This window comes from Pristiophorus japonicus, chromosome 2 (assembly GCF_044704955.1).
Source record: "Pristiophorus japonicus isolate sPriJap1 chromosome 2, sPriJap1.hap1, whole genome shotgun sequence".
Taxonomy (NCBI): domain Eukaryota; kingdom Metazoa; phylum Chordata; class Chondrichthyes; family Pristiophoridae; genus Pristiophorus; species Pristiophorus japonicus.
Genome location: NC_091978.1, coordinates 360,490,335 through 360,778,692, shown reverse-complemented (window position 1 = coordinate 360,778,692; position 288,358 = coordinate 360,490,335). Strand labels below are relative to the sequence as shown.

At 48.3% G+C, this 288,358-nt stretch overlaps 1 protein-coding gene across 1 annotated transcript; it reads left to right on the top strand.

Annotated features, from left to right (window-relative positions):
* The first annotated feature begins 99,658 nt into the window (after positions 1 to 99,658).
* LOC139231823 (protein FAM13A-like) lies at positions 99,659 to 243,488 on the top strand. Its single transcript, XM_070862535.1, has 7 exons — positions 99,659 to 99,932; positions 130,105 to 130,314; positions 156,220 to 156,391; positions 172,648 to 172,795; positions 200,493 to 200,591; positions 241,111 to 241,286; positions 243,326 to 243,488. Exons 1-7 carry the CDS (start codon positions 99,659 to 99,661, stop codon positions 243,486 to 243,488), a joined length of 1,242 nt encoding a protein of 413 aa, XP_070718636.1.
* The last annotated feature ends 44,870 nt before the right edge of the window (positions 243,489 to 288,358 follow it).

Sequence of the window (288,358 nt, the reverse complement as noted above, 5' to 3'; positions counted from 1 at the left end):
AAGATTCGGAGAACAGGTTGCCACTCTGGATTGTCCCAGGGGACGGTCCCGCACTACTGGGGAGGAGTTGGCTTGCTGGAACTGGAAATGGGGCGATGTCAATGCAATTTCCTCTGTGGAGCGAGTATCATGCTCACAGGTCCTGGACAAATTTGACTCATTATTTCAACCCGGCATTGGCACTTTCATGGGGGCCAAGGTAGTGATTCACATAAACCCAGACGCCAGACCAGTACACCACAAGGCCAGAGCGGTGCCGTACGTGATGCGGGAAAAGATAGAAGGCGAATTGGACCGCCTGTTGAGGGAAGGCATCATCTCGCCAGTCGAATTCAGTGACTGGGCGAGCCCGATTGTGCCGGTGCTCAAGGCAGATGGGTTGGTCAGGATATGTGGCGATTACAAGGCCACCATCAATCGGGTGTCACTCCAAGACCAGTACCCGCTACCGAGAGCGGAGGACCTCTTTGCGACGCTATCCGGTGACAAACTTTTTTCAAAATTGGACCTGACCTCAGCTTACATGACCCAGGAGCTGGCGAGTGAGTCGAAGAAGCTGACTACAATCACGACACACAAGGGGTTGTTTGAGTATAACAGATGTCCGTTCGGGATTTGTTCAGCCGCCGCGATCTTCCAACGAAATATGGAAAGCCTCCTCAAGTCGATTCCAGGGACGGTGGTTTTTCAGGACGACATCCTCATTACGGGTTACAATACTGAAGAACACCTCCACAACCTGGAGGAGGTGCTACGCAGACTGGACCGGGTAGGTCTGCGACTGAAAAAGGCGAAGTGCGTCTTCCTAGCTCCAGAGGTAGAATTCCTGGGGATGAGGGTAGCAGCAGACGGGATCAGCCCTACTGCATCCAAGACGGAAGCGATCCAGAGAGCACCCAGACCCCGTAACACGACGGAGCTGCATTCGTTCCTGGGGCTCCTGAACTATTTTGGTAACTTTCTTCCCAAATTGAGCACGCTGCTAGAGCCGCTATACGTGCTCCTACGCAAAGGTCGCGAATGGGTCTGGGGGGACAGCCAGGAAAGGGCTTTTAATAGAGCACGCAATTTGTTATGTTCCAACAATCTGTTAACGCTATATGACCCATGTAAGAAACTTGTGTTAACGTGCGATGCGTCGTCCTATGGTGTCAATGCCAAGGGTCAGTTACAGCCGGTAGCTTATGCCTCCAGGAGTCTGTCCCAGGCAGAAAAGGGCTACGGGATGGTAGAAAAGGAGGTGCTCGCATGTGTATATGTGGTAAAGAAAATGCATCAGTACCTGTTTGGCAGGAAATTTGAGCTGGAGACAGATCACAAACCCCTAACATCCCTTTTGGCCGACAACAAGGCCATAAATGCAAATGCATCGGCCCACATACAGAGGTGGGCACTCATGTTAGCTGCCTATGACTGCACAATTCGGCACAGACCAGGCACCGAAAACTGCGCCGATGCACTCAGCAGGCTCCCACTAGCCACCACTGAGGGGGCTACCGAGCATGGTGCTGAGATGGTCATGGCTGTTGAAGCTTTCGGAAGCGAAGGCTCACCCGTGACAGCCCGTCAGATTAAAGTCTGGACAAATAGAGACCCGCTATTGTCTCTAGTCAAGAAATGTGTCCTGAATGGGGACTGGGCAGCCACATACAGGGCATGCCCTGAGAAATTTAAACCATTTCACAGGCGCAAGGATGAACTCTCGATTCAGGCCGATTGCCTACTGTGGGGAAACCGCGTAGTCATGCCCCAGATGGGCAGACAGATGTTCATCAGAGAACTCCACAATGGGCACCCGGGCATTGTCACGATGAAGGCAATTGCCAGGTCACACGTTTGGTGGCCAGGGATAACGCAGATCTGGAACTTTGTTCGCAGGTGCAACACGTGTGCCCAGCTGGGCCATGCGTCCAGGGAAGCCCCCACTTAGCCCCTGGCCATGGCCCGCCAAGCCTTGGTCACGCATCCATGTGGACTACGCAGGTCCTTTCATGGGGAAAATGTTTTTGGTTGTAGTCGGCGCCTGCTCCAAATGGATCGAGTGTGACATTTTAAATTCAAGCACATCCTCTGCCACGGTAGAAAGTCTACCGGCAATGTTCGCCGCCCACGGTCAACCGGACATCTTGGTCAGCGACAATGGCCCGTGCTTCACAAGCACTGAATTCCAGGACTTCATGGCAGGCAATGGAATTAACCATGTTTGAACGGCACCGTTCAAGCCGGCCTCAAACGGCCAGGCAGAACGAGCAGTGCAGATAATCAAACAGGGGATGCTCAGATTCCAAGGGGATTCCCTACAAACCCGCTTATCACGCCTCCTGTTAGCCTATAGATCCCGACCACACTCGCTCACAGGGGTTCCACCCGCAGAGCTACTAATGAAAAGGACGCTCAAAACCCGATTATCCCTTATACACCCCACCATAAAAGAAATTGTCGAGAGCAGGCGCCAGTCACAATATCACTACCATGACAGGAATGCGAGGGCGCGATGTATTGACGTAAATGATCCTGTTTTTGTCCTCAACTACGCTGCAGGGCCCAAATGGCTCACAGGCACTGTGGTTGCCAAAGAGGGAAATAGGATTCTGGTAGTTAAACTTACCAATGGACAAATCTGCCGCAAACATGTGGATCAAACAAAAAGGAGGTTCAGCAACCCCAAAGAAGAAGCAGAGGAAGAACACGATATCGAGTTCACTCCACAACAGGTGACCGAACACCGGAACCAAAGGGAGGAGAGCCCAGTCACTGTGGGCAGTCCGGACAGGCCTGAGGCACTGCAAACAGCAGACACTCAGGCCAGCGCCCAACAACCGGAGCCCCAACTCAGGCGCTCTACAAGGGAGCGTAAACCACCAGAGAGACTCAATCTGTGATCCCAATAACCCATGTATAAACTGACCTAAGTTGTACACCGTGAGAACACTGACCACTAGGTGGGCGACACTCCTAACCTGGGCCTTCAGGTATAAAAGGGGAAGCTCCACCCACCTTCATCACTTGAGTGCTAAGGAATAAAGGACAGGTCACAGACTGACCTTCTCTCAAGCATGGGCCTTGTGTGCATTTATACTGTGTAGTAAGGATGTATCAATCCCTTTCTCCCTTTTTAAACAAAGATACAACATTAGCAGTCCTCCAGTCCTCTGGCACCACACCTGTAGCCAGAGAAGATTGGAAAATAAGGGTCATAGCCTCTGCTATTTCCTCTTTTGCTTCTCTTAACAGCCTGGGATACATTTCATCTGGGCCTGGGGATTTATCCACTTTCAAAGCTGCTAAGCCCCTTAATACTTCCTCTCTCACTATATTTATCTCGTCAAATATTTCACACTCCTCCTCCCTCATTGCAAGGTCTGCATCACCTCTCTCTTTTGTGAAAACGGATGCAAAGTATTCATTAAGAATCCTATCCATGTTTTCTGCCTCAGCACACAGATTTCCTTTATGGACTCTAATAGGCCCTACTCGTTCTCTAGTTATCCTCTTGCTCTTAATGTATTTACAAAACATCTTTGGGTTTTCCCTGATTTTACTTCACAACATTTTTTCATGCTCTCTCTTTGCTTTCCTGATATCTTTTTTAATTGCACCCCTGCACTTCTTATACGCCTCTTGAGTTTCTGCAGTGTTGAGTTCCCGGTATCTGTCATAAGCTTCCCCTTTTTTCTTTATCTTACCCTGTATGTCCCTTGACATCCAGGGGGCTCTAGATTTGTTAGCTCCACCCTTTTTTTTAATGGAACATACTTGCTCTGTGCCCTCAGGATCTCCTCCTTGAAGGCCTCCCACTGCTCTGACACTGATTTACCTTCAAGTAGCCATTTCCAGTCCACTTTAGCCAAATTCCATCTCAGCTCAGCAAAATTGGCTTTACTCCAATGCACAACTTTTATTCTTGGTCTCCCTTTGTCCTTTTCCATAACTACCCTAAATCTTACTGAATTATGATCACTAGCACCAACATGCTCTCCCACTGGTACTCCTTCCACCTGCCCCTCTTCATTCCCCCAAACCAAGTCCAGAACAGCCCCCTCCCTTGTTGGGCTTGTTACATACTGTCTAAAGAAGTTCCCCTGAATGCAATTTAGGAATTCCACACCCTCTGTACCATTCACACTACATTTTTTCCAGTTAATATTAGGGTAGTTGAAATCCTCCACTATTACAGCTCTATCGTTTTTGCACTTTACAGCAATTTGCCCACATATTTGTTCTTCTATCTCCCTCTGGCTACTTTTATGAAAGACATTTGATGTGCATTTGAATGAATCAATACTAACTGCTTTCAACATAAGAACATAGGAAATAGGAGCAGGAGTAGGCCATTTGGCCCCTCGAGCCTGCTCCGCCATTCAATAAAATTATGGCTGATCTGATCCTGGCCTCAACTCCACTTCCCTGCCCGCTCCCCATAACACTTGACTTCCTTATCGTTCAAAGTCTGTCTGTCTCCACCTTAAATATATTGAATGACCCAGCTTCCACAGCTCTCTGGGGCAGAGAATTCCAAAGATTCATGACCCTCTAAGAGAAGAAATTCCTCTTCATTTCTGTTTTAAATGGGCAACCCCTTATTCTGAAACTATGTTCCCTAGTTTCCCCCATGAGGGGAAACATCCTCTCAGCATCTACCCTGTCAAACCCCCTCAGAGCGTTATATATTTCAATAAGATCACCTCTCAGTTTTCTAAACTCCAATGTGTATAGACCTAATCTGCTCAACCTTTCTTCATGACCCATTTATCCCGACTCTCTGTTTTCTGTTAGTTAATATATTACACCCAACCCCATCTCAGGAATCAACCTCGTGAACCTTTTCTGAACCGCCTCAAATGCAAGTATATCGTTCCTTAATAAAGGAGACCATAACTGTACGCAGTACTCCAGGTGTGGTCTTACCAAAGCCCTGTACAATTGTAGCAGAACTTCCCTACTTTTATACTTTAATCCCTTTGCAATAAAGGCCAACATTCCATTTGCCTTCCAAAATACTTGCTGTACCTGCAGGCTAACTTTTTGTTTTTCATGTACATGGACCCCCAGATCCCTCTGTACCGCAGCATTTTGTAATATTTTCCCATTTAATAATTTGTTTTTTTATTTTTCCTACCAAAATGGATAGCTTCACATTTTACCACATTATATTACATCTTCCAAGTTTTTGCCCATTTACTTAGCCTGTCTATATCCCGTTATAGATTCTTTGCCTCCTCCTCACAACTTGCTTTCCCACCTATCTTTGTATCATCAGCAAATTTGGCTACATTACATTCGGTCCATTCATCCAAGTCATTAATATAAATTGTTAATAGTTGAGGCTCCAGCACTGATCCTTGTGGCACCCCACTAGTTACAGTTTGCCAACCAGAAAATTACCCGTTTAACCTGACTCTCTGTTTTCTGTTAGTTAGCCAATCCTCTATCCACGCTAATATATTACACCCAACCATATCTTCCAAGGGTGCCTGTTCCATGCAGTAATCGCTCGCTCACTGAAATATTGTTGCGGCAGATTGGTTTTGAATTTACCCCCCCTTCCAGCGCAGGCCGTGTCCTCTGGTTCGACTGTTCCGGACAAAGTGAAATAGCTTTTCATGGTCGACATTACCTAGTCCCTAGTACCCTGCAGGTACAGCAAGTAATCAGGAAGGCAAATGGAATGTTGACCTTTTTGCAAGGCGGATAGAGTATAAAAGCAGAGAAGTCCTGCTACAACCGTACAGGGTATTGGTGAGGCCACACCGAGAGTACTGCATACAGTTTTGGTCTTTGTATTTAAGGAAGGATACACTTGCATTAGAGGTTGTTCAGAGAAGGTTCGCCAGGTTGATTCTGGAGATGAGGGGGTTGACTTATGAGGATAGGTTGAATAGTTTGGGCCTATACACATTGGAGTTCAGAAGAATGAGCGGTGATCTTATTGAAACTTATAAGATAATGGGGGGACTCGACAAGGTGGATGCAGAGAGGATATTTCCATTTAGAGGAAACTAAAACTAAGGGACATAGTCTTAGAATAAGGAGCTGCCCATTTAAAACTGAGATGAGGGGGAATTTCTTCTCTGAGAGGGTTGTAAATCTATGGAATTCTCTGCCTTAGAGAGCTATGGAGACTGGGTCATTGAATAAATTTAAGGTGGAGATCGACAGATTTTTGAGCAATAAGGGAGTCAAGGGTTATGGGAAGTGGGCAGGGAAGTGGAGCTGAGTCCATGATCAGATCAGCCATGATCTTATTGCCTACTGCTGCTCATATTTATTAATCCTAAAAACGGCGATCACATCACCTCACACCCTTCTCTTTTCCAGTGAGAACATGCCCTGTTTACATAATCGCTCCTCATAACCCAGTCCTTTCAACCCCTCAATCAAATTAGTGAAAGCAGAATGAAACAACGGCATACATCTTAGTGGTAACATCCAATTCATTGTCCCACCAGTCCCCTTCCCAAGTGTAATCTCTTTGTAATCGTGATTGTGTTAAGTGTTTTTGATGTCACTTTGTGTCAGTCTGGGTTGGGATAAGCTGGAACACATGATTGGTTCCGCCAGTCACTGTTTAATTGAGCCGCATGGATCAAGATCACTTCTCTTTTCGTTTGCTCTGAATAAATTGCAGTGACGGCTCTTTGAAAGATGACGGAGGGGAACAGAACAATACGCTAGAAAATGACCAATGGCTCGCCACTTCGGGTTCTGATGTGCACCAGGCTCTTAATGAACATCATGTTCCTAATGCCTCAAAGTAATTCCCTTATAATATGTGCTGATCGTATTATTTCCTCATTAACTCTCGATCGACTTGCAGTCATAACATTTCATTGGCAGCCCTCCAGGATTTGCCCTAGAGTCTCCAGGAATTAAAGATTAATCTCCAGGAGACTGCTGCAAGCAACACCCAGGGAAAAATCAGAGAGGCATTCGAAAATAATTACATTTTCTTTGAACATTTTCTTTACTGGTTATAACAAAAAATATTGGAGATGGGGCTAAAAGGCTGTCTGACCAGCCGGGGCGATTGGAAGCAGATCATTCTACCCTACGTAAACTTTAGGTCATCCAAACCTTGGCAGCCCGTGTCCTAACTTGCACCAAGTCCCGCTCACCCATCACCCCCTGTGCTCATTGACCTACAGTGGCTTCCGGTTAAGCAACGCCTCGATTTCAAAATTCTCATCCTTGTTTACAAATCGCTCCATGGCCTCGCCCCCTCCCTATCTCTGTAATCTCTTCCAGCCCCACAACCTCCCGAGATGTCTGCGCTCCTCTAATTCTGCCCTGTTGAGCATCCCTGATTATAATCGCTCAAGAGTTGGGGGCCATGTCTTCTGTCTTCTGTTGTCTAGGCCCTAAGCTCTGGAACTCCCTCCATTAGTCCCTCTGGAACACCCTCTCTGCCTCTCTTTCTTCCTTTAAGATGCTCCTTAAAACCTACTTCTTTGACCAAGCTTTTGGTCATCTGCGCTCATTTCTGCTTATGTGGCTCGGTGTCAAATTTTCTTTTTTCATCTTGTAACACTCCTGTGAAGCTCCTTGAGACGGTAAAGACGCTATATAAAGACAAGTTGTTGTTGTCGTGTGATGAAACCTCCAGGAATACGTCAAGGGTTACCAACCCTACGTTCCAAACATTCATCTGTTGGAGTGGATGTCATGATTTATGAATCATAGGGAGGCCCTGCATTGACATGTGCCCACACACAAAAACTCAGAGGCGAATGAACCCATCCGCTAACTCCAGTCGGGAGGCCGGCTTGGAAAAGAGACCGTGGACCCAGATCTGCCAGGTCCTGATCTGTCTCAGTTGGGAAACCCTGCTCATTGGGGACAGAGCCTCCAACCCGCATTGTAGAGTGAGGGCCGGGAGTCTCGGCGCTCAAAGCTCCTGCTTCCCCTCCCCATATGCAACCCGTCGTGACACTGGAGCCAGTACGCTGACTCAGATGAGGCACACCAGCCTCTAGTCCTCACTGTGGGGAGTCCAAGCCAGGAAAGGGGTCTGGATCCCAAAGTCCATATGGTTCTTTGAATTTTATTTTTAAGCATTAGTCCCTGTAATGTGTTTGTTTCATGGGTTCTTTGCTTATGAATTCATAGCGACACATTGCTATTAAGAACTAGTTGGTTTATTAGCAAAGGTTTAATAATCACACTACACATTCCCAGTTCATCCACCAGGTTCACAACCACCTGTCTCATTGTGGATCCCCCGAACCCAACTGGCCAGGGTTTTATTGAGTTTTGTCATCATCATCATCATCATCATCATCATCATCATCATAGGCAGTCTCTTGGAATCGAGGAAGACTTGCTTCCACTTTTAGCATAAGTACTTAGGTGGCTGAACAGTCCAATTCGAGAACCATAGTCTCTGTCACAGGTGGGACAGATGGTCGTTGGGGGAAGGGAGGGTGGGACTGGTTTGCCGCACGCTCTTTCCGCTGCCTGTGCTTGATTTCTGCATGCTCTCGGCGACGAGACTCGAGGTGCTCAGCGCCCTCCCGGATGTACTTCCTCCACTTTGGGCGGTCTTTGGCCAGGGACTCCCAGGTGTCGGTGGGGATTTTGCACTTTATCAGGGAGGCTTTGAGCGTAGGGAACCGCGGCAGCCAATTTGCACGCAGCAAGCTCTCACAGACAGCAATGTGGCACGGACCTAGTGTGCACACAATCGCAGTGTGGGCTGGCCCGTGCTGCCCCTGGGCCCATGCCGCTTCCGGCCCTGAACTCACGCCTGTCCTGGGCCCCGATTGGGTCACTCCTGCTGTACCTGCCCATGCTCCAATCACCGACCTGGACCTTGATGACGTCCAACTCAGTCGCCCTCTTTGCTGCTGTCACTCTCCTGCACCAGCTTGCATGCCACCTTACAGTGGCATGCTCCTTTTATAGCCCTGACCTGCTGCTGGTGGTCTCTCGCAGGTCGGGGCTGCAACGCTGAAGCAAATACATTACAATGGGCAGCAGAGTTTTGGATGAGCTGAAGTTTATGGAGGGTGGAGGATGGGAGGCTGTAGGTGTCAGGAGAACATTGGTGTTACACGTTAAAAAAATGGATAGGCAAGAGATTCACACAGAGAGACAGAATATATCATTGCTTATTTCTAAACCCTAGCAGGTAAACTAGTGTGATGCAGGGGCCTTACCAAAGTATTTCGAGGGGAAAAAAGTCTGACCTCACCATATGACTTGACAAGCATATCCATAGCGCACAATCGGCCATTTTGGGTGAAAGGTCGGGCATACTCAGTGAAGTCCAAGGAGCACTGAACACACATTGCTGGTCAGGTAGCTCTCCATCCCCGAATTGAGAAGCACTCAATAAAAACTGCATTCTTCTTCTTCAATTCCTGCTAGAGCCAAATCTGGGCTTCATTAAATGTAACGTTAGAGTTGATTCATTTTATTTTTTTTCCATCAAACAGCAGGAAGATCACTGTTACTACTGGTGCACAAAGTATGCAACGGTATTCTTTGAGTTAAAATTTTCAGCAATCGAGCAACATTTTGCCCAGCGAATATCCATCAAACTCTTACGCCTGGTGAAAGCAGGCGTATAGCCTACTTTTACCAGCGTAAGAGATTTAAAACATGTAAAAATAAAATTTTATTACACATTTTTACAGTAAAAACCCTGTCCACTAAGGTAAGTTTATTTTAACCCTATTAAAACACATTTAAAAAAAGCTCTAAAATATATGAAGGGGAAGTCATGTTTGACAAATTTGCTGGAATTCTTTGAGGATGTAACGAACAGGGTGGATAAAGGGGAACCAGTGGATGTGGTGTATTTTGACTTCCAGAAGGCATTTGAAAAGGTGCCACATAAAAGGTTACTGCACAAGATAAAAGTTCACAGGGTTGGGGGTAATATATTAGCATGGATAGAGGATTGGCTAACGAAGAGAAAACAGAAAGTCGGGATAAATGGTTCATTCTCGGGTTGGCAATCAGTAACCAGTGGGGTGCCGCAGGGATCAGTGCTGGGACCCCAACTATTTACAATCTATATTAACGACTTGCAAGAAGGGACCAAGTGTAATGTCGCCAAGTTTGCTGATGATACAACGATGGGAGGAAAGGTAATGTGTGAGGAGGACATAAAGAGGCTGCAGGAGGACATAGACAGGCTAAGTGAGTGGGCAAAAACTCGACAGATGGACTATAATGTTGGAAAGTGTGAGGTCATACACTTTGGTGGAAAAAAATCAAAGAGCAAGTTATCATTTAAATGGAGAAAGATTGCAAAGTACTGCATTACAGCGAAACCTGGGGGTACTTGTGCATGAAACACAAAAGTATAGTATGCAGGTACAGCAAGTGATCAGGAAGGCCAATGGAATCTTGGCCTTTATTGCAAAGGGGATGGAGTATAAAAGCAGGGAAGTCTTGTTACAGCTGTACAGGGTATTGGTGAGACCACACCTGGAATACTGCGTGCAGTTTTGGTTTCCATATTTACGAAAGGAGATACTTGCTGCGGAGGAAGTTTAGAGAAGGTTCACTAGGTTGATCCCGGGGATGGGGGGGTTGACTTATGAGGAAAGCTTGAGTAGGTTGGGCCTCTACTCATTGGAATTCAGAAGTTTGAGAGGTGATCTTAGCGAAACGTATAAGATTATGAGGAGGCTTGACATATAAGATTATGAGAAGGCTTGACATATAAGATTATGAGGAGGCTTGAGGAGCGCGAGAAAGGAAGGCCTCCAACCGGAATCCAAGGTGTCTCCGGGACCACCAGGTTCTTTCGTAGAGAAATTTCAGGTCGGAGGCGTTTGTCCGAAGGAAGCCTCCGACGGGAATTTCAGGGACAATATCTCCTTATATGGCTCACTGTCAAATTTTGTTTGATTACACCCCTGTGAACACAATGTCAGGTTCCACATGTACGCTGATGACACCCAGCTCTACCTCACCACCATGTCTCTCCATCCCTCCACGATCTCTAAATTGCCAGGATGCTTGTCCGACATCCAGTATTGGAAAAGCAGAAATTTCCTCGGGCTAAATGGCACGAAGGTCGAAGGCATTGTTTTCGGTCCCCGCCACAAACTCCTTTCCGTAGCCACCAACTCAATCCCGCTACCTGGCAACTGTCTGTGGCTGAACCACACTGGTCACAACCTTGGTGTATTTGACCCCGCGATGACCTTCCAGCCACATATATCCGCTCCATCACTTAGACCGCCTACTTTCACCTCCGTAACACCGGCAACTCCACCCCTGCCTCAGCTCCTGCTGTTGTAACCCTCACCCATGCCTTTGTCACCTTTGTCACCTTTACTAATCTAACGCACTCCTGGCTGACTTCCCATCTTCCACCCTCCATAAACTTGAGCTCATCCAAAATTCTGCTGGCCACATCGTAACTCGCACCAAGTCCCATTCACCCATCACCACCTGTGCACACTGACCTACATTGGCTCCCGGTTGAGCAATACCTCTATTTTAAAATTCTCATTCTTATTTTAAAATCCCTGCATGGTCTTGCGCCTCCCTATCTCTGTAATCACCTCCAGCCCCACAAGCCCCCCGAGATGTCTGCGCTCCTCCAATTCTGGCCTCTTGCGCATCCCTGATTTTAATTGCTCCACCATTGGTGGCCGTGACTTCAGCTGCATGGGTCCTAAGCTATGGAACTCCCTCCTTAAACCTCTCTGTCACTCTCTTTCCTCCTTTAAGATGCTCCTTAAAACCTACCTCTTTGACCAAGCTTTTGGCCATTTGCCCTGATATCACTTTATGTGACTCAGTGTCAGACTTTGTTTGATAACCTTCTTGTGCTCAAGTCTCTGTGATGTGACTTGGGACATTTTGCTATGTTTAAGACACCATATAGAAACATAGAAACATAGAAATTAGGTGCAGGAGCAGGCCATTCGGCCCTTTGAGCCTGCACCACCATTCAATATGATCGTGGCTGATCATGCAACTTCAGTACCCCATTCCTGCTTTCTCTCCATTGATCCCTTTAGCTGTAAAGGCCATATCCAACTCCCTTTTGAATATATCTAATGAACTGGCCTCAACAACTTTCTGTGGTAGAGAATTCCACAGGTTCACAACTCTCTGAGTGAAGAAGTTTCTCCTCATCTCGGTCCTAAATGGCTTACCCCTTATCCTTAGACTGTGAACTCTGGTTCTGGACTTCCCCAACATCGGGAACATTCTTCCTATATAAATACAAGTTGTTGTCGTTATTAAAAGATCAACGGCTTTCAACAACAATTTATGTTTGCCACCATACAACAGTGTACATCAAGAGGTTTTCATAGTCTAAATGTTAACGTGATCCTGCAAATCCCCTGGGAGGACAGGCGCACCAACATCAGTGTCCTCAACCAGGCCAACATCGCCAGTATTGAAGCACTGACCACACTCGATCAGCTTCGCTGGACAGGTCACATAGTTCCCATGCCAGATACGAGAGTCCCAAAGCAAATGCTTTATGCGGAGCTCCATCATTGTAAACGAGCCAAAGGAGGACACCGGAAACATAAGGACACCCTCAAAGCCTCCCTGGTAAAGTGCGACATCACCACTGACACCTGGAAGTCCCTGGCCGAAGACCGCCCGAAGTGGAGAGAGTGTATCCGGGAGGGCGTTGAGCTCTTCGAGTCTCAACGCAAAGAGCGTGAAGAGGCCAAGCGCAGGCAGCGAAAGGAGCGCGCGGCAAACCAGCCCCACCCACCCCTTCCCTCTACGAATGTCTGTCCCACCTGTGACAGGGTCTGTGGCTCTCGTATCGGACTGTTCAGCCATCAAAGAACTCACTTTGGGAGTGGAAGCAAGTCCTCCTCGATTCCGAGGGACTGCCTATGATGATGATGACCTGGCAGCTGACCTTGAATATTTTTAAGTGTCCAAATCCATTAATTTTATGCGCATCTCTGAATCTTGGCCAATTATCCACATGAAAATATGAATTGATGTAGGTTGGGATATGCAGATCCGGCAGTCATGAAATATGTTGAGTAGCAAATATCTAGTTAGTTTTACATTTACATTATCTGCATGTGGATCAACCGTGTGTGTAAAGTGTGCGAACTGTTCTGACCAAAAAAGTTAACTCACCAGCTGGACAAGCCGGTGAATGGGAAAAACAACAATATTCGACAACAACACCTATTTGCCTTTTTATGGCACCATTAACACAGTACAACATCCCAAGGCATTTTGCAGGAGAGTTGCCAAATAGAATTTGACACCGAGCCATATAAGGAGATATCTCAGAGGCTTGTAGATCTGGAGGAGGTTAGAGATAATGAGGGTTGAGGCACTCTAGCCTCAGTCAGAAGGTTGTGGGATCAAATCCCATTCCAGAGACTTGAGCACAAAAATCTAGGCTAACACTTCAGTGCACTATTGATGGAGCACTGTACTGTCAGAGGTGCCATCTTTTGGATGAGACGTTAAGCCAAGGTCTTTTCTGCCCTCTCAGTTGGACATAAAAGATCCCATGGCACTCTTTCGAAGAGGAGCATTGGAATTTTTCCCATTAATATCCTAACCTACATCAATTCATATTCTCATGTGTCCTGGCCAATATTTATCTCTCAACCAGCATCACTAAAACAGATAATCTGATCATTATTGTAATGTATGCACCTGGTGAGTATGCTCACAGGATTGTAGAACTGCTGCATTGTGAGTGGCTTAGCCAGTCACGTGATGTTCACAAGACTCAATAAAACCCCAGTCATTTGGGTCTAGGTCATCCACGATGAGGCATGCAGTTGTGAGCCTTGTGGATGAGCTGGTAATGTGTGGTTTGATTGTTAAACCTTTGTTAATAAACCAACTAGTTCTTAATAGCAATGTATTGCTATGAATTATTAAGCAAGAACCCATGAAGCAAATCCATCACAATTATCCCATTGCTGTTTGTGGGAGCTTGCTGTGTGCAAATTGGCTGCCACATTTCCTACATTTCAACAGTGACTACACTTCGAAGTACTCCATTCACTGTGAAAGAGCTTTGTGGGTGTCCTTAAGTCGTGAAAAGTGCTCTCTAAATGCTAGTTCTTTCTTTTCTCTTTGCCTGAACACCCTGGGAATGAAAAGAAATGGAAGGGACACTTTAAGCGGGTTCTTCGGCAGCTAAGGAACTGCTCGGGGAGTTTGAGCTCGGGTCTGTAATTGGGAGCTGAGAGTGACAGCAGCTATAAATGTTGAAGCAGCTGTGCCAATGAATTACATTTGGATTTGAGGTTTGTTTAGTCTGTTGTCCATGCTCCAATCTGCTGTTGAGATCTGAACTTACAGGGGAGTGAGGAGCAAGTCTCCACCTGATGGCACCTGCCATGATCACACTAATGTGTTTAGACTGCCCGTTGACAACCTGATCTGGGTAGTGATGAGATCCTATACGGCTCACATGAAAATATCTGACTCAGTTGAGATAGACACAGAGCTGTAAAGTGGTGAAAAGCACCATCATGTTAAAGCTTCTGACACCTAGCACTGCACAGATACATTTAATAACACACAAATTATTTATTTTTTGACAACCTCAGCTCCATGTTTATTTGAATGCTCTCCCCTCCTATCTGAGCCTCATTATTTCACTGTTTGCTCGTTGTGAATGAATCGCTGTGATAACATTCCCTGTCACGTTGCCGATAAGAAGACAGGGACGTTCGGCAGTGGGAAGAAGTTAAATGATGTCTTACAGCTCAGCCCAATGATCTCAACCGCATTTCAGGCTGGTCTGTTTGTATTTTTCCCAGCTCAATGAGCACAGGGCCATGTCGAGGAATTTTTCAACATGCTCACTGTTAGGGTAGAAACCTTTAATGTTCAACATGATTCCATATGGCACAGTGCGTCATGTCACTGATATGATTGCTGAGTGATTATGCTGCATTTATTAGAATGCAGGAACAGGAGTAGACCATTCAGCCCCTCGAGCCTCTTCCCCTAGTCAATTAGATCACGGCTGGTCTGTTCCTCAACTCCATTTTCCCTGCCTCTGTTCCATATCCCTTGAGACCCCTGCCTAACAAAAATCCATCTGTCTCAATCTTGAAAGCACCAATTGACCCAGCATCAACAGCATTTTGGGGGAAAGTGTCATGTATTCAACTGTCATTGTAATCCATGTATAAACTGACCTCAGTTGTACACCATGAGAACACTGACCACTAGGTGATGAACTTGTGGGAGACACTCCTAACCTGGACTTTCAGGTATAAAAGGGGAAGCTCCACCCATCTTCTCCACTTCAGTACTGGCAAATAAAGGTTACAGGTCACAGAGTGACCTTCTCTCAAGTATGGGCCTCATGTGCATTTATCCTGCATAGTAAGGATACATAATTGGTGACGAGAAACTGGGATTTAAACCACGCGAGCATGGCCACTAGCAGCACAGATGAGAGGTACTGTGTTGGTGATGATTGGGACGATTTTATTGAGAGAATACAGCAAAGTTTTGTCACTAAGGAATGGTTGGGACAGGATTCGGCCAACAAACGCAGGGCTCATCTCCTGACGGTTTGTGGATCCAGGACGTCCTCCCTGATGAAGGACCTTCTAGCGCCAGAGAAACCGGCGGACAAGACTTTTGAAGAGCTCAGTAAGTTGATCGGGGAACACTTTAAAGCAGCGAGCAGCATGCACATGGCGAGACACCGATTTTACATGCACCGGCGGCGAGAGGGGCAAAGCGTTCCAGACTTCGTGGCAGACCTCCGGCGACTGGCGAGCCTATGTAAGTTCCCAGATGCATGCAGAGCGGAGATGCTGCGAGACTTTTTTATTGAGGGCATCGGGCATGCTGGGGTTTTCAGGAAACTGATTGAGACCAAAGACTTGACCCTGGAAAAGGCGGCTTTGATGGCCTAGAAATTTATCTCAGGGGAGGAAGAGACCAGAATGATGTTTGACAAAAATCTTGGCTTAAATGCAGCAAATGGACAGGGAAAGCACATAGCTCTCCAGGCAGACAGGGGCAATCGGACATGCCCGAGCATGTAGTCGAACCCAAAGGGGGAATTCGACAGAGACAATGGCTAGCTGAACGGCGATTCATGCCATCACAAGGGACAATGCGGCCAGTAATGGGGCCATCAGCACCTGTCAATGGTGCGTTTAAGGACAGTTACAGAGACAGTCAGAGACGATCGACTGGTAATGGACCTTTTGTTTCCAACAAAGGCTCATGTTGGAGTTGTGGAGGCAAACACAAAGCCAGAGCTTGCACGTATCAGCAGTATACCTGCAGAAATTGCAATGCCAGCGGTCACTTGGCAGGAAGCCTGCAGCCAGGTTGATGTACGAGAAGGACGGGGATGATGTAAGCCCTACAAGGCCAAATGGACACTGGGGGAAATCACTGGAAGCTGAAGTTCAGTGAGTTCATGTGGAGCACATATACAGTTCATACACCAGGACGCCACCGATAATGATGAAAGTGCTCCTCAATGGCATCCCAGTATCAATGGAGCTAAACATGGGGGCCAGCAAGTCCCTAATGAGTATCAAACAGTTCGACAAGTTGTGGGCGTCCAAGGCCAGGAGGCCAAAATTATTGCCGTTTGGCGCACAGCTACGGACATATACAAAGGAGATCATTCTGGTGCTAGGCAGCGCCACGGTAGTCGTGACCCACAAAGATTCGGAGAACGGGTTGCCACTCTGGATTGTCCCGGGGGATGGTCCTGCACTGCTGGGGAGGAGTTGGCTTGCTATCATGAACTGGAAATGAGGCGATGTCAATGCAATTTCTTCTGTGGAGCGAATATCATGCTCACAGGTCCTGGACAAATTTGACTCACTATTTCAACCTGGCATTGGCACTTTCATGGGGACCAAGGTAGTCATTCACATAAACCCAGACGCCAGGCCAGTACACCACAAGGCCAGAGCGGTGTCATACGTGATGCGGGAAAAGATAGAAGGCGAATTGGACCGCTTACTGAGGGAAGGCATCATCTCGCCATTCGAATTCAGTGACTGGATGAGCCCGATCGTGCCGGTGCTCAAGGCGGATGGGTCGGTCAGGATATGTGGTGATTACAAGGCCACCATCAGTCGGGTGTCGCTCCAAGACCAGTACCCGTTACCGAGATCGGAGGACCTCTTTACGACGCTATCTGGTGGCAAACTTTTTTCAAAATTGGACCTGACTTCAGCTTACATGACCCAGGAGCTGGCGAGTGAGTCAAAGAAGCTGACCACCATCACGACACACAAGGGGTTGTTTGAGTACAACATGTGTCCATTCGGGATTCGCTCGGCCGCCGCGATCTTTCAACGAAACGTGGAAAGTCTCCTCAAGTCGATTCCAAGAATGGTGGTTTTTCAAGACGACATCCTCATCACGGGTTGCGATACTGAAGAACACCTCCACAACCTGGAGGAGGTGCTACACAGACTGGACCAGGTAGGGCTGCGACTGAAAAAGGCGAAGTGCGTCTTTCTAGATCCAGAGGTAGAATTCCTGGGGATAAGGGTAGCAGCAGATGGGATCAGACCTACTGCGTCCAAAACGGAAGCGATCCAGAGAGCACCCAGACTCCATAACATGACGGAGTTGCGTTCGTTCCTGGGGCTCCTGAACTATTTTGGTAACTTTCTTCCCAAATTGAGCATGCTGTTAGAGCCGCTACACATGCTCCTATGCAAAGGTCGCAAATGGGTTTGGGAGGACAGCCAGGAAAGGGCTTTTGATAGAGCACGCAATTTGTTATGCTCCAACAATCTGTTGATGCTATATGACCCATGTAAGAAACTTGTTTTAACGTGTGATGCGTCGGCCTATGGGGTTGGGTGTGTGTTGCAGCATGTTAATGCCAATGGTCAGTTACAGCCGGTAGCTTATGCCTCCAGAAGTCTGTCCCAGGCAGAAAGAGGCTACAGGATGGTAGAAAAGGAAGCGCTTGCGTGTGTATATGCAGTAAAAAAAAATGCACCAGTACCTGTTTGGCAGGAAATTTGAGCTGGAGACAGATCACAAACCCCTAAAGTCCCTTTTGGCCGACAACAAGGCCATAAATGCAAATGCGTCGGCCCGCATACAGAGGTAGGCACTCACGTTAGACGCCTATGATTATACAATGCGGCACAGACTGGGCACTGAAAACTGCGCCGATGCGCTCAGCAGGCTCCCACTAGCCATCACCGAGGGGGCAATCGAGCATTCTGCTGAGATGGTCATGGCTGTTGAAGCTTTTGAAAGCGAAGGCTCACCCGTGACAGCCCGTCAGATCAAAGTCTGGACAAATAGAGACCCGCTACGGTCTTTAGTCAAGAAATGTGTCCTGAATGGGGACTGGGCAGCCACATACGGGGCATGCCCTGAGGAATTTCATAGGCGCAAGGATGAACTCTCGATTCAGGCCAGTTGCCGACTGTGGGGAAACCAAGTAGTCATGCCCCAGATGGGCAGAGAGGCATTCATCAGAGAACTCCACAATGAGCACCTGGGCATTGTCATGATGAAGGCAATTGCCAGGTCACACGTTTGGTGGCCAGGAACTTTGAGTTCACAGGTGCAACACGTGTGCCCAGCTGGGCACCCCCTTAGCCCCTGGTCCTGGCCCGCCAAGCCATGGTCACGCATCCATGTTGACTACGCAGGTCCTTTCATGGGAAAAATGTTTTTGGTTGTCGTAGACGCCTACTCCAAATGGATCGAGTGTGACATTCTCAATTCAAGCACATCCTCTGCCACGGCAGAAAGTCTACGACAATGTTCGCCGCCCATGGTCTACAGGACGTCTTGGTCAGCGACAATGGCCCGTGCTTTACAAGCATTGAATTCCAGGACATCATGGCAGGAAATGGTCTCAACTATGTCAGAACGGCACTGTTCAAGCCGGCCTCAAGCGGCCAGGCGGAACGAGCAGTACAGATAATTAAACAGGGGTTGCTCAGAATCCAAGGGGGTTCCCTACAAAGCCGCTTATAACACCTCCTGTTGGCCTATAGATCCCGACCACACTCGCTCACAGGGGTTCCACCCGCAGAGCTGCTAATGAAAAGGATGCTCAAAACCAGGTTATCCCTTATACACCCCACCATGAAAGAAATTGTTGAGAGCAGGCGCTGGTCACAATGTGATTGCCATGACGGGAATGCGAGGGCGTGATGTATTGATGTCAATGACCGTGTCTTTGTCCTCAACTATGCTGCAGGGCCCAAATGGCTCACAGGCAATGTGATTGCCAAAGAGGGGAATAGGATTCTGGTAGTTAAACTTACCAATGGACAAATCTGCCGCAAATACGTGGTCAAACTAAAAGGAGGTTCAGCAACCCCATAGAAGAAGCAGAGGAAGAACACAATGTAGAGTTCACTCCACCACAGGTGACCAAACACCGGAACCAAGTGGAGGCGAGCCCAGTCAATGTGGGCAGTCCAGACAGGCCTGAGGCACCGCAACAGCAGACACTCAGGCCAGCGCCCCAACTCAGGCGCTCTACAAGGGAGCGTAAACCACCAGAGAGACTTAACCTGTGATTCCAATAAGACTTTGGGGGGGAGGTGATGTCATATATTCAATTGTCATTGTAATCCATGTATAAACTGACCTAAGTTGTACACCGTGAGAACACTGACCACTAGGTGGTGAACTTGTGGGAGACACTCCTAATGTGGACTTTCACGTATAAAAGGGGAAACTCCACCCATCTTCTCCACTTCAGTGCTGGCAAATAAAGGTTACTGGTCACAGAGTGACCTTCTCTCAAGTATGGGCCTCGTGTGCATTTGTACTGTATAGTAAGGACACGTCAGAAAGAATTCCTGATTTCCACTAGCCTTTGTGTGGAAAGTGATTCCTGATTTCACAGGAACGTAGGAACAGGAGGTCATTTAGCCCCTCGAGTTTGTTCCGCCATTCAATGAGATCATGGCTGATCTGCACCTAACTCCATATACCCGCCTTTGGCCCATATCCCTTAGGCTCCTTTGGTTAACAAAAAGCTATCAATCACCGATTTCAAATTAACAATTGATCTGGCCTCAATTGCCATTTGAGGAAGAGAGTTCCAAACTTCTACCACTCTTTGTATGTAGAAGTGTTTCCCAATTTCACTCTTGAAAGGTCGGGCTCTAATTTTTAGACTATGCTTCCCAGTCCAAGACTCCCCCACCACCAGAAATAGTTTCTCTCTATCTACCCTATCTGAGGGTGGATTCACTCTGGAGCATCCACGATGCTGAGAATGACGTGAGTATCACGTGTAGCGAGTTGGTCTTACCGCAGGTGAAGGGTCCACAGCCAGATAGGGAATGGAAGACCAGCAGGAAGAACAGTGCAAGGAAGGTAGTGCAGGGGTCCCCTGTGGTCATCCCTCTGCAAAACAGATACACTGCTTTGAGTACTGTTGAGGGGGATGACTCATCAGGGGAGGGCAGCAGCAGCCAAGTTCATGGCACCGTGGTTGGTTCTGTTGAACAGGAGGGGAGGAAAAAGAGTGGGAGAGCGATAGTGATAGGGGATTCAATTGTAAGGGGAATAGGTAGGCGTTTCTGCGGCCGCAACCAGGATGGTATGTTGCCTCCCTGGTGCAAGGGTCAAGGATGTCTCTGAGCGGGTGCAGGACATTCTAAAAAAGGAGGGAGAACAACCAGTTGTCGTGGTGCACATTGGTACCAACGACATAGGTAAAAAAAGGGATGAGGTCCTACGAAACAAATTTAAGGAGCTAGGAACTAAATTAAAAAGTAGGACCTCAAAAGTAGTAATCTCAGGATTGCTACCAGTACCACGTGCTAGTCAGAGTAGGAATCACAGGATAGCGCAGATGAATACATGGCTTGAGCAGTGGTGCAGCAGGGAGGGATTCAAATTCCTGGGGCATTGGAACCGGTTCTGGGGGAGGTGGGACCAGTACAAAGTGGACGGTCTGCACCTGGGCAGGACCGGAACCAATGTCCTAGGGGGAGTGTTTGCTAGTGCTGTTGGGGAGGAGTTAAACTAATATGGCAGGGGGATGGGAATCAATGCAGGGAGACAGAGGGAATAAAAAGGAGACAAAAGCAAAAGACAGAAAGGAGATGAGGAAAAGTGGAGGGCAGAGAAACCCAAGACAAAAAACAAAAAGGGCCACTGTACAGCAAAATTCTAAAAGGAAAAAGGGTGTTAAAAAAACAAGCCTGAAGGCTTTGTGTCTTAATGCAAGGAGTATCCGTAATAAGGTGGATGAATTAACTGTGCAAATAGATGTTAACAAATATGATGTGATTGGGATTACGGAGATGTGGCTCCAGGATGATCAGAGCTGGGAACTCAACATCCAGGGGTGTTCAACATTCAGGAAGAATAGAATAAAAGGAAAAGGAGGTGGGGTAGCATTGCTGGTTAAAGAAGAGATTAATGCAATAGTTAGAATGGACATTAGCTTGGATGATGTGGAATCTGTATGGGTAGAACTGCTGAACACCAAAGGGCAAAAAACGTTAGTGGGAGTTGTGTACAGACCTCCAAACAGTAGTAGTAATGTTGGGGAGGGCATCAAACAGGAAATTAGGGATGCATGCAATAAGGGTGCAGCAGTTATAATGGGTGACTTTAATATGCACATAGATTGGGCGAACCAAACTGGGAGCAATACGGTGGAGGAGGATTTCCTGGAGTGCATAAGGGATGGTTTTCTAGACCAATATGTCAAGGAACCAACTAGAGGGGAGGCCATCTTAGACTGGGTGTTGTGTAATGAGAGAGGATTAATTAGCAATACCGTTATGCGAGGCCCCTTGGGGAAGAGTGACCATAATATGGTGGAATTCTGCATTAGGATGGAGAATGAAACAATTAATTCAGAGACCATGGTCTAGAACTTAAAGAAGGGTAACTTTGAAGGTATGAGGCGTGAATTAGCTAGGATTGATTGGCGAATGATACTTAAGGGTTGACTGTGGCTGGGCAATGGCAGACATTTAGAGACCGCATGGATGAACTACAACAATTGTACATTCCTGTCTGTCGTAAAAATAAAAAAGGGAAGGTGGATCAACCGTGGCTATCAAGGGAAATCAGGGATAGTATTAAAGCCAAGGAAGTGGCATACAAATTGGCCAGAAATAGCAGTGAACCCGGAGACTGGGAGAAATTTAGAACTCAGCAGAGGAGGACAAAGGGTTTGATTAGGGCAGGAAAAATGGAGTACGAGAAGAAGCTTGCAGGGAACATTAAGACGGATTGCAAAAGTTTCTATAGATATGTAAAGAGAAAAAGGTTAGTAAAGACAAACGTAGGTCCCCTGCAGTCAGAATCAGGAGAAGTCATAACGGGGAACAAAGAAATGGCGGACCAATTGAACAAGTACTTTGGTTCGGTATTCACTAAGGAGGACACTAACAACCTTCCGGATATAAGAGGGGTCAGAGGGTCTAGTAAGAAGGAGGAACTGAGGGAAATCCTTATTAGTCGGGAAATTGTGATGGGGAAATTAATGCGATTGAAGGCCGATAAATCCCCAGGGCCTGATGGACTGCATCCCAGAGTACTTAAGGAGGTGGCCTTGGAAATAGCGGATGCATTGACAGTCATTTTCCAACATTCCATTGACTCTGGATCAGTTCCTATCGAGTGGAGGGTAGCCAATGTAACCCCACTTTTTAAAAAAGGAGGGAGAGAGAAAACAGGGAATTATAGACCGGTAAGCCTGACATCGGTAGTGGGTAAGATGATGGAATCAATTATTAAGAATGTCATAGCAGCACATTTGGAAAGAGGTGACATGAAAGGTCCAAGTCAACATGGATTTGTGAAAGGGAAATCATGCTTGACAAATGAGGATGTTTCCAGTAGAGTGGACAAGGGAGAACCAGTTGATGTGGTATATTTGGACTTTCAGAAGGCTTTCGACAAGGTCCCACACAAAAGATTAATGTGCAAAGTTAAAGCACATGGGATTGGGGGTAGTGTGCTGACATGGATTGAGAACTGGTTGTCAGACAGGAAGCAAAGAGTAGGAGTAAATGGGTACTTTTCAGAATGGCAGGCAGTGACTAGTGGGGTATCGCAAGGTTCTGTGCTGGGGCCCCAGCTGTTTACACTGTACATTAATGATTTAGACGAGGGGATTAAATGTAGTATCTCCAAATTTGCGGATGACACTAAGTTAGGTGGCAGTGTGAGCTGCGAGGAGGATGCTATGAGGCTGCAGAGCGACTTGGATAGGTTAGGTGAGTGGGCAAATGCATGGCAGATGAAGTATAATGTGGATAAATGTGAGGTTATCCACTTTAGTGGTAAAAACAGAGAGACAGACTATTATCTGAATGGTGACAGATTAGGAAAAGGGGAGGTGCAACGAGACCTGGGTGTCATGGTACATCAGTCATTGAAGTTTGGCATGCAGGTACAGCAGGTGGTTAAGAAAGCAAATGGCATGTTGGCCTTCATAGCGAGGGGATTTGAGAACAGGGGCAGGGAGGTGTTGCTACAGTTGTACAGGGCATTGGTGAGGCCACACCTGGAGTATTGTGTACAGTTTTGGTCTCCTAACCTGAGGAAGGAGATTCTTGCTATTGAGGGAGTGCAGCGAAGGTTCACCAGACTGATTCCCGGGATGGCGGGACTGACCTATCAAGAAAGACTGGATCAACTGGGCTTGTATTCACTGGAGTTCAGAAGAATGAGAGGGGACCTCATAGAAACATTTAAAATTCTGAGGGTTTGGACAGGTTAGATGCAGGAAGAATGTTCCCAATGTTGGGGAAGTCCAGAACCAGAGGTCACAGTCTAAGGATAAGGGGTAAGCCATTTAGGACCGAGATGAGGAGGAACTTCTTCACCCAGAGAGTGGTGAACCTGTGGAATTCTCTCCCACAGAAAGTTGTTGAGATCAATTCACTAAATATATTCAAAAAGGAGTTAGATGTAGTCCTTACTACTAAGGGGATCAAGGGGTATGGTGAGAAAGCAGGAATGGGGTACTGAAGTTGCATGTTCAGCCATGAACTCATTGAATGGCGGTGCAGGCTAGAAGGGCCGAATGGCCTACTCCTGCACCTATTTTCTATGTTTCTATGTTTTCTATGTTTCTATCTGTTCTCCTTAATAACCTGAAAACTTTGATCAGATCACCCCTTAGACTTCTAAATTCCAGGGAATACAATCCTAATTTCTGTAATCTTTCCTCATAACTTCACCCTTGAAGTCCAGGTATCATTCTGGTAAAGCTACGCTGCAGAATTCTTCCTAAGGTGTGGCACCCAGAACTGCTAGGTGTGCTCTAACCAGGGTTTTGTATAGCTGCAGCATAACTTCTCTATCCTTGTTTCCCTGCTGAGTGGCCCACCAGAGGAAATCATTTTTCTGTATCTAGCTATCTAGCCATCCCACTAATATTACATCAAAATGGTACTCTCCTGTTGTCACACTTGTCCATCACATTTAGAAGATTGAGAGGTGATCTCATTGAAACATACAAGATTCTGAAGGGGATTGACAGGGTAGATGCTGAGAGGTTGTTTCCCCTGGTTGGAGTGTCTAGAACTAGGGGGCACAGTCTCAGGAAAAGGGGTCGGCCATTTAAGACAGAGATGAAGATGGATTTCTTCACACAGAGAGTTGTCAATCTTTAGAATTCTCTGCCCCAGAGGGCTGTGGATGCTGAGTCTCTGAATATATTCAAGGCTGAGATAGATAGATTTTTGGAGTCTTGGGGAATCAATGGATATGGGAATCACGTGGGAAAGTGGAGTTGAGGTCGATGATCAGTCATGATCTTAATGAATGACAGAGCAGGCTCGAGGGGTCATTTGGCCGACTCCAGCTCCTATGTTCTTACAATATGCAGAAATCTGCATAACACTTGCACCTGATTGGCTCAAGTGTTGTGTCGTTGAGTCAGAGACAAATCACAATTGAATAGGTCGGCATTAAATTAACTGAACATGAGGAAGATAAATAACAAATCTTCTAATCAAACTGACTAAGGGTCTTCGCCTTCCCGGGCTGCAGCTAAGGATCCCTTTCAATACTGTTATATCCTAGGGGGAGTGTTTGCTAGTGCTGTTGGGGAGGAGTTAAACTAATATGGCAGGGGGATGGGAACCTATGCAGGGAGGCAGAGGGAAATAAAAAGGAGTCAGAAGCAAAATATAGAAAGGAGAATAGTAAAAGTGGAGGGCAGAGAAACCCAAGGCAAAAAACAAAAAGGGCCACATTACAGCAAAATTCTAAAGGGGCAAAGTGTATTAAAAAAACAAGCCTGAAGGCTCTGTGCCTCAATGCGAGGAGTATTCGGAATAAGGTGGATGAATTAACTGCGCAGACAGCAGTTAACGGATATGATGTGATTGGCATCACGGAGACATGGCTCCAGGGGGACCAAGGCTGGGAACTCAACATCCAAGGGTATTCAACATTTAGGAAGGATAGACAGAAAGGAAAAGGAGGCGGGGTGGCGTTGCAATTTAAAGATGAAATCAATGCAATTGTAAGGAAGGACATTAGCCTGGATGATGTGGAATCGGTATGGGTGGAGCTGCGGAATTCCAAAGGGCAGAAAACGCTAGTGGGTGTTGTGTATAGACCACCAAATAGCAGTAGTGAGGTTGGGAAAAGCATCAAACAAGAAATAAGGGATGTGTGCAATAAAGGTACAGTAGTAATCACGGGCGACTTTAATCTACACATTGATTGGGCGAACCTAACTGGTAGCAATGCAGTGGAGGAGGATTTCCTGGAGTGTATTAGGGATGGTTTTCCAGACCAATGTGTCGAGGAACCAACCAGGGAGCTGGCCATCCTAGACTGGGTGATGTGTAATGAGAAGGGACTAATTAGCAATCTTGTTGTGCGAGGCCCCTTGGGGAAAAGTGACCATAATATGATAGAATTCATTATTAAGATGGAGAGTGACAAAGTTAATTCGGAAACTAGGGTCCTGAATGTAAGGAAAGGTAACTTCGATGGTATGAGGCATGAATTGGCTAGAATAGACTGGCAAACGATAATAAAATGGTTGACGGTGGATAAGCAATGGCAACCATTTAAAGATCACATGGATGAACTTCAGCAAATGTACATCCCTGTCCGGAGTAAAAATAAAACTGGGAAGGTGGCTCAACCATGGCTAGCAAAGGAAATTAAGGATAGTGTTAAAGCCAAGGAAGAGGCATATAAATTGGCTAGAAAAAGCAACAAACCTGAGGACTGGGAGAAATTTAGAATTCAACAGAGGAGGGCTAAGGGTTTAATTAAGAGGGGGAAAATAGAGTACGAGAGGAAGCTTGCAGGGAATATAAAAACTGACTGCAAAAGCTTCTATAAATATGTGAAGAGAAAAAGATTAGTAAAGACAAACGTAGGTCCCTTGCAGTCGGATTCAGGTGAAATTATAATGGGGAACAAAGAAATGGCAGACCAATTGAACCAATACTTCGGTTCTGTCTTCACGAAGGAAGATACAAATAACCTTCCGAAGGTTCTAGGGGACAGTGGGTCTAGTGAGAAGGAGGAACTGAAGGATATCCTTATTAGGCGGGAAATTGTGTTCGGGAAATTGATGGGATTGAAGGCCGATAAATCCCCGGGGCCTCATAGTCTGCATCCCAGAGTGCTCAAGGAAGTGGCCCTAGAAATAGTGGATGCATTGCTGATCATTTTCCAACAGTCTATCGACTCTGGATCAGTTCCCATGGACTGGAGGGTAGCTAATGTAACACCACTTTTTAAAAAAGGAGGGAGAGAGAAAACGGGTAATTATAGACTGGTTAGCTTGACATCAGTAGTGGGGAAAATGTTGGAATCGATCATGAAGGACGAAATCGCAGCGCATTTGGAAAGCGGAAACAGGATCGGATCAAGTCAGCATGGATTTACGAAAGGGAAATCATGCTTGCCGAATCTTCTGGAATTTTTTGAGGATGTAACTAGCAGAGTGGACAAGGGAGAACCAGTGGATGTGGTGTATTTGGACTTTCAGAAGGCTTTTGACAAGGTCCCGCACAAGGGATTGTTGTGCAAACTCAAAGCACATGGTATTGGGGATAATATACTGACGTGGATAGGGAACTGGTTGGCAGACAGGAAGCAGAGAGTCCCGATAAACGGGTGCTTTTCAGAATGGCAGGCAGTGACTAGTGGAGTGCCGCAGGGCTCAGTGCTGGGACCCCAGCTCTTTACAATATACATTAACGATTTGGATGAAGGAATAGAGTGTAATATCTCCAAGTTTGCAGAAGACACTAAACTGGGTGATGGAGTGAGTTGTGAGGAGGACGCTAAGAGGCTGCAGGGTGACTTGGACAGATTAGGTGAGTGGGCAAATGCATGGCAGATGCAGAATAATGTGGATAAATGTGAGGTTATCCATTTTGGGGGCAAAAACACGAAGGCAGAATATTATCTGAATGGTGACAGACTAGGAAAAGGGGAGGTGCAACGAGACCTGGGTGTCATGGTTCATCAGTCACCGAAAGTTGGCATGCAGGTACAGCAGGCGGTAAAGAAGGCAAATGGTATGTTGGCCTTTATAGCTAGGGGATTTGAATATAGAAGCAGGGAGGTCTTACTGCAGTTGTACAGGGCCTTAGTGAGGCCTCACCTGGAATATTGTGTTCAGTTTTGGTCTCCTAGTCTGAGGAAGGACATTCTTGCTATTGAGGGAGTGCAGCGAAGGTTCACCAGACTGATTCCAGGGATGGCTGGGCTGTCATATGAGGAGAGACTGAATCAACTGGGCCTTTATTCACTGGAGTTTAGAAGGATGAGAGGGGATCTCATAGAAACCTATAAGATTCTGACGGGACGGGACAGGTTACATGCGGGAAGAATGTTCTCGATGTTGGGGAAGTCCAGAACCAGAGGATATAGTCTTAGGATAAGGGGTAGATCATTTAGGACTGAGATGAGGAGAAACTTCTTCACTCAGAGAGTTGTTAACCTGTGGAATTCCCTGCCACAGAGAGTTGTTGATGCCAGTTCACTGGATATATTCAAGAGGAAGTTAGATATGGCCCTTACGGTTAAGGGGATCAAGGGGTATGGAGAGAAAGCAGGAAAGGGGTACTGAAGGAATGATCAGCCATGATCTTATTGAATGGCGGTGCAGGCTCGAAGGGCCGAATGGCCTACTCCTGCACCTATTTTTCTATGTTTCTATGTTCTAAAAGTGACATTGCGGGTCCTGAGTACATCAGTTGACCCTCTAACTTGCTTCAAGTCCTGCTTACCCATCATCCCTGTGCTCGCTGACCGACATTGGCTCCCAGTTAAGCAATGCCTCAATTTCAAAATTATCATCTTTGTTTACAAATCACTCCATGGCCTCGCCCCTCCCTAATCTGTAATCTCTCTGTAATCTGTTCCAGCCCCACAAACCGCACCCCCCCCCACCCCCTGCCCCTGAGATGTCTACGCTCCTCTAATTCTGCCCTCTTGAGCATCCCTGATTATAGTCCCTCAATCATCGGTGGCCGTGCCTTCTGTTGCCTAGGCCCCAAGCTCTGGAACTCCCTGCCTAAACTTCTCCGCCTCTCTACCTCTCTTTCCTCCTTCAAGACGCTAATTAGAACCTACCTCTTTGACCAAGCGGTCACTTGCGTTAATTTCTTCTTCTGTGGCTTGGTGTCAAATTTTTATCTCATAATACGCCTGTGAAGCGCCTTGGGACGTTTCACTACGTTAAAGGCACTATATAAATGCAAGTTGTTGTTGTTGTTGTTGTTCACATATGTGTGAGGTCCCCACCTATTCCTAGCAGGATCACTAACCGTATGAATCGAGGTCCGCCCGAAAATCAGAATGAGCAGTGGTAAAGAATGAACTTGCGTCTTTCACAACCACAGGACGGCTCAAAGCGCTTTACAGCCTTGGAAGTACTTTTGGAGTGTAGTCACTGTTGTAATGTGGAAAAACGGCAGCCAATTTGTGCACAGCAAGCTCCCACAAACAGCAATGTGATTATGACCAGATAATCTGTTTTAGTGATGTTGGATATATATTGGCCAGTAGATCTCCGTGGCAATTCTTCTAAAGAGTGCCATGGGATCTTTAACTTTACGCCATTAACTGGAGTACCGGAATCTAAAGAAACTGCAGTGTAGCTGTGGAATCGTAGCTATGGGACAAGACAGAAGAAGTATATATTCGTGCAGTGAGCAGCTGTAAAAACATTAATTATTTTAGTTGTGTTTTGGTTTCAGTGCTTTGAAAAAATGTATAATACGTTAATTTTATGCCTGAGAGAGCAGACGGAGCCTCGATTTAATGTCTCATCAGAAAGATGGCACCTCCGAGAGTGCGGCGCTCCCTCAGCACTGCACTGGAGGGTCAGCCTAGATTTTTGTGCTCAAGTCTTTGGAGTGGGACAACCTTCTGACTCAGAGGCACATCTGAGACCTAAGCAAGTCAGCCCACCAACTGCATCATTTTCAGGCACAAACAGGGTGGCAGGAAGATGGAAATTAGCACTCCTGAGTCAGCTAGCCACAGAGAGTAATCCATGCCCTGAGAGACAGAGACAGTCAGGAAGACACGAACATAGCAATAGTGCCAAATGCGCTTTATGAGCTGACTACAGACCAGCAACCAGGCTGACAATCTGAGAAACTGCTGTTGGGGGTGCCCCTAATATTTGGAAACAGGATGGTCATTCCCCTGCCCCCCCCCCCCCCACCCCAATGCTGGCAGACCCCTTTGCTTCAAGATCCCTGGAGTATCTGGTACCCTCAAATCCTGGGACCTCCACATTGTTGCTGGACCCCAAGTTCCCAGACCAAACAACAGGTACTCCCTCCTAATGATCGGGGACCTCCTTCATGAGTGCTTATGGACCACTTGGTACTGAAGTCAGCTTGCAGCTGGTCAAGCAGTTTCCAAGTGTTCATTCTCTGGCACAACGTTAAGGTTATAGATTTGGTAAGTTGCTGGTAAGAGAAACATATATACAAGTAGAACCTCCCTTATCCGGAACCCTCGGGGCCTGGCCTGTTCTGGGATAAGGGATGTTTCCGGACGAGGGGTGGTCATGTTTAATTGGGAGGGACAGGTACTGAGCAAGGGGATATCAGGGCTGGCTGGCTTGGGGCTAGGAGTGCAGCAGAGAGATTGTGGACGGGTGGCGGTGGGGGGGCACCGGGGGGGAGGGTGGCGGTGGATCGCGGGGTCAGGCCAGCGATTGCAGGAGTCGGCAGAGAAGAAGGACTTCAATTTGTTCATGTCGGAGTTCTGCGCATGCGCCACCAAGTGGCTGGGAATGGTTCTGGACGAGGGGAGTTCTGGATAAGGGAGTTCTGGATAAGGGTGGTGCAATCTGCAGTAAGTGTTACTCTAAGTAACATGTCCTTTACTGTCAGGTGGGTTGAGAGAGGCAAGAAGAAGAAGAACATATGTTTATATAGTGCCCTTAACATAGAAAAACGTCCCCTTGGCAGAAGTGCAATCGCACGCAACACCAGGGCCATGAATTCCTGTGGGGATAGTTTCCGATCTCCTGGCGTAAAACTAGTGGAGATTGGTGTAATCCCCAGGACAACCGACTAGGTGGCCATTGTTAGTCATTAGCTGGATTCTGCCAGCCGCCTGTTGATGAAACCTCCCATGGAATTTGCAAACTGCTGATTAAAATTCAAGTTGCATGGCCGAAACAGTTGAGTCTTTTTCCACACAGCGATTGTCGAAGATATTTTGTGTTGGGAGGCGGTGACCCTCGTGAGGCAGGACCTTCTGTCCCGCCCCGCGACCTAAATTGGGGTCACCGCCTCTGAGAGGAAATGGAGCGCAATGTCACACGCTTCACTCCCTCTCGGGACGGGATTGGGGGCGCTAGGCGGACACGTTTTGGAGCGCTCCCCGCGGAGCGCTGACGCGTTTCAAGGCCCCCTCCCCTTCCGTTAGGCCTTTTGATGGGCATCCATTCGGCCGCCGGGGATGCAAGGTGCCATGGCCGCAGCCCGGCTCCCAAAACGGAGTGCCGTGGCAGCACCACCGCGGAGCGGACCCCGCAAAATCAGCGGGCAACGGCCTGACCGGCAAGTGGGATAAAAAAAAAAATGGCGGCGCGCGACGCAACGCACCTCCCCTTTGGCTTTCGCCCCCACGAGCGGATTGCGGCCCGACTCACGACCTGACTTCGCCCGCGGCAGCCTCGCGGGACGCTGCCCAATTTCCGCAGCGGGAACGGTAACGGGTCACGGTGGGGCGAAAAAGGGGTCGCTGCACATGGCGATGCCCGACATCACCGGAAGCACAGCAGCCCGGGGCGCTATCAGCGGGAGCGCGGCGTATTGCATTTGCGCCTTTGCTTCCGTGGGAGTCGGTAGCATCCCTCCCACCCCTCCCCCACCCCTGCAGGCGCAAACACTTTCGTGCCCAGGAGATGCAACAGGCTAATTTCCTTGACTTTAGTGTTTGAGGTTAGCCACGCAGCGAGCTCTTACCTCCCGACGGCCTTGAAAATATCTTCGCTCGTGCAGATATCTCGGTAAGTTACTGATAGTGAACCCAGAGTAACGAACAGAAAACCTTTCTGTCAATGGTGTAGGCTCCCGGATTATTCCCATGCCTTCATTGGACCTCTCTTGTATATTCGAAGAGTGATAGAGCATCAACTCAGCCCTTGTCTGAGACTTTAACGATCAGGTGAAGTGATTGAACAAAAGATGAACAAATATTTTACAGGAGTGTAATACGTAAATATATTTATAATAGAGATTACACTAATCTAATCCTCAAACATAAAGCAATTTAATGGTCGTAATCTTAATACCAAGCTGCTGTTTTTCGTTAACGCTTGTATACCCAGTGGGGTGGAAATTCTGTCTGTCGCTGCCTCTGTTCGCTCCCCGGTGGGACGGTAATAGCGGCGGAAAGAATTTCCAGGGTGGCAGCCAGCTTCCTGCGCCCCGACGGGACATTCGGTGCCGGTATCGATGGGATTTAAAGACCTGGGAGTCCCTGGCCCAAGACCGCCCTCAGTGGAGGAAGTGCATCCAGGAAGGCGCTGAGCACCTCGAGTCTCATCGCCGAGAGCGTGCAGAAATCAAGCGCAGGCAGCGGAAGGAGCGTGCGGCAAACCAGTCCCACCCACCCCTTCCCTCAACGGCTGTCTGTCCCACCTGCGACAGAGACTGTGACTCTCGTATTCGACTGTTCAGCCACCAAAGAACTCACTTCAGGAGTGGAAGCAAGTCTTCCTCGATTCCGAGGGACTGCCTATGATGATGATAATGATGATGATGATCGGGCACGGAGCAATACCGCCCGGGAGAGCCGAGCCGGTGTGTAACGCTCCCCGGTTGCGCCACCGGCTCGAAATTTATTTTCTGGGGGACCCATAGCACCTCATAGCAGGCCCTAGTGGGACGGCCTGGGACTGCGGGCGGTCTGAGCTGTGCAGGGACGTGTACCGGCAGTGAGCCAGAGTATGTCTACCTGAGGTAAGTATGATTTGTTTTTACTTCTTTTAATTTTGCGATTTTTGTTTACGTAGCATCAGTAAGGTATCTAGAATGTTATTGGTGTTTTTTTCTGCCGATTTCCTTTTTCCCAGGGAAGCCTTTCTTAGGCCGCTCCAAGACTGGCTCTTTAGCTTAGGATTTTCAGTTGCTCAGCCGACATAGCGCTGTAAGACAGGCGCTGAACGCCTCCCTTCGCGCTCTGCTCCACACTCAGGGCCCAGCTGGTGAATTTTGCAGCCGCAGACGCAAACCATTTCATGGCGCTAAATTTACCGCCCCGTCGCCATTAGTGCCCTAATTAGCCCCTAACCGAATTTCCACCCCACAGTATTCTTTACTTTTTGCAGCCCGACTAACTTTGAGAGTTAATTGGCTTAACCTATCCCTCTGAGGATTCCAACCGACTTGACTCAGACTGTTTAGCTGCTTTAGTTCATTAAACCTCCCACAAAACAGTTTCTGGAGATCCCAGGATTTGAATAACAGTGAACCACATTCAGAAGTTACTGTCAGTCGTACGCAATAACTGAGCAAATCATGCAGTATGGGCTGGAAATTCTTTTCGGCCTGTTTTTGAGCCTAAAATGGGCGCCCCCACACCCAACCGGGAGACCTGAGGCTGACCCGAAAATCAGCTTCGGGCCTCGTTAACAATATTTGGGAAGAGCTGCTGACGCCTTTTGTCAGCAGTGGGAAAGGCAACGGCCCTTGGGAGTACTGTGGAGCCAGGAGTGACTCGGCTGCATCCTCGCCCTTGAAAACCCGAGCAGATCAGGCCTGATGTTGGACAGCTCGATTTCACTGAGGATTCCTAAAACGGGCGTTAAGCCCCTCATTCCTTCAGGGCCTCGGCGCAGCCTTCGGCCGCTTGAGGAAAAGAGTGTTCGAAGATCAGGCCCACAAATCTAGCACCAAGCTTATGGTCTACAGGGCTGCAGTGATACCCGCCCTCCTGTATGGCTCAGAGACGTGGACCATGTACAGCAGACACCTCAAATCGCTGGAGAAATACCACCAACGATGTCTCCGCAAGAGCCTGCAAATCCCCTGGGAGGACAGGTGCACCAACGTTAGTGTCCTCGATCAGGCCAGCATCGAAGCATTGACCACACTTGACCAGCTCCATTGGGCGGGCCACATTGTTCGCATGCCCGACACAAGAATCCCAAAGCAAGCGCTCTACTCGGAACTCCTACATGGCAAGCTAGCCCCAGGTGGGCAGAGGAAACGTTTCAAGGACACCCTAAAAGCCTCCTTGATAAAGAGCAACATCCCCACTGACGCCTGGGAGTCCCTGGCCAAAGACCACCCTAAGTGGAGGAAGAGCATCCGGGAGAGCGCTGAGCACCTCGAGTCTCGTCGCCGAGAGCATGCAGAAATCAAGCGCAAGCAGCAGAAGGAGCGTGCGGCAAACCAGACTCCCCACCCACTCTTTCCCTCAACCACTGTCTGTCCCACCTGTGACTGAGACTGTAATTCCTGTATTGGACTGTTCAGCCACCTGAGAACTCACTTTTAGAGTGGAAGCAAGTCTTCCTTGATTTCGAGGGACTGCCTATGATGATGAGAATATGGAAAGGACCCAACGCCTGTTTTGGGCGATCGTCACGTAGGAATCGTTTGGGAGACATCGGGCTCGCATTGCCCACGATTGTTTTAGCTACCTTTAAACAAAGACAAAGGATGCAGAAATCGGACATCGTTGTGTCTCAAGACGATTTTATAGCAACTCGCGGACAAATTCAATTTGCATGCCAACACATCCATCAAGTGTCATCCACAATTGCATGTGGGTTCATGCCTGGTCACTCAATTCTTGCTTCTGAAATCAGCTGAGTTGTCCTAGCAAGGCCTTGAACAGAGATGAGGATGAGAGGGAAAATTCAAGGAAGCTCTCGCATGCCGTCTGGTGGTCACTTACAGAATAGCATAGACAAAGGCTTGGGAACATGTCACTTTGCCTCAGTGGTATGGTGTGAAATACTTCAATCCACAAAATCCAAAATATCAGCCAAAAGAAAGGGAAAGTAGAACAAAGTGTCTGTAATATGTCGGCTTCTAGTTGTTTTATTTTAGTGGCAATTGTTTATGCTGCATTTTTGCACATTGTCCATGTAAGTTGTACAGTCAATATTGGCAGTAATTTTCACTTGAATGGTAAAAGAAAGGCTTGCATTTATATAGCACCTTTCACGAACACCGGATGGCTCAAAGCACTTTACAGCCAATGAAGCACTTTTTTGGAGTGTAGTCACTGTTGTAATGTTGGAAACGCAGGAGCCAATTTGCGCACAGCAAGCTCCCACAAAAACAATGTGATAATGACCAGATAATCTGTTTTTAGTGATGTTGATTGAGGGAGAAATATTGGCTACAACCCTTGAGATAACTCCCCTGCTTTTCTTCCAAATAGCACCATGGGATCTTTTACGTCCACCCAAGAGAGCAAACGGGGCCTCGGTTTAACGTCTCATCTGAAAGACGGCACCTCCGGCAGTGCAACGCTCCCTCACTGGAGTGTTGGCCTCGATTCTTGTGCTCAAGTCTCTGGAGTGGGACTTGAATTCTCAACCTTCTGACCCAGAGGCGAGGGTGCTGCCCACTGAGCCACGGCTGACACTTACAGCAGGAGAGTGGATTGCGTGTCTGTTGCGGAACCCGCCCAATTTTCAACTCCATCGATGTGGGCGGGATGAAAATCAGGCGGGTTCTATGATGGGCGGACAATCCGCTAACCCAGTTCACCACCCAAGCAGTGCGGGTGAAAATCACCCTCATTGTCTCGACATAGGCCGGTCCTGTGGGGTGGGGTGGAGCGATGGGGCGCTGTTGGCGGGGGGGATATAATTTTTCAACTTCACCCCTTGGGACGTAAGCTGACCCCCTTGACTAACAAAAGTTTATAGCTCTCGGTCCTGAGGATTTCAATTGACCCAGCACCCACAGCCCTCTGGGGAAGAGAATTCCAGGTATTACGAATGGGCCGAGGCCTATGGCAGGCGAGCGAGTTTCTCCGCCAGGTTAGTGCCCAGGTGTCGGTGTTGAAAATTACCCCCATTCCAAACTCCAGTGCTCAAACATTCCTCGGGTTTGCGTGCGACTTGCGCCGACTTGACCATGGATTTCCCGCTACATGGAAAGATTGGAAATTCGGTCATCTAGCGCCGCAGTTAGCGGCCCGGAGGGGGCGTTAAAGCGGGTGTAATATCTTAGCAAGCGGGTGCGCAGTTTGCAGTTCGCAGCGCCCCGCCGGAAAATTCAGTTGAGGGCTAACTGGGGCGCAACTCGCTGGCGCCTGACTGCTGACTTTCAGTCCGATCCTGACGTCAGTCACGACTGCACCAGAGTGCCGCTCGCTAAATTCGGCCCGGCCGCCTCATTTAGCGCCCGCCACTAACCACGCCTGAAAAAACAGTCGGAGGTCACAGTCAGTGCAATGTTTGCACACAGCACGGCGCATGAGCCTCCCGAGTTTGCAACAGCAGACAGACATAACATGCAGCTTGAAAACAAGTGAATTTGAAAACTTTAATGGGTGCATTACTAGCCCGACAGCAGGATTCCAAATCGGACTGCGGAGCGTTTGCAAAGGATGCCAGAATTTAACGTGAGGATTTTTGCTATTGCCCCCTCCAGGTCAGGTCTGTAATGGTTGATTTAGTGCCCCTGACAGCTCTTGGTTTGACTCAAACCAAATTTATCGGCAGGTGGCGTAAACTTTTTCAAGGCGCTATGCTTACCGCTCCGCCTGGATTAATGCCGCAGAATGGGCACTAATGAATAGCCACCCCTTTCATTTTTGACCGGCATGAGGTGGTGCGGGGCAGGGGCATGGGGAGGAGCCCGGTAGCAAGCAGGATATTCTGGATGTCCGAGTTTCCCAGCACGCAGTGGAGGTTTGACTCTACAGCGTGTGTCTGTCGTCGCAGACACGGTTCCTGCCTGGAAGACTGATCGTCAGACGGGGAACGCTGGAGGAGAGGCTGCAGGACCAGGGAGGTCCGAATCCCAACCCTGGGATGGGGGGGTGGTCCCTGTTGGGAGGGGTGGTGCATCCAGAACCGGGGAGGGTCCCTCCCTAGTGGGAGTGGGTTCTGATGCTGGGGGAGCTTGAGGGGCCAGGTTAGATCCGAGGCTTCCAGCTTCATTAACATATTTAAAATACCAACCCGCCTTCTGGGTCAAGTTGGCTGCCCGCTCAATTATCCAACCTGACTAAAAGCCACATTTAACCCCTCTGCCCCCGCACCCAACCCCACTGGCACCCCATGTTAAAGTTCCATCAATGTTACCTTCCATAGGCCTCCTTAGTCCATTTTGTGTAGGGCACCATGTGGTCGACAATGTCACGAAGTTTGATGTACAGATGAATGACTTGTGTTGATCTGTCATGCCGTGCACTAATCCCTGCGGTATGAAAGGTTACCACAAACCCCAGCATGCCGTAATCTGCAAACCTCTTCCTTATGTTTAAGTCTGATTCTTGACAACTGTTTTTTTCACCAGCCTACTCTGTCCCATATAACCACGCTCCGCTCTCTAAAGAACTGGATTTAATTGCAGTGAAATCAAGGATTTAATTAATTTAACCGTGAAAACAATGTTTAATTTCTGAACACGATTAGATATTTGTGGGTTTAGAAAAGTTTACTGACAGTCCCCAGTCCACACACACACACACACACACTTGCACATGTACACACACCCCTCACACACACGCACACGCACTCTCAGACACACACGCACTCTCACACATGCACTCTCACACACACACGCACTCTCACACACACACGCACTCTCACACATGCACTCTCACACACACACACGCACTCTCACACATGCACTCTCACACACACACGCACTCACACACACACGCTGTCATGTATCTTGCATGGCTACTGTTGGTACTATCACAAGGTGTGCCACCAGAGGGCACAGCAGTGGGAGACTTGTAGGTTACCTGTACAGGTGTGCCTGTCCTAGTATAAAAGGCAGGTCACCAGGTGTGATCCTCACTCTGGAGTTAACAAATAAAGGACTAAGGTCACTACAGTCGAAGTACAACACTTTGTCTCGTGGAGTCATTATTAGAGCATCCAAGGATATAACAATTGGCGACGAGATTACGGACTGGCACGTGAAAATGGCTACCCTTGGTACGTTGCAGCAGTTCGCCGATGGTGATGATTGGGATGCCTTTGTGGAGAGGCTCGATCATTTCTTCACAGCAAACGACCTGGCAGGAGATGACCCGGCAACACTGGCTGATAAGCGCCGAGCTACCCTGCTAACCAGTTGTGGGCCCACCATCTATGGCCTCATCAGGGACTTGCTGGCACCAGTGAAGACAACAACCAAGACGTACGAAGAGCTCGTAACCCTGATCCATGAGCAACTCAAGCCCAAAGAGAGCATCCTCATAGCCAGACACCGGTTTTACACCCACCTACGGCCCGAAGGCCAGGATATCGCGAAATACGCTGCAGACCGCAGGAGGCTGGCGGCACCATGTGATTCCGGCGACCACCTCACCGAAGCGCTGCGGGACATTTTTGTCATCGGAATCGGCCACGAGGGCCTTCTTCATAAGCTGCTGTCAGCGGATACCACAGTCACTCTGCAGAAGGCCATCTCTGTGAGCCAGGCATTCATGACCTCGACCTGCGGCTCTAGGCAGATGACTCACCCTCAGGACTCAAACCCGGCAAGCACTGTGCACAGAGTGGCGCCTTTTAGAGGCTGGACTGTAGAACGCGAACCCTCTCGGGGAAGAGAGAACAGGCCCCCAAGTCCCTGAACTCAGAGTCCGCCAAGGGGGGCTAATTGAGTAGCTCCATGCTGGCGTTGTTTAGGGAATCACAGGGCTCACCAGTGCCGCTTTAAAGACTATGTATGCAAAGGCTGCAGCACAAAGGGCCACCTTCAGCGAATGTGTAAGAGAAATATGACTCACTGTGTCGATGAAGAGTCTGCAGATGGCCATGAATCCAGCGCGGATTATGAATCGATAGTCAGGCAGGCAGCCCAGCCCCACGATGAGATATACAGCTTGTTTACCCGCACCACCGAGTGTTCCCCGTTGAGGATGGAAATCTCGATAGATGGCATTCCAGTCTTCATAGAAGTGGATACGGGGGCGAGCCAGTCAGTAATGAATCAAGAAACCTTTGAGAGGCTGTGGGACAATCAAGCTGAACGACCCAAGTTGGTCCCGGTTCAGGCAAAGCTGCGCACCTACACCGATGAACTTATCCCAGTCGTTGTTAGTGCGAATGTAAAGTTGCTTCATGATAGCGCGGTGCACAGGTTACCTCTGTGGATTGTTGCAGGTGATGGACCAACACTGCTCGGCAGAAGGTGGATGGAGAAGATCCAGTGGAAGTGGGAAGACTTCACCCCTCCAGCGATTGACGTCCCCCGCATTCGGAGGCACAGCAAGCCCTCACTTGAGGGTGGACCCGGCAGCAGAGAGCAGACCAGCACAACACCTGATGCACAGACCGCTCAGCACGACTGCGTGGAGATGATCCAGCTGAGACGACCTGAACGCACTTTCCAGGCTCCAGTGGCAGGACTCCGGAGGAAGAAAATCGGATCCAAAGGTGACTTCTCAGCTTCGGTGGCAGAACCCGGGGAGAAGAGGATCACAGTAGTCGACATCGTGGATGGAGGAAAGATGGCACCTAAACCACGAGCTGAGGCGCTGAAGAAAAAGATGGCAGCGGCCAGACCACGAGGTGCAGCGCTGATGGAGCAACACGTGGCACCAAACGGAGAAGAGGATTGGGGTAAAGATAGCAAGGCTCTCTTAAAGGAGGCCTGCAACCCACTACAATTAAAGGGACAGTTCCACACACTCAAGCAATGTAATAGCAACTGCAAGTTAGAGATAAAATGTGTAACTGACGATCAGAGTTGTATACCTGCAATAAGCAAGGAAAAGTTGTGCGATCATGTAAAATGTGTAATTGATGATCAGAATTGTGTACATGTAACCAGCGAGGAAAAGTCGCGCGATCACGATCAGAGCCACAGAGTATCCACAACAAGTAATGAAAAGTTGTGCGATGTAGGATTTCAACCACACGCAACCAATGCAGCGGGCAGACACCCATCGGGAGCACACAGGTCCAGCGAGCTACCCAGTGCTGTGGCCTGCGTCCCTGGGACCAGAGTTATGCACCATGGAGTGTGGCCACAAGCAGCCAACACGCACACGAGCGGCAGAGCAAGTGATCTCAGGAGGGCAACGGCACCGGTATCGATACCCACCTCTCAGGCACCCGATGGCACCAACCGCCACGAGCCTGAAAGAGCAAACTGTGCTAAGGCGCGGTCCCCAGACTCCATCGCCACCAAGGCCACACCCAGAAACGAAGGGTCACCCACTACAGTCCTCCCAAAGGGGATCGGGACTAGCCAGGATCCCAAACCAAACGACGCCCAGGTTAGCGAGTCAGCAGCTCCCTGCGCACTGCTAGACGACAGCTACTCAGGGAGCAGCAGCGACCCAGGGCGCAAAGAAAGGACAGGGAGGTCACGGGCATCTGTGAACCTGCCCGACACTAGGAACCACGGCAACAGACCCAAGAGCAGGCAACTCGAGCTAACTGGGTTCCCACTGTCAGCACTGGGCACCACGCCGCCACCAGACTGCAGAGACACCACCCAGCAGCTCTGGAAGCCGCATGTCCTTAGGCACCGGTCACCGCATTGATAATGTATCTCACCAGTCTAATGTACTTGTCTCACAACGGATCCACAAATGTAATGCAAACTTGTATATGAATGCAATGAGCCTCCGGCATAATCTATATGTGTGTGTGTGTATGGAGGGGGGGGGTGGGGGGGAGGGGGAGAATGGAGTGGTCAGGGAGACACACAAACAGCAACCACCAGCACTCTACTGCACCAACCACTCACTCTAAATTGAAACGGCCTGCCAAGGGTCAACCAGATCGAGCCCAGGTAGAGCTAAGCCCAGAGCACAGTCAATGCCGAGGCAATTTGCACTAAAGGCTCAGGGGGGAGTGATGTCATGTATCCTACATGGCTACTGTTGGTACTATCACAAGGTGTGCCACCAGAGGGCACAGCAGTGGGAGGCTTGTAGGTTACCTGTACAGGTGTGTCTGGCCTGGTATAAAAGGCAGGCCACCAGGTGTGATCCTCACTCTGGAGTTAACAAGTAACAGACTAAGGTCACTACAGTTCAAGCACAACACATTGCCTCGTGGAGTCATTATTAGACCATCCAAGGACATACCACACGGACTCTCACACACACACGCACTCTCACACACACGCACTCACACACACTCACAAATCCACACACACGCAGGCACACACACACGTGCGCACACACTCACACGCATCATCATAGGCAGTCCCTCGAAACGAGAATGACTTGCTTCCACGCCAAAAAGGGATGAGTTTATAGGTGTTTCAATGAAGAACCTAATATTCCAGGTCCCGAACTACATGCTGAAGGGTGGAAGATGTCTGTGCGTTGATTTTTTTAACATGTGGTGGCCGTTGCACACCAGCCACCATACGGGCTTGACAGAGCTAGGTCTTGGTCCAGTGGCAAGGATTTCCCAAGGAGACCAGCTCGGCTGCATGGACCTAGTGTGCACACATATCGCAGTGTGGGCTGGGCCCGTGCTGGCCTGAGTCCTCGCCTCTCCTGGGCCCCGAACTCACGCCTCTCCTGGGCCCAGATCACGTCGCTCCATGATCACATGCCACTCCTGCGCACCTACATGCCGCTCCTGCTGTACCTGCCCACGCCCCAATCACCGACATGGACCTTGATGACGTCCAATCCAGTGGCCCCTTCGCAGCCATCGCCCTCCCACACCAGCTCGCGCTATACCTTGAAGTGGTGTGCTCCATGCTGCTCCAGGCCGCCACTCGCCGCTCCCTTTATGGCCCCGACACACATACACATACACATGCACACACCCTTACACGCACGTACACACATGCACTCTCACACACACTCACAAATCCACACCCTCTCACACACACACACACACATGCACATTTACCACCCACTCTCAATAACTAGCAAATGGGCAATATATGCGACTCTGCCAGCATTGCCTACATTCTGAGGGCAGATTTTTGAAACGTAGAATTTTCCGGTAACGCCATGATAAGAAGAGCTGATGCTGACTCAGTGGTACAAGTAATGGATAATATCCTTGCCTGGAATACTGAGTCTTCAAGTCCGGGTTCTGCATCAAGACAGATCCCTTCGCCTCAGTGAGTCTGGTCAGTTTGCGGCTCTAGGTTAAGCGGAGTACAGCGAAAGGCGTCCCAGCACAATGAGGGTGAATAGCAACACTATGTCAAGGCGGTTCTGTGCCAAAGTGCACGGTGATTTCACAATCTGGTGAAGTGTATCTTTCCTCTGCTTCTCGTCACACGGTGAGTTCATCGTCACAACCATCGTGCTGGGAAAGGTGCTGAGCGGGTCCAGATGGTTCTCCACCAGGAGCGTGGGCAAACTCTGCTGACAAATCAACTTGGAAGATGCTCACACACTTTCTGGCTGATAGAGGCCAAGAAATAGGCCACCAGTTCATTCGCACAGCCAAGGAATAAAGGAGGAAGCCCTAGAGAGCATGCAAATGAATTTACATCATCCAGCATCTCCCGCCCTCCCTCTTCTTGGATTTCATCGCTAGTAGAATCATTGGCCCCGCACAGGTTTATATAACCCAGGAGAGTGTGTGTGTGTGTGTCTTTGCACTTGTGTGTGTATGTGCACATGTGTGCATGTGTGTGTGTTATGTGTGCATGTGCATATGTGCACATGTATGTGTTATGCATACATGTGCACGTGTATGTGTGCACATGTGTGTTATGTGTGAATGAGCGCCCGTATGTCTGCATGTGCGCATGTGTGTGTGTGTATGTACGTGTGTGGGGGGGAGGGGTGGGGGAAGGGGGTGAACAGCATTGAACAAGCAATAATTTGGAGAAAAAGGAGGAGAAATAGTCTGTTAATAATGAAATCTGTTCTACCAAGGCACAGAAGACCTGGCAGAGAGGATAATGAAATCACTGGGCTGAAAATCAGGCAGGTTCCGAACAAGCTGACAAGCCGCTCTGTCAGCTCACTGCCCAGGCAGTGACGTTAGTAATTGCCCCTGAGGTGGCAGTAGTCTGATGGTTTTTCATTTCAAAAGCCAACAGCTAGCTGCAAAAGACAAAACCTCCCCTTCGGCCAAAGCTGGGAAATTGTCCTTAGCCTAGTTCTTTAACTGATATTTGTATTTATGCAAATCATGAGAGCGGGTGCATTTACATAGTGCCTTATCATGTCCCAAAACACTTTGTCACCAATTTCTGAATTGAAGTTACAAACATCTCAACCAATCTGCACACAGCAAGGTTCCACCAACAGCGAGCAAGTTGAAGACGTCGTTTGAGGGAGCACTGTTTGGCGTGAAAACCATATGCCCTTTTTCAATTAGCAGCACAAGAACATCTTTTTCACAGCCACCAGAACAGGCTGAAAGACGGCTCCTCCCTCCATACTGCACCTAAATGATAGACCGGACTGTGAGCTTAAATCCTGGCGTGGTGATTGGACTCACAACCTTATAATTCAGAGGGGAGAGGGATACCAACCAAGCCAAACCGACACTCAAACCAACAAATGCTTCAGTTAATTATTGAGCTTCAGAAAGGCGCTGTGGCAGTGTAATAGGGAGAGGATAATGGATGGTGAAAGGTGTAATATCGATTTTTGTAGCATGCAATGGAATATATCAGCCTGACCCATATATATCAGAATGAGATCATAGAACGGTTACAGAAGGAGGCCAGTCGACCCCGTCGAGCCCGTGCCGGCTCTCTGCAAGAGCACTTCAGCTAGTCCCACTCCCCCCGCCTGTTCCACGTAGCCCTGCAATGTTTATATCCTTCAGGTACTTATCTAACTCCCTTTTGAAAGCCACGATTGAATCTGCCTCCACCACCCTCTCAGGCAGTGTATTCCAGGTCCTAACCACTCGCTGCGTAAAGAAGTTTTTCCTCACAGCGTCTTTGGTTCTTCTGCCATTGGTATTTCTTATAAAAATCAATATTGCAGTTGTGACTTTCTATTGTTCTAGTTATAGCTTCGATTACTCTGAGAAAAAGATGATTCGGGGTTTGTGATTGTTTTCCCGCGGGGCTGTAATTTGATAATCTGGGGCTACTTTAGGATCAATCACTTTTTTATCCTGTTTATATGCAGGTAATCGCTTTTCTCAAAATAAATTGAGATATAAATTCTCGCATTTATATAGCACCTTTCACAACATCCCAAAGCCCTTTACAGCCAACAAAGTACAACTTAAAGTGCAGTCATTGTTGTGTTGATGGAAACACAACAGCCAGTAAGCTCCCACAAACAGCAATGAGATATCTGCTCCAGTGGTGTTGTTTCAGGGATAAATGTTGTTTCAGGATACCAGGGGAGAATTCCCCTGCTCTTCCTTGAAATAGTGCCAAGGGACCTTTTATATCCATCTGAGAGAGTAGTTTAACATCTCATCAACAGAACAGAACTCCCTCAGTACTGCACTGGGAGTGTGAGCTGAGAAATTTGTACTTTAGACTCTGGAGTGGGACTTGAACCCACAACCTTCTGACTCAGAGACAAGAGTGCTACCCACTGAGCCACTAGCTGACACCATCAATGTTCTGGGGTTCTCCACAATCTGTCCTGTGCAAGGTATTTCTGTCAAGGATGGTGAGTATGTCGCAGTGATTCTGGTGGAAATGGTTAAATTATTTGTAAGAATTCACCATTGACATCAAGGCCGGTGACCCCTTCAGTTGACCTTAACAGACATATCACCGCAAGCAATATTTCCCTCCTATTGAAATATATTTCACATTGATACATTTTTCAACCTTCAATGAGAATTAATCAGTGAGGCTCAGTTGAAAGCTCTCACTCCTGAGTCAAAAGGTTGTGGGATATAGCCCCACTCCAGAGACTTGAGCACTTAGTCTTGTGCCAGCTGTAGCTCAGTGGGTAGCACCCTTGCCTCTGAGTCAGAAAGTTGTGGGTTTAAGTCCCGCTTCAGGAACTTGAGCACAAAAATCTAGGCTGACACTCCAGTGCAGTGCTGAGGGAGTGCTGTAATTGGAAATGACAAGTTTTGGATGAGACATTAAACCGAGGTGCTGTCTGCTCTCTCAGGTGGATATAAAAGATCCCACGGCACTATTTTGAAAAAGAGCAGGGGAGTTATCCCCTGTGTCTTGACCAATATTTATCCCTCAATTAACATCACATCTGGTCATTATCACATTGCTGTTTGTGGGAGCTTGCTGTGCACAAATTGGCTGCCGTGTTTCCCACATTACAACAGTGACGACACTCCAAATGTACTTCATTGGCTGTAAAGCGCTTTGAGACGTCCGGTTGTCTTGGAAGGCGCTATATAAATTCAAATCTTTCTTTCTTTAGGCCGACACTTCAGTGTAATAGTGAGGGAGGGTGGCATTGTCAGAGGAGCTGACATCTTCCAGCCTATTCTGATGGATGTAAAAGATGTTCTTGTGGTACTATTTGTAGTTCTCAATCCTGCAAAAACAAATTAGCTAGTCATTGAACCCATTTGTTGTTTTTGGGACCTTACTGTGCACAAACTGGCTGCTACATTTAGAAATAATTTGGTGTTTAGTGATTGCAGTTTAGAAATAATTTGTTGCGAACTGCAGCTTTTGTGACCGGGTTTTCTCATCTAGCTATTTTAATCTCATTTAAAATTGCATCGAGCATATGTCTGTCACATTGTATCTTTCAAAGATGTCACACCTGAAAATGTCACACATCAGAGCAGCACAGCATGGTAGGGAAGAGTTAGTGATTGGTTGATATGAGCACTTCACTACTAAAGCACCAATCAAATAACCGTCTGACTAAATGTGCACCAATCAGAAGCTGTTCCCTTCAGTCAATAAGTGATAATGAGGAACAGCAGCAGAAAACAGAGCAATACCATCGCTCGTTTCTAAAGTGACCAACCCCTTGCTATAAATATCAACCAATGACAAAGTATGTTACTCTCATGCACCATTTTCCCTTCAAAGGATTGCTTCAATGACATTGTCCTTTTAATGATGCCATCTAAGATGGTAACATAGAAACATAGAAGATAGGTGCAGGAGTAGGCCATTCGGCCCTTTGAGTCTGCACCACCATTCAATATGATCATGGCTGATCATGCAACTTCAGTACCCCATTCCTGCTTTCTCACCATACCCCTTGATCCCTCTAGCAGTAAGGGCCACATCTAACTCTCTTTTGAATATATCTAATGAACTGGCCTCAACAACTTTCTGTGAGAGAATTCCACAGGTTCAGAATTCTCACAATAAGGCATATATCAGGTTACAGAAAGAAAGACTTCCATTTATATAGCGCCTTTCACGACCACCGGATGTGTCAAAGCGCTTTACAGCCAATGAAGTACTTTTGGAGTGTAGTCACTGTTGTAATGTGGGAAATGCAGCAGCCAATTTGCGCACAGCAAGCTCCCACAAACGGCAATGTGATAATGACCAGTTAATCAGTTTTTTGTTAGGTTGATTAGGGGATAAATATTGGCCAGAACACCGGGTATAACTCTCCTGCTCTTCTTCGCAATAGTGCCATGGGATCTTTTACGTCCACCTGCGAGAGAAGACGGGGCCTCAGTTTAACGTCTCATCTGAAAGACAGCATCTCTGCCAGTGCAGCGTTCCTTCAGCACTGCACTGGAATGTCAGCCTAGATTTTATGTGCTCAAGTCCCTGGAGTGAGACTTGACTGAGCTGACACTTCCAGTCACTGCAACTGTTACCAGAGGACTTGCCGTAGCTCCAGGGGAACATCTGTACAAGCCACCAATAGCAGAACTGCCTTGCCGGCAGGAACGGGCCCGACTGAGGGTTCAGCCCTCTGAAAAGGCCTAGCAAGCCACTCAGTTGTACCAAACTGCTCACAAACTGCTGCGGTTCGAGAAGGCGGCTAACCACCACCTTCCCAAGGACAATTAGGGATGGTCAATAAATGCTGGCCTTGCCAACGACGCCCACATCCCAGGAACGAATAAATAAAAAAACGCTTTACTGCCAATGATGTACTTCTTGCAGTGCAGTCACTGTTGTAATGTAGGAAACGCGGCAGCCAATTTGCGCACAGCAAGCTCCCACAAACAGCAATGTGATAATGACCAGATAATCTGTTTTTAGTGATGTTGATTGAGGGATAAATATTGGCCAAGACACCGGAGATAACTCCCCTGCTCTTCTTTGAAATAGTGCCACGGGATCTTTTACATCCACCTGAGAGAGCAGATGGGGCCTCAGTTTAACGTATCATCGAAAAGACAGCACCTCTGACAGTGCAGCTCTCCCTCAGCACTGCACTGGGAGGGTCAGCCTAGATTTTTGTGCTCCACTTGAACTCACAACCTTCTGTCTCGGAGGCGAGAGTGCTATGATAATAAACACACTGTAACTTCAGGAAAGAAAGAACTTGCATTTATAGATTCATCACGTCTTTCACATCCTCAGGATGTTCCAAAGTGCTTTACAAGCATTAATTACTTTTGAAGTGTAGCCAAAAACACAACACTCTTCCTCAAGTCATGTGGTTGAAATGATGAATGTTTTTGTATGGTTAGCTAGCAAGCAGAAATGAGTCCCAGTGTCGAAAATAAATGGATTTTCACAGGTTCATTAAGCAATTTATACTATAATCCTTGAAGAGCAATGTGGCACCATTTTTAGTTCAGTTACTTGTATTAAAGAACACACGTCTCCGTCCTATCTCCTGTCCTTAACTGCAGCTTCCATATTTCCATTAACAGGAGCGACAGAGTGACAGAAAAATGATTTGTTGGCCTTTATTACAAGAGACTTTGAGAATAAGAGTAAAGGGGGTAGAACTTGCCCTCTGCCCGAAACAGGGCACTCCCACCATGTTTTGGTGGTTTTTACCGCAGCTACGGTTCAGGTTGCCTTTTGAGCGACGTTCGACCCTTTGGGTTTTTTTCGTTCCGATCCGGAACTCGATCATAATGGGGGCAGTGACTACGCGAGAGGGGCGGATATGCAGCGGTGACAGCAACTGAGGGGCGGAAGTTGGGGGCGGAGTGGAGTGACCGACGTGATGACCGATTTGCGAGAGGGATGGATTCATTGCGAGAGGGAGGTCCTGCTGCAACTATATAGGGTATTGGTAAGGGCGCACCTGGAGTACTGCGTGCAGTTTTGGTCATCTTACTTAAGGAAGGATATACTGGCTTTGGAGGGGGTACAGAGACGATTCACTAGGCTGATTCCAGAGATGAGGGGGTTACCTTATGATGATAGATTGAGTAGACTGGGTCCTTACTCGTTGGAGTTCAGAAGGATGAGGTTTGGCAGATGGAATACAATGTCGGAAAGTGTGAGGTCATCCACCTTGGAGAAAAAAACAGTAAAAGGGAATATTATTTGAATGGGGAGAAATTACAACATGCTGCGGTGCAGAGGGACCTGGGGGTCCTTGTGCATGAAACTCTTTTCCCAAAAAGTTAGTTTGCAGGTGCAGCAGGTAATCAGGAAGGCGAATGGAATGTTGGCCTTCATTGCGAGAGGGACGGAGTACAAAAGCAGGGAGGTCCTGCTGCAACTGTACAGGGTATTGGTGAGGCCGCACCTGGAGTACTGCGTGCAGTTTTGGTCACCTTACTTAAGGAAGGATACACTAGCTTTGGAGAGGATACAGAGACGATTCACTAGGCTGATTCCGGAGATGAGGGGGTTACCTTATGATGATAGATTGAGTAGACTGGGTCTTTACTCGTTGGAGTTCAGAAGGATGAGGGGTGATCTTATTGAAACATTTAAAATAATGAAAGGGATAGACAAGATAGAGGCGGAGAGGTTGTTTCCACTGGTCGGGGAGACTAGAACTAGGGGGCACAGCTTCAAAATACGGAGGAGCCAATTTAAAACCGAGTTGAGAAGGAATTTCTTCTCCCAGAGGGTTGTGAATCTGTGGAATTCTCTGCCCAAGGAAGCAGTTGAGGCTGGCTCATTGAATGTATTCAAGTCACAGATAGATAGATTTTTAACCAATAAGGGAATTAAGGGTTATGGGGAGCGGGCGGGTAAGTGGAGCTGAGTCCACGGCCAGATCAGCCATGATCTTATTGAATGGCGGAGCAGGCTCAAGGGGCTAGATGGCCTACTCCTGTTCCTAATTCTTATGTTCTTATGTTCTTATGACATCATCACATCGCCGCGTCACCACGGCTCTCATCCCTAACTTAAAGGGGAGAGCCTCCGCGATTAGAAAACTTGGGCACACTGGGCCACCAGGGAGAATTTCGGCCGGGCCCCCAACAGGCGGCCCGGCCGAACCCGGGGGCACATTTGTCGGCCGACATGGCAGTCGGCCTGACAAACAAAAAGATGGCGGCCGCGGCAGTGCGCCCTCCCCTTTAAGGGGAAGGTACACCGCCGCTGTAGAAGGCCACAGCTTCACTGGGCCACCGGGAAAAAACAGGTTTTGGCACCGCCAGGCAGGCCAATGTTTTTCCTTGGGGAATGTCGCCCCTGGGGGGGTTAGATCGGCAGTGCGCACGGTGATGACGCACTCACCATGGATCGGCAGCAACGGAACGGTAACAGGGATCGGGGCACCGACAGGAAAACTCGGGAAGGCAATTGGGCTATCAGTGGTCCTTCCACCAAAAGTCGGCGGCCACTCCACTCCGCAGCGTGGCCGCTAATATGCGGTGGTAACAGGCCTTCAGGAGAGAGGCAACTTCGGCTCCAAGGTGCCACGGTGGCACTTATATAGGGCCCTGGTGAGTCCACACCTGGAGTACTGTGCACAGTTTTGGTCTCCTTACCTGAGGAAGGATATACTTGCCATAGAGAGAGTGCAACGAAGGTTCACCAGACTGATTCCTGGGATGGGGGGATTGTCGTATGAGGAGAGATTGAGTAAACTAAGCCTATATTCTCTAGAGTTTAGAAGAATGAAAGGTGATCTCATTGAAACATACAAGATTCTTACAGGGCTTGACAGGGTAGATGCAGGGAGGATGTTTCCCCTGGCTGGGGAGTCCAGAACCAGGGGCCACAGTTTCAGAATAAGGGGTCAACCATTTAGGACCAAGATGAGGAGAAATTCAGAAAATCCGGAATGAAAAGGAGGTAGGGTAGCTCTATTGATAAAGGATGGAATCACTGCAATAGTGGGAGGCGATATTGGTGCAAATGATCAGGATGTTGAAACAGTTTGGGTGGAGATAAGGAATAATAGAGGGAAAAAGTCACTGGTGGGTGTAATCTATAGGCCCCCTAATAGTAGCAACTCTGTTGGTCAGAGCATAAACCAGAAAATAGTGGGGGCTTGTAAAAAGGGAACAGTAATAATCATGGGCAATTTTTAACCTCCATATTGATTGGACAAATGGATAGCCTTGAGTAAGAGTTCATAGAGTGCGTAAGGGACGGGTTCCTGGAGCAGTATGTAATGGAACCAACCAGGGGGCAGGCTATCTTAGATCTGGTCCTGTGTAATGAGACAGGATTAATAAACAATCTCCTAGTAAAGGATCCTCTTGGAATGAGCGATCATAGCATGATTGAATTTCAAATTCAGATGGAGGGTGAGAAAGTTGGATCTCTAACTAGCGTACTAAGCTTAAATAAAGGAGACTATGAAGGTATGAGGGCAGAGTTGGCTAAAGTGGACTGGGAAAATAGATTAAAGTGTAGGACGGTTGATGAACAGTGGTGCACATTTAAGGAGATATTTCACAACTCTCAAGACAAATATATTCCAATGAGGAGGAAAGGGCATAAGAGAAAAGAAAGCCATCTGTGGCTAACTAAAGAAATAAAGGACGGTATCCGATTAAAAACAAGGGCATAAAAAGTGGCCAAAGCTATTGGGAGGGCAGAAGATTGGGAAGCATTTAAAAGCGAACAAAGAATGACTAAAAAAATGATTAAGAAAGGGAAGATAGACGATGAAAGTAAACTAGCATGAAATATAAAAACAGATAGCAAGAGTTTCTATAGGTATATAAAAAGGAAAAGAGTGGCTAGAGTAAATGTTGGTCCCTTAGAGGACAAGACCGGGGAATTAGTAATAGGGAACATGGAGATGGCAGAAACTCTAAACAAATATTTTGTATCAGTCTTTGCGGTAGAAGACACGAATAATATTCCAACAGTGGATAGTCAAGGGGCTATGGGGGGAGGAATTTAACACAATCACAATCACTAAGGAGGTGGTATGCAGTAAGATAATGTGACTAACGGCAGATAAATCCCCTGGACCTGATGGCTTGCATCCTAGGGTCTTAAGAGAAGTAGCGGCAGGGATTGTGGATGCATTGGTTGTAATTTACCAAAATTCCCTGGATTCTGGGGAGGTCCCAGCAGATTGGAAAACTGAAAATGCAACGCTCCTATTTAAAAAAGGAGGCAGACAAAAAGCAGGAAACTATAGACCAGTTAGCCTAACATCTGTGGTTGGGAAATGTTGCAGTCCATTATTAAAGAAGCAGTAGCAGGACATTTGGAAAAACAAAATTCGGTCAGGCAGAGTCAGCATGGATTTATGAAGGGGAAGTCATGTTTGACAAATTTGCTAGAATTCTTTGAGGATGTAATGAACAGGTTGGATAAAGGGAAACCAGTGGATGTGGTGTATTTGGACTTCAAGAAGGCATTTGACACAGTGCCGCATAAAAAGTTACTGCACAAGATAAAAGTTCATGGGGTTGGGGGTAATATATTAGCATGGATAGAGGATTGACTAACGAAGAGAAAATAGAGAATCGGGATAAATGGTTCATTCTCGGGTTGGCAATCAGTAACCAGTGGACTGCCGCAGGGATCAGTGCTGGGACCCCAACTATTTATAATCTATATTAACGACTTGGAGGAAGGGACTGAGTATAACATAGCCAAGTTTGCTGATGATACAAAGATGGGAGGAAAAGCAATATGTGAGGGGGACACAAAAAATCTGCAAAAGGGTATAGACAGGCTAAGTGAGTAGGCAAAAATTTGGCAGATGGAGTATAATGTTGGAAAGTGTGAGGTCATGCACTTTGGCAGAAAAAAATCAAAGAGCAAGTTATTATTTAAATGGAGAAAGATTGCAAAGTGCTGCAGTACAACAGGACCTGGGGGTACTTGTGCATGAAACACAAAAGGATAGTATGCAGGTACAGCAAGTGATCAGGAAGGCCAATGGTATCTTGGCCTTTATTGCGAAGGGGGATGGAGTATAAAAGCAGGGAAGGCTTGCTCCAGTTGTACCGGGTATTGGTGAGGCCACACTTGGAATACTGCGTGCAGTTTTGGTTTCCATATTTACGAAAGGATATACTTGCTTTGGAGGCAGTTCAGAGAAGGTTCACAAGGTTGATTCCGGAGATGAGGGGGTTGACTTATGAGGGAAGGTTGAGTAGGTTGGGCCTCTACTCATTGGAATTCAGAAGAATGAGATGTGATCTTATCGAAACGTATAAGATTATGAGGGGGCTTGACAAGGTGGATGCAGAGAGGATGTTTCCACTGATGGGGGAGACTAGAACTAGAGGGCATGATCTTAGAATTAGGGGCCGCCCATTTAAAACTGAGATGAGGAGAAATTTCTTCTCTCAGAGGGTTGTAGATCTGTGGAATTCGCTGCCTCAGAGAGCTGTGGAAGCTGTGTCATTGAATATATTTAAGACAGAAATAGACAGTTTCTTAAACGATAAGGGAATAAGGGGTTATGGAGAGCGGGCAGGGAATTGGACCTGAATCCATGATCGGATCAGCCATGATCGTAGAAAATGGCGGAGCAGGCTCGAGGGGCCGTATGTTCTTTTGTTCTTAAATTTCTTCGCACAGGGTGGTGAATCTTTGGAATTCTCTACCCCAGAGGGTTGTGGAGGCTCAGTCTTTGAGCATATTCAAGACAGACATCGATAGATTTTTGGATATTAAGAGAATCAAGGGATATGGGGATAATGCAGGAAAGTGGAGTTGAGATAGGAGATCAGCCATGATCTTATTGAATGGTGAAGCAGACTCAAGGGGCCAAATAGCCTGCACCTGCTCCTATTTTGAGGGACTGCCTATGATGATGATGATGATTTCTTATGTTCTTCTGTTCTTATTGAAGGTGTTAGTGTAGCATTTAGTCTTAGGCGGTCCCTCGTGTCGAGGAACCAATCTCGAGTCACCACCTCCCTAAACCCCGACCTGCGAGGAAACGCCAGCCCAAGTTGGGGATTTGGAGGAGGAGCATGGCACTGCAAGGTGCAGCACGAGCTGTCCCAGGAGGGCGACTGATCTGAGGTGGGTGACTGGATTGACACTTTCAAAATCCAGGTCACCGATTAAAGCGTGGGCAGGGCCACCGGTGGGGCCCAGGTACGGCAGAGGAGCGGTGAGAGATCGGGGCCCAGGAGTGTCGTGGTCTGGTCCCATAAGGGATGAGGGCCCAGGGGCAGCCCACACTGCAATCTATGGACAGTCGGAGTCTGTGTGCACACTAGGTCTGTGCAACAGAGCTTGTTGTCCAGTCGTCTTGGTTAACCCTTGCCACTGGACCAAGACCTTGCTCTGTCAAGCCTGTGTGGCGGCTGGTGTGCAACGGTCACCTCACATTAAAAGAATTCACGCACAGGCATCTTCCACCCTTCAACATGTAGTTTTGGACCTGGAATCCTGTCCCTCATTCAAACACCTGTGAACTCATCCTTTTTGGTGTGGATCAGATGTGGTTCAGTGGGCAGCACTCTCGCCTCTGATTCAGAAGGCATAAGTCCCACTCCAAAGACTTCAGGAAATAATCCAGGCAGGAAATACTGGAAATCGACAAGCAGGTGCATCGGTAGCTGACGAGGTTTCAGGCAGAGACCATTCGACTGAAGAATGGTCTTTGGTAGGACTGCTGGCCACTCGTATTTTTATTTGGTCACAGGTGGGAGAACTGCACTGTTGGAGGTGCTGTTGACATGTTAAACCGAGGCCCCCTCTGACCTCTCAGGCGGGTGTAATAGATCCGAAAGCACTGTTTGAGCAAAAGCAGGTTACGTGTCCAGGCCAACATTTACCCAACGACCAGCATCAGAAACAGATGAGCTGGTCATTTATTTTGTTGCTGTTTGTGGGAGCTTGCTGTGCGCATTGGGATGTCCTGGGTCATGAAAGGCGCTATATGAGTGCAAGTTCTTTCGCTTAATGTTACTGTTTGTGACAATAATGTCTGACAAGAATTATTTCTGGACCCCACATAAACGGAACATTAATGCTCTAAATTCCCCATTCAAATGTTTGGACAAAGTAAACAAATGGATATATTACTCCTAGAAATGCAACCTTTTTGGTCCTTTTTACCCATTCTCCCCACACCACGCACCACCTTCATTGTAAAACAAGCCGACAGGAACTAATAGCATTCCTGCCCGTGAGTCAGAGGTTTTAACTGCCGGGCCTTATTTGAAGGTCACCGGTCATCTACATGTCTGCATTTTAGTTGAAAACGCTGTGTGCACAATCCAGGTAAGTGGACTTCACATGCGCCCGTTTACTTAACCAGCATCCAGCGCCATTCAGGAACCCAGGAAGTAAAGCACTCACAACCTTTGACCTCTGGAAATAAAAATGGGGAGAGATGTAAAGTGGGCTGCCAATTCGCTGTCGCCCACTTTACACTGTCTCACAAAGTTAAAAATACCCCCATTGTGTGGGAGATTTTACACTGAACACTTTTCCTAATTATGATTCTGCGGGCGTTCCAGAACGATTTGGATTCCACCAAACGCCTACCAGGCAGTTTAAAAAAAACTCTTTCAACTTAGCTCCCTGTTATATATGTGGACTTGTATTTACTCTGTACAGCCACCAGAGGGCTCATTCCCCAGAGTCCCAAGGGATCCCATAATCCCTTGGGAGCACAGGTATTTAAGAAGGCTTCACAGGTTGGAGAGGCACTCTGGAGACCTGCAATAAAAGACTAAGGTCACACTTTACTTTGAGCTCACAGTGTTCAGTTTGACTCTTTCTACAACTGGCGACGAGATACAGATAGCGAACCCAAAGATGCAGAAAACAGTGGGCATCCTGGAGACACTTTTGGAGGGAGATTATTAGGAAACTTTTGTGGAGCGACTTGATCAATACTTCGTGGCCAACGAGCTAGATGGGGAAGAGAGCGCTGCCAAACGAAGGGCGATCCTCTTCACCGTCTGTGGGGCACCAACGTATGGTCTCATGAAGAATCTGCTCACTCCAGCGAAACCCACGGAGAAAGCATACAACGATTTGTGCACACTGGTCCGAGAGCATTTGAACTCGAAGGAAAGCGTTCTGATGGCGAGGTACCAGTTCTACACCTACAAAAGATCTGAAGGCCAGGAAGTGGCGAGTTATGTCACCGAGCTAAGACGCCTTGCAGGACATTGCAAATTTGAAGGACATTTGGAGCACATGCTCAGAGACTTTTTCGTACTTGGCATTGGCCACAAAACCATACTTTGCAAACTTTTGACTGTAAAGACCCCAACCTTAAGTAAGGCCATAGCGATAGCCCAGGCGTTCATAGCCACCAGTGACAATACGAAGCAAATCTCTCAGCAGACAAGTGCTGCTACAAGTACTGTGAACAAAGTGATGTTGTTTTCAAATCGTAATGTACAAGGCAGGTCACACATACCTGCAGCTGCATGTCCGCAGATGTCTCAGAGTCTACCATCAAGGGTGATGAATGCAAGGCCATTAACACCTTGTTGGCGCTGCAGGGGTGATCATCGTTTCCATTCATGCCGATTCAAAGGATACGTTTGCAAGGACTGTGGAACAATGGGACACAGCGAGCTGCTAAGCCTGTTAAACCTACAAACCACCATGTTGCAGAGGAGGATCATGACAAAACAGAGTCTCAGATAGAGGAGGCAGAGGTACATGGGGTACACACATTCACCATGAATTGTTCCCCGATAATGCTAAATGTTGAACAAAATGGACTCCCGGTGTCAATGGAGCTGGACACGGGCGCAAGCCAGTCCATCATGGGCAAAAAGACTTTCGAAAGGTTGTCGTACAACAAGGCCTCAAGGCCAGTCTTAACTCCAATTCACACGAAACTAAGAACTTACACAAAATAACTGATTCCTGTAATCGGCAGTGCTACCGTAAAGGTCTCCTACGTTGGAGCGGTGCACAAGCTACCACTCTGGGTGCTACCGGGCGATGGTCCCACGCTGCTCGGCAGGAGCTGGCTGGGAAAGTAACGCTGGAACTGGGACAACATCCGAGTGCTATCGCCCGCTGAAGACACTTCGTGTGCCCAGGTCTTAAACAAATTTCCTTCGCTGTTCGAACCAGGCATCGGGAAATTCCAAGGAACAAAAGTTCAGATCCGGGGGCGCGACTCATCCATCACAAAGCGAGAGCAGTACCGTACATGATGAGAGAAAGGGTAGAGATTGAGCTAGACCAGCTATAAAGAGAGGGCATCATCTCATCGATCGAGTTCAATGAGTGGGCCAGTCCTATTGTTCCATTCCTCAAGGGAGACGGCACCGTCAGAATCAGGCCCACTGATTACAAAGTAACTATCAATCGTTTCTCCCTGCAGGACCAATACCCACTACCAAAGGCCGATGACCTCTTTGGAATGCTGGCAGGAGGAAAGACGTTCACGAAGTTGGATCTGACTTCAGCCTACATGATGCAGGAACTGGAGGAATCATCGAAGGCCCTCACCTGCATCAACACGCAGAAAGGTCTTTTTCTTTATAACAGATGCCCGTTTGGAATCCGATCAGCGGCGGCGATATTCCAGAGAAACATGGAAAGTTCACTGAAGTCGGAACCGCACACCGTGGTCTTCCATGATGACATCTTGGTCACAGGTCGGAACACAGTCGAGCACCTGCAGAACTTAGAGGAGGTTCTTAGTCGACTCAACCGCGTGGGGCTCAGGTTAAAACACTCGAAGTGCATTTTCCTGGCGCCTGAAGTGGAGTTCCTGGGAAGGAGGATTACGGCGGACGGCATCAGGCCCACCGATTCGAAGACGGAGTCAATCGAGAACGCACCGAGGCCACAGAACGTGACAGAACTGCGGTCGTTTCTGGGACTCTTGAACTACTTTGGTAACTTCTTACCGGGTCTCAGCACACTGTTAGAACCACTGCATGTCTTACTACGAAAAGGGGGTGAATGGGTTTGGGGCAAAAGCCAAGAAAATGCCTTTGTAAAAGCGATAAAATTGTTATGCTCAAACAAATTGCTTGTGTTGTATGATCCATGTAACCGTTTGGTACGAGCATGTGATGCATCGTCATATGGCGTCGGGTGTGTATTGCAACAAGCTAATGATTTCGGGAAACTGCAACCGGTTGCTTATGCATCCAGGAGTCTGTATAAGGCTGAGAGAGCCTACAGCATGATTGAAAAAGAAGCGTTAGCGTGTGTTTATGGGGTAAAGAAAATGCATCAATACCTGTTTGCGCTAAAATTCAAATTGGAAACTGACCATAAGCCACTTATATCCCTGTTTTCCGAGAGTAAAGGGATAAATACCAACGCATCGGCCCGCATCCAGAAATGGGCGCTCACGTTGTCCGCATACAACTACGCCATCCGCCACAGGCCAGGCACAGAAAACTGCGCGATGCTCTCAGTAGGCTGCCATTGCCCACCACGGGGGTGAAAATGGCGCAGCCCGCAGATCTAGCCATGGTTATGGAAGCATTTGAGAGTGAACAATCACCCGTCACTGCCTGGCAGATCAAAACCTGGACAAGCCAGTACCCCTTTTTATCTCTAGTCAAAAGCTGTGTGCTTCACGGGAGCTGGTGTCCAGTGTCCCAATGGAAATTCAGGAAGAGATAAAGCCGTTCCAGTGACACAAAGATGAAATGTCTATACAGGCAGACTGCCTTCTGTGGGGCAATCGAGTAGTGGTCCCCAAGAAGGGCAGAGACACCTTCATCAATGATCTCCACAGTACCCACCCAGGCATCATAATGATGAAAGCGATAGCCAGATCCCACGTGTGGTGGCCTGGTATCGATGCAGACTTAGAATCCTGCATTCACAGATGTAATACATGCTTGCAGTTAAGCAATGTACCCAGGGAGGTGCCGCTAAGTTTATGGTCTTGGCCCTCCAAACCGTGGTCTAGGGTACACGTTGACTATGCAGGCCCGTTCTTGGGTAAAATATTCCTTGTGGTTGTACTCCAAGAGGATTGAATGTGAGATAATGTCGGCTAGCACATCCGCTGCCATTATTGAAAGCCTGCGGGCTATGTTTGCCATTCATGGCTTACCCAATGTCCTGGTGAGCGACAACGGGCCATGTTTTACCAGTGCTGAGATCAAAGAATTCATGACCCGTAATGGGATCAAACATGTCACATCTGCCCCTTTTAAACCAGCGTCTAATGGTCAGGCAGAGAGAGAGCAGTGCAAACCATCAAGCAAGGCTTGAAGAGGGTAACTGAAGGCTCACTGCAGACTCGCCTAGTCCTGCTTAGCTACCGCACGAGACCCCTCTCACTCACTGGGATCCCACCTGCTGAACTGCTCATGAAAAGAGCACTTAAGACAAGGCTCTCGTTAGTTCACCCTGATCTACATAAACAGAGAACAGGTGACTTTTCAACAAAGTGCATACCATGATAGCGCAAATGCGTCACGCGAGATTGAAGTTAATGATCCTGTATTTGTATTAAATTATGGACATGGACCAAATCAAACTCAGATTCATGGACTATCCTGAGCAACCCACCTTAGACCCTACCTTTTTTGATCCCCCAACACACACACCAGTGGCAACCGACACCACGGTTGACCATGAAGCAGAACCCATCATCCACAGCAGCCCAGCAGGGCCCAACACACCAGGCAGCCCAGCGAGGGCCCAACAAATGATTCAACAATACCAGCTTTCACACCGAGACGATCAACCAGGGCAAGAAGGGCCCCAGATCGACTCACATTGTAAATAGTTACACTATTGACTTTCGAGGGGAATGTTGTTATATATGTGGACTTGTATTTACTCTGTACAGCCACCAGAGGGCTCATCCCCTGGAGTCCCAGGAGATCCCATAATCCCTTGGGAGCACAGGTATTTAAGAAGGCTTCACAGGTTGGTGAGGCACTCTGGAGACCTGCAATAAAGACTACGGTCACACTTTGCTTTGAACTCACAGTGTTCAGTCTGACTCTTTCTCCATACACTGCACTCCCCATCCACCATCTTATATATTCACTCCCTCCACCGCTGGCGCACCATGGGTGCAGTGTCTACCATCTACACGATGTAGCAACTCACCAAGGCTTCTTCGACATCACCTCCCCGACCCGCGACCTTCACCACCTAGAAGGACAGGGGCAGCAGGTGCATGGGAACACCATCACCTCCACGTTCCCCTCCAAGTTACACACCATCCTGACTTGGAAATATATCGCCGTTCCTTCATCGTCGCTGGGTCAAAATCCTGGAACTCCCTCTCTAACAGCACTGTGGGAGCACCTTCACCACACGGACTGCAGCGGTTCAAGAAGGCGGTTCACCACCACCTTCTCGAGGGCAATTAGGGACGGGCAATAAATGTTGGCCTTGCCAGCGACGCCCACATTTTAAGAACAAATTTACAAAAATGAATGGCCAGTATCTCAGCCGAAGACCCTTCTTCAGTCGAATGGTCTCGGCCTGCAACCTTTTCAGCTGCCAATGGACCTGCTTGTTTATTTCCAGCATTTTCATAGAATCATACAAACTTACAGCACAGAAGGAGGCCATTCGGCCCATCGTGTCCGTGCCGCGTCTGTTTGTATTTCAGATTTTCAGCAATTGCAGGGTTTGTTTTTCCTTCTATCTTTTCATTGCGCAACTCTTCCTTCAGATCTGCCCTCACTCTGTCGTGTTGCTTTACCCTTTTTCTCGTGTGACAACCCTTCACAAAGCAAAGGAACACCAGACTGCTATACTAACAGAACCTGATCTGCAGCAATATAGAGAATGTCACGGTATACTTTAACACCCTGAGAGAAATGAGCCACACTGTTAACCCTTACCCTGCTGAACTCGCAAAATTATTGCTTCCCATTTCCACTCCTTATTTCTCGGTGTATGGAGTGGACAGTAAAATACACAGTGACTCATGGTGTGTCTCGGTATGTCAAAGTCCTATCTCTGCCCCGAACACAGCCCTGCGCAAAAGCAAAATGCTGCGGATGCTGGAAATCTGAAATAAATACAGAAAATGCTGGAAATACTCAGCGGGTCAGGCAGCACCTGTGGAGAGAGAAACAGAGTTAACGTTTCAGGTCGATGAACCTTCGTCAGAATTGGAAAAAGTTAAAGTGCCAGTTGTAGCTCAACAGGGCCAGCTGTTGCTCAGTGGGCAGCACTCTCGCCCCCGAGTCAGAAGGTTGTGGGTTCAGGTCCCACTCAAGGGACATGAGCACCAAAAAATCGACCTGACACTCCAGTGCAGTGCTGAGGGAGTGCTGCACTGGGCTGTCTTTCGGATGAGATGTTAAACCGAGGCCCCGTCTGCTCTCTCAGGTGGATGTAAAAGATCCCATAGCACTATTTCGAAGAAGAGCAGGAGAGTTATCCCCGGTGTCCTGGGGCCAATATTTATCCCTCAATCAACATAACAAAAACAGATTATCTGGTCATTATCACATTGCTGTGCACAAATTGGCTGCTGCGTTTCCCACATTACAACAGTGACTACACTCCAAAAGTACTTCATTGGCTGTAAAGTGCTTTGAGACGCCCGGTGGCCGTGGAAGGTGCTATATAAACCCCAAGTTTTTCTTTATTTAACAGATTTTAAGCAAGTGCAGGTGCAGGGAAAGGACGGGTTGCGGGGAGGAAAAATAATTGAGAAGGTCTGTGGAAAGCAAGAGAGATTAAATAAGAAAAGGCTTGATAGTACAAAGCAAAAGGAGATGGTAATGGAACCAATAAAGAAACAAAAGATAAGCATAGAAGAGGTGAAAATGGGAATGAAAGATTCAAGAGAAAGCTGCCATTTCTGGGGAGAGCCGATTAAGTTAATTAAATAAATTTAGAATTGAAAAAAAATGCTCGAGTCAGTGATCATGAAACTACTGGATTGTCATTTAAAATAAAACAGATAATGCCCTTTAGGGATTGAAATCAGCCATCTTGATCTGGCCTACATGTGACTCCAGACCCACAACAATGTGGTTGACTCGTAACTTCCCCTCTGAAATGGGAGCAAGGACTGCAGCGGTTCAAGAAGGCGGCTCACCACCACCTTCTCAAGGGCAATTAGGGATGGGCAATAAATGCCGGCCTTGCCAGCGACGCCCACATCCTGTGAATGAATAAAAAAAATACTATCACCTGAAAACAGGGATCTTCCCAGCAGGAGAAAATCTGATAAATATAATGATATTCTAATGATTTATTATTTTTACAAAGTAACACTTGAGTGAAAGCAGGTCTGATTCACGGGGCATGGCCATTATCCATTTCACAGCCCACAGACCACTCAGCAACAATCAGCCTTCCAATAACACGGATGGATTAAGGTTAAACTGTGTACCATCAGTGATTTGCCAATCTGTTGGACTGTCAAAATGAAGTATGCACCAGACAGACAACCCCTGAAACTTTTTTATTATGTTTTCTAAGCTGAAACATTTACAGGGGCTCAGGTCTGCTTTGTTCTTCTCTGTTCTTCTCCCCTGTTAACGTGGTTTGATTTTCCGTTTGCTTTAAGTGTCTTTTCACAGTGCACATAGTCGCCTTTTGCCGTTCCCCTTCCGTATTGTCTGTTTTGTATTTGTAGGAAAAGAAAGACTTGCATTTATATAGTCCCTTTCACAAACCCAGGATGTCCCAAAGTGCTTTACAACCAATGAAGTGCAGTCACTGTTGTAATGCAGGAAATGCCTAATTGCACACGGCAAGATCCCACAAACAGCAATGTGCTGATGACCCAATAAACTGTTTTTGTTATGTTGATTGAGGGATATTGGCCAGAATACTGGGGATAACTAATCCTGCTCTTCTTCGAAATAGTGCCATGGGATCTTTTACGCTCATCTGAGAGAGCAGATGGGGCCATAGTTTGACATCTCATCTGAAAGACGGCACCTCCAACAGTGCAGTGCACCCTCAGCACTGGGAGTGTCAGCTTAGATTTTTGTGCTCAAGTTCCTGGAGTGGGACGTGAACCCACAACTTTCTGGCTCAGAAGCGAGGGTGCTACCCACTGAGCCACAGCTGACACGGTGCCCAGGCCCATTGGATCCCTTATATATTTCTAGAAACTTAATTTTCAATCTTTTTTTTAAATGTGATAAAAAAGCGACACTTCAGTTTATGCTCCTAAGATCAGAATAAGCTAGCCAGCGATAAGAGCTCTTTTGTCTGTGCAGCGACTTGTCGCCTGTCAACTGCACCTGGCATTGAGCTCAGTGACAAAACATAGCACAAAAATATAATAATATGCAAATATAATGCCAAAACAGCTCTTCTCCCTCACCAGCTAATTCTCGGTCTAAACTCCAATGTCTCATTTTTCTCAATCAACAATAACAACAACAACTTGTATTTATATCGCGCTTTTAACTTAGTATAACGTCCAAAGGCGCTTCACAGGAGTGTTCATAGAATCATAGAATCGTAGAAATTTACAGCACGGAAGAAGGCTATTTGGCCCATCGTGTCCACGCCGGCCGACAAAGAGCCATCCAGCCTAATCCCACTTTCCAGTTCTTGGTCCGTAGCCCTGTAGGTTACGGCATTTCAAGTGCACATCCAAGTACTTTGTAAATGTGGTGAGAGTTTCTGCCTCTACCACCCTTTCAGGCAGTGAGTTCCAGACCCCCACCACCCTCTAGTGAAGAAATCCTCTCCAAACCTCCTACCAATTATCAATGCCCCCTGGTTGTTGACCTGTCTGCTAAGGGATAACAGGTCCTTCCTGTCCACTCTATCTGGGCCCCACATAATTTTATACACCTCAATAAGTTCTCCCCTCAGCCTCCTCTGTTCCAAACAAAACAAACCCAGCCTATCCAATCTTTGCTCCCGGCTAATATTCTCCAGGCCAAGCAACATCATAAGACAAGACAAAAAATACAAATTTGACACTGAGCCACAGAAGGAGAAATTAGGGCAGATGACCAAAAGCTTGGTCAAAGAGGTAGGTTTCAAAGAGTGAGTTAAAAGAAGAAAAAGAGGTAGAGAGTTTTAGGCAAGGAGTTCCAGAGCTTGGGGCCTTGGCAACAGAAGGCACGGCCACTAATGGTGGAGCAATTAAAATCAGGGAGGCTCAAGAGGGCAGAATTAGAGGAGCGCAGACATCTCGGGGGGGGGTTGTGGGGCTGGAAGAGATTACAGAGATTGGGAGGGGCGAGGCCATGGAGGGATTTGAAAACAAACAATGAGAATTTTAAAATCGAGGCACTGCCAGACTAGGAGCCAATGTAGGTCAGCGAGCACAGGGGTGATGGGTGAGCGGGACTTGGTGCGAGTTAGGACACGGGCAGCCGAGTTTTGGATGACCTCAAGTTTATGTGGGGTAGAACGTGAGAGACCAGCCAGGAGTATGTTGGAATATTCGAGTCTAGAGGTAACAAAGACACGGATCACATTAAAAAAAGTTTGAAAAATAAGTTTATCAAAAGCAATGAGGGGGTTCGAGTGGCGTTGAGCACGTGTCTTTGCACTGGGCGGAGTATTATTTTGTGTCTACATTGGCTCCCGGTTAAGCAACGCCTCGATTTCAAAATTCTCATCCTTGTTTATAAATCCCTCCATGGCCTCGCCCCTCCCTATCTCTGTAATCTCCTCTAGCCCCAAAACCCAAAAGATATCTGCGCTCCTCAAATTCTGCCCTCCTGAGCATCCCTGATTATAATCGCTCAACCATCAGTGGCCGTGCCTTCAGCTGCCTGGGCCCCAAGCTCTGGAATTTCCTCCCAAAACCTCTCCGCCTCTCTTTCCTCCTTTAAGACGCTCCTTAAAATCTACCTCTTTGACCAAGCTTTTGGTCATCTGCTGTAATTTCTTCTTCTATGGCTCGGTGTTGTAAAGTCCTGTCCCCTCAGTCCAGATTCACACGAGGCATGTAGTGAAGTCAAGGTCACTCTGGACCTGCACCTTTATTTCACAGCTCTGGAATGCTGCACTTGCCTGAGACCTGTCCTTATATACCTGTCTCTTGCAAGTGCACCCCTGGTGGTAAGGTATGCTGGTGGTTACATGTCATATCTTATTACAGTCATGTATAGCATGTTAGGATACAGTTATATATAATAATGTAAGATACATGACATCACCCTCCCCCAAGGTCTTACTGTCTTTATAGGATCAATCTCTCAGGTGGTCTACGCTCTCGCGTGGAGCGTCTGAGTTGTGGTTCAGTTGTTTGCCTTGGTGTCTGTTTTTCTTTGGGTGTGGTTGCTGGTATCCCGCCTGGGCTGTCTGTTTCGATTGGTGTGATTGTTGTTGACTCGCCTGGGCTGTCTGTTGCGATTGCCCTTTCCTCAGGTTCTTCCCTCTGTCTGTCCACCAGGTGTGGTGCGAGTTCCACATTGTAGTCTGCCTCTGGTTCCGCAGTGTTGTTGGTAAATCTGCTTTTGACTTGGTCTACATGCCTCCGGCAGTTTTTGCCATTGTCCATTTGTACTACCAGTAGCCTGTTTCCTTCTTTGCCCATTACTGTCCCTGCAATCCATTTGGGACCCCTGCCATAGTTTAGTACAAACACTTTGTCCCCTATCTCATTCCATCTCCCCTTCGAATTTCTGTCATAGTACTCAGTCAGCTTACGACGCTTTGCCTCAACGATTTTGTGCATGTCTGGGAGGATTAATGAGAGCCTTGTTTTTAAAATCCTTTTCATCAACAGTTGCGCGGGGGGGATCCCAGTCAATGAGTGCGGACAAGATGTGTATGCCAGCAGCAGTCGCGACAGGCAGCGTGAAACCTTGGATTTTAAGCATGCCTTGTTTAATGATTTGCACTGCTGTCTCTGCCTGGCCGTTGGAGGCCAGCTTGAACGGTGCTGTCTTGACGTGATTTATGCCATGGTCAATTATAAAATCTTGGAATCCTACGCTGGTGAAGCACGGATTATTGTCACTGACCAATATGTCAGGGATTCCGTGCGTTGCAAACATGGTTGCGAGGCTCTCCACAGTGGTGAAGATTGTGCTCAAGTTTAAAATGGTGCATTCAATCCACTTTGAAAATGCATCTACAACTAGGAGGAACATTTTGCCCATGAATGGGCCTGCATAGTCTACGTGTACCCGTGACCACGGTTTGGGAGGCCAGGGCCAGGGGCTCAGTGGAGCCTCCCTGGCGGCATTGCTGAGTTGGGCACAAATGGTGCACCTTCGGACGCAGAGCTCCAAGTCCGCGTCAATACCAGGCCACCAGACGTGGGATCTGGCTATGGCCTTCATGAGAACGATCCCTGGGTGCTCGCGGTGGAGCTCCCGGACAAATGCCTCTCTGCCTCGCAGAGGCATGACTACTCGGCTGCCCCACATCAGGCAGTCTGCTTGTAGTGATAACTCATGCATGCGCCTGTGAAAGGGTTTTAATTCCTCGGGGCAGGCATCGCGAGCCTCTGCCCAGTCACTGGTTATGACACATCTTTTTACTAAGGATAATGTGGGGTCGCTGGCCGTCCAGGCACTGATTTGGCGAGTCGTCATGGGCGAACCTGTGGACTCAAAGGCATTGATTGCCATGACTATCTCACAGTCCTGTTCGTCAGACCCTTCCGTGGTCGCCAGGGATAGCCTGCTGAGCGCGTCGGCACAGTTGTCTGTGCCTGGTCTGTGCCTTATGATATAGTCGTAGGACGCCAGCATGAGTGCCCACCATTGAATTCGCGCCGAGGCGTTGGCGTTTATTGCCTTGCTTTCGGATAGGAGGGATGTGAGGAGCTTGTGGTCAGTTTCTAATGTGAACTTGGCCCCGAAAAGGTACTGGTGCATTTTTTGACACCATACACGCACGCAAGCGCCTCCTTCTCTACCATTCCGTACCCACGCTTCGCCCGCGAAAGTGACCTGGAGGCATAAGCTATGGGTTGTAATTTGCCCGCACTAATGACATGTTGCAAAATGCACCCGACCCCATACGCTGACGCATCGCATGTGAGAACTAGCTTTTTACCTGGATCAAAGAAAGTCAAAACACTGTTGGAACACAGAAGGTTGCGTGCCTTATTGAAGGCGCGTTCCTGGGCGTCCCCCCAAAACTAATCGCACCCCTTTCTGAGTAGCACGTGGAGAGGCTCCAGCAACGTGCTTAAGTTCTGCATAAAGTTCCCAAAATAATTGAGTAGCCCGAGAAAGGCGCGCAGTTCTGAGACATTCCGGGGCCTGGGTGCCAGGCGAATTGTTTCTGTTTTGGACTCTGTTGGGCGGATTCCATCAGCGGCAATCCTTCTGCCCAAAAATTCAACATCGGGTGCGAGAAACAGGCACTTGGATTTCTTGACTCGTAGGCCTACCCGATCCAACCGCTTTAGTACTTCCTCCAAATTACGGAGATGGGAGTCGGTATCCCTGCCCGTGATAAGTATGTCGTCTTGAAATACAACCGTCCCGGGATGGACTTGAGCAGACTCTCCATGTTGCGCTGGAATATGCCGAATGGGCATCGATTGTACATGAAAAGGCCTCGATGTGTGTTGATGGTGGTGAGTAGCTTGGATTCCTCGGTCAATTCTTGCGTCATATATGCAGATGTGAGGTCTAATTTTGAGAAAAGTTTACCTCCAGCCAATGTGGCAAATAAGTCCTCCGCTCTGGGCAGCGGGTACTGGTCCTGTAGGGAGACTCTGTTTATGGTAGATTTGTAGTCCCCACAGATTCGTACGGATCCATCAGGCTTCATGACTGAGACGTTGGGACTTGCCCAGTCGCTAAATTCCACAGGTGATATAATGCCTTCCCGCAGAAGCCTGTCTAGTTCGTGTTCAATCTTTTCCCTCATCACATAGGGTATAGCTCTGGCCTTGTGATGGACCAGTCTAGCATCCTGTGTGATGTCGATTTTGATTTTGGCCCCTTTGAAAGTGCCCACACCTGGCTGAAAGAGATGTTCAAATTGCTTTATAACTGTTGAGCAGGAGGTCCGTTCCTCTAATGACATGGCATGGACATCATCCCATTTCCAGTTTAGTTTTGCCAGCCAGCTTCTCCCCAGCAGTGCTGGGGGGTCTCTGGGGACAATCCACAGGGGAAGTCGGTTCACTGTCCCTTTGTGTGTGACAGAGAGCATGGCGCTGCCGAGGACTGGTACGATTTCTTTGGTATAGGTCCTTAGTTTGGTGTCGACCCTTGTGAGTTTTGGTCTGTCTCTTTTATGCGGCCACAGTTGTTCAAATTGTTGAGCGCACATGAGAGATTGACTCGCTCCCGTATCCAGCTCCATGTTGACAGATATCCCGTTGAGTAGGACCCTCATCATTATAGGAGGCATCCTGTTGCAGGAGCAGCGGCCATTGATCGTGTTGACCCACTGTACATCGGTGTCCCAGGTACTGTCCCCACCACCTTCTGGTCCGCTTTCCGACCCATCCGATTCGTATACCAGCCGAGCTGCCGTTTTTTTGCACATGCGGGCCAAATGTCCTGTATATTCACAGTTCCTGCAAACAGCCTGCTGAAATCGACATCCCCTTGACGAGTGCCCACCCCCACACCTCCAGCACAGACCGGTTCCATTGTTCAAAGTGTTCCCAAAGAATGAGCTGCGTCTGGCAGATCTCTCTTGAGCTTCTCTCAGTTTATAGTTGATTGCTCGCAGTGTGGGTCGATGAGGTGTGAACGGCTATTCCTGTGGCCCTTGATGGCTTCTGGCGCCACTGCCTGCTGTCGAGAGCCTGTTCTCCCGGTTTTGTCTGTGTGTGGGGGTAGCAGCTTGTTTAGTGCTGTGAACTTCTTGTTCCGATATTTCGTTAGTTGTCGTACCTGCATTGTAAATCAATCTCGTTTCTTCTTCCTCGACCAAGAATGTCTGTGCAACCAGTGCTGCTGCCTCTAAGGTCAGGTTCTTGGTCTCGATGAGCTTTCGGAATATGCCTGCGTGGCCTATTCCTTCAATGAAAAAGTCTCTCAGCATTTCTCTCCTCAGTTCATCGGAGAACTCACATAAACTAGCCAACCTCCGAAATTCCGCCACGAAGTCGGGTATGCTCTGGCCCACACAGCGTCTGTAGTTGTAGAACCTGTGTCTGGCCATGTGTAGGCTGCTCGCTGGCTTCAGGTGGTCTCTTACCACTGTGCTCAATTCTTCAAACGACTTGCTTGCTGGTTTCTCGGGTGCCAGTAGATCCTTCATTAAAGTGTATGTTTTCGAGCCACAGCTGGTCAAGAGATGGGCTCTTCTCTTGTCTGCCTTATCGTCGCCTAACCAGTCTTTGGTTACAAAGCTTTGCTCCAGCCTTTCTATAAAGTCCTCCCAATTGTCTCCCGCATTGTACTTTTCATCTGATCCGTTGTTCGCCATTCTGTGGATTCTGGAACCGGAACTGCAAACCGCAACAATGGCCAGAAATGGAACGCTGATACAATTCTAGAATACAAGGTAATCATTTCCCTCCCCAAACCAGCGAGAGCATGTCTGCCAAACAGATGTTCCTCCATCCTGAAGTTCGTGCCTATCTGTAACCCAGGGATGCATCTTTCTCTCTCCATTTTTTTTTTGCACTATTATTATCTTGGTGAACCAATGAAAATATCAGCATTTTATTATAAATTGCACAGTTTTACGTCCAATAATATTGAAGTGGGACTAATTGGGCACCTGCACAGGCTGAGCCGAGTGGCCTCCTATGTTGTATGGATAACGCATTAGGAAATTTTGCTTCGGCATAGTGCTTATTGTCTGCAAGAACCCTAACTTCCTGTTGACACGCTTTGGTGTCAACTTCTTCCAACCCACCAACATAAGAAATAGGAGCAGGAGTCGGTCATCTGGCCCCTCGAGCCTGCTCCGCCTTTCAATAAGATCTTGGCTGATCTGATTCTGGCCTCAACTCCACTTTCCTGCCCTCTGCTCATAACCCTTGGCTCCCTTATCGCTCAAAAATCTGTCTGTGAATATACTGCCTTGAATATACTCAACGACCCAGCCTCCCACAGCTCTCTGGGGTACAGAATTCCAGAGATTCACAGCCCTCTGAGAGAAGAAATTTCTCCTCATTTCCATTTTAAATGGGCGACCCCTTATTCTGAAACTATGCCCCCTAGTTCTAGATTCCCCCACGAGGGGAAACATCCTCTCTGCATCTACCCTGTCAAGCCCCCTCAAAATCTTATACGTTTCAATAAGATCACCTCTCATTCTTCTAAACTCCAATGAGTACAGGCCCAACCAGCTCAACCTGCCTTCATAAGACAACCCCTTCAGCTCAGGAATCAACCTCGTAAAGTCTTGGCTGATCTGCGCTCTGCAGTGAGTATTAACGAGACAGTCCGCAGAGCAGGAAATGCCAACTTAGGCACAGCGCCTTGATTATGGTTTCAGAGCTCAGGATAAGTGCTGGTCGGGTTTGACCTGAACTCCAGCCTGTCTTGAAAGTACTACACAGTGAATGCTTATCAGTTGAGCCAACAGTATGCTTGGAAGTACAAGAGGCTACTGATACTGAAATGGAACTGGAAAGTTGGCTGTGTTCCACCTTGGACATGCCTGATCTTGTGTAACTCCAACATTAAACAAGGTTGTGCCCCATTAGTTGTTGGATTGAGTCCAGTGAACCAACAGTGTAACCTGTATAAGAGCTGTTACTTTTTGATACGTTTTGTACAGCACTAGCTGGGTTGCAAAGACAGAGCTTTCATTTTCTGTCTAATAAGGAACACTTCTGTATTATATTTTCCTTTCTTTTACCTTAAATAGATAGCCTTGTATCATGTCATGGCTCAGTGGGTAGCACGTTCGTCTCTGAGTCAGAAGGTTGAGGGTTCAAGTCCCACTCAAGAGACTTGTGCACAAAAATCTAGTCTGACACAACCGTGCACTGCTGAGGGAGTGCTGCACTGCCGGAGGTGCCGTAACTTGGATGAGATGTTAAACCGAGGCCCTGTCTTCCCTCTCATGTGGATGTAAAACATCCCACGCCACTATTGGAAGAAGAGCGAAAGAGTTGTCCTGGCCAATATTAATCCCACAGTCTAAGGATAAGGGGTAAGCCATTTAGGACCGAGATGAGGAGAAACTTCTTCACCCAGAGAGTGGTGAACCTGTGGAATTCTCTACCACAGAAAGTTGTTGAGGCCAATTCACTAAATATATTCAAAAGGGAGTTCGATGAAGTCCTTACTACTCGGGGGATCAAGGGGTATGGCGAGAAAGCAGGAAGGGGGTACTGAAGTTTCATGTTCAGCCATGAACTCATTGAATGGCGGTGCAGGCTAGAAGGGCTGAATGGCCTGCTCCTGCACCTATTTTCTATGTTTCTATGTAACCAACACCTAACACAGATGATCTGGTTATTTATGTTATTGCTGTTTGTGGGAGCTTGCTGTGCACAAATTGGCTGCCACGTTTCCTACATTACAACACTTCAAAAGTATTTCATTGGCTGTGCAGCGCTTTGGGATGTCCTAAGATTGTGAAAGGCGCTATATAAATGAATGTCTTTCTTTTCAGATCACTCCCTGTGTGTTTTTTGGGAGTGTCTTCATTGGCTTTACTTTTGTAGTAAATGTTTAGTAATGCACTTGGGATAACATCAGAAAACCCTGCCTGTTAATTATTTTTATGCTGTTGGAATTATTCCACAGCCCCCATTGGGTCTCTCTCTTCGGTCCTCACTAAGCGAGAGAGTGTCATTGTACTAGATGTCATCGTGGAGCAGACGGAGGATGGTGACAAACTTTTGGGGGCAGCCGAAATGGAGGAGGACGCTCCATAGTCCCTCGCGGTTGACAGTGTCAAAGGCCTTTTTGAGGTCAAAGAAGGCCATGTACAAGGGTTGGTGCTGTTCCCTGCACTTCTCCTGTAGTTGTCGCACGGTGAAGATCATGTCCGTTGTACCCCGTAGTGGATGAACCCCGCATTACGACCCTGGAACGAGCTCTTCAGCCACAGGAAGACGGCGGTTGAGGAGGATTCTTGTGATGATTTTTCCAGTGGCCGACAGCAGGGAGATTCCTCTGTAGTTGCCGCAGTCGGACTTGTCCCCTTTTTTAAAGATGGTCACGATTAAGGCATCTCCGAGATTTCCCGGCATGCTCTCCTCCCTCCAGATTTTGTCATCAAAATCCATGGATTGGCCTTGGACAACGTGGACCATTTCCCATACCTCGGGAGCCTACTATCAGCAAGGGCAGACATCGACAACGAGATCCAACACCGCCTCCAGTGCGCCAGTGCAGCCTTCGGTCGTGTGAGGAAGAGAGTGTTCGAAGACCAGGACTTCAAATCTGGCACCAAGCTTATGGTCGACAGGGCTGTAGTGATACCCGCCCTCCTATATGGCTCAGAGACGTGGACCATTGACAGTAGACACCTCAAATCGCTGGAGAAATACCACCAACACTGCCTCCGCAAGATCCTGCAAATTCATTGGGAGGATAGACACACTAACGTCAGTGTTCTCGATCAGGCCAACATCCCCAGCATCGAAGCACTGACCACACTCGACTAGCTCTGTTGGATGGGCCACATTGTCCGCATGCCCGACACAAGACTCCCAAAGTAAGCGCTCTACTCGGAACTCCTACACGGCAGACGAGCCCCAGGTGGGCAGAGGAAACATTTCAAGGACACCCTCAAAGCTTCCTTGATAAAGTGCAACATTCCCACCGATACCTGGGAATCCCTGGCCAAAGACCGCCCTAAGTGGAGGAAGAGCATCCGGGAGGGCGCTGAGCACCTCGAGTCTCGTCGCCGAGAGCATGCAGAAATCAAGCGCAGGCAGCAGAAGGAGCGTGCGGCAAACCAGACTCCCCACCCACCCTTTCCTTCAACCACTGTCTGTCCCACCTGCGACAGAGACTGTATTTCCTGTATTGGACTGTTCAGTCACCTGAGAACTCCCTTTTAGAGTGGAAGCAAGTCTTCCTCAATTTCGAGAGACTGCCTATGATGATGATGATGACAACGAGCTACACAAGGAGATATTAGGGCAGGAAAGAGATAGGTTTAAAGGAGCATCTTAAAGGAGGAAAGGGAATTCTAGAACTTGGGTCTTGTCAGCTGAAGGCGCGGTCGCCAATAGTGGGGCGATTAAAATAAGGGATGCTCAAGAGGCCAGAATTGGAGGAGCACATGTCTCGGTGGGCACTCGGGGCTGGAGGACCATCGACTGGAATTCTTCCTGGTCGGTTCAGCTCGGAGCCATGGCTAGCTTATTGCGTTATCTGCGGCTTGTCACATAAATGCTGGCCAGGATCAAACTCACCAGATGTTTTTGAAAAGTGAGCCGCTTGCCTTTGTCTCGATGACCTATTTCAGATTATAGCCAAATTAGCATCCTCATGTCAAACGGCTGCCGTGTTGAAATGAGCCAACAGCATTGAAATTCCTGCAAGTCACTGTGTGGGGACCTGCTGTACAGGAGCACTGATGCACGTCTTGTGAGATCTTATCTACGAGGCTGATCTGTTTTCAACTATTGAAACTGAGGATGCCTCTTTAAATAGCCATTATATATGATTTAATGGGGGGTTATTCAAGGTGACCAGTGATACAAGGGTTTTTTAACAAGTTTTTAACAAGGGTCGTTCCAAACAAGGATAGTAGTTGATGAGATTGTACTTAGTTTTTCTAAAGAATCAGTTTGTTTTCCCTCTCCTCCTTTTAAGACCCTCCTTATAGCTTTACATAGGATTACATAGTATATACGGCACAGAAACAGGCCATTTGGCCCAACCAGTCCATGCTGGCGTTTATGCTCCACTCGAGCCTCCTCATATCCTTCCTCATCTAACTCCATCAGCATAACCCTCTATTCCCTTCTCCCTCAAATGCTTATCTAACTTCCCCTTACATGCACCATGGGCAGCACGGGCCAGCCCACACTGCGATATATGTGCGCACTAAGTCTGTGCAGCAGTGTGTTTTAACTAGAATTAGTGCATGTGGCTAAAGTCATATCACTTCACTTTGGCTAGTCAGCGATTTGTATTAGACGATGATTCAACTAAATCCAGCAAGGGTTCTTCCACTCTCTGCCCCTGTGTCTGCCCTTTGCTGTATGACAAGAGTTTGTAGGAAAATTTCAGTGTGTGCCCCCCGCCCCCGCTCTCCTTAGCCAGCTGGGTCTCAGTGGGTAGCACCCTCACCTCTGAGTCAGAGGGTTGTGGGTTCAAGTCCCACTCCAGTGAACCTCAGCACATAAATCTAGGCTAACACTACAATGCTGCACTGTTGAAGGTGTTGTCTTTAGGATGAGATGTTTAACCTTCTGCCCCCTCTGGTTGATGTAAAAGATCCCATGGCACTATTTTGAAGAAGAGCAGGGGAGTTATCCCTGGTGTACTGGCCAATATTAATCTCTCAATCAACATCACAGAAACAGATTATCTGGTCATTATCACATTGCTGTTTGTGGGAGCTTGCGGTGTGCAAATTGGCTGCTGAGTTTCCCAAATTACAACAGTGACTACACTCCAAAAGTACTTCATTGGCTTTGAAATGCCTGGTGGTCGTGAAAGGTGCTATATAAATGCAAGTCTTTCTTTCTTTCTCTGACCTTCTGTCTCCAGACCATTGGTCCATCCTCATGATGCACGGTCAACCCGTGACCAATCGGAAAGTGAGCAGTCTCTTCGTTACCCAATTGGATGATTCTTAATCGCCAGTTAGACCGCCATTATTCTCATCTAGTTTTAGATCTAGTGAATAAAAAGCGTTCAATGAAAACGTTTTTAAAAACACACACTTTGATTTTTCTCCCAGGTTGCTTACCGGAGATTGGTGTACCATTCCTGGAGACACCCGGGAAATCCTGGAGGGTTGGCATGGCAACACTCCTGTGAACATGTTCCCCACTACCTTTTCGTCGCTGCCCTGTATTATGTCTGTCATCACCATCATAGGCAGTCCCTCGGAATTGAGGAAGACTTGCTTCCACTCCTGAAGTGAGTTCTTAGGTGGCTGAACAGTCCAATGCAAGACTCTGTCACAGGTGGGACAGACAGTGGTTGAGGGAAAGGGTGGGTGGGACTGGTTTGCCGCACGCTCTTTCCGCTGTCTGCGCTTGATTTCTGCATGCTCTCCGCGTTGAGACTCGAGGTGCTCAGCGCCCTCCCGGATGCACTTCCTCCACTTAGGGCAGTCTTGGGCCAGGGACTCCCAGGTGTCAGTGGGGATGTTGCACTTTATCAGGGAGGCTTTGAGGGTGTCCTTGTAGCATTTCCGCTGCCCACCTTTGGCTCGTTTGCTCCGAGTTGAGCACTTGCTTTGGGAGTCTCGTGTATGCCATGTGGACTATGTGACCTGCCCAGCGGAGCTGATTGAGTGTGGTCAGTGCTTCAATTCTGGGGATGTTAGCCTGAGTGAGGACGCTGATGTTGGTGCGCCTGTCCTCCCAGGGAATTTGTAGGATCTTGCGGAGACATCGTTGGTGATATTTCTCCAGCAACTTGAGATGTCTACTGTACATGGTCCATGTCTCTGAGCCATACAGGAGGGCGGGTATTACTATGGCCCTGTGGACCATGAGCTTGGTGGCAGTTTTGAGGGCCTCGTCTTCAAACACTCTTTTGCTCAGGTGGCCGAAGGCTGCACTGGCGCACTGGAGGCGGTGTTGGATCTCGTCGTCGATGTCTGCTCTTGTTGATAAGAGGCTCCCGAGATATGGGAAGTGGTCCACGGTGTCCAGGGCCATGCAATGGATCTTGATGACTGGGGGGCAGTGCTGTGCGGTGAGGACAGGCTGGTGGAGGACCTTTGTCTTACGGATGTTTAGCGTAAGTCCCAGGCTTTTGTACGCCTCAGTAAATACGTCGACTATGCCCTGGAGTGCAGCCTCCGTATGTGCGCAGACGCGGGTGTCGTCCGCGTGCTGTAGCTCGACGACAGAGGTTGGGGTGGTCTTGGATCTGGCCTGGAGACAGCGAAGGTTGAACAAGTCCCCACTAAACTGGTTCTGTAGTTTAGTTCCACTCCAGCGGGGAGCTTGTTGACTGTGAGGTGGAGCATGGCGGCGAGAAAGGTTGAGAAGAGGGTTGGGACGATGACACAGCCCTGTTTGACCCCGGTCCGGACGTGGATTGGGTCTGTGATGGATCCGTTAGTAAAGGACACAGCCTGCATGTCGTCGTGGAGCAGGCGGAGGATGGTGACAAACTTTTGGGCACATCCGAAACGGAGGAGGACGCTCCATAGACCCTCGCAGTTGACAGTGTCAAAGGCCTTTGTAAGGTCGAAGAAGGCCATGTATAAGGGCTGCCGCTGTTCCTTACATTTTTCCTGTAGCTGTCGCGCTGCAAAAATCATGTTCGTTGTGCCCCAGTGGGGACGAAATCCGCACTGTGACTCCGGGAGGAGCTCCTCGGCCATGTGGAGAAGACGGTTGAGGAGGACTCTAGCGACGACTTTCCCAGTGGCTGATAGCAGGGAGATTCCTCTGTAGTTGCCGCAGTCGGACTTGTCCCCTTTTTTAAAGATGGTCACGATTACTGCATCCCTGAGATCTCCCGGCATGCTCTCCTCCCTCCAGATGAGAGAGATGAGGTCGTGTATTCTGTGTATGTCTGTAATGTACCTATGAATGACTCCGCGAGGCAATGTGTTGTACTCAAACTGTAGTGACCTTGATCCTTTATTCCAAACTCCAGAGTGAGGCACAAGCATGGTGGCTCCCCATTTATACTGGGCCCTGCCACCAGGGCAGGAAACCCCAGTCTCCACCAGTTGCACCCTCTAGTGGTGCCAGCATGCATATACACAGTATAAACCTTATTGACAGTACATCAGGTAAACAAGTCTCCATCTTATGCAACCATACAGTGACTACACAGAGAGTATATCTATAGTCTGCATACATAACACCCTGAGCTTGTAGAATTGTTGTTACTTGAATATACTTTGAAAAGGAAAACAATTGCAGGGCTAAGGGGAGAGTGGAACTAAATAGAGAGCTTTTTTAAAGAGCCAGCACAGGCACGATGGGCTGAAAGGCCTCCTTCTGTGCTGTATGATTCTATGATTCTTTGATTCTAATTCTGTAGGCCCTGGTCTCCAGACTCTGCCGGTTGCTAGGGTTACAAACAGACTTCGCTACACCACTGCCCGAGCACAGCAGTCAACCTTACATCTGTTGCTGCAGAGATACCCGGAACTATTTGGTAATCGCCACTGGAACTAGCTGTGGTGTCTGGAATGACACGCTAATATTGGTGGCACCCTGGTGATGAATCTGCTGGACCTGTACCCCAGGGTGAGAGGGCAGCTTCTTAACGTCCGGAGAGACTTGGGTGTAGCAGCTATAAAACCGTCATCCGGCTTTGTGGGTGGGTGTTCTGCGTGGAGGTATCCTCGGCATTAATCCACAGGAGAGATCCTGTCGTGTTGCTTTGTTGTTTCGATCAGGGGGTGGTGGGGGAGACAGACAAGTGGTGTAAATGGAGTGATACTCTCAAATCTGTTGGAACTGTTTCGAAACTATGTTGTGGAATATTTGGCAGCTGCAGGAGATATTTTCTGTGTACCTGTACAGCGCTTAAACAAAGCAGGAAGCAAGTGTGTTTGTATTTTGATTTTTTTTTAAACTTGGTTGATATTTTTTTAGATATTGGCCCTGAATTCGGGGGTTGGCGGCGTAGCTAAGGTGTACGCCGTCGACATCCGAGCGGAATCCGCACTTGTCTCGTGCAGACGCTCCACACCCACACCCCCCACCTCCCCGCCTTCTCCTTCGAAAAGTTGCTTTCAGATGCTGCAGAGTTGCACGCAGCATAGTGGCCCACGGATTTCAGAGACGCACCATTGTTGTGCGTGTGCGAACCCGGGATCACATCGGGTGGTGTACGTTTCACGATCCGACTCATAGCCCAGCAGGAAACAGAGGAGACTGCTAAAGCAGGATTGTAAATATATGTCAGTAAGAAAGCAAGAAAGACTTGCATTTATATAGCGCCTTTCACAACCACCGGAACATCTCAAAGTGCTTTACAGCCAATGAAGTACTTTTTGGGAGTGTAGTCACTGTTGGAATGTAGGGAAACGCGGCAGCTAATTAGCGCACAAGCAAGCTCCCACAAACAGCAATGTGATAATGACCAGAGAATCTGTTTTTTTGTTATGTTGATTGAGGGATAAATATTGGCCAGGACACCGGGGATAACTTGTTCGGAATAGTGCCATGGGATCTTTTACATCCACCTGAGAGAGCAGACGGGGTCTCCGTTTATCGTTTCATCCGAAAGAATTAGCCAATCAGGAAACAGAGGAGATTGTGAAAACAGGATTGTAAATATACATCAATAGAAGACTGGCTTAACCTTACAATCTACATAGCGTTTAAAAGGCACTCTTAATTGGAAATGTTGGCTGAAGGGATTTAAAAAGGTAGTTTCATATATTTTAGATATGCCAGGTAATAATTTGATCAAACACCTTTCATAACTGCATTTGTCAGATGTCCAGTTCTTACCTACTCAGTGTTAGATTACGTGCTCCACGATTTCAATTGTGCCCATAAAGTAGCAAACCCCAGTACAAAATGTTTCGATACATCAGTAAGTTTTTTTTTCAGCGCAATATGTCGAGAAATAATCAGCAGACAATAACTTTGCCCTTAAACCAATATATTCAATCTATTGTTGGTGTTTACTGTGCTTAAGTTCTGGGTTCAAAAACTCCCGTCGGGAACGGTTTCCCATTTGCCACCCGGACCTAAAACTGGTGTGGTGGACCATCTGGTGTAAACTGCCCGATTTTCATCTCCATCCGATCGCAAGTGATATCCCCCACCAACTACAAATTTCAACCCTTGTTACTGGTAACTGTGGCTCAGTGGGCAGCACACTTGCCTCTGAGCCAGGAAGTTGTGGGTTCAAGTTCCACTCCGGGGACTTGAGCACCTAAATCTTGGCTGGCGCTCCCAATGCAGTGCTACACTGTTGGAGGTGTTGTTTTTCAGATGAGATGTTAAACCAACCTCTCAGGTGAATGTGAAAGATTCCACGACACTATTTCAAAGAAGAGCAGGGGAGTTCGCCCCGGTATCCTGGCCAATATTTGTCGCTCAATCAACGCAACAAAAAAACCCAGATTATCTGGTCATCATCATATTGCTGTTTGTGGGAGCTTGCTGTGCGCAAGTTGGCTGTTGCGTTTCCCACATTGCAACAGTGACTACACTCCAAAAGTACTTTATTGGCTGTAAACCGCTTTGAGATATCATCATACACGGTCCCTCGAACGAGGATGACTTGCTTCCACGAGAGTTCACAGATGTTTCAATGAAGGACCCGATGTTCCAGTCCTGAACTCCAGTTGAGGGGTTGAAAGATGCCTGTGCATGGATTTTTTTTAACCGTTGCACATCAGCCACCACACAGGCTTGACAGAGCTAAGCCTTCGACCAGTGGCAAGGATTAACCAGGACGACAGGAGACCTGCTCTGCTGCACGGACCTAGTGTGCACACATATCGCACAGTGTGGGCTGGCCCGTGCTGCCCCTGGGCCCTCGCCTCTTCTGGGCCCCGTACCCTCATTTGCCGCACCTCCGCCATGATGTTCCAGGGTCCGGCGCTCCAACTCTATTTATAGCCCCGACCTGCTTTTCTTTTTCAAAAATATACTTTATTCATATAAAATTTTCATAATACATTGGAAAATAGTTCAGTAGATTGTGGTTAGCAATTCCATACAATTCGTTTGGATGCGGACAGCAGTTCCATACAATGTATTAGCGTGCATTTCATGTCAAGGTACAATCCGTAAATCACGTGACATGTACTACTGTGCAAATAAGGGTATTACATGGAGCAGATAAGAACAGGTTTACATTACATTCCAGGATACATTTCAATACCGATCACAAATCACGTTTCATGTCGCACTATGTAGATGTAAGCAGTACACGGAACGGATGACAATACATTTACGTTTCTTTACAAGTTTTCTCACACAGGTCGGGGCGACCAACACGGTGGCTCTGAAAGGTGCTAGATAAATGCAAGTCTTTCTTTTTAACCTTCGCTTGAGGGATTTCTACAAGAAAGCGATCTGAACAAAACATTTGTGTGGTTTTAGTTTCATGTGGAGCCACCTTTGACCTTTGCTGTTAGGTCCCACAAAACATATTTTTTGTGACAAAAGAGCACTTGTAAAATCCTGGAAAGTAAAGCCCATAAGAATATTATTTTGCATAATTTCCACTGGCCGTCGACTGGATTCTTCTCCCTGGTTTCCCCAACTTCCCAGTGTCACAGCGATCCCTTTAGAACTATTTCTGGAGCTGCGGTTACAAGCTGGAGAGCTCCAAGATGCTAATCGCTGCCAACATCCATATTTTGCTGCAGGCTGCAGGTGGCACAATATGTGGTTGGACGCACAAAAACAGCTTTGTGTCTGGCTAATAAATCTTTCGTCAGAAAATGCTGGAAACGCTCCAGGAGACAGCTGGCAAGGAACACAGTATTCTCGTCCTCCCTCCCCTTGCGCTGCGCAGCAGGCTCCTGTGCCTGTTTGCACCAGACTTTAAAAAAATATATTATTATTTCAGCGTAATGAATGCGCAGTTAGCTGGGCAATTAGCCCGATTTATCGCCTTGATTTGAACAGGGCAGTGAAACAGGCTACGAAGCTGATGCATTGTCCGAACTTGACAGATCGCAAGTTTTTGGAATTAACGCAGGCCGAAATCCCGAACCGATGAGTAATTTCAAAGACTTGCATTTATATAGCGCCTTTCACGACCACCGGACGTCTCAAAGCGCTTTACAGCCAATGAAGTACTTTTGGAATGCAGTCACTGTTGTAATGTGGGAAACGTGGACGCCATTTTTGCACACAGCAAGCTCCTACAAACAGCAACGTGATAATGACCAAATAATCTGTTTTAGTGATGTTGTTTGAGGGATAAATATTGGCCCCAGGACACCGAGGATAACTCCCCTGCTCTTCTTTGAAATAGTGCCATGGGATCTTTTACATCCACCTGAGGGAGCAGACGGGGCCTCGGTTTAACGTCTCATCTGAAAGACGGCACCTCCGATGGTGCAGTGCTCCCTCTGAGAGTACGCCATCATACCCACCGCAAATTCAGGGCCAATTTTAACTGCTTTCGTCGCTGAATTCTCTTTGCAGAGGGAGATACGAGGAACATTCCAGAGGTCGCGATTACGAGCAGATCCAGAATGTTGATAATCAAGTTATCTCGTTAACGTTTATAATGCAGCTCGTGGTAGGGGCTCGGATTTTTACAGGTGTCAGCCGTGGCTCAGTGGGTAGCACTTTCGCCTCTGAGCCACGGGAGTTGTGGATTCAAGTCCAACACCAGAGAACTGAACCCTGTAATACAAGCAGGCATTTCAGTGTAGTACTGAGGGAGTGCTGCACTGTTGGAGGTGCCGTCTTTCAGATGAGATGTTAAATCGAGACTCCCATCTTCCCTCTCAGGTGGACGTAAAAGATCCCACAGTACTTTTTGAAGAAGAACATGGGAGTTCTCTACAATGAACAAACTCACCATCATCATCATCATAGGCAGTCCCTCGGAATCGAGGAAGACTTGCTTCCACTCCAAAAGTGAGTTCTCAGGTGATGAACAGTCCAATACGGGAATTACAGTCTCTGTCACAGGTGGGACAGACAATGGTTGAAGGAAAGGGTGGGTGGGGAGTCTGGTTTGCTACACTCTCCTTCCACTCCCAATGCTGTCTCCGCAAGATCCTGCAAATCCATTGGGAGGACAGACGCACCAATGTCAGTGTTCTCGATCAGGGCAACATCCCCAGCATCGAAGCATTCACCACACTCGACCAGCTCCGTTGGGCGGGCCACATCGTCCACATGCCCGATATGCGACACCCAAAGCAAGTGTTCTATTCGGAACTCCTACGCGGCAGGCGAATCCCAGGCAGGCAGAGGAAACGTTTCGAGGACACCCTCAAAGCCTCCTTAATAAAGTGCAATAACCCCACCGGCACCGGGGAAACGCTTGCTTTCTGCATGCTCTCTGTTGTGTATCTGTAAAGCAAGCACTCCCATGTTCCGCCACCAGGGAGCTCATCCCCTGAAGTCCCAAGGGATCCCAGCATCCCTTGGGAGCACTGTATATAAGCCGGCCTCTAAGGCCTGTTCCTCACTCTGGAGTGTCTTATTAAAGACTGAGGTCACTGTTACTTTAACCTCCCAGTGAGCAGCCTCATCTGTGTTAGGAACACAACAATTGGCGATGGGAATACGAATCCAACGCAAAGATGCAGCAAACTGTGGGCATCCTAGAGAAATTCTCGGAGGGTGAGGACTGGGAAGCCTATTTCGAACGGCTAGACCAGTACTTTGTAGCCAACGAGCTGGACGGAGAAGGAAGCGCTGCAAAAAGGAGAGCGGTCATCCTCACAGTCTGCGGGGCACCGACCTACAGCCTCATGAAGAATCTTCTGGCTCCGGTGAAACCCACAGATAAGTCGTATGAGGAGCTGTGTACACTGGTTCGGGAGCATCTTAACCCAAGGGAGAGCTTGTTGATGACGAGGTATCAGTTCTACACGTGCCAGCGATCTGAAGGTCAGGAAGTGGCGAGCTACGTCGCCGAGCTAAGGCGACTTGCAGGACAATGTGAGTTTGATGGCGACCTGGAGCAAATGCTCAGAGACTTTTTTGTACTGGGCATTGGCCACGGGACCATCCTACGAAAACTTTTGACTGTAGAGACACCGACCCACGAGTCTGCAACTGCCAGCAGGCCTCAGGTGACCCAGATGATTCAGAGTCCCCAACAAAGGATGAATGCAAGGCAATTCTCACCTTGTTGGTGTTGTGGAGGCTTCCATTCAGCCTATTCATGCCGCTTCAAAGGGTATGTTTGCAAGAGCTGTGGAACAATCGGACGCCTCCTACGAGCTTGCAAACAAGCTGCAAGCTCTGCAAAACCTGCTAACCACCACGTGGCAGAGGAAGATTGGTCCATGGTGGATCAAAGCAATTTTGAGCCTCAGAGAGAGGAGGCAGATGCTGAAGTATATAGGGTGCACACATTTTCGATGAAATGTCCACCTATAATGCTAAACGTAAAATTGAATGGCTTACCCGTAGCCATGGAACTGCACACTGGCGCTAACCAATCCATCATGAGTAAAAAGATGTTTGAGAGACTGTGGTACAACAAGGCATTCAGACCAGCCCTGAGCCCCATCCACACGAAACTGAGAACGTACACCAAAGAGCTTATCACTGTCCTGGGCAGCGCCATGGTCAAGGTCACCTACAAGGGCATGGTGCACGAACTGCCACTCTGGATTATCCGGGGCGATAGCCCCACACTGCTTGGAAGGAGCTAGCTGGGCAAAATCCACTGGAACTGGGATGACATCCGAGCACTATCACATGTCGATGAGGCCTCATGTACACAGGTTCTCAACAAATTTCCTTCCCTTTTTGAGCCAGGCATTGGAAACTTTTCCGGGGCAAAGGTGCGGATCCACTTGGTCCCAGAGCACGATCCATTCACCACAAGGCGCGAGCAGTACCTCACATGATGATGGAGAGAGTGGAAATCGAGCTGGACAGGCTACAACGTGAGGGCATCATCTCCCCAGTGGAATTCAGCGAGTCGGCCAGCCCGATTGTTCCAGTACTCAAAAGTGATGGCACGGTCAGGATTTGCGGCGATTATAAAGTAACTATTAAACGTTTCTCGCTACAGGACCAATACCCGCTACCTAAGGCAGACGACCTATTTGCGATGCTGGCAGGAGGCAAGACGTTCACCAAGCTCGACCTGACTTCGGCCTACATGACGCAGGAGCTGGAGGAGTCTTCGAAGGGCCTCACCTGCATCAACACGCACAAGGGACTGTTCATCTGCAACAGATGACCGTTTGGAATTCGGTCGGCTGCAGCGATCTTCCAGCGAAACATGGAGAGCCTAATCAAGTCGGTACCACACACGGTGGTCTTTCAGGACGACATATTGGTCATGGGTCAGGACACCGCCGAGCACCACAAAATCTGGAGGAGGTCCTCCAGCAACTGGATCGCGTAGGGCTGTGGCTGAAGAGGTTGAAATGCATCTTGGCAACAGAAGTGGAGTTTTTGGGGAAAAAGATCGCAGCGGACGGCATTCGGCCCACAGATGCCAAGACAGAGGCTATCAGGAACGTGCCCAGGCCACAGAACATCACGGAGCTGCGGTCGTTCCTGGGACTCTTCAACTATTTTGGTAACTTCCTACCGGGGTTAAGCACCCTTTTAGAGCCCCTACATGTGTTATTGCGCAAAGATGAGAATTCGGTATGGGGAAAAAAACAAGTAATTGCTTTTGAGAAAGCCAGAAACATTTTATGCTCCAACAAGCTGCTTGTATTGTATAACTCATGTAAAAGACTCGTGCTAGCATGTGACGCGTTGTCGTACGGAGTTGGGTGTGTATTACAACAAGCTAACGTTGCGGGGAAGTTGCAACCTGTCGCCCATGCTTCCAGGAGCTTGTCTAAGGCTGAGAGGGCCTACAGCATGATTGAGAAAGAGGCATTAGCGTGTGTGTTCGGGGTAAAGAAAATGCATCAGTACCTGTTTGGCCTCAAATTTGAGCTGGAAACCGATCACAAGCCCCTTACATCCCTGTTCGCTGAAAACAAGGGGATAAATACTAATGCCTCAGCCCGCATACAAAGGTGGGCACTCGCGCTATCAGTATATAACTATACCATCCGCCACAGGCCAGGCACCAAGAACTGTGCAGATGCTTTCAGTCGGCTACCATTGCCCACCACGGGGGTGCAAATGGCACAGCCTGCAAACTTGTTGATGTTCACATAAGGCTCACTCCAATCCCGCCTGTCCCGAGTACTGCTCAGCTACTGCACGAGACCCCACTTGTTCACAGGGGTGTCCCCGGCTGAGCTACTCATGAAAAGGACACTTAAAACCAGACTCTCGTTGGTTCACCCCAACCTGCATGATCAGGTAGAGAGCAGGCGGCAGCAACAAAATGTAAATAATGGTCGCGCTACTGTGTCAAGGGAAATTGATCTGAATGATCCTGTGTATGTGCTAAACTATGGACATGGTCCCAAGTGGATCGCGGGCATGGTGATAGCTAAAGAAGGGAATAGGGTGTTTGTAGTCAAACGAGACAATGGACAAATTTGCAGAAAGCACTTGGACCAAACGAGGCTGCGGTTCATAGACTGCCCTGAACAACCCACAGCAGACAGCATCTTTTTCGAGCCCACAACACACACCCAAGGGATCAACGACACCACGCCAGACCAGGAAATCGAACCCATCACGCCCAACAGCCCAGTAAGGCCAGGCTCACCTAGCAGCCCTGCAGGGCCAACAACACGCCAGCCCAGCGAGGGCACAGCCAACACACCGGAACAGACATTTGTACCGAAGTGGTCCACCAGGGAAAGAAAGGCTCCCGACTGCCTCACCTTGTAAATAGTTTTCACTTTGACTTTGGAGGGGGAGCGATGTTGTGCATCTGTAAAGCATGCATTCCCATGTCCCGCCACCAGGGAGCTCATCCCTTGAAGTCCCAAGGGATCCCAGCATCCCTTGGGAGCACTGTTTATAAGCCGGTCCCTAAGGCCTGTTCCTCACTCTGGAGTGTCTTATTAAAGACTGAGGTCACTGTTACTTTAACCTCCCTGTGTGCAGCCTCATCTGTGTTCGGAACACAATACTCTTGGCGCCGAGACTCAAGGTGCTCAGCATCCTCCCGGATGCTCTTCCTCCACTAAGGGCGGTCTTTGGCCAGGGACTCCCAGGTGCCGGTGGGGTTGTTGCACTTTATCAAGGAGGCTTTGAGGGTGTCCTTGAAATGTTTCCTCTGCCCACCTGGGGCTCGCCTGCCATGAAGGAGTTCCGAATAGAACGCTTGCTTTGGGAGTCTCATGTCGGGCATGTGGACGATGTGGCCCGTCCAACGGAGCTGGTCGAGTGTGGTCAGTGCTTCGATGCTGGGGATGTTGGCCTGATCGAGAACACTGACATTGGTGCGTCTGTCCTCCCAGGGGATTTGCAGGATCTTGCGGAGGCAGCGTTGGTGGTGTTTCTCCAACGCTCTGAGGTGTCTGCTGTTTCTGGTCCACATCTCTGAGCCATACAGGAGTGCTAAACTAATCCCACTAAAACAGATTATCTGGTCATTTATGTAATTGCTGTTTGTGGGAGCTTGCTGTGCGCAAATTGGCTGACGTGTTTCCCCACATTAGGCGACTACACTTCAAAAGTATTTAATTAGCTGTACTGAGCTTTGGGATATCCTAATGTTGTGAAAGGTGTTATATAAATTCAAGTCTTTCTTTCACTGCTGCCAATACCATTATCACCGAGTTTATTACTGACTCAGTTGTGAAGAACATTGGGATGCTTTTATACGTTAACGGTAATGTATAAATGGTGGTTGTTGTCTGGAGAGTCTCTTGGCTGTTTCGCTGTGGTGGGTCATAGCAGCTGATCGCAATCCTGTCCCAAACCTTAACACCCATACCAGTGGTTCCCGGCAAGGAATGGGACACCTGCTCAAATGGTGTCAGCTGTAGTTCAGTGGGCAGTACTCTTGCCTCTGAGTCAGAAGATTGTGGGTTCAAGTCCCTCTCCATGAGACTTGAGTGCAAAAATCTCGGCTTGCACTCCAGTGCAGTACTGAAGGAGTGCTGCACTGTCAGAGGTGCTGTCTTTTGGATGAGTCATTAAACCGGGGCCCCATCTGCTCTCTCTGGTGGATGTAAAAGATCCCATGGCACTATTTTGAAGTTATCCCCGGGGTCCTGGCCAACTTCTATCCCTCAATCAAGATAATAAAAACAGATTATCTGGTTATTGTCACATTGCTGTGCGCAAATTGGCTGCCGCGTTTCCCACATTGCAACAGTGACTACACTTCAAAAGTACTTCATTGGCTGTAAAGTACTTTGGGATGTCCTGAGGTTGTGAAAGGTGCTATATAAATGCAAGTTTTATTTTATTTTCAAATCTTCCCCCTTTTCCTGGTATGGATAGAACACTGATTCTGACATTCCACTGATCCATTGTGGCAGTGGGGAGAGAGGTGAAATTTTGTAAGCAAGTTGAAGAGAAATTATTTTGTTCATGTACCTATCCTACACCAACTCCCACTCACCCATCACCCCTGTCCTCGGTCACCTACACTGACTCCCAATCCTCCCAATACCTACACATTAAAATCTTATCCTTCATTGTCCTCGACTCTCCCTATCTCTGTATCTTTCTCCAACCCGAGAACTTTTTCCGTTCTTCCAACTGTGACCTCTCGTGCATCCTCCAGTCTTTTCACTCCACCATTGGCAGCCGTGCCTTCCTCTGCCTACGCCCCGCTCTGGAATTCCCTCCCTACATCTCTCCGCCTCTCGTGGCCTTTCCAAGGCTGCGTGGAGGTTTTTTACTTGGCCATGGTCTGGCGAGAAATTCCAATCTCACTCGGATGAAGGTCATCCGTTATTGGCTCCGGGATCCAGGGAGGGAATTTTTTTTTCGGCAAGAGAGAAACTGTTCCCATCGGCAGGAGGGTCGAGAACCAGAGGACACAGATTGAAGGTGATTGGCAAAAGAACCAAAGGCCACATGAGAAAAAACATTTTTACACAGCGAGTGGTTGGGATCTGGAATACACGGCCTGAGAGGGTGGTGGAGGCAAACTCAATCGTGGCTTTCAAAAGGGAGTTGGATAAGTAGCTGAAGGAATAAAAAATTGCAGAGCCATGGGGAAAGGGCAGGGGAGTGGGACTAGCTGAGGTGCTCCTGCAGAGAGCCGGCACAGGCTCGATGGGCCGAATGGCTTTTTGCTGTGCTGTAACCATTCTATGAATCTATGATTAAGAGTTAGGGAACCAAGGCGGCATTATGGAGTTGAGATAGGGATCAGCCATGATCTAACTGAATGGCTTAGCAGGCTTGAGGGGCTGAATGGCCCACTCCTTTGTTCCGATGTTACCTCTACACTTGACTATTCCAATGCACTCCTGGCTGGCCTCCCACATTCTACCCTACGTAAACTGGAAGCGATCCAAAACTCGGCTGCCCGTGTCCTAACTCGCACCAAGTCCCGCTCACCGATCATCATCATAGGCAGTCCCTCGGTATCGAGGAAGACTTGCCTCCACTCTTAACATGAGTCCTTAGGTGGCTGAACAGTCCAATACGAGAGCCATAGTCCCTGTCACAGGTGGGACAGGCAGTCACCTCAGCGATGAGACTCGAGGTGCTCAGCACCCTCCCAGATGCACTTCCTCCACTTAGGGCGGTCTTTGGCCAGGGACGCCCAGGTGTCAGTGGGGATGTTGCACTTTATCAGGGAGGCTTTGAAGGTGTACTTGAAACGTTTCCGTTGCCCATCTTTGGCTCGCTTGCCGTGAAGGAGTAGAGCGCTTGCTTTGGGAGACTCGTGTCTGTCATGCGAACTATGTGGCCTGCCCAGCGGAGCTGATCAAGTGTGGTCAGTGCTTCGATGCTGGGGATGTTAGCCTGGTCGAGGATGCTAATGTTTGTGCATCTGTCCTCCCAGGGATTTGTAGGATCTTGTGGAGGCATCGTTGGTGCTATTTCTCCAGCGACTTGAGGTGTCTGCTCACCCATCACCCCTGTGCTCGCTGACCTACATTGGCTCCCGGTTAAGCAACGGCTCAATTTAGAAATTCTCATCATTATTTTCAATTCCCTCCATGACCTCGACCCTCCCTATCTCTGTAATCTCCTCCAGCCCCACAAATCCCTCCGAGCTATCTGCGCTTCTCTAATTCTGCCCTCTTGGGCATCCCTGACTATAAGCGTTCAAACATCGGTGGCCGTGCCTTCAGTTGCCTGAGCCCCCAAGCTCTCCCTAAACCTCTCCAGCCTCTCTACCTCTCTTTACTCCTTCAAGATGCTCCTTAAAACTGACCTCTTTGACCAAGCTTTTGGTCGCCTGCGCTAATTTCTACTTATGGGGCTCGGTGTCAAATTTTTTTTTGAATTCTCATAACACGCGTGCGACACGCCTTGGGACGTTTCACTACTTTAAAGGCGCTATATAAATACACGTTGTTGTTGATGAGGCCGCAGAAGCATCTCCAGCCCTGCTTTTAACGCTAACCGCCCGCCCCATTGGCAAGACAAAAGCGCTGTGAAGGAAATGCCAAGCGTGCTCCTCGGGGCCGGGGTTGGAACCTTAACAGTTTCAGGCTGTTTCTGACTGTGTGCTGGACCAGTTCAAGATTTTTCTTGTGTGGAAAAAAAAAAGCTGGCTTGATCACATGATCTGGTGTCAGGCTGCCAGCAACTAAGAACGGATCAAATTTCCACCGAGGAGCAGGAATCCTAGCTCTGTGTGTTTTTCTGGATACAGTCTGCTGCTGTTAACAGCACACCGAGGGAAAGGATTTTTTAAGCACTTCGAAAGTTCAGCAAGTCTCGCAGAGGCGCGCCGAGATATTTTTTTTGAGGAGCGAGGTGGGAGCGGTGGGGGGGGGGTGGGGAACACCATCGTTGCAACTGATCTGCGCGTTCGTCCTGGGTCCTTAACTCCTGCTGGTCCTGCTGCATGGATTTTTTCCGTCTCCAGTTGATCAGGTTCTCCTTGGATGCATTTCCTGGAAAATGGGAGCAGGAGCGATCACTGTCTGTGTGAGTATAGGCGGGCCATTGTGCTAAAGCCACGATACCTCTGTGCGAGAGCTCGTTATCTGCCATGGTTTTTAATCGCCTCCCCCAAAGAGTCCCAGTCCTTTCCTCCCTGGGTCTCAGACAGCGATAGGCAAATCCGTGGATTTCATTAACTGTTCGAGGGAACTTCAAAAGGGAACTCTGCAGCAAAAACAGCACAGAAAAGCCGACTTGTTTGCAGCTGCGATGAAATAGTTTGTCTCTGCGATTACAGGGAATCTGTGCTAAAATAACAACCGCACTAAAATGTCCCAAGGTGCGCTATCAAACAGAGTTTGACACTGAGAGACATAAGGAGATATTGGGACAGGGGGCTAAAAGCTTGGTCAAAGAGGTAGGTTTTACAGGAGTGTCTTAAAGGAGGATAGCGAGGTAGAGCGGTTGAGGGAGGGAATTCCCAGAGCTTGGGGCCCAGGCAGCTGAAGGCACGGCCGCTTATGGAGGAGCGATGAATATTGGGGATGCGCAAGGAGGCCAGAATTGGAGGAGCACGGAGATCTCGGAGGGATTTAGAACTGGAAGAGGTTAGGGAGGCAGGGAGAGGCGAGGCCGTGGAGGGATTTGAACACAAGGATGGGAATTTTAAAATCGAGGCATTGCCGGACCGGGAGCCATTGTAGGTCAGCGAGCAAGCACAGGGGGGGGCGGTGAGCAGGGACGCGGTGCGAGTTAAGATATGCAAGCAGAGCAAGAGGTCCACGGCTGAGTTCCTTGTTGTAGCTGATCTTGGGTAGATGGATTGAGGACGTCCTCCCCCCTTTCGCTCCCTCCCTCCCACCCCCGCCATCCAGACCATTGGCCAATCTTCTTTCTGTGGAAGTTGGCAGCTCATGGGCGGCGGATGAGAGCAGGATCGGGCACGGCTGTGATGCCCTACAAGGTTGAATAGCCCTCACATGCTGACTGCCTAGCCTGGGGCGGGTGACTGGCTTGTTGTCAAGGGGTCAGAGTGGTGTCGATGCCCCCACGGAACTGTAACTCAATAAGAGGCTTCGCCCTCAGGATAGCACACGAGAGGCGAAAGCCTGCATTCTTCCTTTTTAATCTGTCGCTCGGGAAAGTGGCCAAAGGTTTCACTGCAGGGTTCGAATTGGGAACGACGGTTGGAGAGAAAAATTTGGGCGGCGATTTTTATTTCCTTTTTGAAACGGGCTTGCTGGAAAATCTCTGCAATCGAAACCAGACGCCAGAAATCTGGCTTCGAGAGTGAAGTATTTTTCCTTCATTTCGTCCCCCGCCTCCGCACTCCACATCTGCGGAGTTGGCTCATGGAGTCAAATCAGCGGCTGGCAGATGTGGAAGCTTCCGGTTCTCTCGGCTGCCTAGCGACGTGCGGCCCACGATTGGCTCCGCCCCGATACTTGGGACCCGCCAGCCAATGTTCCCTTTAAGATGCGCAGTCGCACAGCGCTGTAAAAAGAAAAGATAGACATGCATTTCTATAGCGCCTTTCACGACCAACGGATGTCTCAAAGCGAGCCTCCTCCCACCTTACTTCATCGCTCTCGATCAACATCCTTCTGTTCCTTTCCTGCCCCATGTGTTTATCTGGCTTCTCCTTAAATGCACGTTTGTGATTCACCTCAGCCACTCTATGTGGCAGTGCGTTCCACATTCTCGCCACTCGCTTGAATTCCTCCTTAGATTTATTATCGAATCTCTAATATTCACGGCCCCTAGTTTTGGTCTCCGCCCCCCCCCCCGCCCCCCACAAGTGGAAACATCATCTCTGCATCTCTCCTATCGAACCCCTTCATCATTTTAAAAACCTCCATCAGGTTGCCCCTCAGCCTTCTCTTCGAGAACAAGGAGCCCCAGCCTGTTCAATATTTGCCGATAGTTGTATCCGAACAGTTCTGGTATCATCCTTGTAAATCTTTTTTGCATCTTCTCCAACGCCTCAATATCCTTTTGTAATATAAGAACGTAAGACATGATCTTATTAAATGGCGGAGCAGGCTCGAGGGGCCAAATGACTTCTGCTCCTATTTCTTATGTTTCTTAAGTCCATAAGAATTAAGAGCTGTAGTAGGCTATTTGAGTCTCCTCCGCCATTCTACCTCAAATCCTTCCTGCACTATCCCCAAATCCCTTCATTCCCTGAGTATCGAAAAACCTATCGATCTCTGTCTTGAATATACTCAACGACTGAGCATCCACAGCCCTCTGCGGTAGAGAATTCCAAAGATTCACAACCCTTTGAGAAGTTTCTCCTCATCTCAGTCCGAAATGGCCCGCCCCTTATTCTGAAACTGACCCCTGGATGTATTCAAAAGGGAGTTAGATGTGGCCCTTATGGCTAAAGGGATCAAGGGGTATGGAAAAAAATAGGAATGGGGTACTAAAGTTGCAAAAACGATCAGCCATGATCATATTGAATGGTGGTGCAGGCTCGCAGGGCCGAATGGCCTACTCCTGCACCTATTTTCTATGTTTCTATGTTTCAGTCTCTCCAGGCAGGGGAAACATCCTCTGAGCATTTATCCTGTCAAGCCCCTTAAGAATTTTATATGTTTCAATGAAATCTAAACTCGGGGTATATAGGCCAATATGGAGACCAGAACTATGCCCGGTATTCCAAGTGTGATCTGACCATGATTCTGTGAAAGTTTAACACAACCTCTCTGCATTTGGAATCCTATTTTGAGCAGTGGTGCAGCAGGGAGGGATTCAAATTCCTGGGGCATTGGAACCGGTTCTGGGGGAGGTGGGACCAGTACAAACCGGACGGTCTGCACCTGGGCAGGACCGGAACCAATGTCCTAGGGGGAGTGTTTGCAAGTGCTGTTGGGGAGGAGTTAAACTAATATGGCAGGGGGATGGGAACCAATGCAGGGAGACAGAGGGAAACAAAAAGGAGATAAAAGCAAAAGACAGAAAGGAGATGAGTAAAAGTGGAGGGCAGAGAAACCCAAGGCAAAAAACAAAAAGGGCCACTGAATATAAAGGGGCTGCAGGAGGAGTCAAAACTAAAAATCATGGTTTAAAAACTAGTATTAAAACACTCTACCTAAACGCACGCAGCATTCGAAATAAAGTAAATGAGTTGACGGCACAAATCATTACAAATGGGTATGATTTGGTGGCCATTACAGAAACGTGGTTGCAGGGTGGCCAAGACTGGGAATTAAACATACAGGGGTATCTGACGATTCGGAAAGATAGACAAGAAGGGAAAGGAGGTGGGGTAGCTCTGTTAATAAAGGATGATATCAGGGCAGTTGTGAGAGACGATATTGGCTCAAATGAACAAAATGTTGAATCATTGTGGGTGGAGATTAGAGATAGTAAGGGGAAAAAGTTACTGATGGGCATAGTTTAGAGGCCTCCAAATAATAACTTCACGGTGGGGCGGGTAATAATCAAGGGAATAATGGAGGCATGTGAAAAAGGAACGGCAGTAATCATGGGGGATTTTAACCTACATATCGATTGGTCAAATCAAATCGCACAGGGTAGCCTGGAGGAGGAATTCATAGAATGCATACGGGATTGTTTCTTAGAACAGTATGTTACAGAACCTACAAGGGAGCAAGCTATCTTAGATCTGGTCCTGTGTAATGATACAGGAACAATAAACGATCTCCTAGTAAAAGATCCTCTCGGAATGAGTGATCACAGTATGGTTGAATTTGTAATACAGATTGAGGGTAAGGAAGTAGTGTCTCAAACGAGCGTACTATGCTGAAACAAAGGGGACTACAGTGGGATGAGGGCAGAGTTGGCTAAAGTAGACTGGAAACACAGACTAAACGGTGGCACAATTGAGGAACAGTGGAGGACTTTTAAGGAGCTCTTTCATAGTGCTCAACAAAAATATATTCCAGTGAAAAAGAAGGGCGGTAAGAGAAGGGATAACTAGCCGTGGATAACCAAGGAAATAAAGGAGAGTATCAAATTAAAAACCAATGCGTATAAGGTGGCCAAGGTTAGTGGGAAACTAGAAGATTGGGAAAATTTTAAACAACAGCAAAGAATGACTAAGAAAGCAATAAAGAAAGGAAAAATAGATTACAAAGGTAAACTTGCGCAAAACATAAAAACGGATAGTAAAAGCTTTTACAGATATATAAAACGGAAAAGAGTGACTAAAGTAAATGTTGGTCCCTGAGAAGATGAGAAGGGGGATTTAATAATGGGAAATGTGGAAATGGCTGAGACCTTAAACAATTATTTTGCTTCGGTCTTCACAGTGGAAGACACAAAAACCATGCCAAAAATTGCTGGTCACAGGAATGTGGGAAGGGAGGACCTTGAGACAATCACTATCACTAGGGGGGTAGTGCTGGTCAGGCTAATGGGACTCAAGGTAGACAAGTCCCCTGGTCCTGATGAAATGCATCCCAGGGTATTAAAAGGAAGTTATAGCAGATGCATTCGTTATAATCTACTAAAATTCTCTGGACTCTGGGGAGGTACCAGCAGATTGGAAAGCAGCTAATGTAATGCTTCTGTTTAAAAAAGGGGGCAGACAAAAGGCAGCTAACTATAGGCCGGTTAGTTTAACATCTGTAGTGGGGAAAATGCTTGAAACTATCATTAAGGGAGATCTAGATAGGAATAGTGCAATCAAGCAGACGCAGCATGGATTCATGAAGGGGAAATCATGTTTAACTAATTTATTGGAATTCTTTGAGGATATAACGAGCATGGTGGATAGAGGTGTACCGATGGATGTGGTGTATTTAGATTTCCAAAAGGCATTCGATAAGGTGCCACACAAAAGGTTACTGCAGAAGATAAAGGTACGCGGAGTCAGAGGAAATGTATTAGCATGGATCGAGAATTGGCTGGCTAACAGAAAGCAGAGAGTCGGGATAAATGGATCCTTTTCGGGTTGGAAATCGGTGGTTAGTGGTGTGCCACAGGGATCGGTGCTGGGACCACAACTGTTTACAATATACATAGATGACCTGGAAGAGGGGACAGAGTGTAGTGTAACAAAATTTGCAGATGACACAAAGATTAGTGGGAAAGCGGGTTGTGTAAAGGACACAGAGAGGTTGCAAAGAGATTTAGATAGGTTAAGCGAATGGGCTAAGGTTTGGCAGATGGAATACAATGTCAGAAAGTGTGAGGTCATCCACCTTGGGGAAAAAAACAGTAAAAGGGAATATTATTTGAATGGGGAGAAATTACAACATGCTGCGGTGCAGAGGGACCTGGGGGTCCTTGTGCATGAATCCCAAAAAGTTAGTTTGCAGGTGCAGCAGATAATCAGGAAGGCGAATGGAATGTTGGCCATCATTGCGAGAGGGATGAAGTACAAAAGCAGGGAGGTCCTGCTGCAACTGTATTGGGTATTGGTGAGGCCGCACCTGGAGTACTGCTTGCAGTTTTGGTCACCTTACTTAAGGAAGGATATACTAGCTTTGGAGGGGGTACAGAGACGATTCACTTGGCTGATTCCGGAGATGAGGGGGTTACCTTATGATGATAGATTGAATAGACTGGGTCTTTACTCGTTGGAGTTCAGAAGGATGAGGGGTGATCTTATAGAAACATTTAAAATAATGAAAGGCAGAGAGGTTGTTTCCACTGGTCGGGGAGACTAGAACTAGGGGGCACAGCCTCAAAATACGGGTGAGCCAATTTAAAACCGAGTTGAGAAGGAATTTCTTCTCCCAGAGGTTGTGAATCTGTGGAATTCTCTGCCCAAGGAAGCAGTTGAGGCTAGCTCATTGAATGTATTCAAGTCACAGATGGATAGATTTTTAACCAATAAGGGAATTAAGGGTTACGGGGAGCGGGCGGGTAAGTGGAGCTGAGTCCACGGCCAGATCAGCCATGATCTTGTTGAATGGCGGAGCAGGCTCGAGGGGCTAGATGGCCTACTCCTGTTCCTAATTCTTATGTTCTTATGTTCTTATGTAAAAAGTTTGGGTATGGTTGCCTAGTGGTTATGGCACTGGATGAGCAAAGCAGAGGTTGTGAGGCCAAATCCCACCATGGCAGGTTAAATTCTTTGTGATTTACATAAGAAATAGGAGCAGGAGTAGGCCATTTGGCCCTCGAGCCTGCTGCGCCATTTAATAAGATCATGGCTGATCTGATCATGGACTCAGCTCTACTTCCCTGCCCATTCCCCATTTTCCTTTTCGCTCAAAAATCTGTCTATCTCTGCGTTAAATATATTCAATGACCCATCTTCCACAGCTCACTGGGGCAGAGAATTCCACAGATTTAAAACCCTCTGAGAGAAGAAATTCCTCCTCATCTCAGTTTTAAATGAGTGGCCATTTGTGTGCTGGCACCCGTACCTTTTAAATGTGGTGAGAGTTTCTACCTCCAACATCCTTTCAGGCAGTGTGTTTCAGACCCCCACCACCCTCTGGGAGAAGAAATGTTTCCTCATCTCCCCTCTAACTCTTCTACCAACTACTTTAAATCTGTGCCCCCTGGTTATTGACCCCTCTGCTCAGGGAAATAGGTCCTTCCTATCCACTCTATCTAGGCCCCTCATAATTTTATACACCTCAATTAAATCTGTGAACATCCTTTTTTGGCGTGGAAGCAAGTCATCCTCGTTTCGAGGGACTGCCTATGATGATAAAATAACCGTGAAATAACCAGTAAAACAATTCTCAACTGGTTCCCCAATCTCCTTCAAGGAAGGGACCCTCCTTACCTGGTCTGGCCTCCATATGGCTTCCATAATACACCAGTGCCACACTGCACGGCCCACTCGTAATGCCCTCAAGGCCACGAGGCAGCTGGGCAATAAACGGGCTTGGCAGTCTCACCCGCGAGGGCTACAAACACCAGCCTTGCCAACGACGCACACATCCTGAGAATGGCAGCCCTATTGCTAGAAGACAAGTTAACATTCCAAGCTCGAGTAGGAATGTCAAGTGTTTGTCCTGTCACAGAATCATAGAAAAATTACGACACGCAAGGAGGCCATTCGGCCACATCGTGTCCATGCCTGTCAATAAAGAGTTACCCAGCCTAATCCCACCGTCCAGCACTTGGTCCACAGCCCTGTAGGTTACGGCTCTTCAAGTGCACATCCAAGTACCTTTCATATGTGATGAGCATTTCTGCCTCCACCACCCTTTCAGGCAGTGAGTTCCAGACCCCACCACCCTCTGGGTGAAGAAATCTTTCCTCATCTCCCCTCTAATCCTTCTACCAACTACTTTAAATCTATGCCCCCTGGTTAGTGACCCCTCTGCTAAAGGAAATAGGTCCTTCCTATCCACTCCATCCAAGCTCCTCATAACTTTATACACCTCAATTAAATCCCCCCTCAGCCTCCTCTGTTCCAAAGAAAACAACGCCAGCCTATCCAATCTTTACTCACAGCTAAAGTTTTCCAGTCTTGGCAACATCCTCGTAAATCTCCTCTGCACCCTCTCTAGTGCAAACACATCCTTGTCCGGTGTTAATGAGTCCCTGGTGATTTAATGAGGGGGTGCAGCATTTAGGAACACATGGCAGTCGCTCCCGTTATTAATCACCAGCTTCTCATCTGCGATACCGTCCATATACTAACGTGATTCTTTGGTGCGGTAACGTTTTCAGATGCTGCTCGCATTTCTGAGATACCTTGGCCAACCGATACTCTCTTTTCTAATAACCCGGGATTTTTCTCTCCCACCCATAATGTTTGAAGACTGTGATTCGGCAAATCAGAAGAGCGCTGCATAAATAAAGTAGAGCGGCTGTACTTTTACAAGTTTCTCGTTATTTTTAAACGAATCCCCAGTGTACGCCAGCATCTGTAACTCTCTCGCCAGCCAGCTGTGCTGGCACAGATAGTGCTGTGGTGGCTATTTTCAAGTCCCTTAAATACTGCTGCACCCTTCTTATTTTCGACGACGCAGTGAATTATTTTGTAATGCAATTAATGGAGCAGATTCAATAGTAACTTCAAAAGGGAATTGGATGTATACTTGAACAGGAACCATTTGCAGGGCTATGGGGAAAGAGCAGGGGGAGTGGGGTTAATTGGCTCTTTCAAAGAGCTGGCACAGGCACAATGGGCCGAATGGCTGTGCTGTGTGATTTGATGAAAATCATCATCATAGGCGGTCCCTCGAACGAGGATGACTTGCTTCCACATGAGTTTACAGATGTTTCAATGAAGGACCCGATGTTCCAGTCCTGAACTCCAGTTGAAAGGGCGGAAGATGCCTGTGGGTGGATTTTTTTAACGTGTGGTGACCGTTGCACACCAGCCACCACACGGGCTTGACAGAGCTAGGCCTTTATCCAGTGGCAAGGGTTAACCAGGACGACTGGAGACCTGCTCTGCTGCACGGACCCAGTGCGCACACATATCGCACAGTGTGGGCTGGGCCCGTGCTATGAAACTATCAGCTTTGTTGAATTCACTTTGAGCGGGTGAATGGGTTAGAACGCAACGGCTCTGGGTTGTCTAGGACCATAACCGCTCGGATTCCGTGCTCCCAGTGGGTGGTTGTTGGATAGGGAGTGGGAACGTCGGCTGATTTTCCGAAGCACTGGGGGCCGGTTGTAACCCCCCCGCCCTGCCACCAGCTCCGAGGGGGTCCCGAGGCCTCCTTTAACGGCCCGGCCAAGCTGCTTGCTGGCCGGATGCTCCGTCTGCAGTGACTACTCAGGGTCAAGCTTCCTTCACCCTCTGTCAGCAACATCTCACCGCCGTCTCCTCAGCTGTCGGGCGCAGCACAGGCGCTTTCTGTGGATCCACCGCCCACTGAGAATGGACAGTTGTCTGGCGTTGGCAGGGGGCCATTGTAAGTCCCGGCCTCCTCCTCCGCCTTTCATTGAAGCTTGGAGACTAAATACTGTGCTGCGTTGATGCTGACACCCCACATTTCATGGCTGATTTGAGTGCGGTCCAATGGAAAAGCAACATTCTTTTCCTAGTGCGGTTTGGTGAATAACCTTTTTTTGGATGGTTTACATAAATAAAAGTGCTAGGAGCACAGCGCTGACTTAGCTTTGGGACAGACTCGTGCCAAACCTCTTGAGCCTGTGCCTCTTTTCTACTCCTCCAGCCGCACAACCCTTCAAGATCTCTGCTCTCCTCCAGTTCTGGCCTCTTGCGTCTCCCCGATTTTAATCACTCCACCATTGGTGGGCGTACCTTCAGCTGCCTGGAACTCCCTCCCTAAACCTCTTTGCCTCCCTACCTCTTTTTCCTCTGTTTCTCTCCACAGATGTTGTCTGACCTGCTGAGATTTCCAGCATTTTCTGTTTTTATATTATATAAATAAAAGTTGTTGTAAACACACTCCTGGCTGGCCTCCCACGTTCGACCCGACGTAAACTAGAGGTGATCCAAAACTCAACAGCCCGTGTCCTAACTCGCACCAAGTCCCGCTCACCCATCACCCCCTGTGCTCGCTGACCTACATTGGCTCCCGGTTAAGCAACGCTTCGATTTCAAAATTCCCATCCTTATTTTCAAATCCCTCCATGGCCTCGCTCCCTCCCTATCTCTGTCATATCCTCCAGCCCCATAACCACCCCACCCTTCCCCCCCCCCGAGATGTCTGCGCTCCTCTAATTCTGCCCTCTTGAGCATCCCTGATTACAATCGCTCAACCATTGGTGGCCGTGCCTTCTGTTGCCTCGGCCTCAAGCTCTGGAACTCCCTCCCTAAACTTCGCCGCCTCTCTTTCCTCCTTCAAGACGCTCCTTAAAACCTACCTCTTTGGCCAAGCTTTTGGTCGCCTGAGCTAATTTCTATTTGTGCGGCTCGGTGTCAAATTTTTTGTCTCATCATACTCCTGTGAAGCGCCTTGGGACGTTTCACTACGTTAAAGGCGCTATATAAATACAAGTTGTTGTTGTACTGATTATTCCAGGTATGCGATTATACTGTATTAATAGTTCTTGATGGGAGTCATTCGGGAGTTGCCATAGATATCTGATCTACAAGATGTGAATGCTGCAGTGAGACCACCATCGAGTGACGGAATGTACAACTTGAAAACTGCAGAAGGTTTCAATTTACTAACGTACTGGGAAGCGGCAAGAATGGAATGGAGGGGGGCGGGGCGTGGCAGCAGTTTGATCCTGAAAGGCAGAGGCAAAAACACTCGCCACATTTACAAAGTACTTGGATGTGCACTTGAAGTGCCGTAACCTGCAGAGCTACGGACCAAGAGCTGGAAAGTGGGATTAGGCTGGATGGCTCTTTGTCAGCTGGCGGGGACACGATGGGCTGAAATGGCCTCCTTCCGTGCTGTAAGCTTCTATGATTCTATGAAACTGTAAAATGCACACTCTTCTTTCAGTGCCCCCTCCCTCCCCCACTGTGATTTTTTTTCTCTTTCTTCCGAGATACTTGCCGCAATGCTCTGGATATTGATCTTTAATCCTGGAGACTCAGGGCCGGCCTGGAGGGTCTGCAACGCTTGCTGTGTAACTTCAGAAAATACTTTGCTGCCCCCCACCCCCCCTCCACTTGACTGCTGATCCTTGACAAGAAATCAAATCCAGTCGGCAGGTCGAAATAGCCCCTCTGTTCACCGCCGGTGTCTCCCTCCGGTTTAAACAGTATTTCCCCTGTTGCTGCTCCGAGTGATTCACAGCCGGTTGGAGCGATGAACCTTCTGTTGGACTCAGAGGAGCTGTAGGTCTTAAGTGCCTGTGTCAGTTGTGGCTCAGTGAACAGCACACTTGCCTCAGAGTCAGAAGGTTGTGGGTTCAAGTCCCACTAAGTACATAAACCCAGGCTGATGCTCTGAGGGAGTGCTGCACTGTCAGAGGTGCTGTCTTTTGGATGAGACGTCAAACCGAGGCCCCGTCTGCCCTCTCAGTGGACGTAAAAGATCCCATGGCACTGTTTTGAAGAAGAGCAGGGGAGTTATCCCCGGTTCCTGGCCAATATTTATCCCTCAATCAACACAACAAAAACAGATTATCTGGTTGTTAGCAAGTTGCTGTTTGTGGGAGCTTGCTGTGCGCACATTAGCTGCCACATTACAACAGTGACCACACTCCAAAAGTAATTCATTGGCTGTAAAGCGCTTTGAGCCGTTTGGTGTTCGTGAAAGGCTCTATACAAATGCAAGTTATTCTTTCTTTATACTTTTCTCCCCCTCCAAAACCTGTGGTTTGCGTGACCAATACATTGCGTTTCCATCCGTGCTCCGTGCCCGCTGTGATTTCCGACTCATTCTGTTTCGACGGTAAATGCCATGAGACCCCTGGGGCTAGTCAACAAGCCTTTGAAGTTGATCCACCTTTAACTTTCACTCTAGCAGCCTGCCAGTAACAAGCACAACTGCCGAGATTGGTTGTGTGACCCAGACGGTCCCACCCACCTGTCCCAACAAAGGGGCGTGAATATTTACATTTTTGTTTCCCGTGGCTACCGGGCAAACCTTCTCTCTTTCATTAGAGGAATCGAGAAGCCTTTCAAGCCGTCCGATTCCCCAAGCCTTCGAGATTGTATTTTTTTTATTGATTTGTTAGCCGCCAATCTGTGCTTATCGCTGAGATGTCACAAAGTGCTGCTGCCTGCTCGATGGAGGTGCCTGTTGTAGCCATGGTTGATTGTTCCCCGTTCCTCTGTTCTTTCCAGCAAAACAAGGCCGCAGTCAGGTTGAGGGAGGACGTGAAGAAGATTGTGGCCCAGCCGCTCAGCATGCAGAGGGTCTGTGGCTTCGGCAAGGTTTTTGGTGTCGCGCTTTATGAGCTCCAGCAACGAGGGCAGACGTTCGATGGGATCCCGTTTGTCGTGCAACACATGGTGGAATATTTGCAGGAATACGGTGAGCAGCATTACTCTACAGTAATGTATGAAAGACAACGTTAATAGTTTCTAACATTACAACAAGAACTGCACTTCAGCAAAACTACTCCAGTGGCTGTAAAGCACTTTGGGATATCCTGAGGTCGTACAAGGTGCAATATAAATGCAAGTTCTTTCTCTTCTCGTTACCTTCTCATTCTCTTCTCTTTCTCTGTTTTTCTTCATCCCTTTCTCCTCCTTCTCTTTCTTTTTTTCCTCCTCTTTTTCTTTCTCCTTCTCTTCTCTCTTTCTCTTTCTCCTCTTTCTCTTTTTCTTTCTCCTTCTCTCTTCTCGTTTCCTCCTTTTCGCTTTCCTTTTTTATCTCTTTTTCTTTTTCCTGTTCTCTTTGTCTTTTTTTTCCTTTTTATCCATTTTCATCTCTTTTTCCTTTTTTCCTGTTTTCTTCCTTCCCTCCCTCCTCTTCACCCTGCCCCCATCCAGCCGATGATGATGCCAAAGCGGGCGCCGCTGGTTTTGGGGCCTGAGTCCCACTCCAGGGCTTGAGCACGTCAACCGTGACCGACACGTCAGTGCGGCACGCGGGGGAGCGCTAGGCTGTCCTTCGTGCTGCCTGTCAGATGGGACGATAAACCGAGGTCCTGTCTGCCTGTTCGAGTGGACGTAAAAGAGCCCGTGATGATATTCAAACAAGAGCAGGCGAGTACCCCCCCCGCCGGGCCAACATTTATCCCTGAACCATCATCAGTAAAACTGACCAACTGCTCATTTATCCCACTGCTGTCTGTGACATCTTGCTGTGCGCAAATAATTAGCCGCCGCATTTGCTTGTTGTTAGGCAGTCCCTCGTATCGAGGATGTTCACAGGTGTTTCAATCATATTCCAGATCCCAAACTGCATCCTGAAGGGTGGAAGATGCCTGTGCGTGGATTTTTTTAACGTGTAGTGGCCGTTGCACACCAGCCACCACACGGGTTTGACAGAGCTAGGTCTTGGTCCAGTGGCAAGGGTTAACCAAGACGATTGGAGACCAGCTCTGCTGCACGGACCTAGTGCGCGCACAATCGCAGTGTGGGCTGGTCCGTGCTGCCTCTTCTGGGCCCCAAACTCACGCCTCTCCTGGGCCCCGATGACATCGCCCTGCTATCTCTCGCCGCTCCTTCGCCCCGACCTCGTGTACCTGCCCACGCTCCAATCACCAACTTGTATAGGACCTTGGTTACAGCACACTTGGCGTACTATGCACAGTTTTGATCACCATATTATAAAAAGGATATAGAGGCAGGAGTGGCGAGGTCGGGGCGAAGGAGCGGCGAGAGATTGCAGAGGGACGTGATCGGGGCCCAGGAGAGGAATGAGTTTGGGGCCCAGAAGAGGCGAGGGCCTAGGGGCAGCACAGGCCAGCCCACACTACGATATGTGTGCGCATTAGGTACGTGCAGCAGAGCTGGTCTCCAGTCGTCTTGGGTAATCCTTGCCACTGGACCAAGACCTAGCTCTGTCAAGCCCGTGTGGTGGCTGGTGTGCAATGGTCACCACATGTTGGAAAAATCCACGCACAGGCATCTTCCACACTTCAGGATTTAGTTCGGACCTGGAATGTTAGGTCCATCATTGAAACACCTGTGAACTTTTTGATGTGGAAGCAAGTCATCCTCGACTCGAGGGACTGCCTATGATGATGAGAGGCACTGGAGAAGGTGGAAAAGGGATTTGCAAGGATGATCCCAGAACTGACAGGATATACTTATCAGGAAAGGTTGAACAGGCTGGGCTCGATTCTCTAGAATAAAGAGAAGGCCAATATGTGACCTATTCAAGGTCTTTAAGATTAAGAAAAGATTTTATAAGGTGGATATGGAGAAATGGTGAATGCTGGAAACGTGCTGTAAAATCAGGGATTGTGTAAAACTGTGATCTCTTCCTGACTGAAAGTGAAACGGCAGGTTTAAGTTTCCAGTCTAAAAATGACTCTGGTATTTATTCCACAAACATTTAACGTGTTTGTGTGACAGTCCTGAGTACCATTTTAAGGCAGGCGTTAACTCATTTAAAATGAACCCGTTTAAAATAAATTATTTAAAGTCTGCATTAAATTAGCAGGCGGAGGAGTTCACAAGAGCCTGTTAACTGCTGCTACAATTATACAACAGACATTTGATCTCCAGAGAAAGAAGGACCTGCAGTGTCTTTCCAGGAATTCCCTGTTTTATTGATGTGTGCGTGTTAGATACCGGGATTACTAAAAATACACGAGCCGGAACATCCATGGGGGTGTGACCCCGACCATTACTCTGCGATCACTCCCGCTGCGAACTCCACCACTGACTCTGTTGAAGGTTGTAGGCTCAGGGAGTGGGGCCTCCGGGAGTGGACTGTAAGAACGCTGGGTTTCGGTATCCTGATAAATACATGGCGAGGAATCCTTACTCAGGAAGGAACTCTGGTTTACCTGGCAGCATTTTCTTACATCGCAACAGTGAATAGACTTCCTAGAATGATTCATTGGCTGTGAAGCATTTTGGGTCATGTTTGAGAAATGCAAGCGCCTTATTTCTGTTAAAGTTTTATATATTAAAAAAAAATCTTTTATTTTTCTGCCCCCTCAGTACGCCCGCTCACATTATCCCCTTCAGTGTGAGAATTGCTAACCAATCTCAGCTTTGCCAGCAGTGTGGTAATGACTGGAGGCAAGGATGAAAAGAAAGACTGATTTGCACTTCTATAGCGCCTTTCACGACCATCAGACGTCTCAAAGCACTTTGCAGCCAATGAAATACTTTTGGAGTACAGTCACTGTTGTAATGTAGGAAGCGCGGTAGCCAATTCATGCACAGCAAGCTCCCACGCAAACAGCAATGTGATAACAACCAGATAATCTGTTTTTGTTATGTTGATTGGAGGATAAATATTGGCCAGGAGACCAGGGATAACTCTTCAAAATAGTGCCATGGGATTTTTTACCTCCACCTGAAAGAGCACTCAGTTTAACATCTCATCCAAAAGACAGCACCTCCAACAGTGCAGCACTCTGAGTGTCAGCCTATATATTTTTGTGCTCAAGTCTCTGGGGTGGGACTTGAACCCACAACCTTTGGATAGTAAAAGCAAGTGTGCTACCCACTGAGCCACAGCTGACACTTAAAACATGGTCCCCACTTCGACGGCATAGATTACTTTTATTCCAATCAATCTTGAGATAGTTAAAATCACCCAATGTTATTGGAGCGAGCCTTTGGATTAGTGGTTGGAGGTTGAGGGTTGAAACACTGCTCCAGACAATAACAACCGATGGTGAGGGATCGGAGTCAGTGCCAGTTCCAGCTCAGTGCTGCCCCCTGTGGGCCGGCTCTACAATGGCCAATGGAGGGTGATTGTGAGAGAGCCCAGCAGGAGGTCTATGGTCACTGACCTGTCCCCTCAGCAGCTGGCCAGGCCGAGGGTTATGAGGAGAAATTTGTTCCGATTCGAATATTGTTCAAAAAACTTCTCATTTCTTTGGGATTGAGTAACACTTTTTTTTTGACGCTTTGAAAATTTCTCGCAAACTATTTTTCTTTAAAGTGTTAACTGTTTGTTTAATTGCAAAATCGAAAAGAGGGGAGATTGCTAAATTTCAACTTGGGGAAGAAGTGCAAAACAGGAGGCCGAGCCGCTATTGGCCAATCGGCATCCCACCGAAGTTGAACTTTACCCTCTACGTGTCACAGGATGACCTCGCGTAATATAGTTTGTGGAAGCTTTTCAGATTTGAAATTTGGGAAACTTATCTCTTTGGCCAAGCTTTTGGTCACCTGCCCTATTTTCTCCTTATGCGGCTCGGTGTCAAATTTCTTATCTCATAATACTCCTGTGGAGTGCCTTTGGACGATTTACAACGTTAAAGGCGCTATATAAATAAATAGAAGTTGTTGTTGTTGAAACACTACTCCTTGCCAAAGAAAAGTCGGAATAGGAGAGACTTCTCCAGCGATATACGGAATGAATTCCTTATGGAGGACCCCACAGTACAACCTGTAGGATCAAACCTTCCTCGCAAACAGTGGACAACCATCGACCGCCTCAGAACCGGTCACAGTCGATGCTGCCACCTTCTCCATAGGTGGGAGATTAAAGCCTCCCCCCATCATGTGACTGTGGAGCTCCCAATCAGACACTGGAGCACATCATCGAGCATTGCCCTCAGAGGGAATTCGCAGGCATTTCACGCTGTTACACCGGAAGCTTTGGCCTGGATATCTGACTTGGATGTTGACGCTTGATTTGCTTTGCTGTTGCCATCCGAAAGAAGAAGAGAAGATTTCTCCAGCGACACTTTCCAATGTTCTGTGGTCTTGGACCTGTGGGCCTTTTATACTGTAATTGTCACTGGCCAAGGGCACCGCTTTGTACGCACGAGATCTATTTACCATCTTCCACATGAATTGACTATGTCTACGGGCCGTGGAATAGAGAGCGCTGTCCATTGTCCGAGCACTAGCTATCACTTGTGCAAAGAGTGCAAGTGTAGGCCCGCACGAGGTGGGATTGGCCGCAGTTTGACCTTGGTGGGTAGGATGGGGCCGAGAGCGGGGGTGGTGGGGAGTCACATTCTTGCCGTTTGTAACGTATTTGCTTCATGGGTTCTTTGTTTAAGAATTCGTAGCAACACATTGCTGTTAAGAACTAGTTGGTTTATTAGCAAAACATTTAACAATCACACTACGCATTACCAGTCGATCCACCAGGCTCACATCCCCCATCGTGGATCCCCCGAACCCAACTGGCTGGGGTTTTATTGAGTCTCGTGAGCGTCACGTGACTGGCTAAGCCACTCCCAACCCAACAGCTCTACAAACCTGTGAGCATACTCACAGGGTGTCTACATTCCACCATTGTTTGATACTGGGGCTGCAAGATGGTGGAAATCCACCTTTGGGGTGTTGTTGCCGATTGGTCGCTACTGCATCAGCCGCCTGTTACACCCCCCGCCCGCTTGCCCTTCTGTGGAGCTGACTATCTGACGGGGAGTGCAACGGGCGGTCGGGGTGACACCACCCGCTTTGTGCGAAAACCTCAGGCAGATTTCCGGCCCGCCCGTCTTTCTTACAGACTCCGATGTCGTTTTCAGCTCTTCTCGTTCTCCTGATTACCATGTGTACCGATGCAATAAAAGTTGGTCTTCCAGTTGTCAGGGTGCAAAGTAATAAAAATGTTGCTGTTGGCGTTCCGTCTGCACCACAATAATAGCCTCTCTGTCCCTCAGTTAATCGTTTACCATAACTGCCAGCTGCTGTCAATATTTGAACACGCCCAGTGATACAATTCTAACATCCTGACAAGAACATAACATAAGAACATAAGAAATAAGAGCAGGAGTAGGCCATACGGCCCCTTGAACCTGCTCCGCCATTTAATACAATAATGGCTGATCTGATCATGGACTCAGGTCCATTCATAGAAACATAGACAGTCCCTCGAAATCGAGGAAGACTTGCTTCCACTCGTGAAGTGAGTTCTTTGGTGGCTGAACTGTCCAACACGAGAGCCACAGACCCTGTCACAGGTGGGACAGATATTCATCGGGGGAAGGGGGGATGGGACTGATTTACCACACTCTCCTTCCGCTGCTTGCGCCTGATCTCTTCATGCTCGCAGCGTTGAGATTCGAAGAGCTCCCGAATGCACTTTCTCCACTTAGGGCGGTCTTCAGCCAGGGTCTCCCAGGTGTCAGTGGTGATGTTGCTCTTTACCAGGGAGACTTTGAGGGTGATCTTGTACTATTGCTGCTGCCCACCTTTGGCTCGTTTGTCATGAAGGAGCTCCAGCAGTTATTTAGGTTCACTTCCCTGCCCGCTCCCCATGACCCCTTATTCTCTTATCGGTTAAAAGCTCAAGGCAATTGGTGAGGGTGGATTCACTCTGGAGCATCCACGATGCTGAGAATGACATGAGTAGCACGTGTAGCGAGTTGGTCTTACCGCAGGTGAAGGGTCCACAGCCAGATAGGGAATGGAAAACCAGCAGGAAGAGCAGTGCAAGGAAAGTAGTGCAGGGGTCCCCTGCTGTCATCCACCTGCAAAACAGATACACCGTTTTGAGTACTGTTGAGGGGGATGGTTCATCAGGGGAGGGCAGCAGCAGCCAAGTTCATGGCACTATGGCTGGCTCTGCTGCACAGGAGGACAGGAAAAAGAGTGGGAGAGCGATAGTGATAGGGGATTCAATTGTAAGGGGAATAGATAGGCGTTTCTGCGGCCGCAACCGAGACTCCAGGATGGTATGTTGCCTCCCTGGTGCAAGGGTCAAGGATGTCTCGGAGCGGGTGCAGGACATTCTGAAAAGGGAGGGTGAACAGCCAGTTGTCGTGGTGCACATTGGTACCAACGATATAGGTAAAAAAAGGGATGAGGTCCTACAAGACGAATTTAAGGAGCTAGGAGCTAAATTAAAACGTAGGACCTCAAAAGGAGTAATCTCAGGATTGCTACCAGTGCCACGTGTGAGTCAGAGTAGGAATCGCAGGATAACTCAGATGAATACGTGGCTTGAGCAGTGGTGCAGCAGGGAGGGATTCAAATTCCTGGGGCATTGGAACCGGTTCTGGGGGAGGTGGGACCAGTACAAATCGGATGGTCTCCACCTAGGCAGGACTGGAACCAATATCCTAGGGGGAGTGTTTGCTAGTGCTGTTGGGGAGGAGTTAAACTCATATGGCAGGGGGATGGGAACCAATGCAGGGAGACAGAGGGAAATAAAAAGGAGACAAAAGCAAAAGACAGAAAGGAGATGAGTAAAAGTGGAGGGCAGAGAAACCCAAGCCAAAAAACAAAAAGGGCCACTGAATATAAAGGGGCTGCAGGAGGGGTCAAAACTAAAAATCATGGTTTAAAAACTAGTATTAAAACACTCTATCTAAACGCACACAGCATTCGAAATAAAGTAAATGAGTTGACAGCACAAATCATTACAAATGGGTATGATTTGGTGGCCATTACAGAAACGTGGTTGCAGGGTGGCCAAGACTGGGAATTAAACATACAGGGGTATCTGACGATTCATAAAGATAGACAAGAAGGGAAAGGAGGTGGGGTAGCTCTGTTAATAAAGGATGATATCAGGGCAGTTGTGAGAGACGATATTGGCTCTAATGAACAAAATGTTGAATCATTGTGGGTGGAGATTAGAGATAGTAAGGGGAAAAAGTCACTGGTGGGCGTAGTTTATAGGCCCCCAAATAATAACTTCACGGTGCGGCGGGCAATAATCAAGGGAATAATGGAGGCATGTGAAAAAGGAACGGCAGTAATCATGGGGGATTTTAACCGACATATCGATTGGTCAAATTAAATCGCACGGGGTAGCCTGGAGGAGGAATTCATAGAATGCATACGGGATTGTTTCTTAGAACAGTATGTTACAGAACCTACAAGGGAGCAAGCTATCTTAGATCTGGTCCTGTGTAATGATACAGGAACAATAAACGATCTCCTAGTAAAAGATCCTCTCGGAATGAGTGATCACAGTATGTTGAATTTGTAATACAGATTGAGGGTGAGGAAGTACTGTCTCAAACGAGCGTACTATGCTTAAACAAAGGGGACTACAGTGGGATGAGGGCAGAGTTGGCTGAAGTAGACTGGAAACACAGACTAAACAGTGGCACAATTGAGGAACAGTGGAGGACTTTTTAGGAGCTCTTTCATAGTGCTCAACAAAAATATATTCCAGTGAAAAAGAAGGGCGGTAAGAGAAGGGATAACCAGCCATGGATAACCAAGGAAATAAAGGAGAGTATCAAATTAAAAACCAATGCGTATAAGGTGGCCAAGGTTCGTGGGAAAATAGAAGATTGGGAAAATTTTAAACGACAGCAAAGAATGACTAAGAAAGCAATAAAGAAAGGAAAGATAGATTACGAGGGTAAACTTGCGCAAAACATAAAAACGGATAGTAAAAGCTTTTACAGATATATAAAACGGAAAAGAGTGACTAAAGTAAATGTTGGTCCCTTAGAAGATGAGAAGGGGGATTTAATAATGGGAAATGTGGAAATGGTTGAGACCTTAAACAATTATTTTGCTTCAGTCTTCACAGTGGAAGACACAAAAATCATGCCAAAAATTGCAGGTTACAGGAATGTGGGAAGGGAGGACCTTGAGACAATCACTATCACTAGGGGGGTAGTGCTGGACAGGCTAATGGGACTCAAGGTAGACAAGTCCCCTGGTCCTGATGAAATGTATTCCAGGGTATTAAAAGAGATGGCGGAAGTTATAGCAGATGCATTCGTTATAATCTACCAAAATTCTCTGGACTCTGGGGAGGTACCAGCGGATTGGAAAGCAGCTAATGTAACGCCTCTGTTTAAAAAAGGGGGCAGACAAAAGGCAGGTAGGCCAGTTAGTTTAACATCTGTAGTGGGGAAAATGCTTGAAACTATCATTAAGGGAGATCTAGATAGGAATAGTGCAATCAAGCAGACGCAGCATGGATTCATGAAGGGGAAATCATGTTTAACTAATTTACTGGAATTCTTTGAGGATATAATGGGCATGGTGGATAGAGGTGTACCAATGGATGTAGTGTATTTAGATTTCCAAAAGGCATTCGATAAGGTGCCACACAAAAGTTACTGCAGAAGATAAAGGTACGCGGAGTCAGAGGAAATGTATTAGCATGGGTAGAGAATTGGCTGGCTAACAGAAAGCAGAGAGTCGGGATAAAAGGGTCCTTTTCGGGTTGGAAATCGGTGGTTAGTGGTGTGCCACAGGGATCGGTGCTGGGACCACAACTGTTTACAATATACATAGATGACCTGGAAGAGGGGACAGAGTGTAGTGTAACAAAATTTGCAGAAGGCACAAAGATTAGTGGGAAAGCGGGTTGTGTAGAGGACTCAGAGAGGCTGCAAAGAGATTTAGATAGGTTAAGCGAATAGGCTAAGGTTTGGCAGATGAAATACAATGTCGGAAAGTGTGAGGTCATCCACCTTGGGGGAAAAAAAACAGTAAAAGGGAATATTATTTGAATGGGGAGAAATTACAACATGCTGTGGTACAGAGGGACCTGGGGGTCCTTGTGCATGAATCCCAAAAAGTTAGTTTGCAGGTGCAGCAGGTAATCAGGAAGGCGAATGGAATGTTGGCCTTCATTGCGAGAGGGATGGAGTACAAAAGCAGGGAGGTCCTGCTGCAACTGTATAGGGTATTGGTGAGGCCGCACTTGGAGTACTGCATGCAGTTTTGGTCACCTTACTTAAGGAAGGATATACTAGCTTTGGAGGGGGTACAGAGACGATTCACTAGGCTGATTCCGGAGATGAGGGGGTTACCTTATGATGATAGATTGAGTAGACTGGGTCTTTACTTGTTGGAGTTCAGAAGGATGAGGGGGGATCTTATAGAAACATTTAAAATAATGAAAGGGATGGACAAGATAGAGGCAGAGAGGTTGTTTCCACTGGTCGGGGAGACTAGAACTAGGGGGCACAGCCTCAAAATACGGGGGAGTCAATTTAAAACCGAGTTGAGAAGGAATTTCTTCTCTCAGAGGGTTGTGAATCTGTGGAATTCTCTGCCCAAGGAAGCAGTTGAGGCTAGCTCATTGAATGTATTCAAGTCACAGATAGATAGATTTTTAACCAATAAGGGAATTAAGGGTTACGGGGAGCGGGCGGGTAAGTGGAGCTGAGTCCACGGCCAGATCAGCCATGATCTTGTTGAATGGCGGAGCAGGCTCGAGGGGCTAGATGGCCTACTCCTGTTCCTAATTCTTATGTTCTTATGTTCTTATGTTATACTGACCAATCCAGCGAGCCACCAGCATTGTCCTTTTATTGCTCCCATTGAACTGCCCTTCATTAGCTATCAACAGGAGCACATTCATCTCTCGGTCATCATTGAAAGTTTCACGTTGGGGTTCCCCCTTCATCATCCAGTCAGGACTTCAGGTTCCGACCAGGAAGCTTCTATGTTTGATCCAGGGCAGCACAGACTTACCTGATCTCGGCCCTGGTCTCCGTAGCAACGCCCATCTCCGCCCTTGCCTCAGCTCATCTGCTGCTGAAGCCCTCATCCGTGCCTTTGTTACCTCTAGATATGACTATTCCAACGCACTCCTGGCTGGCCTCCCACATTCTACCTTACGTAAACTAGAGGTCACCCAAAACTCGGCTGCCCATGTCCTAACTCGCACCAAGTCCCGCTCACCCATCGTCCCTGTGCTCGCCGACCTACATTGGCTTCCGGTTAAGCAACACCTCGATCTCAAAATTCTCATCCTTGTTTTCAAATCCCTCCATGGCCCTCGCCCCTCCCTATCTCTGTAATCTCCTCCAGCCCCACGAGATGTCTGCGCTCCTCTAATTCTGTCCTCTTGAGTATCCCTGATTATAATCACTCACTAATCGTTGACCGTGCCTTCTGTTGCCTAGGCCCCAAGCTCTGGAACTCGCTGCGAAAACCTCTCCGCCTCTCTGCCTCGCTTTCCTCCTTCAAGACGGTCCTTAAAACATACCTTTTGACCAAGCTTTTGGTCACCTGCGCTAATTTCTATTTATCTCCTGTGAAGCGCCTTGGGATGTTAAAGACGCTATATAAATACAAGTTGTGTTTGTGATGCTCAATCACACGCACTTTCCATCTGGGTTCACTGAATAGCAGCCAGGAGAGGGCACCCCATAGCTCACCTCTCTAATTTCTAGCCCTAAGGGGTAGATATGCAGCCTCCTCCTCTCTTTGTCCCATCACAGGAACAGCAGGAGGCCATTCAGCCCTTCTCAAGTCTGCTGTACCATTCAATTAGATCATGGCTGATCTGTAACTCAACTCCATTTACCCGCCTTTAATACCTTTGCTTAACAAAAACCTATCAATCTCAGTTTTGTGAATTTTCCAATTGACCTCCATCCTCGACAGTTTTTCGAGGGGGAATTAAGTTCCAGATTTCCATTAACCTGTGTGTGAAGAAGTGCTTCCTGACCTCACCCCTGAACGGCCTGGCTCTAATTTTAAGGTTATGCCCCCAGCCCCCCTTGAGTTTAATTTGGATTAAACTCAAATTAAACTTCAGATCAAACCTAAGCCTTTCTGGCTGCGTTCCGCACAGTGTTCCCAAAACTGCGGGTAATTAATCGGAGGACTATTTGGTTTGTTCTGGGGAAGGAGGGGACAGGTGTCTGGAATGCAATGCCCTGGCGTGGTTACTGAGGTGCAGGTTTCTGCTGGGTCAGTCGGAGTTGCAGGTGACAACGGGAGGGTTGTGAAGCAAAAGCCTCCAAGCTTTATCAACCCTGACAAGACTGCTTACGGAGATTAAAATGTGGCACTGATATTGGCCAGTCTCCAATACATCACTGAATGAAACTTGAAACAGCCCGCCAACAACAGATAAGTAGTTCCACCAATTAGCATTTGCCCAGAAGTACGTAGAGCGTGCGTGCTGGTGTTAACCCGATTTGCGTGCTGGGCGGGAAAACCAAAAAGCGACGTGGCCAATATTTTTCTTTTTAAAACACAGGGAATTGCACTGGAGAGGGTACAGAGGACATTGACAAGGATCTTGCCAGGAGTGGAGAATCTTAGCTATGAGGAAAGATTGGATAGGCTGGGTGTGTTTGCCTTGGAACAGAGGAGGCTGAGGGGAGACCTCATTGAGGTGTCATCATCAGAGGCGGTCCCTCGAACGAGGATGACTTGCTTCCACATGAGTTCACAGATGTTTCAATGAAGGACCCGATGTTCCAGTCCTGAACTCCAGTTGAGGGGGTGGAAGATGCCTGTGCGTTGATTTTTTTTAACGTGTGGTGTATAATTGAGGTGTATAAAATTATGGGGGGCCTAGATATAGTGGATAGAAAGGGCCTATTGCCCCTAGCAGAGGGGTCAACAACCAGGGAGTATAAATTTAAAGTAATTGGTAGAAGGTTTAGAAGGGATTTGAGGGAAATTTCTTCACCCAGAGGATGGTGGGGATCTGGAACTCACTGCCTGAAAGGGTGGTAGAGGCAGAAACCCTCACCACATTTAAAAAGTACTTGGATGTGCACCTGAAGTGCCGTTACCTACAGGGCTACGGACCTCGAGCTGGAAACTAGGATTAGGCTGAATAGCCTCTTGTCAGCCGGCGCGGACACAATGGGCCAAAATAGCCTCCTTCCGTGCTGTAAACTTCTATGAATCTCCACTTAGCAATTGTGTCTCGTAATTGTTAGCAATTACATCCAGAATCTCGTCATGAAGGTGGCTGCACTTTATTGAGGTGCGAGCAGTGGATTGGATCTGCTCGAAGACCTGACTTGGGCTGAAATCAGCGTAGCTTTTTAAATCGGAAAGTGCAGGGTAAGTACTTATTGAACAGCTCAGAATAGTCGGCGTGCTTAATACGTCATAAGTGCCGCCTTCGTAATCGACGGCCACAGTAATGGCAAATAGTTAGCGCCATTTGCCTGATATAGGCAGGTGTAATGTATGCATCTGTGAGGATGCTTACAGATTTGCAGAGCTGTTGGGTTGTGAATGGCTTAGCCAGTCATGTGATGTTCACAAGACTCAATAAAACCCCAGCCAGTTGGGTTCAGGGGATCCATGATGAGGCAGGTGGTTGTGAGCCTGGTCGATGAACTGGTAATGTGTAGTGTGATTGTTAAACTTTTTGTGAATAAACCAACTAGTTCTTAATAGCAATGTGTTGCTATGAATTCTTAAACAAAGAACCTCTGAAGCAAATACATTACAGTGGGTGTCTATGATAAGCGGGGTCGTAAGAACATAATAAATAGGCCATGTGGCCCCTCGAGCCTGCTCCGCCATTCAATAAGATCATGGCTGATTTGATCCTGGTCTCAACTCTACTTTCCTGCCTGATCCCCATAATCCTTGGCTCCCCTATAGTTCAAGAATCTGCCCATCTCAGCCTTGAATATATTCAATGACCCAGCCTCCACAGCTCTCTGGGGTACAGAATTCCAAAGATTCACAACTCTCTGAGAGAAGAAATTCCTCCTCCTCTCTAACTTCCTACATTACAGCAGTGACTATACTTCAAAAGCTGTAAAGCGCTTTGAGACATCCGGTGGTCGTGAAAGGCGCTATATAAATACAAGTTTTTCTTTCTTTCTTTATATGGGCGACCCCTTATTCTGGAACTGTGCCCCCTAGTTCTAGACCCCCACCCCACAAGGGGACGGTGTGAGTGGTGTGGACTGTACCATTAAACAGCTTCTGTTGTGTGTATCGCCTCTGTTATATACGCATACTATAGAGATACTCTCTGTGTAGTCAGTGTATAGTTGCATAAGATGGAGACTTGTTTACCGGAGATACCATCAACAAGGTTCACACTGTATACACTATGCTGGCACCACCAGAGGGTGCAACTGGTGGAGGCCCAGGTGTCACCTGTACACCACAGGTACCCAGGTATAAAAGGGAGTCCAGCATGTGGTGTCCTCACTCTGGAGTTATATTAAACGGACTTAGGTCACTACAGTTCAATACTGTGCCTCGTGGAGTCATTATCAGAGCATCTAAAGACATAACAGCCTCCATAACTAGACGCGAATGCAAAGGATGTCATAACAGATGGTACGGTGGTGCGGAGCACTGGAGCACCTTGAGATGCATACGTTGGCCAACTATCTGCTCCGTTCCCAATCTCCGCCACACCGCTGCGGGTAGGGGCACAGGGATGGCTGCTGCCCCGGTCGGTGCTTGTGGGATAGGGGGAGAGGAAATTCTGCGGACTGACCGATCTCCCAGATGGCTCTTCTCCACTTCCTGGTGAGCAGCCGAGGGACTGACAGAAAGAATGAAGCTGCTTCGTCTTGTTCACAAACAGTGTGCTCGCACCGAGTCCCGCTCTCCCATCACCCCTGTGCTCGCTGACCGACACTAACTCCCGTTTAAGCAACGCTTCCAGTTCAAAATTCTCATCCTTGTTTACAAATCCCTCCATGGCCTCGCCCCTCCCTATCCCTGTAATCTCTGTCAGCCCCACAACCCCATGAGATGTCTGCGCTCCTCTAATTCTGCCCTCCTGAGCATCCCTGATTATAACTACTCTGTTATGTTCAGAATAACTCCACAAGACTGTATACTGTAAGCTCAAACTGTTGTGACCTTGGTCTCTTTAATGTAACTCCAGAGTGAGGAAGCAGCATGGTAGACTGCCTTTTATACCTGCTTGCCCGGGGTGTGCAGGTGACCCTTGGGTCTCCCACAGGTGCGCCCCCTGGTGGCAAGTCTTACACATTGGTAAAGTTTACATACATAACATGCTCAACCATTGGTGGACGTGCCTTCAGCTGCTTGGGCCTCAAGCTCTGGAACTCCCTGCCTAAACCTCTCCGCCTCTCTTTCCTCCTTTATAAATACAAGTTGTTCTAAATACACTCCTGGCTGGCCTCCCACATTCTACCCTATGTAAACTAGAGGTGATCCAAAACTTGGCTGCCCATGTCCTAACTCGCACCAAGTCCCGTTCACCCATCACCCCTGTGTTCACTGACCCACATCGGCTCCCGGTTAAGCCACGCCTCGATTTCAAAATTCTCATCCTTATTTTCAAATCCCTCCATGGCCTCACCCCTCCCTATCTCTGCAATCTCCTCCAGCCCCATAACCGCCACCCCCCCCCCGAGGTATCTGCGCTCCTCTAATTCCCTCTTGAGCATCCCTGATTACAATCGCTCAACCATTGGTTGCCGTGCCTTCTGTTGCCGAGGCCCCAAGCTCTAGAATTCTCTTTACGAAGTTCTTTAAAAGCTACCTCTTTGACCAAGCTTTTGGTCAACTGCTGTAATTTCTTCTTATGTGGTCTGGTGTTAAATGTATCTGTTTTGTCTTATAATACTGCTGTGAAACGCCTTGGGGCGTTTTGCTACGTTAAAGGTGCTATATAAATACAAGTTGTTGTTGTTTGGTCTGGTAGCTGTACCTTTAATTCAGGCAGAGGGGAGCAGTGCCTTGAGTTTAAAGAGCTACCTCCACTTCTGTGACTTCACAGAAAGTCAGGCACACTGGTAATGAGAACGAGTGGAAAGAAAATTCTTCTGTAAATACGTTGTACATTGTCGCTTCTTCACAGCTTTGCTTGATCAGTTTGTTTAATGATTTAACCGTAGAACAAAGTCTGTTGTCTTAGTCTTGTCACGTATTGAGGACCAGAGATCGATTCTGTGGAGGAATGAGGATATTTCGAGTAACTTAAAAATAATTAACAGACAGGATTCCTGTTAAGAACACCAGAATTAGGAGCTGGAGTAGGCCATTCGGCCCCTCGAGCCTGCTCCACCATTCAATAAGATCATGGCTGATCTTCGACCTCAACTCCACCTTCCTGCACTGTCGCCTATCCCTCGATTCCCTTAATATCCAAAAATCTCCTCAGCCCAAAGGAAACATCCTCTCTGCAGCTTACCCTGTAAGAATTGTGTTTGTTTCAATGAGATCACCTCTTAAGGCGTGGCGACTTTATTGCAGTGCATCCTGTAGACAGTGCGCACTGCAGCCTGGGTAAATGCAAGGGGTCTGAGGCAGCGATTGGCTTGAATTTAACGCGTGCGCTATCATTGGGCAGATCAGGGTCACAGCGGGGCGACGGGAGGCCAATCACATCAGAATCCTCTCCGTCACATTGCACTGGTCGGATTGCCTCGACACCGTCCAGAAATGGGCAGTTTTCTCGAAGCAAACCCGGGCCTAAATCAAATGGAAAACCTTGTGTCCCCCCCAGCACCCCAGTGATAATGAAACACAGCACTCAAAAAGTTTCTAGTCTGCAATCTAATCTGGGGAATTAGGCTGGAAAGTACTTGAGCTTTGTTCCTAGTTTGATATCACTCGAGCTCATGTTGCCCTCCTGCTCCTTGTGTTGCCGATACCAACCCCGTGTCTCTGTTGTTCTCCCCGTAATCCATGTATCAGTTTCTGTAAATTTGCACCTTGGAAACTGCCCTTTATTGTGGTATTAACTCTCCACGTTACATGTTCTTCATTACCAATGGCTCCCTTGACAGTCAAATCACAGATTAAAGAGTAGGGGCATCATATCTTTCCACGTAGCGTCTGAGGGGCCAAGCAACCTTTCCTCCATTGAAAGCGTTTACTTTCTTCTCTCAGGAAATTTCTTCTCTTAGAGGGTTGTAAATCGCTGCCTCAGAGAGCTGTGGAAGCCGGGACATTGAATGGATTTAAGACGGAGATAGACAGTTTCTTCACCGATAAGGGAATAAGGGGTTATGGGGAGCGGGCAGGGAAGTGAAGCTGAGTCCATGGTCGGATCAGCCAAGAACGTATTAAATTGCGGAGCAGGCTCGAGGGGCCGTATGGCCTACTCCTGCTCCTATTTCTTATGTTCATATTACCATCTCCCATTGAAATTGTCCCTTTCATCGCATCACAATAACAGCAACTTGCATTTATATAGCGTCTTTAACTTTGTAAAATGCCCCAAGGCGCTTTGCAGGAATGTAGAGAAAAATTGACACTGGGCCAAAGCAGGTATTCGGACAGCTGACCAAAGGCTTGGCCAAAGAGCTACACTTTAAGGAGCGTCTTAAAGGAGGAGTGAGAGGTGGAGAGGTTTAGCGAGGGAATTGCAGAGCTGGTCGGCTGAAGGCACGGCAGGAAAAGGAAATGAGGTGCGCACAGGGGGCCAGAGTTGGAGGACCGCAGTGTTCGTGGAGAGTTGTAGGGCTGGAGGAGGTGACTGAGATCAGGTGGGGCGACGGAGGGATTTGGACACGAGGGTCAGAGTTTTAAAATCTGGGAGTCGCCGGACCGCGGAGCCAATGTCGGTCAGCGAGCGAGCACAGGGGTGATAGGCGAATGGGATCGTACGCCCTTGTAAATCGTTTCCCCTGCTGAGTTACAGGAACTACCAATTGGCCTCTCGATTCATAGAAAAAAAAACATAGAAAATAGGTGCAGGAGTAGGCCATTCGGCCCTTCTAGCCTGCACCGCCATTCAATGAGTTCATGGCTGAACATGCAACTTCAGTACCCCATTCCTGCTTTCTCGCCATACCCCTTGATAGAAACATAGAAAATAGAATCATGACAGACAAAATTGCGGATGTTTCTGTGACCTCTTGTTTCATTTCGTGAAGGACAATGTCCAGGCAGTAGATGGCGACCATTACATGGGCAGTTCGCTGTGTCAGCAGCCATTGTTAGTTAAGAAGTTATGAGGAGGGTGGCGGGGTTGTAGGGAGATGGGGTGGAGGGGCTGGTGATTCGCTGTTTTATCTGGAGCTTTTAAAAGTTTATTATTGAGTTTTTCTGGTTTTGGATATTTTATTTGTGCAACATTAGGATTGAGGAACTTGCCTTTACTCACCTGTACCAACATGACCGACCTTCTCCCAGGAAGGGACTAGTCCAACGCCACTTGGTGGACAAATTTAGGAATTACACGGGAGATTTTGCAGAAGTGGTTTAAGACCAGTGGGTTGACTGTCATTTAACGTTAGGTTGTGTGCTTCTTACTGAGTCACATAACGTTACTCTGACAGTCACCTGCAGGTGCAGTACCATTAGAATATTGCAACCACACACCATTTTTATTATTTAATAAATCTATATGTATATTAAAAGTGCAGAGGAGATTTACCAGAATGGTACCAGGCATGAGGGACTTAACAGTTACGAGGAAAGACGAGAGAAGCTGGAATTGTTCTCCTTAGAGCTGAGAACGTTGAGGAGAAATTTAATTTAGAGGGATTTTGTTAGCGTAAATAAGGAGAGCCTGCTTCCACTGGGGAGGGTCGATAACCATGATCCCTCGGTACTATTTCGAGGAGAAGAAGGCAGTTTTCCTGGTTTCCTGGCCAACATGTATCCGCCAATCAAATACATTTTAATTTCTCATTTATCTCACTGCTGTTGGTGGGATCTTGCTGTACACCGATTTCCCACATTACAACAGTGACTATGCTTCACAAAGTATTCCATTGCCCACCACGTGCTTTAAGATGTCCTGAGGCCTTGAAACACACCTTTATAAATACAAGTTTGAACTTGCTGGAACAAGGCGTATTTAATAATAACTGCTAACAATGATATAAGATAGAAAACTACAACACGTTATCTTCCATCTCTCTCTGACTTTCTTTGTGTGACTGTCTCTCCCGCTCTCTCTCTCTCTCTCTCTGTGCCTCTCTCTCTGTCTATCTCTCTCTCTGTCTCTCTGCCTCTCTCTCTCTGTCTCTCTCTCTCGCTCCCTCTGTCTCTCTCGCTCTCTCACCCTTTCTCTCTCTCTCTGTCTCTCCCTCGTCCTGTCTCTGCCTCTCTCTCTCTGCCTCTCTCTCGCTCCCTCTCTCTCGCTCCCTCTGTCTCTCTCTCCCTCTCACTCCCTGTCTCTCCCTCTCTCTGCCTCTCTCTCTGTCTCTCTCTCTCTCTCTCTCTGCCTCACTCTCTGTCTCTCTCTGTCTCTGTCTCCCTCTCTCTGTCTCTCTCTGTCTGTCTGTCTGTCTCTCTCTCTCTCGCTGTGTCTCCCTCTCTCTGTCTCTCTCTTTGTCTATCTGTCTCTCTCTCTCTGTCTCTCCCTCTTTTCCTCTCCCTCTCTGTCACTCTCTCTCTGTCTCTCTCTCTTTCCCTCTCCCTCTCTGTCTCTCTCTCTCTGTCTCCCTCTCTCTCTGTCTCTCTCTCCCTGTCTGTCTCTCTGTCCCTCTCTCTCCCTCTCTCTCTCTCACTCTCTGTCCCTCCCTCTCTCTGTCTCTGTCTGTCCCTCTCTTTCTCCCTCCCTGTCCCTCTCTCTCTGTCTCTGTCTCCCTCTCTCTCTGTCTTTCTGTCTCTCTCTCTCTGTCTGTCTTTCTGTCTCTCTCTCTCTGTCTCTCTCCCTCGCTCTCTCTCCCTCTCTCTCGCTTTCTGTCCCTCCCTCTCTGTCTCTATCCCTCTCTCTCTCGCGGTCTCTTCTTCTCTCTCTCCCTCTCCCTCTCGCCTTCTCTGTCTCTTCCTCTCTCTCCCCCTCTGTCTCTCTCTGTCTCTCCCTCACTCTCTCTCTCTGTCTCTCTCTCTCTGTATGTCTCTCTGTCTCTGCCTCGCTCTCTCTCTCTCTCTCTCTCTCTCTCTCTATCTCTCTCTCTCTCTCGTTCTGTCTCTCTGCCTCTTGTCTCTCTCTCTCTCTCTGTCTCTGTCTCCCTCTCTCTCTGTCTCTCTCTCTGTCTGTCTTTCTGTCTCTCTCTCTCTCTCTGTCTCTCTCTCCCTCTCTCTCTGTCTGTCTTTCTGTCTCTCTCTCTCTCTGTCTCTCTCCCTCGCTCTCTCTCCCTCTCTCTCGCTTTCTGTCCCTCCCTCTCTCTGTCTCTTCCTCTCTCTCTCTCTCTCTCTCTCCCTCACTCTCTCTCTCTGTCTCTCTCTGTCTGTCTCTCTGTCTCTGCCTTGCTCTCTCTCTCTATCTCTCTCTGTCTGTCTCTCTCTCTCTGTCACTCTCTCTCTCTCTCTCTCTGACTCTCTGTCCCTCTCACTCTGGCGACAGACCAGCCTGGGGTGTATCGAGCACCCCCAATCTCGCCCTCCCTTTCCCCAGGGATGGGAGGAGCTAACATTCTTGTGCAGGCGCCCACCAGTGCTGAGGTTTTGTACAATGCAACGAGATTGAAGTCAATGAGGTGATTTAGTATCTCTTGTGGCTTTTTTAGCACACGTGAAGGAAGTAGGACAGGTAGGTTTAACAACCACACAGAGTAAAGGTGACGATATTCTTCCCCCTCGCTGTTCCTGCAGCCCCCATGCTGTGAGGCCCGAGCCCCAGCTGGGAGTACGGGTGATTCGATGTCTCTGCTCTCTCCATGTCAGACCGTGGCCCGCCAGCAGAGGGTGCCGCAGGGCAAGGCGGACGGGATCGCTGCCCATTGCCCTCGGAGCAGTGCCACCCCTCTATCCGAGCTGTACCCAATAATCCACAGAGACTGGAATCCACAAACAGGGATATTCACCGCTTCAATTACAAAATCCTGTGTACCTAATGCAGGGAGGATGTTTCCCCTGGGCTGGGGAGTCTAGAACCAGGGGTCACAGTCTCAGAATAAGGGGTCGGCCATTTAGGACTGAGATGAGGAGCAAAGTTCTTCACTCAGAGGGTGGTGAATCTTTGGAATTCTCCACCCCAGAGGGCTGTGGAGGCTCAGTCGTTGAGTATATTCAAGTCAGGCATCGATAGATTTTTGAATATTAAGGGATTCAAGTGATATGGGGATCGGGCAGGGAAATGAAGTTGAGGTAGAAGATCACCATGATTTATTGAATGGCGGAGCGGGCTCGAGGGGCCGAATGGCCGCCTCCTGCTCCTAATGCTGATGTTCTGGTGTTCCAGTTATATTCACACATCAGGGTCATTTAGGGCAGTGCCGACATTTGCACGTTTTTCGGATGGCCAGCACAGTATCTGCTCATGACAACTGAGCCAGACTGTGGTTTCAGCAGGTCAACAGTTACACATCAGCATAGCCAGACCCGCACTCCCGGGACAGTACAGGGACCCGCGCTCCCGGGACAGTACAGGGACCCACGCTCCCGGGACAGTACAGGGACCCACGCTCTCCGGACATTACAGGGACCTGCGCTCCCGGGACAGTACAGGGACCCACGCTCCCGGGACAGTACAGGGACCCGCGCTCCCGGGACAGTACACGCTCCCGGGACAGTACACAGACCCGCGCTCCCGGGACAGTACACGCTCCCGGGACAGTACACAGACCCGCGCTCCTGGGACAGTACAGGGACCCACACTCCCGGGACAGTACAGAGACCCGCGCTCCCGGAACAGTACACAGACCCGCGCTCCCGAGACAGTACACGCTCCCGGGACAGTACACAGACCCGCGCTCCTGGGACAGTACATGGACCCACGCTCCCGGGACAGTACACAGACATAACATAACATAAGAACATAAGAATTAGGAACAGGAGTAGGCCATCTAGCCCCTCGAGCCTGCTCCGCCATTCAACAAGATCATGGCTGATCTGGCCGTGGACTCAGCTCCACTTACCCGCCCGCTCCCCATAACCCTTAATTCCCTTCTTGGTTAAAAATCTAGCTATCTGTGACTTGAATACATTCAATGAGCTAGCCTCAACTGCTTCCTTGGGCAGAGAATTCCACAGATTCACAACCCTCTGGGAGAGGAAATTCCTTCTCAACTCGGTTTTAAATTGTCTCCCACGTATTTTGAGGCTGTGCCCCCTAGTTCTAGTCTCCCCAACCAGTGGAAACAACCTCTCTGCCTCTATCTTGTCTATCCCTTTCATTATTTTAAATGTTTCTATAAGATCACCCCTCATCCTTCTGAACTCCAACGAGTAAAGACCCAGTCTACTCAATCTATCATCATAAGGTAACCCCCTCATCTCCGGAATCAGCCTAGTGAATCGTCTCTGTACCCCCTCCAAAGCTAGTATATCCTTCCTTAAGTAAGGTGACCAAAACTGCATGCAGTACTCCAGGTGCAGCCTCACCAATACCCTGTACAGTTGCAGCAGGACCTCCCTGCTTTTGTACTCCATCCCTCTCGCAATGAAGGCCAATATTCCATTTGCCTTCCTGATTACCTGCTGCACCCGCAAACTAACTTTTTGGGATTCATGCACAAGGATCCCCAGGTCCCTCTGCACCTCAGCATGTTATAATTTCTCCCCATTCAAATAATATTCCCTTTTACTGTTTTTTTTTCCCAAGGTGGATGACCTCACACTTTCCGACATTGTATTCCATCTGCCAAACCTTAGCCCATTCGCTTAACCTATCTAAATCTCTTTGCAGCCTCTCTGTGTCCTCCAACAACCCGCTTTCCCACTAATCTTTGTGTCATCTGCAAATTTTGTTACACTACACTCTGTCCCCTCTTCCAGGTCATCTATGTATATTGTAAACAGTTGTGGTCCCAGCACCGATCCCTGTGGCATACCACTAACCACCGATTTCCAACCCGAAAAGGACCCATTTATCCCGACTCTCTGCTTTCTGTTCGCCTATCCGGGACAGTACACGGACCCGGGACAGTACACAAACCCGCGCTCCCGGGACAGTACATGGACCAGGAACAGTGTACGGACCCAGGACAGTACACGGACCTGGGACAGTACACAGACCCGCGCTCCTGGGACAGTACATGGACCCACACTCCCGGGACAGTACATGGGCCCGCGCTCCCGGGGCTGTGCACAGGCCCGCGCTCCTGGGACAGTACACAGACCCGCGCTCCTGGGACAGTACACGGACAGGCGCTCCCGGAACAGTACATGGGCCCGCGTTCCCGGGACAGTACACAGACCCGGGCCAGTACACAGACCCGCGCTCCCGGGCCAGTACACGGACCCGCGCTCCCGGGCCAGTATACAGACCCACGCTCCCGGGACAGTGCACAGACCCGTGCTCCCAGGACAGTACATGCAGACCCGGGACAATACACAGAAACCCGCGCTCCCAGGACAGTACGCAGACCTGATACATTACACAGACCTACGCACCCGGGACAGTGCACGGACCCACACTCCCGGGACAGTACACAGCCCCGCGCTCCCAGGACAGTACACGGAGCCGCGCTACTGGGACAGTACACAGCCCCGCGCTCCTGGGACAGTACATGGACCCACACTCCCGGGACAGTTCACGGACCTGGGACAGTACACAGCCCCGCGCTCCCGGGACAGTACATGGACCCACACTCCCGGGACAGTTCACGAACCTGGGACAGTACACAGACCCGCGCTCCCGGGACAGTACACGGACCCACACTCCCGGGACAGTACACAGCCCTGTGCTCCCGGGACAGTACACGGAGCCGTGCTTCTGGGATAGTACATGGATCTGCACTCCCGGGACAGTACAAGGACCCACGCTCCAGAGACAGTACACGCTCCCGGGACAGTACATGCTCCCGAGACAGTACACGCTCCCGGGATAGTACACACTCTGGACAGTACATGCTCCCAGGACAGTACACACTTTAGGTACAGTACACGCTCACGAGACAGTACACAGACTCACACTCCTGGGACTGTATGCGCTTCCGGGACAGAACGCAGACCCGCGCTCCTGCGACAGTACACGGATCCACACTTCTGGGACAGTACACGGAACCGCGCTCCCGGGACAGTACATGGACCCGCATTCCCAGGACAGTACACAAACCCACACTGCTGGGAGAGTATGCGCTCCCGGGACAGTACGCAGACCTGCGCTCCTGGGACAGTACACGGACCCACACTCCCGGGACAGTACACGGATCCGCGCTCCCGGGACAGTACACTGACTCACACTTCAGGGACAGTACACTCTCCCGGGACGGTTTTGTCCCAGGGTGGAGAGTGGGCAGATCTGCAGCGAATTTGTGGCCGAGCTTGATTTGCACCAGGCAGCTACATTGGGGTGGAGAGGGGCTCGGAGCGGGAGAATGTGGTCATGTTAAGGGGAGGCATGTCTCGGGGGAGCATTTCCAGGGCAACCCCACACATGCTGCACGGTGCTGAAGGCCTAGAGCTGCCACCAGCCCCCCCGAGGGCCTCACGTTGGCCCCAACTCCTAACCAGAGAACGTTAGATTGGGATCTCAGCAGTGGACAGTTGCGAGGACCAACCAGTGTCCCAGCCCTGCCTAACACAGTGTTGAGGCTCTAACACGTTGTGTCACCCCATCACCCTGCCACCAGTGATGTTACTGCAGCACCTCCACTGGCCGAAGGTTGCAATTACAACGTGACATGTTTACATAGCCATTTTCCATTGTAAATGTGGACATAGAAATTTATAATGGGGAAATATAAAAAATAAGGACAGAATGTATGACTTTAAAATGGGGACTGAATTGCATCTGTGTGTAACCTGGTCCAATTGTTCCCGTCTCTTGACCCAACCTCACCTGGAGACCCCACCTAGAGACCCCACCTAGAGACCCCACCTGGAGACCCCACCTGGAGACCTCACTCACCTGGAGACCCGACCTGGAGACTTCACCTGGAGACCTTACCTGGAGACCTCACCTGGAGATCCTACCTGGAGACCTCACCTGGAGACCTCACCTGGAGACCTCACCTGGAGACATCATCTGGAGATGCTACCTGGAGATCTCACCTAGAGATCTCAATCACCTGGAGACCCCACATGGAGACCTCACATAAAGACCCCACCTGGAGACATCACCCGAAGATCCCACCCAGAGAGCCCACCTGGAGACCTCACTCACCTGGAGACCTCACTCACCTGGAGACCTCACTCAACTGGAGACCCCACCTGGAGACCTCACTCAACTGGAGACCCCACCTGGAGACATCACTCACCTGGAGACCCCACCTGGAGACTTTACCTGGAGACCTCACCTGGAGATCCTACCTGGAGACCTCACCTGGAGACCTCACCTGGAGACCTCACCTGGAGATCCCACCTGGAGACCCCACCTGGAGACCTCACTCACCTGGAGATCTCACCTGGAGACCTCATCTGGAGACTTCACCTGGAGATCTCACCTGGAGTTCTCATTCACCTGGAGACCCCACATGGAGACCTCACATAAAGACCCCACCTGGAGACCTCACCCGAAGATCCCACCCGGAGACCCCACCTGGAGACTTCACTCACCTGGAGACCTCATCTGGTCACCTCACCTGGTCACCCCACCAGAAGACCTTACTCACCTGGAGACCTCACTCACCTGGAGACCTCACTCACCTGGAGACCCCACCTGGGATACCTCACCCAGAGACCCCACATGGAGACCCCATCTGGAGACCCCACCTGGTCACCCCACCAGGAACCCCTACCTGGAGACCTCACTCACCTGGAGACCTCACTCACCTACAGACCCCACCTGGAAACCCCACCTGGAGACCCCACCTGGTCACCCCACCAGGAGACCCTACCTGAAGACCTCACTCTCCTGGAGACCCCACATGGAGACCCCACATGGACACCTCATTCACCCCTCCTGGTCTTGACTCTACGAGTGCAATGCCATGGAAGATCAACTTGCAAATAACAATTGTCTCGGTTTTGGGGCATGTAGCTCACCATCTGGGGTACGAGTTCCTCCGTGCAGTACCTTTCAGAAATTGGTTAATGTATTGGGGTAGAAGTGTTTAGGCATTTTACTAACGGCGTATAACCGTGTATTTATTTTTAAATGGGTTGGCATGCGTCATGCCATTAAAATGGTGAATGAGGCACTGCACTGAATCACAACAACCATTTCATTCAAATTAGCTGACAGAGGAATTTGTAGCCCTCTAGGTGTATATGATATTTATAAGTGGCACTTATAGTTGTATTGCCCTTGAGCAGATTATATATTCTCGCACTCCTGATGGTAATCGGTAGGATCATCAGATCAGGAAGAATTCACCTTGCGGCAGGGTAAGTTTAGTGTGTGATCCCTGTGAAGAAGAGAAGGCAAGCTCAATAATACTTTTGCTTGGAAAAGCTTTGAACCAGACCAGCAGATCTCCTGTGTTGTTAGAATCATAGAATGGTTACAGCACAGAAGGAGGCCATTCGGCCCGTCGAGCCCGTGCCGGCTCTCTGCAAGAGCACCTCAGCTAGTCCCACTCCCCCGCCCTTTCCCCGTAGCCCTGCAAATTCTCTTCCTTCAGGTGCTTAGCTAATTCCCTTTTGAACGCCATGATTGAGTCTGCCTCCCCCACCCTCTCAGGCAGCGCATTCCCGATCCTAACCACTCGCTGCGTAAAAAAGTTTTTTCTTACGTCGCCTTTGGTTCTTCGGCCAATCACCTTAAAGCTGTGTCCTCTGGTTCTCGACCCTTCCACCAATGGGAACAGTTTCTCTCTCTCTACTCTGTCCAGACACCATCATGATTTTGAACACCTCGATCAAATCTCCTCTCAACCTTCTCTGCTCCAAGGAGAACAACCCCAGCTTCTCCAGTCTATTCCCGTAACTGAAGTCCCTCATCCCTGGAATCATTCACTTAAATCTTTTCTGCACCCTCTCTAAGGCCTTCACATCCTTCCTAAAGTGCGGTGCCCAGAATCGGACACAATGCTCCAGTTGAGGCTGAACAAGTGTTTTATACAGGTTCATCATAACCTCCTTGCTTTTGTACTCTATGCCTCTATTTATGAAGCCCAGGATCCCGTATGCTTTTTAATTGCTTTCTCAACCTGCCCTGCCACCTTCAACAATTTCTGCACATATACCCCCAGGTCTCTCTCTTCATGCTCCCCCTTTAGGATTGTACCCTTTAGTTTATATTTCCTCTCCTCATTCTTCCTACCAAAATGTATCACTGCATTTTCCTGCGTTAAATTTCACCTGCCACGTGTCTGCGCATTTCACAAGCCTGTCTATATCCTCTTGAAACATATCACTCTCCTCCTCACTGTTCACGATACTGCCAAGTTTTGTGTCATCTGCAAATTTTGAAACTGTGCCCTGTACACCCATGTCCAAGTCATTAATGTATATCAAGAAAAGCAGTGGTCCTAAAACTGACTCCTGAGGATCATCACTGTATACCTTCCTCCAGTCTGAAACACAACCGTTCACCTCTACTCTCTGTTTCCTGTCACTTAGCCAATTTTGTATCCATGTTGTCACTGTCCCTTTTATTCCATGGGCTTCAACTTTGCCGGCAAGCCTATTGTGTGGCACTTTATCAAACGCCTTTTGGAAATCCATATACACTACGTCAACCGCATTGCCCTCATCAACCCTCTGTTACCTCATCAAAAAACTCGGTCAAGTTAGTGAAACATGATTTGCCTTTGACAAATCCGTGCTGGCTTTCCTTAATTAGTCCACACTTGTCCAAGTGATTGTTAACTTTGTCCCTGATTATCATTTCTAAAAGCTTCCCCACTGCCGAGGTTGAACTGACTGGCCTGTAGTTGCTGGGTTTATCCTTACACCCTTTTTGAACAAGAGTGTAACATTTGCAATTGATAGTTGTTACTCATAGTGAGTCCCAACTGCACCTCTCTCTACCGCCTTTGTGCTGTCAGACTGCTGGTCCCACATCCGGCCTTGGATCAGCCGTAATTGCCTCCAATTAAACCCTTCAAGCCATCATCTTCGTCTCCCTGCCACAAACTCCGAACTCCCTGCACCCACCACCCCTGGGCTACTGCCTCAGGCTGACCACAGCCGTGGCGTGCTTGTCAACCCAGAGCTGAGCTTCCGATCCCATTGCCTCTCCCATCACATAGACCGCTTACTTCCTCCTCCGTAAAATCCCTGCCTCAGCCCATCTGCTGCTGAAATTCTCATCTGTGGGGGGGTGGGGGGGTGGGGGGGGGGAGGGAAGGGGGGTGGCGGAGGGAAGGGGGTGGTGGGGGTGGCAGGGCGGGGGAGGGGGTGATGGGGGAGTGGAAGAAGCATCCTAGCGCCTGAAGATGAAAGAAAAAATCCTGCTGAAAAATTGAATAAAGCTCGCCCGCACTGCCCCACTGCTGCAACAAATAATTCAAAGTTGACAAAGTGAAATTTCAGTACCTACCTTGCGCTCCGGACGATATCGGCCCGAGATCGTCGCGGGACCGACTGCCTTCCCCTTGGCCGGTCTCAGCACCAGGTAGCTATCGCAGGCACAAGACTGAATTTTGCAAACGTGGGGCTACGTGGGCGTTGCACGTTCGGTGACGTCACCCGGCGGGCGGGGCTAGCGAGCGCAGCGCAAACTGTCGGCGCCGCCGCTAAACCGTCACTGACGTTGGCGGCAGGCGCTGACAGCGCGGTGCACGGGCGGGAGTTGCTCAGCGCCCCCTCAGTGACCCTCTAGGGTGCTGACGGGTGGCGCAAACCAACCGAACCTCTAGCCCGAGAGCTTCACGCACCGATCGGTGCTGAGAGCAAATGGATCTGGAAAGCCCAATGACGTCAAGCCCGAGAACTGCCATAAGGACACAGGTCTCTGACGGAAAAGAACATTGAGCCCGTTTGAAGGACATGTTCTAAATGACGAGGGCTCTGGATAGAGTCGATGGAGAGAAGTTGCTTCCACTGGCAGGAAGGTTGATAACCAGAGGGGAGATGAGGGGAGGTTTTTTTTTTAACGCAGCGAGTTGTTACGACCTGGAAGGTGCTGCCTGAGAGGGCAGTGGGAGCAGATTCAATCGGAACTTTCAAAAGGGAATTAGATAAATGTTTGAAAAAGAAAAATTTGCAGGACCATATGGGGAAAGAGCAGGGGGGGGAGTGGGACTAATTGAACGGCTCATTAAAAGCCGGTACAGGCACGATGGGCCAAATGGCCTCCTTCTGTGCATTGTGACTAAATTAAACTATCAGCTTTGTTGAATGCAGGATGGGTTAGAATGCGCCGGCTCTGGGTTGTCTCGGACCATAACGACTCAAACTCCGTGCTCCTAGTGGGTGTCGTTGGATAGTCGTCAGGAGTGGAAACGTCAGCTGATTCTCCGATTCTCTGCCGCCCCCCCACCCACCCCCAGCAGCACGAGGGCCGGTTGTAACTCCCCCCCCCCACCCTCCCCGCCACCAGCTCCGAGGGGTTCCCGAGACCTCCTTTAACGGCCCGGCCCAGCTGCTCGCTGGCCCGGATGCTCCGTCTGCAGCGACTACTCAGGGTCGAGATTTCTTCACCCTCTGTCAGCAACATCCACAGGCACTTTCTGTGGATCCATCGCCCACTGAGAATGGACAGATGACTGGCGTTGGCTGGGGCGGGCCGCGGGGGGGGGGGACATTGTAAGTCCCGGCCTCCTCCTCGGTAACCAGCGGAAACAGATTTAAGATCATTAGCAAAAGCAAACAGAGGGGACAGGAGAGTTATTTTACGCAGCGAGTTGTTGTGATCGGGAACACACCGCCTGAAAAGGTGATGAAAGAAGATTCAATAGAAACGTTCAAAAGGGAATTGGAAAGGAAAAAGATTTACAGGGCTGTGGGGAAAGAGCAGGGGGAGTGGGACTAATTAGATAACTCTTTCAAAGGGCCGAATGGCCTGTGCTGTAAGGGCAGGCTCACTCGTCTTACGAATTTGTTTGTTTTTGCTATGCCTTAATTACAGTATTAAGTTTCTTAATTTGTGAGACTCAAAGCTGTCAGGTGAAAAGATTTTCAATAAATAGCAGAGCGATTCAATTGAGCCATCTATTTTGTTCTTTTATTGGCACGTTTGGCTGACTTCTCGTGTTTGATTCTTTCCTTGCACGCGTCCTTCGAAGTTCCCCTTCTCCAGCCGCTTTCCGAGTTTTTGATTTGATTTGGTGCGACGCCTCGCCAAGTGTGATTTGCTGCTGTTTTTAATGAATGTGTACTTTGACCCAATCGGTTGCTGGGAATGTGCCTGTGTACAAGTGCGATGCCAGACGTTTGCCCAAAAGCGAGATGGTGACGTGTGATGGAAAACGCACACCAGACATTTATACTAGCAGATCGACCAAAGTGCAGCACATGTGTCAACTATGGCTCAGTGAGCAGCACACTTGACTCTATGTCCAAAATGTTGTGGGTTTGAGTCCCACTCCAGAGACTTGAACACACAAATGTATGCTGGTGCTCCAGTGTAGTGCTGAGGGAGTGCTGTACTGTCAGAGGTGCCATCTTTCAGATGAGGCATTAAACTGAGGCCCCGTCTGCTCTTTCAGGTGGAGGCAAATGATCCTGTGCTGCTATTTTGAAGAGCAGGGTAATTATCCCTGGTGTCCAATATTTATCCCTCAATCAACATCACTAAAACAGATTATCTGGTCATTATCACATTGATGTTCGTAGGAGCTTGCTGTGCGCAATTTGGCTGCCACATTTCCCGCCATTACAACAGTGACAACACTTCAGAAAAGCACTTCATAGGTGGTAAAGTGCTTTTGGACGTCCGGTGGATGTGAAAGGTGCTACATAAATGCAATTCTTTCTTTACAGGGAGTCTTGATTTATGAACTTGCATTTTATATAGCATCTTTCATGACATCCAAAGCCCTTTACAGCCAATGAAGTACTTTTGAAGTGTAGTGACTGTTGTAATGTAGGGAACACTCTCCATTTACAGAAGATGGTTGATGCTTGGTAATTGTATACGATTGTATATGCTGGACAAGCATATGAGGGAGAAGGGAATAGAAGGTTATGCTGATAGATTTAGATGAGGAAAGATGGGAGGAGGCTCGAGTGGAGTGTAAACGCCGACATGGACTAGTTGGGCCGAATGGCCAGTTTTCCGTGCTGTAGATCCTGTGTAATCCTACGATTGATGGGCATGGATCTAAAGAGGCAGCGTACATTCTAACTCTGTGGTGGCTTTTCCCTTGTAGGACTGGATCAGGAAGGGCTTTTCCGAGTGAACGGGAACGTGAGGGTGGTGGAGCGACTGCGGCAGAAGTACGACCGGGGGGGGAAGCCGGACCTGGCCCAGGAGGCCGACATCTGCTCGGTCGCCAGTCTCCTCAAGCTGTTCCTGCGGGAGCTCCCAGACGCCCTGATCGTCTCCCAGCTGCACGCGCAGTTCATGCAGCTCTATCAGGGTAAGTGGACTTTGGGGCGAGGGGGGAGGGGGGCAGCGAGAGAACGGGTAACCTGGACGTTTGTACCCCTAATGGGCGCAACATCGGTGGCACATGTCACGGAGGAGCGGATCCCGCCTGTAACGTATGCACCTGTGACCATGCTCACAGGTCTGTAACATTGATGAGCCTATTGCCGCACTAGTCTGATGATGTCTGAGCTTGTAAGCTAAGCAGAGTTAAGCCTGGTTAGTACTTGGATGGAAGACTGCCTGGGAGTACCACGTGCAGCAGTAGGCTTTTACTTAAAATAGTTGTAGAGCTGATGACACCGGTACGCTCGCGGCCTTCCGCGAGAGGTGCCGTCGGAGGGACTGGAGTGCATCATCACCCTCGGCAACCAAATTTTAATTTGATCATTTAAAGTTTAATTTGTTTAACTTGCCGGTTATAGTGCCCCTTTAACAAGGAGACACTTGATTTATAGGTTCACAAAAATTGTTGTGGAACTGTTTAAGGCACTTGATTTAAAGTTTCAGTTGTCGAGCTGATGATGGCGCCTGAGGGACTGGAGTGCATCATCACCCCCGGCAACCAAATGTTAATTTGATCTAAGTTTACAGTAAAAAGTTAATTTGTTTATTTGTCAGTTTTAATGCCCACCTTTAATAAGGGAGCACTTGTTTTATGATTTCAACTAAATAATTGTAGAGCTGACAATGGCGCCGAAGGGACTGGAGTGCATCATCACCCCCGGTAACCAAATTTTAATTTGACCATAGTTTTCCAAAAAAGTATAATTTGTTAATTTGTCAGTTCTTGTGCCTCTTTAAGAAGGGGGGACTTGATTTAAACTGTACTTTAAAATAGTTGTAGAGCTATTGAATTGGGAGTGGCTTAGCCAGTCACGTGATGTTCACAAGACTCAATAAAACCCCAGCCAGTTGGGTTCGGGGGATCCACGATGAGGTAGGTGGTTGTGAGCCTGGTGGATAAACTGGTAATGTGTAGTGTGATTGTTAAACCTTTGTTCATAATCCAACTAGATTTAATAGCAATGTGTTGCTCTGAATTCTTAAGCAAAGAACCCATGAAGCAAATACATTGCACTGTCCAAGATCAATCCTGATTCACTCCTGGGTGGGAGGGGCAGGGTGGGAATTAACACTATTGACTTTTTGGGTAAAACCCATCACCCCTGTGCTTGCTGTGGTGATCCAAAACTCGGCTGCCCGTGTCCTAACTCTCACCAAGTCCCGCTCACCCATCACCCCCTGTGCTCACTGACCTACATTGGCTCCCAGTTAAGCAACAACTCGATTTCAAAATTCTCAACCTTGATTTCAAATCCCTCCCTATCTCTGTAATCTCCTCCAGTCCCACAACCCCCCGAGATTCTGCGCTCCTCTAATTCTGTCCTCTTGAGCGTCCCTGATTATAATCGCTCAACCATTAGTGGCCGTGCCTTCTGTTGCCTGGGCCCCAAGCTCTGGAACTCCCTGCCTAAACCTCTTCGCCTCTCTACCTCTCTCTCCTCCTTCAAGACGCTCCATAAAACATACCTCTTCGACCAAGCTTTTGGTCACCTGCACTAATTTCAACTTATTTGGCTCGGTATCAAAATGTTATTGCATAACACTTCTGTGAAGCGCCTTGGAACGTTTCACTACGTTAAAGGCGCTATAGAAATACAAGTTGTTGTTGTTGATTGAGCTGAGAATGAGGACATGAACTGTTCCACACTACGCTGCTCCACAGTGCCATCCAGCGGCCAGAGCCTGCAACCACAAGCATAGGGCCAAGAGGAGGCCATTCAGCCCCTCGAGCCTGTTCCGCCATTCAATTAGATCATGGCTGATCTGTATCTTAACTCCATCTAGCCGCCTTGGTTCTGTAACCCTTAATAGCCCAACAAAAAATCTATTAATCTCAGTTTTGAAAGTTTAATTTGACCCCCAGCCTCAACCGCTTTTTGGGTGGTGAGAGTTCCAGATTACCACTTTGTGCGAAGTAGTGCTTCCTGACATCGCTCCTGAAAGGCCTAGCTCTAATTTTAAGGTTATGCCCCCCTTGTTCTGGACTCCCCTTCCAGAGGAAATAATTTCTCTCTATCTACCCCATCATCCTTTATTCATCTGAAACGCCTCAATTCGATCACCCCTTAATTTACCAAACTCGAGGGAATACAATCCGAGTCTATGCAACCCGTCCCTCATAATTTAACCCTTGTAGCCCCTGCCACAGTACTCCATTGCGCCACGGAGTCATCTGGTGGCCAGAGGTTGCAACTGCATGCAGCTCTTAACGTTTCCTTGTGTCGGAGAGTGTCACATTAGTGGGAAACTCCGACTCCACGCATGACAGGGCAGGTGCCACCAGATATGGACAGAATTAACACTGAAAGTCTCATTGGCCCTGTTGACATTTCATGGAAAGCTGTTAGGACAAGCCGATTTTCAATAATGGATGGAGGTGCTGGTCTATCTGAGGTGCACCGCACAGACAACAAGGGGGCGAAATTGGGTTACGCCCCGTTTGGGGGCGGTAACCCAGTCGGGGAGGCGGGACTTCCTGCGTCCAGCCACAGAATTGCCGTTGCCGCCCCTCACAGGAAGTGGCGCGCAATGCCTCGCGCGCCACTTCCCTTTTGGGGCGTGCTCGGGGGGGCGCACCTCGGACGGGTTCGCCAGCGCTGCGCGGCCTCTCCGCCTGGCGCTAACGCGTTTCAACGCCCCTCCCCTTCCATTAAAGGGGAGGGCCGGGTGCGAAAATTCGCACGGCCATTTCAAGACCTCCGTTCGCCCACCAGGGCCGTGTGGTACCATGGCCACCGCCCGGCACGGAAGCGGAATGCCAGGCGGCATGATGGCGGCCCTGACCCTGCGACGGCCAAGCAGAACCGGCCGGCCACTGAGTCGGCGGGGGAAAAAAATGGCGGTGCGCGGCGCGGTGCACCTCCCCCTTGAACTTCCGCCCCGCGAGCGGAGGTCCGCCCCGGTTCGCGGCCCCGCGAGACTGGCGCTGACATCGCCCAGAGCGGCCTCGATGGGCACAGGCTTATTATCCGCCGTGAAGCGGAAAGGGCTCGGGGACGGGGTGAAAAGGTGTCACCGCGCACGGCGACGACGCTACCGCCAGAGGCGCGGCGGCCCCGAGCGGGCGCACGTGCTACTGCCTTCGCGCCTCCGCTAACTCCTGTGCAATTTCACGGGAGCTAGTACCGCCCATTTCCACCTCCGCAATGCCGCCCGTCTCCGCCCCTACCTCAGCTCATTCACTGCTGAAGCCCTCATCCCATACCTTGACTAGTCCAATGCACTCCCACATTCTGCCCGACGTAAACTAGAGGCGATCCAAAACTCGGCTGCCCGTGTCCTAACTCGCACCGAGTCCCGCTCACCCATCACCCCCCTGTGCTCGCTGACCTACATTAGCTTCCGGTTAAGCAACGCCTCGATTCCAAAATTCTCATCCTTTTTTTCAAATCCCTCCATGGCCCTCGCCCCTCCCCATCTCTGTAATCTCCTCCAGCCCCACAACACCCCCCCACCCCCCCGAGATGTCTGCGCTCCTCTAATTCTGCCCTCCTGAGCATCCCTGATTATAATCGCTCAACCATTGGTGGCCGTGCCTTCTGTTGCCTGGGCCCTACGCTCTGGAACTCCCTGCCTAAACCTCTCTGCCTCTCTACCTCTCTTTCCTCCTTCAAAATGTTCCTTAAAACCTGCCTCTTCGACCAGGCTTTTGGTCACCTGTGCTAATTTCTACTTGTGCGGCTGGGTGTCAAGTTTTTTTTATCTCATAACACTCCTGTGAGGCGCCTTGGGACGTTTCACTACGTTAAAGGCGCTATATAAATACAAGTTGTTGTTGTTACAGCCACACAAAGTCACCAAACACCTCATTTGGGAGCCTAGTAAGTGCTTCTGCAGTAAGCCACCTGCAATGTCCCATGTTGTATGATTCCTGGAAAGAAAGAATGATATAAGCATCGCCCAAGGAAGAAATTTGATAGCTGCAGCTTCACAGCTCATTATTAAAGCAGTCCAAATGTTATGGCAACCTAATAATGGTGGAAAAAATGGATTGCTCCTCAGAGATGCAACATTCCTCTTCTGACAAATGAGGATGTCTGCCATGTTCTTGGGCAACGATCCTAAACAAATGGGGCCCTCAGGGAGAGGTTCTCAGGAGATTGGTCCCTCCAACATCTCGGCCTTCCTTTCCCACGGGTCGCCTACTACCTCTACCTGCACGTCATCGCCTCGGTTCGTTTCAAGTGACAGGGCCAATGCATCACATCAGTCCCTTGTGTTCAACACAGGTTTATCCAGCATCTCGGCCAATCAAAACAAATATTGGCAAATTGACCATTCGCTCAACTATTTTTGTTCCTTTTGCTGGCCGAGTGTTAGAATACTGACAACTGTTTCCTTTCCAGAAACTCACAACTAAACGACAAATGCTCCCCTAGCAACCACAGTATCGGGGCAAGACAATTATCGTGCTCAATGCAGGCATGGCTTAATCTTCCGCAAGTCACAGCATTACATCAGCCTATCTCCGCCTCGCTTTTATTTCTACCTTCGAACCTATTCTAAGCCTTGAAAGTTCATTGGGTCCAGCACAGTCCCGCTGTTGCTAAGGGCCGCCGAACTAGGCCGAGACCAGGATGCACCGTGGCCCCGACCTTGTCCGTGATTTTCCTTTGGCCTATGTTTTGGCACCGAGCCTCAGTCTGGCCCAAACAAGGCCACTAATGTGGAGGAAGCAGGGTTGGGGACAAGGGTATTGTGTGGAAGGAGCATGCTGCAGGGACAGAAGGCCCCAAAAAAAGCCACTCCCACCCCAGCCCAGCAGACCCCAGCCGAGCCCGGCCTGCCCATCGATTCGAAGCCTCCTGGGGCAGGTGAGCGCCTCTAGTGGTGAGGATGCCCAAAACCTGTATTCAGGATTGAGTGCCTTTCCCCTGACTCAACATCTTGTGCTGAGCTCAGCATCAAATGGTCAGAAAAATGATTTGATTTTTTTTCTCGAAGTTACCTTATCTTCGAGGACACTCCCATTTGATCCTTTCAGGAGCTCTGGTACAACAGCTTTCACACTCTCCCAAAGTCCCACTGAGGCATGGGAATTAGCAACTTCCAGCATTGGGAGTGCCCGCACTGCCTGACACATTGGACCGTGTTTGGGGTGGTCAGACGTTCCGCCAAAGAAAAGGCCCCCCCCCCGCCTCCCGCCCCCCAGGAAGCTCCCAGCAAAGGCTGGGGCCTGGCACATCTGGCTTCCATCTACTTCTCAGGCTTTGCCCAAACACACCCATGTCCACAAGTGTCATAAAACACGGTGCGGCACATGGGACAATTCCTCTATTCGGTTGCGTTTCCGGCCTTGGAGTACTTGGTCTTTGCCTCGCTGTGGGAGAGAAGGGAACACTGGGTGGGGAAGAGAAGCATGAAACGAGTGACCTCCCATCCTACCGGCCGCGAGGTGGAGGGGCCAGTAACCCCTGTAAAAGGGACAGAAGCAGAAAAAGAGACTCGTTTTCCACCCGGGCCGAAAACCCGCCGATCTTTGACCCTGATGCAAGTGACCAGGATTGGCTCACTGGGAACCGCTCCCGTTGTTACCGTCAAACGTTCCGAGGGCAGTGGGCAGGGAGGTCCCCTCGTTTACAGAATCCCGATGGGCATGCACACCAACAGGACTTTCTACCTAACTAAGCGAAACTGAGTTCTTGAAATTTTTGCAAGTGACCCCCACGGTTCCCACTTCGACAACAACAACAAATTACATTTATATAGGGCCTTTAACGCAGTAAAATGTCGCAAGGTGCTTCACAGGAGCATAATCAGATAAACGCTAACACAGAGCCAAAGACATTAGGATAGGCTTGGTCAAGGAGATAGTTTTAAGGTGCGTTTTAAGGAGGAGGAAGGGAGCTGGAGAGACAAAGAGGTTTAGGGAGGGTCTTCCAAAGCTTAGGGTCATGACAGTTTCTTCATTAATGATCTTCAGAGGAGAGAAACTGGCCTACCCCATGCTTGGCCCACACATGACTCAAGTTCAACACTACATCCTTAACTATTGGCACCCTCTGCAAGTCATGGAGTTACACAAGCAATCTCCTGAAGATCCACTGGGAGCGGGCAATAAATATGGCCTTGCCGGCTTTGTCCACATCTTGGAAACAAAGATTGATGGCCTGGCTCTTGAAGATGGTGGCTTGGCCATGAAAGGCTTGTGGCTACATTGGTGCCTGCTTGGATAGTTGCCAGACCGTGTTGAGAATGAGATAGGCCATCTTCGGACCGCCCACCCCAGCCCCCCCCCCCCACCCAAAAATTATACCCAAGGTTATGTCAGAGTTTCCTATCTCAGGAAGTAAGAATCCATGCAACTTTACCCGTCCCGACAATCTTCCCTGTTGAAAAGAAAGTGTCGATCTGGTGATGTTTATAGGAACCTTGGTGTTGGATACAGAGAATCTAGCAGTTGTTTGTTTTGTTGCTAACCAAATCTCTGACTTTGTTTAAGTTGACCCTGATTTGCTGGTGAAATGCATTCCACAACGCAATACTCTTGGGAAGAGGGCAACTGGATTGGACGTCACCAAAATCCAGGTCACTGATTGGAGCGTGGGCAGGTACAGCAGGAGCGATGTGTTCGGGGCCCAGGAGAGGCGAGAGTTTGGGGCCCAGAAGAGGTGAGGGCCCAGGGGCAGCACGGGCCCAGCCCACACTGCGATATGTGTGCACTAGATCCGTGCAGCAGAGCTGGTCTCCAGTCGTCTTGGTTAATCCTTGCCACTGGACCAAGACCTAGCTCTGTCAAGCCCATGTGGTGGCTGGTGTGTAACGGCCACCACACGTTAAAATAATCCACGCACAGGCATCTTCCACCCTTCAACATGTAGTTCGGAACCTGGGATGTTAGGTCCTTCATTGAAACACTGTGAGCTCATCCCTTTTAGCGTGGAAGCAAGTCATCCTCTGTTTGTTATGTATATAACCATATAATACTTGCCACCAGAGGGTGCAACTGTTGGAGTCCTAATGGTCACCTGCACACATGTACAGAGCCAGTATAAAAGGTTGGCTGCCATGTTGTTTAGGCATTCTGGAGTTGTAATAAAAAAGACTACGGTCACACTAAGTTTAGCTCACAGTACTCAGCCTCGTGGAGTTCTTCTATACACGACAATTGGCGACGAGTGACAGAACACGAACCTTCACGCAACCATGGCTGCCGTTGGAATATTAGAGGATTTCATAGAGAGTGATGATTGGGAAGCCTTCGTCGAGCGTCTCGACCAGTACTTCGTGGCCAACGAGCTGGAAGGAGACACTAACGTGGTCAAGCACAGAGCCGTTCTCCTCACCGTCTGTGGGCCTAAAATATACGGCCTCATCAAGAATCTGCTCACACCGACAAAACCAACGGAGAAGGAATATACAGAGATGTGCACGCTAGTTCGCGACCACCTCAAGCCGAAGGAGAGCATCCTCATGGGCAGGTATCGTTTTTACACGCTCCATCGCTCCGGGGGCCAGGACGTGGTGGATTATGTCGCGGGACCTTGTGATTTTGGAGCTGCGTTGGGGCAAATGCTGCGGGACTTTTTCATGCTGGGCATCAGCCACGAGGTCAATCTTCGAAAGCTGGTGGCTGCCGAAACCCTAGACCTGAGCAGGCCCATCGCGATCGGCCAGGCATGCATGGCCACGGACGAGAACACCAAAGAGATATCTTCTCAACATCGAAGCTCACCGGCAAGTACCGTGCATAAAATGACGTCGCTAGCAGGCCGAACTGCATACGGCAGGGCCTATACGTCTGCGGCTGCAAGACCTGTGGTGACTCAGAGTCCATCATCGGGGGTAAATGTGAATCCATTAGCACCGTGTTGGCGCTGCGGGGGTAATCATCGGGCCCATCAATATCGATTCAAGCACTATGTGTGCAAAGGCTGCGCAACGATGGGGAACCTCCAGCGAATGTGTAAACACGCTGCGACATACCACGTGGCAGAGGATGATCGATCCAGCGCGGATCACGCACCACAGGCAACTCAACCCGAGGAAAAAGTGTATGCAGTACATACCTTCACCACCAAGAGCCCTCCTATAATGCTAAAAGTCAAATTAAATGGAGTTCCAGTATCCATGGAGTTGGACATGGCTGCTCAGTGCTGGGACCCCAGCTCTTTACAATATACATTAACGATTTAGATGAAGGAATTGAGTGTAATATCTCCAAGTTTGTGGATGACACTAAACTGGGTGGCGATGTGAGCTGTGAGGAGGATGCTAAGAGGCTGCAGGGTGACTTGGACAGGTTAGGTGAGTGGGCAAATGCATGGCAGATGCAGTATAATGTGGATAGATGTGAGGTTATCCATTTTGGGGGCAAATACAAAAGGGCAGAATATTATCTGAATGGCAGCAGATTAGGAAAAGGAGAGGTGGAACGAGACCTGGGTGTCATGGTTCATCAGTCACTGAAAATAGGCATGCAGGTACAGCAGGCGGTAAAAAGGCAAATGGTATGTTGGCCTTCATAGCTAGGGGATTTGAGTATAGGAGCAGGGAGGTCTTACTGCAGTTGTACAGAGCCTTAGTGAGGCCTCACCTGGAATATTGTGTTCAGTTTTGGTCTCCTAATCTGAGGAAGGACGTTCTTGCTATTGAGGGAGTGCAGCGAAGGTTCAGCAGACTGATTCCAGGGATGGCTGGACATATGAGGAGAGACTGGATCAACTGGGCCTTTATTCACTAGAGTTTAGAAGGATGAGAGAGGATCTCATAGAAACGTTTAAGATTCTGACGGGACTGGACAGGTTAGATGCGAGAAGAATGTTCCCGATGTTGGGGAAGTCCAGAACCAGGGGACATAGCCTTAGGATAAGGGGTAGGCCATTTAGGACTGAGATGAGGAGAAACTTCTTCACTCAGAGAGTTGTTAACCTGTGGAATTCCCTGCCGCAGAGAGTTGTTGATGCCAGTTCATTGGATATATTTAAGAGGGAGTTAGATATGGCCCTTACGGCTAAAGGGATCAAGAGGTATGGAGAGAAAGCAGGAAAGGGGTACTGAGGGAATGATCAGCCATGATCTTATTGAATGGTGGTGCAGGCTCGAAGGGCTGAATGGCCTACTCCTCCACCTATTTTCTATGTTTCTATGTTTCTAATAATGAGCCAGAAGGCTTTCGAGAAACTGTGGGGCAATAAAGCACAAAGGCCCAAACTGAGCCCGATTAGTGCAAAGCTGCGTATCTACACAATAGAGCTCATACCAGTCATTGGAAGTGCGGCAGTAAAAGTATCGTATGATGGAGCTGTGCATGACCTATCATTGTGGATTGTTCCAGGCAATGGCCCAACACTATTCGGCAGAAGCTGGCTAGAAAAGCTTAGATGGAATTGGAACGACATCAAAGTGGACGACGCTTCGTGTGCTCAAGTGCTGAGCAAGTTTCCCTCACTATTCGAACCAGGCATCGGCAAATTCACAGGCGCCAAGCACAGATCCATTTAGGCCCCGATGCACGACCCATCCATCACAAGGCTTGGGCGGTTCCGTACATGATGAGGGAGAAAGTCAAGATCGAACTGGACAGACTCCAAAGCAAAGGAATCATATCGCCAGTCGAGTTCAACGAGTGGGCCAGTCCAGTTGTTCCAGTGTTGAAAAGCGATGGCATGGTCAGAATCCTCAGAGACTACAAGTTAACCGAGTTTCACTACAGGACCAGTACCCACTGCCCAAGGTGGAAGACCAGTTCGCACATTAGCGGGGGGGATGTCGTTCACCAAGTTGGACCTAACCTCCGCCTACATGATACAGGAGCTGGCTGAATCTTCAAAAAGACTGACGTGCATCAACACATACAAAGGCTGTTTATATACCACAGGTGCCCTTTCAGGATTCGTTCGGCTGCAGCCATTTTCCAGAGAAACTCGGAGAGTTTGCTGAAATCTGTTCAGCGCACCATTGTGTTTCAAGATGACATCCTAATCACTGGTCGTGACACTATCAAACATCTGCACAACCTGGAAGAGGTTCTAAGTCGCCTAGACAGAGTGGGACACAGGCTGAAACGCTCCACGTGTGTTTTCCTGGCGCCAGAAGTTGAATTTTGGGGAGAAAGATTGCAGCAGACGGCATCAGGCCCACGGACTCAAAGACAGAGGCCATCAAGAATGCACCCAGACCATAGAATGTGACCGAGCTGCGTTCGTTCCTGGGACTCCTCAACTATTTCGGTAACTTTCTACCCGGGTTGAGCACGTTGTTAGAGCCTTTGCAGATGTTGCTATATAAGGGTGACGACTGGGTTTGGGGCAAATCTCAAAACAGTCTTTGAGAAGGCCCGGAACCTGCTATGATCAAACAAGTTACTTGTACACTATGACCCATGTAAACGTTTAGTGCTAGTTTGTGACGCCTCATCGTACTGAGTCGGCTGTGTATTACAGCAAGCCAATGTATCGGGCAACCTCCAACTCGAAGTCTGTCTAAGGCTGAGAGAGCCTATAGAATGGTCGAGAAAGAGACGTTAGCTTGTGTATATGGGATTAAGAAAATGCACCAATACCTATTTGGACTACGGTTTGAGCTTGAAACTGACCACAAGCCGCTCATTTTGCTGTTTTCAGAGAGCAAAGGTATAAATACCAACGCTTCGTCCCGCATCCAAAGATGGGCACTAACATTATCCGCTTATGACTATGTTATCCGCCACAGACCAGGCACTGAAAACTGTGCCGATGCTCTCAGCCGGCTACCATTACCCACCACTGGGGTTGAAATGGCGCAGCCCGCAGACTTGCTACTGGTCATGGATGCTTTTGAGAGCGAGGGGTCACCCATCATAGCTCGCCGGATCAGGACCTGGACCAGCCAGGATCCTGAACTATCATTAGTAGAGAGTTGCGTCCTAAATGGGAACTGGTCGGCCGTTCCCGGGGAAATGCAAGATGAAATTAAGCCGTTTCACCAATGCAAAGATGAAATGTCCATCCAATCGGATTATCTCTTATGGGGTAATCGCGAGGTTTTGCCCCAAAAAAGCAGGGAAACGTTTATACGCGACCTACACAGTACCCACCCAGACATTGTCATGATGAAGGCAATTGCCAGGTCACATGTTTGGTGGCCTGGCATTGACTCGGACTTGGAGTCATGCGTGCATCAGTGTAACACTTGCTCGCAACTGAGCAATAGAAACATAGAAACATAGAAAATAGGTGCAGGAGTAGGCCATTCGGCCCTTCTAGCCTGCACCGCCATTCAATGAGTTCATGGCTGAACATGCAACTTCAGTACCCCATTCCTGCTTTCTCGCCATATCCCTTGATTCCCCCTAGTAGTAAGGACTACATCTAACTCCTTTTTGAATATATTTAGTGAATTGGCCTCAACAACTTTCTGTGGTAGAGAATTCCACAGGTTCACCACTCTCTGGGTGAAGAAATTCCTCCTCATCTCGGTCCTAAATGGCTTCCCCCTTATCCTTAGACTGTGTCCCCTGGTTCTGGATTTCCCCAACATTGGGAACATTCTTCCTGCATCTAACCTGTCTAACCCCGTCAGAATTTTAAACGTTTCTATGAGGTCCCCTCTCATTCTTCTGAACTCCAGTGAATACAAGCCCAGTTGATCCAGTCTTTCTTGATAGGTCAGTCCCGCCATCCCGGGAATCAGTCTGGTGAACCTTCGCTGCACTCCCTCAATAGCAAGAATGTCCTTCCTCAGGTTAGGAGACCAAAACTGTACACAATACTCCAGGTGTGGCCTCACCAAGGCCCTGTACAATTGTAGCAACACCTCCCTGCCCTTGTACTCAAATCCACTCGCTATGAAGGCCAACATGCTATTTGCTTTCTTAACCGCCTGCTGTACCTGCATGCCAACCTTCAATGACTGATGTACCATGACACCCAGGTCTCTTTGCACCTCCCCTTTTCCTAACCTGTCACCATTCAGATAATAGTCTGTCTCTCTGTTTTTACCACCAAAGTGGATAACCTCACATTTATCCACATTATACTTCATCTGCCATGCATTTTCCCACTCACCTAACCTATCCAAGTCACTCTGCAGCCTCATAGAATCCTCCTTGCAGCTCACACTGCCACCCAACTTAGTGTCATCCGCAAATTTGGAGATACTACATTTAATCCCCTCGTCTAAATCATTAATGTACAGTGTAAACAGCTGGGGCCCCAGCACAGAACCTTGTGGTACCCCACTAGTCACTGCCTGCCATTCTGAAAAGTCCCCATTTACTCCTACTCTTTGCTTCCTGTCTGACAACCAGTTCTCAATCCATGTCAGCACACTACCCCCAATCCCATGTGCTTTAACTTTGCACATTAATCTCTTGTGTGGGACCTTGTCGAAAGCCTTCTGAAAGTCTAAATATACCACATCAACTGGTTCTCCCTTGTCCACTCTACTGGAAACATCCTCAAAAAATTCCAGAAGATTTGTCAAGCATGATTTCCCTTTCACAAATCCATGCTGACTTGGACCTATCATATTACCTCTTTCCAAATGCACTGCTATGATATCCTTAATAATTTATTCCATCATTTTACCCACTACCGATGTCAGGCTGACCGGTCTGTAATTCCCTGTTTTCTCTCTCCCTCCTTTTTTAAAAAGTGGGGTTACATTGGCTACCCTCCACTCCATAGGAACTGATCCAGAGTCAATGGAATGTTGGAAAATGACTGTCAATGCATCCACTATTTCCAAGGCCACCTCCTTAAGTACTCTGGGATGCAGTCCATCAGGCCCTGGGGATTTATCGGCCTTCAATCCCATCAATTTCTCCAACACAATTTCCCGACTAATAAGGATTTTCCTCAGTTCCTCCTCCTTACTAGACCCTCCGACCCCTTTTATATCCGGAAGGTTGTTTGTGTCCTCCTCAGTGAATACCGAACCAAAGTACTTGTTCAATTGGTCCGCCATTTCTTTGTTCCCCGTTATGACTTCCCCTGATTCTGAATGCACCAAGGGAGGCTCCACTGAGTCTGTGGTCATGGCCCTCCAAACCGGGGTTCAGGATCCACGTAGGTTTTTCCAGCCCCTTTCTAGGAAAGATGTTTTTCGTTGTTGTGGACGCTTACTCCAAATAGATTGAATGCGTAATCATGTCATCCAGCACATCCACAACCACCATTGAAAGCCTCAGGGCCATGTTCGCCACCCATGGCTTGCCCGACGTCCTTGTCAGTGACAATGGACCTTGTTTCACCAGCTCAGAATTCAACAAGTTTATGATCCTCATGGGCATCAAGCATGTCAGGTCTGCTCTGTTTAAGCCCACGTCTAACGGTCAAGCTGAGCGGGCAGTCAAACAATCAGAGCATGAAACGTGTGACGGACGGCTCCCTGCAGACCCGCTTGTCTCGCGTTCTGCTCAATTACCAGACGAGACCCCACTCGCTCACCGGGGTTCCCCCGGCAGAATTGTTAATGAAGAAAGCCCTCAAAACCAGACTCTCCCTAGTCCACCCAGATCTTAATGATAACGTAGAAACCCGGCGACACCGACAGAACATGTACCGCGATCGCGCGTCTGTTTCACATGGCATTGATGTTAACGACCCTGTGTTTGTCCTGAATTACGGTCATGGTCCCAAGTGGGTTGCTGGCACTGTTTTGGCCAAGGAAGGGAATAGGGTGTTTATAATCAAACTGTTAAATGGCCAAATGTGCAGAAAACATTTAGATCAGATCAAATTGCGATTTACTGACAACCAGGAACGACTTGAAGAGGACATCACCATCGACAATCCACCAACACACACCCAACCAGCAATCGGCCTCGCTGTCAATCACAAGAATGAACCCACCATTCCTGACAGTCCGGTCAGACCAGCCGCGGTGCAGTGCAGCAATGGTCCAACCAACTCACACACGCCAGGGTTTGAACTTAGACGATCAACCAGGGAACGAAGGGCTCCGGATCGCCTCAACTTATAAATAACTTGTACCAAAGACTTTGGGGGAGGGCGGGGAGTGATGTTATGTATGTAACCATGTAATACTTGCCACCAGAGGGCATGACTGTTGAAGTCCTAATGGTCACCTGCACACACGTGCAGGGCCAGTATAACAGGTTGGCTGCCATGTTGTTTAGGCACTCTGGAGTTGTAATAAAGAAGACTATGGTCACATTAAGTTTAGCTCACAGTACTCAGCCTCTTGGAGTTCTTCTATACACAACATCCTCGATACAAGGGACCGCCTATGATGATGATGACTCGTGGGTTTGCCTGAGATTTGATTAGCAACAAGACAAATGACCACTCGATTATCAAGTATCTTCCAAGAGTACTGTATTGTGGAAGGTATTTCACTACCCTGTTATTCGTGAGCAAGTCTGGGTCAACTTGAAATAAGTCAAAGTTAATTCTGCTCATACTCTGGTCTCACCCTAAGCTGTTGTACAGAGATCCTGATGTATGTTCACACTGGCCTTGGGAAAGCCTCCTTTGGAAATTAGGGGATCTGGGATATAGTTTTACTCTAGACAATTTGGAGACAAAGCAATGTTGTGTAAGAAAGAAAAGAAAGACTTGCATTTATATAGTGCCTTTCACAACCATCAGACGTCCCAAAGCGCTTTACAGGCAATTAAGTACTTTTAGCGTGTAGTCACTGCTGTAATGTGGGAAACGCCGCAGTCAATTTGCGAACAGCAAGCTCCCATAAACAGCAATGTGATAATGATCAGATAATCTGTTTTTTTGTGATGTTGATTGAGGGATAAATATTGACCAGGACACCGGGGATAACTCCCCTGCTCTTCTTCGAAATAGTGCCATGGGATCTTTTCCATCCGCTTGAGAGAGCAGACAAGGCCTCAGTTTAATGTCTCCTCCAAAAGGCCACACCTCCAACAGTGCTGTGGCTCAGTGGGTAGCACTTTCACCTCTCAGTCAGAATGTTGTGGGTTCAAGTCCCACTCCAGGGCTTTGAGTACAATAAATCTATGCTGACACTCCAGGGGAGAGAGGTGTTGTCTTTAGGATGAAACATTAAACCTAGGCCTTATCTGCTCTCTCAGATTAGTGTAAAACATTCCATTACACTATTTTAAATGTACCCTGGCCAATATTTAACTCTTAATCAACACAACAAAAACAGTCCTTTTTTAGTCATGATCACATTGCTGTTTGTGGGAGCTTGCTGTGCGCAAGTTGGCTGCCGCGATTCCCACGTTACAACAGTGACTACACTCTAAAAGTACTTCATTGGTTGTAAAGCACTTTGGGACATTCAGAGGTCATGAAAGGCGCTATATAAATGCAAGTCTCAGTCATTTCATTTTTTTGTGACAATATTGCTTTATCTTGTGCCATCTATCACCAAGCTAATGCCAACTGAAGCGTGATGGTGCTGTTATGTCGAGAAGCCTAGGTTAAACGAGTGGCCTTGTGCAAGACGGGACAAAAGAACGGATCAGCATTGCTAATGTAAATTGACTTGAGCCAAAATTCAAATACAATAAAAAAAATCTAATCTTTAAAGTCCTCGACTGCTAGTCTCCACAGTTGTTTTTCAGTTAGGTGATGGGGGTGAGTGGTGTCTGTATTTATAGACCAGGGATACCGAAATCATATCTTCAGCTTGAAGTCGGCCCATTGTTTTTGTCTGATTGGAGTCTGGTTGGGAAAGACAGACTGCTCGGGATTGATGTTGGAATATCTGCCGGGGTTTTTGGAGGACAGGATCGGTGTCGGGACGAATTTGGACTTCAATCAAACAATAAAGAACCTCTGGAGTGATTTAGATAACGGAATGGTTTTAATTTTACTCTTCAGGATTGTAATGTTAAATTGCATGGTCACATTGCATGTAATTTAAAACCGTTATCAAGTTTTGCTATCATATAGTCTTTTTGTAAATTAATTCCTTATTCGGGCAGGGTCACTTCAGAGTTGCAGAGTAAACACTCAGTTACATTCCATGTCCCATGGCTAAGACAAAATATGTATTCAATAAAATTGAGAGTCTCGAACACGAACTTCCGTGATTTTAATCGCTTCACCATTGGTGGCCGTGCTTTCAGTTGTCGAGGCCCCAAGCTCTGAATTCTCTCCCTAAACCTCTCCGCCTTTCTACCTCTCTTTCCTCCTTTAAGACGCACCTTAAAACCTACCTCTTTGATCAAGCTTTTTCTCACCTGTCCCGATACCTCCTTACGTGGCTCAGTGCCAAATGTTCATGGCTCCAGGGTGACCAAGGCTGGGAACTCAACATCCAGGGGTATTCAACATTTAGGAAGGATAGACAGAAAGGAAAAGGAGGTGGGGTGGTGTTGCTGGTTAAAGAGGAAATTAATGCAATAGTAAGGAGGGTCATTAGCTTGGATGATGTGGAATCGGTGTGGGTGGAGCTGCGGAATACCAAAGGGCAGAAAACGCTAGTGGGAGTTGTGTATAGACCACCAAACAGTAGTAGTGAGGTTTTGGACAGCATCAAACAAGAAATAAGGGATGTGTACAATAAAGGTTCAGCAGTTATCACGGGCGACTTTAATCTACATATTGATTGGGCTAACCAAATTGGTTGCAATGCGGTGGAGGAGCATTTCCTGGCGTGTATTAGGGATGGTTTTCTAAATCAATATGTCGAGGAACCAACTCGAGAGCTGGCCATCCTAGACTGGGTGATGTGTAATGAGAAGGGACTAATTAACAATCTTGTTGTGCGAGGCCGCTTGGGGAAGAGTGACCATAATATGGTAGAATTCTTTATTAAGATGGAGAGTGACACAGTTAATTCGGAAACTAGGGTCCTGAACTTAAGGAAAGGTAACTTCGACGGTATGAGACGTGAATTGGCTAGAATAGACTGGCAAAGGATACTTAAAGGGTTGACGGTGGATAGGCAATGGTAAACATTTAAAGATCACATGGATGAACTTCAGCAATTGTACATCCCTGTCTGGAGTAAAAATAAAACGGGGAAGGTGGTTCAACCGTGGCTAACAGGGAAATTAAGGATAGTGTTAAAACCAAGGAAGAGGCATATAAATTGGATAGAAAAAGCAACAAACCTGAGGACTGGGAGAAATTTAGAATTCAACAGAGGAGGACTAAGGGTTTAATTAAGAAGGGGAAAATAGAGTACGAGAGTAAGCTTGCAGGGAACATAAAAACTGACTGCAAAGCTGCTATAAATATGTGAAGAGAAAAAGATTAGTGAAAACAAACGTAGGTCCCTTGCAGTCGGATTCAGGTGAATTTATAATGGGGAACAAAGAAATGGCAGACCAATTGAACAAATATTTCGGTTCCGTCTTCACGAAGGAAGACACAAATAACCTTCTGGATGTACTAGGGGACAGTGGGTCTAGTGAGAAGGAGGAGCTAAAGGATATCCTTATTAGGTGGGAAATTGTGTTGGGAAATTGATGGGATTAAAGGCTGATAAATCCCCGGGGCCTGATAGTCTGCATCCCAGAGTACTTAAGGAAGTGGCCCTAGAAATAGTGGATGCATTGGTGATCATTTTCCAACCGTCTATCGACTCTGGATCAGTTCCTATGGACTGGAAGGTAGCTAATGTAACACCACTTTTAAAAAAAGGAAGGAGAGAGAAAATGGGTAATTATAGACCAGTTAGCCTGACATCAGTCGTGAGGAAAATGTTGGAATCAATCATGAAGGATGAAATAGCAACGCATTTGGAAAGCAGTGACAGGATCGGTCCAAGTCAGCATGGATTTATAAAAGAGAAATCATGCTTGACGAATCTTTTGGAATTTTTTGAAGATGTAACTAGCAGAGTGGACAAGGGAGAACCAGTGGATGTGGTGTATTTGGACTTTCAAAAGGCTTTTGACAAGGCCCCGCACAAGAAATTGGTATGCAAAATCAAAGCACATGGTATTGGGGGTAATGTACTGATGTGGATAGAGAACTGGTTGGCAGACAGGAAGCAAAGAGTCGGGATAAACGGGTCCTTTTCAGAATGGCAGGTACTGACTAGTGGTGTGCCGCAGGGCTCCCTGCTGGAACCCCAACTATTTACAATATACATTAATGATTTAGATGAAAGAATTGAGTGTAATATCTTCAAGTTTACAGATGACACTAAACTGGGTGGCGGTGTGAGCTGCGAGGAGGTCGCTAAGAGGCTGCAGGGTGACTTGGACAGGTTAGGTGAGTGGGCAAATGCATGGCAGATGCAGTATAATGTGGATAAATGTGAGGTTATCCACTTTGGGGGCAAAAACACGAAGGCAGAATATTATCTGAATGGCGGCAGATTAGGAAAAGGGGAGGTGCAACGAGACCTGGGTGTCATGGTTCATCATTGAAAGTTGGCATGCAGGTACAGCAGGCGGTGAAGAAGGCAAATGGTATTTTGACCTTCATAGCTAGGGGATTTGAGTATAGGAGCAGGGAGGTCTTACTGCAGTTGTACAGGGCCTCACCTGGAATATTGTGTTCAGTTTTGGTCTCCTAATCTGAGGAAGGACGTACTTGCTATTGAGGGAGTGCTGCGAAGGTTCACCAGACTGATTCCAGGGATGGCTGGACTGACATATGAGGAGGGCCTTTATACTCTGGAGTTTAGAAGGATGAGAGGGGATCTCATAGAAACGTATAAGATTCTGACGGGACTGGACAGGTTAGATGCGGGAAGAATGTTCCGATGTTGGGAAAGTCCAGAACCAGGGGACATAGTCGTAGGATAATGCGTAGGCCATTTAGGACTGAGATGAGGATAAACTCCTTCACTCATAGAGTTGTTAATATGTGGAATTCCCTGCCGCAGAGAGTTGTTGATGCCAGTTCACTGGATATATTCAAGAGGGAGTTAGATATGGCTTTTATGGCTAAAGGGATCAAGGGGTACTGAGGGAATGATCAGCCATGATCTTATTGAATGGCGGTGCAGGCTCGAAGGGCCGAATGGCTTACTCCTGCACCTATTTTCTATGTTTCTATATTTTTATGTAGTTTGATCACGCTCCTGCGAAGCGCCTTGGAACGTTTTACCACATTAAAGGCACTATATAAATGCAAGTTGTTGCAGGATAGAGGGTCAGCCATTTAGGACTGAGATGAGGAAAAATTTTTTCACTCGGAGGGCTGTGAATCTTTGAAATTCTCTGCCCTAAAGGGCTGTGGATGCTCAGTTGTTGAGTATAATTCAAGGCTGAGATTGATAGATTTTTGGACTCTTAAAGGAATCAGGGCTATGGGGGTCAGGTGGGAAAGTGGAGCAGAGGTCGAAGATCAGCCATGATCTTACTGAATGGCGGAGCAGGCTCGAGGAGCCGTATGGTATACTCATGCTCCTTATTCTTACGTTCTTAAAGTCAGGGAGGCACCTTGCAGCCTCCTCTGAATGAATGCATTGCACTGCCTTTTCCCATCGCCGCATCTCTTGCCTTTCGCACCAGTCATGACGTGCGCTGAGCTGCGGAGAGACTGCCCTTCGAGGATTCCTTCTGTGGCGTTAATCACGGCTGTTTGCGGTGACTTCTGCCTTGCGATCCCTTTTGCAAGGCATGCAACGTGCCCGGGGATTTTCCGACTAAACAAAAACAAAAACAAATCTCCCGGCAGCCCCGTTCCCCGATCCGGCTCCCAGAGTCCTTCACCACTGGCAGGTTACGGACCTGGCCCAGGAAAGGCATCACCAGGCCAGGCCCACTCCTCGACTGATGCCTTCCCAAAATTAGCGCAGAACATCGGGCATGAATTATTCGACAACTTCCAACATAAACATCTTACTCGGGACCTTACTACACTCAGAACGCGTGCGGCCTCCAGGAACTGTAGCTCCAAGAAGAAAAAAAAGAAAGACTTCCGTTTATCCCAAACCTCAGGACGTCTGAAAGCACTTTTTTTTGAAGTGTAGTCACTGTTGTAATGTGGGAAACACAGCAGCCAACTCGCGCACAGCAAGCTCCCACAAACAGCAATGTGATAATGACCAGATCGTCTGTTTCAGTGATGTTGATTGAGGGATAAGTATTGGCCAGGACAGCGGGGATAACTCCTCTGCTCTTCTCCATGGGACCTTTTACATTCACCTGAGAAAGCAGATGGGGGCCTCAGTTTAACATCTAATCCCAAAGATGGAATCTCTGACAGTGCAGTACTCCCTCGGCACTGCATTGGAGCATCAACCTAGATTGTTTTGTGCCTAAGTCCTTGGAGTGGGACTTGAACCCACAACCTTCTGACTCAGAGGCAAGAGTGTTACCCACTGAACCACGGCTGACACAATCACAGGACCACATGGCCTGTGCCTGCTCTTTGAAAGAGCGATCCAATTAGTCACACTCTTCCCTTTGCAATTCAGTTACCAGCTTGTCCTCTCTCACGACTTTAAGTGCTTGGCAGTAGCTGTGAGGACTGAGTGGAATGGTGTATGTGTTTACAATGAGCCTGTCACCTCCAACCTCATCGCTGTGCCTTGTCTAAACTTTGTGCCCATCCTTGCCCAGTTGGGAGAAGCTATTTTGACTAAGGCGTACAAGTTTTGTGAGGTATAAAATGTGGTCACATGGAGTTTGTAATGGGGCCATAGCAGCAGCTGACCTTCCAGTGTCTGGGCGGTTTCATAACCAGGAGCGATTAGCATCGAGTCAGATGATAACTGTGTCTCTTCAAGCGGTGAGAAAATAGTAAATAATTGATCGCATACATAACGGCTCCTTTGTACCGTTCGAGGTTTAGTCTCTGTGTTTGAATGTTACCACAATACTCAGGCAATGCTGAGAGATTTTGGAGCCGCAGTATTGCTATGGACCAAAATAGGCTGGGGATGATGTGTCTTGTTCTGAATGAAGATTTCAGTGGCTCACAGACCTTTTAAATGTGATCATAAACAAGCTCTGCTGATTCCCCTACTATTTATTCTCTCTATTTTCTTCCTGTAAACTGTGCATTTTGTGAATTTGAATCTAAAGATTACTTTCATAGGAACAGGAGAAGGCCATTTAGCCCCTCGAGCCTGTTCTGCCATTCAATGGCTGATCTGTGACAAATCCCCTGGACCTGATGGCCTACATCCTAGGGTCTTAAGAAAAGTGGCTGCAGAGATAGTGGATGCATTGGTTGTAATCTACCAAAATTCCCTGGATTCTGGGGCGGTCCTAGCAGATTGGAAAACTGCAAATGTAATGCCCCTATTTAAAAAAGGAGGCAGACAAACAGCAGGAAACTATAGACCAGTTAGCCTAACATCTGTCGTTGGGAAAGTGCTGGAGTCCATTATTAAGGAAGCAATAGTGGGACATTTGGAAAATCGTGATTCAATTAAGCAGAGTCAGCATGGTTTTATGAAAGGGAAATCGCGTTTGACAAATTTGCTGGAGTTCTTTGAGGATGTAACGAGCAGGGTGGATAATGGGGAACCAGTGTATTTGGATTTCCAGAAAGCATTTGATAAGGTGCCATATAAAAGGTTACTGCACAAGATAAAAGGTTACGAGGTTGGGGGTATTATATTTGCATGGATTGAGGATTGGTTAACTAACAGAAAACATAGAATCGGGATAAATGGTTCATTCTCGGGTTGGCGATCAGTAACCAATGGGGTGCTGCAGGGATTAGTGCTGGGGCCCCAACTATTTACAATCTATATTAACGACTTGGAAGAAGGGACCGAGTGTAACGTAGCCAAGTTTGCTAAGGTTACAAAGATGGGTGGGAAAGCAAATTGTGAGGAGGACACAAAAAATCTGCAAAGGGATATAGACAGGTTAAGTGAGTGGGCAAAAATTTGGCAGATGGAGTATAATGTTGGAAAGTGTGAGGTCATGTACTTTGGCAGAAAAAAATCAAAGAGCAAATTATTAAAATGGAGAAAGATTGCAAAGTGCTGCAGTAAAGCGCGACCTGGGGTACTTGTGCATGAAACACAAAAGATTAGTATGCAGATACAGCAAGTGATCAGGAAGGTAAATGGAATGTTGGCCTTTATTGCAAGGGGGATGGAGTATAAAAGCAGAGAAGTCCTGCTACAGCTGTACAGGGTATTGGTGAGGCCACACCTGGAGTACTGTGTACAGTTTTGGTCTCCGTATTTAAGGAAGGATATACTTGCATTGGAGACTGTTCAGAGAAGGTTCACTAGGTTGATTCCGAAGATGAGGGGGTTGACTTATGAAGATAGGTTGAGTAGGTTGGGCCTATACACATTGGATTTCAGAAGAATGAGAGATGATCTTATTGAAACTTATAAGATAATGAGGGGCCTCGACAAGGTGGATGCAGAGAGGATATTTCCACTCATAGTGGAAACTAAAACTATGGGACATAGTCTTAGAATAAGGGGCTGCCCATTTAAAACTGAGATGAGGAGACATTTCTTCTCTCAGAGGGTTGTAAATCTATGGAATTCTCTGCCCCAGAGAGCTGTGGAGACTGGGTCATTGAATATCATCATCATCATCATCATAGGCAGTCCCTCGGAATCGAGAAAGACTTGCTTCCACTCCCGAAGTGAGTTCTTTGGTGGTGGCTGAACAGTCCAATACGAGAGCCACAGGTGGGACAGATAATCATTGAGGGAAGAGGTCGGTGGGACTGGTTTGCCGCACGCTCCTTCCGCTGCCTGCGCTTGGTTTCTGCATGCTCTCGCGTTGAGACTCCAGGTGCTCAGCGCCCTCCCGGATGCACTTCCTCCACTTAGGGCGGTCTTTGGCCAGGGACTCCCAGGTGTCAGTGTCATTGAATATATTTAAGGCGGAGATAGACAGATTTTTGAGCGATAAGGGAATAAAGGGTTATGGGGAGCGGGCAGGAAAGTGGAGTTGAGTCCATGATCAGATCAGCTATGATCTTATTGAATGGTGGAGCAGGCTCGAGGGGCCGAATGGCCTACTCCTGCTCCTATTTCTTATGTTCTTATCTAACTCCATATTCCGCCCTCCCCCTGCTACGCCCCCAAATCCCTTACTGCATTTGGTTGACAGAAATCTGTCAATCCCAGATTTAAAATTAGCAATTGACCTTGCATCAAGTGCCATTTGCAGAAGAGAGTTCCCAACTTCTGCCACTTTTTGTGTGTATAAGTGCTTCCTTACTGGTGTCAGCTGTGGCTCAGTGGGTAGCACTACTTGCCTCTGAGTTAGAAGGTTGTGGGTTCAAGTCACACTCCAGAAACTTAAACACAAAAATCTAAGCTGACACATTAGTGTAGTACTGAGGAAGTGCTGCACTGTCGGAGGTGCTGTCTTTTGGATGCTACCTTAAACCGAGGCCCTGCCTGCTCTCTCTCTCTCAGGTGGCCATAAAATATATCACGGCACTATTTTAAAGACGAGCAGGGGAGTTCTCCCCGGTGTCCAATGTTTATCCCTCAATCAACATAATAAAAAAAAAATCAGAATATCTGGTCATTATCACATTGCTGGGAGTTTGCTGTGCACAAGTTGGCTGCCGCGTTTCCCACATTACAACAGTGACTACACTCCAAAAGTACCTCATTGGCTGTAAAGTGCTTTGGAATGTCCAGTGGTCGAGAAAGGCACTATATAAATGAAAAGTCTTTCTTTAACTTCACTCCTGGCTCTACTTTTTACATTACGTTGGCCACTCCTACATTCCCCAACCAGCGGAAATAGTTTATCTCTATCTACCCTATCAGTTCTCCTTAATATCCTGAAAACTTTGATCAAATTACCCCTTAACCTTCTAAATGTCATCTTCCTGCAGTGTTTGCACCCCTGATGTTCTAATGTCGCTCTCTGTTGCCTCTTCTACCTCAAGCAGCAGGCTCCTTTGCACCAAAAGAGAGAAAAAATAGATCTTGTATATCTTACAAGGCGACCGAGTCTTGGATGATGACTAGCTGAAGATTATTGGTGTGTGAGTGCGCGCGTGTACAAATTTGTCTGTTTTTCAAATGTTTATCCCATGTGCTGACAGAAGCAAAGAAAGAAAAGAAAGACGTGCATTTATATATAGAGCCTTTCCAAACCTCAGGACGTCCCAAAGAGCTTTACAGCCAATCAGGTACTGTTGAAGTACAGGAAACGCGGCAGCCAATTTGCACACAGCAAGCTCCCACAAACAACCGACGGTGGGGGGAGGGTGGGGCGGGTAGTATTGGCTCCATTGGTGCAATTCCAGCAACTCCAATCAGGCTCCAATCCAGTTCTGACCAATGGTCGACACCTGAAACCTCAACTTGTGTGTGTGATAGAGCTCCACCTAGTGGGCTACTGTGCTAATGCAACTTACTGCCGTTGATCATAAAAGGGTTATGTGATTTAGTCACAACAGTTGGAGGCCATCTTGTAGAGTGTGTTTGTTAGTCATGTCTCAAGAATATATCACAGTCTGCTCCTCTCTCCACGGCTGACCTGCAGAGTGTTTGCTGCATTTTCTGTGTTTTTATTTTGTCTCTCCAGATTCATAGCTCTGGGATTCTCTCGGGAGTGGAACAGTCTTGCTGTTGGCCACTCAGCCACGTGGCAGGTCGTTTTTTTTTTTCCCTTTAAGCTTTTGTCAGACTGACAAAAGTAGGAATGTCACCTGGTCATCGTCACATTGCTGCCAGTGGGATCTTGCTGTGCGCAATCCAACTGCCGTGTTTCCTCACATTACAACAGTAAAGAGGGCGCTTCAAAAAGTATTTTATTGCTGCAACGCGCTTCGGAGTATCTTCGAGTCAGTCCTGTGAAGCGCCTTGGGGCGTTTGCTATGTTAAAGGCGCTATATAAATGCAAGTTGTTGTTGTTGTTGTAGCCATGAAAGGCGCTACATAGAGTTAAATAAAGTTGGGTTGGGAGGCAATGTTCCCTCTAATTTATTTTTTGGCCGCCAAGCGGAAACACGCGAGCCGTTCAAAATATTGCACATGCATGTTTTTTACGTTGAAAAGCCGGCATCTTCAAGGGAACGTTGGTGAGAGGAGGCTTGTGCGGAGTATAAACACTGACACAGACCAGCTGGGCTGAATGGTCTGTTTCTGTGCTGTAAATTCTGCGTTATGTAAATGCAAATCTTTCTTTTATTAAGCAACATGTAAATTTACTGGAAATGGAAATACAACAACAAACAAACAACAACATGTGTTTATATAGCGCTTTTTAACGTAGTGAAACGTCCCAAGGTGCTTTCATGGGAGTATAATGAGATTTTAAAATTTGACACCGAGCCGCAATAAACGCAGGTGACCAAATGCAGGATCAAAGAGGTAGGTTTTAAGGAGCGTCTTGAAGGAGGAAAGAGAGGTAGAGAGGCGGAGAGGTTTAGGCAGGGAGTTTCAGAGCTTGGGGCCCTTGGCAACAGAAGGCACGGCCACCAATGGTTGAGTGATTATAATCAGGGATGCTCAAGGGGGCAGAATTAGAGGAGTGCAGACATCTCGGGGGGTAATGGGGCTGGAGGAGATTACCGAGATAGGGAGGGATGAGGCCACGGAGGGATTTGTAAACATGGATGAGAATTTTGAAATCGAGGAGTTGCTTAACCGGGAGCCAATGTAGGTCGGCGAGCACAGGGGTGATGGGTGAGCGGGACTTGGTGCGAGTTAGGACACGGGCAACCATCAGGGCAATATTAATAAGAACATAAGAATTAGGAGCAGGAGTGGGCCATATGGTGCCTCGAGCCTGCTCCACCATTCATGGCTAATCTTTTCCCTCAACACTTTCTCGCCCGATCCCGATAATCCCTTGATTCCCCTAGAGTCCAAAAATCTATCGGTCTCAGTCTTGAATATACTCAACGACTGAGCCTCCACAGCCCTCTGAGGTAGAGAATTCCACAGATTCACCACCCTCCGAGTGAGGACATTTCTCCTCATCTCAGTCCTAAATCGCTTTGCATTGCACGGAGAGGCCAGGAAAACGGCAGCAGTGATGTATCTATATGTTTTTTTTTGCTCGAGCTTAAACAGTATGTTTTTTTCATTTTCATTCCAGACCACAGCGGGAGTCTAGAAGAGCTGCAATGGCTTCTAAATCAACTTCCAGATGTTAACTACTGCCTGCTGAGGTTTCTGTGCCAGTTTCTGATACAGGTCTCTGCAGACCACAGGATCAATCGAATGACCATTTACAACCTGGCCACAGTATTTGGCCCCAATGTGTTCCAGTAAGTCTGGTGGAAAGTTGCTCTGTTGATATCCAACGATTTGTGTTTTTAATGTGAATTGGCTCGCTGACAGAATAGGTAGACGGTCAAAACGCAGCTTGTGGTAAATTGTAAGAACGGCAGGGGTTAATTTTCACCTTCACCGCCTGGGCGGTAACCTTAATAAGCCCGCATAATTTTTAATTCCCTTGATTGCAAAGGCACGAAATTTCAAAATCGGGCCCGTGCTACAAGGGGCAGGGCAGCCTGTTGCCCTGGGTTACCGCCCAGGAGCCCTGGTTGAATGTTCTTCCCATCTTGTGTAGTTAACAATATTTATGTTATAGAAATGAGACGCGAGACACATACAGCAGAAAAATGAGCAAACTGCAAGCCATTATTTTTTCTCTTATATTGTTGCACATAAAGTCATACAGGACAGAAGGAGGCCATTCGGCCCATCGTTCCTGTGCTGGCTCTTTGAAAGAGATGCCACTTAGTCCTATTCCGGCTCCCCCCCCCCTCTTCAAAAAGAACATAAGAATTAGGAGCAAGAGTCGGCCATTCGGCCCCTCGAGCCTGCTCCGCCATTTAATAAGATCATGGCCGATCTTCCACCTAAACTCCACTTTCCCGCCCGATCCCCATATCCCTCAATTCCCCTCGAGTCCAAAAATCTACCTCCGCCTTGAATATGCTCAAAGTCTCAGCATCCACAGCCCTTTGGGGTAGAGAATTCCAAAGATTCACAACCCTCACAATCCCCATTTTCCCCTCTCTTTCCCCATATCCCTGCAATTTATTTTCCTTTTTAAGTATATATCCAGTTCCCTTTTGAAAGTTACGATTGAATCTGCTTCCACCACCCTTTCAGGCAGCGCATTCCAGATCGTAACAACTCGCTGCGTAAAAAAAAAAAACAATGTCTCCTTATCTCATGATGCTCTGCCAATTATTCTAAATCTGTCTCCTCTGGTTACCAGCCCTCCTGCCAGTGGAAACAGCTTGTACTCTATCAAAACGCTCATAGTACTGAACACCTCTATTAAATCGTACCATAACCTTCAACTCACATTTGTAAATGAGATGAGGATCCACTTCGGGGCTTGGTTTTAGAACAAACCCGGCTTAAGTTGATGGCGTCGAAAATGCCTGAGCGTTTTACTGAGTGCTGTCGGTGTTCATCGAGAGGCCATCGGGGCCATCGGAAGCAGTGGTTTTAGAATAGCTTATGTTGAAAATAGTAATAATTGTGTTAGATTGTCTCGGCAATTGAGAAACACCTCACACCTAGCACCCATTGTTTGGAAAGTCCTTGGGCTTGATTTTCGGTGTTCTCTGTTTCGGGGCAAAAACGGAGGTGATGCGTGAAAATTACCGCCCAATTAGCGTTCCCGATTAATCGCCTAACTTTCGGCACTTGGGGTCTACGCCGAGCGCAAAGGTGTGCGTTGCACTATTTTCAGGGCACAAAACCGGGATCTCCGCCATCTTTAGCGCGGGGCCGGGAGCGCTGCGAGAGAGGCCTTGTGAGGGGAAAAAACATTCAAAAAAACATTACCAACACCCTTACCTAACGATTCGCTGCAAAAAAATTAAAACCTTCACTTACCTTATTTTCAGTTTTTCCAACTTGCCGCTGCTGACAGGGCTGGACCACCGTCTTTTCCCTGGCGGTGTTCGGGGCCCGGCGTACGGGTCGAGTGAGTCTCTAAACTCGGGCGCTAACGCAATCCGAGTCGTTCTCCCCCGGCGCAGCACCGCCGCAAAAAAACCGAGCCGACGATCACGACCGGGGATGGTCAAAACGCGGCGGAAAACCGGTCGCAAACCCCTCAAAACTTCCAGCCCCTTGTTTCCCTGAACAGCGAGAGATACCATGTGCACAAACACACACACTTTCAAAAGGGAAGTGGATATATACTTGAAAAGGAAACATTTTCAGGGGTACGAGGAAAGATCAGCGGAGCAGGACTAATCGGATAGCTCTTTCAAAGAGCCGGCATCAGCACGATGGGCCGAATAGCCTCCTCCTGTGTTGTATGATGCTCTGTGAAGATCAGTTGTGCTAACGGAAATAGGTGAAGCTGATTATAACTGTTGCTCACTGTGTGTTCACTTGCTGTAACATCTAGCAGCTTAACGATTTGTACTAAGCCTTGTCTTGCCAAGTGATTTCTCCGTCTGCCTTCCTGTGTGCGAGAGACACGAGAATTCAGTTGTGGTCACAAGTGGGTAGCACGTTTGGGTTACACTATTGTACTAGTAGATGTAGGGCAGTGTGAGTCAACTCCTGCAAAATTAAGCCATTGGGACCGCTTAAGGGAGTGACATACCCCGGGCCCCACAAAGGCTGACCCAAAATTTGTAACAGGGGGCTTTCAAAGAGCCTTAAGCCCAGTCGAATGAATGTCAAGTTAGCCAACTGTGTTGAAATAAAAACAGAAAATGCTGGAAATCTCAGCAGCTCAGGCAGCCTCTGTGGAGAGAGAAACAGAGTTAATGTTTCGGGTCTGTGACCCTTTGTCAGAACTGGAAAAGTTTGAGATGTAACAGATTCTTAGGGAAGTGCAGGGAAAGGGGAGGGGAGGAAAGAATAAATGGGAAGGTCTGTGATAGGGTGGAAGGTAGGAGATATTAGAGAGACAAAAGGGATGATGGGCAAAAATGAGATGGTAATGGCACAAGTTAGGAAACAAAAGATGAGTCTAGATGGGGTATGAATGGTGGAATCAACACCAACTGCCATGGGAAAGAGAGAAAGAAAGGGAGGGGAATTGTAGAAAAAAGGGAGGAAAGGGGGAAAAAAATGGTTTGGAAGTCAGAATCAAAAGGTGGTGATAAATGAACCTCTCCGGAAGCCAATGATTGATGGAATTCTGCAGGCATCTGTCCTGGCGTTCCCTACTGCGTATGTTATTCGTAAACATATGGGAACATTCACTTTTTTATAATATTATAAACTTTGTCGATGACGCCAATCCGTGGAGGAGGCCAAGAAACTAGTGTTGAAGTGTTCCCAAGCATCTGGGCACAATCAGCATCCGGGCTCAGGAATGGCAAATAGATTTTAATGGGAATATATTGAAAATACTGCTTTTGGAATCGGAAGCACAAAAGTTGTATGCAATGGATGGGCGAGACCATTAGCCGAAGGTGGCATACCAGGGCAATTGGATCTGATTGCCAACTGTAATGTATTTGCTTCATGGGCTTGTTGCTTAAGAAGTCATAGCAACACATTGCTATTTAGAACTAGTTGGTTTATTAGCAAAAGGTTTAACAATCACACTACACATTACCAGTTCATCCCCAGGCTCACAACCACCTGCCTTATCGTGGATCCCCCGAACCCAACTGGCTGGGGTTTTATTGAGTCTTGTGAACATCACATCACGTGACTGGGTAAGCCACTCCCAACTCAACAGCTCTACAAACCTGTGAGCATCCTCACAGGTGCATACACTTCACCAACCATTCGTTGAATGTATTCAGTTCACGTAAACTAGTTATCAAGGCTAATCATAGGTTGGAATGTGCAACTGCAGGGCATTTGATTACAAGTTGAGGGTGTAATCATGTATAGCTCATTGGTAAAGCCACGTTTGAAATATTGTCCGGAATTTTGTGTACGGGGGCAGTGAGCGGGGTGGGTCGCGACCCCGTTGCCGCTTCCATCCAGCTGCAGAGAATGACTTTGCGTCACTGGGGCCTTATGAGCCCGCCTAGTGCGTTACCCGGCCCTATTCAATGGTGCAGGTCTGATGACATCACCCATGACACGGTTCAGCCAGTTGATTGAAGGTTCATCTTGGAGTGGGCAGTCAACGCACTGGAGCTTTTGATTGTTCCAACCACTTGGAAGCACGATGGCACAGCAGAGGGTTACACCAAGTTTCTCCAATCACTCCCTCCATATGATTGTGGAGGTTGTAATGTATGCAGCAGTGAATATGCTCAAGGCTTGTAGAGCTGTTGCATTGTGAGTGGCTTAGCCAGTCACGTGATGTTCACAAGACTCAATAAAACCCCAGTCAGTTGGGTCTAGGTCATCCACGATGAGGTATGCAGTTGTGAGCCTAGTGGATGAACTGGTAATGTGTAGTGTGATTGTTAAACTTTTGCTAATAAACCAATTAGTTCTTAATAGCAATGCGTTGCTTTGAATTCTTAATCAAAGAACCCATGAAGCAAATACATTACGGAAGGAGTCAGAGCATGCAGGAAGGTCCTCTTCCCTTCCAACAGCCGGAAGAGACCTCCCCAGGAGACAAAAAGAGCTTGGCTCAAAATTGCAGAGGAGGTCAACAGCAGGGATGTGTTCAGGAGGGCCTGACGGCAGTGCCTGAAATGGTTCAATGATCTCGTTAGATCAGGAAAGGTAAGTACAAAGCCACACTCAACTTCATCCTGCTGTGCCTCTCATCACATCCCCATCACTCTGTTGTGTCCTTAGATGCTCTAACAATGACTCCACGAGGCAGTGTGTTGTACTTGAACTGTAGTGACCTTAGTCCTTTATTAGTTAACTCCAGAGTGAGTATCACACCTGGTGGCCTGCCTTTTATACTAGGTCAGGCACACCTGTACAGGTAAACTACAAGTCTCCCACTGCTGTGCGCTCTGGTGGCACACCTTGATATAGTACCAGCAGTGGCCATGTAAGATACATGGCACCTTCCCTACCCTACTCCTGCACATCCTTACTCACACCAATTGATCTTGCACATCCATCCATCCTTCTCTCTCTACATTATCACATCCCCATCTTACTAGCCACCCGTCACACTCACCCTCATCCTAATGAAACCATACCAACTGACAACACACAAGGAGGCCACTTGGCATTGGCTCCACACTCCATCACAGTCTCCCTCTAAAGATCTAACCCATCCATTCCTTTCACTCTCACTCAACCTTTTCTTTCCCTCATTGCAGGAAAAGAGAGCCCACAATAAGAGGGAGAGAACTGGAGATCTTACGTCATTATTTCATCAACATCATCACAGGCAGTCCATCGGAATCGAGGAAGACTTGCTTCCACTCTAAGAATGAGTTCTTAGGTGACTGAACAGTCCAATACGAGAACCACAGCCTCTGTCACAGGTGGAACAGATAGTCGTTGAGGGAAGGGGTGGGTGGGACTGGTTTGCTGCACGCTCTTTCCGCTGCCTGCGCTTGATTTCTGCATGCTCTCGGCGACGAGACTCGAGGTGCTCAGCGCCCTCCCGGATGCATTTCCTCCATTTCGGGCGGTCTTTGGCCAGGGACTCCCAGGTATTGGTGGGGATGTTGCACTTTATCAGGGAGGCTTTGTAACTTTTCCGCTGCCCACCTGAGGATCGCTTGCCGTGAAGGAGTTCCGAGTAGAGCGCTTGCTTTGGGAGTCTCATGTCAGGCATGCGGACAATGTGGCCTGCCCTGCGGAGCTGATCGAGTGTGGTCAGTGCTTCAATGCTGGGGATGTTAGCCTGATCGTGGACGCTAACGTTGGTGCGTCTGTCCTCCCAGGGGATTTGCAGGATCTTGCGGAGACATCGTGTTAGAAGTACCTGGATTCACCGAGCAGCTGGAGGTGGGAGACGGCAAAAGGGGGACATCTCAGCAACCTAGTGACAGAATTACATATCAAACAGCCCCATGGCATACAGCAGTCACTCATATGGAGACTGTTGTCATCAGCCACTGAATGGTCATCATGTGCATAATGGTATCTGTATTCATTATTCATATGACATATCTTCTAACTCATCTCTTTACTCAACCACAGGTCCATCAAGAGGCCCCCCCCCCCCACCCCCACCACACTGTCCAGGAGGAAGAAGAAGATGACTCCTCAGAGGAGCCTCCAGCCTCTGTGGGTGCACCGTCACCAGACATAAGCGCACCCAGCACCAGCGCAGATACACACACCTCAGTGGGTCCCACGTGAGATAGAGTAGCGTTGTCACCTGGTGTCTCACAGATCACGTGAGCAAGAGCAGATGGTGGAGACAGGGACAGCTGTGGAGACTCCTCGCCTGGAGGGCGCAGGACGCTCCCAGCTCTGCTCAGCTGCATGAGGCGAGTCCATCTCCAACGCGAGCAGCACCATGTCCCAGGCGATGGTGACTGTAGGCTATTCCATGCCTGCAGCAGCTAATGTGCCACTCACAGGAGCACATGCTATCTATGGAGAATAGATGACAGAGGCTCATAGACCTCCCCTCTAGAAGGGATGTCGCATACACATGCGTCCTCATGGCCCCACTGTTGTGCAGCAATGTGTCCTCCAGCTCCTTGCGAGCAGGGAAGTACAGGTGGCCCATGAGAGGGATGATGGTGAGAGAGGACATGGTAGTAGGGGCTCCTCTCAAAGTGCTCACACTTCTCCTCCATTGCCTTCCCCTCAGTCAGAGCCCCAGATGCCTCCTCAGACAGCGATGGCCGAGTCTGCCCCTGCACAGTTGCAAGAGGAGCAGATTTTGCCGGGGCCGTCGCAGGCTCCAAAACCCAGAGGACGTCCGCCAGAACTGTCTAATGAGTCGCAGCAGGGAACTGAGCAGGCTGCCTCTACCTCTGCTGAAGACACAGAGATAGCACCTCGTAGAAGCACGGGTAAGGGAAAGATGACACACAAGTAGACTCACAAGGGTAGCCACTCGGGTGTTTTATTCAATGTTAATGTCACATTTCCATTAATGTGATCTCAACCATAAAAAAATCTTTATTTTCACCAGTGTCCGGTCTTGGGAGACATTTCTGTGCACCTTTGGAAGTGGCTTTGTGAGTTGCAGCGAACGGTGAGACATAATGGTACCTCCACCAATGGTGAATGGAGTGGTCATTGTGGGGATGGTTTATGCTGTTGCTGTGGGGTGGTGCCAACCTGGCGCACGCAGCATGTGACAGACATATAGGTGAACAGCATAAAATGAAGTCCATCTGGCCATGATGAGGCCATCCCTGGCCTCCCAGGCAGCAATGTAGTCGGGTGCTGCTGCCCTCTGTCCTGTGCAGCATCAGGTGGTTGCGGCCAAGGTTGGTGGTGGTGTTGTTGGTGCTGCTGGTGTTGGGGCTGATTGTGGTCAGATTCTGAGGACCAAGGTGAGACAGTATAAACGGCACCCATGCTGATGGAATAGATGGCAGGTCAAGCAGAGTTCACAGAAGCAATCTGTGGTGAGAGAGGTTCTTCTAATGACCTGACACTGGATGAAGACTTTGCTGGAAACACTTGCAGCCTGAAGAAAATTAAATCTCTGCTGGCCATGTAGCCAGCAACAGCTTCTGCCTGAGCAAAGTGATCGGCTGTGGGGTGGGAGCTTTTACCGTACATTTTGATGCTGTCAAGCAATCAGCTGGAGCAATGGCCACTCAACTCCCTCCTCAGATTGACAGACATGGTTCCCGAGCTGCGTGAATCCTGTGGCCACGCAGAGAAATTTGATATGTCGGGGGTGTGGGGGGGAGGAGTTGCGGGGAAAGGCTCTTATGTGTCTGACAACAAGCTTGGGTCAACCGCCTCTGCTGTTCGTGTCGCTGTTGCAGCGGCAGACACGTCTGAGGGTAAGGGGCGTGGGGGAAGGGATGACGGCGGGTTCCCAACCCGTACTGACTTTTTACAAACTTCCTACCCGACCCGCCTCCGATCACGCCTGCGCGGACCCCAGAAAAATCCTCCCGTTGTTGTAGCTTCAGGCACCTCCTTCTTCAAAAGGGGATTCATGAATTGGGAAAGATTTGAGGGGCAAGGATGGTTCTAGTACTTGAGGCCCGAAGAAGAGAGGTTCAGAAAAGCTGGACTTTGGAAGGATCAAAGGTATTGAGCATAATGAAAGGCATGGTAACGTAAATGTAAGCAGGCTATTCACGTTTAACTGTTATCAGGATAACCAGCGCACATTGTACAGAGTTAACAAGTGGGACATAAAAAGATTCACCACTTTCGGAGTAGTTTATACGGGGACTGAGGTAGATAAGTGTCTTGTTAAGAAGAGGATTAAAGGTTATAATGATAAGTACAGGAGCATTGATCAAATGCTGTACAGAACACAGTTGTTTTTGGCATGTTGAAACCATGAAGCAACATGGCCCTGAAATTCGGGAGTCGGCTCAGTGCCTCTCTCCCGCTGGATTCTGCCAGGTCTCTGAGGGGAGGGGGTCTGACTAACGACTGCGAGATACGAAAACGGGAAAAGCCCCTGCAGAACCTCAGCGCCCGAATTTTGTTAAAACCATTCACGGGATGTGGTCGTCGCGGGCCAGGCCAACAGTTATTGCCCGTCCCTAACTGCCCCTTGAGGAGATGGTGGTGAAGATACTCCCACAGTGCTGGTAGGGAGGGAGTTCGGGCATTTTGACCCAGCAACGATGAAGGAACGGCCGATATATTTCCCAAGTCAAGATGGTGTGCGAGTTGGAGGGGAAATTTCAGGTGTTTCCCTGCAAATGTGGAAATGACATTGAGGACAATCTAATTGTCTACCTCTTAACCTTAAGTCGATATCCTGGAATGTCACGTGATTACTTTAGCGAGGCAGAGACAAATTGTGCATTGAAACCTCTCCCTGTGCCAGACATTTCCCTCAGGACAGTAAATAAGGAGCCAGAGTCCATGACACAGCAACTGATACTTAATCAGCTGGAAGAGCAGATTAGATAAACTGCATGGTTTCCTCCCATACCATCTTTCTTATTTTGTAACTGGTGGTATAAAGTGTTTTCAATAGTTAGGAATAAAGAGCAAAGTTTTACTTCACAGAATATTACAACATTACTGTATAGTGGTTCACAAGCCACTGATATAACCTTCCTCTATCAACAACACTGCAAGGGTTCTGACCCACTGTGACGGAGGTCAGATCAGGGAAATATGGCTTTAATGCAAAAGGAAACAGAAAACTGTTTAGAGAGCATCTTTCATGTCCACTGGACTTTCCAAAGTGCTTTACAGCCAACGATGCACTTTTTCTGAAGTGTAGTCACTGTTGTGATGTAGGAAACGCGGCAGCCAATTTACGCACAGCAAGCTCCCACAAACATCAATGTGATGATGACCAGATAATCTGTTTTAGTGGTGTTGGTTGAGGGATAAATATTGGCCCAGGACACCAGGGGCAACTCCTCTGCTCTTCTTCAAAATAGTGCCATGGGATCTTTTACATTCACCTGAGAGAGCAGACAGGGCCTCGGTTTAATGTCTCATCTGAAAGACAGCACCTCAGACAGTGCAGCGCTCCATCAGCACTGCACTGGAGTGTCAACCTAGATTTTTTGTGGTCAAACCCCTGGAGTGGGACTTGAACCCACAACCTTCTGACTCAGCTACCCATTGAGCCATAGCTGACAAGGCTAATGGAGGTCTTTAAAATTATAAGAGAGGGTAGACGTAGAGAAGCTGTTGCCACTTATGGGGGAATCCAAAACTAGGGGGCATAAATATAAGATAATCACGAATAAATCCAATAGGAAATTCAGGAGAAACATCTTCATCCAAAGAGTGGTAGGAATGTGGAACAGGCGGCCACAAGTGGTTGAGGTGAATAACGTAGATGGAATCTAGATAACAACACGAGGGAGAAAGGAATAGAAGAATGCGCTGATGGGGTTAGACGAAGAGGGTGAGAGGAGGCTGGTGTAGAACATACATGCTGGCACAGACCAGTTGGGCCAAATGGCCTTATTTCTGTGCTGTACGCTATGTAATTCTAGGTAATTACTGTACTTCATTGAAGTCTGAAAAATCAACACTTGTAATTTAAATTGTTTGAATAGAGGGATTGAACCAATTTTATTACTTAATCTCATATGTGAGCACCTATTAGTGAGGTGTTCTGTAACGATCTTCAAATTCCTAACTATTACACTGAAACCAATCATGCTGAGAGAAACTCATGAATAAGTCTGAAATCTCAGTCTCTGGTGATGCCTTCTAAATCGGAAACATGCCAAGGAGATTGTGCAAAGCTTCAAAAATGCTTACGGCAATTATTTTCCAATTGCTTTTGGCTCATTCTTGCACTCTGAGTCAGAAGGTCGTGGGGTTCAGTTCCCACTCCAGGAACGTGAGCATAGAATCTAGACTGACACAGCAGTGCAGTGCTGAGGGAGCGCTGCACTGTCACAGGTGCTGGGGCCGAAATTGCCCGTTACCTTAAGGCCTGTTACCACCACAAATCGACGGCCACGGAGTGGAGTGGCCGCCGACTTTTCGTGGAATGGCCGCTGATGGACCAATTGCCCTCCCGAGGTTACCCAATGGTGCCCCTTACCGCTCCGCTGCTGCCGATCGGTGTTAAGCGTGCCATCACCGTGCGCACCGCCGATCTAACCCCCTGACGGCAACATTTCCCTCGGAAAATCTTCGGCCCGCCCGGCGGTGCCAAAACCTATTTTTTCCCGGGGGTCCAGTGAGGCTGTGGCCTTCGGCAGCGGCGGGGTGGCTGCCCTTAAAGGGGAGGGCGCACTGCCGCGGCCAGCATGTTTTTTTTTTTGTCAGCCGACTGCCAGGTCGGCCCGACAATTATGCCCCCCGGTTCAGCCGGGCCACCAATAGGCAGCCTGGCACCCCCTCTTGGGTGCCAGGCCGCTGGCCCAGCCAAAACCCCCCCCCCCCCCCCGGTGGCCCAAGTTTTAAAATCGCGGAGGCTCACCCCTTTAAGTGAAGGGAGAGCCGCGGTGACGCGGCGCATTGATGATGTCATCGCGGCGGTCACTCCGCACCGCCCCCAACTTCCGCCCCTCAGGCGCTGCCACCACCACATACCCGCTCCTCTCGTGTACTCACCGCCCCCCATTAAGAGCAACTTCCGGATCCGACGAGAAAAAAAAAAACAACAAAGGAGCAGAATTTCGCTCAAGAGGCAACCTCAACCACGGCTGCGGTAAAAAACCATTGAAACGGGGTGCGTGCGCCCCATTTCGGGCAGGGGTGGGGCAGTTTCTACCCCGCTGTCTTTAGGATGAGACGTTAAACCAAGGTCTCATCTGCCCTCTCAGGATGTCAAAGATCCCATGTCACTATTTGAAGAAGACCCAGCAAGTTATCCCCGGTGTCCTGGCCAATCTTTATCCATCACTGAAAACAGATTATTTGGTTTTGTATATCGTTGTTGTTTGTGGGAGCTTGCTGTGCGCAACTTGGATGCCGTGTTTCCCCCCATTACAACAGTGACTGCACTTCATTAGGTGTAATATGCTTCGGGACATCCTGAGGTCGTGAAAGGCGCTATATAAAAGCAAGTTCTTTCTTTTTCTATACAACGGACTTTTACACGGGATATACGGCACAGAAACAAACCATTCATCCCAACCACTCCATGCCGGCGTTCATGCTCCACTCGAGCCTCCTCCCGTCTTTCCTCATCTAAATCTATCAACATATCCCTCTATTCCCTTCTCCCTCATATGCTAGTCTAGCCTCTCCTTAAAGGCATCGAAACTATTTACTTCAACCACTCCCTGTGGCAGCGAGTTCCACATTCTCACCACTCTCTGGGTAAAGAAGTTTCTCCTGAATTCCCTATTGAATTTCTTGGTGACTATCTTATATTGATGGCCTCTAGTTAGGCTCTTCCCCTCAAGTGAAAACTCACTCTCTGTATCCACTCTTATGAAAACCTTTCATGATTTTTCAAGACGAATTTTCTTAATAAAAGGTCTATGTGTTACATTCGGCCCAACAGATCCATGCCAGTGTTTATGGTCCATGTACTATATGTGTCATAGTATTGCTGAAAACAGAATGGTTAAAATTCAAATAGATCCAGCGCCTACCAGTACCTTGGCACATAGCTCGTAGAGCCAATAGAAATTCTCGGAAAATAACTGCACAAGATCTAATATGATCGAAAGTATGTTTATACTGGAAGTTGCCAAAAGGCACCCATGATTGAAAGGATTGAGAAACAACCACAGAAAATGAGCATTAGCTTTCTGATTTACGCTCCAGCTCAGGGCTGTGTCACCTGCCTCATTACCATAAGAACATAAGAACATGGAACAGGAGTAGGCCATATGGCCCCTCGAGCCTGCTCCACCATTCAAATGATCATGGCTGATCTGATCATGGACTCAGCTCCACTTCCCTGCCCGCTCCCCATAACCCTTATCCCCTTATCATTTAAGAAACTGTCTATTCCTGTCTTAAATTTATTCAATGTCCCAGCTTCCACAGCTCTCTGAGGCAGCAAATTCCACAGATTTACAACCCTCTGAGAGAAGAAATTTTTCCTCATCTCTATTTTAAATGGGCGGCCCCTTATTCTAAGATCATGCCCTCTAGTTCTAATCTCCCCCAGCAGTGGAAACATCCTCTCTGCATCCACCTTGTCAAGCCCCCTCATACCCTTATACGTTTCAATAAGATCACCTCCAATGAGTAGAGGCCCAACCTACTCAACCTTTCCTCATAAGTCAACCCCCTCATTCCCAGAATCAACCTAGTGAACCTTCTTTGAACTGCGTCCATAGCAAGTATATCCTTTCGTAAATATGGAAACCAAAACTGTACGCAGTATTCCAGTTTAATAACTGCACCATTTACCCGCCCTCACCCGTAGTTGTGTGTCATTGACTCGGGTGCTGTCACAGAAAATAGTTCTGCGCACAAGCCCAAAATAAGTGACTATTTACGCCAACAGGATGCTCAGCCTGCGGGAAATAACTAACTCGGGGCCCTGTTTTACTTGTCAATTAGGTTGCTTACACATCACCGCTGATCTCTTTTTAAAGAATTTGTTCTCGAGATGCGGGTGACGCTGGCAAGGATGCACCTATTGCCCACGCCTAGCTGCCCTGATAATGTGATGGGCTTGCTCCGTGAACTGCTGCAGCTCTGGTGGCGATGGTGCTCCCATGATGAATTGACCCAGGCCAATAAGGGAACGGTGCTGTGTGTCCAAGGCAGGATCGAGGGGACCTTGTACAAGTGAACAGTACTGTTCTACTCCACCCCAGAGAGCTGCGGAGGCTGGGTCACTGAATATATTTAAGCTGGAGATAAACAGATTTTTGAGCGATAAGGGAGTGAAGGGTTATGGGGAGCGGGTAGGGAAGTGGAGTTGAGGCCAAGATCAGATCAGCCATGATCTTATTGAATGGCGGAGCAGGCTTGAGGGGCTAAATGGCCTACTCCCGTTCCTATTTCTTATGTTCTTACGTTCTTATGTTCTGTCATGCTGTGTCGGTTAAATCGCTGCATATTGTACTCTTCTTGGGGCTTCTAATATGGGACGGAACTGGTACCGCATGCATATTTAGTCTAGTCATTGAGATCCAGTGCCATGTAAAATACCAGAACTGTCTCAGTGAGTCCTCCTGTACAAAACTGTTATCGAGATAAGCGTGCTACTGGAGAAATACCACCAACGATATCTCCGCAAGATCCTGCAAATCCCCAGGGAGGACAGACACACCAACGTTAGTGTTCTCGACCGGGCCAACATCCCCAGCATCGAAGCACTGACCACACTCGACCAGCTCCATTGGGCGGGCCACATTGTTCGCATGCCCGACACAAGACTCCCAAAGCAAGCGCTCTACTCAGAATTCATACATGGCAAGCGAGCCCCAGGTGGGCAGAGGAAACGTTACAGGGACACCCTCAAAGCCTCCCTGATAAAGTGCAACATCCCCACTGACACCTGGGAGTCCCTGGCCAAAGACCGCCCTAAGTTGAGGAAGAGCATCCGGGAGGGCGCTGAGCACCTCGAGTCTCGTCGCCGAGAGCATGCAGAAACCAAGCGCAGGCAGCGGAAGGAGCATGCGGCAAACCAGTCCCACCCACCCTTTCCTTCAACCACTGTCTGTCCCACCTGTGACAGAGACTGTAATTCTCGTATTGGACTGTACAGTCACCTGAGAACTCACTTTTGGAGTGGAAGCCTTCCTCGATTCCGAGGGACTGCCTATGATGACTGCAACTATTCCTTTCCCGAAAGCACTGACACGTGCTGGTGTGCAGTTTGACAGGTGCCGTGAGCCTCGGAAACCTAACCCAGGTGGCCATTCCCCACGTGTGAGTCTTTGCATTATATCAGCTAGTTGGCCTCTCCTGTGCCGAGATCATTGACTCCGATTGGAGTATTGCCGTGCCGTTGCACCTGTGGTTCTCCACGGTTGATGTTTATGTTTACAAGTGTGCAACAGACAGGTCTTGTCTCCGGGTTGTCTATGTGAACAGGACGTTAGCCTGACTCGCAACCCTCCTCCTGACTTTAGTCCGGCTTCTACCTTTAGACCTGTCTGGCTTTGTTGGTCCGACTGGGAGCTAGACCCCTGCCAGCATAGCTCACAGGAGCGCACAAGCCTTCCCACCATGTCAAAGTACAGGCCCTCGGGAAGGCTTCGCATTATATGCATGCTCCTTGATCTGGGACCTCACTGCCATCCTGATTCTCTCATCTGGTTGGCAACCACTTCTTCTTAGGCCGTCCCCTGGAGTCGAGGATGACTTGTTTCCACACTAATATGAGTTTTAAGGTGACTGCTGAGACCGATGCGGGACCGACAGTCTTTGTCACAGGTGGGGCAGACGGTGGTTGGAGGGACGGATGAGTGGGGGGGGCTTCGGTTGCCGTATGCTCCTTCCGCTGTTTGTACTTGGCTTCCGCGTGCTCCCGACGAAGAGACTCAAAGTGTTCGATGCCTTCTCCTCCACTTTCAGCAGTCTTGGGCCGGGGATTCCCAGGAGTCGGTGGGGATGTTACAGTTTTTTCCAAGGAGGCTTTGAGAATGCCCTTGAAGTGTTTTCTCTGCCCTCCTGGGACTCGCCTGCCGTGACGGAGCTCGGAGTAGAGCGCTTGTTTCGGGAGTCTCGTATCGGGCATGCGGACAATGTGGCCCGTCCATCGGAGCTGATCGAGCGTGGTCAATGCCTCGATGCTGGGGAAAGTTGGCCTGAGAGAGAACACATCCACACACAAGCATTGTCCAGCTGAAGTCTCTAAATGGGGATGGGCTGGGGTCACCAGCTGGAGATTGGGACCCCTGGTTGATCTTTCTCTTCCTAGTCCAGCAGCACCGACAGTACTAGTAACAGCCCTATACCACTAAAGGCTCAGATCAGCCACCTCGGCAAAGATTGGGGTTGAACCTTCTTGACTTGAATATCTCAGCACTAGACTGGCTGGATCTTGTTTTGTTTATCAACAAATGTAAGGGTAAATATTCTGAGTCTTCACTTTGGAGCTGCACACAGGTCAATTCGATAGAGCCAATTCTGTGAGCAGCACTCCCATGTAGTGAGGCTTCTCGCTAGAGGCAAAGCATCACAAAATTCACCCTACAGTGAATCTGTGGTGGAAATGCAGTGCGGAAGAGTTTGTGGCTGAGGGAAGATATCTCTGTAAGGTGGGAGCTTTAACTGTACATTTGAAGCTGTCAACTCAACAGCTGATTCAATGGCCACTGACCTCCCGGCTCAGCCTCACAGAGGTGGTCCGCGACCAGCGTGGACCCTGTGGGCGAGCTGCCAAATGCAGAAGGTGAGTTGAAATTTATTCTCAATTGGCTGTAAACAAGCCACTGATGACTGGAATTGTGTTCCCCGCTGTGAACCCGCCGCTGTGTGTCGGGAGGTCTGTTCAGCGCTGACAGACCCCACATTGGGGAAAGGCACACGGCAACGGGTTCACGCCAGGGTGATAAACCCCACTTTCCCAGCCGACCCACCACCGATCGCACCCGCTGACCCCCATGCCCTCAGAATTCAACCCAGCGTGAAAAATGCAAATTGTTGCATTCCTTTAAAATGAATCTGTTGCATAGCTACAACTGCAGTAGCTCCATCAATCTGTACACAGCAGTACAAGCAGGAATGGCTAATCGGTGTTACACAGGATGAGTTCATGCGAACAGTTTATTCTGTTTTGTTTCTTTGGCGGATGGTCTTTTGCTGACAACAGTTGCCATGGCGATGGCAGGGTCGTGTGATCGAAACACATGATTTAAACTGAAGTGTTATTGTACCGTGATCGAACTGCAGTGAGAGGCGCATTCACTGCACTGCTAGCTTCCGTGAGGCAGCATACCTTGGCCAGAGGGAGATGCCCTTGCTGCAGTCGCTTCGGAAACATGACCATTCCGAAAAATGAACGATTCAATTAACTGTGTGTGCGTTGCTTCAAGTGTCGTACTATTGCACTGCATAATATTAATTCGGCCTGACATGCAATTGTGATGACGACGTGAGTCACAAGTTAGCAGGTCAGTTTGGAGATGTGTTGTGCAGATCACGGGAGATCCCTTTTATTACGTAAACTTTTTTTTTTTTCTTTTCCAATCCGTTTCCGCAGCGTTTCCCCCGGTTTTGAGGGCATAAAGGAACAAAATATCTCCAACAAGCTCATGGCCACGCTGCTGGAGAACTACGACCTCTTCTTCGAGAATGGAGACGAGATGGAAATTCCGCCTGACGTCCAAACCCGAGTGATAACTGTGCAAGTAAGCGCTGTTGGTTTTGGGAAGAGCACCCAGCAACGTTCCCGCCAATGCGTGCGGCCGCGCCGTAGTCTCAAAGGGCCCCGTGCAGGCCGCTCACCGGCTTTTCCGTTGTAAATACCCTGCACCGGCAGAAATACAGAGAGGCCGTGCATTCGTAGAAACAGGCCACGCGGAACAAAGCGCGGCCTACAGGCAACATTGGTGCCCAGATAAAAGACGGGTTTGATGCAAGGTTCTGTTGACAGAGTTAGATCAAGTATATTGGGAGGAGGCTCGTGTGGAGCAGAAACACCAGCACAGTTACAGTTGGGTCGAATGGCCTGTTTCTGCGCTGTATATTCTATGCAATTGAATCCAATAGAGTCCAATAGAAGGTTGATAGAAATGGCTCCTCGGCTCTCCACAAATACTAAGGGGGAGAAATTCGGCCGCACCTCATTTGGGGCGGTAACCCAGGCGGAGCGGTAATCTTAGCGCCCTGAAAAAGTTGGTGCCCTTCCTCCCAGAAATTCGTCTGAATCGGTCGAAGAGCTGAGAGGGGGCGCTAAATCAGCCGTTGCACACCCGAGCTGGGCGGGCGGTAACGAAAGTTTGGTCGCAAAATCTGGTGGACCCATTGCATTTGCGCGGAACTCCGAGTCAGACCCCGGCAACAGCCGAGTCTTAAAGGCACGGCCTAGTAATGCACCCAGTAAAGTTTTCAAAATCACTTGTTTTCAGGCTGTACTGTTATGTATGTCGGCCGCTGAAAACTGGGAGGCTCACGCCCCGTGCTGTGTGTAAACGTTGCACTGACTGTGACCTCCGAGGGAAGCGCTTCCTCATCCCTTTAAGGAGCCACCAGTTAATGACTCAACAAGCCTGCACTGACTGTTCTTCCAGACGTTGTTATTGGCGGGCGCTCAATGAGGCGACTGCACCGAATTTACCGACCGGGGCGCAAGTGTGGGCATTGCACCAGGACTGAAGTCAGGATCGCACTGATTGTCAGCAGCCAGGCGCGAGTGGTTTGCGCCCCCTGTGGGACTGTAATGATTTTTCGGTCGGGACGCTCCTGGTCGCTAAGCTCCAACGCTCCCATTAACGCTCCCTCTGGCCGCTCACTGAGGCACAAAAACAAATGATAGGGGTGCGGAATGGCATGGTGGGTGATGGCACTGCCCCTTAACCTCAGGACTGAAGTGAAGAAGCTCCCCATCTTGCTGACAGGTGGGATTTATCGTGGGTCGGAGCTCTGTTCCAGTTGAGTGTTTTGGCCACAGCCCAAAGCTGCCCTGAATTGGCACCGAACTGCCGGTTTGACCCGGTGAGGTCGACGGAGTTACTGTGGGAAACGAGGCCGCCTTAGCGCAACAGAAGGTGCTCTTCGGACAATGGATTTGTTGGGTGGCTGAATGGACTGCAGTTGTCCCGCGTCTAATGTGTGCACCTGCGAGTATGCTCACAGGTTTGTAGAGCTGCTGCATTGTGAATGGTTTAGCCAGTCACGTGATGTTACAAGACTCAATGAAACCCCGGCCAGTTGTGTCTCGGTCATCCATGATGAGGTATGCAGTTGTGAGCCTAGTGGATGAACTGGTAATGTGTAGTGTGATTGTTAAACCTTTGTTCATAAACCAACTAGTGCTTAATAGCAATGTGTTGCTATGAATTCTTAAGCAAAGAACCCATGAAGCAAATACATTACACCGAGAAGGTGCTGAGACTAGGGGGTCGAAGTTCGGTCCCGCCGTTTTTGACACCGGCTGAGTGCCGATTTTAACGCCAGGCGGTAGATGCAAAAATTCAGTTTTGCCGCCCAAAGCTGAGAGAGCAGCGCTAAAAGTGGCTCATCCTTGGGTGCCAACGGAACGGTATCTCAGGAGGCCGACCGAATTTCCTCACGGTAGGCTGCCGGCATGCGAGAGGAAAACATTTTTTTTTTAAGTTTCCGTCAATTTCCCTCACCCACACCCACACCTCCCCGATGTCCCACCAGCTTTCACAGGCTGTACGGACCCCTGCCGGTAAGGCCACCGTGTTCACCTCATTTCGGAGCAGCGGCGGCAAGGGGGCATTGCTCGCTCGATGATGTCACCACGTGGGTGGCGGCAGAGCGGGCAGCGGTACATCTTGGCACCGCCCCCACCGCCCAACTACATTTACTGTGAGCCGAGGAAGCCCGGTCGCCGCCGACGGTAAGGACTTAGCCGCCGGTTAGCCGCCCCTCTCCGACGGTTAAGGAGCGGTACTAGAACCCGAATTTCGACCCCAGGGTACCTGAAAGGAGAAAGGTTCGCCATCTCCCGGCACGGACATTCCTCACCTTGGTGAGCAAGAGAGTTTACCAGAAGAGAATTATAAATTGAGAGACAAATACAGGCGCAGGAGTGGATTAGCTTTGTGTGGAAACCAAATCGTGTAAACCAATGATTAGTCGTTTTCCTTGCCCGCGAAACTGAGCAGAGCTCGCTCAGCTCCGCTCCAACGTTGTGTCTTCACCCCAATGTCGCCTTGCTTAAAATTGTGTAGTATTTTGACCTCCTGCATCACCCGTCTCATGACCCCTTGCAGCGAGAGTTCCAAAATAGCGGGGCTATGTTATGGAACTGCATCCGCTACCACACCTGGAGTACTGTGCACAGTTTTGGTCTCCGTATCTAAGGAAGGACATACTTGCCTTCGAGGCGGTGCAACATAGGTTCACTCGATTGATTCCTGGGATGAGAGGGTTGTCCCATGAGGAGAGGTTGAGTAGATTGGGCCTATACTCTCTGGAGTTTAGAAGCATGAGAGGTGATCTCATTGAAACATATAATATTCTGAGTGGGATTGACAGGGTCGATGCTGAGAGGTTGTTTCCCCTGGTTGGAGAGTCCAGAACCAGGGGTGACAGTCTCAGGATAAGGGGTTGGCCATTTAAGACTGAGATGGGGAAGAATTTCTTCACTCTGAGGGTTGTGAATCTTTGAAATTCTCTGCCCCAAAAGGCTGTGAATGCTGAATCGTTGAGTATATTCAAGGCTGAGATAGACAGATTTTTGGAGTCTAGGGGAATCAAGGGATATGGGGACCGGGCATGAAAATGGAATTGAGGTCAAAGATCAGCCATGATCTTATTGAATGGAGGAGCAGGCTCAAGGGGCTGTATGGCCTACTCCTGCTCCTAATTCTTATGTTCTTATATTCATATCACTTGGCAAAGATCACTTATATTTAATCGTCATTAGTGGAGGAGACTTTCATTCAATTTACCTGGGCGAGCTTTGAATCCAGATCTCAAGCTGTCACTAAGTCACCTACTTCCCCCCCAAGTCTTTATTGGAAAAGGACACGGTCAGGAGAGTATGGTTAATGTATTAAACTGTGATAATAGACAAGGTTACTTGGCATTACCAGGTTACTTCCAGGAAGCAAAAGCCTGCGTCAATCTTTCAAGCCTTGTAATTAAGTTATGCTCCGCCAATTGCCACAGCCAGGGTCACCTGTCACTCATAAAATTCCAGAGTAGCGCATCAATCAGGAGCTCACTAATTAGGAGTCATTGTGACATGCGGACCAGTTACATCCGTGCATGGTAATGCTTATAAATAAGGCTTCGTAAGAGGGAGAGAAAGAACAAAAACTTTATAGGAGCAGGAGGAGGCCATTCAGCCTCTCGAACCCGTCCCGGCATTCAAATAGATCAAATACTGCGACTCCATTTACACACCATTGTTCCGTATCCCTCGATACCCGCGCCTAACAAAAACCGAGCGATCTCAGTGTTGAGAATTTCTGGCAGTCCCCTGCAACCAGCGCCTTGAAACCCCTTCAACAACAACAACTTGCATTTATATAGCGCCTTTAACGTAGTGAAACGTCCCAAGGCGTTTCACAGGAGTGTTATCGAACAAAATTTGACACCAAGCCACATTAGGAGAAATTAGGGCCGATCACCAAAAAGCTTGGTCAAAGAGGTAGGTTTTAAGTAGCTTCTTAAAGGAGGAAAGAGAGGTAGAGAGATGGAAAGGTTTAGGGAGGAAGTTCCAGAGCGGAGGGCCTAGGCAGCTGAAGGCACGGCCACCAATGGTGGAGCGATTAAAATCGGGGATGCTCACGAGGCCAAAACTGGAGGAGCATAGATATCTCGGGAGGTTATAGGGCTGGAGGAGATTGCAGAGATAGGGAGGGGCGAATCCATGGAGGGATGGAGGGATAAGGATAACGACAGCTCTGTCATTGGCTGTCCAGGCGGGTGATATGTTGATCGCTGGGTAATGCAGGAAGGACGTGGCACGTTTGCCTGAGTGAGGGATTTCAACGATTTCCTCTCCAATTTGCTGTAGGAGTACTAAGCTTCCTCACTGGACCCCTTGTTCACGACCCCTTTGACAAATCCAGGAGCAGATATGGGCTCAATTTTCCCAAAGCTTTTTGCTCTCTCTTTCTCTCTCTCTCGAACTGGGGACCAAGAATGGGATTGGACCGTGTGTGTGAACCGGGGACCGGGAATGGGACCGGACGGTGTGTGTGGGGACTGGGGACCGAGAATGGGACCGGACTGTGTGTGAGGACCGAGAATGGGACCGGACTGTGTGTGAGAACCGAGAATGGGACCGGACTGTGTGTGAGGACCGAGAATGGGACCGGACTGTGTGTGAGAACCGAGAATGGGACCGGACTGTGTGTGAGAACCGAGAATGGGACCAGACTGTGTGTGAGGACCGAGAATGGGACCGGACTGTGTGCGAGGACCGAGAATGGGACCGGGCTGTGTGTGAGAACCGAGAATGGGACCGGACTGTGTGTGAGGACCGAGAATGGGACCGGACTGTGTGTGAGGACCGAGAATGGGACCGGACTGTGTGTGAGGACCGAGAATGGGACCGGACTGTGTGTGAGAACCGAGAATGGGACCGGACTGTGTGTGAGAACCGAGAATGGGACCGGACTGTGTGTGAGGACCGAGAATGGGACCGGACTGTGTGTGAGGACCGAGAATGGGACCGGACTGTGTGTGAGGACCGAGAATGGGACCGGACTGTGTGTGAGGACCGAGAATGGGACCGGACTGTGTGTGAGGACCGAGAATGGGACCGGACTGTGTGTGAGGACCGAGAATGGGACCGGACTGTGTGTGAGGACCGAGAATGGGACCGGACTGTGTGTGAGGACCGAGAATGGGACCGGACTGTGTGTGAGGACCGAGAATGGGACCGGACTGTGTGTGAGGACCGAGAATGGGACCGGACTGTGTGTGAGGACCGAGAATGGGACCGGACTGTGTGTGAGGACCGAGAATGGGACCGGACTGTGTGTGAGGACCGAGAATGGGACCGGACTGTGTGTGAGGACTGAGAATGGGACTGGACTGTGTGTGAGGACCGAGAATGGGACCGGACTGTGTGTGAGGACCGAGAATGGGACCGGACTGTGTGTGAGGACCGAGAATGGGACCGGACTGTGTGTGAGGACTGAGAATGGGACTGGACTGTGTGTGGGGACCAAGAATGGGACCGGACTGTGTGTGAGGACCGAGAATGGGACCGGACTGTGTGTGAGGACCGAGAATGGGACCGGACTGTGTGTGAGGACCGAGAATGGGACCGGACTGTGTGTGAGGACCGAGAATGGGACCGGACTGTGTGTGAGGACCGAGAATGGGACCGGACTGTGTGTGGGGACCGAGAATGGGACCGGACTGTGTGTGAGGACCGAGAATGGGTCCGGAATGTGTGTGAGGACCAAGAATGGGACCGGACTGTGTGTGAGGACCGAGAATGGGACCGGACTGTGTGTGAGGACCGAGAATGGGACCGGACCGGGCATCTGCTGCGCCGATTTCCTTAACTCTAGGGGAGGTTTTTCAGGAAAGGCCACATACACTGGCCTAATCAGAACTGGAGTAACTCTCAGCTGGCCAAACTTCCCTAAATGGCGAGAAGTGGCTGGTTATGCCCCCTTTGGCTAAAAAAAAAACTGACTTAAATAAATCATAACTGAGTTACACTGGTGCAAATTGATTGGAGAAACTATGGTTTTTCAACTTAGGCCAAAAAGAGAGGCCTGCTCCAAAAAACAGCGCAAATCACTGGGGAAAATTGAGCCCATAGTGAGGCGCACAGAGCAGCCAGAGTCTTAGTGCAGCGAATAGCCTGTAAAAAAAAAAGAAAGACTTGCATTTATATAGCGCCTTTCATAACCTCAGGATGGCTCAAAGCACCATAAAGCCAATGAAGTACTTTTGAAGTGTAGTCACTGGGGGTCTCGATTAAACGCCTCATCGAAATGACAGCTCTCCGACAGTGCAGCACTCCCTCAGTCCTTTTGGGGGACGAAAATTGCCCCTTTCCTTAAGGCCTATTACTCCCACAAATCAGCGGCCACTGATAGCTCAATTGACCTGCGGTGCCCCGATCCCCCCCCCCCCCCCCACCCCTCCGCTGCTGCCGATCCGTGTTAAGTGCGTCATCACCGTGCGCACCGCCAATCTACCACCCCCCCACCGCTCGGCGGTGCCAAAACAAGCTTTTCTCCAGTGGTCCAGTGAGGCTGTGGCCTTCTGCAGCGGCGGTGGAGCTTTCCTTAAAGGGGAGGGTGCACTGCCGCTGCCGCCATTTTTTTTTTGTCAGCCGACTGCCATGTCGGGCCGACAATTATACCCCCAGGTTTGGCCGGGCCGCCAACGGGCAGTCTGGCACCTCCTGTTGCGTGCCAGGCCGCTGGCCCGGCCAAAACCCTCTCTGGTGGTACAGTGGGCCGAAGTTTTATAATGGCGGAGGCTCTCCCCTGTAAGTCAAGGGGAGAGCCGTGGTGACGCGGCGCCATGATGGCGTCATCGCGGCGGTGGCTCCACACCGCCCCCAACTTCCGCCCCTCAGGTGTTGCCACCACTGCGTACCCCCCTCTCGCGTACTCACCGCCCCCATTAAGAGCGACTTCTGAATCTGAATTAAAAAAAACAACAAAGAGCAGAATTTTACTCAAGAGGCGATCTCAACCACAGTCGCGATAAAAACCATAGAAACGGGTTGGGAGCGCGCCATTTTGGGCGTGGGGCAATTTCTACCCCTTGATCTCCTTACCTAAGAAAGGATACACTTACCTTATATGGAGTGCAAAGAAAGTTCACCAGTCTGTTTCCTGGGATGGAGGCATTATCCTATGAGGAGAGATTGAGTATACTAGGCCTATGTTCTCGAGAGTTTTGAAGAATGAGAGGTGATCCCATTGAAACATCCAAAATTCTTACAGGGCTTTGACAGGGTCGATGCTTCCCCCTGACTGGGGAGTCTAGAACCAGGGGTCACAGTCTCAGAATAAGAGGTCAGAGTTTAGAACTGAGATGAGGAGAATGTTCTTCACTCAGAGGGCGGTGAATCTTTGGAATTCTCTAACTCCAGAGGGTTGTGGAGGCTCAGTCGTTGAGTATATTCAAATCAGAGATTGATAGATTTTTGGATATTAGGGAACCAAGGGATTGTGGGGATAGTGCAGGCAAGTGGAGTTGATGTAGAAGATTAGCCATGGTCTTATTGAATGGCAGAGCAGGCTCGAAGGGCCGAATGGCCTATTCCTGCTCCTATTTTATATGCTCCTCCTACATTGAGGTCTCAGCCTAGATTTTATACTTAAGTCTCTGGAGTGCAACTTGAACCAAGGACCTCCTGCCTCAGAGGCAAGAGTGCTAGCACTGAGCCATGGCCGACAACTTGTGTTTGTCCACTCCTTACCCCGAATGTATATTCTGCATGTTTTAGCGCCCGTTAAATAAAAGGATCAGCCAGTTAGTCTACTATTCGCCCTTCGGGAGTAAATATTTTGAGTGCTTTTTGTTATTTTTCTTCCTTCTGAAAATCACTGCTTTGAGCTATGATGACACGATTTATTCCTTCACAAGTTTAAAGGGGGTAGATTTTAAGGAGCGACAAAGGAGGAGAGAGAAGTGGAGAGGCGGAGAGATTTAGGGAGGGAATTCCGGAGCTTGGGGCCCAAGCAGCTGAAGGTTCGAAGGAAATGGTGGATCTGCAAGAGGGCAGAATTGGAGGAGCGCAGGGATCTGGGAGGGCTGTAGGACTGGAGGGAGTTACAGTGATAGGGAGTGGGGCGAGGCCATGGAAGGATTTGAACACAAGGATGAGAACTTTTTTCTGAGCTTACAGAGGGTGGTAGTGGGGAGGCCGGCCAGGAGAACATTGGAATAATCAAATCTGGTGAATGGAAATGTGGTGAAATAAAAAATAGGTATAAAAGTTATTTAACCTACAAGGCTACAGACCAAGAGCTGTAAAATGGGATTAGGCTGGATAGCTCTTTGTCGGCCGGCGCGGACACGATGGGCCGAAATGGCCTCCTTCCGTGCTGTAAATTTCTATGATTCTATGATAATAATGACATCTGGAGTGACTTACCTCAGCGAAAATTCCCTCCGATTCAGACAAACTGTGATACAGAAAGTTCCAGCACACAGTTGACTTTAACCTGGATATTTACTGAGGGTGGGTGAAGTAACGAAGTAACCCGATAGTGAGAGTATCATGGGATCGTTCAGAGGCGTCTCCCAGTAAAGTTGATTTATAGATGGCCTCTATTCTCCTGGAAAGAGAAGGCTGAGGAGTGAACTAATAAATATCTTTAATGTTATGAAGGAGTTTGATAGAGTAGACGCAGAAAAAATGTTTCTGCCCATGGGGGAATCCATAACTAAGGATCATAAACAATAATCCGTCCAATTTCATTTTGGCCGCGCGACCCCGTTAATGGACTGCGTGGCCCATTCAAAATTCCACACATGTGCGGTATTTCCCTTTAAACGCCTGGGAGGCCGCTCAACTTAAAGAGAACATTGGTCATAAATATGACAGTCATAAATCCAATATACAATTCTAGAGAAACGTCTTTACCCAGTGTAATGTACGCACCTGTGGGTATGCTCATAGCTTTGTGGAGCTGATGCATTTCTTCGGCCTGGAGGAGTCCGTGTTCCATGAGTATGTTGATTATTTGAAGGAGCTGCTCCTCAAATTCTGGTTGCACTTCAGTCCCACACTCATGATCTTTGGGCACCCAGTACGGAGGGGAGCGGGCAGGTTGGAAGGCCTCTTTGTAGGACTGCTCCTGGGCCTGGCCAAGGGGGCCGTTAACCAGTCCAGGCAGCAGGCAGTCGAGGGGGTCGTTCAGCCCAACTGACTGCCTCTCTTCCATGGCTACGTTAGCGCCAGGGTGTCCCTGGAGATGGAGCACGCGGTGTCCACCGGTACTCTCCCGGCCTTCTGCGAGAGGTGGGCGCCGGAGGAACTGGAGTGCATCATCATCCCCGACAACCAAATTTTAATTTGATCTAAGTTCCCTTTGAAGTTTTCTTTGGAAATTTGTGGGTTCTAGTGCCCTTACCAAAAGGGGGCTCTTGATTTAACGTTACATTTAAAATAGTTGTAGAGCTGTTGCATTGTGAGCGGCTTAGCCAGTCATGTGATGTTCACAAGACTCAATAAAACCCCAGCCAGTTGGGTCTAGGTCATCCACGATGAGGTATGCAGTTGTGAGCCTAGTGGATGAACTGGTAATGTGTCGTGTAATTGTTAAACCTTTGTTAATAAACCAACTAGTCCGAAATAGCAATGTGCTGCTATGAATTCTTAAGCAAAGAACCCAAGAACCAAATACATTGCACCCAAAGTGTGGGGAAAATGTGGAACTCGTCACCGCAGGGAATAGTTGTGGTGAATAGCATAGCTGCATTTAAGGTACACGAGGGAGACAGGAATGGAAGGTTATGCCGATAGGGTCAGAACGGGAGGAGGCTCGTTTGTGGAGCATAAACACCAGTTGGGCCGATTAGCCTGTTTCTGCGCTGTAATTTTAACAATGCCCGAAGAAACTCAAAGAGCGGTGCTATGTGTGTTTGAAGTGCCAATGTTCTGTTGCATACCTTGTTGGACTGTTGCATAACCCCGCTTCGAGCTGACAGAGCATGGGCATAAAATAAAAACCTCAGCTGGGCGGATTTGCATCTTTAATACACATCGTAAAGGTTGACCTGTTTCTGAAAAAGCTCCCAAAGATGTTTTTGAACACGACACAGTTTGACGTACAATTAATAGTGCCGCTCCTGGGGTTTGAACAAACAGAACAACTGGCTGCCGACCAAGTGTGTGGCCATTGACAGGGAGAGCATTAAAGCCGGATGGAATTTGTTTATCAGCAGCGCACAGAGGCTGCAAGGAAGTGGGCCCATGGGATGGATTTGTCTTTGCATACTCTGGCACATAGTTGGCTGAGGTGTTTTATAAGCTGCATAGTTTGAACAAAAGCAGTGCTTGTTCAAAACAAGATGTACGTTCCCACAGACTGGACGCCTACTGGTTAGATTTCTGAGGCAGTTTATCCGTCATGGCCATGTGTAATGTGTTACAGATAAAAATGCCTTTTCAGACTAAAGGGAAACATTGACTAAGGTAGAAGGTATCTTTTTATTGCCAGTGATGTTATCATCGAATCTCACAGCACAGAAGGAGGCCATTTAGCTCATCTTGCCTGTGCCTCTTTGAACGAGCGATCCAATCAGTCCCACTCCCCTGCTCTTACCCCACGCCTTTCCTTGTCACGTATATATCCAATTCCCTTGTGAAAGTTGATGGCCCTGAAATTGAGGCCTCTCCAGGTGCCTACGATGTGCGCACACCCGAAGAGACCCTGCAAGCTCTGGGTTCAGGCACGCAAACCGCATGCACCTAATCCCGGCACAAATCCCTGGGCGAAGGGCCTTCACGGGCGGAAGACCTGCTTTGACCAGCATAAGAGTTTTAATAGATAGAAAAAATAAATGGTATGACTTATTTTTATATTAAAAACCCTGTCTATGAATGTAAGTTTATTTATAACACTACTCTAACATTTGTTTTAATATTTCAAAAAAATAATTTCTTCTCCAAAACATTTAATTCAATTTCTATTAATTAAAAAAAAAGTAAAGTTTTTACATTTATGTTTGCGTTTTATTTGATTTTAGGGGTATTCTCATTGATAGGACTAGATTGGGAGCTCGGAGCTGCCATTACTATCAATGAGAATACTACATTGTGATTGGTGGTCCAGGCCCACAGGATCCCAGAATGAGCTTACACTCCTGGGATGCGTGGGCCTGTACACTGGACTGTGCATCTTGACCTTGGAGCACGCGTGTTCATTCCTCCGGGACCACCAAGTTTTTTCGTTAAAAATAATTTCGGTCAAAGGCATCCGCCCGCGGGAAGCCTCCGATCGCAATTTTTGCCCCAATTTAATTTGCTTCCAACACCCTTTCAGGCAGCGCAGTCCAGATCATAACAACTCACAATGTTAAAAAACATCTTGTCTCCTCCCCAGTTCTTTTGCCAATGATTGAGCCTCCTGACTGCGGAAACAGTGTCTCCTTATTCTCTCTATAGAAACCATTCATCATGTTGAACGCCTCTATTAAATCTCCCCTCTGTTCTAATGGAGAACAAATCCCAGTTTCTCTGGTCTCTCTGCAGACATTGGCTGAAAACCCAGTACATTCTGTCATTGCAATAAATTCAGATACCTACGCCTTTTCACGATGGCATTTGTATTTTGAAGGTTCAGTGTTTAGTTTTGCAGCCTGCATATAAATCCAGGCAACTGGAATCACAAAGTCTGATTCAAGGTCAGATTAATGTGGGTAGCACAAGGAAAGATGTAAACAACATTGTGCTCAGACAGAGCTGTAATTGCCTCAATCCTTTAAGTGAAATATGGGCAGCGTAGACAGTCCCAAAATAGACTCTCTCCGATTGCTAAAATTCCCTGACTGATTTCCAACCTATGGGATCACATGCTCTGACTTAAAATAACCTGTTTAAGATACACCTGTACAGTTTAAGCAGCTATACACTGTTATTCTCAAACCTGTGCGTTCACCTTGATAATGGTCCCTTTAAAAAAAATAATTACAGATAAAGGGTTATGGGGAGGACTAACGAGGCAAGAGAATGCACAATAAATGGGTAGAACTTAAGAAATAGGAGCAGGAATAGGCCATACGGCCCCTCGAGCCTGCTCCACCATTCAATGAGATCATGGTTGATCTGATCTTGGCCTCAGCTCCACTTCCTTGCCTGCTCCCCATAACCCTTAACTCCCCTATCGTTCAAAAATCTGTCCATCTCCACCTTGAATATATTCAATAACCCAGCCTCCATAGTTGTCTGGGGTAGAGAATTCCAAAGAGTCACGACCCTCTGAGAGAAGAAATTCCTCCTCATCTCTGTTTTAAATGGGCGACCCCTTATTCTGAAACTGTGCCCCGCTAGTTCTAGATTCCCCCACGAGGGGAAACATTCTCTCTGCATCTACCCTGTCAAGCCCCCTCAGAATCTTATACATTTCAACAAGATCACCTCTCATTCTTCTAAACGCCAATGAGTATAGGCCCAACCTGCTCAACCTTTCTTCATAAGACAACCCCTCCATCCCAGGAATCAACCGAGTGAACCTTCTCTGAACTGCCTCCAATGCAAGTATATCCCTCCTTCGGACCCGAGCCTTTAGACTCTTTTTACACTTCCGTGTCGCTTTTTCTCTTTCCCTCAATGGTCAATATCTAACGTGTTGTAAAATTGTTCTGAAGCACCATGGGATGTTTTACTACACTAAAGGCGCTATATAAATAAAAGTTATTATTATTATAAATAAAGAGACCAAATCAATATGCCATACTCCAGGTGTAGTCTCAGCAATGCTAGGATACTGAGGAACATTGGGACCTTGGAGTGCATGTCCACAGATCCCTGAAGGTAGCAGGTCAGGTAGATAAGGGATACAGGATACTTGCCTTTATTAGCTGAGGTATATAATATAAGAGCAGGGAGGTTATGCTTGAACTGTATAAGACACTAGTTAGGCCACAGCTAGAGTACTGCATACAGTTCTGGTCACCACATTACAGGAAAGATGTGATTGAACTAGAGAGGGTAGAGAGGAGATTTACGAGCAAGTTGCCTGTACTGGAGAATATTAGCTATGAGAAAAGATTAGATAGACTGGGGTTGTTTTCTTTGGAACAGAGGAGGCTGAGAGGCCACCTAATTGAGGTGTATGAAATTATGAGGGGCCTGGACAGAGTTTCCTCAGCAGAGAGGTCAGTAACCAGGGGCATAGATTTAAAGTGATTGATAGAAGGATTAGAGGGGAGTTGGGGAGAATTTTTTTCACCCAGAGGGTGGTGAGGGTCTGGAAATCACTGCCTGGTAGGATGGTAGAGGCAGAAACCTTCATCGCATTTAAAAAGTACTTGGATGTGCACTTAAAGTGCCATAACCTACAGGGCTACGGACCGAGAGCTGGAAAGTGGGATTAGGCTGGGTAGCTCTTTGTCGGCTGGCAGAGACACGATGGGCCGAAATGGCCCCCTTCTGTGCCGTAAATTTCTATGATTCTATGAACTCTGCACTCCTTCAATTCCAGACCCTCAGCTCTGAAATCCCCTCCCTAAATTTCTCCATCACTTTCTCCTCCTGTTGAGAAGCTCCCGTGTCCGACAATCGTCTTATGTGGCTCGGTGTCAAATTTTGTTTGATAATGCTCCTGTGAAGTGCCTTGGGACGGTTTACTGCGTTAAAGGCGCTATATAAATGCAAGTTGATGTTGTTGAATGAATCGGGGTGGTGCCGACATACTCGATGACGAAGGGCCTTTGTTGGAAAGAGAATCTGTAATATATATATATATATGTATATTATATATATAGCGCCACCTGTGGACTACTGTGGTACTGCAGCCAGTGCTATGTACAACGAAAGAGGGAACAGGTCTAGGGTTCCGGAGTGTTTTGCCATCTTAAGATTGTGTGTGTGTTTGTGAGTTGTACTGAAGATATAACAGAATCAGATTAGAGTGCTGACGACTTTAAGACCATGGAATCTCTCCTGCACATTTCACAGTCCGCCTGGGCTCGACAGGACGCTGCTGTTCATCGTTCCACTGTGGCCATTTCCTCTTCAGAAGCTCGACTGTTCACGTCAGGGTGACATCATCATGTTTTACTTCTGTCCAACTCATGCAATCACCTCTGAGATTTTTCTAATCCTGCCACTAACTCTGTGTTGTTTGAGATTAACGGTATCCTCCGTATCTCTTTTGCTGCCCGTTCTGCTGCCGTGCATCAGTTGGTAGCACACACATCTCTGAGTCAGAAGGTTGTGGGTTCAAATCCCACCCCAGACTGACTCTTCCAGTGCAGGGCTGAGGGAGCGCTGCACTGTCGGAGGTGCCGTCTTTTGGATGAGACGTTAAACCGAGGCCCCATCTGCTCTCTCAGGTGGATATAAAAGATCCCACGGCACTATTTTGAAGAAGAGCAGGGGAGTTATCCCCAGTGTCCTGGCATTCGTAATCCCTCAATCAACATTACTAAAACAGATTATCTGGATCATTATCACATTGCTCTTTGTGGGAGCTTGCTGCGCGGAAATTGGCTGCTGCGTTTCCTACATGACAACAGTGACTGCACTCCAAAAGTACTTCATTGCTTGTAAAGTGCTTTGGGACCTCCTGAGGTTGTGAAAGGCGCTATATAAATGCAAGTCTTTCTTCTTTACCAGCTGACTCTGCAGAACCCTTATTGTCACTCTGGAGACCGGGGATAACTCCCCTGCTCTTCTTCAAAATAGTGCAGTGGGATCTTTTATATCCACCCGAGAAAGCAGACTGGGCATCAGTTTAATGCCTCATCCGAAAGACGGCACCTCCGACAGTGCAGCACTCCCTTGACGAGCACATTTAACAAGCACAAGCGTGACCACGGTGCCAGGAGACATTTGGGAACAGTTTCTTTCTCCTTATCTAATCTCATCACCACCCTTTGTCATTTTGAACGCCTCTACTAAATCTCCCCTTAACCTTCTCTGCTGCAAGGAGAACAATCCCAGCTCCTCCAGTCATTCCACTCAATTTACCATTAATTTATCATTAAAATTGTACCGACAGGCACAGTCAGCAACGCAGCAGTAACAGTGCCCACTCTGTGTGGAAAGGATGGTAAAATGTTTTTGCTGTTGTCCTGGCCAGCAGCCTGGAAGCTGCTGCTGATGTGAATCACCTTGAGAAGCAGATACTAAAATAACGGATTGTTAAATGGAGAGGTAGAGGGCTGGGTTTCCCGGTCCTTTGCGCCGGGTGTCGCCCCAGAGCGGCGTGAAAGGCGGCGGTGAGGCCCCCAGCGCCCGCCGCGATCCTCCGGTCAGGTTTAGTGGCGGCCACGGAGCATCGCCACCGGGAAGAGCTGCGCCCGGTGTGCAACGCCCCCCCCCCCCTGATTGCGACACTGGCGAGAGTTTGAGCTCCTGCCCGACCCGTCCGCCCGGAAATGCGCCTGCAGTGGCCGCCTGGGAAATCAGAACGGTCCAGCCATACCGGCGGCGGAGGGGAAGGTAATGGACTCTAAAGGTAAGCGCAAGTGTTTGCTCTTTTAATTTTTTTTTTGCGATTTGTGTTGTGGTGGCGGGGGCAATGTTTTGGGAATGTTTTTGTGTGTTCTTTTTAAGTTTACCCCGAGACGTCTCTCGGAGCGCTCCCTGACCGGCTCTTTAGCTCGGGAGTTTCCCATCCCAGCGCCGCGAGAGAGGTGTACAACGACTCCCTTAGAGCTGCACCTCCTGACTCAGGGCCCAGCTGCCCAAACTTAAATACTGAAGCGCAAACTATTCCTGGCCGCTAACTTTCCCGCCCCCGCCGCCATTATCACCCCGAAAACAGAAAAGCCTAAAATCTTGCCCAGAAACCCTCCATATGGTAATCTGTTAAAAATCCAGAAGCATCGTTTTTTTCATACGCCTCTAAATTCCTGAAGTGCCTTTTAATGTTTGACCTCTCGCACTCGTGCTCTGAAGTGGAATGTTTACTATGCGTGATTAGCAACATGCTGGATTTAAACCCAACCTCAATCCAATCCGAAAACACCTGTCGCTAATCTATTTAGAATTATTCCGTACTTTATGGCCTTGTTGCTTGCCTTAAATATCTCCGCCATAAATATATTCAATGACCCAGCCTCCACAGCTCTCTGGGGCCGAGAATTCCGGAGATTTACAACCCTCTGAGAGAAGAAATTTCTCCTCATCTCAGTTTTAAATGGGTGGCCCCTTATTCTAAGACTATGTCCCCTAGTTTTAGTTTCCCCTATGAGTGGAAATATCCTCTCTGCATCAACCTTGTCGAGCCCCCTCATTATCTTATAACTTTCAATAAGATCACCTCTCATCCTTCTGAACTCCAATGAGTAGAGGCCCAACCTACTCAACCTATCATCGTAAGTTAACCCCCTCATCTCCGGAATCAACCTAGTGAACCTTCTTTGAACAACCTCCAATGCAAATATATCCTTCCTTAAATACGGATACCAAAACTGTACGCAGCACTCCAGGTGTGGCCTCACCAATTACAGTTGTAACAGGACTTCTCTGCTTCTATACTCTATCCCCATTGCAATACAGGCCAATATTTCATTTGCGTCATGTGATAGACTAATGTCCCGGTAACTCACCTGTACCCAAGCCATGCTTCAGTTGAGTGTCTCCAAACACTTGTGAGAGAACCAGACCAATAGGCAAGCCTTCACTTTGGGAGTACTCTTTTGTACATTTGGTTTCAAAATTCATATCCTTGTTTTCAAAGTCCTTCATGGCCTCGCCCCTGCCGATCTCGGTAATCTCCTCCAGCCCCGTGTCTCCCTGACATGTCTGCCTTCCTCTAATTCTGCCTTCTTGATTATAATCGCTGAACCATTGGTGGCCGTGCCTTCTGTTACATAGACATAGACATAGAAAATAGGTGCAGGAGTTGGCCATTCGGCCCTTCGAGCCTGCACCGCCATTCAATGAGTTCATGGCTGAACATGCAACTTCAGTACCCCATTCCTGCTTTCTCGCCATACCCCTTGATCCCCCGAGTAGTAAGGACTACATCTAACTCCTTTTTGAATATATTTAGTGAATTGGCCTCAACAACTTTCTGTGGTAGAGAATTCCACAGGTTCACCACTCTCTGGGTGAAGAAGTTTCTCCTCATCTCGGTCCTAAATGGCTTACCCTTATCCTTAGACTGTGACCCCTGGTTCTGGACTTTCCCAACATTGGGAACATTCTTCCTGCATCCAACCTGTCTAAACCCGTCAGAACTTTAAACGTTTCTATGAGATCCCCTCTCATTCTTCTGAACTCCAGTGAATACAAGCCCAGTTGATCCAGTCTTTCTTGATATGTCAGTCCCACCATCCCGGGAATCAGTCTAGTGAACCTTCGCTGCACTCCCCCAATACCAAGAATGTCCTTCCTCAAGTTAGGAGACCAAAACTGTACACAATACTCCAGGTGTGGCCTCACCAAGGCCCTATACAACTGTAGTAACACCTCCCTGCCCCTGTACTCAAATCCCCTTGCTATGAAGGCCAACATGCCATTTGCTTTCTTAACCGCCTGCTGTACCTGCATGCCAACCTTCAATGACTGATGTACCATGACACCCAGGTCTCGTTGCACCTCCCCTTTTCCTAATCTATCACCATTCAGATAATAGTCTGTCTCTGTGTTTTTGCCACTAAAGTGGATAACCTCACATTTATCTACATTATACTTCATCTGCCATGCATTTGCCCACTCACCTAACCTATCCAAGTCACTCTGCAGCCTCATAGCATCCTCCTCGCAGCTCACACTGCCACCCAACTTAGTGTCATCCGCAAATTTGGAGATATTACATTTCATCCCCTCGTCCAAATCATTAATGTACAATGTAAACAGCTGGGGCCCCAGCACAGAACCCTGCGGTACCCCACTTGTCACTGCCTGCCATTCTGAAAAGTACCCATTTACTCCTACTCTTTGCTTCCTGTCGGCCAACCAGTTCTCAATCCACGTCAGCACACTACCCCCAATCCCATGTGCTTTAACTTTGCACATTAATCTCTTGTGTGGGACCTTGTTGAAAGCCTTCTGAAAGTCCAAATACACCACATTAACTGGTTCACCCTTGTCCACTCTACTGGAAACATCCTCAAAAAATTCCAGAAGATTTGTCAAGCATGATTTCCCTTTCACAAATCCATGCTGACTTGGACCTATCATGTCATCTCTTTCCAAATGCACTGCTATGACATCCTTAATAATTGATTCCATCATTTTACCCACTACCGATGTCAGGCTGACCGGTCTATAATTCCCTGTTTTCTCTCTCCCTCCTTTTTTTAAAAGCGGGGTTACATTGGCTACCTTCCACTCCATAGGAACTGATCCAGAGTCAATGGAATGTTGGAAAATGACTGTCAATGCATCCGCTATTTCCAAGGCCACCTCCTTAAGTACTCAGGGATGCAGTCCATCAGGCCCTGGGGATTTATCGGCCTTCAATCCCATCAATTTCCCCAACCTAGGCCCCAAGCTCTAGAACTCCCTGCCTAAACCTCTCTGCCTCTCCACCTCTCTTTCCTCCTTTAAGACACTCCTTTGAACTTATCTCTTCATCTGCCCTAATTTCTCCTTATGCGACGCGGTGTCAAATTTTGTCTTATAACGCTCCTGTGAAGTGCCTTGGGACATTAAAGGTGCGATATAATTGTAGGAATGGCATCGCACACACTGCCTGGAGAGAAAGGTAGCAATGATTCATTGGGTGTTGAGATCGTTGCAACGCTCGCCTCATAGAATTTAATAACACAGAAAAGAGGCTCTTCAGCAGCTCTCGGCAAGATCGATGCAATTAATCCCACTCCCTCACTCCTGCCCTGTCGCAGTTAAAATGGGTGCTACATTACAACAGTGACTACACTCCAAAAGTACTTCATTGGCTGCAGTGCGCTTTGAGATGTCGGGTGGACGTGAAAGGCGCTATATAAATGCAAGTCTTTCTTGTATTTGTTGCATTATTCCTGAGTGTTGGTTATGCTCCTCTAGTTTGGTATCATCTGCAAATTTTGATATTGAGTTACTTGTTCCTAAGTCCAAATCATTAATGTAAATTATGAATAACAGTGGTCCCAATATTCGTTTGGACTGATGAATGCACAACAGTCTTTCAAGCATTAACAGCTATATTCCTCAGAGAATTCCTTCGAAAAGGAACACTTTAGCCTAAGGTTATGTTTCTCATTCACTGCTGATGTAATCATGTTGACATGAATCCTGCCAGACAAAAGTGGTGTGTTTTCCAGATAGGAGATAGGAGAACAAGGTTGAGAGTGCCAGGTTCATTCGACAGTCAGATTCCCTCTGACACAAGCTTGGCAGTGCAAACAGGCTATAAATTTAACTGTAAATATTTGACACTGTCTTGTCAGTATCTCTACTCCAGAGCACAAAAATGCAGGCTGACACTCCCAGGGCAGTGCTGAGGGAGTGCTGCACTGTCGGAGGTGCTGCATTCGGATGAGACGCCTGCCCTCTCGGGTGGATGTAAAAGATCCCACGGCACTATTTCAAAGAAGAGCGGGGGAGTTATCCTGGTGTCCTGGGGCCAATATTTATCCCTCAATCAACATCACTAAAACAGATTATCTGGTCATTATCACATTGTTGTTTGTGGGAGCTTGCTGTGCGCAAATTGGCTGCCGTGTTTCCTACATTACAACAGTGGCTACTCTCCGAAAAGTACTTCATTGGGTGTAAATCGCTTTGGGACGTCCGGTGGTCGTGAACGGTGCTATATAAATGCAAGTCTTTTTTTCTATCTGAGGCAATGCGCGACCATTTTTTGCTGAGAACAGATCAACTTTAAAACACACTGGTCACATAAATATCATCTATTCTTACAACTTAATCCTTAATTCTAATGACAGGTTGCTGACCTGAAACGTTAACTCTGTTTCTTTCTCCACAGACGCTGCCTGACCTGCTGAGAGTTAGTCAGCATTTTCTGCTTTTATTTCAGATTTCCAGCATCATTTTGTCTGGGTACATTGTAATCCTACTAATGAAAGGAGCCTATGAACCATGCCAGAACAAAAGTCCTCATTCAAACCCTTACCATGGTGAAGATGTTACAGCTTCCCGCTGGACTTGGGAGATAAGAGCAGTTTCAGAACAAGTTGCAAATCTGATCAGGGAGTCTTTGCCCATTCAGAGCACAGGGCAGTGCCACACTGCTCCTGGGACTCTGTGCTCGGAGCAGAGTGCGGCTATATCGGAGCCCGAATCTATGCTTGTTCAGTGCAGCTGGGATTTTAGTGGCGAGCTGTACAATTTATCTTTTACATAATTGCTGAAATGATTTCAGCTCGAGCAAGAAACATCTGTTTGAAGGTGGCTCGGTGGGGAGTATTCTTGCTTGAGCCAGAGACTCGAGCACAAAAATCTAGGCTGAGGGAACGCTGCACTGTCGGAGGTGCTGTCTTTCGGGTGAGAAGTTAAACCCAGGCCCCGTCTGCTCTCTCAGGTGGATGTAAAAGATCCCACGGCACTATTTCGAAGAAGAGCAAGGAAGTTCTCCCCAGTGCTCTGGCCAATATTTATTCCTCAATCAACATCACCGAAACAGATTTATCTGGGCATTATCACGTTGCTGTTTGTGGGAGCTTGCTGTGCGCAAATTGGCTGCTGTGTTTCCCCCATTACAGCAGTGACTGCACTCCAAAAGTACTTCATGGGCTGTAAAGCGCTTTGGGCCATCCGGAGGTCGTGAAAGGCGCTATATAAATGCAAGTCTTTCGTGGAAAAATTCCGTTGCGCCCCAGTTGGGAGCGGTCACATCTGCAAAGGGGAGACTTTGGCGCCAGTCCCGCTCCCATCCCGAAATTGGGGTTAATGCCGCCCCCCCCCGCCCGAGAGGAAGTGGAGCACAAAATAACGCGCCCCACTCCCTCTCTGGGGCGGAAGCGGAGGCAGCGGGTAACAGCACGACGCATTGGGGCAGCATAGTGCTGCCGCATAGGAGGGGGCTCGACCTGGCCCACCGGGGAGCCGCGGGGCGGGGTGGGGGGGTCCGAGCCCGGGCTGACAGATCGCGGCACGGACCCTGCGTTCAAAGCACCAACGGGGCCCTCGGGGAAAATGCCACCATTTATTTTCCAACATGCGCCCCGCGAGGCGCCTGCTGCCCAACTCACGTCTCCTGAAGCTGTCGCTGCCATCGCCCCAAGCGGCTTCACGGGGGATGATGCCCAATGCAGGGTATGGGGTGAAAACGGGGCTACTGCGCGGAGCAACGAAGCAGGGGGGAGGAGCGCCACCGCTTCATCATCATAGACGGTCCCTCGAACGAGGATGACTTGCTTCCACAAGAGTTCACAGACGTTTCAATGGAGGACCCGATGTTCCAGTCCTGAACTCCAATTGATGGGGTGGAAGATGCCTGTGCGTGGATTTTTTTAACGTGTGGTGACCGTTGCACATCAGCCACCACACGGGCTCGACAGAGCTAGGTCTTGGTCCAGTGGCAAGGGTTGAACCAGGACGACTGGAGACCAGCTCTGCTGCACAGACCTAGTGCGCGCACATATCGCAGTGTGGGCTGGCCCGTGCTGCTTCTGGGTCCTCGCCTCTTCTGGGCCCCGTACCCTCATTCACCGCACCTCCGCCCACGATGTTGCAGGGCCAGGCGCTCCAGCTCTATTTATAGCCCCGACCTGCGGTGGTGGTCTCACACAGGTCGGGGAATTTAACGGGAGTCGTTAGCGGCACCGCGCCCCGGGGCGATGTGTTGTTTGCTCTCCCCGTTGCCGCCTCCCGGGGCGGCTAACGGGAGGCACAAGTGTCCCGAATTTCGAGCCATTTCTGTCCATCACTGCTGTAAAAACATCTCGCCTTTGACGGGCAATTTAGCTATGATCTAAACAGGCAGGAAAATGTTCCTGTTGTAAGGAAGAAAATGTAAGGTTCCTACGTTTTGCGAGACGTGAGTGTGGGCCAAGAACGCCCAGCTCCTGCTTGGGCACAGTAGATCCGTGTTCCAATCTAGATAAAAGAGGATTTATATTTGTGCTGGTCACCTGCTCTTGTTCTTGAAGCCTTGGTTGTAGCTAAATAGGCCCAAGGACGCGCCGTACTTCAAAACCTTGGATTCCATATCACACACTGTTTTTTTACTCCCTCGGTCTCTCTGTTATTTTTGGCCAAGTGCTTGAACTAGCCATGGGGAATCTGTATCACGGCTGTATCTAGGCAGGCCTACTGCCTTCAATCTCCCGAACACACACAATTTCAGGATTCCGTTTCATTCCACTGGATGGCTGGTTCCTCAAATTATCCACACATCTGAATCCTTCCTGTGGCTCCACAACAACAACAGCTTGTATTCATATAATGACTTTAACGTAGTGAAACGTCTCAAGTTGCTTCACAGGAGAGTTCTAAAATAAAATTTGACACCGAGCCACATAGTGAGAAATTAGGGCAGGAAGCTTGGTCAAAGAGATAGGTTTTAAGGAGCAGCTTGAAGGAGGAAAGAGAGGTGGAGAGAATTATAAAGTGAATTCCAGAGCTTGGGGCCTTGGCAACAGAAGGCACGGCCAACAAAGGTTCAGCGATTATAATCAGGGATGCTCAAGAGGACAGACTTAGAGAAATGCAGATATCTCGGGGAGGCGGGGTGGCAGGGGCTGGAGGAGATTACAGAGATAGCGAGGGGTGAGGCCAGGGAGGGATTTGTAAATAAGGATGAGAATTTTAAAATTGAGGCGTGCTTAACCAGGAGCCAATGTAGGTCAGCGAGCGCAGGCGTGATGGGTGAACAGGACTTGGTGCGAGTTAGGACATGGGCAGCAGAGTTTTGGATGACCTCAAGTTTATGGAGGGTAGAACCCGGGAGGCGGGCCAGGAGTGCAATGGAATAATGAAATCTAGAGATAACAAAGACATGAATGAGGGTTTCAGCAGCAGATGAGCTGAGGCAGGGGTGGAGTCGGGCGATGTTACGGAGGTGGAAATAGGCGGTCTTAGTTATGCTGCGGATATGTGGTCAGAAGCTCATTTCAGAGTCAAATATGACACCAAGCTTGTGAACAGTCTGTTTCAGCCTCAGACAGATGTTAAGAAGAGGGATGGAGTCGGTGGCTAGGGAACAGGGATTGTGGCGGGGACCGAAAACAATGGCTTTGGTCTTCCCAATATTTAGTAGGAGGAAATTTCTGCTCATCCAGTACTGGATGTCGGACAAATAGTCTGACAATTTAGAGACCGTGGAGGGGTCGAGAGAAGTGGTAGTGAGGGAGAGCTGGGTGTCATCAGCGTACACATGGAAAGTGACGCTGGGTGTCATCAGCGTACACATGGAAAGTGATATCGCCGAGGGGAAACATGTAGATGAGAAATAGGAGGGGGCCAAGGATAGATCCTTGGTGGACCCCACTAACGATGCGGGAGCGGGAAGATAAGCCATTGCAGGTGATTCTCTGGCTACGATTAGGTAGCTAAGAATGGAACCAGGCGAGTGCAGTCCCACCCAGCTGGACAATGGAGGAGAGGCGTTGGAGGAGGATGGAGTGGTCAACCGTGTCAAAGGCTGCAGGCAAGTTGAGAAGGACGAGGCAGGATAGCTTACATCGGTCACATCGGATGTAATTTGAGAGCTGTGTCAGTACTGTGGCAAGGGCGGAAAACTGATTGGAGGGATAAATCATAGTTGCAGTTCTTTATTGGATGAGTGCAGGCAAGCAATGAAACATTTTCAACTTATTTCTTGTGATCCGAAGTCTTCAATCATCGATTCTGCTCCACAAATATAAAGTGCCTCAGCTTACGCGCTGCAGCGTCCATAGAAACATAGAAAATTGGAGCAATAGTAGGCCATTCGGCCCTTCGAGTCTGCACCGCCATTCAACTCCTGTCCCGACCAAATAATTGAGCACCGGGAATGTGCCTGACCCCGCAACTCGTGTGTCCTGGGTAATGAGTCACCTTATTAGCATCAGCTGTGGCTCAGTGGGTAGCACTCTTGTCTCTGAGGTCAGAAGGTTGTGGGTTCAAGTCCCACTCCAGGAACTTGAGCACAAAAAATCCAGGCTGACACCCCCAGTGCAGTGCTGAGGGAGTGCCGCACTGTTGGAGGTGCCGTCTTTCGGATGAGATGTTAAACCGAGGCCCCGTCTGCCCTCTCAGGTGGATGTAAAAGATCCCATGGCATTATTTCGAAGAAGAGCAGGGGAGTTATCCCCGGTATCCTGACCAATATTTAGCCCTCAATCAACGTAACAAAAAAACAGATTATCTGGTCATTATCACATTGCTGTTTGTGGGCGCTTGCTGTGTGCAAGTTGGCACCGCATTTCCCACAGTCCATGATCGGATCAGCCGTGATCATATTAAATGGTGGAGCAGGCCCGAGGGGCCGTATGGCCTACTCCTTCTCCTATTTCTTATGTTCTTATGACCCTCTGAGAGAAGAAATTCCTCCTCACCTCCGTCTTACCCAGTGCAAATTTTGGCCCATTAATAGTCCCTTTTTAAAAAAAACCATTGGGAGCAAAGCACCGTATGATCCAGCTGTTTTTTAGTTTAGCAATCCAGCGTGTTTATAATTCAGCACTCCCCATCATGAAAAAAGATAACTTTGATCACATTGCCAGTCTGCAAGAAGCAATATATTGCCAAGTCGGTATCTGTAAACTGGCACGAAAAATGTTGTGTCTTATTGTGCCACAGTGCTGCTCTCTGTTTAGATTGTTTACCACACATTGGAAGTTTATAGGAAATATTTTTCCACCCGATGACTACTTCAGTCTTTCACTGCCTTTCAATCAGTCCTTCTGGACACTTTTTTCCCCAACTACTTTCTTATGAAGGTTATTGCGTGTCTGCAGTTTGTACCTACCCCTCTTTGCTACAGACTAACCTCCTGCCCGCTACTGTTTGCACTGTGTTGAGTAAGGGTACAGTAGTGTAGTGGTTATTTTACTGGCCTACTAATCCAGAGTCTTGGCCTAATAAGGCAGAGAATGCGAGTTCAAATCTCCGCCATGGTCGCTTGAGAAATTGAATTGTATTTTTTTAAATATATAAATAAAAAATCTGCTCTCAGTAAAAGTGACCATGAAGTTGTCGGATTGTCGTAAAAAGCCAATTGGTTCACTTATGTCCTTTCGGGAAGGAAACCTGATGTCCTTACCTGCTCCGCCCACAAGAACATAAGAAATAGGAACAGGAGTAGGCCACACGGCCCCTCGAGCCTGCTCCGCCATTCAATAAGATCATGGCTGATCTGATCATGGATTCAGCTCCACTTCCCCGCCCGCTCCCCATATTTCCTATAAACTTCCAATGTGTGGTAAACAATTTAAACAGGGAACAGCACTGTGGCACAATAAGAGACAACGTTTTTCATGCGTGACTCCAGTCTCTCACGAACGCGATTTACTCTTAACTGCCCTCGGTTGTATCAAACCGCTACTCAGGGCAACAAAGGGTGGGCAATAAGTGGCGACCTTGTCAGCGACCGTTCCCAAGAAGGAATAATAATAATAATTTCTTTTAAATCTACAGTCCGTCATAAAAAGGTCAGCATTTTTTCAGCCCTTCCCTCCTGCAGTCGCTAACATCTTGGTCGTGCACTTTATGAACTTGCGATTAACAACACGTTAAAGTCTTTGTGGCAGAGGACGGACATGGTCATTGACATATTTGAGGGCAATGTGAACTTTTTCTGCTCAGTGTACAGCTGAAGTGGGGAAAACTGTTGAGGGAGCGCTGCACTGTCGGAGGTGCCGCGTTTCAGATGAGATGTTAAACCGAGGCCCTGTCTGCTCTCTCAAGTGGACGTAAAAGATCCCATGGCACTATTTCGAAGAAGAACAGAGGAGTTATCCCCGGTATCCTGGCCAATATTTATCCCTCAATCAACATCACTAAAATACAGATTATCTGGTCATTATCACATTGCTGTTTGTGGGAGCTTGCTGTGCGCAAATTAGCTGCCGCGTTTCCTACATTACAACAGTGACTAGACTTCAAAAAGTACTTAATCAGCTGTAGAGCGCTTTGGGACATCCGGTGGTCGCGAAAGGCGCTATATAAATCCAAGTCTTTTCAAGTCTTTTATTTTGTTTTGAACCCAATCTCAACATTGTCTACTTACGAGGCAGATATGTCAAGGTAGCAGAAAAGGGGACGTTTCTTCAACGTTGCCCAACCACGGGTCATCCCTGAGGTTGCTCAACCGTGGAAATCTTTCAAATCTAACTTTTACCGCTGCCGGAATATTGTAGATTTGGTCACAAGAGAATATGGTGAAGAGGTGAAGATTATAATATGATCGGTAACCAAAGGGCACAGAGTCCAGGTGGCTGGGAAAAGAACCATGAGGAAAACTATTTTACACAACGAGTGGTTAGGATTTGGAATACACTGGCTGGTAGGGTGTTGGAGACAGATTCAATAGTGGCCTTCAAAAGGGAATTGGATAAATACATGAAGGATAGAAATTGTAGGGATTACGGGGAAAGAGCGGGGAGTGGGACTCACTGGGTTGCACTTCAAAAGAGCCGGCACAGGCTCGATGGGCCAAATGGCCTCCTTCAGTGCTGTACTGTTCTGTAATTCTATGACTTGAAGTCAGTGCATTGCAGTCCAGTCCATATCTGTACTACTCCCTCAACTCTTTTTATTAGTTCTGGGGATATGAGTATTGTGCCAAGGCCGGCATTTATTGCCCGTCACTAATTGCACTCGAGAAGGTGGTGGTGAGCCGCCTTCTTGAAACGCTGCAGTCCGTGCGGTGAAGGTACTCCCACTGTGCAGTTAGGGAGGGAGTGCCAGGATTTTGACCCAGCGACTATGAAGGAACGGTGACATACTTCCAAGTCAGGATGGTGTGCGACTTGGAGGGGAACGTGGAGGTGGTGGTGTTCCCATGCGCCTGCTGCCCTTGTCATTTTAGGTGGTAGAGGTCGCGGGTTTGGGAGGTGCTGCCAAAGAAGGCTTGGCGAGTTGCTGCAGTGCAACTTGTAGATGGTATGCACTGCAGCCAGGGGGCGCCGGTGGTGGAGGTCACGGGTTTGCTGAATTGAATATCTGATAAATAATATAACGCTGGAGACGATTTTTGGTAGATTGTCACACTTATAAATGTAGTTAGATTATGGCTTGACCGCTTAATGTTTTCCTTAGTCTGTGCTACAGGCTTCCAATAAGTTGTCACAATAGACTTATAAAAACGTGCTCCAAAGGACCAATTGAAAGGACGCCAAACACACTTAAGTGGAAAAGTATTTCAGATTGGTTCCAGGCTGTGTGTGGTAAACAGTTTAAAGAGGAGCGAGCAATGTGGTGCGATAAGACACAGCATCTTGATTGCCAATAAAATATTTTTCTTTTACGCATTTGGCTATGCAGAGGTTGAATTATTGCGCTCTTAGAGATTTACAGTCGCAAGCCTCATTTGATGTCCTGCCCACTGCCTTAGGGCTGAGTTGAAATATATTGTGGGTTAAAAAAAAGGTGAAAGGTTAGACTGTGAACCATTTCCATACCCCCCCGATCCTAGTCACCCCCTTCCCTCATATAAGTGCTGTAACTTTAAGTTGGTGCATACATTATTTTTTTATTGTGAACACGAGTTTTACGATCATGATCCACTTGGTCTTGCCAGGTTCTGAGTGTACGGCCTGCTTTCCTTGGTCGCTACCTAAATCTGGTAGTGTTCTAAGCTCCGTGTAATTTACCTCATATCACTCGTGCGCGCAAAGTTGTTCTACTTGTTGTTTTCGGAATGCTCTGAATTCATGATGCTTTTTTCTCTGTTGGACCTATTTCCGCAGGAAGCCTGTGGTGACGTGTCCTTCACCGTCCGGCCTTGCCCAATGCCGCCAAGTGCATTAACCGCTGAAGGAACAAGACCGCTGCCAAAGAGAAAGAAGGTTTGCACCATTACTTGCTGAACCGTGTTTACGGTTTTTCTTCTCCCCCCTCCCCCACCCCCGACACCCCCCCGCTCCCCCCTTTCTCCTTTCTTATGTTCTGCCCGAGCGTGAATTCCTGCTTTTCAACATTTTTTCCCCCAACTGTTCCCTACTGTTGCAGCCCACAAGCCAGCGGCAGCGGACAGATGTGCTCGCAAGCCACTGGTAGCAGACTGATGTGCTCGCAAGCCACTGGTAGCAGACAGATGTGCTCGCAAGCCACTGGTAATGGACAGATGTGCTCACAAGCCAGTGACAGCAGACAGATGTGCTCGCACGCGTCCACCATTCCCGTTGCTATAAATTGGCATGCGAATGGCCTGGCGATGAGTGTCCTAGAAACATAGAAAATAGGTGCAGGAGTCGGCCATTCGGCCCTTCGAGCCTGCACCACCATTCAATGAGTTCATGGCTGAACATGCAACTTCAGTACCCCATTCCTGCTTTCTGCCAAACCCCTTGATCCCCCTAATAGTAAGGACTACTGGATTTTCCTCCGCCTCCTCCTTCATAGAAGTTTACAGCACGAAAGGAGGCCATTCGGCCCATCGTGTCCATGCCGGCCGACAAAAAGCTATCCAGTCTAATCTCACTTTCCAGCTCTTTGTTTGAGGCCTTGAAGGTTACACACTTCAAATGCGATGAGGGCTTCTGTCTCTACCACCCTTTCAAGCAATGCGTTCCACACCCCCACCACCCTCTGGGTGTAAAAGGTTCTCCTCAACTCCCCTCTAATCCTTCAACCAATTACTTTAGTTTATTCACCCCTCTGCTAATGGAAATAGGATCTTTCTATCCATTCTATCTCGGCTCCTCATAATTTAATACACCTCAATTAAATCTTCTCTCAGCTTCCTCTGTTACAAAGTAAACAGTCCCAGCCTATCCAATTTTTGCCTTAGCTAAAATTCTCAAACCTGGCAATATCCTCTTATATCTCCTCAATACCCTCTCTAGTGCAATCACATCTTTCCTGTAATGTGGTGACCAGAACTGTACTCAGTACTCTAGCTCTGGCCTATCTAGTGTTTTATACAGTTCTAGCATAACCTCTCTACTCTTATAATTTACGCCTAGGCTTACAAAGGACAATATCCCGTATGCCTTATCTACCTGTCCTGCTACCTGTGGACTGTGGACATGCACTCCAAGGTCCCTCTGTTCCTCTACATTTCTCAGTATCCTACCATTTATTCCCGCGTGGAGAAATGGCTGGCTTCTGCTTAATTTGCAATGGTCCAGAAATCATCATCACCATCGTCATAGACAGTCCCTCGGAATCGAGGAAGACTTGCCTCCACTCCTAAAGTGAGTCCTTTGGTGGCTGAACAGTCCAATACGAGAGCCACAGACCCTGTCACAGGAGGGACAGACATTCGTCGGGGGAAGGGGGCGTGGGACTGATTTGCCGCACGCTCCTTCCGCTGCCTGCGCCTGATCTCTTCACGCTCGCGGCATTGAGACTCGAAGAACTCTACGCCCTCCCGGATGCACCCTCTCCACCTCGGGCGGTCTTCGGCCAGAGATTCCCAGGTGTCAGTGGTGATGTCGCACTTTACCAGGGAGGCTTTGAGGGTGTCCTTGTAATGTTTCCGCTGCCCACCTTTGGCTCATTTGCCGTGAAGGAGCTCCGCATAGAGCAATTGCTTAGGGAGTCACGTGTCTGACATGTGAACTATGTGGCCTGCCCAGCGAAGCTGATCGAGTGTGGTCAGTGCTTCAATACTGGGGATGTTGGCCTGGATGAGGACACTGATGTTGGTGCGCCTGTCCTCCCAGGGGATTTGCAGGATCTTGCGGAGACATCGTTGGTGATATATCTCCAGCGACTTGAGGTGTCTTCTGTACATCGTCCATGCCTCTGATCCATACAGGAGGGCAGGTATTACTACAGCCCTGTCGACCTTGAGCTTGGTGGTAGATTTGAGGGCCTGGTCTTCAAATACTCTTTTCCTCAGGCGGCCAAAGGCTGCACTGGCGCACTGGAGGCGATGTTGAATCTCCGCAACAATGTCTGCCTTTGTTGAATCATCAGCATAGACCTAGATTCCAACTCACATAGGTATTTCTGATACTTTAATATTTATTTTGGGAGATTGAAAATCTTAAAGACAGTTATTCAGTCTTACACCCTCCTTTTACAAGTAAGATATTGCCGTTACCCCCACAGGAAAAGATCATTTGAGGCCCTGAGTGTTACATCGATTTTTCTCACACTTCTCCTGGTCTGGGGCCTTAGTCCTTTATTTCATAAGTCCAACGGCAGTTTTCTGTTGTTTGTCAAGTTGGCAGTCGTACTTTGTGGGTTTTCTCATCTGATGGAAAAGAAGCTTGTTCAAGGTTAGGCTGAGTTTTGTCAGTGTTACTGTGTAGTTTCAGGCTACAAAGCTCTCATACCTCTTTCCGCTAATGCCATATCGTACAGAGGCCCTCTGTCGTCCACACTGATCAGACTTAACTTCCCGGTGACCTCCCAACCAGTCGCCATCCAATCACAGCTCTTGGTATTAAAGTTGGGCTCAGTCTGTGTCGCCAGTCTTTCATCATCAAAATCACGGTGGGGTCGGAACAGAGTAGATAGAGAGAAACTCTTTCCATTGGCAGAAGGGTCAAGAACCAGAGGTCACAGATTCAAGGTGATTGGCCAAAGAACCAAAGGCGACATGAGGAAAAACTTTTTTACACAGCGAGTGGTTAGGATCTGCAATGCACTGCCTGCGAGGGTGGTGGAGGCAGACTCAATCATGACTTTCAAAAGGGAATTGGCTAAGCACCTGAAGGAAAAAATTGGCAGGGCCTGGAAAAGGGCAGAGGAGTGGGACTAGCTGAAACACTCTTGCAGAGAGCCAGCACGGGCTCGACGGGCCGAATGGCCTCCAGTGCTGTAACCATTCTATGATTCTATGATCACACAACTTCTCAAAGTGTGACGGCAGCCCCAGATTTATCCCGAGGCCTGGGTGCAGTGAACCCATTTGTTGGACGGTGAACGTGACTACAGGAAGCCAGAGCTCAATGTTTACGTGGTCCTCAGCTCACCACAGAGCTGTCCACCACTCACGTGATTACACAGGGTCACGTTTTAAGCTGATCAATGGAAGATCAAAGGTACCTTGCACAAATAAACGAACCTGTCGATCGCGGGAGGTATTGGAGGGGATGCCATGCAGATTCATTAGAATGATACCAGGGTTCAGGGGGTTAAATTATGAGGACAGGTTGCATAACCTTGGCTTGTGCACCCTTGAGTTTAGAGGATTGACGGGTGATCTGATTGCGGTGTTTAAAATGTTTGAAGGATTTGATAGAATAGATATGGAGAATCTGTTTCCTCTGGTGGGGGAAACCAAGAACGAGAAGACTTGGGGATAGAAATTGCCCTCTGCTGGAAACAGGGCGCACCTATCCTTTCCAAAGTGTTCTGGCCGCCGCAATGGATGTGGCCACCCATCCGGCGAAATTCAGCTATTCGGGGTTTTTTTCAGCAGGTCGGAAGTGGATCATCGTGGGAGCGGAGGTGGGGGCGGAACGCAGTGGCCGTCACTAGCGGGGAGGAAATGGATCATCGTGGGGGCGCAGTGGCCGTCACTAGCGGGAAGTGGATCATCGTGGGGGCGGAGCGCAGTGGCCGTCACTAGCGGGGAGGAAGTGGATCATCGTGGGGGCGGAGCGCAGTGGCCGTCACTAGCGGGGAGGAAGTGGATCATCGTGGGGGCGGAGCGCAGTGGCCGTCACTAGCGGGGAGGAAGTGGATCATCGTGGTGGCGGAGATGGGGGCGGAACGCAGTGGCCGTCACTAGCGGGGAGGAAGTGGATCATCGTGGGAGCGGAGGTGGGGGCAGAACGCAGTGGCCGTCACTAGCGGGGAGGAAGTGGATCATCGTGGGAGCGGAGGTGGGGGCGGAACGCAGTGGCCGTCACTAGCGGGGAGGAAGTGGATCATCGTGGGGGTGGAGATGGGGGCGGAACGCAGTGGCCGTCACTAGCGGGGAGGAAGTGGATCATCGTGGGGGCGGAGGTGGGGGCGGAGCGCAGTGGCCGTCACTAGCGGGGAGGAAGTAGATCATCGTGGGGGCGGGGCGCAGTGGCCGTCACTAGCGGGGAGGAAGTGGATCATCGTGGGGGCGGAGGTGGGGCGGGGCTCAGTGGCCGTCACTAGCGGGGAGGAAGTGGATCATCGTGGGGGCGGGGCGCAGTGGCCGTCACTAGCGGGGAGGAAGTGGATCATCGTGGGGGCGGGGCGCAGTGGCCGTCACTAGCGGGGAGGAAGTGGATCATCGTGGGGGCGGGGCGCAGTGGCCGTCACTAGCAGGGAGGAAGTGGATCATCGTGGGGGCGGGGCGCAGTGGCCGTCACTAGCGGGGAGGAAGTGGATCATCGTGGGGGCGGGGCGCAGTGGCCGTCACTAGCGGGGAGGAAGTGGATCATCGTGGGGGCGGGGCGCAGTGGCCGTCACTAGCGGGGAGGAAGTGGATCATCGTGGGGGCGGGGCGCAGTGGCCCTCATTAGCGGGGAGGAAGTGAGAGCGGGACGGGGTCTCCGCAGCTGTCAGTCATCAGCCCTGCAGGAAGGTCAATTTCTAAAATGGCGGCCCCCTCCACAGAGATCCGGCGGCAATTCCACGCCGGCCCGTGACTGCCGCTTTCCGGTGGTCAGCGGCCTTATCGAAAGGGACAATCTCGGCCCCTTGATCTTAAAATTAGTGCCCAGGCCATTTAGGAGTGAAATCAGGAAACACTTCTTCACACAAAGGTTAGTTGAAATCTGGAATTCTTCCCACTCCCGCAAAAGACTGGGGACGATGCCGGGACAATTGGAGCTTTCAAGACTGAAATAGATCATCATCGGCAGTCTCTCGAAATCGAGGAAGATTTGCTTCCACTCTAAAAGTGAGTTCTCAGGTGACTGAACAGTCCAATACGGGAATTACAGTCTCTGTCACAGGTGGGACAGACAGTGGTTGGAGGAAAGGGTGGGTGGGGAGTCTGGTCGCAATAGATAGAGTTCTGACGAAGGGTCACAGACCTGAAACGTTAGCTCTCTTTCTCTCCACAGATGCTGCTTGACCCGCTGAGATTTCTGTTTTTATTTCAGATTCCAGCATCCGTAGTACTTTGCTTTTGTAGATAAATTTGTGTTGGGTAAGCTTTTGTAGATAGATTTGTGTTGGGTAAAGGTATCGAGGGATATGGAGCTAAGGCATGTAAATGGAGTTGAGGTGCTGATCAGCCGTGATCCAATGAAATGGCGGCGCATTATTCAATCAATTTGAGGGGCTGAATGGCCGACTCCTGTTCCTATGTAAGGCTCCGAGTTATCAGGGTAGCCTCCTGGGACTTTCATTGGCCATTCACCCATTTTCAGGATAAAGGAGAGCTATGAGACCAGGAAACAAGATTCCCATTGAAACAGACATCACAGCTTCAATCTTTTCAAAGGCCCGTTAAATAGACTGTAAATATAGGGTGATCAGAGTGTGCTGGTCAATATTAACTGTTTCTGTCACCTGCCTTGGCAGTGATTCTCCTCTAACTTGTTGAATAATAAGGCGTTCTATGGCAAATAGCTGCTTCCAGTCTTACATATTTCCTCAAATTCAAATAAAGGCATCCAAGAAACAAAGAAAGGAAGCAAAAGTCACACTGGGCGAGATTTTATGACGCTATGAGTCGGTTGCATAAGTGGTGATTTGATCCCCTGACTGATTGTGAGCTTTCTGAACGCTGGCAAATCCAGGATTGGAAGTAAGCGAATGCAATTCACAGCTATCGAAGGAGGCCGAAGGATTACAGGCCCACAAGCCTCACCTCGATTGGGAGAAACTGCTTGAAACATTGTTGAGTATAGAGAACCTTGTACTGTCCCTCAGGGCACAACCTGCACGGCTTTAGAGGTTTGAAGTTGTTGTTCGACAAATTTATCAGGCTGCTTTGCATGAGGTAAGGAATCTTCCGATTGCTGCGTGTAAATGTGTTGAAGATTACCTCAGGTTGGTATTTCTAGTGAATCGTAAAATTAATATATGATTTCATAGGATCTTACAGCACAGAAGGAGGCCATTTATTCAGCTATTTTGCCTTCAAACTTTACCTGTTCGTTACATTCTGATTTACCTCGTCTCCATTTGTCCTATTCAGCCTTGATGGTCATCCCCATGGCCCTGTGCTCTTTCTCTTTCACATTGTTTTCTCAATAATAATAATAATAATCATTTAAAAAAATTGAAAGCTTGCTTGATGAAGTCGATACACCGAATCCCCATGGTTACTGTTCTGGTGGATTGTACAGCCCCACATTTAATTTTGAATTGAGGTGACCAGCGGCAAGTGAAGCTGCCGAGATCCTTCTGTTTGCTATTGTCATCTTATTATCTCAACCAATTCCAAATGTTTGCCAGAAATTCCACCACTTAGGGGTCAAAGTTCCCTTTATAACGCCGCCGGTTAGCACCAGTGCTAGGCGGCTAATGGGCGGCAAAGGCCTACCGTCAGTGTTAAGCAGCGTCCACGGCTCGGGAGATATTCAGACGGCTCTTTGGTGGAGGCACCAAGAGGTAACGCCGCGTCGTCTTAGCGCCACCCACGTGGTGACGTCATCCCGCGGTATTTGGTTTGTACGGACGCCTAACGGCAAGTAGTCCGTACTGCCTGGGAAAGTTGGAGGGAACATCGCGATGCTCAGGCGCATTCAACCAGAGATCAAGGTACGTTTTTTTCTTCATTTATTTCATCTTCCTTTCATTAGTTGCCACAGTGGGGAAGTTTGTGCGTGTGTGGGTCGGAGAAGTTTGAGGTTTTTTTTCTTCCCGTTTTTCAGCCAGCGTGGCGGCAGCCTCCCGTCAGGAAATTCAGTCGGCCTCCTGAGCTCCCGCCACTTTTTAGCGCCGCTCTCTCATCTTTTGGGCATAAATCTGAATTTGCCAGTTGGAGCCTGAATCTAACGCCGGCAGTAAAATCAGCAGTGAGGCAGTGACACCGCCTCAAAAACGGCGGTAACCGAATATCGCCCCCTAACTGTTGTATCAACCCACATAGCAGGCACTACGAATGTTACCATCTCCAAAACTACCCACTATTGGTGACAGGTTCAGGGACCAGTTGCTGATCCTGTAAAGGCGGGCAACTATCCATACCAGGCCATCAGTAATAATCACTTTCCCCCACCACAGACGTCAGTCACAAAGGAGCCGCTTACTGCGTTTTAAGCGCGCCGGATATTTTGGGCAGACCAGGTGTTCGATAAACTCTTCGCATTCATCATAGGCAGTCCCTCGAAATCGAGGAAGATTTGCTTCCACTCTAAAAGTGAGTTCTCAGGTGACTGAATAGTCCAATATGGGAATTACCTGTGACTGAGTCCCAGTCACAGGTGGGACAGACAGTGGTTGGAGGAAAGGGTGGGTGGGGAGCCTGGTTCGCCGCACGCTCCTTCCGCAGCCTGTGCTTGATTTCTGCATGCTCTCGGCGACGAGACCCGAGGTGCTCAGCACCCTCCCGGATGCACCTCCTCCACCTAGGGTGGTCTTTGGCCAGGGACTCCTAGGTGTCGGTGGGGATGTTGCATTTTATCAATGAGGCTTTGAGGGTGTCCTTTAAACGGTTCCTCTGCCCACCTTGGACTCGCTTGCCGTGAAGGAGCTCCGAGTAGAGCGCTTGCTTTGGGAGCCTTGTGTCAGGCATGCGAACGATGTGGCCCACCAAACAGAGCTGGTCAAGTGTGGTCAGTGCTTCAATGCTGGGGATGTTGGCCTGGTCGAGGACGCTAATGTTGGTGCGTCTGTCCTCCCAGGGGATTTGCAGGATCTTGCAGAGACATCGTTGGTGGTATTTCTCCAGCGATTTGAGGTGTCTACTGTATATGGTTCACGTCTCTGAGCCATACAGGAGGGTGGGTAGCACTACAGCCCTATAGACCATTAGCTCGGTGGCAGATTTGATTAGCTCACTGACTTAATCCCAGCACTTACAAATTCAAGAGCTCAGCCGATTTCAGGCAAACTCCTGCAGCTATTCAACACATTACATGCACCTCACTAAGGTACCATTGCCTTGAAAGAAAAGAAAGAACAAACTTGCATTTATATGGTGCCTTTCACGACCTCAGGATGTCCCAAGGAGCTTTTACAGCCAATGAAGTACGATATTGTTACCTACATTTGAGTCTGTTAATCAGCTCCTGACATCAAGTAACCTTATTAGGGCTTTACTATCCACCTCATAGAGCAGGCAAATCAAATCAAGTATTTGTCCATGGACTGGGCACAAGTCTCTTGTGAACACTTAATGGAAGTTTAGTTTTGCAGCTGTTGAGATAACAAGATGACAATAGCAGTCTCTCCAAGATAAAAAGATTGGCAGTTTGGCCTTCTAACTTTAAAATAGTTGTGGCAAGGTGATGCAGGATTGTTAGCACTGCAATGTATTTGCTTCATGGGTTCTTTGCTTAAGAATTCCTTGCAACTTCTCTTCTTTTTAGGCAGTCCCTCGTATCGAGGATGACCTGCTTTCACGCCAAAAAGGGATGAGTTCACAGGTGTTTCAATGAAGGACCTAATATTCCAGGTCCTGAACTACATGTTGAAGGGTGGAAGATGCCTGTGCGTGGATTTTTTTAACGTGGGGTGGCAGTTGCACCCCAGCCACCACACGGGCTTGACAGAGCTAGGTCTTGGTCCAGTGGCAAGGGTTACCCAAGACGACTGAAGACCAGCTCTGCTGCACGGACCCAGCACGTACACATATCGCAGTGTGGGCTGGACCGTGCTGCCCCTGGGCCTTCACCTCTCCTGGGCCCCGAACTCACACCTCTCCTGGGCCCCCATCACGTCCCTCTGCAATCTCTCGCTGCTCCTGGGCCCCGACCTCGCCGCTCCTGCTGTACCTGCCCACGCTCCAATCAGTGACCTGTATTTGGTGATGTCCAATCCAGTCGCCCTCCCAGACCGGCTGCTCCAGGGCTGCCGCACCTCCGCTCCTTTTATGGCCCCAACGTGTGACACATTGCTATTAAGAACTAGTTGGTTTATTAACAAAGGTTTAACAATGACACTACACATTACCAGTTCACCCACTAGGCTCACAACTGTATACCTCACCGTGGATGGCCTAGATCCAACTGGCTGGGGTTTTATTGAATCTTGTGAACATCACGTGACTGGCTAAGCCACTCACAATGCAACAGCTCTACAACTATTTTGGTGTAAAACAATAAATCAAGTGCCCCCTTATTAAAAGGGGCACTAGAACCGACAAATTCACCAATAAAAATTTTACATTAAAGGATCAAATTTAAATTTAGCTGCCGGGGGTGATGATGCACTCCAGCCCCTCCGGCGCCCACCTCTCGTGGAAGGCCGCGAGCGTACCGGTGGACACCGCATGCTCCATCTTCAGGGACACCCTGGCTCGGATGTACCTGCGGAAGAGAGGCAGGCAGTCGGGCTGAACGACACCCTCAACCGCCCGCTGCCTGGACCGGCTGAAGGCCCCCGTGGCCATGTCCAGGAGCAGTCCTACGAGGAGGCCTTCCGACCTGCCCGTTTCCCTCCGCACAGGGTGCCCAAAGATCAGGAGTGTGGGACTGAAGTGCAACCAGAATTTGAGGAGCAGCCCCTTCAAATATTGGAAGAGGGGCTGCAACCTCGCACATTCCACATATATATGGAACATGCACTCCTCTAAACCGCAGAAATTGCAGGCGGACTGGGAATCCATGAACCGACTTAAAAACCGATTGCACGGGACTGCTCTGTGCAACATCCTCCAGGCCAAGTCCCCAAAAAATAAAGGGAGGACTCCCACGTAGAGAGCACTCCATTGGGGACCCCCGCCTCCTCCGGACAGCTAGATGGTGCGCCATGGCGTGTCCGGACGGCAAACGAGGATGGCAAGGTGGAGAGTGTGCAAGAGCAGCCCGTACAGTGATCCCCTCCGCGCAGAACTGAAAGGCACGGAGGGGATTTCCCGGAGAAGGCTCAAGTTGTGAGGCGCCGGCTCCCAAGGGAGGTTTCGGGGCTTGGCACCGTTGAGGAATTCCGTCCGGACGGGGGTCGGTTCAGACGGGATCACCTCATGTGCTTGAGCCTCCTCGACACACCTAATGGAGTCAGGGCCCAGCGCTGTTTTTAGCGACTCGATGGCATCGGCCGCGCGGCGGACGTCGGCCACAACAGCTCTACAAAGCTGTGGGCATACATAACAGTTGCCAATGCAGTGGGTACGGTACTTTAATGGCTATGTCACTGGGCTAGTAATCCAGAGGCCTGGAGTAATCATTTTAGAGAGTGTGAGTTCAAATCGCAGCGTGGCAGTTTGAGAAATTTGAACTCAGTTTTAAATATCTGGAAATAAAAGGGCCAAAGTTGATCTACTCACCACCCGCTGCCCCCGACATTGCTCTTCCTGGTCCGCCCAGTGCCACTTTCAGGGTGGCCTGGAGCGGGCAGGAGGGGCGAGCCGCTGGGAACCACCCGTTGACGTCAGCGGACGGCCAAGCGATGCAACTGACCTCCCGCCCGCCGAGCTCCCAGATTCCCGCGGGTGGGAGTCGGCACCAGAACGGGGGGGGGGGGGGGGGTGGACCTCTGACGGGAGGCTGGCCTGTCCCCGACGGTAATTATGAAAGAAAGCTTCGCGGACATTTCATATATTTTTGTTTTTTTTGCGCGCAGCGACCTACCTGGATGGGGTTCCCCTGAATGTCTTCCGATAGTTTTTGAAATTTTTTCCTGATGGTTTTTATTTTCAGGAGCCCGTGGGCCCGACTCCAACCTCGGCGGCACTTGGGCGGCAAGCGCCTCTGCCGCCGAGAATGGGGCCTCCCGCCCGCTGCCGCCCAGATTGGTGGCGTACGTCGTTGGTTTGCCGCCCGCCGACCTTCCAGGGACCTCGTCGGTGAATATCCCGCCGAAGGTACCGTCCGGTACCTCGCCGGCCATCGGCGGCACTTTGGGCGGAACTTGGGCGGGCAGAGGCCTTGATCAAATTCGGCCCCCAAAAACCGGTGTCGGTAATAGTGACCATGAAGCTGTCAGATTTTCGGAACTACCCAGCCGGTTCACTGACATCGGAAGAAAGCCATGTCTGACCTGTATGTGACGCCCCAGTCCCACATCAATGTGGCTGACCCGTTTACCTGCTCTCTGACGTGGCTTAGCAAGCCACTAGGTGGCCTCAAACCTCGATGAACTCCCCTGCCTAACAGCACTGTGAGAGCACCTTCACCACGGGAGAAGGCCCACCATCTCAGGGTAACTAGTGATATGCAATAAATGTTGACCATTGCCTGTGACGCCCACATCCCGCGAATGAATTGGGGGAAAAAAATAACTCACCAGAAGACAAGAGTGTTGCGGTGCAAAGTCAAAACTCCAAAGTCCTAAACTGCGCCCCGTAGCTGTGGGAAAGCACAGGCCATGCCTTCCCCAAACACCAGCAAGGACATGTCGATCCAGGCCGACTTGAACAACCTACCACCAACCCGTCTCAAATCTAGACGGCGTATTTGGACCGTTACCGAAGCCCTTCAGCGATCTCCCCTCAGCCTGGATGACCGATGGCAAAATGCTTGGAAGATCTGCGACATATGGAATGGATTCCTTATAGAGGACCCCACAGTACAACCTGAAGGATCAAACCTTCCTCAAACAACCATCCACTGCCTCAGAACCGGTCACGGTCGATGCTGCCACCTTCTCCATCGGTGGGAGATTAAAGCCTCCCCCCATCATGTGACTGTGGAGCTCCCAATCAGACCCTGGAGCACATCATCGAGCATTGCCCTCAGAGGGAATTCGCAGGCATTTCACGCTGTTACACAGAAAGCTTTGGCCTGGATATCCGACTTGGATGTTGACGTTTGATTTGCTTTGCCGGACGAAAGACGAAAGAAGAGCATAGGCCATCTGATCAGCAAAGGGGTGGGGAGGGAGTATTCGGGAGGGAACCTTTGAGCACCTGCCTTAGACTGGCCTGGCAATGGCTGCCCACTCTCTCAACCGCTATGGCCCAAAGCGACCACGGCGTACCGGTGGGAAGAAAACCCAAACTGCTTATCGAGTCGAGCCTCCTTGAGTTTGTGTTGTGTTTCGTTTGATTCGTGCTGCTAGCAATTCAGTACTTGAAGGGTTAAATTAAAACTGTACGAATACTGATACCGGAAAATCAGGTATGTTGTTTTTGCTTTTTATTTCGTCAAGGTCAAGATAGTGGGAAGTTATCTGTTTTGTGTATATAGCATACACCATAAAGCTAAACAAGCAAATCACAGTCACTGTTTATATGAGACTTGTAACTCCACACACTGTGCGCAGTCTTATCTTTTTTCCAGTAATTACACTTTGGATCTTTCAGCCGATTGCGTGTTGGAATTCAGGGTGTGTACGGGCTACAAAGTCTGATGATTTATATTTTTTTAAAAAGCAAATCACTGCCATTTAGCGATCGTGAAATCTGCTGGAAAGGCCACTTTCACACATCAGCCAAAGCAGCTTACAACGGCGGGTGAAAACGTACCAAGCACCAGCAGGAAGCAACTGTGGGTAAGGGAACACAACTGGATCGATGTGTGACTGGAGCAAGAAGGTTTAATTGTCGTGGGACCGCTGCTCCTTGCAGTGTCATTTTTTTTGGACTGCAGTAGTCCCTGACAGAGATTCAGCTGCAGGTAAAATGTTGTGGGACACAAATGTGATTTGTAGTTCTTTGTATTCTATTACAGAACCATGCGCTAAAATGAAAGAGTACAGTTATGAAAATAAGTCTACTCTTTCATTTTGGTGTGTGTTTGAGTATGAATGAATGTGAGTTTGTGTCTGCATATGTGTTCGTGGATTAGTGTATGTGGATTAATGTATATGTGGGTTGGCGGGTGAATAAGAATAAGAGCGTGCGTGTTTATATCTGCAAGTATGAATGAACATTTTAAAAGAAAGACTTGCATTTATATAGCGCCGTTCACAACCTCAGGACGTCCCAAAGCACCTTACAGCCAGTGAAGTACTTTTGAAGTGTAGTCACTGTTGTAATGTGGGAATCGCGGCAGCCAAATTGCGCACAGCAAGCTCCCACAAACAGCAATGCGATAATGACTAGATCATCTGTTTTTAGTGATGATGGTTGAGAGATAAATGTTGGTCCTAGGTCAGTGGGGATACCTCCCGTGCTCTTCTTCGAAATAGTGGCCATGCGATATTTTACCTGAGAGGGCAGACGGGGCCTCGATTTAACGTTTCATCTGAAAGACAGATGTCTTGACTGTGCGTGAGTGTTTGCCTGTGATCTGGTAAAAATAATATTTTTTGCATCCCAGTACTGCTCCGTGGGCTTAATTTCAGAAGCAATATTGTGTGGAATTAACTGTCGGTGCAATTAAACGCTCAAGGGACTCCGCACCTTTCCATGTCTTGGACTCTCCTGTACGTAGCATTTGTAACAAAATAGATGAGCTGACGGCACAATTGAGACAAATGGGTATGATCTGATAGCCATTACGGAGACGTTGTTGCAAGGTGACCAGAACTGGGAATTAAATATTCAGGAGCATTTGACAATCCGGAAGGACAGACAGAAAGGAAAAGGAGGTGGGGTAGCTCTATTGATAAAGGATGGAATCACTGCAATAGTGAGAAACGATATATGCTCAAATGATCAGGATGTTGAAACAGTTTGGGTGGAGATAAGGAATAATAAGGGGAAAAAGTCACTGGTGGGCATAGGCTATAGGCCCCCTAACAGTAGCAACTCTATTAGTCGGAACATCAACCAGGAAATATTGGGGGCTTGTAAAAAGGGAACAGCAATAATCGTGGGTGATTTTAAGTTCCATATTGATTGGACAAATCAAACTGGTCAGGGTAGCCTTGAGGAAGGGGTCATAGAGTGCATAAGGGACGGGTTCCTTGTGCAATATGTAACGGAACCAACCAGGGGCAGGCTATCCTAGATCTGGTCCTGTATAATGAGACAGGATTAATAAACAATCTCTTAGGAAAGGATCCCCTCGGAATGAGCGATCATAGTATGATTGAATTTCAAATCCAGATGGAGGGTGAGAAAGTTGGATTTCTAACCAGCTTACTAAGCTTAAATAAAGGAGACTATGAAGGTATGAGGGCAGAGTTGGCTAAAGTGGTCTGGGAAAACAGATTGAAGTGTGGGACGGTTGATGAACATTTAAAGAGCTATTTCACAACTCTCAAGAAAAATATATTCCAGTAAGGAGGAAAGGGAAAAGAAAGCCATCCGTGGCTAACTAAAGAAATAAAGGATGGTATCCAATTAAAAACAAGGGCATAAAAAGTGGTCAAAACTAGTGGGAGGACAGAAGATTGGGAAGCATTTAAAAGCCAGCAAAGAATGATGAAAAAAATGATTAAGAAAGGGAAGATAGACTACGAAAGTAAACTCGCACAAAATATAAAAACAGATAGTAAGAGTTTCTATAGGTATATAAAAAGAAAAAGAGTGGCTAGAGTGAATGTTGGTCCCTTAGAAGACGAGACCGGGTAATTAGTAATGGGGAATATGGAGATGGCAGAAACTCTAAACAAGTATTTTGTATCAGTTTTTACGGTAGAGGACACTAATAATATTCCAACAGTGAATAGTCAAGGGTCTATAGGGAGGGAAGAACTTAACACAATTACAATCACTAAGGAGGTGGTACTCAATAAGATAATGGGACTAAAGCAGATAAATCCCTTGGACCTGATGGCTTGCATCCTAGGGTCTTAAGAGAAGTAGCGGCAGGGATTGTGGATGCATTGGTTGCAATTTACCAAAATTCCCTGGATTCTGGGGAGGTCCCAGCAGATTGGAAAACTGCAAATGTAACGCCCCTATTCAAAAAAGGAGGCAGACAAAAAGCAGGAAACTATAGACCAGTTAGCCTAACATCTGTGGTTGGGAAAATGTTGGAGTCCATTATTAAAGAAGCAATAGCAGGACATTTAGTAAAGCAAAATTTGGTCAGGCAAAGTTAGTATGGATTTATGAGGAGAATTCATGTTTGACAAATTTGCTGGAATTCTTTGAGGATGGATAAAGGGGAACCAGTGGATGTGGTGTATTTGGACTTACAGAAGACATTTGACAAGGTGCCACACAAAAGGTTACTGCACAAGATAAAAGTTCATGGGGTTGGGGGTAATATATTAGCACGGATAGAAGATTGGCTGACAAATAGAAAACAGAGTCGGGATAAATGGTTATTTCTCTGGTTGGCAATCAGTAACGAGTGGGGTGTCGCAGGGATCAGTGCTGGGACCCCAACTATTTACAATCTATATTAATGACTTGGAAGAGGGGACTGAGTGTTGCTGACGATACAAAGATGGGAGGAAGGGCAATGTGTGAGGAGGACATAAAGAGGCTGCAGGAGGACATAGACAGGCTAAGTGAGTGGGCAAGAATTTGGAAAATGTGGGGCCATGAACTTTGGCAGAAAAAATCAAAGAGCAAGTTATTATTGAAATGGAGAAAGATTGCAAAGTACTGCAGTACAGCGGGACCTGGGGGAACTTGTGCATGAAACACAAAAGAATAGTATGCAAGTACAGCAAGTGAACAGGAAGGCCAAAGGAATCTTGGCCTTTATTGCAAAGGGGATGGAGTATAAAAGCAGGGAAGTCTTGTTACAGCTATACAGGGTATTGGTGAGGCCACACCTGGAATACTGCACGCAGTTTTGGTTTCCATATTTATGAAAGGATATACTTGCTTTTGGTGGCAGTTCAAAGAAGGTTCACTAGGTTGATTCCGGAGATGAGAGGGTTGACTTATGAGAAAAGGTTCAATAGATTGGGCCTCTACTCATTGGAATTCAGAAGAATGAGAGGTGATCTTATCGGAACGTATAAGCTTGTGAGGGGGCTTGACAAGGTGGATGCAGAGAGGGTGTTTCTGCTGATCGGGGAGACTAGAACTAGAGGGCATGATCTTAGAATAAGGGGCCGCCCATTTAGAACTGAGATGAAGAGAAATTTCTTCTCTCAGAGGGTTGTAAATCTGTGGAATTTGCTGCCTCAGAGAGCTGTGGAACCTGGGACATTAAATAAATTTAAGACAGAAATAGACAGTTTCTTAAATGATAAGGGGTTATGGGGAGCGGGCAGGGAAGTGGAGCTGAGTCCATGATCAGATCAGCCACGATCTTATTGAATGGTGGAGCAGGCTCGAGTGGCCTATTCCTGCTCCTATTTCTTATGTTCTTATGTAAATATCGGTGAATAAACACAAATACATCAGTTCAAATCTACCAGGTCGTGAATCTAGGTAGCTTGTCAGCCGTAAACTACCATACAATAAAATTAGAATTTTTAAAATTAAATTTTTCCCCAGTGAAGGGACTGACTGGGGCTCAGTTCCACAGGGACGCCATCTCTTCATCACCTTACCCAAGCTTCTGTTTGTCAGGCAAATTCTTAGACGGTGACTGTTGGCGGATTGTTTGGACATTGGCTCAACCCATCACCCACACAGGAGATCACTGGGTGACGATCATGATTAGGACCTCTGACTCATCTTTCTGCTCTCTCGCCCTGGGATGCTGGGGACCAGTACATTGCTTCTGCCCATTAGGTTCTCAAGTAGGTTCAACCTTCACTTTGTTGCGACCCAGTGGACTGGCATTGCTCCAGAAGCTCACATAGGAAGTGTTAGACAGAAAAGGATCAAGGGCTGGATTTTTGGCTTTTAGATTTCGGGGCATTAATGGCGGAGGGGCGGCCCTGATACCGCCTGGAAAATGTTTGCGCCTCAGTCAGCAAAATTGGGCAACTGGGCCTTGAGGGTGGGGCGGGGCGGTAAGGGAGACACCTCCCTTAAAGCGCTGGTCCGGCTTAGCATACGAAAAACCCGAGCTAAAGAGCCGGCCTGGGGAGGGAGAAAAAAACCTGAAAAAAAACCATTCCCAATAAATGACTCATTCCACCACAACATAAATCGCAAAAAAAATAAAATAAAAACCAATCACACTTACCTGAAGTGGACATTACTTCCCTCACTGCGGCCGCTACAGCTCGGACCGCCCGCTTTCCCAGGCGTTCCCAGCAGGGGGAGCGCTACGGAGCGCTACAGGTCGGGCGGGAGCCAAAAATCGAGCCGGCGTCGCAACCAGAGGCGTTGCACACCGGCTTGCCTTTTCCGGGCGGTAATGCTCCGTGCCCCGTCGATACCAGCTCCAAAACTGGAAGCTGGCTGCCCGCCCGGAAGAGCTCACCGTCGCCATTGCTGCCCCCTCCGGGGCGAAAACAGAGACGTCCGGGAGTGGAAAATCAAAGTCTATCAAGCGCACCGTCGACCATCCTGGTGGCCTCATTGTACAACGATAATGAAGTTGCTGACTAATTATGACAATTAATCTCCATCAATTAGTCTGCAAAAGACCCAGACATGGCATGAGAAAAAAAAAACAGTGCTGGAGAGCTTTGGGAACCATAGGTCCAATGTCTCTCCTCCCACATCTGATACACTTAGTTCAAGGAAACCAAAGAGTGAAGCTACCTTTGACATTTCAAGTTGGGGCTCCCTTTACTTCTAGAAGGCACCTACAGAACCCCTCACTCAGCAACTGAAAGGAGCCACGGAGGAGATCTTGACAGGCCATGAAAGGAAGGGTGGTCCATCCTATTCTGGAGCTGCAGCATCTCATTAAATTCTCAGTTCTGATTGGTTATTTTGCTCCTCCGCCAGTCCCGTGAGTTTATAGAAACATTGGGAGATTGAGAGCCAGCGGCAGTTGGTAAGAGGGGAGCGACCTATCAAAAGCCCAGCGGGAGATCGAGAGCCAGCGGCAGTTGGTGAGAGGGGAGCGGCCTATAAAAGGCCCAGCGGGAGATCGAGAGCCAGCGGCAGTTGGTGAGAGGGGAGCGGCCTATAAAAGGCCCAGCGGGAGATCGAGAGCCAGCGGCAGTTGGTGAGAGGGGAGCGGCCTATAAAAGGCCCAGCGGGAGATCGAGAGCCAGCGGCAGTTGGTGAGAGGGGAGCGGCCTATAAAAGGCCCAGCGGGAGATCGAGAGCCAGCGGCAGTCGGTGAGAGGGGAGCGGCCTATAAAAGGCGACCGGTGCAGCTACAGCGGGAGAGAAAGCAAAATAGAAGTAGAAAGTAATCAAAAAGTGACGTCACAGCCAATGGGGTAAGTGATTGGCTGGTGATGGGTGAGTAGCTTTTCTTTTATTTTTTATATCAGTAAGTGAACTGTAACATTGTTATTACCAATTTAAGGGTATCTAAGGGTTAAGGCATGGCAGGAGAGCTCGGTCACGTGATATGCTCCTCCTGTACCATGTGGGAACTCGGGGACACTTCCGGTGTCCCTGGGCGCTACGTGTGTGGGAAGTGTATCCGCCTCGAGCTCCTGACGGTCCGCGTTGCGGAATTGGAGCTGAGGGTGGATTCACTCTGGAGCATCCACGATGCTGAGAATGACGTGAGTATCACGTGTAGTGAGTTGGTCTTACCGCAGGAGAAGGGTCCACAGCCAGATAGGGAATGGAAGACCAGCAGGAAGAGCAGTGCAAGAAAGGTAGTGCAGGGGTCCCCTGTGGTCATCCCCCTGCAAAACAGATACACTGCTTTGAGTACTGTTGGGGAGGATGACTCATCAGGGGAGGGCAGCAGCAGCCAAGTTCATGGCACCGTAGGTGGCTCTGCTGCAAAGGAGGGCAGGAAAAAGATTGGGAGCGCGATAGTGATAGGGGATTCGATGGTGAGGGGAATAGATAGGCGTTTCTGCGGACGCAACCGAGACTCCAGGATGGTATGTTGCCTCCCTGGTGCAAGGGTCAAGGATGTCTCGGAGCGGGTGCAGGACATTCTGAAATGGGAGGGAGAACAGCCAGTTGTCGTGGTGCACATTGGTACCAACGACATAGGTAAAAAAAGGATGAGGTCCTACGAAAAGAATTTAAGGAGCTAGGAGCTAAATTAAAAAGTAGGACCTCAAAAGTAGTAATCTCGGGATTGCTACCAGTGCCACGTGCTAGTCAGAGTAGGAATCGCAGGATAGCGCAGATGAATTCATGGCTTGAGCAGTGGTGCAGCAGGGAGGGATTCAAATTCTTGGGGCATTGGAACCGGTTCTGGGGGAGGTGGGACCAGTACAAACCGGACGGTCTGCACCTGGCCAGGACCGGAACCAATGTCCGAGGGGGAGTGTTTGCTAGTGCTGTTGGGGAGGAGTTAAACTAATATTGCAGGGGGATGGGAACCTATGCAGGGAGACAGAGGGAGACAAAAATGAGGCAAAAGCAAAGGACAGAAAGGAGATGAGGAAAAGTGGAGGGCAGAGAAACCCAAGGCAAAGAACAAAAAGGGCCACTGTACAGCAAAATTCTAAAAGGACAAAGGGTGTTAAAAAAACAAGCCTGAAGGCTTTGTGTCTTAATGCAAGGAGTATCCGCAATAAGGTGGATGAATTAACTGTGCAAATAGATGTTAGCAAACATGATGTGATTGGGATTACGGAGACGTGGCTCCAGGATGATCAGGGCTGGGAACTCAACATCCAGGGGTATTCAACATTCAGGAAGGATAGAATAAAAGGAAAAGGAGGTGGGGTAGCATTGCTGGTTAAAGAGGAGATTAATGCAATAGTTAGGAAAGACATTAGCTTGGATGATGTGGAATCTATATGGGTAGAGCTGCAGAACACTAAAGGGCAAAAATCATTAGTGGCAGTTGTGTACAGACCTCCAAACAGTAGTAGTGATGTTGGGGAGGGCATCAAACAGGAAATTAGGAGTGCATGCAATAAAGGTGCAGCAGTTATAATGGGTGACTTTAATATGCACATAGATTGGGCTAGCCAAACTGGAAGCAATACGGTGGAGGAGGATTTTCTGGAGTGCATAAGGGATGGTTTTTTAGACCAATATGTCGAGGAACCAACTAGGGGGGAGGCCATCTTAGACTGGGTGTTGTGTAATGAGAGAGGATTAATTAGCAATCTCGTTGTGCGAGGCCCCTTGGGGAAGAGTGACCATAATATGGTGGAATTCTGCATTAGGATGGAGAATGAAACAGTTAATTCAGAGACCATGGTCCAGAACTGAAAGAAGAGTAACTTTGAAGGTATGAGGCATGAATTGGCTAAGATAGATTGGCTAATGATACTTAAGGGGTTGACTGTGGATGGGCAATGGCAGACATTTAGAGACCGCATGGATGAATTACAACAATTGTACATTCCTGTCTGGCGTAAAAATAAAAAAGGGAAGGTGGCTCAACCATGGCTATCTAGGGAAATCAGGGATAGTATTAAAGCCAAGGAAATGGCATACAAATTGGCCAGAAATAGCAGCGAACCTGGGGACTGGGAGAAATTTAGAACTCAGCAGAGGAGGACAAAGGGTTTGATTAGGGCAGGGAAAATGGAGTACGAGAAGAAGCTTGCAGGGAACATTAAGGCGGATTGCAAAAGTTTCTATAGGTATGTAAAGAGAAAAAGGTTAGTAAAGACAAACGTAGGTCCCCTGCAGTCAGAATTAGGGGAAGTCATAACGGGGAACAAAGAAATGGCAGACCAATTGAACAAGTACTTTGGTTCAGTATTCACTAAGGAGGACACAAACAACCTTCCGGATATAAAAGAGGTCAGAGGGTCTAGTAAGGAGGAGGAACTGAGGGAAATCTTTATTAGTCGGGAAATTGTGTTGGGGAAATTGATGGGATTGAAGGCCGATAAATCCCCAGGGCCTGATGGACTGCATCCCACAGTACTTAAGGAGGTGGCCTTGGAAATAGCGGATGCATTGACAGTCATTTTCCAACATTCCATTGACTCTGGATCAGTTCCTATCGAGTGGAGGGTAGCCAATGTAACCCCACTTTTTAAAAAAGGAGGGAGAGAGAAAGCAGGGAATTATAGACCGGTCAGCCTGACCTCAGTAGTGGGTAAAATGATGGAATCAATTCTTAAGGATGTCATAGCAGCGCATTTGGAAAATGGTGACATGATAGGCCCAAGTCAGCATGGATTTGTGAAAGGGAGATCATGCGTGACAAATCTTCTGGAATTTTTTGAGGCTGTTTCCAATAAAGTGGACAAAGGAGTACCAGTTGATGTGGTATATTTGGACTTTCAGAAGGCTTTCGACAAGGTCCCACACAGGAGATTAATGTGCAAAGTTAAAGCACATGGGATTGGGGGTAGTGTGCTGACGTGGATTGAGAACTGGTTGTCAGACAGGAAGCAAAGAGTAGGAGTAAATGGGTACTTTTCAGAATGGCAGGCAGTGACTAGTGGGGTACCGCAGGGTTCTGTGCTGGGGCCTCAGCTGTTTACGTTGTACATTAATGATTTAGACGAGGGGATTAAATGTAGTATCTCCAAATTTGCGGATGACACTAAGTTGGGTGGCAGTGTGAGCTGCGAGGAGGATGCTATGAGGCTGCAGAGTGACTTGGATAGGTTAGGTGAGTGGGCAAATGCGTGGCAGATGAAGTATAATGTGGATAAATGTGAGGTTATCCACTTTGGTGGTAAAAACAGAGAGACAGACTATTATCTGAATGGTGACAGATTAGGAAAAGGGAAGGTGCAACGAGACCTGGGTGTCATGGTACATCAGTCATTGAAGGTTGGCATGCAGGTACAGCAGGCGGTTAAGAAAGCAAATGGCATGTTGGCCTTCATAGCGAGGGGATTTGAGTACAGGGGCAGAGCGGTGTTGCTACAGTTGTACAGGGCCTTGGTGAGTTTTGTACAGTTTTGGTCTCCTAACTTGAGGAAGGACATTCTTGCAATTGAGGGAGTGCAGCGAAGATTCACCAGACTGATTCCCGGGATGGTGGGACTGACCTATCAAGAAAGACTGGATCAACTGGGCTTGTATTCACTGGAGTTCAGAAGAGTGAGAGGGGACCTCATAGAAACGTTTAAAATTCTGACGGGTTTGGACAGGTTGGATGCAGGAAGAATGTTCCCAATGTTGGGGAAGTCCAGAACCAGGGGTCACAGTCTAAGGATAAGGGGTAAGCCATTTAGGACCGAGATAAGGAGAAACTTCTTCACCCAGAGAGTGGTGAACCTGTGGAATTCTCTACCACAGAAAGTAGTTGAGGCCAATTCACTAAATATATTCAAAAGGGAGTTAGATGAAGTCCTTACTACTCGGGGGATCAAGGGGTATGGCGTGAAAGCAGGAAGGGAGTACTGAAGTTTCATGTTCAGCCATGAACTCATTGAATGGCGGTGCAGGCTAGAAGGGCTGAATGGCCTGCTCCTGCACCTATTTTCTATGTTTCTATGTTTCTATTGAAACATAGAAAATAGGTGCAGGAGTAGGCCATTCAGCCCTTCAAGCCTGCATGACCATTCAATATGATCATGGTTGATCATGCAACTTCAGTACCACATTCCTGCTTTCTCTCCATACCCGCTGATCCCTTTAGCCGTCAGGGGAACAGCTAACTCCCTTTTGAATATATCCAATGAACTGGACTCAACAACTTTCTGTGGTAGAGAATTCCATAGGTTCACCACTCTCTGGGTGAAAAAGTTTCTCCTCATCTCGATCTGATATGGCTTACCGCTTATCCTTAGTCTGTGACCCCTGGTTCTGGACATCCCCAACATCGGGAACATTCTTCCTGCATCTAACGTGTCCAATCCCATCAGAATTTTATATGCTTCTATGAGATCCCCTCTCATTCTTCTAAATTCCAGTGAATATAAGCCTAGCCAAATTAAGTGTATCTAAGGGTTAAGTCATGGCAGGAGAGCTCGGTCATGTGATATGCTCCTCCTGTACCATGTGGGAACTCAGGGACACTTCCGGTGTCCCTGACGACTTCGTGTGCGGGAAGTGTATCCGCCTCCAGCTCCTGTCGGACCGCGTTGCGGATTTGGAGCTGAGGGTGGATTCACTCTGGAGCATCCACGATGTTGAGAATGACGTGAGTAGCACATGTAGCGAGTTGGTCTTACTGCAGGTGAAGGGTCCACAGCCAGATAGGGAATGGAAGACCAACGGGAAGAGCAGTGCAAGGAAGGTAGTGCAGGGGTCCCCTCCGGTCATCCCCCTGCAAAACAGATACACTGCTTTGAGTACTGTTGAGGGGGATGACTCATCAGGGGAGGGCAGCAGCAGCCAAGTTCATGGCACCATGGCTGGCTCTGTTGCACAGGAGGGCAGGAAAAAGAGTGGGAGAGCGATAGTGATCGGGGATTCAATTGTAAGGGGAATAGATAGGCGTTTCTGCGGCCGCAACCGAGACTCCAGGATGGTATGTTGCCTCTCTGGTGCAAGGGTCAAGGATGTCTCGGAGCTGGTGCAGGACATTCTAAAAAGAGAGGGAGAACAGCCAGTTGTCGTGGTGCACATTGGTACCAACGACATAGGTAAAAAAAGGGATGAGGTCTGACAAGACGAATTTAAGGAGCTAGGAGCTAAATTAAAAAGTAGGACCTCAAAAGTAGTAATCTCGGGATTGCTACCAGTGCCACGTGCTAGTCAGAGTAGGAATCACAGGATAGCGCAGATGAATACGTGGCTTGAGCAGTGGTGCAGCAGGGAGGGATTCAAATTCCTGGGGCATTGGAACCGGTTCTGGGGGAGGTGGAACCAGTACAAACCAGACGGTCTGCACCTGGGCAGGACCAGAACCAATGTCCGAGGGGGAGTGTTTGCTAGTGCTGTTGGGGAGGAGTTAAACTAATATGGCAGGCGGATGGGAACCAATGCAGGGAGACAGAGGGAAACAAAATGGAGACAGAAGCAAAAGACAGAAAGGAGATGAGTAAAAGTGGAGGGCAGAGAAACCCAAGGCAAAAAACAAAAAGGGCCAATGTACAACAAAATTCTAAAAGGTCAAAGTGTAATAAAAAGGCAAGCATGAAAGCTCGGTGCCTCAATGCAAGGAGTATTCGGAACCCAGGAGAGGGCTCTGAGCTAGTTCGAGTGGGTGAGAGCTCAGATGAACAGAACCCCAAGAAAGAATGCAAAAGGCAGGAGGCAACAGAGCAGAGTAGCACTGGGGTAAGTGTAAACCACAAGGTGATAGGAAGGGACAATATGTATGAATATAAAGGGGCTGCAGGTGGGGTCAAAACTAAAAATCATGGTTTAAAAACTAGTATTAAAACACTCTACCTAAACGCACACAGCATTCGAAATAAAGTAAATGATTTGACGGCACAAATCATTACAAATGGGTATGATTTGCTGGCCATTACAGAAACGTGGTTGCAGGGTGGCCAAGACTGGGAATTAAACATACAGGGGTATCTGACAATTCGGAAGGATAGACAAGAAGGGAAAGGAGGTGGGGTAGCTCTATTAATAAAGGATGATATCAGGGCAGTTGCGAGATATGTTACTGGCTCTAATGAACAAAATGTTGAATCATTGTGGGTAGAGATTAGAGATAGTAAGGGGAAAAAGTCACTGGTGGGCGTAGTTTATAGGCCCCCAAATAATTACTTCACGGTGGGGCGGACAATAATCAAGGGAATAATAGAGGCATGTGAAAAAGGAACGGCAGTAATCATGGGGGATTTTAACCGACATATCGATTGGTCAAATCAAATCGCACAGGGTAGCCTGGAGGAGGACTTCATAGAATGCATACGGGATTGTTTCTTAGAACAGTATGTTACAGAACCTAGAAGGGAGCAAGCTAGCTTAGATCTGGTCCTGTGTAATGAGACAGGAATAATAAACGATCTCCTCGTAAAAGATCCTCTCGGAATGAGTGATCACAGTATGGTTGAATTTGTAATACAGATTGAGGGTGAGGAAGTAGTGTCTCAAACGAGCGTACTATGCTTAAACAAAGGGGACGACAGTGGGATGAGGGCAGAGTTAGCTAAAGTAGACTGGGAACACAGACTAAACGGTGGCACAATTGAGGAACAGTGGAGGACTTTTTAGGAGCTCTTTTATAGTGCTCAACAAAAATATATTCCAGTGAAAAAGAAGGGCGGTAAGAGAAGGGATAACCAGCCGTGGATAACCAAGGAAATAAAGGAGAGTATCAAATTAAAAACCAATGCGTATAAGATGGCCAAGGTTAGTGGGAAACTAGAAGATTGGGAAAATTTTAAATAACAGCAAAGAATGACTAAGAAAGCAATAAAGAAAGGAAAGATAGATTACGAAAGTAAACTTGCGCAAAACATAAAAACAGATAGTAAAAACTTTTACCGATATATAAAACGGAAGAGAGTGACTAAAGTAAATGTTGGTCCCTTAGAAGATGAGAAGGGAGATTTAATAATGGGAAATGTGGAAATGGCTGAGACCTTAAACAATTATTTTGCTTCGATCTTCACAGTGGAAGTCACAAAAACCATGCCAAAAATTGCTGGTCACGGGAATGTGGGAAGGGAGGACCTTGAGACAATCACTATCACTAGGGGGGTAGTGCTGGACAGGCTAATGGGACTCAAGGTAGACAAGTCCCCTGGTCCTGATGAAATGCATCCCAGGGTATTAAAAAAGATGGCGGAAGTTATAGCAGATGCATTCGTTATAATCTACCAAAATTCTCTGGACTCTGGGGAGGTACCAGCGGATTGGAAAGCAGCTAATGTAACGCCTCTGTTTAAAAAAGGGGGCAGACAAAAGGCAGGTAACTATAGGCCGGTTAGTTTCACATCTGTAGTGGGGAAAATGCTTGAAGCTATCATTAAGGAAGAAAAAGCGGGACATCTAGATAGGAATAGTGCAATCAAGCAGACGCAACATGGATTCATGAAGGGGAAATCATGTTTAACTAATTTACTGGAATTCTTTGAGGATATGACGAGCATTGTGGATAGAGGTGTACCGATGGATGTGGTGTATTTAGATTTCCAAAAGGCATTCGATAAGGTGCCACACAAAAGGTTACTGCAGAAGATAAAGGTACGCGGAGTCAGAGGAAATGTATTAGCATGAATCAAGAATTGGCTGGCTAACAGAAAGCAGAGAGTCGGGATAAATGGGTCCTTTTCGGGTTGGAAATCGGTGGTTAGTGGTGTGCCACAGGGATCGGTGCTGGGACCACAACTGTTTACAATATACATAGATGACCTGGAAGAGGGGACAGAGTATAGTGTAACAAAATTTGCAGATGACACAAAGATTAGTGGGAAAGCGGGTTGTGTAGAGGACACAGAGAGGCTGAAAAGAGATTTAGATAGGTTAAGCGAATGGGCTAAGGTTTGGCAGATGGAATATAATGTCGGAAAATGTGAGGTCATCCATCTTGGGAAAAAAAAGTAAAAGGGAATATTATTTGAATGGGGAGAAATTACAACATGCTGCGGTGCAGAGGGACCTGGGGATCCTTGTGCATGAATCCCAAAAAGTTAGTTTGCAGGTGCAGCAGGTAATCAGGAAGGTGAATGGAATGTTGGCCTTCATTGCGAGAAGGATGGAGTACAAAAGCAGGGAGGTCCTGCTGCAACTGTACAGGGTATTGGTGAGGCCGCACCTGGAGTACTGCGTGCAGTTTTGGTCACCTTACTTAAGGAAGGATATACTAGCTTTGGAGAGGGTACAGAGACTAGGCTGATTCCAGAGATGAGGGGGTTACCTTATGATGATAGATTGAGTGGACTGGGTCTTTACTCATTGGAGTTCAGAAGGATGAGGGGTGATCTTATAGAAACATTTAAAATAATGAAAGGGATGGACAAGATAGAGGCAGAGAGGTTGTTTCCACTGGTCAGGGAGACTAGAACTCGGGGGCACAGCCTCAAAATATGGGGGAGCCAATTTAAAACCGAGCTGAGAAGAAATTTCTTCTCCCAGAGGGTTGTGAATCTGTGGAATTCTCTGTCCAAGGAAGCAGTTGAGGCTAGCTCATTGAATGTATTCAAATCAAAAATAGATAGATTTTTAACCAATAAGGGAATTAAGGGTTATGGGGAGCGGGCGGGTAAGTGGAGTTGAGTCCACGGCCAGATCAGCCATGATCTTGTTGAATGGCGGAGCAGGCTCGAGGGGCTAGATGGCCTACTCCTGTTCCTAATTCTTATGTTCTTATGTTCTTATGTAGTCGATCCAGCCTTTCTTCATACATCGGTCCTGCCATCCCAGGAATCAGTCTGGTGAATCTTTGCTGCACTCCCTCAATAGCAAGAAAGTCCTTCCTCAGATTAGGAGACCAAAACTGCACACAATAATCAAATATGAAATAACTCTGTTCTGATTTAAGGTTGTGAATGAACGTCGGACTCCCATAAGATACACAGATGACGTTGGGTGAACTCGAAGAGCTGGCTAAACCTCCATAACGTTGGACATCATAGTGCTGTCCATAATAAACTCTGAAGGTTCTGAAAAATAGCCAGAACTGACCCCTGTGTTTCCTGTAAGGTTCCTCGCAGAAAAGACTGCTGATTTGGTAGCGCTGCTTTGGTGATGTCTATCTGACACTAGTAAGAAAGACTTGCATCTACATCGCACCTTGCACAACCTCAGGACGTCCCAAAGCACTAAAAACCACCAAAGAAGTACTTTTTGAAGTGTAGTCACTGTTATAATGCAGGAATTGTGGCAGCCAGTTTGCGCACAGCAAGCTCCCACAAACATCAATAAAATGAATGACCAGATAATCTGCATTTCAGATGTTGGTTGAGGGATAAATATTGGCTCGGACACTGGGGAGAACTCCCCTGCTCTTTGAAATAATGCTGTCGGATTTTTAACATTCGCCTAAGAGCAAGGGGCCTTGGTTTAACATCCCTTCCAAAAGGGCAACACCTCCAACAATGCAGCACTCCCTCAGTCCAACACTGGAGTGTCAGCCTAGATTTTGTGCTTAAGTATTTGGAGTAGGACTTGAATCCATAATCTTCTGATTCAGAGGCAAGAGGGCTACCCACTGAGCCACAGCTGACTAAGTAAATACAGCAGCTGATCAGCCGTACCTAATGCACATCAGCCGACCTGTTCTAAGACTTTGTTGCAAGTTCCTGCTGAAGATGATCTCAGAGGTTATCTTATAGAATGAAACAATCACAATTCATTCAGCATTGGAATGCAATGCTTTTTATTATTGTTCTCGGGATGTGGGCGATGCTGGCAAGACCGGCATTTATTGCCCATCCCTCGTTGCCCAGGAAGGGCGGTGGTGGGGCATCTCCATGAACCACTGCAGACGTTCGGCTGATGGTGTTCCCACGATGGTGTTCAATGGACAATCCAAGGCATCGGTGATGTATCGTGAAATATGTCCAAGTCCGAAAGGTGAGTGACTTGAAAGGGAAGTTACTTCTGCCTTCCTGAGCATTCCTAATTATAATTGCTCAACCAATGGGTGGACGCGCCTTCTATTGCCTCGACCCCAAGCTCTGGAACTTCCTGCCTAAACCTCTCCGCCTCTCTACCTCTCTTTCCTCCTTCAAGACGGTCCTTAAAACCTACCTCTTTGACCAAGCTTTTGGTCGCCTTTGCTAATTTATACTTATGAGGCTCGGTGTCAAATTTTTATCGCATAATACCCCTGTGAAGCGCCTTGGGACGTTTCACTACGTTAAAGGTGCTATATCAAAACAAGATGTTGTTGTTGTTGAAAGGACTGTGACCTAGTACATGGAAAGCGCTCAAGAAAACGTTTTATTTTCTTAAATCTCTTCATCTCTCATCCTGCAGAGAATCTGGCTCTATTATCTCAGCGCAGAGATTAAATGTACTCTGTATTGGTCTTCTGCCAATCAGTCCTGACCTGGTCGACAGGAACTACTTGGATACGGTCAAAGAGTCGTTTAGCATCAACTTCCCAGACAATCTTTGAACGGTCACATCAGAAAGAAGCTGTCGGGTGAGGGGGGGCTGCGGTGGGGGGGGGGGGGCTACTTGGAGCTGCCCTCTTAATTTTACCCAGAATAATGCTTGAATTTCTCAGCCAAGGCTTGGCATATCTGTTCTGATGTGTCTTCATCTAAATTGAAAAGGCTTTCCCACCCATGTGCAACTGAATCATTCCCTGTGCTGGGTGAAATGATTGTCCACCTTTCTTTGAATGGGATCTCTCTCCCTCAACCTTCTCCCTGCCCCCCCCCCCCCCCCCCCCACTGTCTAAGCCCTCTCAGGCCCTAACTTCGACCCCCAAAGATTTTTTCCTACCTCTAAAATGGGGGCTGCAAGGGCCCACTGCCCATCCCCCAATCTCGACTTCAGTCCTCCGGAGACCTTCGGACCTCCATCCCTCCGGAGACCTTCGGGCCTCCATCCCTCTGGCGACGTTCAAGCCTCCATCTCTCCAGCGACGTTCAAGCCTCCATCCCTCCGGCGACGTTTGGGCCTCCATCCCTCCAGCGACGTTCGGGCCTCCATCCCTCCAGCGACGTTCGGGCCTCCATCCCTCCGGCAACGTTCGGGCCTCCATCCCTCCAGCGACATTTGGGCCTCCATCCCTCCGGCGACGTTCGGGCCTCCATCCCTCCAGCGACGTTCAAGCCTCCATTCCTCCGGCGACGTTTGGGCCTCCATCCCTCCGGCGACGTTTGGGCCTCCATCCCTCCAGCGACGTTTGGGCCTCCATCCCTCCAGCGACGTTTGGGCCTCCATCCCTCCGGCGACGTTTGGGCCTCCATCCCTCCGGCGACGTTTGGGCCTCCATCCCTCCGGCGACGTTTGGGCCTCCATCCCTCCGGCGACGTTTGGGCCTCCATCCCTCCGGCGACGTTTGGGCCTCCATCCCTCCGGCGACGTTTGGGCCTCCATCCCTCCGGCGACGTTTGGGCCTCCATCCCTTTGGCGACTTTTCGGCCTTCACTCCACCAGTGATGTTCGGGCCTCCCCCCGGCCACTGGCCCCATTCAACAGCAGAGTCTCTGTCAAGCACGTGGATTGCCCTCTACTTACCAGCCCCTTGGCCATTCTCCGAGCAAAGCACTAAAATTAGTTGTGTCGCTTTTGCCTGCTGACCATTTCCTGATGCCCACCTTGGGACTTTGCAAGTCATTGTGTGTGTGTGTGTGTGTGTGTGTGTGTGTGTGTATGTGCGCGTGTGTGCGCATGTGTGCATGAGTGTGTGTGTGTGCGTGTGTGCGTTTGTGCATGAGTGTGCGTGTGTGTGTGTGCGTGCGCGTGTGTGCATGGGTGCTTGTGCATGCGTGCGTGTGGGCATGTGTGTGTCAGCTGTGGTCAGTGGGTAGCACTCTTGCCTCTCATCTAGAAGGTTGTGGATTCGAGTCCCACTCCAGAGACTTGAGCACAAAATCTAGGCTGACTCTCCAGTGCGTTGCTGAGGGAGTGCTGCACTGTCGGAGGTGCTGTCTTTTGGATGAAACGTTAAACCGAGGTCCCGTCTGCCCTCTCAGGTGGAAATAAAAGATCCCATGGTGCTATTTCGAAGAAGAGCAGGGGAGTTATCCCCAGTGTCCTGACCAATATTTATCCCTCAATCAACATAACAAAAAGAAAAACAGATTATCTGGCCATTATCACATTGCTGTTTGTGGGAGCTTGCTGTGCGCAAATTGGCTGCCGTGTTTCCTTTATTACAACAGTGACTACATTCCAAAAGTACTTCATTGGCTGTAAAGCACTTTGAGACGACCGGTGGTTGTGAAAGGCGCTATATAAATGTAAGTCTTTTTTTTCCCCTTTCTCTTTGTGCTGTTCACCCGCAAGATCTTTCAATTCTGCGGAAGGGTTTAATCTTTGAAATGTCAACTGACTCGCGTTTCCTTGACGGGCGCTGGCTGAATCTGCTGAGTTTTCCGCTTCAGATCTTCAGCATCTGCGGTGTTTTGGTTTTTCTTGCTTCCTGTTTATTCTTTGTCCTAACCCCGCTGGAAAAGAAAATGATGTGTCAGAGCTGGATTTCTGAAGTACAGGAAGACCATGTGTGCTCATGTCATCAAAGAGAAGTCAGCCGTTGTATTGGCAAAACATGGAGAGCGTATTGTCAAACATAACAGAATGCTCCTCGCTGACTCATCAGCTCTCATTTCTCACAATGGACACTGTATAGGCAAAAAGAAAAAGAAAGACAGGCTTGCATTTATATAGCGCCTTTCACCGACCACCAGATGTGCCGAAGCACTTTACAGCCAATGAAGTACTTTTGGAGTGTAGTCACTGTTGTAATTTAGGAAACACGGCAGACAATTTGCGCACAGCAAGCTCCCACACACAGCAATGTGATAATGACTCAGATAATCTGTTTTTAGTGATGTTGATTGAGAGCTTAATATTGGCCAAGACACCAAGAATAAACTCCCCTGCTCTTCTTCAAAATAGTGCCCTGGGATCTTTTATGTCCACCTAAGAGAGCAGACAGGGCCTCGGTTTAATGCCCCATCCGAAGAATGGAGCACTCCCTCAGCCCTGCACTGGAGTGTCAGCCTAGATTTTTGTGCTCAAGTCCCTGGAGTGGGACTTGAACCCACAACCTTCCGACTCAGAGGTGAGGGTGCTGCCCAGTCATAAGCAGTCCCTCGAAATCGAGGAAGACTTGCTTCCACTCTAAAAGTGAGTTCTTACGTGACTGAACAGTCCAATACAGGAACCACAGTCTCTGTCACAAGTGGGACAGACAGTCATTGAAGGTAAGGGTGGGTGGGGAATCTGGTTTGCCGCACGCTCCTTCCGCTGTCTGCGCTTGCTTTCTGCATGCTCTCGACGACGAGACTCGAGATGCTCAGCACCCTCCCGGATGCTCTTCCTCCACTTAGGGCGGTCTTTGGCCAGGGATTCCCAGGTATCAGTGGGGATGTTGCATTTTATCAAGGAGGCTTTGAGGGTGTCCTTGAAATGTTTCCTCTGCCCTCCTGGGGCTCGCTTGTCGTGTAGGAGTTCCGAGTAGAGCGCTTGCTTTGGTAGTCTTGTGTCGAGCATGCGGACAATGTGGCCCGTCCAACGGAGCTGGTGGAGTGTGGTCAGTGCTTCGATGCTGGGGATGTTGGCCTGAGCGAGAACACTGAAGTTGGTGCATCTGTCCTCCCAGGGGATTTGCAGGAGACATCGTTGGCGATATATCTCCAGCAATTTGAGATGTCTACTGTATATGGTCCATGTCTCTGAGCCATACATGAGCCCTGCAGTGGCCCACCGAGCCACTGGCTGATGCTTGCAACACCGATAATTACATGGCCACTGCAGCAGATGGCGCTGCTGCAGGAGGCTGCGGTCCAGCACAACAACTCACTTAGTCACAGTACGGGAGACATCTTGGTGACCAATGGCAAAACATCTTTAAGTTGATTATGTTCCCAATTTCTTCATGGTTGTTGGTGGTGATAATCCTCCTGTGCAAGGCCTGTTTTGTCGTATTTTCTCCGTTATTTCCTAGTTCCATACTAGTGCCGTGTTTGACAGCTCTCTTGTCGGCACCTCCCTTGGTCACCAAACCACCAGTTAAAAGGTGAATACTGCACCTAAAGTGATGCTATCCAATCAGGGCGCCTGGAAGATTTAGACTGCTGTCTTCCTCCTCTTGCTACTTGTTATTCAATAAAATATATAACCAATAGATCAGTGTTTGTAAAGGTGGATCGAATGGGACAGTTAATACACTTAAACATGTCTATTGCTAAATCCAAATAGAAAGAACTTGCATTTATATAGCGCCTTTCAATACCTCAGGACGTCCCAAAGTGCTTTACAGCCAATGAAGTACATTTTTGAAGTGCAGTCACTGTTGTAATTCTCAAAGGAAAAATACTGGAATTACACAGCAGGCCTGTCACCATCTGAAAAGATAAAAGATATTTTGGGTGTATCCCCATCACCATTAAATAACAGAACTTTTGGCAATGCTGTGCATTTTGAAATGTCACCGACGAGGAGTGGTTCGAGCCTTGGCTCAGCACACCCACACTGTCGGAGGTGCCGCCCTTTGAGTGAGACGTTAAGCTGAGGCCCCGTCTGCCCTCTCAGGTGGACAGAGAAGAATCCCCGGCAAAGGGAAGAGCAGGGGAGTTCTCCTAGTGTCCTGGCCAATATTTATCCCTCAACCAACACCTTAAGAACATATGAAAGAGGAGCAGGAGTAGACCATTCAGCCCCTCGAGCCACTCGGTAAGATCGTGACTGATCTTCTACCTCCGTTCCACCTTCCCGCAGATGATCAGCACATTGCTGTTTGTGCAGCAAGTCGGCCGTCACGCTTCCTACATTCGCGAAATTCGAGTCGGGCAGCGGCGCGGAGCGGGTGACAGCGAATTGGCAATCCATTTCACAACCCGCCCCAAAATCGAGCGGGGACACAAGTCGACTTTCTTCCCCCCGCCCCCCCCACCACCGTACAGTCTGTGACGTGCCTGCCACTGTCAATTATTATTAATCATTAAAGTGAAACTTAAGCAGCCTCATTTGCAGTTGGCAAGCTGCTGTTTCAGGAAGAATCGTCCCCCATAATCTTACGACCACACAATTGTTATTGTGCATTTAAGGAAGCGATACGCTGAATGCATTCTAATCAAACAGCACAAACTTTGCTCTAACTGTCCTGATTTGTTTTGTACTTTATGTTTCCCCCCCCCCCCCCCCTGACGCTGGCCGGATACGAACAACAGAAAATGCTGAGTGGAATGAGCGCAGCTTAAATGTAAACAAGGTTACTGCGCCTTTCAAATACAATGGGCTGTTAATGGAACAAATATAGAGTGGGCAGGCCAGCTGGCAAAGCGTTTAGTTTGCCTGCGTTCAGTTGGATGTGCACCGTAGTTGCCGTGTGGAACTATTACCGAGCTTGCCCAGCGCTGTGTCAGATTAAGGAGCTGGCCGGTGTTCCCGGGCTCTCACCCAGAGGTCCTCGTCTGCCCTTAAGGCTGAGTTGTGGACACAGCCCTGGCACAGGAAGCAAAGGTAGTCTCTTGATCATATCAGCACTCTTAATTCCTTTGAGGGCTGACAAATGTTTTTCAATGGGAAGAAACTGTTTTCCACTGGCAAAGAGATCCTGTAATCAGAGGACACAGACTTAAGATAATGGGTGCAATGTATGCAGCTGTGAGAATGCTCACAGGGTTGTAGAGCTGTCAAAGTGCAGTTGGTTATAACGTGGTGCTAATAACGCCAAGGTAGTGGGTTCGATTCCCACAGTGGTCGTTCGAATATTACTCAATCCACTGGTACGCTCGCGGCCTTCTGTGAGAGATGGCCGCCGGAGGGACTGTAATGCATCATCACCCCTGGCAACCAAATTTTAATTTGATGTAAGCTATTGTAAAAATGTAATTTGAAATTTGTCATTCTGGTGCCCTTGCAGAGGGGGCACTTGATTTTATGTTCAACTAAAAATAGTTGTAGAGCTGTTGAGTTGTGAGTGGCTTAGCCAGTCATGTGATGTTCACAAGGCTCAATAAAACCCCAGCCAGTTGGGTTCAGGGGATCCACGATGAGGCAGGTGGTTGTGAGCCTGGTGGATGAACTGGTAATGTGTAGTGTGATTGTTAAAACCTTTGCGAATAAACCAACTAGTTCTTAATAGCAATGTGTTGCTATGAATTCTTAAGCAAAGAACCCATGAAGCAAATACATTATAACGGGCAAAAAAAAGCCACAGGGGAAATGAGAATAATTTTTTTTTAATCAGCAGTTGTTACAATCTGGAAACCAGTGCCTGAAAGGGTGGTGGAAGGAATTAATTTACAAAAAGGGAACTGAATATGCACTTAAAAAGGAAGTATTTTCAGGGTTGATGGCAAGGGGATCTAATTGGACAGCTCTTTCAGAGAACGGGTGAACGGACTCCCTCTGTGCTGTCTGACTTTCGTGAATGATAGCGATTTTTAAATAATTGTATCATGACGAAAATTAAGCTGGTAACCATTAAGCTGGTATTTTATTGAAAATATTCTTGCTTCAGTTCGCTGTGGGGGAAAGGAAACCCTAATTCGATAGGCTTTATTCTTCATGCGTCCAGGGAAACGGGTCTGTTGTGCGGTGCAAAAGTGCAAGGAAATCTCTTCCCCCCCTCAAAATGCTGTTGATGCTGGGTCAATTGGAGCTTTCAAAATCAAGACAGACTTTGGTTAGCTGGTTATCATAGACAGTCCCTCAAAATTGAGGAAGACTTGCTTCCACTCGAGAAGCGAGTTCTCAAGTGACTGAACAGTCCAATACGAGAATTACAGTCTCTGTCACAGGTGGAACAGACAGTGGTTGAAGGAAAGGGTGGGTGGGGAGTCCGGTTTGCCGCATGCTCCTTCCGCTGCCTGCGCTTGGCTTCTGCATGCTCTCGGCGACGAGACTCGAGGTGTTCAGCACCCCCCCATCCCCCACCCCGGATGCTCTTCCTCCACTTAGGGCGGTCTTTGGCCAGGGACTTCCAGGTTTCGGTGGGGATGTTGCATTTTATCAGGGAGGCTTTGAAGGTGTCCTTGAAAGGTTTCCTCTGCCCACCTTCAGCTTGTTTGCCGTGTAGGAGTTCCGAGTAGAACGCTTGCTTTGGGAGTCTTGTGTCAGGCATGTGAACAATGTGACCCGCCCAACGGAGCTGATCGAGTGTGGTCAGTGCTTCGATGCTGGGGATGTTGGCCTGATCGAGGACACTGACGTTGGTGTGTCTATCCTCCCAGTGGATTTGCAGAATCTTACAGAGACATCGTTGGTGGTATTTCTCCAGCGATTTGAGGTGTCTACTGCATATGGTCCATGTTTCAGAGCCATACAGCAGGGCAGGTATCACTACAGCCCTGTAAACCATGAGCTTGGTGCCAGATTTGAGGGCCTGATCTTCGAACACTCTCTTCCTCAGGCGGCCGAAGGCTGCGCTGGTGCACTGGAGGAAGTGTTGAACCTCGTCGTCGATGTCTGCCCTTGCTGATAGTAGGCTTCCGAGGTATGGAAAGTGGTCCACGTTGCCCAGGGCCGTGGATCTTGATGGCTGGGGAGCAGTGCTGTGTGGCGGGGTCAGGTTGGTGGAGGACCTTTGTCTTACGGATGTTTAGTGTAAGGCCCATGCTTTCGTACGCCTCAGTCAAGATGTTGACGATGGCTTGGAGTTCAGTCTCTGAATGTGCGCAGACGTATGCATCGTCCTCATACTGTAGCTCGATGACATAGGTTGGGATAGATTTTTGTTCGCTGGTTAATTAAGCTGGTAATCTTCATATCGTCACAGCGTGCTGCTACACGATTTGTAAAGGCAGTGAAATAGCTCTCAAGTAGGGTCGTCAGTGCTCCATTGTTGTCCGGGAATCTCCGGGAATCCGGGAATTAAAAACTGTGAGAAACTATTTTTTAAAAAATTAATTTTCTTTGAGCACTTTTGTTTATTAATGATCAAAAAATATTGGCGCTAGGAGAAAAAAAAGGCTCTTTGACCGGGTTGGGTGGTGGGAGGAGGGAGGTCATGTGACAAGACCTCCAGGAACATGGCCAACCCAAGAGTTGGCGACCTGACTCACAAGGACTGCTCTGTGAAACAAAATGATGGTGTCGCTCGCAGGAAAACATGCTTGTACCTTGAGTATAAGTTGAAGAGTCGCAGTGAACTTAAAACACAAGAGCAAAAGTACTGTGGATGCTGGCAAACTGAAATAAAATGTTGGGAATGCTCAGCAGGTCAGGCAGTACCTGTGGAGCTGGAAACAGGGTCAGCGTTTCAAAGCACTTCTGCCAAAGGGTCAACGACCTGGAACGTTAACTCGGTTTCTCTCTCCACAGATGCTGCCCCACCCGCTGAGTGTGTATTTTATTTCAGTATTTTCTCTTTTTATTTAAAATATTCTTGCTTCAGTTCGCCATGGGGGAAAGGAAACCCTAATTCGATAGGCTTTATTCTTCACGGGTCCAGAGAAACAGGTCTGTTTGCGGTGTAAGAGTGTATGGAAATCTCCTCCCCTAAAAGGCTGTGGATGCTGGGTCAATTGGAGCTTTCAAGATCAAGATAGATTTTGGTTAGGTAAGGGAGTCAAGGCGTTTGAATCAAAGGCGTGTAAATGGAGTTGAGGTGCAGCTCAGCCATGATCTAATTGAACGACGGAGCAGGCTTGAGGGGCTGAATGGCCTCCTACTATTCCTTCTCTTCTTCTTAGACAGTCCCCCCGGAGTCGAGGATGACTTGTTTCCACACTAAAATGTGTTCTAAGGTGACTGATGAGTCCGATGAGGGACCTACAGTCTCTGTCACAGGTGGGGTAGACGGTGGTTGGAGGGACGGGTGGGTGGGGTGTTTGATTTGTCGTGCGATTCTTGCGCTGTTTGTACTGGGCTTCCGCGTGCTCTCGGCAAAGAGACTCAAAGTGCTCGCCGCCTTCTCGGATGTTTCTCTTCCAATTTGAGCGGTCTTGGGCCAGGGATTCCCAAGAATCGGTGGGGCTGTTGCATTTTATAAGGAGGCTTTGAGCATGTTCTTGAAGTGTTTTCTCTGCCCTCCTCGGACTCGCTTGCCGTGACGTAGCTTGGAGTCGAGTGCTTGTTTCGGGGGTCTAGTATCGGGCATGCAGACGATGTGGCCCGTCCATCGGAGCTGAGCGAGTGTTCCTAAGATGGAGGAGAGGCAGAGTTCAGAGTCCGGCCTCACAACCCCCTCACCTGCGCCTCTCTTAGTTCCAATGCCTAGGAGCAAGGTTCTAAAGTGATTCCGGAAATGCTGGGAACAGAGACTGGAATAAAGGTTTCCTAAAGTAAATGGAGTGGACATGCGCCGGGGACTCTTTTGGAAAACATGTCAGCCTTATCTCTGTGAGCTGCACACACGGATCCTGTCAATGCAAATATCTTTAGAAGTGACTCTTCAAGGAAAATTAAACTCTGAACTGCTGGTAAATATTTACTTGCTACCCTCTGCAGTAGACACAAGAGACCCAAAGCAAGCACCCTACTTGGAACTCCTTCACGGCAAGCGAGCCCCAGGTGGGCAGAGGAAACGTTACAAGGACACCCTGAAAGCCTCCCTGATAAAGTGCAACTTCCCCACCGACACCTGGGCGTCCCTGGTCAAAGACCACCCTAAGTGGAGGAAGTGCATCCGGGAGGGAGCTGAGCACCTCGAGTCTCGTCACCGAGAGCGTGCAGAAATTAAGCGCAGGCAGCGGAAGAAGCGTGCGGCAAATCTGTCCCACACTCCCTTACCCTCAACGACTATCTATCCCACCTGTGACAGGGACTGTGGCTCTCGTATTGGACTGTTCAGTCACCTAAGGACTCATGTTAAGAGTGGAAGCAAATCTTCCTCGATTCCGAGGGACTGCCTATGATGATAATATTTCCACTTGTGGGGAAGAGCAAAAGTAGAGGCTATCAATATAAGATAGCCACCAAGATCTCAGATAGGAAATTCAGACTGCTTTATCCAGAGAGCAGTGAGAATGTGGAACTCGCTACCAAAGGGAGTAGTTAAGGCAAATAGTTTGGGTGCATTTACGGGGAGGCTAGACAAGCATATGAGGGAGAAGGGAAAAGAGGGTTATGCTGACAGAATGAGATGAAATAAGACTCGAGTGGGGCATAAGTGGTGTCAGCTGTGGCTCAGTGGGTAGCACACTCACCTCTGAGTCAGAAGGTTGTGGGTTCAAGGGACTTGAGTACTAAAATCAAGACTGACACTCCAATGCAGTGCTGAAGGAGTGCTGCACTGTCGGAGGTGCTGTCTTTCGGATTGAGACGTTAAACCGAGGCTCTGTCTGTTCTCTCTGGTGAACGTAAAAGATCCCATGGCACTGGTATCCTGGCCAATATTTGTCCCTCAGTCAACATCACTGAAGCAGATTATCTGGTCATTATCACATTGCTGTTTGTGGGAGCTTGCTGTGCTCAAATTGGCTGCCGTGTTTCCTACATTGCAACAGTGAGTACTTCATTGGCTGTAAAGCACTTTGGGACATCTGGTGGTCCTATAGATGCAAGACTTTCTTTTATAAATGCCGGCATGGACCGGTTGTGCCCAATGGTCTGTTACTGTGCCGTATATCCTGTGTAATTCTGTACTTTAACTATAATTTGTATTTCTCTGCCCTGTCGCTCTCATCCCCATCTGGTACTGGAAAAGGCATGTTGTATCAATGGCCAAATATCTAATAATATATGTATATCTATACAAAATATTTGAAGGACATTTCTCATGTCTGCGGTGATATTGAGGGTGAATATCCTCGGGAATCCCCCTGCTCTGTCACTGAAACTTACACGGGCATTCAGCAGCAGAGTGGGAGAAGCCCTGAGGAAATGCAATGCCCCCCCCCCCACCACCCCTCCCATTGCATCAGTTACCTATCCCGTTACTGATGAGCCGACAGGCAATTTTATTCTTCTTCATTGGGTATTTCCAATCTTGCTAGATTTCCTTATTCTCCAATCACATTGCAGAAAGCCTTTCTCCCTAGTTTTAATACTCTCCGATTTTTTTTTTTTCCTTCCGCATTGGGCATTTCCTATCTTGCTGCTTCCCTTATTCGGCACCGTGAGACATTCCGCTAAGTTAAAGGCGCTATACAAATGCAAGTTGTTCACCAATCATACTGCGGGACACCTCTCTCTCGGTTTTAATGCCCTCCCCACTCATCAAGATAGTCTTTTGGAGAGACAGATCTTTTGGGACTGGGCGGGATATCTGGTTGGGGAGGGGAGGGAGGGAGGGAGACCCTGTTGAAGGGAACAAGGTGAAGGCTTTGTAGGGAAAGGGAAAACAGAGGGAAGGACACACCAGTGGAGCACAGGGGAATGGAGAAGGAGAGAGGGAGAGCTACCCTGCTGATGAAGGGGCATCCCTGGCTATGCTGGAGGTGGGATGGTTTCTGCTGGGGCTTAGCAGATTCGTTTTTGTTAAAGACCAAATCCTCCCACTCACCACGAGCAATACTACAGCAGATCCACTTATGATTATAAGTCTTTGCACCGCCAAAGTGATCCAGGGCTTAAAGGGTTACATCATGAAGATCAGGTTGCTTAAACTTGTCTTATATTACCTACTCTTTCGAAGATCGAGGAGTGTACTAATCGCGGTGTTTAAAATGATCAAAGGATTCTGTAGGGTAGATGCACAGAAACTATTTCCTCTGGTGGGGGAATCGCAAACAAGAAGGCACAATTTAAAATCAGGAGGGAAGTCAGAAATAAATTTTTCACACAAAAGTTAGTGGAAATCTGGAACTTTCTCCCCGCAGAAGGCTGTGGATGCTGGGGGACAATTGGAGCTTTCAAAACTGAGATCGACAGATTTTGGTTAGGCAGGGGCATTAAGGGGTATGGGTCTGATTGAATGGCAGTGCAGGTCCACGGGGCTAAATGGTCTACTCCTCTTCCTACAGTTCTAGTTGTGGGACAAGCAGGCAAGAAATTGGATCGAAACTCCCAAAATGTTCACTGTTATAAATAGACTGGAAATAGTTTGCTGGCTGTGCCACAGTTAAACCTGCACAGATAACGCTCCTTCCCAGCGTGTAAAATGCAACAGCTGTGAACTGTTCACTGACCATAGCGCACGGAGGCAACATCATCAGGGCTTTGACGTTTGCTGAAGAACCTAGTGGAATTTCTGACCACCTTGCCCCTTGCCCTGGGATCGAGGGCTTTCTGTAGCTGTACAACAGGACGTGGCAGTTCTGAGTGGCTTGTGTGTTTTAAGCAACGTTGTCTCCCTGTTTCAGACCAAAAAGACAAGGCCCGAAAGCAGCCCTGGGACTTTCCTCGTGCCTCAGCCGGAGTACTCGAGCGGAATCCCGGAAGCAACCCAGACGCTACCCGTCAAAAGCGGCAACCGAGAGGACATGGAGTCGCCCGAGGAACTTTCATCCAGTATCAAGGACCTAGAGATAAACAGCAGGTAAGCCGTCACTTCTCCGTCTTCCGTGGTCTTTTTGGACAACTTGTGCAGTTCAAGATAGTACAGTTTGACCCTTGAACCCTGTCGGGCTTCTGAGTACAAAGGACACAGCAATTATTCTGAGTGCCCTAGTGTATGAGTGTAGATTTATTTGTCTATTCAGGGAGAGAGTATCTTCCTTCCAACATACAGGAGGTGGTCCCACCATGCTGGGCTTACGACAGCTGTGGGCCAGCAACTTCCCTAGATGCACACCCCACGTCCTTGGTCCCCTTCTGGTAGTCCTAGATCATGGAATCGCCCCATAATGCCAACTGCCTCACACCACCTCAGTATGACCATGCCATTATCAGATTTTTCATACTCCATAATGCTGTGGTGAAAGTGCATCAAGCTAAATATATAATAGCCCGAGTAATGCATAGGAACTTTCTTGCTTAGATGAGTGCAATCTTTATGAAACACCAAAACATTTTTTTCAAATTCGTTCTCAGGATGTGGGCATCGCTGGCAAGGCCGGCATTTATTGCCCATCCCTAGCTGCCTTCGAGAAGGTGGTGAGCCGCCTTCTTGAACCGCAGCAGTCCGTGTGGTGAAGGTGCTCCCACAATGCTGTTAGGGAGGGAGTTCCAGGATTTTAATGAAGGAACGGCCGACATATTTCCAAGTCAGGATAGTGTGTGACTTGGAGGGGAAGGTGCTGCCCTTGTCCTTCTCGGTGGTAGAGGCCGCGGGTTTGGGAGGTGTTGCCGAAGAAGCCTTGGCGAGTTGCTGCAGTGCATCCTGTAGATAGTACACACTGCGACCAGGGGGCGCCGGTGGTGGAGGGAGTAGATGTAACTTTTGGATTGTTTTTCCATCGCCAGTCACCTTTTCACTGACCAATTCCCCCACTCCACCACTCCCTTATTCTCTGGACCTCCCTTCTAAAATGATGCTTCCATCCACTTTTAAAGAGCTCCCACCTGATTGACCAGGCTGTCAGTCAAAAAAAACAAGACTTGCATTTATACAGCCCCTTTCACGACCACTGAACATCTCAAAGCGCTTTACAGCCAATGAAATACTTTTGAAGTGTAATCACTGTTGTAATGTGGGAAACACGGCAGCCCAATTTGCACACAGCAAGCTCCCACAAACAGTGATGTGATAATGACCAAATAATCTGTTTTTGCTACATTGATTGAGGGATAAATATTGGCCAGGACACTGGGGATAACTCCCCCTGTTCTTCTTCAAAATAGTACCATGGGATCTTTTACATACACCTGAGAGAGCAGACAGGGGCCTCAGATTAACATCTCATCCGAAAGACAGCACCTCCGACAGTGCAGCACTCTCTCAGCACTGCACTGGGAGTGTCAGCCTAGATTTATGTGTTTAAGTCCCTGACGTGGGACTTGAACCACACTACCTATTAGACTCAGAGGCAAGCATGCTACCCACTGAGCCACAGCTGGCACTGCGAAGCCTGGCTAACGTCTGCCTCCATGGCTTGGCGCCCACTCTCCTATCTGTTTCCATTTGTGGGACATTCTTTTACATGGAGGGTGCTACATGAACACAAAGTTGTTGTTGCACTTTGGCTCCACACTGACTCCCCAGCTGTTTTAAGGTCGCCCATCACTCCCACCCCTCTCTCTGGGATGCACTTTCTAACTAAACTTGCATAAGTTTATTTGCAAAGGCACTGTACTGTACTGACCTAGCCAAGGGCAAGTTGAGGCTTGCTGATTGCTGCCTTATTTCAAATCACGGTTGCATGTACACACCCTGTGCCTGTCACTGCATTTGTCCACACCTTTCCAGGTGGCAGCAACTGTCTGATACTTAACTATTCACAGTGGAAGGAGCGGAACGTGAGTGCTTGACTATTAATGCGATTGCAGTAACGTGAAAGGCTCCTCAACAGCTGAAAGCCCAAAATAGAACGGCATTCCGAGTGTTCAGACTCTTAACTGCACCGACTTGTCACAGCGGTTGTCTGCAGCGCACGGCTGGTGTGTGTCAGCGGTAAAAGTGCCCACTTAATTGTTCAGACTCGCCCTGCTGCTCCCGCCGGGCCCAGGTCGGCAGGCAGCGTGCGTCTGCTATGGCCTTCGTCCGCCGAAAGTGGCGGACGGCCTTGTTTACTGCAGCAGGAGCGAGCTTCTGCCGCCCGTTGTTCAGAAGCGGGTCAGTGACTGCGCTCCAGTAACTTAAGAAACATAGAAACACAGAAAATAGGAGCAGTAGTAGGCCATTCGGCCCTTCGAGCCTGCACCGCCATTCAATGGCTGATCCTCTATCTCAACACCACATTCCCGCTTTTTCCCCATACCGCTTGATGTCTTTTGTGTCTAGAAATCTATCTATCTCCCTCTTAAATATATTCAGTGACTTGGCCTCCAGCTGTGGTAGAGAATTCCACAGGTTCACCACCCTCTGAGTGAAAAAATTCCTCGTTTCGGTCCTAAATTTTCTACCCCTTATCCTGAGACTGTGACCCCTTGTTCTAGACTTCCCAGCCAGGGGAAATATGTTGCACTGACTTCACACAACACAGCGCACCTGCCCGGGCTCCCCCTCCCCCCCTGCACTCACTCCTCTCTCCTGGCTCAGGCTCAACAGCAATGTGATACCCTCAAGAATCCAGCTTTAAGGGCGAACGTAATCATCTGCTACGAGACTAGCTGCCGTTACACAGGGGTCCGAATCTGTTTGCACCGAGGCTGTTGACACCGGAGCTGGTAACCCAGTACACAGTTATCCAGGCACTGTAAATGTCAGTTGTTTAGGATTATTAAATAGGCCACCCAATGCGTGCTGAGATAAACAAGATTAGACAAAGGTGATTGGGAGATGGCTGCCACTTAATAAACGGAGTGACTCCTGCCAACGAACTGGAAGCTATTGCCAACTGAGACTATTGAATGGGTTAAGGGTTTTGGCTTGCTCAGACTCAGCCACCTTGAGTGAGTCTTATGGTGGCTTCTGGGACAGAGAGTTCCAAAGATTCACAAAACCTTTGAGTGAAGAAACTCCTCCTCATCTCCGTCTTAAATGGCCGACCCCTTCTCCCGAGACTATGTCGATAGGACCTCCCAAACCCACGGCCTCTACCACCGAGAAGGACAAGGGCAGCATGGGAACACCACCACCTCCACATTCCCCTCCAAGTCACACACCATCCTGACTTGGAAATATATCACCGTTCCTTCATCGTCGCTGGGTCAAAATCCTGGAACTCCTTCCCGAACAGCACTGTGGGAGCACCTTCATCACACGGACTGCAGCGGTTCAAGAAGACGGCTCACCACCTCCTTCTCAAGGGCAATTAGGGATGGGCAATAAATGCCGGCCTTGCCAGCGACGCCCAGATCCCAGGAACAAATTTTTTTTAAATGTTCCATCGTTCTAGACTCTCCAGCCAGGGGAAACAGCCTCTCAGCATCTACCCTGTCAAGCCCTATAAAAATTCTATACGTTTCAATGAGATCACCTCTCATTCTTCTAAACTCCAGAGAATATAGGCCCATTCTATTCAATCCCTCCTTGTAGGACAACCCTCTCATCCCAGGAATCAATGTGGTCAGCCTTTGTTGCAACCCCTTTAAAGCAAGTGTATCCTTCCTTAGATAAGGAGACCAAGACTGTACACAGCACTACAAGTGTGGTCTCACCAAAACCCTATATAATTGCAGCAAGACTTCCTTACTCTTTGGGGGAGAAATTTGTGTCATTTACACCCTGTTAGTGTCTCCCAATATAGTTCCAAGTCCTGCCTTGCATCTGATACCGCCCGCAAATGGGGCGGAGCCGAATTTCGCCCCCTTATATTCCAACCCCTTTGCAATAGAGGCTAACAAATAATTATAATTGAATCGAGCATACAACAGTCCCTCAATTATATTCTCAGTTCCTTTGCAACATCAGAAACAGGTAAGATCACTCCCACACTGCCCAACCTTTGGAGCACTTGGCTTTTGGTTAAGATGATGCTTATTCTGTATATAACAGTTCGATGAAAGTTGTTGATAGAAAGACGTGCCGAAGTGAATCTGTTGACTGAACCATCGACAAATATAGTACAGGACTAAATATAGAACAGTGCTGTCCGAGAAAGGTTTTTGCATCAGTAGATTTGTGTTTGTGAAGGTATTAAATATCAACTAATCTGTTTTTCATTTTACGTTTTTCCTAAATCCTTTTTCGGTCATTAAGCAAAAAGATAAGACACACAGACAGGGAAAAACAAACAATCTGTTGTTGCAACGTGGACATGGTGGGTTCGTAGGAAACGAATGAACTCCATTATCAGTGGGGAATATTCATTTTCATACTTGAAATCTCAGAATAATGGGCTGGAATTTCGGCTTTACTGTTTTCGGGGCGATAATGGCGGCGCGGTGGGAAAGTTAGCGGCCGGGAATAGTTTGCGCCTCAGCCGGGAAGTTTGGGCCTTGCGTCAGGGGGTGCAGCGCTAAGGGAGGAGTTGTACACCTCTCTCGTGGCGCTGGGATGGGAAACTCCTGAGCTAAAGAGCCGGGCCGGGAGCGCTCCGAGAGAGGGCGGGCGAAAAAAAGCCTTCAAAAAAACCATTCCGAATACATTGCCTTCGCCACCGCAACTCAAATCACACAAAAAATTTAAAGAACAAACACTTGCACTTACTTTTATCGCACTTTACCATACTCTACGCCGCCGGCAAGGCTGGACCGGCCTGATTTCCCAGGTGGTCATTGTGGGCGCACTTCCGGGCGGACGAGTCGGGCCGGAGCTCAAATTCGCGCCGGTGTCACAACCAGGGGTGTTGCACACCGGGCGCAGCCCTTCCACGCGGTGCCGCTCAGCGCCGCGGCAAAACCAGACCGGAGGATCGCGGCGGGGTACTGGAGACCTCACGCCACTCCGAGGCAACACCCGGGGCGCAAAGGACCGGAAAATCCAGCCCAATATTTTTTCTGGCTGTGACATTAATTCTGGTCGTCGTCAGGCTCCTCTCTCCTTCAACTCCATCTGGTCCACCTAGCCTCTATCATCGTCTCCTCCATTCAGTCCAGCTTGTCCATCACCCACGCCCTCACTAACCTACATTGGCTCCCAGTTACACAAAGCGTTCAATTTCAAATCCTCAACTTTAAATCCCTCCACAGCCTTGCAACTTTGATCTCGACAACCTCCTCCTCCCATCGCCCCTGTGCTCACTGACCTGCATTGGCTCCCGGTTCTGCCACCGTTCAGATAATATTCTGTCTTCGCATTTTTGCCCCCAACATGGATAACCTCACATTTATTCACATTATACTGCATCTGCCATGTATTTGCCCACTCACCTAACCTGTCCAAGTCACCCTGCAGCCCCTTAGCATCCTCCTCATAGCTCACAACGCCACCCAGTTTAGTGTCATCTGCAAACTTGGAGGTATTACACTCAATTCCTTCATCCAAATCATTGATGTATATTGTAAATAGCTGGGGTCCCAGCACTGAGCCTGCGGCACTCCACTAGTCACTGCCTGCCATTCTGAAAAGGACCTGTTTATCCCGACTCTCTGCTTCCTGTCTGTCAACCAGTTCTCTATCCATGTCAGTATATTACCCCCAATACCATGTGCTTTGATTTTGCACACCAATCTCTTGTGTGGAACTTGTCAAAAGCCTTTTGAAAGTCCAAATACACCACATCCACTGGTTCTCCCTTATCCACTCTACTAGTTACATCCTCAAAAAATTCCAGAAGATTTGTCAAGTATGATTTCCCCTTCATAAATCCATGCTGACTTGGACCGATCCTGTCACTGCTTTCCAAATACGCTGCTATTTCATCCTTAATAATTGATTCCAACATTTTCCCCACCACTGATGTCAGGCTAACCGGTCTATAATTACCTGTTTTCTCTCTCCCTCCCTTTTTAAAAAGTGGTGTTACATTAGCTACCCTCCAGTCCATAGGAACTGATCCAGAGTCGATAGACTGTTGGAAAATGATCACCAATGCATCCACTATTTCTAGGGCCACTTCCTTAAGTACTCTGGGATGCAGACTATCAGGCCCCGGGGATTTACCGGCTTTCAATCCCATCAATTTCCTTCACACAATTTCCCGCCTAATAAGGATATTCTTCAGTTCCTCCTTCTCACTAGACCCTTGGTTCCCTCGTACTTCCAGAAGGTTATTTGTTCTTCCTTCGTGAAGACAGAACCAAAGTATTTGTTCAACTGGTCTGCCATTTCTTTGTTCCCCATTATAAATTCACCTGAATCCGACTGCAAGGGACCTACATTTGTCTTCACTAATCTTTTTCTCTTCACATATTTATAGAAGCTTTTGCCGTCAATTTTTATGTTCCCGGCAAGCTTCTTCTCATACTCTATTTTCCCCCTCTTAATTAAACCCTTAGTCCTCCTCTGCTGAATTCTAAATTTCTTCCAGTCCTCAGGCTTGCAGCTTTTTCTGGCCAATTTATATGCCTCTTCCTTGGATTTAACACTGTCCTTAATTTCCCTTGTTAGCCACGGTTGAGCCACCTTCCCCGTTTTACTTTTACTCCAGACAGGGATGTACAATTGCTGAAGTTCATCCATGTGATCTTTAAATGTTTGCCATTGCCTATCCACCGTCAACCCTTTAAGTATCATTTGCCAGTCTATTCTAGCCAATTCACGCCTCAAACCATCGAAGTTACCTTTCCTTAAGTTCAGAACCCTAGTTTCTGAATTAACTGTGTCATTCTCCATCCTAATAAAGAATTCTACCATGTAAGGTCACTCTTCCCCAAGGGGTCTCGCACATCAAGATTGCTAATTAGTCCTTTCTCATTACACATCACCCAGTCTAGGATGGCTAGCTCCCTGGTTGGTTCCTCGACATATTGGTCTAGAAAACCATCCCTAATACACTCCAGGAAATCCTCCTCCACCGCATTGCTACCAGTTTGGTTAGCCCAATCAATATGTAGATTAAAGTCACCCATGATAACTGCTGTACCTTTATTGCATGCATCCCTAATTTCTTGTTTGATGCTGTCCCCAACCTTACTACTACTGTTTGGTGGTCTGTACACAATTCCCACTAGCGTTTTCTGCCCCTTGATATTCCATAGCTCCACCCATACCGATTCCACACCATCGAAGCTAATGTCCTTTCTTACTATTGCATTAATTTCCTCTTTAACCAGCAATGCCACACTGCCTCCTTTTCCTTTCTGTCTATCCTTCCTAAATGTTGAATACTCCTGGATGTTGATTTCCCAGCCTTGGTCACCCTGGAGCCATGTCTCCGTGATGCCAATTACATCTTACCCGTTCGTTAACTGCTATCTTCGCAGTTAGTTCGTCTACCTTATTCTGAATACTCCTCACATTGAGGCACAGAGCCTTCAGGCTTGTCTTTCGAACACACTTTGTCCCTTTAGAATTTTGCTGTACATTGGCCCTTTTTGTTTTTTGCCTTCGGTTTCTCTGCCCTCCACTTTTACTTTTCTTCTTTCTATCTTTTGCTTCTGCCTGCTACTTCTAAATTCTACTTCCCTCTGTCTCCCTGCATAGGTTCCCATCCCCCTGCCATATTAGTTTAATTCCTCCCCAACAGCACCAGCACACACTCCCCCTAGGACATTGGTTCCGGTCCTGCCCAGGTGCAGACTGTCCAGTTTGTATTGGTCTCACCTCCCCAGAACCGGTTCCAATGTTCCAGGAATTTGAATCCCTCCCCCTTGCACCATTCCTCAAGCCACGTATTCATCTGAGCTCTCCTGCAATTCCTACTCTTGACTAGCAGGTGGCACTGGTAGCAATCCTGAGATTACTACTTTTGAGGTCCTACTTTTTAATTTAGCTCCTAGCTCCCTAAATTCGTCTTGTAGGACCTCATCCCGTTTTTTACCTATATCGTTGGTACCTATATGCACCACGACAACTGGCTGTTCACCATCCCTTTTCAGAATGCCCTGCACCCGCTCCGAGACATCCTTGACTCTTGCACCAGGGAGGCAACATACCATCCTGGAGACTCGGTTGCGGCCGTAGAAACATCTCTCTATTCCCCTTACAATAGAATCCCCTATCACTATAGCTCTCCCACTCTTTTTCCTGCCCTCCTGTGCAGCAGAGCCACCGACGGTGCCATGAACTTGGTTGCAGCTGCCCTCCCCTGATGAGTCATCCCCCCCAACAGTACCCAAAGCAGTGTATCTGTTTTGCAGGGGGTGACCGCAGGAGACCCCTGCACTACCTTCCTTGCACTGCTCTTCCTGTTGGTTACCCATTTCCTATCTGGCTGTGTACCCTTTACCTGCGGTAAGACCAACTCACTGAACGTGCTATTCACGTCATTCTCAGCATCGTGCATGCTCCAGAGTGAATACACCTGCAGCTCCAGTGCCGCAATGCGGTCCGTCAGGAGCTGCAGCCGGATACACTTCCCGCACATGTAGTCATCAGGGACACTGGAAGAGTCCCTGACTTCCCACATAGTACAGGAGGAGCATAACCTATGTCCGAGCTCTCCTACCATGACTTAACCCCTAGATAAACTTAAATTGGCAACAACAATGCTAAAAGGTTACTTACTGATAAAGAAAAGATGAAAAACTACTTACCAATCACCAGCCAATCACTTACCCCCTTGGCTGTGATGTCATCTTTTGATTTCTTTCTACTTCTTTTTAATTGAATACCGTCCTTTATTTCTATAGTTAGCCACGGATGGCTATCTTTTCTCTTACACCCTTTCCTCCTCACTGGAATATATTTTTCTTGTGAGTTGTGAAATATCTCCTTAAATGTACACCACTGTTCATCAACCATCCTACACTTTAATCTGTTTTCCCAGTCCACTTTAGCCAACTCAGCCCTCATACCTTCATAGTCTCCTTTATTTAAGCTTAGTATGCTGGTTAGAGATCCAACTTTCTCATCCTCCATCTGAATTTGAAATTCAATCATGCTATGATTACTCATTCCAAGGGGATCCTTTACTAGGAGATTGTTTATTAATCCTCTCTCATTACACAGGACCAGATCTAAGATAGCCTGCCCCCTGGTTGGAATCAGTCCCTTATGCACTCTATGAACTCTTCCTCAAGGCTATCCTGACCAGTTTGATTTGTCCAATCAATATGGAGGTTAAAATCACCCATGATTATTGCTGTTCCCTTTTTACAAGCCCCCACTATTTCCTGGTTTATGCTCCGACCAACAGAGTTGCTACTGTTAGGCGGCCTAGTGATTTTTTTCCCATTATTATTCCTTATCTCCACCCAAACTGTTTCAACATGCTGATCATTTGAGCCAATATTGTTTCTCACTATTGCAGTGATTCCATCCTTTATCAATAGAGCTATCCCACCTCCTTTTCCTTTCTGTCTGTCCTTCTGGATTGTCAAATACCCCTGAATATTTAATTCCCAGTTCTGGTCACCTTGCAACCACGTCTCTGTAATGGCTATCAGATCATACCCATTTGTCTCAATTTGTGCCGTCAGCTCATCTATTTTGTTGCAAATGCTACGTGCATTTAGACATAGTGCCTTTAAATTTGTTTTTTTATGCTTTTTCCTTGCTTGTTTCCTCTCTCCTTCAAACTCACTTTGATTGATATCTTCCTTCAGTCTGCAGCTTTCTTCTTCATTATCAACCACACAACCAATTTTTGTATAATTTGCAAATTTTTTAATCATACCCCCCTACATTAAAGTTCAATCATTGATATATATCACAAAAAGCAAGGGACCTAGTACTGAGCCCACTGGAGACAGCCTTTCAGTCACAAAAACACCTATTTACCATTACCCTTTACTTCCTGCCTCTGAGCCAATTTTGGATCCAACTTGCCACTTTGCCTTGGAACCCATGGGCTTTTACTTTCGGACCAGTCTGCCATGTGGGATCTTATCAAAAGCCTTTCCAAAATCTATATACACTACATCAAACGCACTACCCTCATTGACCTTCCTTGTTACCTCCTCAGGTGAGAGGTGGAGCCATCTGTTTGCTATCTCCCTCAGCAGCCGGCCGGCCAGTCCTTTCTCAATTCCTATTTACTTCTCCCCTTCCACCAGCTGCCGTGAGGCATTGACTAGTTTAAAGCCGATATTTGCATTAAAGAAGAAAAACAAGATTTTATTGAAGAAAAACAAGATTTTAAAAAAAATCTTTGCTCGAAAAAGGTATTGATTTTTGGTAAACTTTGCCTCAAGCTATTTTTACACGCATAACTTGAGCAAGATCAGGTAGTTGCTAAGAGACGCAGATACAGTCTTATTGCAGATGCAAGTTGAGGGTTATTGCTGCAAATGCCAAGATTACTGAGGTGCTACCTTCGCCAAACACATTGTGTACTTATGTCCCTAACTTTTATAGAACAGGTTAATGGCCAAAGGGGGTTAATGATTGACAGTGCCAATACATCAAGCAAAGAGAGACAAGCCTCGCCCTTTATCTTTCAGCACCGAGCTTCACTGTTTTTAGAAGACATGTTTACTGAACTTTCTATCAATTACGAAACTGAATTCTGAATCCTTTTTTGCAATCGAATCCTGCCAACAGCAAACCAATCAGTGGCAGAATTTTCCGCATTTCTAAAATGCACGAATACTTTATTGCATTCCCGAGTTGAGAGCACAGATTTAAGATAGCATAAGAACATAAGAGATAGGAGCAGGAGTAGGCCATTCGGCCCCTCGAGCCTGCCCCGCCATTCAATGAGATCATGGCTGATCTGATCATGGACTCAGCTCCACTTTAATCCCCATAACCCTTGACTCCCTTATCGTTCAAATATCTGTCTATCTCCAACTTAAATATATTCAATGACCCAGCCTCCACAGCTCTCTGGGGTAGAGAATTCCAAAGATTCACGACCCTCTGAGAGAAGAAATTCCACCTTAGCTCAGTTTTAAATGGGCGACTCCTTATTCTGAAACTATGGCCCCTAGTTCTAAATTCCCCCACGAGGGGAAACATCCTCTCTGCATGTACCCTGTCGAGCCCCCTCAGTATCTTATACGTTTCAATAAGATCAGATCTCAGTCTTCTAAACTCCAATGAGCATAGGCCCAAGCTGCTCAACCTTTCTTCATATGGCAACCGCTTAATCTCAGGAATCAACCTCGTGAACCTTCTCTGAACTGCCTCCAAAGCAAGTATATCACTCCTTAAATAAGGAGACCAAAACTGTACGCAGTACTCCAGGTGTGGTCTCACCAACGCCCTGCACAGTTGTAGCAATCGCAAAAATAATTAAAGAGGTTAGTAAAAGCTTCCTCACTCGGCAGGCGGTCAGTCTGTGGAATTCTTGGCCGCGAGCCATTGTTGACGCAGACTCCCCAAGTTCTTTTAGAAGGGTATTAGGTCATATCTCCAAAAGGACGAATATTAAAGGTTATGAACAGCAAGCAAGGGAAGGCTATTAGATCAGAGCCCTGATTTTAACGTGGGGCGGGAGTCGGGGATAGGGGGGTGGTGGGGGGGATGGGATGCGGGGGGGAGGAGTCGGGGATACGGGGGGTTGGGGATGGGGAAGGGGGAATCACGGATGCCGGGGGGAGGGGATGCAGGGGGGGAGTCAGGGATGGGGGGGGGGAGTCGGGGATACGGGGGGTTGGGGGTGGGGAAGGGGGAATCACGGATGCCGGGGGGAGGGGATGCAGGGGGGGAGTCAGGGATGGGGGGGGGAGAGGGGGTGCATGGGAGGGAGGAGAGGGGATGCGACCCAGCCTCCACAGCTCTCTGGGGTAGAGAATTCCAAAGATTCACGACCCTCTGAGAGAAGAAATTCCACCTTAGCTCAGTTTTAAATGGGCGACCCCTTATTCTGAAACGATGCCCCCTAGTAGGGAGGGGATGCGAGGATGCGGGAGGGAGAGGGGTGGGGGGAGGGAGGGTATGTGCGGGGGGGAGAGGGAGGGGATGGGGGGGAGGGAGGGGATGGGGTGGACGGAGGGGATGGAGGGAGGGGGTGTGTGGGGGGGAGGGGGTGGGGGGAGGGGTGAATCGGGGTTGCGGTGGGGGGTGAGGGGGGATGCGGGGGGCGGGAGTGGGGGGGAGGGGGAGATGTGGGGGGGGGGAGAGTCAGGGATGTGGAGGGGGGAGTGGGGATGCGGGGGGGAGTGGGGATGGGGGAAGGGGGGGTGTGGGGGGGAGTGGGAATGGGGGGAGGGGGTGTTGTGGGGGGGAGTCAGGAATGTGGAGGGGGAGGGGATGCGAGGGAGTAGTGAGTAAGGATTACAAGGCGGTGGGGGAGTCAGGGTTGCAGGGGGAGGCGGAGCGGGGGGCCGGGGTTGCGGGAGGTGGGCTGGGGGCGAAGTGGGCGGTTCAGCCCTCCCAGAGTGTGATCCCCGGGAGATTTTCCGGACCTCATTTGCACGGCCCGGTACTGACTGGAACAACAGCGGTCGAAAGTGACAACTGGTGGATCGGTGGGTGTGGGGACTACTGTGGTGCAGGGTTCAGGCTGTACAAACAGCTCCTGGCATGGTAAGTGCGGATTTCTTGGGATGGGGAGCGGGGGGGGGGCTAATGTCTAGGGCAGGAGGGGATCCCTACTCCTCCTGCCCCACAAGGAACAGGAGCAGGCAGGGAAGTGGAGTTGAGGCCAAGATCAGATCAGCCATTGATCTCATCGAAGGGCCAAATGGCTACTCCTGCTCCTATTTCTTATGTTCTTATGAACCTTTAACAATTTATTTTAACAAAACGCACCTATCTGGGTCTGTGGGAGACTGAGGGAGACCCCACGGTTAAAATCTGGTGCACCAGCAGAAAGGTCCCACAAACAGCTGCAATGACTAGACAATCTGCAGGAGTGTTTTTTTTTTGAAGTGATGAATGTTTGAGGGATATTCCAGAGACTTGAGCACAAAACATCTAGGCTGACATCTAACCGAATCCCCCGCCTGCCTACTCAGGTGGATGTAAAAGATCCCGTGGCACAATTTCGAAGAAGATCAGGGAAATTATGCCGCGTTTCCCACATTACAACAGTGACTACACTCCAAAAGTACTTCATTGGCTGTAAAGCGCTTTGGGGCGTCCGGTGGTCGTGAAAGGTTAGGTGAGTGGGCAAATGCATGGCAGATGAAGTATAATGTGGATAAATGTGAGGTTATCCACTTTGGTGGTAAAAACAGAGAGACAGACTATTATCTGAATGGTGACAGATTAGGAAAAGGGGAGGTGCAAAGAGACCTGGGTTCATGGTACATCAGTCATTGAAGGTTGGCATGCAGGTGCAGCAGGCGGTTAAGAAAGCAAATGGCATGTTGGCCTTCATAGCAAGGGGATTTGAGTACAGGAGCAGGGAGGTGTTGCTACAGTTGTACAGGGCATTGGTGAGGCCACACCTGGAGTATTGTGTACAGTTTTGGTCTCCTAACCTGAGGAAGGACATTCTTGCTATTGAGGGAGTGCAGCGAAGGTTCACCAGACTGATTCCCGGGATGGCGGGACTGACCTATCAAGAAAGACTGGATCAACTGGGCTTGTATTCACTGGAGTTCAGAAGAATGAGAGGGGACCTCATAGAAACATTTAAAATTCTGACGGGGTTAGACAGGTTAGATGCAGGAAGAATGTTCCCAATGTTGGGGAAGTCCAGAACCAGAGGTCACAGTCTAAGGATAAGGGGTAAGCCATTTAGGACCGAGATGCGGAGGAACTTCTTCACCCAGAGAGTGGTGAACCTGTGGAATTCTCTACCACAGAAAGTTGTTGAGGCCAATTCACTAAAATATATTCAAAAAGGAGTTAGATGTAGTCCTTACTACTAGGGGAATCAAGGGGTATGGTGAGAAAGCAGGAATGGGGTACTGAAGTTGAATGTTCAGCCATGAACTCATTGAATGGCGGTGCAGGCTAGAAGGGCCGAATGGCCTACTCCTGCACCTATTTTCTATGTTTCTATGTTTCTATAAAAGCAAGTATTTTTTTTTCTAAATATTGGCCAAGGCATGTAAATGTACAAATAAAAAGGACCCCGCCGGTTTCGGGCAGCTGTCCTTGTCGCCTGCTTCATTTAGGTGGTTAAAGTCGAGCGCCGTCAGATCCCGTGGGGAGTAAGTGACCTGGCTGATTTAAACTGCTCACCCGCCCCGTTTCAGCTGGATGAGTAGTGTTCAAATCTCGGCCCCCCCCGAGACTGACTGGAAGGACTCTGTCTCGACTTTCTGAAGCAAATGGCAAAAATGCTATCCCGGGGGCAGGGGTTAGACATTCCTCAATTTGCTATTTCCGTGAAGTCAGTGAGAGCAGTGAGCAGAGGAATTTCACCTGAATGCCTGAAACAGTTTAGCCTAATCAACGTTGAGCAATTTGTTAAAAATAGCACACAGAAAAATGTCAACCCTCTGGTGTTTGATAAGAAGAAGGGATATGAAAAGACTTCCCTGCATACAGAGCCCAGGGCACAGTACTTCACATACAGGCGCTGTCAGCAATTCTGTGAATGGTGTCCCGGCCAATATTTATCCCTCAACCACTAAAACAGATTATCTGAATCATTATCACCTTGCTGCCTGTGGGAGCTTGCTTGTGCGCAAATTGGCTGCCGCGTTTCCCACATTGCCACAGTGACTACACTCCAAAAAGTGCTTCATTGGCTGTAAAGCACTCTGAGACGTCCGGTGGCAGTGGATACATTTGTTTAATTGCGACACAGCAAGATCCCACAGACAGCAATGAGATGGATGGCCGGTGAACCTGCTTTTTGACAGTGTGGGTTGAGGGCCAGTGTTGGCCGGGACACCGGGAGAACTTCCTGCTCTTCTTCAAATCTGTGCCCTGGGATCAGGCCCTCAAATCTACCACCAAGCTCATGTACAGGGCTGTAGTAATACCCGCCCTCCTGTATGGCTCAGAAGCATGGACGATGTGCAGAAGACACCTCAAGTCGCTGGAGGTATATCACCAACGATGTCTCCGCAAGATCCTGCAAATCCTCTGGGAGGACAGGCACACCAACATTAGTGTCCTTGTCCAGGCCAACATCCCCAGCATTGAAGCACTGACCACACTCGACCAGCTCCGCTGTGCAGGCCACATGCCAGACACAAGACTCCTTAAGCAAATGCTTTATGCAGAGCTCCTTCACGGCAAACGAGCCAAAGGTGGGCAGTGGAAGCGTTACAAGGACACCCTCAAAGCCTCATAAAGTGCAACATCCCCACTGACACCTGGGAGACCCTGGCTGAAGACTGCCCTAAGTGGAGGAAGTACATCCGGGAGGGCATTGAGCGCTTCGAATCTCAACGGCGAGAGCGTGAAGAGGTCAAGCGCAGGCAGTGGAAGGAGCGCGCGGCAAACCAGCCCCACCCACCCCTTCCCTCGACGACTGTCTGTCCCACCTGTGACAGGGTCTGTGGCTCTCGTATTGGACTGTTCAGCCACCAAAGAACTCACTTCAGGAGTGGAAGCAAGTCTTCCTCGATTCCGAGGGACTGCCTATGACGATGATGATGATGCCCTGGGATCTCCTTAAACTGAAACTTGTTCAGCTTGTCACAAGCAAACTTCTGTTCATCCATTACCCCAGTCCTCACTGGCTCCCTGTCCCTCAATGCACTACATTTAAAATCCTCGGACTCGCTTACAGATCCCCCTCACAAGCTTCTCTCACCCTACTTCTGTAACCTCTCCAGCATTGCAACCCTCTCCAGTGCATCTTCCCACCAATGTTCCCTCCATTTGTTTTGGGGGCCCACCCGGTCCCTTTAACGGGCCGATCAAAATTCCACGCATGTGCGATTTCTCTATTTAAAAGCCGGCTGCGCGGGACCTCCAGGGCACTGCACGGCCATGCAACTCAAAGGGAATATTCCCTCCCACACTCCCGCGCCCCTTCCCCCAAAATGTTGGGGTGTTGGGGGGGGGGGGTGAGCGGGGGGAAAATGTATGGGATTTTCTAGATTGTATTTCAAACCAAGAGTGTAAAAATTAGGAAATAAAGTGTGAAAAAAGTTGAAGCCAATCCCAAGATAGTTGCCTCAGTCATTATTTTAAGACAGATACAGGTTAAACCTCCCTTATCCGGGACTCCCTTATCCGGCACCACCCCTCGTCCGGCATGATTCTGGTGGCCGGGGGGGGGGGGCGCATGCGCAGAACGTGGCCGACCACCACCCCGACTTTAGGGCCCGCTGACACTCTGCCCGCCAAGGGCCCACCCGGTACACCGTCCTCCTCTCCCCCCCCACCCTCCCCAACCTCGGGGCCGTCTCCCCCCTCCCCCTCTACCCCCTGGGCGTGACCTCTCTTTATCCTGCAAAATCCCTTATTCGGCACAGACTAGGTCCCAAGCGTGCCGGAAAAGGGAGGTTCAACCTGTAATTTCACCCCTCCCTTCCAGAAAAAAACTAAACAAAACGAAAACATCGGGAAATCATGTTGCCGGTGACGTAATTCGTCTTGAATTGCTGACAGTTCCAAGAGTCATTGCGAAAAGTCTGTGACTGGCACAGCTGACTCTGAAGCCTTGGGCGGCGGTTGGGTTAAATAATTCCTTGGTCATCACTGGGCTCCTCATCAGGCCACAAGCATCTCTAACTATCGGAAGATGGGCGCAGCATTTAATGAGACGTCTGTGCAGGACAGCTGATTCATTGGAGGGGAATTATTATTGCTCAATGTCTCGAGTTACGTTACGTCATGGGAGAAGAATTAATAACCTCTTCTCAGGGTCGGAGGGGAGGGGATGGAAGGGAATGGAATCACTGCAATTCAGTCGCGAGCTGGACCTATTCCTGGCTGGGGCGTTGATCACCCCGTACAAGAGCGTCTTCTAACCTGAATCAAGGCTCATGTGATCTCCTGGCTTGGCTTTGATCTCCTAAGGAGGTCAGAGAGAACTTTTCTATTGGCCTGGGTTTTTAGCTGGTTCCTTGCCTCTCCCAGGACATGGCTCTGGGGGGCGGGGGGACCGGGGAAGCGTATGGAGTTGCACGTATTGCGATGTGTAAGGCATCATAACTGTGTGGGACAAGCTGGGTGCACCAATAGTTATTTTTCTGGCCGTCATTTGCGTATGTTGGTACGCTTTCCAACCTGATCACGTGATCAAAGTTGCCACAATTCCTGTCATTACTGAGACTGCCTCTTCAGGTGCAGAACGACAAATACCTCAGAACATGAAACAGATAAGTAAACTGTCTGAACGAATGGGAATGAAGTCTAAATGGCCCTTTCTGACCACTGTCTTGCCTTGTATAATGGCCCATTTGACTAATGCTGTGAGCAGGAAACAGAGGGCAGAGGTCTCAAATTATCAGGCCTCAAATGAGATTAGGATCTCGAAATTCGAGTCGATTGTGCCTCCCGATAGCGGACCTCTATGGACCACCGGGGGAGCGGGGCGGGGGGTGGGGGGGGTGCCGTCCCAACAGTCCAGCACCAGGGGGCGCTAACGGGGTACAAACGACCCTTCGCCTGGGCGCAGCGCCACTCACGGCTCCCGCTAAATTACGCGGGAGTTTAGCGGCGGCGTTGACGCAAAACGCTCCACCGGCGATGACGACTTCATCACCGTGCGCAGCGACCCATGTTCGACCCGGAAGGAAAATTGGGGGAGCGCCCCCCCCCCCCGCAGCTGCGGCTGGCGAGGCCAGCGCCAACTTCACAGGACGTGAACCGGGCTGCAGGCCACTCGGGCAGCGCCTCGATTGCGGGGTCCGTACCACGATCGTTCAGCCCGGCACGCTGCTTGAGGGCTGGGCTGTGGGCACGGCACCCCCACTCCCTGCTCCCCGGTGGTCCATAGAGGCCCGGTTCTTACGTGCAGAGTTTGCAGCTTGCACCCTCCCTTTTAATAAACCCCGCTCCCGACCCGACCGCCGCATTACCCCCCGCCCCCCCCCCCCCCCCGCCACAGAGGAAGTGGAGCGCGTTATTTTGCACTCCGCCTTGTTTCGTGGGCAGTAACACAAATTTTTCGAGTGGGGCACGGGACTTACCGCCTGCCGCAGGATGTCCATCCTCCCGGTTGTTACCACCCTCAAATGGGGGGGAGGGGGGGGGGGCACCACAATTTCTACCCGTAGATGTTAGAATAAACTTCCTATTTTCCCTCTCGGAGAACGCGATACCTGGAGCAGCAACAGCAGGCCGAGGCTGAACAGGGTAACTCCTTTTAGAAAGTTGCTAGATTGGTACCTGGTTGGGAACAGGATTGGTGGTGATAGGATAAGTATAGATCGAGTTGGTCAGTACTCCATGGGATATCGGGGCTCCCGTGCTCCTAGGGCAGAAGGAGCAATAATGGAGATAAGAACATACTTAAGAACATAAGAAATAGGAACAGGAGTAGGCCATAAGGCCCCTCGAGCCTGCTCCACCATTCAATAAGATCATGGCTGATCTGATCATGGGCTCAGCTCCACTTCCCTGCCCGCTCCCCATAACCCCTTATCCCCTCATCGATTCAGAAACATCGATTTAATGTCCCAGCTTCCACAGCTCTCTGAGGCAGCGAATTCCACAGATTCACACCCCTCTGAGAGAAGAAATTTCTCCTCATCTCAGTTCTAAATGGGCGGCCCCTTATCCTAAGATCATGCCCTCTAGTTCTGGTCTCCCCCACCAATGGAAACATCCTCTCTGCATCCACCTTGTCAAACCCCCTCATAATCTTATACGTTTCGATAAGATCACCCCTCATTCTTCTGAATTCCAATGAGTAGAGGCCCAACCTACTCAACCTTTCCTCATAAGTCAATTCACTCATCCGCAGAATCAACCTAGTGAACCTTCTCTGAACTGCCTCCACAGCAAGTATATCCTTTCATAAATATGGAAACCAAAACTGCACGCAGCTGTAACAAGACTTCCCTGCTTTTATACTCCATTCCCTTTGCAATAAAGGCCAAGAGTCCATTGGCCTTCCCAATCACTTCTGTACCTGCATACTATCTTTTTGAGTTTCATGCACAAGTTCCCCCAGGCCCCACTGTACTGCAGCACTTTGCAATCTTTCTCCATTTAAATAATAACTTGCTCTTTGATTTTTTTTCTGCCAAAGTGCATGACCTCACATTTTCCATCTGCCAAATTCTTGCCCACTCACTTAGCCTGTCTATATCCTCTTGCAGCCTCTTTATGTCCTCCTCACACATTACCCTTCCTCCCATCTTTGTATCATCAGAAAACTTGGCTACATTACACTCAGTCCCTTCTTCCAAGTCATTTATATAGATTGTGAATAGTTGGGGTCCCAGCACTGATCCCTGCGACAGCCCACTCGTTACTGATTGCCAACCAGAGAATGAACCATTTATCCCGACTCTCTGTTTTCTGTTTGTCAGCCAATCTTCTATCCGTGCTAATATATTACCCCCAACCCGTGAACTTTTATCTTGTGCAGTAACCTTTTGTGTGGCATCTTATCGAATGCCTTCTGGAAGTCCAAATTCACCACATCCACTGGTTCCCCTTTATCCACCCTGTTCGTTACATCCTCAAAGAATTCCAGCAAATTTGTCAAACATGACTTCCCCTTCATATATCCATGCTGACTTTGCTTGACCAAATTTTACTTTTCCAAATGTCCTATTACTGCTTCTTTAATATTGAACTCCAACATTTTCCCAACCCAGATGTTAGGCTAACTGGTCTATAGTTTCCTGCTTTTTTGTCTGCCTCCGTTTTTAAATAGGGGCGTTATATTTGCAGTTTTCCATTCTGCTGGGACCTCTCCAGAATCCAGAGAATTTTGTTAAATTACAACCAATGCATCCACAATCCCTGCCGCTACTTCTTTTAAGACCCTAGGATGCAAGCCATCAGGTCCAGGGGATTTATCTGCCTTTAGTCCCATTATCTTACTGAACACCGCCTCCTTAGTGATTGTGATTGTGTTAAGTTCCTCCCCCCTATAGCCCTTGACTATCTACTGTTGGAATATTGTTAGTGTCCTCTACCGTAAAAACTGATACAAAATATTTGTTTCTGCTGGGACCTCTCTGCCATCTCCATGTTCCCCATTACTAATTTCCCGGTCTCGTCCTCTAAGGGACCAACATTTACTCTAGCCACTCTTTTTCTTTTTATATATCTGTAGAAACTCTTACTATCTGTTTTTATATTTTGTGCTTGTTTAATTTCATAGTCTATCTTCCCTTTCTTAATCATTTTTTAAGTCGTTCTTTGCTGGCTTTTAAAAGCTTCCCAGTCTTCTGTCCTCCCACTAGTTTTGGCCACTTTGTATGCCCTTGTTTTTAATCGGATACCGTCCTTTATTTCTTGAGTTAGCCATGGATGGCTTTCTTTTCTCTCACCCTTTCCTCCTTACTGGAATATATTTTTCTTGAGAGTTGTGGGTGCAGGACATTCTAAAAAGGGAGGGAGAACAGCCAGTTGTCGTGGTGCACGTTGGTACCAATGACATAGGTAAAAAAAGGGATGAGTTCCTACGAAATGAATTTAAGGAGCTAGGAGCTAAATTAAAAAGTAGGACCTCAAAAGTAGTAATCTCGGGATTGCTATCAGTGCCACGTGCTAGTCAGAGTAGGAATCGCAGGATAGCTCAGATGAATATGTGGCTTGAGCAATGGTGCAGCAGGGAGGGATTCAAATTCCTGGGGCATTGGAACCGGTTCTGGGGGAGGTGGGACCAGTACAATCCAGACGGTCTGCACCTGGGCAGAATCGGAACCAATGTCCTCGGGGGAGTGTTTGCTAGTGCTGTTGGGGAGGAGTTAAACTAATATGGCAGGGGGATGGGAACCAATGCAGGGAGATAGAGGGAAACAAAAAGGAGGCAAAAACAAAAGACAGAAAGGAGATGAGGAAAAGTGGAGGGTAGAGAAACCCAAGGCAAAGAACAAAAAGGGCCATTGTACAGCAAAATTCTAAAAGGACAGAGGGTGTTAAAAAAACAAGCCTAAAGGCTTTGTGTCTTAATGCAAGGAGTATCCGCAATAAGGTGGATGAATTAACTGTGCAAATAGATGTTAACAAATATGATGTGATTGGGATTACGGAGACGTGGCTCCAGGATGATCAGGGCTGGGAACTCAACATCCAGGGGTATTCAACATTCAGGAAGGATAGAATAAAAGGAAAAGGAGTTGGGGTAGCATTGCTGGTTAAGGAGGAGATTAAGGTAATAGTTAGGAAGGACATTAGCTTGGATGATGTGGAATCTATACGGGTAGAGCTGCAGAACACCAAAGGGCAAAAAACGTTAGTGGGAGTTGTGTACAGACCTCCAAACAGTAGTAGTGATGTTGGGGAGGGCATCAAACAGGAAATTAGGGGTGCGTGCAATAAAGGTGCAGCAGTTATAATGGGTGACTTTAATATGCACATAGATTGGGCTAACCAAACTGGAAGCAATGCAGTGGAGGAGGATTTTCTGGAGTGCATAAGGGATGGTTTTTTAGACCAATATGTCGAGGAACCAACTAGGGGGGAGGCCATCTTAGACTGGGTGTTATGTAATGAGAGAGGATTAATTAGCAATCTCGTTGTGCGAGGCCCCTTGGGGAAGAGTGACCATAATATGGTGGAATTCTGCATTGGGATGGAGAATGAAACAGTTAATTCAGAGACCATGGTCCAGAACTTAAAGAAGGCTAACTTTGAAGGTATGAGGCGTGAATTGGCTGGGATGGATTGGCAAATGATACTTAAGGGGTTGACTGTGGATGGGCAATGGCAGACATTTAGAGACCGCATGGATGAACTACAACAATTGTACATTCCTGCCTGGCATAAAAATAAAAAAGGGGAGGTGGCTCAACCGTGGCTATCAAGGGAAATCAGGGATAGTATTAAAGCCAAGGAAGTGGCATACAAATTGGCCAGAAATAGCAGCGAACCTGGGGACTGGGAGAAATTTAGAACTCAGCAGAGGAGGACAAAGGGTTTGATTAGGGCAGGGAAAATGGAGTATGAGAAGAAGCTTGCAGGGAACATTAAGACGGATTGCAAAAGTTTCTATAGATATGTAAAGAGAAAAAGGTTAGTAAAGACAAACGTAGGTCCTCTGCAGTCAGAATCAGGGGAAGTCATAACGGGGAACAAAGAAATGGCGGACCAATTGAACAAGTACTTTGGTTCGATATTCACGAAGGAGGACACGAACAACCTTCCGGTTATAAAAGGGGTCGGGGGGTCTAGTAAGGAGGAGGAACTGAGGGAAATCCTTATTAGCCGGGAAATTGTGTTGGGGAAATTGATGGGATTGAAGGCCGATAAATCCCCAGGGCCTGATGGACTGCATCCCAGAGTACTTAAGGAGGTGGCCTTGGAAATAGTGGATGCGTTGACAGTCATTTTCCAACATTCCATTGACTCTGGATCAGTTCCTATGGAGTGGAGGGTCGCCAATGTAACCCCACTTTTTAAAAAAGGAGGGAGAGAGAAAACAGGGAATTATAGACCGGTCAGCCTGACATCGGTAGTGGGTAAAATGATGGAATCAATTATTAAGGATGTCATAGCAGTGCATTTGGAAAGAGGTGACATGATAGGTCCAAGTCAGCATGGATTTGTGAAAGGGAAATCATGCTTGACAAATCTTCTGGAATTTTTTGAGGATGTTTCCAGTAGAGTGGATAAGGGAGAACCAGTTGATGTGGTATATTTGGACTTTCAGAAGGCGTTCGACAAGGTCCCACACAAGAGATTGATGTGCAAAGTTAGAGCACATGGGATTGGGGGTAGTGTACTGACATGGATTGAGAACTGGTTGTCAGACAGGAAGCAAAGAGTAGGAGTAAATGGGTACTTTTCAGAATGGCAGGCAGTGACTAGTGGGGTACCGCAAGGTTCTGTGCTGGGGCCCCAGCTGTTTACACTGTACATTAATGATTTAGATGAGGGGATTAAATGTAGTATCTCCAAATTTGCGGATGACACTAAGTTGGGTGGCAGTGTGAGCTGCGAGGAGGATGCTGTGAGGCTGCAGAGCGACTTGGATAGGTTAGGTGAGTGGGCAAATGCATGGCAGATGAAGTATAATGTGGATAAATGTGAGGTTATCCACTTTGGTGGTAAAAACAGAGAGACAGACTATTATCTGAATGGTGACAGATTAGGAAAAGGGGAGGTGCAAAGAGACCTGGGTGTCATGGTACATCAGTCATTGAAGGTTGGCATGCAGGTGCAGCAGGCGGTTAAGAAAGCAAATGGCATGTTGGCCTTCATAGCAAGGGGATTTGAGTACAGGGGCAGGGAGGTGTTGCTACAGTTGTACAGGGCATTGGTGAGGCCACACCTGGAGTATTGTGTACAGTTTTGGTCTCCTAACCTGAGGAAGGACATTCTTGCTATTGAGGGAGTGCAGCGAAGGTTCACCAGACTGATTCCCGGGATGGCGGGACTGACCTATCAAGAAAGACTGGATCAACTGGGCTTGTATTCACTGGAGTTCAGAAGAATGAGAGGGGACCTCATAGAAACATATAAAATTCTGACGGGGTTAGACAGGTTAGATGCAAGAAGAATGTTCCCAATGTTGGGGAAGTCCAGAACCAGAGGTCACAGTCTAAGGATAAGGGGTAAGCCATTTAGGACCGAGATGCGGAGGAACTTCTTCACCCAGAGAGTGGTGAACCTGTGGAATTCTCTACCACAGAAAGTTGTTGAGGCCAATTCACTAAATATATTCAAAAAGGAGTTCGATGAGGTCCTTACTACTAGGGGGATCAAGGGGTGTGGCGAGAAAGCAGGAATGGGGTACTGAAGTTGAATGTTCAGCCATGAACTCATTGAATGGCGGTGCAGGCTAGAAGGGCCGAATGGCCTACTCCTGCACCTATTTTCTATGTTTCTATGTTTCTATCTCTTTAAATGTACACCAAAAGAAAAGAAAGCCATCCGCATCAATGAAGGACCTGATGTTCCAGTCCTGAACTCCAGTTGAGAGGATGGAAGATGCCTGTGTGTGGATTTTTTTAACGTGTGATGACCGTTGCACATCAGCCACCACACGGGCTGGACAGAGCTGGGCCTTTATCCAGTGGCAAGGGTTAACCAGGACGAATGGGGACCTGCTCTGCTGTACGGACCTAGTGTGCACACATATCGCAGTGTGGGCTGGCCCGTGCTGTCCCTGGGTCCCGTACCCTCATTTGCCGCACCTCCCCCATGATGAGTGCCAGAATTATCAGTCAGCACAATTTCAACCCCTGCATTCTTAACATGCTGAGATCGTCAACAAATTGACGGGGGAGTTTTAAACAAACCCACTCACGCGCAAAACTGACTGGATCGCATTGAAGTCGATGTCAATTAAGATCGGGCGGGGTGTGAAATAGATGGCCGATCCCATCCGGTTAGCTTCAAATCGTAAAATGAAACAGCAGAAAATGAGACCATTCGGCCCATCGTGCAGTTGTCGGCTCGTTGACAGAGCGATCCAATTATTTCCACTCCCCCTGCTCCTTCGCCATAGCCCTGAAAATGTTTATCCTTTATCAAGTGTGTATCCAATTCCCTTTTGAAAGTTACTATTGAATCTACGTCCACCATCCTTTCGGGTGGTGCAATCAACTCCGAAAAGTTGTGCGGAGAAGGGTAACAGTTCAGCCTCCCAGTCAGCTATTTAATGATCACAAACAACGGTCTTCCCATATTTTCATTCAATCAAACTTTAGTGCCAGGATCGGGTACAGCATTGTTCACTGTTAGAAAGAAAAATTTAGATTTATATAAAGCCTTTCACCACCACCGTATATATCTCTTTACAGCCAATGAAGTACTTTTGGAGTGTAGTCACTATTGTAATGTGGGAAACGTGACAGCTAATTTGCGCACAGCAAGCTCCCACAAACAGCAATGTGATAATGACCAGATAATCTGGTTTTGTTATGTTGATTGAGGGATAAATATTGGCCAGGATAACGGGGATAGCTCCCCTGCTCTTCTTCAAAATAGTGCCACGTCTCTTCCGAAAGACAGCACCTCCGACAGTGCAACGCTCCCTCAGCACTGCACTGGAGTGTCAGCCTAGATTGTTTTCTGTTCAAGTCCCTGGAGAGGACTTGAACCCACAACCTTCTGCTTGGGCAGACAACTACAGCCATCATCATCATAGGCAATCCCTCAGGATCGAGGGAGACTTCCTTCCACTCCTGAAGTGAGTTCTTTGGTTGTTGAACAGTCCAATACGAGAGCCACGGACTCTGTCACAGGTGGGACAGATAGTCGTTGAGGGAAGGGGAGGGTGGGACTGGTTTGCCGCACGCTCCTTCCTCTGCCTGTGCTTGATTTCTGCACGCTCTCGGTGTTGAGACTCGAGGTGCTCAGCGCCCTCCCGGATGCACTTCCTCCACTTAGGGCGGTCTTGGGCCAGGGACTCCCAGGTGTCAGTGGGGATGTCGCACTTTATCAGGGAGGCTTTGAGGGTGTCCTTGTAACGTTTCCGCTGCCCACCTTTGGCTCGTTTGCCGTGAAGGAGCTCCGTATAATCAGATTGTCTATCATCTGTCACAATTTAGTTGCAAATCACCATCATTGTAAATTGATAGAACAATTTCAGACCTTATCATTCGGATAAAGGGTTTAGTGCCGGACCTTGACTTTGTTTTGGTAAATGCTTTAAATAACACAGCGCCAGATTTCCTTCCAGACAAAATACCTGAACGAGCAAGATCTCATAGGCCAGTGACAAAAAATAAGGTTGAGGTGGGCATTTGTTGCCTCGTTAGCAAAGGAGTTTGCAGTGAAACACTTTCTAACAACTCAAACTAGAGTCAGACTAAAATTTCAGATTGAACAAGTTCCACGTTGGGTAAATTTGGATTGACACTGTGTTTTCTGCACTGGTCTCTGCTGTTTTTATACGCCTGCAGTTTGGGAAGAATGGTTTAAACCTAGCAGTGGTTCCTCAGCTTTCACCTCGGGGTCGGAGATGGGGGGGTCGGGGGGAGGGGGAGGTGGTGCGGTGAATATCCTACTGTACCAGTCGCACCATCAGCAGGCGCGCTGACAATTTTAAGGTTGCCGGATTGCCCGGACCGTGTGTCGGAAAGGACGGTAGATCGTAACCCGGGAGTGCTTCTGAATTCGAGTTTCAGGCCCATCCAGAGTTCGGAAGAAAGTTTCAAGTAGTTTCCCTTTCCTGTTTCGTCCATTTCAATGTCTGGAGAACTCTTAAAAAGAAAATAGAAAGAGTTGCATTCATAAAGCGTCTTTCCTGATCACCAAACGTCTTAAAGCGCTTTACAGCCAATGAAGTACTTTTTTTTGGAGTGTAGTCACTGTTGTAATGTAGGAAACACTTCAGCCAATTTGCACACAGCAAGTTCCCACAAACAGCAATGCGATAATGACCAGATAATCTATTTTTTGTGATGTTGATTGAGGGATAAATAGTGGCCAGGACACCGGGGAGAACTCCCCTGCTCTTCATTGAAATAGTGCCATGGGATCTTTTACATCCACTTGAGAGAGCAGACAGGACCTTGGTTTAACATCTCATCTCAAAGACGGCACCCTGGACAGTACAGCGCTCCCTCAGCACTGCACTGGAGTGTCAGCCTGGATGTTTTTTGCTCAAGTGCCTGGAGTGGGACTTGAACCCACAACCTTCTGACTCAGAGATGAGAGTGCTACCCACTGGGCCACGTGGATAGAAAGTCAGGCAGTGCCACGACACATCACCAGGACAGCGGAGGATAACTCTGCAAAGGTTCTTAGCTTTCGTAAGATAATGGGAAATGACCGATAACGGGATAGGTATCCGTGAGTGTGTGTGTGACGTCTCAACAAACCATTAATCACCCACAGAAACTCCAGGGTATTTACCGGGAGATAGGTCTGTGTAGCTTGCAGAGAATGTCATGTGTCAGAACCTCCAGCATTAGGTCCAACCAGAGTTGTCAACTCTCGTTACCATGGTTTCCTGCCTGTGGGCAGTGTGGCACAGAAACGGGTCATTCGGCCCATCTGGTCCATACCGGTGTTTATGCTCCACACGAGCCCCCTCCCACCCAGTGTCCTGGCCAATATTTATCCCTCAAGCAACATAATAAAAAAAACATTATCTAGTCATTTTTTTGTGGGAGTTTGCTGTGTGCTGTGCAAATTAGCTGCCGCGTTTCCCACATTACAACGGTGACTTCCTGGTAAAGCCTCCCTGGTAAAGTGCGACATCATCACTGACACCTGAGAGTCCCTGGCCAAAGACCACCCTAGGTGGAGAAAGTGCATCCGGGAGGGCATTGAGCTCTTCGAATCTCAACGCCGCGAGTGTGAAGAGGCCGAGTGCAGGCAGCGGAAGGAGCATGTGGCAAACTAGTCTTCCCACGCTTTCCTTCAACGACTGTCTGTCCCACCTGTGGCAGGGTCTGTGGCCTCGCATTGGACTGTTCGGCCGCCAAAGAACTCACTTCAGGAGTGGAAGCAAGTCTTCCTCGATTCCGAGGGACTGCCTATGATGATGATGATGACTTAATTGTACTTCATTGGCTGCAAAATGCTTTGAGATGTCCGGTGGTCGTGAAAGGCGCTATATAAATCCAAGTCTATTTTACTTCATCTCACCCTATCTGCATATTCTTCTATTTCTTGCTCTCTCATGTACTGATTTAGCTTCCCCTTAAACGCATTTATGCTCATCACCTCAACTACTCCCTGTGGTTGCAAGTGTCACACGCTAACCACGCTCTGGGTAAGGAAGTTTCTCCTGAATTCCTTGTTGGATTTCTTAGTGACTATCTTATAATTATGACCCCTAGTTCTGGTCTCCCCCCACAAGTGGAAACATCTTCTCTACATCTACCTCATTCATTCCCTTCATCATTTTAAAGACCTCTCTATCAGGTCATATAATATGAAGGAAGAAACAAAGATTTCTATAGTGCTTTTCACAACCTCCGGACGTCTCAAAACATTTTACAGCCAATGAAGTACTTTTGAAGTGTAGCAAACATGGGAGCCAATTTGCGCACAGCAAGCTCCCACAAACAGCAATGTGATAATGAGCATATAATCTGTTTTTGTTATGTTGATTGAGGGATAAATATTGGCCAGGACATCGGGGATAACTCCCCTGCTCTTCTTTGAATTAGTGCCATGGGATCTTTTATGTCCACCTGAGAGAGCAGACGGGGCCTCGGTTTAACGTCTCATTTGAAAGACGGCACCTCCGACAGTGCAACGCTCCCTCAGCACTGCACTGGAGTGTCAGCCTAGATTTATGTGCTCAAGTCCCTGGAGTGGGATTTTTACCCACAACCTTCTGACTCAGAGGCGAGTGTGCTCCCCACTGAGTCACAGCTGACACTATGATGCATTAAAGTTGCTTGGGCAGACAAAACGTTAGTTAGCATCTACTTCTATTGAGAAAATGCAGTCAAATTACACTGCTCTGCACAAACTGCGATTAGATTGCACACTGTAATGCCAGGAATAAACATGTTCAACCCAAGTACAGTCAGTTCCAGTCCAACACCTGATCCAAGCATAGAATCCCAGTTTCCCAAGCCATTTCCCATTACATTCAGTCGCTGACATGAACAACTCCTTGGTCCTGATCCAGACCTCGGATGTGGTCCTCCTGTTCAAACTACTCGGCACAGCAAGGACGGTGAATCTACTGGAACACCGCATTGAGCGGCAGATCACAGTTCAGAAGCTTTTCTGAAAAATATCTTTACCGTAAGCACAGAACAGACAGGAGAAGCTCGATGAACACAAGTGGTTGTGTACATGGTTACCCCAAAGGTAACTCAGACGCTCACCAGAAGACCTGCCTGGATTTGATTGGTTTCAGTTGAGTGAGCAGCAGAGGGCGTGAATGATATTACCGCATGTGGTTACCGAGGAGGGCGGAGGTAACCATAACGACCTATGACGAGGCCATCCCAACATTATACAGGGTTGGCGGGAGGGGGAAGGGCAATGGGGGAATTTTTTGCTTGCACATTCATTACTTTTACGCAGTGAGTTGTTGTGATCTGGAATGCACTGCCTCATAGGGCGGTGGAAGCAGATTTACTAGTGACCTCCAAAAGGGAATTGGATTAATAATTGATGGGAAGAATGTTAAGGACTATGGTGAAAGGGCAGGGAAAGGGACTAATTGGATCACTCTTTCAAAGAGCCACCACAGGCATGATGGGCCGAACGGCCTCCTTCTGTGCTGTATCATTCTATGATTCAATGATTGTTTGGACCGTGCATCCTTTTGATCTCATTTTAACAGCTTGTTTGTTGACAACTGTACAGGGTGGGGTCAATTAGCTTTTATAGGGATGATGCATTAAGTCATTCAGGGAGTTCAATGTTGGGGCATTGCATAAGAGGTGATACGGCTCGAGATACTGAAAATGTTTGCAACCCTTCCATCTATTACCTGTAATGACCTTTGACAGCCTTAATCAGTCCCATCTAAGCCTAGAGGGGGTGCGGCAAAGGTTCACTAGATTGATTCCTGCGATGAATCTGTAGAATTCGCTGCCCCAGAGAGCTGTGGAAGCCGGGACATTGAATAAATTTATGACAGAGACAGACAGTTTCTTAACCGATAAGGGATTAAGGGGTTATGGGGAGCGGGCAGGGAAGTGGACCTGAGTCCATGATGAGATCAGCCATGATCGTATTAAATGCTGGAGCAGGATCGAGGAGCCGTATGGCCTACTCCTGCTCCTATTTCTTATGTTCTTATGAGCAGGTTGGCTTTTGCGGAGAGGTTGAGTAGATTGGGCCTATACTCTCTGGAGTTTAGAAGAATGAGAGGGGATCTCATTACAACATATAAGATTCTGAAGGGAATTGAGTGTAGATGCTGAGAGGTTGTTTCCCCCTGGCTGGAGAGTCTAGAACTAGGGGGCACAGTCTCAGGATAAGGGGTCGGCCATTTAAGACAGAGATGAGGAGGAATTTCTTCACTCAGAGGGTTGTGAATCTTTGGAATTCTCTGCCCCAGAGGGCTGTGGATGTTCAGTCATTGAGTATATTCAAGGCTGAGATCGATAGATAGGGGAATCAAGGGATATGGAGATCAGACGAGAAAGTGGAGGTGAGGTCAAAGATCAGCCGTGACCTTATTGAATGGCGGAGCAGGCTCGAGCGACCAGGTGGCCTACTCCTGCTTATGTTCTTACGTTCTTATCTGTGCCAGGGTCAAGCGTGAACATGTTCCACTAAATGGTGATGTGCAACAGCCAGGATCGTTCTTGTAAAAGTCTTATCATTTTGTACAGCTTTAAACCCTGTTAAACATTCACACGAGATAACTGCATCAGATTGGATGGAATATCATTTTAAAAAACAGCAACCAGAATTTGCCACGGCAAACCCAAGTATAATGTTTTAGTTTTGTGTCGCGGTGCATTATTGAAGAGAGCTGGGATTCAGGAGTGACCAGACTGTAATTGGGCTCAGTTCCATTACATACCACCAAATCCTTCAACCTTAGAATTACTGGCAATTTATTTTCCTTTTGAATGACATTGACTTCAGTGTATATATATTACGAATATATATTTCCAAATAAAATGCCATTTAATCGTCAGAATTTAATCAGTCCTTTTAAATTCCATTCAAAAGTAATCTAAAAGCAAGACTTAGGTTATTGCGAAGGGAGTATTCTGTCAATGATCTGCCTATCCCTCTTCCGTCCTTTGAAACACTCTATGTATTTCCAGTTTCATTGTCAATGTGCTGTCTTGACCACAGTGGAAAGAAAATTGGGCAGGTTGTATCAAGGCAGCCCATCCAATATTGTCTGTTTTACACCATCGGCAAACGTTCAACTGGTGCCCCTCATCATCATCATCATCATCATAGGCAGTCACTCGGAATCGAGGAAGACTTGCTTCCACTCTAAACATGAGTCCTTAGGTGGCTGTGACAGGGAACCACAGTCCCTGTCACAGGTGGGACAGATAGTCGATGAGGGAAGGGGTGGGTGGGACTAGTTTGCCGCACGCTCCTTCCGCTGTCTGCGCTTGGTTTCTGCATGCTCTCGGCGACGATACCCGAGGAGCTCAACACCCTTCTGGATGCACTTCCTCCACTTAGGGCGGTCTTTGGCCAGGGATTCCCAGGTGTCAGTGGGGATGTCGCACTTTATCAGGGAGGCTTTGAGGGTGTCCTTGTAACGTTTCCGCTGCCCACATTTGGCTCGCTTGCCTTGGACGAGTTCCGAGTAGAGCGCTTGCTTTGAGATTCTCGTGTCTGGCATGCAAACTATGCCTAGCGGAGCTGATCAAGTGTGATTAGTGCTTCATACTGGGGATGTTGGCCTGGACGAGGACGCTAATGTTGGTGCGTCTGTCCTCCCAGAGAATTTGTAGGATCTTGCAGAGACATCGTTGGTGGTATTTCTCCAGCGATTTGAGGTGTCTACAGTACATGGTGCACATCCCTGAGTGTTTAGCCAGTGAAGTTGAGTTCTGTCACGTGATAGACTAATGTCCCGGTAACTCACCTGTACACAAGCCATGTTTCAGTTGAGTGTCTCCAAACACTTGTGAGAGAACCAGACCAATAGGGAAGCCTTCACTTTGGGAGTGTTCTTTTGTACATTTGGTTTCAAAATTCATTTCAAAATTCTCATCCTTGTTTTCAAATCCCTCCATGGCCTCGCCCCTCCCTATCCCTGTATTCGCTCAACCATTGGTGGCCATGCCTTCTGTTGCCTAGGCCCTAAGCTCTGGAACTCCCTGCCTAAACCTCTCCACTTCTCCACCTCTCTTTCCTCCTTTAAGACACTCCTTAAAACCTACCTCCTTGACCAAGCTTTTGGTCACCTGCGCTAATTTCTCCTTATGTGACTCGGTGTCAAATTTGTTTGACAATGCTCCTGAGAAGCGCCTCGGGACGTTTTACTATGTTAAAGGCGCTATATAAATACAAGTTGTTGTTGTTAACGTTAGCCCAGTAAAACAGAGTTACTCTCTCAATAATGGAGTGTGTGTGGTCGTCTAGTGCTGCTGATAGTGGACGAGCTGACCAGAGGTCATGAGTTCAAATCCCACCGTGGTAAGTCGAGAGCTTTAACTCAATGATCAAAAACCCAACTGATCCGCTAATGTCCTTCAGGGAACGGGAACCTGCTTCCCCTTACCTGATCTGAGCCCTACATGTGACCCTAGTCCTGCACTGCATTGTTTTCTCTTCATGTCCACAGGGTAACTGGGGTTTTATTACCAATTATTGCCAATACTGCCCACATCCAAAGAACATACGCAGAAAGAAAAACTGCTTGATAGCCGGGCTCCTGAGTATTAACTCTGACTTATTTGGAAGTATCTCCAAGGGGAAATACAGCTGTGTCGAGTTTATTGTCACATCTGTAAAGAATAAGTAAAGTGAATGGAATTATGCTTGAAAGCTAACTCTTCCCTCCCCACCACACCTTTTGGTTTTCAAGACCAACAATAACTTGCATTTATATAGTATCTTTAACATAGCAAAGTAGCCCAAAGCATTTCATAGGGGCATGAGGAATAATGGATGCCTTTTTTTTTCTTTGCTGGATCACATACCTCCTGCGGCAAAGAGGATGGGTGCTCCAACTCCAAGTCTTTGCACGGCAACCCAATGACAACAATCGCTTACATTTATATAGGACCTTTAACCTAAAGAATGATTCCAGATAGGTACTGGAACAGATGCTGAGCCATGGAGGCAGGGGTCAGGAGGGGCAATCAAAAGCTCGGTCGAAGAGAGGAGGTTTGAGTAGGTCCTTGAAGGCGGTAGGATGAAGGTGGAGAGATATACACAAGGCATAAGTGAGAGGACCAAAGTGTGCAGGAAGGAACACAGAGCAGGAGGAGATTGCCGGGAATAGAATCATAGAAATTTACAGCACGGAAGGAGGCCATTTCAGCCCAATGTGTCCGTGCCGGTCGGCAAAGTGCTATCCAGCTTAATCCCACTTTCCAGCTCTCGGTCCATAGCCCTTTAGGTTACGGCACTTCAGGTGCACATCCAAGTACTTTTTAAATGTGGTGAGGGTTTCTGCCTCTACCACCCTTTCAGACAGTGAGTTCCAGACCCCCACCAACCTCTGGGTGAAGAGATTTCCCCTCAAATCTCCTGTAAACCTCCTACCAATTACTTTAAATCTATGCTCCCTAGTTGTTGACCCCACTGCTAAGAGAAAAAAGTACTTCCTATCCACTCTATCTAGGCCCCTAATAAATGTATACACCTCAATAAGGACTCCCCTCAGCCTCCTCTGTTCCAAAAAAAAACACCTAACCTATCCAATCTTTCCTCATAGCTAGAATTCTCCAGTCCAGGCAACATCCTCGTAAGTCTCCTCTGTACCTTCTCTAGTGCAATCACATCTTTCCTGTAATGTGGTGACCAGAACTGCACGCAGTACTCTAGCTGTAGCCTAACTAGTGTTTTATACAGTTCAAGCATAACCTCCCCTGCTCTTGAATTCTTTGCCTCGGCTAATAAAGGGGATCTCATAGAAACGTTTAAAATTCTGATGGGTTTAGATGCAGGAAGAATGTTCCCAATGTTGGGGACGTTCAGAACCAGGGGTCACAGTCTAAAGATAAGGGGTAAGCCATTTAGGACCGAGATGAGGAGAAACTTCTTCATCCAGAGAGTGGTGAACCTGTGGAATTCTCTACCACAGAAAGTTGTTGAGGCCAATTCACTAAATATATTCAAAAAGGAGTTAGATGTAGTCCTTACTACTAGGGGGCTCAAGGGGTATGGCAAGAAAGCAGGAATGGGGTACTGAAGTTGCATGTTCAGCCATGAACTCATTGAATGGCGGTGCAGGCTCGAAGGGCCGAATGGCCTACTCCTGCACCTATTTTCTATGTTTCTATGTTTCTATTCCGTATGCCCTCTTACCACCTTATCTACCTGGCCTGCTACCTTCAGAGATCTGTGGACATGCACTCCAAGATCCTTTTGTTCCCCTACACTTCTCAGTGTCCTACCATTATTGTGTATTCCCTTGTCTTGTTAGCCCTCCCCAAATGCATTACCTCACACTTCTCCGGATTGAATTCCATTTGCCGCTATTCTGTCCACCTGACCAGTTGATTGATATCTTAGGGTGGGGTAAGGCAGTGCAGGAATTTGAAGATAAGGTCAAGGACTTGCATTGGGGAACCGTAGGTTAGCAAGGATGGGATCAATGGACGAGCAGGACTTAACGTGGGACAGGGTACAAGGTGCTGAGTTTTGAACAAGTTGGAGCATATGGAGGGTGACAAACGGATGGTTTAGCGAGTAGGAAAACTGTGGAGAGCTTGAGATGGACAAGGAGCAATAACTCGCTCCAGTCGCAGAGGACGTAATTCACGACGAGTTGTGTTTATTATAAATTGTAAATTTTAACAAAAGGAAGAATGAATCAGCTGGCAATGAAGTGCCGAGATCTCAGCGCCACATTACACTGTCATCTGAGTCCAACATAACAAAACATCTCAGGATTCTTAGGGTTCTTTGTTTCATGGTCCTGAGTGAAACTAAACAAGGTCATTGAACACCACCTCGCCGCAGTGACCTGAACATTTCAACTTTTAAACAATTCAAGCTTAAGATGAGTAGCTTTTCGAGGCCAAAAGAAGTCCTGCGTGTCATAGATGCTAACCGTGAGACAATAAGGGCCTTCCCAACATGATGCCACCTGCTGGGATCTGTACTTTTCTCACTAATAAATTGCATACATTGAGGAATTAATGAAACCAGTGGGTTATCCTTTGAAGCCAGCACCTATAACTATAGCTACACGGACACACACACACACACCAGAAAATAGTGAGCAGAAGCCAGGTTAAATGTATCATTAATGTGTCAGGTCACCAGATAGAGGTGTATGTTTGCCTCTCTGACGTGCTTTCAAGGGATTCATCATCATCATCGGCAGTCCCTCGGAGTCGAGGATGACTTGCTTCCACTCTAAAAATGAGTTCTCAGGTGACTGAGGAATCGAATGCGGGAATTACAGTCTCTGTCACAGGTGGGGCAGACAGTGGTTGAAGGAAAGGGTAGTCGGGGAGCCTGGGTTGACACACGCTCCTTCCGCTGTCTACTCTTGGCTTCTGATTGTTCTTGGCGATAGGACTCGAGGTGCTCAGCGCCCTCCCAGATGCTCTTCCTCAATTTTGGGCGGTCGTGGACCAGGGGATCCCAGGTGTCGGTGGGGATGTTGCACTTTATCAGGGAGGCTTTGAGGGTGTCCTTGAAACGTTTCCTCTGGCCACCTGGGGCTTACTTGCTGTGTCGAAGCTCCGCGTAGAGCGCTTACCTTGGGAATCTCGTGTCGGGCATGCAGACTATGTGGCCCGCCCAACGGAGCTGGTCGAGTGTGGTTAATGCTTCGATGCTGGGGATGTTGGTCTGAGTGAGAACACTGATGTTGGTGCATCTGTCCTGCCAATGGATTTGCGGGATCTTGCGGAGGCAACGCTGGTGGTGTCTGCTGTATATAGTCCACGTCTCTGAGCCATATAAGAGGGTGGGTATCACTACTGCCCTGTAGACCATGAGCTAGGTGCCGGATTTGAGGTCCTGGTCTTCAAACACTCTCTTCCTCAAGCTGCGCTGGCACACTGATGGCAGCGTTGGACCTCGTCGTCAATGTCTGCTCTTGCTGACAGTAGGCTCCCGAGGTATGGAAAATGGTCATTGAACTTCAGTACGCAGACGATGCTTGCGTTTACGCACACTTGGAGGCCGAATTCCAAGCCATCGTCAACACCTTCACCGAGGCATACGAGAGCATGGGCCTTACGCTAAACATCCGTAAGACAAAGGTCCTCTACCAACCTGCCCCCGCCATGCAGCACTGCCCCCCCGATTATCAAAAACAATGTGGACCATTTTCCATAGCTCAAGGGATTAGGCTGGATAGCTTTGTCGGCCGGCGCAGACACGATAGGATGAAATGGCCTCTTTCCGTGCTCTCACTTTCTATGATTCTATGATTCAAGCAAAAAGGGCTAAGGAAAACTCGACTGAAGAAGGAGCCATGGCTTCCATTTTATAAATCCCAGAGCCCTTACCTCACCACAACTTAAATGAAAGGATTTAACCCGATAATATCATAAAGTGAGACAGGCACATCCCTATTGCCGTCACACTGCCCTGTAACAACATGAATTATATCAAGGCAGTATTATGGGAATACATTCAAGGGATCAAAGAATAGTCTCATTTCTCTCAAGACATGAGCTGTGAAACATTCTTGGATTAATAAAAGAAAAAGCACTTGCATTTATATAGCGTCTTTCAGGACATCACAAATTACTGCACAGCTAATGAAGTTGCAGCATGGGAAACGCATCAACTTGAACACAGCAAGCTCCCACAAACAGCAGTGTGATAATGATCGGATAATCTGTTTTAGTGATGTTGATTGAGGAATAAATATTGGCCCAGGACACCTTGGATAACTCTCCTGCTCTTCTTTGAAATAGTGCAACGGGATCTTTTACGTCCACCTGAGAGGGCAAGCTTAATGTCTGATTGGAAAGACAGCACCTCTGACAGTGCAGCACACCCTCAGCACTGCACTGGGAGTGCCAGCCTGGATTTTTGTGCTCAAGTCTCTGGAGTGGCAACCTTGTTGACTCAGAGGTGAGTGTGCTACCCACTGAGCCATGGCTGACACCTTAAAGGAGCTGACCTTTGTTGCCCACAAAGCCTTGCACAGAGAACTTGGAAGGTCGAGATCGAAAGTGCAATGGAGCGATGCGAGTGGACCTGATAATACGCCCCGAGGATATTTGGGCTTCATACCGATCAGTAAAAGAAACCTGACTCAATGTACCCTTTCACAAACCATATATAGCAAAGAACACGTGACCTGTGGCCTGTTTACAAGGTGTCTTGGCACAGCTGCAAGGCTGCACAGGAAGTAGAATTAAGTGTTCTGTCCAAATGACTTGCCGCTCGGGAGGAAAATAGGCTGAGTCATGGATTCTCGGCCTGGCTGTTGTACACGGAATCTGTTTGAAATAGAAGAGAATCTGAACAGACTCTAAAGCTTTTAATTGGAAAGCTTAAAAATAAACCCTCTAATGCCTTTGATTACCATGTATGTGTCCCACGAACCACTTGGTTTTAAATTGTTTCCTGTACAGCGACTTAAGGGATTCTGTTCAGCCCAGACGCTTTTCATTCTGAGAGAGGTTACTCTTTACGCGCTCTCACCAACTTCTGACTCAGAGGTGAGAGTGCTACCCACTGAGACACCGCTGTTTACCGCTGGTAAATTGGGGATTTGGTTGATGCTGTGTATGGCAAGTTTAGACCAGAAAACTGAGGCTACGTGTTCGCTAATTTTGACCGAACTCTGAATTCTGGCGACTGGAGATGCAAGATTGCAGTCATAAATAATCCCAACGAAGAACAGAATCAAACCATTTATTCGGCCAGACTGAAGTTTAATCAGATTAAAATTCCTATTTCATCACAGTAGCTGGCATCTAACTTGCGATTTCTCGAGATTCATGACTCATATTTCTTTGACGTCAAACTGCTCATGCCACCGGGGTCAGAGTCTGGGCATTCTGTGGCGGACTGACTCACTTTGTCAGCACCCCCCCAAAGCCTCTCCACCACCTACAAGGCACAAGTCCGGAGTGTGATGGAACACTCTCCACTTGCCTGGGTGAGTGCAGCTCTAACAACACTCAAGAAGCTCGACACCACCCAAGACAAAGCAGCCCGCTTGATTGGCACCCCATCCACCACCTTCAACATTCACTCCCTCCACCACTGGCGCACCGTGGCTGCAGTGTGCACCATCTACAAGATGCACTGCAGCAACTCGCCAAGGCTTCCTCGGCAGCACCTCCCAAACCCGTGACCTCTACCACCTAGAAGGACAAGGGCAGAAGGCGCATGGGAGCACCAAGTTCCCCTCCAAGTCACACACCATCCTGACTAGGACATGTATCGCTTTTCCTTCATCGTCGCTGGGTCAAAATCCTGGAACTCGCTGCCTAACAGCACTGTGGGAGTACCTTCACCACACGGACTGCAGCGGTTCAAGAAGGCGGCTCACCACCACCTTCTCGAGGGCAAGTAGGCATGGGCAATAAATGCCAACCTTGCCAGCGACGCCCACATCCTGAGAATGAATAAAAACACTTTATGTGATCTTTTCAGTCCTTCAGCTTGATATGTGCATATAATGAGGTGCATCCCTTCATATCAGAAACTGGTTAGCAAGTGACTTAAAAATAGAAAATGCTGGAAATCTCAGCGGGTCAGGCAGCATCTGTGGAGAGAGAAACAGAGTTAACGTTTCAGGTCGATGACCCTTCGGCAGATTTTATTTCAGATTCCAATATCCACAGCATTTTGATTTTGCAGCAAGTGATTTGTTTGTTTCCTGTGATGAGTCGAAGACGGTTTAAAAAGAAAATGTAATCAGAGAGGAAGGATCCATTTCAAATAGTCATTCACAGTAGATCTCTGGCTGCCCCTCACACACCAGTTAATCTGGAGACTTATCCACAACTCTAATAAAATCGCACAAGCATGAAATGAGGCAAAGGGGAATTGGAGGAAAGGAAGTTCCTGGAATTGCCAAAGTATTAAAACCTCCCTGACACCTGATCTGTAGAAGCAAATTGAAATGGCTGTGCCTCAAGAAGACACGGCGATATTTAATTAGTTCTTTAATTACGACACCAATGAGACCAGCTCTTTGAGGACGTTAGAAGCGGGAGTCTTGAAAGAAAGAAAAAGAAAAACTTGCATTTATATACCGCCTTTCACGACCACCAGACGTCTCGAAGCGCTTTACAGCCAATGAAGTACTTTTGGAGTGTAGTCACTCTTGTAATGTGGGAAACGTGGCAGCCAATTTGCGCACAGCAAGCTCCCACAAACAGCAGTGTGATAATCTGTTTTGTTATGTTGATTGAGGGATAAATATTGGCCAGGCCACCGGGTAGAACTCCCCTGCTCTTCTAAATAGTGACATGGGATCTTTTAAGTCCACCTGGGAGAGCAGACGGGGCCTCGGTTTAACGTCTCATCCAAAAGACAGTGCAACACTCCCTCAACACTGTCATCACAGACAGTCCCTCGAAATCAAAGAAGACTTCCTTCCACTCTAAAAGTGAATTCTCAGGTGGCTGAGTGTCCTCGATTCCATCCCGCAACATGCTACCCGCCACCATCTCAGCAAAACCCCAGCCCTGCATAAGGTAGGAAAGGGCCATCCGTCAGCTCAAGAACAACAAGGCATCGGGAGTGGATGGAATTCCCGCTGAGGCACTAAAGTATGGCGGAGAGGCACCATTGGCACGAATGCATGACCTCATCTCTCTCTTCTGAAAAGGGAAGTTGAACAGCCAGTTGTCGTGGTGCATATAGGTACCAATGACATAGGTAAAAAAAGGGATGAGGTCCTACGAGACGAATTTAGGGAGCTAGGAGTTAAATTAAAAAGTAGGACCTCAAAAGTAGTAATCTCAGGATTGCTCCCAGTGCCACGCGCTAGTCAGAGTAGGAATCGCAGGATAGCTCAGATGAATACGTGGCTTGAGGAGTGGTGCAGAAGGGAGGGATTCAAATTCCTGGGACATTGGAACCGGTTCTGGGGGAGGTGGGACCAGTACAAACCGGACGGTCTGCACCTGAGCAGGGGAACCAATGTCCTAGGGGGTGTGTTTCCTAGTGCTGTTGTGGAGGAGTTAAACTAATATGGCAGGGGGATGGGAACCTATGCTGGGAGACAGAGGGAAATAGAATGGGGGCAGAAGCAAAAGGTAGAAAGGAGAATAATAAAAGTGGAGGGCAGAGAAACCCAAGGCAAAAAGCAAAAAGGGCCACATTACAGCAAAATTCTAAAGGGGCAAAGTGTGTTAAAAAGACGAGCCTGAAGGCTCTGTGCCTCCATGCGAGGAGTATTCGGTATAAGGTGGATGAATTAACTGCACAGATAGCATTTAACGGATACAATGTGATTGGCATCACAGACACATGACTCCAGGGTAACCAAGGCTGGGAACTCAACATCCAAGGGTATTCAGCATTTAGGAAGGATAGGCAGAAAGGAAAAGGAGGCGGGGTGGGGTTGCTGGTTAAAGAGGAAATCAATGCAATTGTAAGGAAGGACATTAGCCTGGATGATGTGGAATTGGTATGGGTGGAGCTGTGGAATTCCAAAGGGCAGAAAACGCGAGTGGGTGTTGTGTATAGACCATCAAATAGTAGTAGTGAGGTTGGGGACAGCATCAAACAAGAAATAAGGGATGTGTGCAATAAAGGTACAGCAGTAATCATGGGCGACTTTAATCTACATATTGATTGGGCTAACCTAACTGGTAGCAATGCGGTGGAGGAGGATTTCCTGGAGTGTATTAGGGATGGTTTTCTAGACCAATATGTCGAGGAACCAACCAGGGAGCTGGTCATCCTAGACTGGGTGATGTGTAATGAGAAGGGACTAATTAACAATCTTGTTGTGCGAGGCCCCTTGGGGAAAAGTGACCATAATATGGTAGAATTCCTTATTAAGATGGAGAGTGACAAAGTTAATTCAGAAACTAGGGTCCTGTACTTAAGGAAAGGTAACTTCGACGGTATGAGGCATGAATTGGCTAGAATAGACCGGCAGAGGATTCTTAAAGGGGTGACGGTGAATAAGCAATGGCAAACATTTAAAGATCACATGGATGAACTTCAGCAATTGTATATCCCTGTCTGGAGTAAAAATAAAACGGGGAAGGTGGCTCAACCATGGCTAACAAGGGAAATTAAGGATAGTGTTAAAGCCAAGGAAGAGGCATATAAATTGGCTAGAAAAAGCAACAAACCTGAGGACTGGGAGAAATTTAGAATTCAACAGAGGAGGACTAATGATTTAATTAAGAAGGGGAAAATAGTGTACGAGAGGAAGCTTGCAGGGAATATAAAAACTGACTGCAAAAGCTTCTATAAATATGTGAAGAGAAAAAGATTAGTAAAGACAAACGTAGGTCCCTTGCAGTCAGATTCAAGTGAATTTATAATGGGGAACAAAGAAATGGCAGACCAATTGAACCAATACTTCGGTTCTGACTTCACGAAGGAAGATACAAATAACCTTCCGAATGTACTAGGGGACAGTGGGTCTAGTGAGAAAGAGGAACTGAAAGATATCCTTATTAGGCGGGAAATTGTGTTAGGGAAATTGATGGAATTAATGGCCGATAAATCCCCGGGGCCTGATAGTCTGCATCCCAGAGTACTAAGGAAGTGGCCCGAGAAATAGTGGATGCATTGGTGATTATTTTCCAACAGTCTATCGACTCTGGATCAGTTCCTATGGACTGGAGGGTAGCTAACGTAACACCACTTTTTAAAAAAGGAGGGAGAGAGAAAACGGGTAATTATAGACTGGTTAGCCTGACATCAGTAGTGGGGAAAATGTTGGAAACAATCATTAAGGATGAAATAACAGAGCATTTGGAAAGCAGTGACAGGATCGGACCAAGTCAGCATGGATTTATGAAAGGGAAATCATGCTTGACGAATCTTCTGGAACTTTGTGGATGTAACTAGCAGAGTGGACAAGGGAAAACCAGTGGATGTGGTGTATTTGGACTTTCAAAAGGCATTTGACGAGGTCCCGCACAAGAGATTGATGTGCAAAATTAAAGCACATGATATTGGGGGTAATCTACTGGCGTGGATAGAGAACTGGTTGGCAGACAGGAAGCAGAGTGTCGGGATAAACAGGTCCTTTTCAGAATGGCAGGCAGTGACTAGTGGAGTGCCGCAGGGCTCAGTGCTGGGACCCCAGCTCTTTATAATATACATTAACGATTTGGATGAAGGAATAGAGTGTAATATCTCCAAGTTTGCGGTTGACACTAAACTGGGTGGCGTTGTGAGCCGTGAGGGAGACGCTAAGAGGCTGCAGGGTGACTTGGACAGGTTAGGTGAGTGGGCAAATGCATGGCAGATGCAGTATAATGTGGATAAATGTGAGGTTATCCATTTTGGGGGCAAAAACACGAAGGCAGAATATTATCTGAATGGCGGCAGATTAGGAAAAGGGGAGGTGCAACGAGACCTGGGTGTCATGGTTCATCAGTCACTGAAAGTGGGCACGCAGGTACAGCAGGCGGTGAAGAAGGCAAATGGTATGTTGGCCTTCATAGCTAGGGGATTTGAATAGAGGAGCAGGGAGGTCTTACTGCAGTTGTTCAGGACCTTAGTGAGGCTTCACCTGGAATAATGTGTTCAGTTTTGGTCTGCTAGTCTGAGGAAGGACGTTCTTGCTATTGAGGGAGTGCAGCGAAGGTTCACCAGGCTGATTCCAGGGATGGCTGGGCTGTTATATGAGGAGAGACTGGATCAACTGGGCCTTTATTCACTGGAGTTTAGAAGGATGAGAGGGGATCTCATAGAAACATATAAGATTCTGACTGGACTGGACAGGTTAGATGCAGGAAGAATGTTCCCGATGTTGGGGAAGTCCAGAACCAGGGGACATAGTCTTAGGATAAGGGGTAGGCCACTTAGGACTGAGATGAGGAGAAACTTCTTCACTGAGAGAGTTGTTAACCTGTGGAATTCCCTGCCGCAGAGTGTTGTTGATGCCAGTTCATTGGATATATTCAAGATGGAGTTAGATATGGCCCTTACGGCTAAGGGGATCAAGAGGTATGGAGAGAAAGCAGGAAAGGGGTACTGAAGGAATGATCAGCCATGATCTTATTGAATGGCAGTGCAGGCTCGAAGGGCCGAATGGCCTGCTCCTGCACCTATTTTCTATGTTTTTATGTTTCTATATCGGGAGATCTCAGAGATGCAGTAACCGTGACCGTCTTTAAAAAAGGTGACAAGTCCGACTGCGGCAACTACAGAGGAATCTCCCTGCTATCAACCACTGGGAAAGGTTATCGCTAGAATTCTCCTCAACCGTCTTCTCCCTGTGGCTGAGGAGCTCCTCCCGGAGTCAGTGCGGATTCCGTCCACTACGAGGTACAACGGACATGATCTTTATGGCACGATGACTGCCATGGCCTTCTTTGGCCTTACAAAGGCCTTTGACACTGTTAACGCGAGGGACTTGTCGCCATTCCGTAATTCCCGTATTGGACTGTTCAGTCACCTAAGAACTCACTTTTAGAGTGGAAGCAAGTCTTCCTCAATTTTGAGTGAATGATGATGATGATGATATACAGTCCAATACGGGATCTACAGTCTCTGTCACAGGTGGGACAATCAGTGGTTGAGGGAAAGGGTGGGTGGGACTGGTTTGCCGCACGCTCCTTCCGCTGCCTGCGCTTGATTTCTGCATGCTCTCAGCGACGAGACTCGAGGTGCTCAGCACCCTCCTGGATGCTCTTCCTCCACTTAGGGCGGTCTTTGGCCAGGGACTCCCAGGTGTCGGTGGGGATGTTGCATTTAATCAGGGAGGCTTGGAGGGTGTCCTTGAAACGTTTCTTCTGCCCACCTGGGGCTTGCTTGCCATGTAGGAGTTCCGAGTAGAGCGCTTGCTTTGGGAGTCTTGTGTCAAGTATGCGAACAATGTGGCCCGCTCAATGGAGAAGGTTGAGTGTGGTCAGTGCTTCGATGCTGGGGATGTTGGCCTGATCAAGAATACTGAGGTTGGTGTGTCTATCCTCCCAGTGGATTTGCAGGATCTTGCGGAGACATCGTTGCGTGGCCTTAGGCAATGTGGACCACTTTCCATACCTCGGGAGCCTACTATCAGCAATTTTCATGTAAAATTTTCACAATACATTGGAAAATAATTCAGTACCTTGTGGTCAGCAATTCCATACAATTCGTTTGGATGCTGACAGCAGTTCTATACAATGCACTAGCGTACATTTCATTTTAAGGTACAGTTTAGTACAATCTGTAAATCACGTTACATGTAGTACTGTGCAAATAAGGGTATTACATGGAGCAGATGAGAACAGGTTTACATTACATTCCAGGATACATTTCAATACCGATCACGAATCACGTTACATGTTGCACTATGCAGATGAAAGCAGTACACGGAGCAGATGGGAATATATTTACATTCCTTTACAAGTTACAAAACAGTGCAGAGACTTTCATTATACCTGGCACAACACAGGTGTTTTTCAGTACATGGTGCTCTATGTATACAAGCAGATTAACAAGTATAGTCCAAGGGGGGTCTGATTCCATCCCCTGGGTTTATCGTGGCGGAAGGGCCTTAAACTGTGGCTCTTCCCCATCGTGCCTTTGCGGCGACTGCACCAATCTTTAGTGCGTCCCTCAGCACGTACTCCTGGACCTTGGATTGGACCAGTCTGCAACACTCGTGGATGTTATGTATGTAACCACAATGTAACACCACTGTATTACTGTATACACTCAACCTAGATGCACACCTTGACCACAGGGGTGAACTTGTGGGAGACACTCCTTACCTGATCACACAGGTATAAAAAGGGAGGTCCCATGCAGGGTCATCGTCTTTGGAGTCCTGTGAATAAAGAGTTACGGTCACAGAGTGACCTTGTCCCCAGAATGTGCCTCGTGTGGTTTCATACTGTTGAGTAAGGACTTTACATTGGCGGCGAGAAATGGGAATTCACGGCCCACGAGAATGACCACCGGTAGCACAGAGGAACGGTACTGTGTTGGGGAAGACTGAGACGATTTTGTCGAGCGGCTTCAGCAAAGCTTCGTTACGAAAGAATGGCTGGGGGATGCAGCGGCCGACAAGCGAAGGGCTCATCTTTTGACCAGCTGCGGACCAAAGACTTACGCGCTCATGAAGGACTTACTAGCACCCGAAAAGCTTGTGGACAAAACCTTTGAAAAACTTAGCAAATTGATCGGGGAGCACCTCAAACTGGCGAGTAGGATACATATGGCCCGACAGATTCTACACCCACCGACGTCCTGAAGGACAGAGCATACCGGACTTCATAGCGGACCTCCGGCGTTTGGCCAGCCTCTGTAAGTTCACAGACGCCTGCAGGGGGGAGATGCTAAGGGACTTCTTTATCGAGGGCAGCGGTCATGCGGGAATTTTCCGCAAATTAATTGAGACCAAGGATTTGACCTTGGAAGCGGCGGCGTAGATGACTCAAACTTTCATGGCGGGGGAGGAAGAGACGAAAATAATATACGCGCGCAATTCTGCCTCTAATGCGCCGATGGATCAGGGAGTCAACATCATCAATACTCCTCAGAGCCCCGCAGGCAGGGGCAGTCCAACACTCCCCAGGCAGCGATAGACCCCAGAGTAGGACTTCAACAGAGACAATGGCAGGCTGAACGGACATTCACGCCATCACAGTGGACAATGCGGCCCGGGATGGGGCCACTGACCCCCACTAATAGGGTACTTAACAGCAGTTAACGGGACAGTCAGCGCGGAATGTCTGGCCATAATCCTTTTGTTCCCAACAATGGAAACTTTAACTCATGCTGGAGGTGTGGAGGAAAACACTCAGCTAGATCTTGCAGATTTCAACAATTTGTCTGCAGGAACTGCAATCTCAATGGCCACTTAGCTCGAATGTGCAGGAAGTCTGCTACCAGACTAATATATGAGGCGGATGGACCAGAAGAGGGTTCTTTGAAGCAGGATGACTTTTGGGCCAAATCGATGGACGCCGAGGTTCAGCGGGTCCATGTGGCGAATATTCACAGTTCATACACCAAAACGCCACCAATGATGATGAGGGTTTTATTAAAAAGTATCCCAGTATGCATGGAGCTGGACACTGGGGCCAGCCAGTCACTCATGGGCGTTCAGCAATTTGAGAAGCTATGGCCACTTAAAGCCAGTAGACCCAAATTAGCACGTATTGAGATACAATTACGGACTTACACTAAAGAAATCATTCCGGTGCTAGGCAGTGCAATGTTGGCTGTCACACACAACGGGTTAGTGAATCGACTGCCGCTCTGGATTGTCCCGGGCAATGGTCCCGTACTGTGGGGAGGAGCTGGTTAGCCGAGATGAACTGGAAATGGGGGGATGTTCACGCAATGTCATCTGTGGAGCGAAGTTCGTGCTCACAAGTCCGACAACAATTCGATTCACTATTCCAACCTGGCGTCGGGACTTTCAAAGGCACTAAAGTAGTGATACACATCACCCCGGATGCCAGGCCAGTGCACCACAAGCCAGAGCGGTGCCGTCTGTGATGCGGGAAAAGCTCGAGAGCGAATTGGACCGGCTGTTGAGAGAGGGCATCATCTCGCCTGTTGAATTCAGCGACTGGGCGAGCCCCATCGTTCCCGTCCTAAAAGCGGATGGCTCTGTCAGGATCTGTGGCGACTACAAGGCCACCATCAATCGAGTGTCCCTATAAGATCAATACCTGCTCCCGAGAGCGGAGGACCTCTTCGCCACGCTGGCAGGCGGCAAGCTGTTCACCAAGTTGGACCTCATTTCAGCCTATATGACCCAGGAACTGGCCGACGAATCTAAACTACTGACCACCATTACCACGCACAAGGGACTGTTTGCGTATAACAGGTGCCTGTTTGGCATTCGATCAGCGGCCGCGATTTTTCAAAGAAACATGGAAAGCCTGCTTAAATCCATTCCTGAAATGATTGTATTCCAGGACGACATCCTCATCACGGGTCGAGATACGGAGGAACACCTCCAAAACCTGGAGGAGGTGCTACGCCGACTGGACCGGGTAGGCCTGAGACTCAAGAAGTCTAAATGTGTGTTCTTAGCTCCTGAGGTTGAGTTTCTGGGCAGGAAGGTTGCTGCAGATGGGATTCGGCCCACCGAATCCAAAACAGAGGCGATTCGACGAGCACCCAGGCCCTGCAACACATCGGAGTTGCGTTCATTCCTGGGACTGTTGAACTATTTTGGGAAATTACTGCCTAACTTGAGCACGTTGTTGGAGCCGCTACACGTGCTCCTGCGTAAGGGTTGTGACTGGTTTTGGGGGGACTGTCAGGAACCGGCTTTTGATCGGGCGCGAAACCTACTTTGTTCAAACAAGTTGTTGACCCTGTACGACCCTTGTAAAAAATTGGTTCTGACGTGTGATGCATCGTCCTATGGGGTTGGGTGCGTGTTGCAGCAGGGCAATGCTGAGGGTCAACTACAACCTGTGGCTTATGCCTCCAGGTCGCTCTCTCAAGCAGAACGGGGATATGGGATGGTCGAGAAGGAAGCGCTTGCATGTGTCTATGGTGTAAAAAAAATGCATCAGTACCTCTTTGGTAGGAAGTTTGAATTAGAGACGGACCAC

Bases quoted from the DNA above. Each gene is read 5' to 3' on its own strand.
- LOC139231823 (XM_070862535.1), top strand. From the start codon at position 99,659: ATGTCACAAAGTGCTGCTGCCTGCTCGATGGAGGTGCCTGTTGTAGCC. The intron at 130,315-156,219 runs GTAAGTGGACTT...TTTTCATTCCAG, and splicing joins GTTCATGCAGCTCTATCAGG to ACCACAGCGGGAGTCTAGAA. The intron at 200,592-241,110 runs GTTTGCACCATT...TCCCTGTTTCAG, and splicing joins CGCTGCCAAAGAGAAAGAAG to ACCAAAAAGACAAGGCCCGA.